This window comes from Prionailurus viverrinus, chromosome D2, assembly GCF_022837055.1.
Source record: "Prionailurus viverrinus isolate Anna chromosome D2, UM_Priviv_1.0, whole genome shotgun sequence".
Taxonomy (NCBI): Eukaryota; Metazoa; Chordata; class Mammalia; order Carnivora; family Felidae; genus Prionailurus; species Prionailurus viverrinus.
Genome location: NC_062571.1, coordinates 8,501,267 through 8,747,549, shown reverse-complemented (window position 1 = coordinate 8,747,549; position 246,283 = coordinate 8,501,267). Strand labels below are relative to the sequence as shown.

The following is a 246,283-nucleotide window of genomic DNA, read 5'->3' as shown; positions in this document are numbered from 1 at the left end:
CATATACAGGTTCAATGCAATCGCTATCAAAATTCCAACAGCCATTTTACAGAAATGAAAAAACCAATTCTCAAATTCATAAAGAAATAAGCATCTTGAATAGCAAAGCAATGTTGAAAAAGAACAAAGTTGGATGACTCACACTTTGTGATTTATAAACTTACTACACAACTACATAAAAGAGAACAGTGTGGTGCTGCTTTAAGGATAGGTATATAGAAAAATAAATAGAATTGAGGGCCTAGAAATAACCACACACATCCATGGTCAATTGATTTTTGACAGTATGTATTAGCAAATAAAGACATAGATCAATGTCTTTAACTGTCTTTAGAACAGATTCAGAAACCCACACAAATACAGTCAACTGCTTTTTGACAAAAGAGCAAAAGCAATTTAATGAAGAAAAGATAATTTTTCAACAAATAATGCTAGGACAATAGGACAAACATGCAAAACAAATGAATCTAGACATAGAATTTACACTTTTCACAAAAATTAACTCAAAGTGGATCATAGACCTAAATGCAAAATCGCAAACTAAGAAACTTCTAGAAGATAGCAGGTGAAAACCTAAGAGACCTCAGGTTTGGTGATATATTTTTATATACACTACAAAACAATCCATGAAACAAAATGGATAAACGGGACTTACTGACATTATAAACATCTACTCTGTGGAAGACAGAGTAGTCCTAAGAGAATGAAAAAACAGACAACAGATTATAAGAAAATATTTGCTAAACACACATTTGATACAAAATTTGCAAAAAAATTTCATATCTAAACCATACAAAATATTCCTAAAACACAATAAAAAATGAGCAATCCACTTATTGTATATTAAAGTATATTATAAGAAATAACAGAAATGTAAGGATTTAAAATACCACATAATAATTCTTATGACATGTAAGGTTGGCAACATTTTTGAAAGTTATATGAAAAGTTAAATTAAACAAATTGACATTATTTATTTTTGAAGGAGACAGACAGAGCATGAGTGGGGGAGGGGCAGAGAGAGAGGGAGACACAGAATCTGAAGCAGGCTCCAGGCTCTGAGCTGTCAGCACAGAGCCTGATGCAGGGCTCAAACCCACAAACAGTGAGATCATGACCTGAGCTGAAGTCGGATGCTTTACTAACTGAGCCACCCAGGCACCCTGAGCTCTTTTTTCATATGTCCTCCTTTTGTAATCTAATGATATTAATAGAAGTTTACGTGCTTTCATCATTCATTTAGTATTTTAGTTGCCCTCATCTTCAACCCATGAGCTCACCCTTTTTTTTTTTTGAGTCATCAGATTTCCTATACTATCACCCTCTGCTATTTTTCTAATGAAAAAATTCAGGACTAATACTTTTTATGTGGTGTTCCAATAGAAGAAAAAAAGGAAGACATTTTTTCATATGCTATAACCTGTATGAAACTTGAAGACATTGTGCTAAGCGAAATAAGCCAGTCATAAAAAACCAAAGACTGTATGATTCCAATTATAGAAGGTCTGTAAAACAGTCAAGTTCATAGAAATAGAAAGTAGAATGGTGGTTGAGGGGCTAGGGAAAATGGGGAGGTGTTGTTTAATGGGTTTAGAATTTAAGTTTTGCAAGATGGAAAAGTTCACTCCCCAACAATGTGAATATACTTAAGACTACTGAACCATACACTTAAAAATGGTTAAGACTGAGGGACACCTGGATGGCTCAGTCAGTTGAGTGTCCAACTTCAGCTCAGGTTGACCTCATGGTTTGTGTGTTCAGGCCCCATGTTAGGCTCACTACTGTCAATGCAGAGCGTGCTTTGGATCTTTTGTCCTCCTCTCTCTCTGCCCCTCCCCTGCTCATGCTTGCTCTCTTTCAAAAATAAAACATTTTTTAAAAAATGGTTGGGGCGCCTGGGTGGCGCAGTCGGTTAAGCGTCCGACTTCAGCCAGGTCATGATCTCGCGGTCTGTGAGTTCGAGCCCCGCGTCGGGCTCTGGGCTGATGGCTCGGAGCCTGGAGCCTGTTTCTGATTCTGTGTCTCCCTCTCTCTCTGCCCCTCCCCCGTTCATGCTCTGTTTCTCTCTGTCCCAAAAATAAATAAAAAACGTTGAAAAAAAAATTTTTTTTAAAATGGTTAAGATAGTAAATTTATGTTACATGATTTTTTACCATGATTTTAAAAGTTATGCAAAAATAAGCTTTTATATGTAGCAGTCCCCCACTTATCTGCATTTCCTTTTCTGTGGTTTCAGTTACCCATGATGTATTATCAAAAGGTCAATGGTAACCTAATGCTATGTCACAATGTTTATGTCATTCACCTCATTTCATCTCATCATGTGGGCATTTTATCATCTCGCATCATCACAAGAGGAAGGCTAAGTACAGTACAATAAGATATTTTGAGAGAGACCACATTCACATAACCTTTATTATAGTATATTGCTATAATTTTTGTTTCATTATTAGTTATTTTTGTTAATTTCTTACTGTGTCTACTGTATAAATTAAACTTTATCATATACATGCATGCATACAGAGGAAAAAATTAGTATGACTAAAGTTTGGTACTGTATGTGGTTTCAGGTATCCACTGAGGGTCTTGGGACATATATCCATGGTGGAGGGTGGACTACTGTACCAGAAAAACAAAATATGTTTGTAGTAAGCTCTAGCGCAAACAATAAGGAAATAACTCAAAAGTTATTATGAAAAAAAATCACTAAGGAAATTGAAATGCCACATTAGAGAATATCCACTTAATGCAGAAAATAGTAAAGTAGGAGTAGGTTAAAAAGTAGATATTTAGAGGAACCTGGGTGGCTCAGTTGGTTAAGCATCTGACTTCAGCTCAGGTCATGATCTCACAGCTCGTTGGGTTCAAGCCCCACGTCAGGCTCTGTGCTGACAGCTCAGAGCCTGGACCCTGCTTCAGATTCCATGTCTCCTTCTCTCTGCCCCTCCCCCACTTATACTCTGTATCTCTCTGTCTCTCTCTCAAAAATAAACATTAAAAAAATTTAAATGAGATATTTAGAAAACAAAAAAATAAAATGGCAGATATAAATCTAACTATATTATAATAACACTAAATATAAATGGATTAAACAATATAATCTGAAGTAAGTGTTTGTTATATAGGCAAAAAAAAGCAGTTTCCTCCTATATGCTATCTACAGGAGACATATTTTAGATCTAGGCTATAAATAGATTTAAAGTAAAAGGATGGAAAAGTTGTATCATATAAATAGCAGTTTCAAAAAAGTTGGAGTGGCTATACTAACATCAAATAAAATAGACTTTGAAGCAAAAAATGTTACTAGACATAAAGAGGGGCATTTTATGGGCCAATCCATCATGAAAATATAACAATTATAAACACATATACACCTAAAAACAAAGATCCAAAACACATGAAGCAAAAACTTCAAGGTTTGAAGGGAGAAATAGACAACTCAAAATAGTAGTCAGAGACTAATATTCAATATCTCACTTCCAATAAGATACAACTAGGCAGAAGATTAACAACAACAACAAAAAAGAAGACTCGAACAGCACCATGAACCAACTACACCTAAGAGATATCTATAGAACACTCCATCCAACAACACCTGCATACACATTCTTCTTAAGTCCACATGAAACATTATTCAAGATAGACCATATGCTAGGCATAAACAAACCTACAGAAATTTGAAAGGATAGAAATAATACAAAGTATGTTCTCTAACCACAATGGACTGGAACTATAAGTCAATAACAAAAGGAAATCTGGGAAACTTACAAATAGGTAGAAATTAAACAACATACTCCTAATAACCAATGGTCCAAAGAAAAAAATAAGAAAGAATTTATATCATACCTTGAGATGAAGGAAATTGAAGATACAACATTACAAATATATAGGATGCAGTTAAAGCAGGGCTTAGCGAGGAATTTATAGTTGCATATGCCTATATTTAAAATAAGAAAGATCTCAAATCAATAAACTAAACTTCCACATTAAGACATTAAAAAGAGGAAGTAAAATAAACTTGAAGCAAGTATGAAGAGTTAATAACAAAAGATTAGAGTACAAATTAATAAAATAGAGACTAGAACAACAGTGGAGAAAATCAATGTAACCATAAGCTGGTGCTTTGAAAAGGTAAAAAAAAAAAATTGGCAAACATTAACTATACCGATGAGAGGGGAGTGGACAGAGGAGAAAGTGGTACTCAAAGTACTAGAATAAGAAACGAAAGAGTGGACTTTACTACCCACCTTACAGAAACAAAAAAAAAAAGATGGTAAGAAATAATATGAGCAATTACATGCCAATAAATTAGATACCTTAGTATGAATGGGAAAATTCCTAGAAAGGCATAAAGGACCCAAACTGACTGAAGAAGAAATGGACAATCTGAGTAGACCTACAACATGTAAAGACACAAAGTCACTAATCAATAACTACCAGCAAGAAAAGCCTAGGTCTAGAGGGCTTACAGGTGAATTCCACCAATTCTTTGCAAACACTTCACCAAAATAGAGGAGAATGGTACTTTTCCCAACTCATTCTATGAGGCCAGTATTATCCTATCAAAACCAAAGGCATGACAGAAAAAAAAAAAAAATAGGGGCACCTGGGTGGCTCAGTCGGTTAAGTGGCTGACTTCGGCTCAGGTCATGATCTCATGGTCCATGAGTTCAAGCCCTGCATCAGGCTCTGTGCTGACAGCTCGGAGCCTGGAGCCTGCTTCAGATTCTGTGTCTCCCTCTCTGTCTGGCCATCCCCCGTTTGTGCTCTGTCTCTCTCTGTCTTTCAAAAAAGAATAAATGTTAAAAAAAAATTAAAAAATAAAACAAGACAAGAATCTTTTATGAATTTGGGCACAAGAATCCCCAGCAAAATAATAGCACACTGAATCCTGCAACATACAAAGACATTACACATTGTGATAAAGGGGAATTTTTCTCAGGAAAGCAAGGTTGGTTTAACTTTCAAAAATCACATGATCATCTCCACAGACACACAAAACAAGGAACAAAACCCAATATCCTTTCATAATAAAAGCACTCAACAAATGAGGAATAAAAGGGAATTTCTTCAATCTGAGAAGGATCACCCAGGAAAATCTACAGCTAATAACATATTCAATGATGAAAGACTGGATGCTTTTCCAACAAGATCAATTAAAATTCAAGGACGCCAGTTATTGTCAGTTTTATTTAACTTTGTACCAGACATTTTAGCCAGGGCAATTAGACAAGAATAAATAAAAGTCATCCAGATGGGAAAGTAAGAAGTAAATCTCTTTTCATCCAAGATGACATTATCTTGTTTATATAAAATCCTAAAGAATCCTTGAGTTCAGCAAGGTGGCAGGATACTAGATCAATATAAAAAAAATCTATTGTATTTCTATATACTTGTAATGAACGACTTGAAAATAAAATTAAGGAAACAGTACTATTTATAATAGCATCAAAAGAATAGGATACTTTGGAATAATTCTAACAAAAGTACAAGACTTGTGCTAAAAACTACAAGACACTGATGAAAACTTAAAAACCTAACAAAATGGGAAAACATCCCATAGTTTTGAAGCAGAATAGTATTGTTAAGATGGCAATCCTCCTCAAGTGAATCTACAGGTTTGATGAAATCCTATCATAATCCCAACTGGCTTCTTCACAGAAACTGACAAGCTGATTCAAAAAATTATATGAGTTAGCAAGAGACCTAGAATAGCCAAAGTAATCTTAAAAAAGAAAACAAAGTTGGAGGACTCACACTCACCAATCTCAAAACCTACATAAAGCAGATGCATCAAGACAGCATAGTATGGACATAAGGGGACAATGGAACAGAACTGAGAGTCCAGAAATAAACCCATATATCTATGGTTAGCGGGGTTTTGGTCAAGAACATTCAGTGGGGAAGGAATAATATTTTAAAAAATGGTGCTGTACAACCAGATAGCCACTACAAATAAAGGTGGACCCTTACTTCACACCATATGAGAAGATTAACCCAAAATGTATCAAAGACCTAAACATAAGAGCTACAACTATAAAACTCTTAGAAGAAAACTCTTAGATAGGAGTGTAGCTGCATGATCTTGAAATTGGTGATGAGCTCTTAGATATGACACCAAAATCACAAGCAATATAACAAAATATAGATAAACTGTACTTCTTTGAAATGAAAAACATTTGTGCTTGAAAGGACACTACCAAGAGAATGAAAAGACAACCCACAAAATGGGATTACATATTTCCAAATCATATATGTTATAAGAAATTTGCATCTAGAGTATATAACAAACTTTTACAAATCAGTTCTTTATTTTTTAACGTTTATTTTTGAGAGAGAGAGAGAGAGCACCCAAGCTGGGGAGGGGCAGAGAGAGAGGGAGACACAGAATCCGCAGCAGGAGCCAGGCTCTGAGCTTTCAGAACAGAGCCCAACGTGGGGCTCGAACTCATAGACCATGAGATCATGATCTAAGCCAAAGTTGGAAGCTTTAACCAACTGAGCCAACCAGGTGCCCCTACAAGTCAATTCTTAAGGCAACAACCCAATTAAAAATAAGCAAATGATCTGAATAAAAACTCTCCAAGGAAGATAACAAATGGTCTATAAACTTATGAAAAGATGTTAACTTGATTATTCATCAGGGAAATGCAAATCAAAACTACAGTGGATACCTCTTCACACCAACTAGAGTGACTAGAATAAAAATGCCATGTAAAAACAATGTGCTAAGGGTGTGGAAAAACAGGAACCATCATACACTCTGGTGAAATTGAAAAATGGTGAATCCTTTGGAAAACAGGCTATCAGTTCCTCAAAATATTAAACATATAGCTACCATCTGAATCAGCAATTTAATTTTTAGGTAAATACCCAAGAGAAATGAAAACATATATCCATACAAAACTTACATATGAATGTTCATAGCAACGTTATTCATAATATCCAAAATGGAAACAACTCAAATGGCCATCAACTGACAAATGGCTAAGCAAAATGTGGTACATCCAATGGAGTATTATTTGGTCCAAAAAAAAAAAAAAAAGAAGAATGAAGTACTAAAACATGCTAAAACATGGATGAATTTTGAAAAACATTATGCTAAGTGAAAGAAATCAGTCACAAGAGGCCACATACTGTTTGATTCCGCATATTTGAACTGTCCCAAAGAGACAAATCTATAGAGAGAACAATAGATTACTAGTTGCTTAGGATGGGGACAGGGGTAATAAAGGTTTGGAGCTTCTTTTGAGGTGATGAAAATGTTCTAAGTTTGACTGTGGTGATGATCACTCTTTCCTGTGAATATACTAAAAATCATTGAGTTGTACACTCTAAATGAGTCAGTTGTGTGTTATGCAAATTATATTGCAATAAAACTTATTATTTTTATTTTTGTAATGGGGGAAGGGTAGCACAAGGGCTAACCGAAAGAGCCCCAGTGGCCAAAACTGGAACAATTTGAGCAACAAAATAAGGTAGGATCAAAGTGCCCGTGAGGCTCAGTTAGCTGAGCGTCCAACTTCGGCTCAGGTCATGATCTGATGGTTTGTGAGTTTGAGCCCCACATGGGGTCTTTGCTGTCAGCACAGAGCCTATTTCCGATTTTCTTGTCTCCCTCTCTCTCTGTCCCTCCCCTGCTTGTTCTCTCTCTCTCTCAAAAATAAATAAACATTAAAAAAAATAATGTAGGATTGTGTAAAGCATAAAGTAAATATCCAGGAGTCCATACTGTTATAAATGATTGAATAAATTAGTAAATGAGGAAGAACACACAAATTTTCTGTAAGAATTCCAAATACATTCGAGATATTCTGCTCACAAGGAGGTGAAGCATAACTCTCCCTCCTTAGGTATGGCCTACACACAGTGACTTCCTTCCAAAGAGGACAGTATGAAAACAGGAGAGCAAAGAGTAACTTTATAGAGGAGAAACCTGAACAATGCTACCTTAGCCAGGTGACAGGTGATTAACAGGGACACCTCAAAAGTGATAAGGCATGTTGATAGCATGTGCTCAAATAACACTTCAACCCTGGGATCTTCCTCCCCAAAACACAGAACTGCAGTCTAATCATGAGAAAAACGGCAGTTTCTAGTAGGACATCCTATGAAATACCTGATCAGGACTCCTCAAATTTGTCAAAATCGTCAAAAATGAGGAAGTCAAAAAAAGTCAGAAAAACTGTCACAGCCAAAAGGAGCCAGAGGTGACAAGTATATGCATTTGTCCTGGATAGCATTCTAGAACATGCTTACTAAGGTGCTTGTAAGGTGCTCTCGATAAAGTATTAATGTATTGATTCATTAATTATGACAAATGTACCAAACTAAAGTAAGATGTTAATAATAGGGAAAACTAGGTGTGGAGATACAGAATCTCTTGTGCTATCTTTGTAATGTTTCTGTAAATCTAAAACTATTCTAAAATTAAAAAATTTAAAAAAGCAATCAGTGTAGCTTGCGATATTAACAGCTGAAGAAGAAAAGCCACATGCACATCTCAGTATATGTGGAAAAAAACACTTGATAAAATTCATCATCCATTCATGGTAAAAATGTCCCGTATACTAGGAATAGAAGAGAACTTCCCTAACCTGATACAGGGCATTGAAACCAACTTCCAGCTAACATCATACTTAATGATGAAAGAATTCATGTTTTCCTGCTAACACCAGGAACAAGGCAAGGATGGCCTCTCTTACCACTTTTACAACATTGTACTGGAACTTATAGCTAGTGCATAGGACAAGAAGAAGAAATAAAAGGCATACAAATAAAAAATAAGAAATACAAACAATGTCTACTTGCAGAGGACAGGTTTGCCCATGTGGAAAATCACATGGAACCCATAAAAAAAGTTCAAAGAACACTTGGGTGGCTCAGCCAGTTAAGCATCTGACTCTTGATTTTGGCTCAGGTCATGATCTCATGGTTCCTGAGATGGAGCCCTGCATTGGGCTCTGCGCTGACAGCACGAAGCCTGCTTGGGATTCTCTCTCTCCCTCTCTCTCTGTCCACTGCTCATGTTCTCTCTCTCCCTAAATAAATATTTTTAAAAGCTCAAAATATAACAGAAGATTGCAAGATACAAAGTGATCACACAAAATCAATTGTATTTCAGGTACCAGAAATGATCCTTTGGAATTTGGAAGTTATACATACAAAATATATGCCATATGTATATGTAATATATATATATGTAATTATATATAATTTAGTGCTTTTTAAAATTACAGGTGTAGGGGAGCCTGGCTGGCTCAGTTGGTGGAGCATGCGACTCTTGATGTTGGGGTTGTGAGTTTGAGCCCCACACTGGGCGGTGTAGAGATTGTTTAAAAATAAATCTTCCCCCCAAAACAAACAATCCAGTGAAGAAATGGGCAGAAGACATGAATAGGCACTTTTCCAAGGAAGACTTCCAGATGGCTAACAGACACATGAAAAGACGCTCAACATCACTCATCATCAGGGAAATACAAATCAAAACCACAATGAGATACCACCTCACACCTGTCAGAGTGGCTAAAATTAACAACTCAGGAACAACCAAAGTTGGTGAGGATGTGGAGAAGGGAGAAAACTTTTGCACTGTTGCTGGAAATGCAAACTGGGGTAGCCACTCTGGGAAACAGTATGGAGGTTCCTCAAAAAATTAAAAATAGAACTACCCTACAACCCAGCAATTGCACTGCTAGGTATTTATCTACAGAATACAAAAATGCTAATTCCAAGGGGCACATGCACTCCAATGTTTAGAGCAGCATTATCGACAGTAGCCAAATTATAGAAAGGGCCCAAATGTCTAACAACTGATGAATGGATAAAGGAGATGTGGTATATATACACAATTAGATATTACTTGGTGATCAAAAAGAATGAAATCTTGCCATTTGCAACAATGTGGATGGAACTAGAGGGTATTATGCTAAGCGAAACAAGTCAGTCAGAGAAAGACAAATATATGACTTCACTCATATGTGGAATTTAAGAAACACAACAGATGAACATAAGGGAAAGGAAGGGAAGGAAAAATAAGGTAAAAACAGAGAGGGAGACAAACCATAGAGACTCTTAAATGCAGAGAACAAACTAAGGGTTGCTGGCAGAGAGGTGTGGGATACACTAACTGGGTGATGGGCATTAAGGAGGGCACTTGCTGGGATGAGCACTGGGTGTTATATGTAAGCGATGAATCACTGGGTTCTACTCCTGAAACTATCATTACACTATATGTTAACTAACTTGGTTTAAAGAAAAACAAACAAAGGGAAAGAAAAAAATTAAATGCTTTTTAAAAAAAATGTTTATTTTTGAGAGAGAGAGCATGCATATGTGTGTGCGCTCAGGGGAGAGGTAGAGAGAAGGAGAGAGCTTCAGAAGCAGGCTCCATGGTAACAGCAGAGAGCCTGATATGGGCCTGGAACTCATGAACCTCGAGATCATGACCTAAGCTGAAGTCGTATGCTTAACTTACTGAACCAACCCAAGTACCCCTAAAATGCTTTAAAAAAAATCTTCAAAAAAGAAAATTACAGGTGTATGATTTTTGTAAACATGTGTATGTGTATCATTTTTAAAAGTGTCAAAAAATAAAATACCCATGTAAAATTTAACAAACATGTATAAGAACTATATGGTGAAATCTATAAGCATTGATGAAATAAATTAAGGAAGATCCAAATAAATAGAGATATACCATGTTCCTGGCTTCTAACACTCAATATTATACATTAATCCTTCCCAAGTTAATCTATAAACTCAAGTGTAATGCAGTCAAAATCCCAACAAAATGATGTACAGATATGACAAGCTTATTATGAAATTAATATGGAAATGCAAATGATCTACAATAGTCAAAACAATTTTGAAGAAAAATAAAGTTGGTCTCACACTACCCAGTTTCAAAACTTACTCTAAACCAGTAATATTAAAGACAGTGTGGTATTGGTGAAAGGGTAGACAGAGACATCAGTGGAACAGAACAGAGAGAACAAAAATAAACCCACATAAACATGGCCACTTGGTTGTTGACATAGGCACAGAGCCAGCTCAGTAGAAAGGACAGTCTTTTCAACAAATGGTGCTGGAACATTAAAACATTCATATGCAGGGGCACCTGGGTGGCTCAGTCAGTTAAAAGTCTGACTTCGGCTCAGGTCATGATCTCACACGGGTTCCTGAGTTCGAGCCCTGTGTCGGGCTCTGTGTTGACAGCTCAGAGCCTGGAGTCTGCTTTGGATTCTGTGTCTCCCTCTCTCTCTGCTCCTCTCTGCTCGTGCTCTGTCTCTCTCTGTCTCTCAAAAGTAAAGGTCAAAAAAAATTTAAATATTCAGATGCAAAAACCAAAAACAAACAAAAAGAATGCCAACCTACACTTCACAGCTTGTACATAAATTAACTTGAAATGGATTTTAGACCTACATAAATTTAAAATTCTAAAACTTCAGATAAACTGGACTTTATGAAAATGGAAACTTTTTGCTCTAAGAAAGATACTGTTAAAATGAAAAGATAGGCCACGCACTGGTTAAAAAAAATATGTGCAAGTCACATTTCTGACAAAGCATTTGTATCAGAATAAAGAGTTATTGAAAACAAAAATAAAATAAACAATTCATCTTTAATACAGACAAAAGGCAGGGGGAGTCTGGGTGGTTCTGTCAGTAAACTGTAATCCCAGGGTTGTGGGATTGAGCCCCAGTTTGGACTCTGTGCCAAGTATAGAGTCTGATTGATTTTCTCTGTCTCTCTGTCTCTCTCTCTCTGCCCTTCTCCCCAGCTTGTGCTCTCTCTCTCTCTCTAAAATAATAAAAACAAAGAATAATTTTAAAAAAATGGACAAAAGGGGCACCTGGGTGCCTCAGTCGGTTGAGCGTCCAACTTTCGCTCAGGTCACAATCTAATGGTTTGTGAGTTGGAGCCCTGCATCAGGCTCGCTGCTGTCAGCACAGAGCCCTCTTCGGATCCTCTGCCCGCCTCTCTCTTTTTGCCCCTCCCCTGCTCGCACTCATTCTCTCAAAAATAAACCAACATTTTAAAAAGTCTATTAAAACTCATTAGAAAACCAAGTGGGCGGGGCGCCTGGGTGGCGCAGTCGGTTAAGCATCTGACTTCAGCCAGGTCACGATCTCGCGGTCCGTGAGTTCGAGCCCCGCGGCGGGCTCTGGGCTGATGGCTCGGAGCCTGGAGCCTGTTTCCGATTCTGTGTCTCCCTCTCTCTCTGCCCCTTCCCCGTTCATGCTCTGTCTCTCTCTGTCCCAAAAATAAATAAACGTTGAAAGAAAAAAAAAAAAAAAAGAAAACCAAGTGGGCAAAAGATGTCACAAGTTCCTAAGGAAGATTCATGACTAGCACCTAAGCATGTGAAAACATGTACATTAGTTTATAAGGAAATGCAAATGTAAGCTGCCATAAGGCCTTCACATCCCTACTAGAATAGAAAAACAAAACAAACACTGAAAATACAAAATGCCACCGCCGTGGACTTTGAGAGACAGGAACTCTCACACATTGGTGGTGGGAATGCAAAATCATACAAACATTTTGGAAAAGTTTTAGAATTTCTTATAAATTTAAACATATACTTACCATACAATCTGGTAATCTCACTCCTGCGTATTTACCCAAGTGAATTGCAAACTATGTCAAACACAAAAGTATCAACACAAATGTTTATACTTATCTATTCATTATCACCAAAACAGGTAACAGCTCAGATATCCTTCAATAGGTGAATAAACTGTGGATCATCTATAAATGGAATACTATTCAGTACTAAAAAGAGGAATGAACAAGTGCCTCACACTACCACAGGAATAAATCTTAAAAAAAATTTTTTTTAAATGTTTTAAATTTTATTTTTGAAAGAGAGAGAGAGCGTACATGAACAGGGGAGGGGTGAGAGACGAAAACACAGAAATCTGGGGCAGGCTCCAGGCTCTGAGCTGTCAGCACAGAGCCTCACGCGGGGCTCAAACTCATGAACTGGGAGATCAGGATCTGAGCTGAAGTCAGATGCTTAACTGACTGAGCCACCCAGGCGCCCCCTAGTGACTGTGTTTTTACAAATGTATTATCACACAACCTGAGTTTAAAAAGTGGGGAAATAGGAGCTGACCTAAATAATTCCATAAAGCCACATTTTGACTGGATACATTATGACTCAAAACAAAGAGAAATGTACATAAACACTCTAGTTTGGTAAATTCTCACAGGGGTTAGCAATTCTGAAACTACAAGTACATTAGGGCAAAAAGAATAAACATATTGTACATAATGGTAGGCAGGTGTCTCAGTGTCTAACTGGGAAGTTAAAAATAAGCAAGGGGTGGGTGGGAAGGCTAGAATGAACCCTGAGTTAGACGAAAAGGTATCAGTGTTAGCTTACTAATTTTCACGTAGGCAGTCACGTGTATGTATACTGTGGACACTGTGAAACAGATACTGGGATGGATACAGTGGATACTGTGAAACAGATTACTAGCATGGATTAGTACATACATGTATTTCTTAGCTATGTCAGCTGAGAGTGTCTAGAAACAATTTCACCCAGCACCAGTGAGCACACCTAGAGCTCAGATCTCGATTTCTCTGATAAAAGGAACCAGGGCTCCTTGGAGAAAGGCCTGATTCTAGGGCTGGACAGGGTGAATTCAAGGAGCCGGGAGCACCTCGTGTGTCAAAAGGTAACGAAGTGCTTTAAAAACAGTTATACGGATTTGTTAAAAGGACCCCAAAGCTAACGTGTGATAGCTCTCAATGCCAAAGCTGGGACAATTTGAGCGACATAATAACATTATAGCATTGGATGAAATGGAAAGAATGGAGAGAAAGGAGCCAATTTAAGAAAAAGAGCAACAGCACAAATGAGTCCTAAATGGATTTTGCCAAGTGAAAAAAGCCACACCCAGAAGATACATATTCGATAATTCTGCAGACATTCTGAAACGAGTAAAATTATAAAATGTAGAACACATCACAGAGTTGGGTGCAAAAGGTGGGGTTGAGTACAAATGGTTGAGAATAAAATAAATATCTATGAGCCTGTACTGACGGAAATAAACGATGGAATAAATGGGGAAAACGAAAATTTTTGCTTTACAGAAGAATATCAATAAATAAATATAGAAGAAGTAAAATAGAAAAGTCACCATTTAAAACACTGCAGTAAAAGTGGTTGCAGGCAAGTTCCAGCAATGAAAGCTAAAATTAGTGGCCAAAACTCTAAATACAAACAGTATACTTGTGTAGCCTCAGAGGGTCTCTCCTCAAATTTACTAATAAATATTTGAAAATATGAGCAAAAATTCGAGATACGGCTTATTTCCTCTGCCCCTGAGTGTGCACTGGACTTAGAAACTCACTTTTTTAAAAGTTTGAGACAGAGAGAGAGAGAGAGAGAGAGAGAGAACAAGCTGGGGAGGGCCAGAGAGAGAGAGAGAGAGAGAGAGGGAGAGGGAGAGAGACAGGCAGAGAGAATCCCAAGCAGGCTTGTCCTGACAGCGCAGAACCTGATGCAGGGCTTGAGCTCACAACCTGTGAGATCATGACCTGAGTTGAAACCAAGAGTCGGACACTTAACCAAGTGAGTCACCAAAGCGCCCCCAACCCACTTTTAACTGTAGACTGAAAAGGGAAAAATCCTAACCATATAGTGGAGAAACCTGTCAGACACTACCTTAACCAAGTAATCATGGTTTAGTATGTCACATCATGTTTACATCCTGTATTACCTGATACGTAGGTAGGGCACATCCTCTCAGGGGGAATCTTCCTACAAATATATAACCTCAGTCTAATCAGGAGAAAACATCAAACATAAATTCAGGGACATTCTTCACAATACCTGACCATTATTCTTCAGCCATCTGAAGGACGTGAAAGATCAAAAAAACTCTTACAGATTGGAGGGGACAGTGACGGATGGTGACTGTACAGTGGTATGTTGGATTGATCCTGGACCAGTAAAAGGACATTAGTGGAAAAACTGACGAAATCTGAATAAACTCTGTAGTTTAGTTAAAAGAATTGCACCCGAGTTACTTCCTTAGTTTTGATGAAAGTATCGTAGTTCTGCAAGACGTTCACATTGGGGGAAATTGAGTGAAGCGTATAGGGGAAGGTCCCGGGAAGATGAGAGGGTGCTTTCTTCGAGTTTGGTATAAGAACACTTCAACGGCTTTTAGCACGAATACCGAATTGCTAGCTTGCTTCTTCCTTCATTCCAAAGGATAACCATGCTGGTCACAGATCCCACGTTTATAAATGAAATCCATGCACACCTTTCCTTCTCTTGGCTTGTGTCTAGAAGGCGCACTGCTTTGCTGCAGGCGTCGGGGGCACGGACAGAATGCTGGCTCCAGGCAGAAGTGAGTATCTCAGATGATAAGCTCTGAACTCAGCAGACTCGGCAGCTACGCTCCAGCTGATTTCTCGAGGAGTGGGCAGGTGTATATCGGGAAAGGGAATCTTGAGAGGTACTGAACAATTTAGGCAACATCCTAAGGGCTTTAACAACGCAAATGCCTCCAAGCTTCACTAAAACCCTGTTCGCTGGCTACTACCACTAGCTTTTACAACTTAGGAGTGAGACGTCGCTTCTAAGGAGGATACGGGCACTTTCCCAGCCCAAGCTGCCAGGAGCAGAAAGCTCCAGCTCTCCGCCGCAGCCGCGCCGCTCCCTCCCTCTGCGCATGTGCATCCCCGCCTACTCCTCCCGGCTCGTCCTTCCCCGGCCTCCAGCCCCTCGTGGGAAACCTTCCCTGGCTTCCGGGTCCACGCGGCGAGGGAGCTGCGGGTGAGCCCCGGAGGGAGGGTGCGAGGGCCCAGGGGGCCCCGCGCGGCTCGGGGGTCCGGCGGGGGCGGCGGTGCCCAGTGGTGGGTAGGGGCCCCGCGGACATAGGAGGGACCCCAGGCTTCTGCGGCGCCTGCAGAGTGGAAGGGACGCGGGGTGTGGGGGGGGGGGGGCATGGGCGTCTCAGATTAAGGGACCGGGGTCCCGCGTGGGAACGTGGGCTTTCCGGCTTGCAGGGTCCGCAGGTGTCCAGCTCCAGCGCTTACCAGGCTGCGCCGTCGTGCGGCCGCGGGTGGGGAGTGCGCGTGCGTGACGTGTGCGCTGGGCCCACGGGGAGGGGGTGGGGCTGCGGAAAAGAGTGAACGCGCGTGCGCGACGTGCGTGCGCGCTTCACGTTGTGACGTGTGCGCGTGCGTCTTATAGGCGCCTGGCTACCTAAGGAGGGGCGCGGTCGTAGGAGAGAACGAGTGAGCCAGGCAGGGCTTCTGATGTAAATGAAGGGCTCTGACCGAATAGCCGACGTGAGGCTGGGGCTTCTTATCTGTAAAGTGTTGCCGCACTGCATTGTTCTGAGCACTCGCATTTTGTTAGCTGCTATTGTATTTGTTTGTTATGTGTGTAATACGTGCGGCTGGAGCGTGGACAAGTCTCTAGGGCCTTCATTGCTCAGTTAACTCATTTGTGCAATGGAACAGGGAAGGGGCTGGACTAGCTAGCCACCAAGGCCCTTTCCTGGCTCAAACATTCCCCAGATCCCAAGTTATTATTTATTATGTATTCATTTGTTATTTGTTATGTATAAGCATGACTGTATCCTGAAGCCATCGAAGGCTGTGTGACGGTGGAAGGTCTGGGACAGAGTTAAGAAGAGCGAGGTGAGCTGGAGCTGAGAGGGGTGGGCACGCAGCCTGCACAGGAAACGTCGCCTCTTTGGAGAGTTTGTGAGGGCATGGTCGGGAATGAAAGGTTCACCAGCCATAGCTAAGGAAGTTCTGTCATCACCCCTCTCTGAACACTCCCTTCTCCCCTCATTTTCTGTGCACTGTTTCCGGAGGCGAGCTGCCCTCGAACAATGTCCCATTGTTGATGGCATCTAGAAAGATGCCGAGGTTCCCGCTTTCCTGACCTTACAGACGTACAGAATGGTAGTGCAGGCAAGTCTCTTGTAGGGTTAATCTGTTTTGACCTTATTTGAAAAGTGAGAAGGCAAAAATTGAGCCTGAGGAGCTGACTGACTGAGATTATGCAGTTTGTTAGTGCCAGAACCACCGTTAAAAGTTAGGTCTGCCGATGGCTGGGCCACTGCCCATTGTGCCACTGTGAAGTCAAAGATAGTTTGTTACCAAAAGACCTTTTGAAAGTTGTAAGCAGGTTAGAACAAACATTAAACATTTTTTACGTTGCCTTAAACAGTCCCATCTCTTTTTTCCAGAGGTTTCTTGGATTATCTGACCTCAAGGGATTAATGGTGTTAACAGGAAAATATTAACAATGTGGCTTGAGGTTTTTAATTTTTCCCCACCACATCAGTTTTTTTGACAAACCCATAGTGTTTCCTCCTTTAGGTTACTGTTCTATGTTAAACTCATCTTCTCATGTTTTTAATTTTTCTGTGTCACAGAACCTAAATTGGTAATAAATCAATAAGAAACAAATGTTTACATTCACTCAGTGAAAAGTATCATGTCTAAGCTCAACATATATCGGAGCCACACATGGACACGTAAGTATCTTGTATGTGGAGCTGTTGCGTAGGCAGGTAAATTCAGGAACTGCAAGATAGGCCAAGTCTCTCCTAACTTCCTTCTTCCTTGTTCCCCTCAGCTCTGCCTCCTTCACTAAGAGCGGAAAATGAACAGATCCCAGGTGAGTTGTTTGGTTTGTGTATTCCCACTTTGTTTTAAAAAAAAATTTTTTTTTTCAATGTTTATTTCTTTTTGGGACAGAGAGAGACAGAGCATGAACGGGGGAGGGGCAGAGAGAGGGAGACACAGAATCGGAAACAGGCTCCAGGCTCTGAGCCATCAGCCCAGAGCCCGACGCGGGGCTCGAACTCACGGACCGCGAGATCGTGACCTGGCTGAAGTCGGATGCTTAACCGACTGCGCCACCCAGGCGCCCCCCCCACTTTGTTTTAAAACGAGTTGTCTAAAGTTTGTAAGGATTCGTATTTTTAAAACGAAAAAGTAGAAGTGGGCAAGAATTATATTGAGGGCAGTAGGTCAAGAGTAGCAAATTCAGGGGCACCTGCGTGGCTCAGTCGGTTAAGCATCCGACTTCAGCCCAGGTCATGATCTCACAGTTTGTGGGTTCGAGCCCCGCGTCAGGCTCTGTGCTGACAGCTCAGAGCCTGGAGCCTGCTTCGGATTCTGTGTCTCCCTCTGTCTCTGCCCTATTTTTCCTAAATAGCTCTTGTTCCTTTCATTGGAGCACAGTATTAGAAACCAAGACTGGGGGACTAGGTGTGCCTTTTGCTAGTGGTGCATCATTGCTGGTAGACCCTCCTAGCTAACTGAACAAGGAAATACATGTGTGTACTAACCCATGCATATACACAAGTCTATAAATATTTCAGTATGCAACCATCTATATCTACAGTAGGCTACGTATTAGTTCACACTGTTTTCTCCTGTTGTAATCATTACCACATGGAGCATTCTAACCTTCTCTCCTTGCTTGTGTGTAGTCTCCCACTCTAACAGTGAGAATCTGGCTAACATCAAATGGATTTTATTGACTTGATAGTTCAATTTGAGCATACATGTACATGTACATGATTTCAGAGTTGTTAACCCCTGGACTCTTGATTCTTCCGGGTCGGGGCCCTTATGAATTAAGGGGCTAGAAATATTCATGCGTAGGTTTTTTTTTTTAATTTTTTAAATGTTTTATTTATTTTTGAGACAGAGAGAGAGACAGAGCATGCATGGGGGAGGGGCAGAGAGAGAGGGAGACCCAGAATCCGAAGCGGGCTCCAGGCTCTGAGCAGTCAGCACAGAGCCCGATGCCGGGCTTGAACTCACAGACCACGAGATCGTGACCTGAGCCGAAGTCGGATGCTCAACCAACTGAGCCACCCAGGCGCCCCTCATGTGTAGGTTTTAAGGAGACATAAGGTTTCAGATGCTAGGGTGTGAAATTGCCGGGTCAATTATGTAATGTATGTTTAGCTTTGCAAGAAACTGCCAAACCATTTTTACAAAGGTGCTGTATCCGTCTCCATTCCTACCAATTACAAATCAGAATCCTTGTTGTTCTGCATCTGGACCTGAAATTGGTATTGTCATTATTTTGGATTTAACCATTCTAATGTGTCATGACATCTCATTTTTGTGTGGTTTTTTTGAAAAATGTTTATTTATTTATTTTGAGAGAGAGAGAAAGAGAGAGTGCATGCATGCGAGCAGGGGAGGGCCAGAGAGAGAATCCCAAGCAGGCTGTGTGCTAGCAGCTCAGAGCTCGATGCGGAGCTCAATCTCACCAACTGTGAGATTGGACCAAAGCCGAAATCAAGACTCAGACACTTAACCGACTGAACCACCCAGGCACCTCTTATTTTTGTTTTAATTTGCATTTTCCTACTAACAGGTGATATTGAACATTTGTTCATATGTTTATTTGCTATCGTTATGTCTTTGGTGATATGTTTGTTCACATCTTTTGCCCATTTTTCAATGGGTCATTTGTTTTCTTACTGAGCTTTAAGAGTTCTTTTGTATTTTTTGGATACAAATCCTTTAGTAGATATATGTGTTGCAAATATTTTCTCCTAGTCTGTGCCTTGTCCTTTCATTTTCTTAGAAAATGCCTTTTGCCGAGCAGATTTTGTTTTTAATAACACCCAGCCCATGTTTCCTGCCCTCCCCCACAACCCCCTGCCATGGGATGTGCTTTTTCTTTTGTATCTAAAAGCTCATCACCAAATCCAGGGGCACAGAGATTTTTCTCTTATATCCTGTGTTCTGTATTTTCTTCTAGAAGGTTTTGCATCTTACATTTAGATCTCTGATTCATCTTTAGTTAATATTTGTGTAAGGTGTAGGGTCTCTGTCTAGGTTCATTTCTTTTGCATGGGTATCCAGTTGTCCACCACCATTTGTTGAGAGTATCTTTTCTTCTTTTATTGCCTTTGTTCCTTTGTCAAAAATTATTTGACTGTATTTTGGTAAATCTAATCCTGGACCCTCTATTTGTTCCATTGACCTGTGTGTCTCTTTCAGCAATAACATACTGTTGTGGATACTTGTAGCTTTATACTACACCTGGAGATCAGTTGATGTGAATTCTCATTTTTCTTCTTCCACATTGTGTTGGCTGTTCTAGATCCTTTGCCTTTCAATATAAGCTTCAGAGTCATTTTGTTAGTATCTGCAAAATAGCTGTTTTTTTTTAATTTTTAATTTTATTTTTTTAAAGTTTTATTTTATTTATTTATTTTTTTAATTTTTTTTAATGTTTTATTTATTTATTTATTAAAAAAATTTTTTTTTTTCAACGTTTATTTATTTTTGGGACAGAGAGAGACAGAGCATGAACGGGGGAGGGGCAGAGAGAGAGGGAGACACAGAATCAGAAACAGGCTCCAGGCTCTGAGCCATCAGCCCAGAGCCCGACGCGGGGCTCGAACTCACAGGCCGCGAGATCGTGACCTGGCTGAAGTCGGACGCTTAACCGACTGCGCCACCCAGGCGCCCCAATGTTTTATTTATTTTTGAGACAGAGAGAGACAGAGCATGAACGGGGGAGGGGCAGAGAGAGAGGGAGACACAGAATCGGAAACAGGCTCCAGGCTCTGAGCCATCAGCCCAGAGCCCGATGCGGGGCTCGAACTCACGGACCGTGAGATCGTGACCTGAGCTGAAGTCGGCCGCTTAACTGACTGAGCCACCCAGGCGCCCCTAAAGTTTTATTTTAGAGATAGTGTGTGAGCTGGAGAGAGGGGCAGAGTGATAGAGAGAGAGGGAGAGAGAGAATCCCAAGCAGGGCTTGGGGCTCGATCTTGTGGCCTTGGGATCATGACCTGAGCCAAAATCAGGAGTCAGACACTCAACTGACTGAGCCATCCAGGTGCCCCAAAATAGCTGGGGTTTTTATTTGAGTCACATTGAATTTATAGATTAAGTTGGAAAGAATTGGTATCTTAGCCATATTGAGTCTTCCTATTGATGAATATGGAACATTTCTCCATTTATTTAGATCTTTGATTTCTTCCATCAGTTGTGTTTTTCTGCAAACACCTGTAGATATTGTGTTATATTTATACTTGAGTACCTTTTTTTTTTGGCACTATTATAAATGGTATTTTTTCATTCATTTGAAAATTTGGAATTCCAATTCATTTTATTTGTGTTTGTTTATTTATTTATTTAAAGTGAGAGAGAACGAGTCAGGGAGAGAGGCAGAGAGAAGGAGAGAGATTTCCAAGTGGGCTCCACACTGTCAGCTAAGGGCCCAACCATGGCTTGATCCCACATACTGTGAGACCATGACCTGAGGCAAAATCAGGTGAGACGCTGAACTGACTGAGCCACCCAGGTGCCCTGTGGAATTCCAGTTCTTTATTTGGATATAGGAAAACAGTTGACGTTTTAATATTGACTTTTATCCTGTGATGTTGTTGTATTTGCTTATTACTTCCAGTTGGTTTTTTCTTTCTTTTTATAGATTTCTTGAGGTTTTCTATATAGACACTCATATTGACTTCAAATAGAGAGTTTTATTTTTGCTTTGATCCCAGTGATCTCATCTCTTTCCCCCACCCACCTCCCCTCTGGCAATAACCAGTTTGTTCTCTATATTTAAGAGTCTCTTTTTGTGTCTCTTTTGTTTCTTAAATTCCATATGGTAGTTGTCTTTCTTTGACTTCTTTCACCTAGCCCTGTAGTCTCTACATCTATCCATGTTGTTGCAGATGTCAAGATTTCATTCTTTTTATGGCCGAGTAATAGTCCATTGCGTGTGTGTGTGTGTGTGTACCACATCTTCTTTATCCATTTGTCGATGTACTCTTGGCTTGCCTCCATATTTTGTCTATTGTAAATAATGTTACATTTATATATAAACATAGAGGTGCATATATCTTTTCAATTCAGTGTTTTCATTTTCTTTGAGTAAATACCAAGTTATGGAATTACTGGATCATATGGTAGTTCTATTTTTTTTTTTTGGAGGAACCTTTATACTGTTTTCCATAGTGGCTGCACCCCTATCCCCTAATATCCCCCCCATCAGTATATGAGGGCTCCTTTTTCACATTCTCACCAACTGCTGTCATTTCTTTTTTGAGTCTAGCCATCCTGACAGTTGTAAAGTGATATCTCGTGGTTTTGATTTGAGTTTCCCTGATGATGAGTGATGTTGAGTATCTCTTCATGTGTCTCTTGACCATCTATATGTCTTCCTTGGAGAAATGTTTATTCAGGTCCTCCATCCAGTTTTTTAATCAGCTTGTTTTTTTCTGTGCTGAGTTGTATAAGTTATGTATTTTGGAAATCAGATCCTTAACAGATACATCATTTGCAGATATCTTCTCCCAAGGTTTTATTTTTGTTTTATTGATGGATTCCTTTGCTGTGCAGAAGCTTTTTTGTTTTGGCGTAGTCCCAGTAGTTTAATTTTGCTTTTGTTTCCCTTGCCTAAGGAGACATATCTAGAAAAATGGTTCTACAGATGATGTCAAAGAAATTAGCCTATGTTTTCTTCCGGTTTCAGGTCTCACGTTTAGGTTTTTAATCTCTTTCGTGTATGGTGTAAGAAATGGTCCAGTTTCATTTTTTTTGCATGTAGCTTTTTCCCAGCAGCATTTGTTAAAGAGACTGTCTTTTTCCCATTGTATATTCTTGCCTCCTTTGTTGAAGACTAATCGACTATATAACTGTGGGTTTATTTCTGGGCTGTCTGTTCTGTTCTACTTCGAATAGCCAAAACCATCTTGGGAAAGAAAAGCAAAGCTGGAGGTATCACAATCCCAGATTTCCAGATAGACTACAAAGAGCTACAGTAATTGAAACAGTATGGTACTGGCACAAAAATAAACACAGAGATCAGTGGAGGAGAATAGAGAGCCAATCATGCATGTATGTATGTATATATGTATATATATATGTATATATATATATATTTTTTTTCTTTTGGTTTCTTTTGGGTCTTACTGCACTAGTGAGTGCTTCCAACACAGAGTTGAATAGGACTATTGAGACAAGACATCCTTGCCCTATTCCTGCCCTTAGAGGAAAAGTGTCCAGTCTCTTAACATTAACTGTGATATTGCTGTAAGATTTTTGTAGATGGTCTTTATCAAGCTGAGAAAGATCCCCCTATTCCTAGTTTGCTGGGAATTTTCATCATGAATGCTGTTAGATTTTGGCAAATGCTTTTTCTTCATCAATTGATTGGATCATGTAAATTTTCTTCTTGGCCTGTTGATGTACTAGATTGTATTCATTGATTTTTTTTTTTTTTTAAACATTGATCTAGCCTTCCATACCTGGAATAAACTCCACCCGGTCGTGGTTTAAAATACATCTTATACATTGTCAGATTTGATTTGCCAATATTTGAGGATTTTTGTGTCTATGTTAATGGGAGATATTGGTCTTTAGTTTCTCATGTCTTTATCTGGTTTTGGTATTAGGATACTGCTGGCCTCATAATATGAATTTGCAAGTGTTGTGTACTGGAGGAGATTGTGAAGAATTGGTATTTTTTCCTTAAACGTTTAATAGAATTCATCAGTGACACCATTTGGGCTTTGTGCTTTCTATTATGGGAGTGATTTGATTATTTATTCAAGTTTTTTAAAATTTATTAAATTTTTTTAAGGTTTTTTCATTTTTCACAGAGCGAGTGGGGGAGGGGCAGAGAGAGAGGGAGACACAGAATCCAAAGTAGGTTCCAGGCTCTGAGCTGTCAGCACACAGCCTGATGCAGGGCTCAAACCACGGAGCATGTGATCATGACCTGAGCTGAAGTTGGACGCCTAACCGACTGAGCCACCCAGGTGCCCCTAATTCAAGTTTTTTTTTTTTTTTACAGATATAGATCTATTCAGGCTATTTATTTTTTTGTAGGAAATGGTAGCCGTGTCTTTTAAGGAATTTGTCCATTTCATCTAATTTTTCAGGAATAGAATTGTTTGTGGTATTCTCTTATTATTTTAATGTCATTAGGATCAGTATTGACCGATCATTTCTGAGATTCATAATTGTTTCTTTTCTTTTTTTCTTGGTTAGGTTTTCTGGAAGTTTATTAATTTTATTGGTCTTTCAAAGCAGCTGTTGGTTTCATTGATTTTTTTTTCATGGTTTCAGTTTCATTGATTTATTCTAATGCTTCCTTTATTTTGCTTGCTTTTGGCTTAATTTGCCTTTCTTCTGTAGTTTACTAAGATGGAAACTTAGGTTACTGATTGAAAATTTTTCTTTCTGTTTTTTTTGGATGTTTATTTATTTTGGGGGGAGAGAGAGAGAGAGATGAGCAGAGGAGGGGCAGAGAGATGAAGACACAATACAAAGCAGGCTCCAAGCTCTGAGCTGTTTGTTAGCACAGACAGCTATCTCATGATTATTGATTTCTATTTAATTTCATTGTAGTCTGAGAACGTATTTTGTATCATAGCTGTTGTTTTAAATTTGTTAAGGTGTGTTTTGTGGCCAAGACTATGCTTTATTTTGGTGAAGGTTCCATGTGAGCTAAAATAGAATGATAAAGTGTGTGTTTTACTATTTTGGATGGAGTATTCTATAACTGTCAATTAGATCATGTTGATAGAAAGCGCTGTTCAGGTCATTTATGTACTTAACTGGTTTCTGCCTCCTTGATCTGTCAGTATTGACGGAGGGGTGTCGAAGTCTCCCAACTATGAGTATAAATTTGTGTATTTCTCCATTCAGTTCTGTCAGTTTTGAGGTACATATTTTGATAGATGTATGTGTATGTTCTCTGTGAGGACTTGAATCCAGGTAATGAGTTAATTCCGATGCTGTGTTTCTTAGCTCTAAAGTGCCCTTTTATCTGTGTTCAGATGTGTGTACGTTGTGTGTCTGTAGACACATGTATCCGAGGGCCCGGAGACCATCCCCAGGTTCAGTGACTCAGCGGGTAGTCCTTCTTATGGCTCTGACTCCTTAACGGGCAGGCGTACAAAGCAGAATCAGGGAAGGGAAAAGGCACGTGGAGCAGAGTTGAGAGGAAGCCAGGAGCAGACTTCTAAGAGTCTTCCCCCGAGACGCCCGTCAGTGCCCCAGCAGTGAGATGTGGCAGCAAATGGGAAATGTCTGCCCCGGGAGCTTGGGAGACTCAGTGCTCAGAGACCAGGAGCCGATGGCATCGGTACTCTCTGCTTAGCACAGAAACTTCGAGACCAGAAGGAATGCACGTGTGTGCATAAAGCATATTGCTTACACACAGTTCAGGCTCAGCAAACCATTCGTATTAGGGCACGGTGAGTCTCCTGAAGTCCAAGTTCCCAGGTGCCAGTCAAGGGCGCCTCACAGCGGACCTTTCAGGGGCTAGCAGTCTCCGGCCTGCTCTATTACTTCTCTGCACGGCACCCATACCACATATCCGTCAACTTATCTCCTCTGTTCCTTTATTTTGTTCGTGTTTTCCTCTGTTTTATTAGCCATATTAATCATAATTCGTTTTAAAGTTCTTGTTTATTAATTCCAATATCTGGGTCTCCTCGTGGTCTGCTCTATTTTATTACCTATTTCTTCTGTCACGTAAATGATAATGTTAAAGAGCTAACTTTTTCTTGGTTTGCCTTCCTTCCCAGTGTGCTGTGTGCACACTGTTGGCTCCTGCAGTGTGTAATTTAGTAAAGGTTAACGTATGCGTCTACTCCTCAGATCGTAAGCGCTTTAAGCACAGGAACGATGTTTTCATCAGCAGTATTTGCAGCAAGGGGAACAGTTCCAGGCCCTTAGTGGAAACCCAGTTTGTGCAAGATACTTCTTTTATCCTACATAGTATAGCACAAAAGAAGGCGTCCCGTATGTCAATTTTTAGTGAATCCGAAAGAGATAAGCTCTTTTAAATCTCTTCCGTGTCCTGTAGTTCTGACACTTTCATATAGAAAAGGAATATACCATTACAGGAACAAGTGTCATTCAAAGATGTATGTGTGGACTTCACTCAGGAAGAGTGGTATCTGCTGGATCCTGCTCAGAAGATACTATACAGAGATGTGATTCTAGAAAATTACAGCCACCTTGTCTCAGTAGGTAAGAATTTTTTTTCCCTTGTGCCTGACTACCAGTACATTTCTGGTTGTTGAAACATATGAATTGCCTGTGGAATTTTCTGATTTGAAACTCGAGATTCAGGGCCATGAGATGACCCGTCTCTCTCTGGCCCCCATAAAACATGCTGTTTTCTCAGGGGTTGGTTCATTTGGGCATCTCCCTTGGGTAGCTCCCAAAGCTGTACCTTTCAGAGTTCCTGAAGCCAGGCTCTTTAACCATTGTCTTGTATTATTTTTCCTTAACAGGATATCGCTTTACTAAGCCAGAAGTGGTCTTCAAGATAGAGCAAGGAGAGGAGCCCTGGATATTAGAGGCAGGATTCCCAAGCCACTGCCACCAAGGTGAGTTAGTGAATTCATGGGCAGATGGAAGGCTAGGGGATGAGATCTTAGGCCATTGGTTTAGGGTTTATCACTTTTGAAATCATTCTTCAGAAATTTCTTTTTTTTAGGGGCGCCTGGGTGGCTCAGTCAGTTGAGCCATCCAACTCCTAATTTTGGCTCAGGTCATGATCCTGTGGTCTGTGAGATCGAGCCCTGTGTTGGGCTCTGTGCTGAGAGTGTGGAGCCTGCTTGCTCTCTCTTTCTCTCTCTCTCTCTCTTCCCCTCCCCTGCACCCTCCCTCTCTCTCTCTTTCAAAATAAATATGCTTAAAAAATGTCTTTTTTTAGTCTTAGAGCTTTGGAAGTGAGTAAGGACGGTTGGCCCACATCCCCCTATTACCTTAATCATACTCCTCCATATGTCACTTCCACTCATAAATGCTTTCCTTGTCCTTCGACATTTTTGAGTGATTTACTTGTGCCCACGATGCAAACTTAGTTGGTTTCATCTCAGATAATTTTTCTTGGTTAGTTTATCTTTTAAAATTGTTTTATTCTCTTTGGACGCCTTGTGTTAGTTCGTGTGTATTCCTGCTGTACTTGTAGATATTTGTTTAACAAACATGTGGTGGGCACCCACTATGACCTGGTTGTGTTTTTAGGTAATTAAAAGAATAACATCCCTTTTATCATGGAGCACATATTACAGTGAGGAACAAGGAGCCTGTGTGTGTACGCACGCGTGCATGCTTGTGACTACATACATACGGTTTGTGATGGGGAGGGAGAATGATGGCATGTGCTATTTGGTAAGGACATCAGAGAAAACCTTTTGATGAGGTCCACAATAGAGATGAGACTCTAGTGAAGTGAAAGTGTGAGCTGTTCCAGGCACAGGGAACATCAGGTGCTAAACTTCTCAGCTGTGTTTAAGAGTGTTTGAAGAATGGCAAGGGGGCCATTGTGGCTGGAGGTGAGTAGGTGTGGGCAAGATTGGTAGGAGATGATGTCGTAGAGGTAGTGTGGCCCTTGGTAGTTGGTTTTTTTTTTTTTTTATTAAAAAAAAAATTTTTTTTTAACATTTATTTATTATTGAGGCAGAGAGCGACAGAGCGTGAACGGGGGAGGGTCAGAAAGAGAGGGAGACACAGAATCTGAAACAGGCTCTAGGCTCCAAGCTGTCAGCACAGAGCCCGACGCAGGGCTCAGACTCAGAGACCGCGAGATCATGACCTGAGCCGAAGTCGGACGCCTAACCAACTGAGCCACCCAGGCACCCCAGGCCCTTGGTAATTTTATTTCGAGTGATATGAGAAAACCTTGTGTTTTTTTGTTTTTTTGTTTTTTTTTTGAGTAAATGTAAGTCAGATTAAGTCATCAGATGTGATTTATTGTTTATGCAGTAAATACACCGTGGTGGTTAGATGGTGCTTGGGCGCGGGCAAGGAAAGAATATCATTTAGGAGACTATTCTGAACTCCAGAGGGGAGAGGATAGCAGCTAAGGTGATACTGGAAGTGCTGAGGAGCAGGAGATTTGTACGCGTATCTCGAGGATGAGAGCGTGGAAGAGAGACAGGAGCCCAGCCTGACTCCACTGCTCCGTCTCAAGCAACTGGGCCAACGAGGGTGCCCTTTACTGAGACAGAGATGTTGGAAATTATAGGGGAATCACGACATGTTTAAATTTGGACACGAGAAGCTCCAGAGAGCTGCTAGAATCCAGTTGTGTGTTGAACGAGAGTATGGATGTATGCGAGTATGCTGGACGTGGTTGAGGCCAGAGCCAGAAGTGCCCACGCGAGAGGCGTCAGCTGTGGGTCGCGGGGAAGGCACGAGGCTGGGAGAGCTTCTAGATCGGAGGTTGGCGGACTTTTATGTAAAGACCATAGCACATATTTTAGGTTCTGTGGGTCACATGTGGTCTGGGCGGTGGCGGCTGCTCCTCCTGCTCCTCTTCCCACTCTTCCTCCTGCCCCTCCTCCTCCTCCTGCCCTTCCTCTTCCTCCTGCCCCTCCTCCTCCTGCCCCTCCTCCTCCTCCTGCCCTTCCTCCTCCTCCTGCCCTTCCTCCTCCTCCTGCTCCTCTTCCTGCCCTTCCTCCTCCTGCTTGTTCTCCTTCTCCTCCCCCTTCTTCTCCAGTGGCAGCTCCTCCTCCTCCTCCTCCTCCTCTTCCTCCTCCTCCTGCTCCTCCTCCTCCTCCTCCTGCTTGTTCTCCTCCTCCCCCTCCTCCTTCTCCTCCAGTGGTGGCTCGTGCTCCTCCTCCTCCTCTTCCTCCTGCTCCTCCTCCTCTTCCTTCTGCTGCTGCTCCTCCTGCTCCTCCTCCTTCTGCTCCTCCAGCAGCAGCTCCTCCTCCTGCTTGTTCTCCTTCTCCTCCTCCTCCTCCTCCTCCTTCCCCTCTTCCTCATCCTCCTGCTCCTCCTCATCCTCCTGCTCCTCCTCCTGCTTCTCCTCCCCCTCCTCCCCCTCTTCCTCCTCCCCCTCCTCCTGCTCCTCCTCCTGCTCCTCCTCCTCCTCCTCTTCCTCCTGCTCCTCCTCCCCCTGCTTCTCCTCTTCCTCCTGCTCCTCCTCCTCCTCCTGCTCCCCCTTCTCCTCCTGTTCTTGCTCCTCCTCCTCCCCCTCCTCCTGCTCCTCCTCCTCCTGCTGCTCCTCCTTCCTGGTTCCTCTTCTCTCGCCTCTCTTCTTCCTTTCCACTCCTCCCTACTGCTTCTTTTATCTTTTCCTCTAAAGATGTAAAAAGCATTCATTGATCAAGGACCCCACTCAGCCAGCAGACTCCTTTTCTAGAGAGTGGTTGTTTCCAAGTAAAAGCAGTGGCCCTGGAACAGTTCCACTTCTACAAGTGGTTTACAGTCTGTTAAATTGCATGGTGAGAGGAGCTGGAGAAGGAGTAGCCTGAGTGACAGGAAAACCCTGGAGCCTGGTTTCCCAGGAATCCAACAGGAAACAGTCTGCCATTGTATTTCTGCCTTCACTGGCAGCTCCAGCACCAGCCCACTAAACCCCGTTTTCCCCTGTTGCTGGTCTCCTCATGTTCCTGGGTTGTTTGCCTTCCAGAACCGTCTTCTTGCCTCTTCGGTTTCTCACTGATCCCACTCAAAACCAGAACTGCATCTGTGTTCTCTCATTCCTGGCTCCATCTAATTACTAACTGGTTTTTATTTTCTTACCTAAAGCATCCAATTTATCTTTCACTAGCCTGGAAAAGTTGCTAGTTATTAAAAAATAAAATTAAAATTGAAGTCTGTTTTCACTGACTATTGCAGTGTGGTCCTGTGCTGCCTATGTCATTTCTTTCTCTCTGCTCTTCAGAATTTATACCAAACCCCATACTTTCCTATATCTTAAATTTCACTTCTAAATGCTTTCTGTCTTATTTACAACTTTTATTCTTGCTTACTTTGCCTTTTCAGATACTTAATAGTGTCCATGTGAATTCTTTAGACATTGCACGGTACACTGTGATGGCTTGTCATTATTTCACTTATTTTAAGTTAGAACTCAAGTTTTTTTTCCTATCACTTAAGTGGCCCATATTTTATGACCCTCACCCATGATTGGCCGTATCCCCAAAACTCAGATCTAATCATAGCACCCTTGTTTAGGGTTTCTTCCTTTATTGAGATTTTGTTGTCCCAAAGAGAAAGCCCTTTATTTTCCTAATTCTGACAGTTTACTAATTACTTTGTTGATTAACTGTGGAGCCACGTTTGGAAGAGATCATTCTTTTTCATCGATTCAGAATGCATTCTGTGGTACTTCTCCTAAATGCACATTGCCGTTTGGTCCTCATGTATACCAGCCCATCAGGAACAGTTTGGAAATGATTCATATGCATGTTCCTTTTAAGAGTCATTCATATTCTGCCTCTGTAGTGAGGTCAGAGGAAGCAGGATTTTGGTAACACCCGCCAAGAGCCAGACTGCGGTCTTCACAAAGGTGTAGCATGGAGCGAAGGACTTTCCTTACACTATGGTGAATTTCACAGGCAGTAAACTTGTTCTGAAGACAGCGACTAAAGGCTGGAGGCGGAAGGGGTGTCGCGGTGCTCGTTGGCGTTCATTCTTTGCTTGTTATTTTATTTTATTTTATTTATTTTTTTTTTCAACGTTTGTTTATTTTTGGGACAGAGAGAGACAGAGCATGAACAGGGGAGGGGCAGAGAGAGAGGGAGACACAGAATCGGAAACAGGCTCCAGGCTCTGAGCCATCAGCCCAGAGCCCGCCGCGGGGCTCGAACTCACGGACCGCGAGATCGTGACCTGGCTGAAGTCGGACGCTTAACCGACTGCGCCACCCAGGCTTTGTTTGGGTGTTTTTTTGCTTGTTATTTTTGTGGTTTGTTGTTTTCAGTTAAAGAAAGCATTTCCTGGAAGATGTCCAGGTTCCAGGAAGAAGGGGGCTGGAGCGCAGCTGGCCAGGTGAAAGGTGTGTCTCTGGGAGTGAGCGGTTTATGAGAGGCCCAGCTGGAGCTGCACAGAAGTCCTGTTAATGGACTTTTGACAGGGCGGCCTGCACACTCACTGTGGATCCAGTCGGTGGAAAGTTTGTTTTGTTTAATTTGTTTTGCAGTGTAGTAACTGTTATCAGTCGGTCCTTGGAGCAGTGGGCTCAGGACGGCATTAGACTTTTTTTCACACGAATGAACATTGTTGCATTGGGTAGCAGCAGTCAAGCACAGCCAAGAATTTGTAAGATAAAGTTTGCGGAAGGTCTCAGAACCGTGTAGAGAGAGGAGTGATCCTTCCATAAGGAAGTCTCACAAGTAGGTAAAAGCCACAGATGAGGCTAGGTGTAAAGGCAGAAAACCTTGATGTGAAAGATAAGCTTAGATATAAAAGCAGACTTAAAGATCAGCAGTGCCTCAGAAACAGAATGTTTTGGGGAGAAGTAAGCCAGCAGACTGGGGTGAGTAATTGTGTGACTTGCCGGTCAGGACAGATTCATTAACAGCTGTGAGAAAACAAAATGAACCTGTTCCTTTGCAGAGATGGCCCGCCCCTCATCTGTTTTGTATTTCCTACTGGATATTTGTGGTGTTGTGAATCACAGCTAGGTAGAGAATGAGAGTCTGAGGTGAAGCAGTGTCCTTCAAAACATGAGGAAATAGGTGCTTTCAGAAATGTCTTCTGATGCTGATCTATCAAACGGAGGGGAAAAAAGGAATGGCCACACGCACACAGGCGAGGATCCTACCATAGTTTGAGGTCGGGCTGTGAGGATGTGAGGACATCAGCTGTGATCTGCCTCTGAAATCTTCCTCGGCAGTGTTTCTCAAACAGTCTATTTGTAGTTTATTTGTTACTAAAAAACAAAACAAAACGAAACAAAAAACCCTCCCTTGTTGAACTCATCCAATTCTCTACATTTCCTGCTTCCTAAATGGACACCTCTCAGAAAATCTCCAGCCCTTGCTCACCGTGTCTTGAGTTTATTTCACTTCCAGCCTGCTTCTTACAGCTTTTTTTAAAAAAATAATTATTTCTTGTGAAATAAGTCAAAAGAAAAACAAGATTCTGGGCTGTAGGACCTCCTGGTGGAACCTGAGGAAGTTGGTGTTGGTGCATCGATAGAAGATATGCTCCAGCAGGAATCCTGCCCCAGAAATCTGTGTCTGAGGGGATTTAGGACTGGACTGTTCTGTCTCCACCAAACGTAGTTCATCCTCTGAAAGCCCTGTCCGCTAATCTCCACTGTCACTTTATGCAGTGTTCAGTGTCTCTGTCGGGCTGACCCCATTCTCTGAGTTCCCCTGAATCAGCCACTCCTGGCTCCCTGTGCTTTGAATTTTCACCCTTTCCTGTCCAGTTTTGAAGGTTACGTGTTTAAAATGTTAAATGTCAGGGCACCTGGGCGGCTTAGTCGGTTAAGCGTCCAACTCCTGATTTCGGCTCAGGTCATGATCTCACTCACGGTTTGTGAGTTCGAGCCATGCATCGGGTTCTGCAGAGCCTGTCCGTGCAGAGCCTGCTTGGGATTCTCTCTCCCCCTCTCTCTCTCTGCCCCTCCCCTGCTCATGCTTGCTTGTTCGCTCGCTTTCTCAAAATAAATAAAACTTAAAAAACAATTAAAAAATAATAAAATGTTAAATGTCATTGCCAGGTTCCTTCCCTGTTTCCACTGTCGCGTGTCTTTATTTTCCAGTGAAAGCAGAAGGATAAAAAACGTGTGCTTGGATTTAGTTCACACCAGGAAACCGAGCCTAAGACAAAAGCATCAACTAGATAAAAGGGCGTTTGTGTGAGTTCGTTTCCATTAGAAATGTACTAGGATTCATAAGATGTGGTTATTTTTCTCATTTCTAGAAGACTGGAAAGTTGATGACCTGATAGAGAGCAGCCAGGACAATGAAGACGAACATTTTTGGCAACTTGCTTTTACCGCCAACAAAACATTAAATATAGATAGTGGTGCTAGAGTAAGAAAAACTTTCAATCTGGGCACAGATTCTGTTCCTTCAAGAAACTTTCCATATAAGATATGTGACTCGTGCGAAATGAGTTTGAAAAATATTTCAGGCTTAATTATTAGTAGAAAGAGCTATTCTGGAAAGAAGCCTGATGAGTTTAATGTATATGAGAAATTGCTCCTTGACATCAGGCATGAGAAAACTCCTCCTGGAGGGAAATCTTATAAATATAATCAAAAAAGGAATGTGCTCCATCATAGTCACGATCTCAGTCAGCCAATTTTTGATCAGCCTTCTGAGTATAATGAAAATGGACAAGCCTTCCATGAGGAAGCGGCATTTTTCACAAACAAGAAAATACAGATAGGAGAGACGCTCTGTAAATACAATGCATGTGGAAGAACCTTCATCCACAGTTTAGAACTCAGTTTATCTCAGAGAACTCATTTGGAGATGGAGCCATATGAATGCAGTCTTTGTGGGAAGTCCTTCTATACCGATTTAAGATTGGGACACCAGAGAACTCTTACAGGGGAGACTCCTTATGAATATGACGAATATGGGCAAACCTTCTGTGATGACTCAACTTTCATTATCCATCAGGGAACCTATGCAAGAAAGATTCCCCACGACTATAAAGTGAGTCATAAAACGTGGGAAAAGTCAGCCCTCTTTAAACATCAGATAGTACACATGGGCAAAAAACCTTATGAGCACCATGAAAATAGGAATAACTTCAGCAAGAAGTCCCATCTCACCCAACTTCGAAGAGCTCACTCAGGAGAAAAAACCTTCGAATGTGGTGAATGTGGGAAAACATTCTGGGAGAAGTCAAACCTCACTCAGCATCAAAGAACACACACAGGAGAGAAACCCTATGAATGTACTGAATGTGGGAAATCATTTTGTCAGAAACCACACCTTACCAACCATCAGCGAACACACACAGGAGAAAAACCCTACGCATGTAAGCAGTGTGGAAAAACGTTCTGCGTAAAGTCAAACCTCACAGAACATCAGAGAACACACACCGGGGAAAAACCGTATGAATGTAATACGTGTGGGAAATCTTTCTGCCACAGGTCAGCCCTAACTGTACATCAGAGAACACACACAGGAGAGAAACCCTTTATATGTAATGAATGTGGGAAATCCTTCTGTGTGAAGTCAAACCTCATTGTACATCAAAGAACTCACACAGGGGAGAAACCCTATAAATGTAATGAGTGTGGGAAAACCTTCTGTGAAAAATCAGCTCTCACTAAACATCAGAGAACTCACACAGGAGAGAAACCCTATGAGTGTAACGGATGTGGGAAAACCTTTAGTCAGAGGTCAGTACTGACGAAACATCAGAGAATTCACACGAGGGTGAAAGCTCTTTCAACATCCTGATGTCCAGAAGTCTCCACCCACCCTTTCAAAGTCTTACACCATTTTTGAAAATGAGATGAATGAGACCCAAAGAATGCCTCATGTTACTAGAAAGCGACATCTTGTTGTACTTCAAATAATTAATACTAGAATGAAACCTTACAGATATTTTGAATATGTGAAAGCTCTCAAAAACTGAAACTTTTCATCAGAAAATTTATATTGAGGGGAAGTTTATTCACTTAAGTAATGTAAAAATCTTTGTCTAGAATTTATGTTGTGTCGTATTCCAGATGTGATACCAAATTTTATTGTAAATACAGTGGATGGTATTATTCATTCATACCCAGACTCACAGTGGAATCTGAAGCTTAAAAAAAGTTCAATCACAGCAGCATTAAACATTTATGTGAGGAGTCTCTGACGATTGCAGGCCCAATGTGGGTGTAGCAATATAACAGGAATTGGATGTACACTTGATTTGCAAATTGGAGTCCAACGAACTTGTGGAGAAAATATCCCTTCATTAAATAACTTGTGGTCTGTATTAATGTTTCCCACACTAAATACCACCAGTGTCTACGGGTTGACGTAAATATAGATGTATATATGTAGATGTAAATATATTTATGCACACATACCCACACAGATGCAGTAGTGTGTTAGAGTAAGCCCACAATGGCTTGCAAGTACTGCTGATGGTTAAATTCCCAGGAATTTTGTGAGCCAGTTCTTAGAACATAATCATTATTTAAAAATTAAATTATATTAAAAACAAAGGTAATAAATACTCAGCATTCCTTGCTTCCTAATTATTTTATAATATTTTGCTATTAGCCTTGTTCTTTAGGTCACTCACAGTATCGAGTCTGCATGGTGACAATACCATACAACACGTGCTCCCGCCCGTCCCTTCCCACCTCTGTACTCAGTCATGAGGGTAGCTTGGCTTTAGTGGGAGTGTTTACACCCTGCAAATTGGCAAACCCTACAAACCGGGGTTTTTGTTTTTTTATTTTCTCAGCCTGTTGTCAAATATTTACCGGCACACCGCTGTGCATATATGAAAATATATTTGGAAAATTTAAAGTACAAACTATATACCTTACCCCCTGTCCCATTTCCCGCCATAAGTAAATGGCTGTGGCCATTATTGCTGAACTGCGTCTTCAATAAAGATCCCCAAATCTGTTTTTGTGAGGTTTTTTTTAACTACCTTTACATCAGTCTTCATTGTAAATACTATCAGAGCCTCTTCGTAGTTTGCCCAGTCTGTGCTGTGTCACCACCGCATCACCACCCTCTTCTGTGACATTGCTGGCATATATGATGAGTGAGTAGGGCTGTTGTTCCTGAACTACTACTTCCCAAAAGAAGCCAGATAGTATTTTTCTGAGTTTTTTCAGCTGCCTCTGGGTCAGTCTGTAACGTAAGAGCTGTTAATAACAATGATATCCCATGAATTTTGCACAGGTCTCCATCAGTTATGAACAGGAATACTCCCTACTCTCCACAAATAAAAGTAGTGCTATGCGCTAGAATGCCACTTTCATTCTCTTGGTATTGGGTTGTTGTATCTACTTAGGCATGATACGTTGTATGTGACCCAGGAACTGGAACTATGTAATTGTATTTAAAATAATAGGATGTCATATACTGTCTCTTCCTCCTTTGTTCTGTTTCCTGTGCCTCCTTGGAACACACTGATCAGCGGTTCCAGGGACACTGCCCACCCAGCACCCATTCTCTACTTCTTACTTGCTGGGCTCTGTTTTGTTTCTCTTCCCATCCCCCATCCCCCCACCCCCAGGCAATTTAGGAGTAAATCCAGATTAAGTTAATCATGGAGATGCTATTCTAATGATTTTGTTGGGATGGACACGTGAGCAGTGAGATGTTTGGAAAATATTCTGCGGTACTTCTGGGAAAGATCTCAGTGATAAAATATTGTCATGGCATGAGAAGACACAAGGAGAGATTGTCTCTCTTATGTTGGATTTTTTCATGTTTGTATGTTGTACCAAATTATAGCTTGTGGCCCTGAAGGGCAATAGCCTGAAGAGAACAATAGACAAAATGGAAAAAGCCTGGCTCAGAGGTGACGTCATAGAGCTGCACAACTCCATCTGGACCTGTTTTCTGCTAGGACTTTACATTACTGCGGTAGTAATGGTTTCTTATTGATCCTTAGGGCTGTCTGTCACTTAGAGCTGAAGCATTCCAGCTGGTACCGACACGTACTTAGTTCTAAGTGTTTATGTTCTATACAGTGATTTGGGGGAAGAATGATTTCTTTTGACAAGTTAATACAGGGATAGCTCTTTGTATCAGCCTTGGTTCTGATGAAAACCAGAATGCTACCCCAACTAAGATTCTGATGGCAGACTTCTCACAGCGGTTTGGGCCAGAAACAAGGAATACTGAAGCGCCTAGGGGCTGGCATCACTGAGAAGCCATGGCCAGTCTAAATCCTAAAGGGGCGAAGGATGGAGACAGGTGTCACCAGAGCCCATTAAGAGCTGCTCTCACGGAGGAGAGACCATCTCCTAGGAGACACTGTCACTACCAGAATTGTGGCACTGGATTGCTGGTGCCTCCTTTTGGAGTACCCGGCCCGGTGCTACGTGCGGGTTAGCTGAGGTGGGCACAGAGAAAGGGGACAGCAGGTCTGGGAGGAGCTAACGGCTGATGAGCTGCTCAGTGTGTTTTCATTTCTGTAAATTCCTATGTAAAGTCTCCGTATTAGAAATAAACTTACTCTACTAGTTGAAAGTTCCATATTTCTGCTCCATTGTGCTTTTGTGTCATAAGTAAATTCCCTTTGGAACTGAGCACTGTGGCAGGTGTCTCTGTTGACATGCATGAAGCAGGTAGTATGTTGAATTGCTTTCTTCATACATCTCTTGTGGTGTTTCTCGTTATATGTGTTGTGAGATACGCAGCTCTGTATTCTTCCAAATCAGTAGCCAGTTGTCCCTGCATTTTTTGATCAATTCACCCTTTTCCTCGTCAGCTTGATAATGGCGTTTTGAGCATGTACTATATATTGTGTGTAGTGACTATTGCTTTTTGTCTGCTCCAAGGCAACTCTTCTGTATTCTTCCAAGTAATATAACCTGTCCTTGTGAATGTGTGAGTTGACATTTATCACAGATGATACCATCTCTTCCTGGCCCCACATTTGTATTGATCCAGGAATGGTCACTTGTTACAAAATAGGCCAATGAGGACCCATCCCAGAATATTTTTGACAAGTCTCCGTGACCAGATAGTTTATGTCCTTGTTGCTGCCAGAAGTCCTATCAAGAAAACACGTTCGCCCGGGAGAACCTGATGGGGATAGTGCTGTAAAGTAAAATAAAAATAGGAAAAGTTGTCAGAAACATGGTTTGATTCTACATCGCGTGGAGAGGGACTGACCTCACTTGGACGGCTGCAGCGGAGGGAGTGAACCATTTGGTCATCTGGAGGGAGGGAGAGTATGCTGCGTGTATGTGTGTAATACGTGTGCGTGTGTAACCAACAGTTTTACATACCTGTAATTTTGTTTCCTGAAACAACACCCTAATTACGTGTGATATATTCTGATGTCTTACTTTGTATTGTACTGCATTCTGTTAAAAGAAAGACTTGTTGCTGTATGCTAAACCGATTTCACAGCCAATGAATGGGTCATCTCCCAGAGCTTGAAAGCCAGTGCTCAAGTGCAAACTCAGAAAAGGAATTCCTGGGTCACAGGTGTGGTTTTCTGAAATGAGTAAGCAATTTACATTTCCAGTGCCTGGAAATTGTTTTCTGATAAACTCCCAAGAACTTGTCTTTTGGGAACTGGGCCCATTTTCTGTGTTGAACTTGGCCTCCCCTTGCCTGGTGTGCCCTATCACTTCATGTCCAGCCTGTACTTGGCAAGGAAAGGTAGAGCTGTAGCCTCTGGAAAGGTTCAACCCATGGCGTCCTAGATGCCCTCAACCACCCTGCTTGTGGCTCCAGTTGGAAGCTGCAGCTGTAGCTGTGCCCTTGCACTACCCGCCTCTGCCTCTTTGTGGGGAGGGCTTATCCTGTTCCGATTCCTGTTATTTCCGCTGGATCTTCATCCGCCACTCAGGGACCGGACTCTGCGGGATCCCAGACTCCTCCCTTTTCCCCGCCTGCCCCTCCTTTCGGATTCTACACCCCCAGGCTTCCCTTCCAGACAACGAGGACCAATATCTACTCTTAGACACCACTTTAGGAGCAAGGTCCCCCCAGATACTTGGGAGGTGGAAAAGTGATGCTTGATGTCTTGCGCCTTCCGCCGTGTGTGGTCGGGATGGTTGACACTCAAACTGACATTCAGTTTCCTCATATACAAAATGGGGGTAGTTCTCCCCATGTGAAGAACTACATTTTCATCTTGCTTGTAGTGACACACGGGCCAAAAACTCTCACTGGTCTAACCCCCCAAAGTCCTTAGAGAATAGGAGGGGAGGTTAGAATTGTTTGAACTCTGGGGCGCCTGGGTGGCTCAGTGGGCTGTCTGCATGATCTCTCAGTTTGGGACTTTGAGCCCCGCGTCGGGCTCTTTGCTCACAGCTCAGAGTCTGGAACCTGCTTCAGATTCTGTGTCTCCTCACCCCTCTCTCTCTGCCTCTCCCCCACTCATGCTCTCCCCCCCCCCCAAGAATAAATAAACACTAAAAAAAAAAAAAAAAAAAAAAAGAGCTACTTGAACTCCAGCCCCTAGTGAAGATGTATCCTGCTCTATTGGGTCTCTGACCACATTCTTTAAACTAGAAAAGGTACTTGGAGAAGCATGGCAGCCGTGTCTAGTGTCCATGAGTTGTGGGACTTCCTTAGTCTTCCTGTGACTGGGCGCTCCTATGCTGATGGTCCTTACCATCTGCCCATGTTGGGGGGAAAGGGCATGAGTATTCTTTGGAATATAACAGATGAGTAGCCTTCACCCCCATCCTCTCCTAAATAGTTGCCTCCCCTAAAATAACTATCATTTTTCAGTCCAGCATGTATCCTAGGACTTTTTCCATGCATTGTAATCCATGTTTCTTTACCCACACAGAATTTATAATAAACCAGAATCTGAAGGGCATTTGACTTTTGCAAATCAGAAACACTGTCAAAATATTAAAATCCTACATTGCAAGCAAAAGTGTATATGCCGTTTCCAAATAATACGTTGTTGCCTGGAATTAGACAACTTTAAAGCTGTCATGCTCAGCGATTTGCAAGCTGTATTTTGTAATTGCTCTGAAAGAGAAATAAACCATGTAATTTTTAACAGCCTATGGATGAACAACTATTATTTATGTTTTTTGGAGTTTTTTGGCATATGATTTGGTGATTTGTGCAGATATTCTATATTATTATAGTTTAAAACATTTTAAAATTCCTATAAAATGTATCCAAAAGTTTTAAAACTGCTGATGTTAGTGGTTGTGATGAAAAACATCTGAACCACAGTAACTTTAGAAGAGCAAATACTATGGAAATAGCATGCTGTTAGTTTAGTAGGTAATGAGAAAAATAGTATGCTCAGAAAACATAAATAAAATGACTTTCATATACCACAGGAGTCACAGACTTACATTCTCTGAAACGTGTTCTTCAATTTTACTTATATGGGAAAATTAGTGAAAAAATAATACTGCTCTCTTGTCATCCATAGGTGGGTTGTGGCTTTGTCTCTGGTGTTTGGTTTGCTTTCTTCTATTTCAGTGTTCTTTTAGGAAATATGCACGCACACACTCCCTGTCTCTCTCTCTCTCTCTGTCTCTCACAATTACTAGGATAACATATATATTATATATAACATTTCATTTCACAATATGTGATTAACATTTTTCCATGTTTTTCTGCCTTTATGTGATCATGTTTAATGACTGCCCAGGATTCTGTCTTATGGATCAGTACCGTTTTACCTACAATCTATTGATACTCGCTTAGGTGGTTTCCAGTATTTTTATTATAAATAACCTGTGGAGGAGCACCTTGGGGCATATACCTTTCTACACTCCTCCAAGTTTTCTTCTTTGAATTTCTTTCTAAGAGTGTAATGTCTGGATTAAAAGGTAAGTTCATTTTCAGTGCTGATGAAATTGACTCCAGAAAGGCTGTATGAATTTCAGATCCATCCAAAGTTTGAAAATGTGAGTTTTCTAAACCTGTTCCCACCATGGATCCTATTCTTTTACAGTTTTTCCCAGCCTTATATGATATAAGGTTTTCTAGAGTCATTGAGAAATTTAATACTATTTATTGACTTATCTTCAATTTCTTTCTTTGTGTTGGCTCAGGTCCTTAGCCATAAGGACACTTTTTATGAACCATACAAAAATTATTTGTTTTGTAAATTTCTAGTTTTACTGTTTTACATTGGGCTGGGCCTGTGCAAAAAGATAAGCGGCGGATGGACCCAGGGTCTATATTTAGGGGTTCCCGGGACAGCCATATGTGGGGAAGGTGGTCAGTAATTGAGTTTGGGGAGAGGTCTTGTGCTCCTGGACCCCAGGGCCCAGAGATCCTCCGGAGTAGAGCTCAAAGGCCTTACTCATACCTCTTAGCAGCACGGGCAAGCCAGCAGGGGGAGTAAGAGGAATGATTTGGCCATTGACTGCCCACCCTTCCCCCACTACCCCCCTCCCCAAGGGCTCAGGGCACTGGTATCTGTAGGACCTGAAGTGCCTTTGCTTCCTAGGCCTGGTTTTAATTGAGGTGCTTACTCTGTAACGGTCATAAAAGAGTAGTACAATAGTTTCTTGATTTATGTGCTCTTTGTAATAATATCTTTTATCTCTGTTTACAGCAACAATGAGAACTATACATACTGACTTTTTTCATTTTATAATACATTATTCCACATTAATATGATACCCTTCTCATTTTTTTTGGAGTGCCCTCTAAAATTTGTCTACAGAAAGATTATTGAGATCAAGATTTCGTAAGTTCACACTTTTAAGTAAATTTTGTCTGCAGCTGGTGTCATGCATTCTCAACATTAAAATTATGAAACATGATTTTTGAACTTTTATAGTTTAAATTTTATATTTCAATTAGGAATACATACAAATACAATTACACACAAGTATGTATTCATTACAATATGGGCGGTAAACATAAAATCTGTTAAACTATTATGCACTAAAGTTCAATAGTTTCCTTCATATAGACTGCACATTTCTTATTTATACCTATATCTTTTCTTTCTTTGAGCATGTAAACCTCTTGGCTTTTTATCATGGACGTAAGGGAGGAATTTTATATAAAATATAAAATATATTTACTAATAAAGATCTTCACTGTGTACTATTCAGTAAAGAGATAGTCACAAAGGATCATGCTCTTTATAAAAATGTCAGAGTTTGCACTTAAAGTTAACTCTGAGAGGTTTTGATGATCATGGATATGACATTTTTAAATTGTTGGCCTCTGTTTTTAGTTTTTCTTAAATATTTTATGATCATAAATGATATGGATATATTTGTGATATACATTTATTTGTGGTAGTTTTATGTCAGTATAGACACAGGCTGTGATTAAAGCCCACTTCTAAACCCTCTCCTTAGAGATTGTAGAAACAGCACCTCCTGGGAGAAGAGATTGTTTGGGGCAGCTCTAAAGGAAGGGCCATAGAGGCTAATGGGCACCGAGTCCAGAACTGTAAATAATGATGTCTGATGACCCAGGGAAGGGAAGGCATAGCTCGTGGCTCTGTGCATGTGCACTTCCGTGTTGTCTCCAGACTCCAGAGGAGGCTGAGGCGTGAGGCTCCAGCTCTTATCCTTGGGAGACCTGGTTCTAGACAGAGAACTGGAAAGGAAGTTTGTGCCCTTTGGGTTCTGTGGAATTTGGTAGTCAGAGGGACAAAGAGTTGTAATTGGATTGCAGTGGGTAGAGTTCAAGATTTCTCCAAATGCTTCTCAAGTGGGTGTATTAATGTGTGTAGTTTTGAGCCTGCTGGGGACTTGCCTTCAAAGAAAGGCCCTTGAGGATAGGCTGTGCCAGATGTCCATGGTTTTCAAGGTGGAGGGAAGGGTGTGGGGAGAGGAGGAGGAATGGCATGGTGCAGAGGATGAGCTGGGATCGCCTTTGTTACTTTCTGTAAGGAAAGCTCCCTATATGCAGTACACTCTATGGGCCTTGCTTCCAGAAGGTCTCTTCCTCAGCTGCATATGCCAGGATACAAGGCCCATGAATGTGACTGAGGAGGATTGTTAAAGGCTGTCCGATAGGAGCAGTGTAGTGAAACACTGTTGAAGAGCATGGACTTTGGAGTCAGTCTGGTCTGCATACACGGCCAGTCTCTACCGCTCAACACATTTGTGAGTCTAGACAGGTGACTTGACCACTGAAATCCTTGGTTTCTCCCTCACTAAAAAGTGAATGACAGCAGTAACTAGTTTACGGGGCTGTTGTAAGATGGAAAAAAAAATAAGCAAGTTCTAAATATATTTATCAATCAGTTATGAGTCAGACAGTCTTGTAGCTGATTAGGAGTTATTTGAAAATGAAACACAAAACTCTGTTGGAGAGTGATGTCACCAAGATGGTGAAGTAGGAGATGCCGCCTCCCCCATTTAAGCTCAACATTAAGACACCTATCCATGAACAAAACAGCTCCGGGAGAGCTCAGGAGTCCACTTAACAAACTTCAGCAACAGTGGAACAAAAACCCTGAGAATAACTTCAAAAACAGAAGGAGGACAGCTTCCTTCTGCCCCTGATCCTGCCCATGCCAGCTGGCGCTGCCCAGTGCCAAGAGGCAACTTCCAGCCACAAAGGGTTCTAGGTGGGAAAGGAAGAGCCAAGTGAACACTGGGTTTCTGAGTCCTTTTGTGGCACCGGGCAAAGGGCCTGCTTTGGTTCTGCCCCACCCAGAGCCTGGGAAGCTGGGACCTACGCAGATGGCTGGGAACAAGGACGAGCGGGAGCCACCAGTGTCAACACACTGGGGTGGCATCCACAGTTCCCAGTGACCTGCTCTGCAGAGGACCCTGGCAGCTTTGGTCACTGAAGAACCCAGCGGCCACTCAGTACTATACTGATTTGGAAGCTTCCCGAATACTTGCTTCACCTTGTCCACATAGATCTGAGCGTCTCGAGTCTGCCCAGGTGATAGTAGACCCAGGCATAGTTTCCCCAGGTGACCAGCCTTCTGATTTCTGCTTGATCAGAGTGTTCTCGCTGGACCAGCTCCTCAGCTTGCTGTAGGCACTCCAGGGCGGCCTCGTTGTGACCATTTAAGTGTTTTATGTAGGCCAAAAAGTTGTACATTGTAGCTTTGAACTCAGCGTTTACGAATTCAATCTGGTCACACACTCTGTCTTCTAGATCACGCGAGACACCATCTTTTTTAAGTAAGTTCCATGTGAAATGGCATTTCAGCTGTGGGAGGATTTTTTCCAGAGAATTCTTGTTGACCTCACTGTGGAGAAAATAGACACGGTCACTGTGATGTGCACCTGCCAGGCACCGCATCCTGGGATGCAGTTACAGGTTAAGTTTGTGTGTCAATCTGCCCGGGCTGTGGGAGGCCCAGACTTCGAGTCTAACATCAGTTCTGGGTGTGTCTGTGACCAGCATCTGACTCAGGAGGCAGGGGTAAAGCAGACTGTCTTCCCCAGTGTTGGCTGGGCACCACCCGGTCTGGTGAGGGTCTGAGTACAACAAGAAGGCAGAGGGAGTGTGAATTCTGTCTGCCTGGCTGTGTGAGCTGGACATGTGTCTTCTCCTCCCCTTAGACTGGAGCCTGTACATCGGCCTTCCTGGTTCTCGGGCCCTCAGACTTGGACCTCAGCCTATGGCATTGTCCCTCCAGCTCTCAGGCCTTTGGCCCAGACTGGAATTATAGCATTGGCTCTCCTGGGTCTGCAGCTTGTGGACAGTGACCCGTGATTATGGTCCTCGGCCTCTGTAATCACGTGAGCCAATTCTTCAAGGTTCTAATATCTAGTAAATTTTAAAGTCATTTAATAGACATTAAAGTCTAATATTTAAATACAGATACTGTTATTTTGATATCATAATTGTATTTAATTGCATGTGGAGTCCCTACTTGGGAACATAAGCTTGATTACAACATTATTCCCAGTGAGAGAAAATGACTTGCTGCAAAATATTTGATGCAAAGTGTGACAAATGCTTCTTCTCACAGGTTAGGACTTCAGTCCTGAATTTCTGAAATACCTGAGTAAAGATCCTTCCCTTCCCTGTTCTTCCTTCCTGAATAAACATATGAAATGAGCAAAATAAACACAGCAGAGACTTAAGTAAAACAGACATTTAAAAAAATTTAATTCGCGAAATACACTGCAGTATGGATGCGTGTCTGAATATGCATAGAAAAATATCTGGAAGGATACATATTAAATTGTTAACAGGTTACCATGGGGGTGTGGAACTGGGTTAGAGTGAGGGAAGTGCTCTTACTTGTAAATTCATATGCTTCTGTTTATTTGAAATTTTACAGTGAGAATTCACCACTTTTATAATAATCAAACCCATCAAAACCATAACAGAAAATTTAATTAAAAAAATAAAAATAGTAACAAGTAGAAATAACACACAAATTCACGGCAGTCTTAAGGCAGTGGCAGTATGGAGAATCAAATCGCACGCACGCCTTTCCACTAACACTGGTGGTAGATACAATTGTGTATGATAATCAAAGAAACAACATAAAAGAAGCCACTTTCAGTAGCATCCCATTGTAAAAAGCATCCCTGGGGTCAGAGTCCTTGAGTAGTAGACCCTTCGAGGTGGATATTCAAACGGAAAGCAGGGCTTAACTACTCCTGCACGATCTACAGGAAAACATGTCAATCTGAAAACTTCAGGCAAAAGAAAGAGCCACACAAAAGTAACTTTGGAATGCTTGAACAGTTAACCACAGGCTGGAAACTGGGGGAACAAGAACCACCCAGCCCAGACCCAAAACTTAATCACCAAAACTTGGCAATCTGTGGATGTAGAATGGGGATATCTAGTGCATCCATTTAATTATCATTTCTCCCACAATCCCTCAATCTGCGCAATGATTTTAACCTGAAACTTCTGCAATTTTAGTTGGAATGAAGTTAATTCCATTTAGATAAGGTTTACTTTCCAGTTGAAAGACCGGAGAAACTCGAGACTAAGGATTTTCCATTGTTCACTTTTTTCCTCACAACTATTTCTAATTGCGTAATGAACATTTTGGAATTCTGTATTTAAAGAAATCTTTTTTCCCCTGTTCTAGTTTTTTTCTCCTTTCATTGAGGTCATCACAGACAGCAGAGTTTTTACTGTTAAGAACTTTTTCTTTCAACAAAAAGGATTCTTTAAGTGACTAGCGGGCTCATGGTTCAATACCTTCCTCAGAGTCGGAACTGGGTAGGATCCATCTTTGGCAAGCTACACAGTTAAGAGCTTAACTAATAGAATTTTCCATTTTGCCGAAAGTCTGTTCTTGACCTAGGGGTCAAAGGCTTACGGCAAGATTATGCTTGTTGCATAAGTGAGCAATATGTGAAATTTGACAAAAAATTTATCAGAAAATTATTATGAATAGCAGAGATCGAGGTGTAAAGTCATAATGGCCCTCCCATTTTTGAAAGGTAACAACATCTGGAATGTTTTTGTTGCCAAATGGATTACACTATTTTCATTAGGAAAAAAACAGTGAAAGATTCATATTTAGCATGATGCCTGCTACACAGTAAACATTCAATAAAAATCTCGGCTCCACAATTTACAATAGATTAAAACAATGAACAAGAATACTTGAACCCACAATGAGGAGAAAATCTTCAAAGTAATTTCCTAGGGTGTGTATTTAAATACAAAGTCTGAGCTCACAGAGAGCAGCAAGGGACTCTGCATTTTCTGGGTCTATCCCCTGGGCCCGAGCATAGAACTCAGCAGCTTGCCTCTTTTCTCCCTCCAGCTTGTAAACAAACCCCAGGGCACATAAACTCTGCACATCTGAAGCGTCGTGACTAAGTCTCTTGACAGCCAATTTCTTCAGAGCACTTGTTAGTTTGGTCCGGAGGAGTGACCGGTCTCTAAGCTTCAAGGCCTCTACATAATGGTGGATGGCAGTACTTTCTGATTTACAGTGAAATTCCTGAAAGCGGCCATAGTAATAGTGGATCTGATGTCTGTGATCATCAGTTATGTTCTCCAGGTGAAGGGCTTTCTGGAAAACGTCTTCGGCCTTGCTATACTGGCCTCCCGCGGCGTACATGTTGGCCAGGTCCGTGTAGGCAAACGCAAACGTGGAGTCTCGTTCCACAGCTGCTTTGAAATGAGAGAGAGCCATCGCAATAAGCCTGTCGACTCTCAGTTTATCCTCCCCTTTAGGCCTGTTGCACGTGTCCTTCTTGATCTGGATCATTTGTGCCCTATAGCAGAGTCCCATCTGGTGATGCAGGAACGAGGACGTGGGCGTCGCCTTCAAGCCCTTTTTCAAAAGTCCAAGAGCTTCGTCCCAGGACTTTTTTCTCCTGTAGAATTTGGCTGCATAACGAAGGACGTAAGGTTGGGAAGCTATCTGGTCCAGGATTTCTTCAATGTGCCTTTCCCCTTCAGCTTCTGCATGTACATCTTGAAGCTTCAGCGCCAGTAAAACCTTCATGTAGGCGTTATCTGGGTTCAGGGTGACAGCCTTCCTCAGCGGGCCCAGAGACAAGCTCCTTGCAGGCCCTCCTCTGTTACCGTCATCCAGCCGATACACCGTGATGGCGTAGCCAATGCTGAATTCTGGATTGTCAGGTTCCGCTTCCAGAGCCTTCTCAAAAGCCGCTTTAGCCTTCTGGTAATACTTTCCTCCAAATTTCAAGAATGCCCACCCTTTTTCACATTCAATCTCAGGACTCTCCAACTTGTAGTCAGAAGGACTGGACCGTTTCTTGCAGACGGCCCCTATCTTGTCTAAATGCCTCTGTGCCTCCTTAAGCTGGTCCATGTGATAGTACACCCAGGCATAGTTTCCCCAAGTGACCAGACGCCGTATTTCTTCTTTGTCCGGGTGTTCTCTCCAGGTTATGTCTTCTGCTTGTTCCAAGCACGCCAGGGCATCTTCATTTTGCCCTTTTAGGTGTTTCACATAGGCCAATAGGTTGTAAAGAGTGAGTCTGGATTCTGTGGTGAGAAACTCAAGCTGCTGCCCGATTGTATTTTCCACATCAAACAGAATGTCTTCCTTAAGTAAATTCCACGTAAAGTGACATTCCAACTCTAACAGAATGGCCTTCAGGGGGTCCTTAGGCATTTCACTGTCAAAGATAAAGTCGTTTTTAAATTTCTGAAGAACTGAATCATTGTTTAAACCTCTAACACTGTTCTCTGCTTAGCAACCAAACCAGTCTTCTACTGGAATTTATAGTTGAAGCACTGGGCCCCTGTAACTTTATATTGGTTTCCTCTGGGTCCAGTTACATTCTAGAAATATTTCATTAAATTCTCATTGCAAAGCCAGTTCTGAAAGACAGCAGGGTTTTCTGCATCACAGGGTATCAATTTCCTTTTGGCAGTCACTAGCCCCCAGGTACCACCTATTTTTTTTTTTTTTTTAACTTTATTTTTGAGAGAGAGCAAGAGCCAGGGAAGGGCAGAGAGAGAGGGGAGAGAGAATCCCTAGCAGGCTCCGCACTGTTAGTGCAGAGCCCAACGCAGGGCTCAAACTCATGACCTGAGCTGAAATCAAGAGTCGGATGTGTAACCAACTAAGCCACCCACACGTCAGTACTGGGCATATTTTTACAGAGGGGAATTTATGATTATGATTATTATTTTTTAAATGTTTATTTTTGAGAGAGAGAGAGAGAGAGCATAAGAGGGGGAGGGACAGAGAGACAGAGACAGAGACAGAGACAGAGACAGAAACAGACAGAGGATCTGAAGCAGGCTCTGCCCTGACAGCAGTGAGCCTGACTTGGGGCCCAAACTCACACATCATGAGATCATGACTAAGCTGAAGTTGGACACTCAACCAACTGAGCTACTCAGGCGCCCCTACAGAGACAAATTTAGGGACGCCTGGGTGGCTCAGTCGGTTAAGCATCTGACTTTGGTTCAGGTCATGATCTTGTGGTTCACAAATTTGAGCCCTGTGTTGGGCTCTGTGCTGACAGCCCAGAGCCTGGAGCCTGCTTCAAATTATGTGTCTCCCTCTCTCTCTGCCCCTCCCCTGCTCGTGTTCTGTCTCTGTCTCAAAATCAATCAATCAATCAATCAGAGAGGAATTTAAATGTTTTGTCTAACAGCCTTGAAAATTAAAAATAATAGATCTATAAACAGTAACGAATATAAAAATTCCATTTCTGCATTATGAGTAGGAAGGGAGAGAAGAATAGGTGAGAAATAAGAAAAAGAAGTTCACTGGAGGAGACACAGAAGCCATCTCAATGTATCATTTTTGAGGAGGAAGGAAGAAAGTGAGGGAGAGCGGGTGGGGTGGGGTGGGAAACCCCAAGGAGAGAAAGGCCCAGAAACAGACAGGAACAGGTATACCAAGAGATGAGGAAAGCATGATTTGAGATAGATAACAAGGAGAGCAGCAGAGAGTTCAAGAAAGATGGGGAGGGGCGCCTGGGTGGCTCAGTCGGTTGAGCCTCCGACTTTGGCTCAGGTCATGATCTCACAGCTTGTGAGTTCAAGCCCAGCATCGGGCTCTGTGCCGACAGCTCGGAGCCTGGAGCCTGCTTCAGATTCTGTGTCTCCCTCTCTCTTTGCCCCTAACCCACTCACATTCTGTCTCTCTCTCAAAAATAAATAAACATTAAAAAAAATTTTTTTTTAAAAAAGAAAGATCGGGAAAGGACAAAAGGAGGGTGGGTAATGTGTAGGTTTTGCTGTCAAATCCCACAACCTTCTGGCCTCTCGGGTTGTGGGCAACAATAAAGACTAAGACCTATTATTAACTCATCAGCTCCCTCAATATTCACTTCATAAATATTTGCTGAGCTCCCTTTGTACAACGCACAGTGTAACTCTGCAGAGCCCATTGGAAACCTGATCTCAGAAACTAGGAAGAGGAAGAGGAAAGGAAGGGCTAGGAAATACTTATTCATTAGGGACAGCCTTCTCTGTGCGAGATCTCGTAAATAACCCTGGGGATGTAACCCTGAGCGAGACACAGCTCTGCTCATGGAGAGCTTATGTTATAAGTCACTGGTCAGTTACAGCTTAGCATTCCAACCAAGGTCTGTGAAAGTGACCCAGGAAGTGCACACAGTCCAGTGCTGTGGACATCTGTGGCTCTGGCTTGGTGAGGATCCCTTCTCTTGGTTTTCCTTTCTGGAACATGCTCTCCCTCTACTCTCAGTCCCTGTGATTTGAGATGGGCCATCTACCATTCACTCCAATCTGGGAAGGCACAAGATATTCCAGCCATTCCCTGGTCCCAGTGATTCACTCAGAGGTAGTCCAATTAAAATATAATTTTGCTGAGGGGCGCCTAGGTAGCTTAGCCTATTAAGCATCTGACTTCAGGTCATGATCTCACAGTTGGTGAGGTCGAGCCCCACGTTGGGCTCTGTGCTGACAGCTCGGAGCCTGGACCCTGCTTTGGATTCTGCGTCTCCCTGTCTCTCTGCCCCTCGCCAGCTGGTGTTCGCTTTCTCTCTCAATAATAGATAAATAAACTTAAATATATAATATTATATGTAATTAATATTAATACAATGTAATATATAAAATTTGTATTATATATAATTAGTATTAATCAGGCAGGATAATTAATATATGCAACATGTAATTATAATTAATATAATTAATTGTAATACTTATATATGATTAATATATAATTTAAATATATATTAATATATATTAGTTCATATATATATTTTAATAAATATATAATTTTACTGAAACTAGGTCTCTTCCTTCTGAAAAGTGTAAGCTGGTAGAATATAAGCTTGGAGCTGCTAGTGGCCATCTTTCCAGACTTAGGGACAGCCTACCTGAGAAGGGATCTAACACAGCAGAAAGCAGAGCTCAGACAGGAGGAAGGACAGAAGGCTTATGCCAGTGACTAAAGAGTCTTGCCTGGATCACCCTGTCTACGCCTGAACTTCTGTTTGCTTGAAGACATAGCTCTCTCTCCTTTGTTGAAGCTGGTTCGAATTAGGTTTCTACTGTCTACAACTGATGAAATCCTGAGTAATATTCCTAGTTTTCCTTGTTTGTTTTGCTGATAGTGGTGGTGAGACAGTCAAGAAAGACATTCTACATCTACTACTGGCCATAATTAAGAAATCTGCAGAAAAAAAAATTCCTTAAATCTTCTCTCAAACAGAGAAGTTCCCTGCTTACATGTGTGTATTTCTGTTTCTGTTGCACACGGGATCCCCACCTTCTTGTATGTAAAATATAAACCTATTTGTGTAAATGTTTATGGGAACTACAGTAATATTTCCATCAAAACATTTGTTGACCACCTAATGTCACACAGGCCAGGCAGTATCCTAGTTGTATCCTAGATATAGTAGTGAGCGAGTAAGTTAGAAAAAGGCCCTTTCCTCATGGCAATTTCATTCTGGAAGAAGAGGGAACAAAAGGAGTTGAAAGAAAAGAAACATGGAAACAAATCAATATGGAAACAAATGGAAAGCATAATTCCAGATAGTGATAAGTGTTAAAAAGAAAAAAATAATCAGAGTAACGGTATTAAGAGGTGGTGGTTGGAGGCGGGGGGAGGTACTTTAGTTATGATTGTGAAGAAATAGCCCTTGTAAAAAGGGGCAATTGAAATAATCAGATCCCAACAGTGGAACAGAGGCAGTCATAGAAGATCTGAGGGCAGAATGGTCTAAGCCACTGCTTCTCTACCAGGGTGCTTTTGCTCCCCGGAGACATTTAGTAATGTCTGGAGACAATCTGGTTGTCACACTGGGTGGGTCAAGACCAGGGATGCTGCTAACTATCCTGCAGTGCACGGGTAGGTCCCAGTCACTGTGAATTATCCAGCCCAAAATGTCAATCATGCTGAGGTTGAGAAACCCTGGTTGGGGCTGAGGGACCAGCAAGTGCAAAGGCCCTGATGTGGGAACAGACTTGGAGTGTTCAGGGGACAGAAGGAAGAAGGGTTAAGTGGAAGGTGAGGCATGGCAGTAGCAGGAACAGAAGGTGCAGGCTTGCAGTCCATGACAAGGAATATTAATTTTACAATAATTCTAATGGGAAGCCATTACAGGGAGATTTTTAAGTAGGGAAATGATAATGTTTGATACAGGCCTAAAAGATGTCCCTCTGGCGGCACCTGGTGGCTCAGTCTGTTGAGCGTCCAACTCTTGATCTCAGCTCAGGTCTTGATCTCAGGGTTGTGAGTTCAGGCCCTGTGTTGGGCTGTTGGGCTCTGCACTGGGCATGGAGCCTACTAAAAAACAAGATAAAACAAAAAACAATAAATTTATATTATATATATAATATATATATGTAATATATATATATATATATATATATATATATATATATATATATATATCACAGCATCATTTACGTTAGCCAAATTATTGAAGCAGCCCAAGTGTCCATTGATAGATGAATGGATAAAGAAGATGTGGATACATATACAATGGAATATTACTCATCCATAAAAAAAGGATGCAATCTTGCCATTTGCAACAACATGGGTGGACCTAGAGAGTATAATGCTAAGTAAAATAAGTCAGAGACAGACAAATACCATATGATTTCACTCATATGTGGAATTTAAGAAACAAATGAACAAAAAAAAGACTCTTTTTTAAAATGTTTATTTGAGAGAGACAGAGAGAGCAACGCATGCACGAGTGGGGGAAGGGGAAAGAGAGAAGGAGACAGAGAATCTCAAGCAGGCTCCCCAGTCAGCATGAAGCCTGATGTGGGCCTCAATCCCATGACCGCGAGATCATGATCTAAGGCAATATCAAGCATTGGACACTCAACTGACTAAGCCACCCAGGTGCCCCCCAAAACCAGACTCTTAAATACAGAGAACAAACTGGTGGTTGCCAGAGGGGAGGTAGGTGAGGGGATGGGTGAAGTAGATTTAAAAAAAGGGAAAAGGAAAAAAGGAAAAAAAATCCATGATATTATGGAAGCCTAAGGAAGAAATATTTATTTCAGGAAGGAGAGATGGATGTTCGATATGTACAATGACTCTAAGAAGTTGAGTGATTGAGGACAGAGAAGAGATCACTGGGCTGGAGCAAAGCTGTGGGGGACCCTGATGAGCATTTTACTAAAAAGGTAGGGATGAAAACATTACTAGTTGGGCAGGGGTGGGGTGGACAATGGGAGGTGGAATAGTGGATACGGGCAACGGAGGTCACTCCTTTCAAGGAATTTTACTATTAAGGGAATAGACAAATAGAGCTACATCCGGAGGGGGGTTGGCGGAACTGTCAAAAACATTTTTAATCATGAAATTTTTAATGACTTAATGATATGCCCGTGGGGATGATCCAGTATCAAGGGAGAAAATGACGCTTGTAGGAGAGAGGTGGGGATAACTGCAAGAAAGATGGAACGTGAAGCAGAAGTGAAGCTATACAATGTTAATACACCTTTATCTCCAGACTCAGACTCCTAACCGCGGTCGCCATGCCTTTCTTCATCTGTCCTGTGTCTACTTCTATAGCCTCATTTTGTACAATCTCCTCTCCTTCATTGCCCTCCAGTCATACTGGCCTTTAAAAAAGTTTCTTTCCTCTGCCAGGTCTGTATCCTCAGGGCATTTGCACCTGCTTTTTACACCCTCAGTCTCTGAACTCTTCCTAAGAGAGGTCTAGGGATTACTCACTCTCATGATTCTGGTCTTGGCTCAAATGTGAGGTCTTCCAAGAGGGGTATCTCTGACCACTGTAGCTAACACTGCACCCCTGCCTTGCCAGTCACCCTACAGTATAGTATTTTCTCATTTTCCTGTCCTGCATAGCAGGAGAAGAGTGCTTTGAATCAAATAAGAGACTGAGGCTTTACAGTGAATCGACCAAGTCTTTAGGAATTGTGAAGGGGCTGCCTTAATTAGCCAAAAGTAACAGAAGAGTTCGAGAACTGGATTAGTGGCACATCGAGTAGTAGTAATTGGCCAGATAAAACCATTTCATATTTACAACCAAATATACTATTCCATGAACAGTTTTCCAACTTTTATAGAAACTAAATTTAATCCTTAGTGACTTAATATTATCTTTAGTACACATTTAAGTTAATCTGCAATTAATTTCAATTTTATGTATTTTTTTATGTTTATTCTCACTTTCCGTGTATATACATACACACCAATATACCGGTCCCACACTTTAGTGACTATAGGTCCTAGCCAGAGCTTGCCCACAGAAATTCTTGCCATGATGGAAATGTTCTTATCCATGCTCTGCAATATGAGGGACACTGGCCACAAGTGACCATGATCACTTGAAATGTGGCTAGGATGCCTGAGGAACTGGATTTTAAATTTCGTTTACTTTTAATTAATTTAAATAACTGTATATGACCAGCGGCTCCTGTGTGAGACAGGACACTGGAGACACTGGGCCTGTCGGACTTCAATGGAATAAAAGAGCTCCCACACACCAGGTTAGAGCTCTCCTTTAACTTAAAATTCTCTGCCATTTTATTCAAGGTGAAGAACTAAATTAGATGGCAAATAAAGATGGATTTGAAAAAAACAACCTTATACACACGAGCTGGGCTCATTGCAGATTTGGCTCAATGGTGTAAATGTTACACTATTTATAATAGACTGTCTGAAATCAGAGGAGAACTCCACAAACAAGGAAACCTGAAGTTGCCATGCATCACTAGCTTACTGCACGCCAGGCAGCGCGCCAGGCACTTACAAATTACGTTTAATTTTTATGCCATTTTATTATTTTCACAATTTTGTGGATGAGGAGTAGGGGACAGAGTTTATATTACATGTCCGAGGTTACTCAGCTCTAACGTGGCTGAGCTCAGAATCAAACCTAGCTCTGCCTGACTCAAAGCGCAATAGTGTTAAACTACCTCTTTTTACCATAAAAATTGGAGGTGGTTTTTTTTTTTTAGAATAGTTTGCTTTATTTTTTATTTATTTAAAAAAATTTTTTTTAACGTTTATTTATTTCTGAGACAGAGAGAGACAGAGCATGAACGGGGGAAGGTCAGAGAGAGAGGGAGACACAGAATCTGAAACAGGCTCCAGGCTCTGAGCTGTCAGCACAGAGCCCGACGCGGGGCTCGATCTCACAGACTGAGAGATCATGACCTGAGCCGAAGTCGGACGCTTAACCGACTGAGCCACCCAGGCGCTCCAGAATAGTTTGCTTTAAAATATAGGATACATGCAATGTATTTAAAATTCACCTTGGGGCACCTGGGTGGCTCGGTCAGTTGGGTGGCCGACTTGGGCTCAGGTCATAATCTCGCAGTTGGTGAGTTCGAGCCCGGCGTGGGGCTCTGTGCTGTCAGCTCAGAGCCTGGAGCCTGCTTCGGATTCTGTATCTCCTCTCTCTCTGCCCCTCCCCCACTTGTGTTCTGTTTCTCTCTGTCTGTCTCTCTCAAAAAATAAATCAACATAAAAAAAAAAGAAGTTCAGTTGGCATCTCAAATACACACATGCAATACAGAAACCTGGGCGCCTTGATCCTGTACCTCCTGTCTTCCCCATCTTGTTTGGCACCTCTTAGTTCCACAGGCCAAATAACCTAGGAGTAATCTTTGATCCCTCTATTCCTCCTCTCCCAACCCCTCATCCATTCCAGTACGAAGTTCTGTTAATTCTGTCACATCTCAAATCCATCCACTTCTCTCCACTTCCACTGCTGTTTTCCTCCTCTGAACCACAATCACCTTTCCTTTGAGCTGGGGCAAAAATCTGGTCTCCCTGCTTCCTTCTGGTCTTGATTCCCCAATACAGCCCTACTATATTTTTGAAAATGTAAACTGGATCATGTAAGTCTCCCACTTACAATCTCCCAATGGCCACCCAACACCCTTAGATATTAATCCAGCCCTTGCCAGGTCCTACAAGTCCCTAAAGGACCTGGCCTTGCCTACCCATCCGACCTTTTCCCTCCTACTGACATTTTAGACATTTTGACTTTTCTTCCTATCTCAAACACATCAAGTTCAAGGACTTTTATACCTGTTGTTTTTACTCGGGATGCTCTGCTTCTAAATCTTTGCATGCCTAGCTCTTTCCTGTAACTCAGCTCAAATATTCCCTACCCCAGAGGGTGCCTGAGGCAGAACCATCTAAAATAGACCCCTCTGTTCCAGGTCACTCTCTTAGCCCATTACACTTATTTTCCTTACAGCTCTGTTCACTTTCTGAATTATATTATTTACTCATTTATCTATTGTATGTATATTTCCCCCATTTAAATAAAAGCCCTATGAAAATAGGGACCTTGTTTTGATCTTACTTTTTGCACCTCTGTGTCCCAGCATTTAGTTATTATTCCAGGCAGATAATGGAAGCTCACTAAATATTTGTTGAATGAATGACAGTGTAGTCACATACTAGCAGCTTCTGACGTGTCCAGCCCAGAGGTTGGGCTTAGCATCAAAAGCACCTGGCTACCTGATGAGGAGTTCCTGCTAGTCCCTCCCTTCCTGCTGATGGCTCCAAACTACCTCCCACCCCCCACTTCAATTTTCCCCACCCCACTTGTCTTTGTATCTTGGCATGCGCTCTGTCTGGCTCTGTGTTTGGATTTTGAATACAGGGTTTGGGCTGTCTTTTACGGTCCTGACTGGGAAACCTGGTATGATCATCCCTCGGTAGTTAGTTGTTCCTTTCTCTGGTGCAACGTCACCAAAATTTTGGGCAAGACCTCCCCTTAACAGCCTGTCCAGACCCATGGCGATCTGGGCTTACCAGGCCCCTGCCTGTGGGCAGAGTGAAATGCACATCCGCTTCTGCTCCAGAGGTTTACACACCGGCCCAGCCCAAGGAGGCTGAGGAGACCGCATCGGCAATAGGAATGTGGCCGTGACAGTGACATCTCAAAGGGACGTTCACTCAGCCACTGAAGTGCTTCGCTCAGACTCGGTGGAATTTATACACAACTGGATACCATGATAAGTTTTACTTTTAAACCCAGTCTACTTAACCTTTAAACTTTGTCTCTGGGAAGCTGGCAGAGAGAGGCTCTTGTGTCTGAAGAGGCGACATTTATCTTTAGGCAATTTTGAGTTTTAGCCAGGAAGGAGCAGTCTTTCGTTGTCCCCAGTGGGGTCCGCTCCTGTTCCACATACAGTGCACCCCCTTTTCCTTGTTTCTTCTGGCACCCCCCCCCCCGAACTCCCTCCCTTCTTAAACTTGTTGGAAGTGGGGCGCTTATTCAATTTCCTCTTCTACTTCACGTAATAGTAATCAACATTTGCAAAACTCTTCATGCTAAGCAATGAACTGTTTCCGCGGTCCTAAGATTGGGTGCCATTAAGTTTTACGAATAAGAAACGGACTCCGAGTTTACAAAATGTTCTGGGCATCCAACGAGGAGGTGTTCAGAGTCACGACTTCGAACAAGGTTTTAGCCTCCCGTCCCTCAACTCATTTAAATGCGGAGGTTCACCGATCGGGCGCAGGGCAGGCTGCGGAAGCCTGGGGATCCAAAGCGGGTGAGAAGCACCCTGCCCCGCGCGTCAGCTGGTAAAGGAGACAGCCTCAGGCATCCGCGCAAAACAGCCGACTGGGCGGACCAGCAGGAGTCGGTGGCTCCCAGGAAGGGAAGAACTCAGACCCCGAGGTCAGAAAGGCACCGGGGCAGAAGCAGCAGACCCGGTGACGAGTCGCGTCCGCCGGCTCCCCTCCACGTCCCGGGACTGGGGCTGCCCTTCCCTCGGCGGGGACCGGGCTCGCGGGGGCAACCTAAACCCGACGCCCGTGCGGGGCGCCGGGGGCTCGGCCCCTGGAAGGGCCCCGGCGCTGCGCGGGCCACGGAGTCCAAGGCCTACGCGGAGTTTGGGAGCAGAAGCGGAGAAAACCCTCACCTCGTGGTGGTTGCGGACCGTCCCGGCAGGCGGCAGTCCCCTCGGGCTTTCTGCTCTAGAAGTGGAGCCCCGGCTGCGGAGCGTGCGCTCCAGGGCGCCGGCAGGCGCGGGAGTGCGGGCGGGAGGGCGTGGAGTGCGCGGGGGCGCGGGCGTGCGGACGGGGGAGCGCAAAGTGCGCGGGTGCGTGTGCGCGTGCAGGCGGGAGGGCGCGGAGTGCGCGCGGACGGGAGCGCGGAAGTGCCGGCGGCGCGGGAGTGCGCTTCCCTCCGGGCGTCAGCTGCGCGCTCTCTGAGGCTACGAGTTGGCTTTTGTAAAGGCGGCATGCGAACGGGAAATGGAACGTAGATGGTGTCTCAGCTTCCCGACCCGGTGGAATCCAGCTCCAAGAAACGGAAACTTCTGCAAGAGCTGAGTGGGGCCGGAGAGAGGTTTGCGAGGCTCCGGGCGGTTCGGTGTGGTATTTGCAGCGGGGCCTCTGGCTTTGGTCTGGGCTCTCGCCTGCCTTGCCGAGTCCTCGTGCCCCCCCCCCCCCTTTTAAATAAAGTGACAGGAGATTGCTCCGCGTTATTTCTGTTGCAAGGGTGGCAGCGATGCTCTTTTCGTCTTTCTGCATCTTAAGCGGAAAGAAGTCTCTGCGTCTCGTCTTGATTCAACAAACAACACAGGTGCACTGTAGTGCACCTGTTATTCCCATTGGGTAAAGTTAGAGAAACTTGGGAGCCAAAATGCATACACATTTTAAAATATGATAGCTATTGCTTAACAACTTTGCGGAGAGATTTATACACCCCTCCCTGGAGTTGCAGGACAGTGCTTGCCTTCTGTGCCCTTGCCAACCGTGCTTCGCCTAACAACTTCTAATAAAGATCAGGGTGGTGTCGGGAATCTGAGCCGAAAATGCCAAATACCCACACACTAAAATTTTTGTCCCCCTGTGACTTCAGTCATTCTTTCGTGGATTCAGTGAACTGCATTGAACAACTGCTAAGAGGCAGACGTTGTGCAAGACACAGGCAATGCAGCAATGAAAAAAACAGACAAAGGATCTACCTTCTCGTACTTCATTCCTAGTGTGGGAGATAAAGATAATAAAGAACAAATAAAGTATTGTGTGTGAGATGGTGCTATGGAGAAAAAGCATGGAGAGGGTTACAGTGCAGGGCGTTTCACCGTTACAAATATGGTGGGGAAGAAAGATTTCACTGGGTTAGTGACATTTGAGTAAAGATCTGAAGCAGGTGAAGGAGAGAGTGGTTATGGGGCCAGGGAAGAATGGTTCAGGCAGGGGAAGCAGTAGGTACAAACCCCAGAGAGGTGGGAACATATTTGCCATGAATGGATGGTGTGGCTGGAGCAGTAAGGGTAGGGGGGAGGTCTTAAGAAATGAGATCAGAGGAAGAATGGCATGGGCCTGAAGGCTACTGTAATGTTTAACTTAAGCAGGAAGCTGCATTTTATTTTTTAAAATTTTATTTATTATGTATGTATGTGTGTATGTATTTTTGAGAGAGAGAGTGAGAGCGAGCAGGGGAGGGACAGAGTGAGAAAGAGAATCCCAAGCAGGCTCTGTGCTGTCAACATGGAGAGTGATGTGGAGCATGATCTCACGAACCCTGAGATCATGACCTGAACCGAAATCAAGAGTCTGACACTTAACCAACTGAGCCACCCAGGCATCCTTTATTTTGTTTTTAAAAAATGTTTATTTATTTTGACAGAAAGAGTGAGAGAGGCAGGCAGAGTATCCCAAGTGGGGTTTGATCCCACGATCAGTGAGATCATGACCTGAGCCGAGACAGAGTGACAGTCAACTGACTGAGCCACCCAGGTGCCTCAAGGAAGCTGCATTTTAGAAAAGGTACCGAACAGTTTGCTGTGGGTGGAAGAATAAAGCCAGAATACCCTCCTTACCAAGGATGTAGAAAAATTTAATGGCGCTCCAGTGTTTGAAAAAATTTTCAGTGCGTGGATTATGTTTCCTTCCTTGTTCCTGCTTCTCTCCCTTCCTTTCTCTTATCCGTATCCAGGCCAAAAGGTCGTCTTTGCTTATTAAGGTTTAGACCGATAGCAACTAAGCAACCAGAAGTGAACATTAAAGGGAAAGGAAATCCTGCCTATCTACTTATATTGTTTAGGAATTCAAATTCAGAAAGGCAAAAACCATCTGTGAAAAATGTAAAGGAATATACATTTTCAGGATTGAGAAGAAACAAACGTCTGGCTGTTGAGTGGGTGTTGAACGTGCCAGAATTACTAGGGAATTTGACTATTGATCTTTTTTCACAGACTGTTGGATTGGGTGGATTCTTGGTAAAACCAGTAGTGTGTTGTCTTTTGAACGTACTCTAGTCAACATGCAGGATGCAGCAACTAGCAACAAAGGGAAACAGAAAGTGAAACATGGCAATTGATCTAAAATCTTCTTGGGAAACCGAAAATTAAGTAATGCTTTTAAGAACTACATGTAAGTCAGTTTTTCTGGATTTGCTGCTTGCTGTTTTGCCCTGCAAGCGTCCAGGCTGTTCCACACATTAGAGCTTCCGAGCCCTCAGCGTGCAGACACCTCTTCCAGAGGAGGGGACGCGAGGGGATAGAGAGATGGTGTTAGATTATAAGACACTCTGATGACTGTGACCTCTGGGTCGTCAAGCACCCCTCACACAAACACATCCATAATCCAGAGATTTATGTTGCATGAATGAGCTCTGCTTTCCGGGTGCAAGTGATGTATAGCAATACCTGGGAAGAGCTGCCTAGTAGATTAACCAGTCATCCGACCAGTATTTACCTTTCATGTTTCTCTCTCTGGAAGAGTTCCCAGTGGTTAGACTCACTTTAGTGCCAAAGTGTCACTTTGGGCCTCCTCCCCAAACTCAAGCACTGTAAGATACCATTTTTGTTAAATCTAACAAGTCTTTTGTTTTAGTTACAAGTATGTTGAGAAGATCGGATCTGTGTGGCTCTGATGTCTAGCCTTCAATGATGAAGTTTGCTCCCTTCGATTCCTAATGAATTTTAGTAGAAATCAAAAGGCTTTCGCAATCTGTGTATGAATTCCTTGAGGATTTGTGTTCTTGTGGATTACGGATCCCCACCAAGAAATGCCGGCAGCCTCTAGTAGTTGGAAAAGGTACAAAAAAGGATTGTCCCCTAGGACCTCTGGAGGCAGTTGCCAATACCTCTGTGGCCGTTGCCACTGGATTTCCATCCAGTGACACCCATTTCAGATTTCTGACCTTCAGAACTGTAAGATCATAAGTTTTTGCGGTTTTAAGCCACCAAGTTTGTGGTAATTTGTTAACAGCCACAGTGGGAAATTAATACATCCTCCCCCTAAAAAAATACATGGATGAAAAAAGCAGTCACACTGTTTCCTTATCTCTTCCTTTTAAAACTATTGGGTGAGAAAAGACACATTGTTTCCTTATTTCTTCCTTTTAAAAATACTGCTTGGTGTGCAACCCCTTTTAATAAAATGTCACAAAGGTGGTTGTTACTGATGGTCTCTCAGATCATTTAGCATCCTTTTCCTGTGTTTTTGATCAATCAATACCAGAAATTGACTGAATAAACAGTGCTACATGTGGCATGAAAGAAGAGAAACTGCTTTGGAACAAAAGCTTTGGAACATCAAACAGCAAACAAGTAATTGACTGTGTACTTGTTACTCACTAGATCGTAAACTTCAGGAGGTTTGGGGAGATGTCTGCTTTCTTTGCTGAAGGGCAGCAGAGTATGCCGCCCCAAAATATGCCATGTTGGTGTAGGGATTATTTTGAACTGAGGACAGTTGAGAAGAAGCAGGGTACAAGAAACGCTCTGCACACTCCCCCTACCTGCCTACAAGCAGTACAGAACTTTGTAGTGGTGTCCCCTTACCCTCTCCACCAGGAAAGTGAGAAGTTGATTGCCTGAGACAAGTGTAGACCCTTATCAGCCCAGAGTCACTGCTGGAGGAATCTACATAACAAACCTTCTTCTTTTTTTTTTTTTCCTAATTTTTAAAAATCTTTATTTATTTTTGAGAGAGGGAGAGAGTGAGCAGGGGAGGGACAGAGAGAGAGGGAGACACAGAATCCGAAGCAGGCTTGGGGCTCTGAGCTGTCAGCACAGAGCCCGACGCAGGGCTCGAACTCACCAACTGTGAGATCATGACCTGAGCCGAAGTTGGACGCTCAACTAACTGAGCCACCCAGGCCCCCATAACAAACCTTCTCAACTAGCCCTTGTTTTCCATTAATCTCCCCCAAATATTTACATTCCTACAGTTTGCCACCCTAGAAACTCAAGGTTCTTTTCCCTTCTCTAAAATTTCTTATCCCTTCTCTAAAAATGCATTGTTCGTTTGCCAGGATGCTATGTTCTAGCCACGCTTTTGAGTTACTCATCACTGGGTGCTCCCCTGTGTGTGTGCGGTGCATGTATCCATAAATCTCTGTTTGTTTATCTCTTGTTAATCTGTGCTTGTCATTCTAATTATGGAGTCCTGGCCAATGAACCTAAAATGGGTAGCGTAAAAAGATTTTTTCCTCCGCTACATCACCATATTTGGTATCTAACACCAAAAACTATTTGTTGATAAAATGAATGAATGAAACATTTTTGTTTTATGTAAATCCAGGCCTTTATTTGCTACGAATCTACTCGACAAATGGTTTTTCGACTATATAACATTCGCAGAGAAATGGTTCCTCTCTCACGTAACAGAGATGTATATATTCTGTTTCAGTATTTTCTGAATAGAACCAATATTTTACCAGGTTTGGGTAATGGTTAAAAACTTGCATCACCGCAGTGGATTGCTTAATATGTTTCTGAAAGTAGCAAGCAGAAACAATGGTTAGAGTTAACATGTTTACCTGAAATCAAATAAAATGTGAATGTGGTTCATATTTCCACACCCAGGATCAGGTACCAGAGTTCCCAGAGTCCACAGCCAGCCGCAGGGCCTGCTCATAGTATTCCAGGGCTTTATTCATTTCGCCTTTGACTTTGTAGATAAACCCAAGAATGCTCAAGCTTTCTATGTCTGATGCATTTCTGGAAAGTCTTCTTAAAGTCAGTTTCTCCAAAGAATTAATACATTTATCTCTTGTCAGTGACACCTTTTCTGTTTTTAGTGCTTTTAAATAATGGATAATTGCATTGACTTCAGATTTCTTTTGAAATTCCTGAAATTGACCATAGTGGAAATGTACCTTTTGCTGTTTTTCTTCGTCGAGGGACGTCAAACATAACAATTTTTGGTAAATGTCTTCAGCTTTTCTGTGGTTGCCAGCTTCTATGTACATACCGGCCAGGTGTATATAAGCAACGTCAAATGTGGGCTTTTGTTCCAGAGCAAATTGAAAATGAGCTATGGCTAACCTTACCATTTTGTCGACATTGTCTCTATCCTGTCCTCTGGGCTGCCAGTTTGCCGCTCTCTTGATTTGGATCATGTGTGCCTTGTAACAAAGCCCCATCTGGTGATGCAGGAAAGCGGAGGAGGGCGTGGCCCGCAGGGCCCTCTTTAAGAGCTGAAGAGCATTATCCAGAGCGCCTTTCCTGCGGTAAAACTTGGCCGCGTATCGAAAGACGTAGGCCTGCGAGGACATGTTGGTCAGTGCCTCTTCGACGTACTTTTCTCCTTCGGCTTCTTGGCCCACGTCCTGAAGCTTCAGGGCGAGCAGAGCCTTGATATACGCGTCTTCTGGGTTTAGCCTGATGGCCTCTTTTAGAGGCTGCAGACAAAATGCGTCGCTGACCTGGGTCGCTTTGTTGAAGCCGTCCAGGCGATAGATGGTGATTGCATACCCAGTGCTGAATTCAGGGTTCTCAGGCTCCGCTGCCAGAGCCTTTTCGAAGCAGGCCTTGGCCCGCTCATAGTTCTTTCCTCCACACTTCAGCAAGGCCCACCCTTCCTCACAGTCCATCTGAGGACAGTCCAGCCTGTAGCAGGAGGGGGCTGCAAACTTCTCACAAGTGTTCGCCACCCTGTCCAGGTAAGTCTGGGCCTCCGCCAGCCTGCCCGTGTGGTGATACAGCCAGGCGTAGTTGCCCCAGGTGACCAGGCTTCTCACAGCCGATCGGTCGCCGTGTTCCTGCTGGATCAGGTCTTCGGCTTCCTTCAGGCTCCCCAGGGCCTCCCGAGTCTGGCCTTTCAGGTGTCGGACGTAGGCCAGCAGGTTGTGTATGCCCGCGTTGTATTTGGTGTCTAGGAACTCAATCTCATCCAAGATCCTGTTCTCTAAATCGGGCATCTCAGTGTCTTCAACTAGCAGCTCCCAGGTGAAGTGGCATCTCAGCTGAAGCAGCTTACCTTTGACCTCATCAGCGTTCTTACTGCAAAAGAGAAAAACAAGTTTTCTTTGTTAAGTGAGGAACGGTCAATAGAAAGAAGCCAGATAAAACAGCTCATCTTTAGGACTTGGCCTTGGAAAGGGCACGCCTGCTTTGATTTTCCTTAGAATCCCTACGTTCCTAAGATCCACACAGACTTTGGATGCAGTTTGCTTGGTCTCAGACACTGGCTCCGCCACTTTTTACCGAGTAACCTCTCTCTGTTTCAGAGTCTCGTTTGTAAATTGGGGATAGGAAAAGACTCAGCGCACTTGAGTCTGAGGTTGGGTGAAAGTTAATAAGCCTGTATGTGTGTTAAGTACTTAGAGCACATATTACATGCTATAATGAGAGTTTCCTATTTTCCTATTCCTACATTCAGGACAGAAACCAGTTAGAAACATAGAGCCTGGGTGGCTCAGTCAGTTGAGCATCCGACTTCGGCTCAGGTCATCATCTCGCAGTTTGTGAGTTTGAGCCCTGAATTGAGCTCGCTGCTGTCAGCGCAGAGCCTGCTTTCGATCCTCTGTCCCCCTCTCTGTGCCTCCCCCGCTTACACACACTCTCTCTCAAAAGAAAGAAAAAAAAAAAGAAAGAAAAAAGAAAGAGAAACGTAGAGGCTTATAAAACAGTATTCACTTCAGGACCTTCGTCCGTAGATTATGCCACAAATTTAGACCACCTGAAAGAGAATATTTGTTTGACCAAATTTTTTTTCCACTTATAATTTGGAAATAATTAGAGAGTCACTGAAATTTGCAAAGAGAGTACGGAGCTCCAGCGTACCCTTCGCCTGGTTTCTTCCAATACTTTACACAAGTACCATGCAATAACAAAATGAAGACACCAACATTGGTACAATGTGTGTAAGTCCTGTGTCGTTTCATCACGTGAGTAAATCCACGCACCCAATCAAGATACAGAACTATTTTATCATCGCAAATATCTCCCGCACACTGTCCCTTCAGTGACACCTGTTCGCTCCCCACTCTCCAAACATCCCTAGCCTCTGGTAATTTGTTTCATCTCTATCACTCTGTCACTTCAAGAATGTCATATGATGAAGTTACACAGCATTTTGAGACTGCCTTTTTTTCACTCACCTTTTTCACTTTCACTTTAAAAGATTTTCTTTTTTTTTTTAATTTTTTTTTTCAACGTTTATTTATTTTTGGGACAGAGAGAGACAGAGCATGAACGGGGGAGGGGCAGAGAGAGAGGGAGACACAGAATCGGAAACAGGCTCCAGGCTCTGAGCCATCAGCCCAGAGCCTGACACGGGGCTCGAACTCACGGACCGCGAGATCGTGACCTGGCTGAAGTTAGACGCTTAACCGACTGCGCCACCCAGGCGCCCCTAAAAGATTTTCTTTTTAAGTAATCTCTACACCCAGTGTGGGGCTAGAACTCCCAACCCTGAGGTGAAAAGTCACACACCCCACTGACTGAGCCAGCAAGACGCACCTCATCTGAGAACGTCTTGATTTAATCTTCATTCTAGAAGGATATTTTTGTGGGGCATAGGATTCTGGGTTGAAAGTTCTTTTCCTGGGGTGCCTGGGTGACTCAGTCAGTTGAGTGTCTGACTCCGGCTCAGGTCACAATCTCATGGTTCATGGGTTCAGGCCCCGCGTCAGGCTCTGTGCTGACAGCTGGGAGCCTGGAGCCTGCTTTGGATTCTGTGTCTCCCTCTCACTCTGCCCTTCTCCCTCTCACACTCTGTTTCTCTTTCTCTCAAAAATAAAATAAAACAATGAAAAATTAAAAAAAAAAGAAAACAATTCTTTTTCAATAGTATCATAAAGAATCAAATACTTAGGAATAAAGTCAACCAAAGAGGCGAAAGACTTGTCCACTAAAAATTACAAAAGATTGCTGAAAGAAATTAAGAAGACACAAAGAAAGGAAGAGGCATCCTGTGTTCACAGCCTGGAAGCTTTAATGTTGTTCAGATGTCAGTACCACCGAAAGCAATCTACAGATTCAGTGCAATCCCTATCAAAATCCCAATGACATGTTTTTTACAGAAATAGAAAAATCCATCCTAAAATTTATATGGAATCTCAAGAGATCTCGAATAACCAAAATGATCTTGAAAAAGAACAAAATTGGAGGTCTCACACTTTCGGATTTCTAAACTTACTACAAAGCTACCCCAATCAAAACAGTGTGGGATGGGCATAAAAACAGACACCTAGAGCAGTGGAACAAAATGGAGGGCCCAGAAATAAACACTTACGTATATGGTTGCAATGGTCATTTCAGGCTACCATGATGAGGTACCACAGACGGGGTGGCTTAACCAACAGATATTGCAGATATTTCTTTTCTCCCAGTTTTGGAGGCTGGGAGTCCCAAATCAAGGTGCCCACTGATTTGTTTCCTGAGAAGGGCTCTGTTACTGGAGTCCACATGTGACCTTTCGTCTACATGCACTTCTTCTGTCAAGGGTATCAGCCCTTTCAGATTAAGGGCCCACCCTTATGGCCTTATTTAACCCTTAGTACTTCCTTACAGGCCCTATCTCTAAATACAGTCACACTGGGGGTCAGGGCTTTAACATATAAATCTGGGGAGATGGTAGGGGTTCACAATTCCATAACATGGCCATAACAATGGTCATAACAATGGCCAAATGAGTTTTGAAACATGTGCCAAGACCATTTAGTGGGGAAACATGTTTCAACAAATGGTGCCAGGAGAGCTGGATATCCACTTGCAAAAGAATGAAAGTGGGCCCTTATCTTACCCTGTATACATATAAAAAAATGAACTCAAGATGGATCAAAATTACAAAAATCTTAGAAGAAAATAGGAAAAAACTTTATGACATTGGATTTGGCAGTCTTGGATAGGACACTGAAAGCATAGGCAACATAAGTAAACAGAGGTAAATTGGATTTTCATCAAAATTAGAAACGTTTCTGCATCAAAGGGCACTACTGACAGAATGAAAAGGCAACTCCTAAAATGGGAGAGATTATGTGCAAATCACATATCTGATAAGAGATTAATATCCAGACTATATAAACAACTCTCATGACTCAACGACAACAAAAAAACAGGTGACTACAAAATGGCCAAAGGACTTAAAACAGGTATTTCTCCAAAGAAGACACACAGATGGCCAGGAAGCACATGAAAAGATACTCAACATCACCCATCATTAGTGAGATGCAAGTCGAAAACACAGGACACCACTTCACACCCGTTAGGATGGCTACCCTCAACAAAACAGAAAACAAAAACCACGTGTTGGTGAGGATGTGGAGGAATTACTAGTGGGAATGTAAAATGGGACAGTTGCTGTGGAAAATGGTGACGATTCCTCAGAAAATGAAACAGAACGGCCATGTGATTCAGCAGTATCACTTCTGGGTCTGTACCAAAATAAGTAAAAGCAGAGACTCAAACAGACGATTTGCATACTTCTATTCCTAGCAGGCATTGTTCACAATAGTCAAAAGGTGGAAGCATCCTAAATGTCCATAGACGGATGAACCGCTAAACAAAGTGGTAAATACATACAGTGGTGTATTATTCAGCCTTAAAAGGGAAGGATATTCTGTCACCTGCTACAACATGGGTAAACCTTGAAGACATTGTGCTAAGTGAAATAAGGCAGTCACAAAGAGCCACTTATTGTATGCTTCTTTGTTTGTGAAATATCCACAATGGGGGGGGGTGCCTGGGTGCCTCAGTGGGTTAAGCATCTGACTTCTGCTCAGGTCATGATCTCCCTATTCGCAGGTTCAAGCCCCGCATAGGGCTCTGTGCTGACAGCTCAGAGCCTGGAGTCTGCTTTGGATTCTGTGTCTCCCTCTCTCTCTCTGCTCCTCCCCCCGCGCTCTCCCCCCGACCCCAAATAAATAAACATTAAAAAATTTTAAATCTTACAAAAAAAAGTATCCACAGGGGGCAAAGACATAGAGAGAAAGCAGATTAATGGTTGCCAGGGCCTGGGGCGAAGGATGAGTGGAGAGTGACTGCTTAAGGGGTACGGGATTTCCCCTCAGGTGAGGAAGATGTTCTTGAAGTGGATACTGGTGATGGGTGGACATCACTGTGAATGCACTAAATACCACAAAATTGCATACTCAAAAAATAGTTAAAATGGCTAATTTTACCATACATGTATCTTATCACAATGAAACATTGTACTAGTAACCTGAACAGAAATTCTTCAAATGATGTATGTATTTTTCGTTAGTACATGTTGAAATAAACAAAACATTAAAACAGAAACACCAATTGGAGTGCCATCTGAAATAGTCTCACAAACCTTCCACTGGTACACTTTAAGAAGCACGGGTGTAGAGGTCAAATTGGGTATCACTGAATAGAGCCTCTGGCTCATGTCCCAGCTCTATCTATCACTTACTATCTGTGTGATCTTAATGTTTCTAAATCTAAGATTCATTATTGCAAAATCAGGGTGATATGAGTACCTGCTTCGTAGGTGTCTTTTGAGGGTTTTTTAAATAACTAAATATAATTTACATCATAATTTAAATTGTTTAAAGTTTCTTTATTTTGAGAGACACCGAGACAGCACAAGTGGTGGAGGGGCAGAGAGTGAGGGGTTTGGGGAGAGAATCCCAAGCAGGCTTCGCATTGTCAGCACAGAGCCTGACGTGGGACTCAAACCCACCAAGCTGTGAGATCATGATCTGAGCCAAAACCAAGAGTGGGATGCTTAACTGACTGAACCACCCAGGTGCCCCATAATTTACATAGTAATTTTAGAAGCCAGGCTGGCACTTTATAAGCATTCAGGAAGCGATAGCTACTTTATTATCATTATTATTTTCCCTGTCAGTGACAACCCCCTCTGTCAATGGACCTGGGAGGAGGGTTGATCATAGGCCTGTAATTATGCACTTTCTGGAACTTTTGCCCCTTGAAAATTTTGCCCACTGGAGCACCAAGGGGAAATTTGCAAGTCAATATCAATTAATTTTTAAAAAATCTGTTGATATTAAGGGTTACTTAACTCAAGATTCAGTTTGGACAGCATAGAAATTCCCACATGAGGCCACAACTGCAGTCCAGCCCCACCGACAGGAGGGTATCTGCAGACCAGAGGCTTCCCCAGGGGAGAGGGTCATCTGCTAATCTTAAATGCAGGGACGTTGAGAAGGCCTGACATAGGAGCCCAGCAGCACAGAGAGTGAGACCAGTAGTCTACAGAGGAGGGCCTTGTTCCCTAGACGGTGAGCTTCTGCCACCATTTGCCCACAATATTTTCCTCAAGACATCTGGGGAGAGCCCAGGACTGTGGCTCACACGGCTGTGGGGGTCCTTTTTCCCCAGGTGAGGAGCCAGCAGAAAGCAGTGTCCCTTTCCAGACAAACTGTCCATTCCCTCCCTCGGTCAGACAGAAGGGAGTTTGGGGAAGAGAATTTCAGAGACGTGGATCATTTTCTCCCTCCCTGCAAAACTCTTTTCCCACATCCCTCTGCTTCTTTGGGCTTTGTTATGAGGTAAGCTTCCTCAGGGTGATGCTAAAAAAAAAGAAAAAAAAAAAAAGAAAAAAAAAGAGAAAAAAAAAAAGAGAAAAAAAAAGAGAAAAAAAAAAAAAAAAGAAAAAAAGAAAAGAAAAAGCCTGAATTAAGGACACTCAGTCTCCAAGCAGACGCTCACCTGGAAGAGTAAGGAAACTCGACATCTCTGAAATCAAGTCTTTTGAGATAGTATTGATTAGCCTTTTTTCCCAGAACTTCAGACTGACAGGCAGAGACGCAGAGAAGTCCTTACCTCATGGCTGCCAGTTCTGCAGGGCCTTGTTTAGCTGTGGGCTCTTCCGAGATCCAGCCAGGAGACTGGAGTTTCAGGATGTGAGCCACATCCTGGGCAATATAAGAAAGATGAACAGTTCATGACGTAACCTGTGGGCGTGTTGTTGACAATTTAGACTGGAAACCGAGATAGAAACTGAAAGTGGAAAGTGAAACTAGTGAGCAGAGTTCCTGCTTGGGGAAAACAAAACCAGGATTGCTTTCTTTGGTCTGTCTGGAAACTGAGAAGAGGCCGAGGAAAAGCAGTTTCACCGATGTGCTAACTCTTGTCTCAGGCTCCGCGTGGCCTTGTGCAGAGCTGGGAGTGCGGAGTGCCAGGCACGTAGGGTCCGCGGACCCTGGAGCCAGGGAGGCCTGGGGAAGTTGGCTGCGGGACCTTGCCACACTCTTGCCCCAGATCTGTGCCTTCGTTTGCTCATCTGGAAATAGAAAGCCTCCCTTTCGTGGCATAAAATTCTGCATCTCTCCAAGCTGGAGTTTTGACCCAAATCTGCCACAGTTGTCTGAGAGGCTGTGTTTTACCAGTTCTTCTCTGCTTTGTTTTTTGCATACCCTTCCTGAGAATGGCCAATGGCAGTAAGAGCTTGTCACCTCTTCCTTGTTCATTAGAATGGAGAAAGTGTATGTGCTAGCATCTTGAGACTTCAGACAGAACACGTTAGGCCTTAATGACAGTATTTTTAATGCCCTCTACGGTAGTCGTCTAAAGTGTCCTTACTCAGTAGACGTGACTCTCGTAGCTGCTCAGGGCCCTGTCCAGTTCTGGAGGCGCCCACGGCGCCAGGCTTGGCATCCCTCATCCTGGCCCACGTCACTTTCTGTGCTCAGGGTGTCTGTGATAACAGGGAGACGAGAAAAGTGCTGAAACTGGGGGTGAGGCTCCTGTTGGTGCTGTCTGCCAAGTCCCTGTTTCTTTCTACCTTTCACTGGAAACTGTCCCACCCTCCCGATACACGTCATAGAGTAGGGGTTCTCCAGCCGCTCCCGCAAAGCAAATTTATCCCCAGACACAGTTCATTTAGTCCTGGGAAAGCTCCATGTTGAGATGAGTGTGAACAGGGAGTCCCGAGATGGACTTGGAGAATGCTGGGGTCCCAAAAGGGAGCTGGGAGATCTTTAGGAAAATGGAGTTTGTGCATATCTGCCCCTGGATGGAGACTGAACTCTAGAACCTGGGCCTTAACCACAGAACCATTTCTGGAACATTTCTATGTATCAGATAGCTCACATGTTGTCAGAATCAATCATTATTCTTTTTTTTTTTTAATTTTTTTTTTTCAACGTTTATTTATTTTTGGGACAGAGAGAGACAGAGCATGAACGGGGGAGGGGCAGAGAGAGAGGGAGACACAGAATCGGAAACAGGCTCCAGGCTCTGAGCCATCAGCCCAGAGCCCGACGCGGGGCTCGAACCCACGGACTGCGAGATCGTGACCTGGCTGAAGTCGGCCGCTTAACCGACTGCGCCACCCAGGCGCCCCAATCATTATTCTTTTAAAATAACTTGTGGTTTTTGCCTTTAGAAACTCCTAATTTCTTCCCCCAGTTGTTTGATCCCTCTCGAATCTATCTTCCAAACCGCAATCCCCAAGACCCCAAATAAATGCATTGCTTGTTTTTACAGACACAGTCTGAGATCCGTTGACATTCCATGGTGTCAGAGAAGTGGGGTCCGGAGCAACTGCCTTCTGTTCCAAGCCGCAGTGGACACCTGTGAAGTACCTGCAGGATGCCATTGTTTTCCACCGTCTCCCCTGGCAACCTTGTTCTTGGTGGTAAGTCCTCCTGGGCCCAAACCTCCCTTGTTTGGGTGTCCTCTGCTGCTGGCTTCTGTCCTCTCTCATTTCTGAAGAGAGGATTCTGTTTTCACTCATTTTGAGTGGAAGAGTTGGGTTTCAGCTTGTTGATGAATACTCTGTTTGGGGAGATCATTCTCCTAAGGGGACTCTTGATAACCAGCCCCCTGCCGGAGCTCCTGCAGGATTTATGTGTAAGGAAGACGGCTCTTCTTGCTGAAAAATGTTTGCCTGTTAGACTCGCATTCCCCATGATGATTTAAAGCCTTATTGGCCAACATGGGGCACTTCTGATAGTCCAAACTGAGGTTACTTGCATGCATAAACTGAAAAGGAGTTATACAACCGAACAAAATGAGTGGGGGGCTTATTTTAAATGGAGATTCCAATAGAAACACTGGAAAGTTTGCTTCCCTTCAGGAGCTAAGTTTACATTCCCAGCAGTTAATTCAGACCCTTCTAAGAGGCTCTCAAGAATAGAAGAAATAGCTGATGCCTCTCAACCCCTTGCCCCTCCTCCTCTGTTCTGCCCCCACCCCTGCTGTTCCCACCCCTTCCCCACCCCTTCTTCCCACCCTCTGTCTCCTACTCTCCATGTACACATCCTAGATGAGTTGGACTGCCTTTCTATAATGACAGCCTGGGCGTTCATGTAGATCCTGCAGGCATCCTTTCCCAGTTAGATCTAAGGAAGGAGGCTCTGAGACTTCATCAGTTCCTTACGCTCCTCGGACTAAGACAGAACTGTAAGCCATTACCGAGGACTTTCCCAATGCCTTTGAAGACCTGCTAAGATTTGTGAAAGAATTCCATGTAGTCAGTCAGACCTAGGAGCCTGGCTATTCCAACCTTTATCAACTTGTCCACATGCTTGTAAGTGAGGATCAGGCAAGGGAATGAATTTAAAAAGTAGGTTGAACAAAGCCTTTTGATAATTTTTCCAAGTGATAAGCTATAGACAAAATAGCAGCCAGAGTGGCTGCGCCAGCTTGCATTCCCAGCATTTCTTATTTCTTTTTGTGGTTTCTTCCTAAAATGTTGTGACGATAGCTCAGAGACTAGAAATGATTGACCAAACCTTCCCTCCTGACATCTTTCCTCAACTGACAGATATGACGAAGGACAATGCCTAAGATCCATTTCCCTGAGGCTCCTTGTTGCTCAAATGTAGCCACTGTCCTTAGGTCAACAACTCCTGCCTACACCTGTTTCTCTCCTCAGTGGGACATGACATACCAGAAATGAACCTTCCTGCGATGAAGGACCCAAAACATAAAATTATTCATCAATGTTTTTGAAAATTTATTGATCATCAGAGCTTTCTGAAGAAAGATCTTGATCAAAAGGAGGAGATGTGAACAGAGTTATAAAATGGAGCTATGATTGCTAAGGGTCACAAAATGGAGCTCCATTAGGGAAATGGAACTTTTTTTTTTTTTGGTTTTGTTTTGCAGCCTCAGCTTGAAATTTGTTAAGAGGAACTTCGGCTATAGCAACTTCTTCTGGAGGCAAGGGAAACAAAAGCAGAAATGAACCATTGGAACTTCATCAAAATATAAACTTTCTGCACAGCGAAGGAAACAATCAGCAAAACTAAAAGGCAGCCAATGGAATGGGAGAAGAGATTTGTAAATGACATATCAGATAAAGGGTTAGTATCCAAAATCTATAAAGAACTTATCAAACTCAACACCCAAAAAGCAAATAATCTATCTAGCAAAGAAATGGGCAAAAGACGTGAGTAGACACTTTTCCAAAGAAGACATCTAGATGGCTAACAGACACATGAAAAGACACTCAATACCACTCATCATCAGGGAAATACGAATCAAAACCACAACGAGATACCATCTCACACAGGTCAGAGTGGCTAAAATGAACAACTCAGGAAACAACAGATGGTGGCAAGAATTCACAGAAAGGGGAACACTTTTGCACTGTTGGTGGGAATGCAAACTGGTGCAGCCACTCTGGAAAACAGTATGGGGGTTCCTCAAAAAACTAAAAATAGAACTACCCTTCAACCCAGAAAAAGCACTACTAGGTATTTATCCAAAGGTTACAAAAATGCTGATTCCAAGGGGCACATGCACCCCAATGTTTAGAGCAGCACTATTGACAATAGCCAAATTATGGAGAGAACCCAATGTTAATCGACTGATGAATGGATAAAGAAGGTGTGGTGTGTATGTATGTATGTATATATATGTATATACATATATATACATATATATGTATGTATATGTATATATATGTATATATATATGATGAAATATCACTTGGTGATCAAAAAGAATGAAATCTTGCTATTTGCAACAACATGGAGGGAACTAGGGGGCCATTATGCTAAGCAAAATGAGTCAGGCAGAGAGAGACAAATATCATATGATTTCATTCATGTGTGGAATTTAAGATACACAACAGATGAACATAGGGGAAGGGAGGAAAAAATCAGATAGAAACAGAGAGGGATGGAAGCCATAAGAGACTCTTAAATACAGAGAACAAACTGAGGGTTGCTGGAGGGGAGGTGGGTGGGTAGGGGGATGGGCTAAATGGGGGATGGACATTAAGGCAGACACTTAGGAGGAGCACTGGGTGTTATATGTAAGTGATGAATCACTGAATTCTCCTAAAATCATTATTACACTATATGTTAACTAACTTGGATTTAAATTGAAATAATAAAGAAAGAAAAATAAATAAATAAAATCATTAATTAAAAAAAAAGAAATTTGTTAAGAGGAGACAATTAGACTTGCTTCCCTAGAAAGCTGGATCTTGGAAGTGTTGGACCTGTAGCATATATATTTGAGTACCATTGTCAGCCATGTTTTTTCATGTGGCCTGAAAATAAAAACAGAAGAAGCTTATTGAAAGAGAAGAATCTCAAGTGGTTAATGAGAGAAATAGAGAACTGAAGTAAGAGATGGAAAGTTCTGATGATGTCTTTTGTCTGCAGCTTTACCATCAAGAGTCAAGGGGCAAGGACCATGTGCAGGGTCTTGTGGAGTTTGCAGGTGAGTACAGAATTGTATGAAATCAGAGTACCAATGGCTGTGAACCTGGGATCTTACTGAGGGGTGTTCCTAGTGGTGCAAACACTTAGCAGCAGTGTCTGGAACCAGATCTGTCTTGTACCCTAAAGGAGAGCTTCAGGCCATCGTTGCCTGTCATGGAGGTTGGTAGCTGGATTCTGGAAGAATTGAGGGAGGTAGTAGCCCCAGTTTCAATTAGCCTCCTAAATATAGAAGGAATCTACTGTAAAATATAAAAACCTACTCTTATTTTGAAGTGATCAGGATTCTGGTGGTTACTATTGGTTTCAGCCTGACAGAAATAAACAAGCCACCTGGTTCACGAATGAAGGAAATGGACCAAATACCAAGAACGCCTCTTAATCCCTGATCACTTGGACAGGAGGTAAGAGAAAGATTTTGTGGTTTGACAACAGAGTGCCCAGCTCATCTCCCATCTCAGCTCTCACCAGTAATATAAGCCTCCATGGAGGCATCCTGAACTAGCCAGAAAGTTCTGCACAAGTAAAAATTTCTCAATACATAAGACACATTTATCCATGTGTTCTGATAAATGCTCAGGCCATAAGCAAACGCTGAACTACATGCATTAGAAAAGCTCTCTTTTTGGGGGTAGAAAAGTGTCTTTGGAGTTCTTGTGGAGAAAAGCAATTAGTTTGTAATTTTCCAAATGCACTAAATAGATGGTAGACAAGCAGAAAGAATGTGTATCTTGTGATCACTGTGAATTTGGCAATGGTTCCAGTTCGAATGAGCGCCGACTCAGAGTGAATAGGTAATTCAGAATCTTGCCCATGAGTGACACTAGACAAAGCAGAGAGGAAATAGCCAATAAAGTACACACGCATGCGTACCTCTGTGTGCGTGTGTGTGTGTGTGTGTGTGTGTGTGTGTGTGTATGTGTGTGTTCAGTTAGGAAAGAAATCAAGAACTGGAGAAAACGAAACTTACAGAAAATGAAATTTCAGCACTAGACTATGAGTCCATTTCTGGGAGTCTACGACCAGCTCCCTGAGTGACTGACCAGCTGATATAAGCCACTTCACCTCCATGACCTCAGTTTCCTCAGGTGATAAACAAGTGACTTGGGATAGATTATTGGATCTCAACCCTTACTGTACCCTAGAAGCATCTAGGGAGGTTTTAAGAATAACGCTAACTAGGCCCGATCCTAGGCCAGTCAAATACATGTCTGGGAATGCCCCCCTCCCTTCTCTGTATTAAAAAGAAATCCTCAGGTGATTTTTATGTACACCTGGGGAGGAACCAGGGCCTAGATGACCCCTGGAATCTACTGTAAAACTGAAATTCTTTGACTGAGTGGTCTGAGACACCAACCCTGGACCTACTCGCCGTTCTGTGTGGCTCACGTTCAGTGTCTTCATTACTCGGAGCCTCATTTCCCCACCTGCATAATGGACAGTTAACTCCTCCACCTCTTACTGACCCCACAAGATGGCATGGAAAAAGAATGGAATTTTGAATGTTTGGACCCTTCTATAAAAGGATCTTCTTGGCTTTTGGGATTTTCCCCAAATACTTGCAATCATATCCGTGGGGAAGGACTCAGAGACACCAGGAATCCTTTGTTGTGAACGGTTTGATGAATTTCACATCTCGGGTACTTCCCGCACCCTCTCAGGCCACCTTGACCCCCCATTTAGCCCATTGCAACATATTCAAGTACGAACTGAATTTTTATGATTTCCCTTTTTTACATTTCAAGCTTATTTTGAAATAGTTACAGACTCACAGGAGGTAGCAAGAGGGGTCTTGTATGCCTTTCACACAACTCCCCCCTGACCCCCACCCCTGAGTGGCTACTTCCTACATAGCTGTAATACGGTATCGAAACCAGGAAAGTGACACTGGCACTGTGTGTATGTTTTAAAGACAAAATATATCACGAGTTCATCTTATTGATTCAAGCTTATAGGAGTTTTACTCAACCTAATTGTGTATCTCTTCTCCTGAATGGAGTATCTGATACCCATATTCATATGCTCTATTCATATGAGGCTGGGTAACAGCCTCAGAGTAACAAAATCCACAAAACAACCTTCAAAATGATTGCTGAGTAGAGTTTAAGATTTTTTTTTCTGTTCTTTTTGTCCATAAGATCTATTTTTCTAAAACTGTAGAGTCAAATTACAGTACGCTAAAAATCTCTGGGAGGTGGGGGGTGATGCTGACCTTCGGTGTGTGGGTTCCAGTGCCTTGGCGCCCTCAGGAAGTTCTTTGTTGTGGGGAGCACTGTAAGAAGAGGCTAGGGGAACTCATCCTTACTCTGAAACTGGGGCAGACACTGAGGTGGTCTGTGCACCCCCCCCACTGTCACACGGACTTTGCCCCTGGCAGGGATCCCAAGACTGCTGTGGCTGCACAGAGCTGCTGCAGAGGGTGATCAGTCCTGGCATGAGCCACGTGGGCTGTCCTGGGCGAGTCAGGTGAGCTGATGGAACAGAAAGTGGCCCACAGCCTTGCAGAGGGACTGGGAGTGATCGCCTGCACTGGGGAGGAGCTACATGAGAGGGAAGCTGGCGTCACCGAGAAGGTCGCTGTGGATGACGCGAAGGACCAGAGCAAGGTCGTCCTGGCCTCTGAGCCCATGTGGGCCTTCAGGACTGGCAAGACCGCGCTGCCCCAACGGACCCAGGATGTACACCAAGCTCTGGGGATGGCTTACGTCTAACGCTGATGCAGTGGCTCGGAGCATCCCGTTTATTCCTCAGGTCCTGTGGCTGGGGCAGCCGGCAAGGAGCCAGCAAGCCAGCCTGCTGTGGGGCCAAACTGGGGGACATCACCAGTGACACGCAGTGTACCCCATCCATGTCCCCTACTCTGCCTGCTCGGCCAGGGACAAGGTGGGGCAGAGGCCCAATCACTGTGCTCTCCACCGACCCCCCAACGCTGCGGACGCTTCCAGATGGGGGCAGCCCATGGCCTAATCCAAACCATGCCCCTTCTTTACCATGTACACCTCACCCTGTAATGCTGGGGCCGGGCCTCTCCTTCTCCGCGTACTGGAATGGTTAGGACAGAACGTGTCACCAAGGTGGCTTCTCCCCGGCTGAGAGGTGGAGGGGGTGGAGTCACTCATGGGTCCCCTCAGTCCTTAGTGAGAGCAGGAGAGACAAGCCTGTTTCTCCTGTCTCATGCCATGAGGCCACGGGCTGCAAGGAAGCCCCATCCTCCCCTCAGAGGGGCTGTTCCCGTGGTGTTCAAAGTCCCACGTCAGGGGAACATAGATACCTGGTGCTTCAAACAAATCACTTAGAATATTTTCTCATCCTGTGTGGTTTTATCTTCTAGCCCGTATATATTTTGGCTCATTTGCCTCATTTTGGTTTACCTTTCAGATATGGCTTTTTGACCTTTTTATCCTGACAGTTTTGTCCTGAACATCAGAGAAAAGTTGAGAGGATTTTACAATGAACACTAAATACTCAACTACCTAGATCCTACAGTAACATTTTACACATTTGTTTAGCTGCAAATCTATTCATCCATCAAGTCTCCATCCATTTATTTACCTTAGTTTTTGTTGTGTAAGAAGGCAATTCGCTGATGAAACGTGTCGGCATGCATACTGTGATGACTTCAGTCACATCTTGTTTACAAGAAAAAGACAGTATTCCTGCCCCAGTAGGTTTTTTTTTGTTGCTTCAATATAATAAATCCATTCTGGGTTTAGGAGCGACAAAATTGGAAAGGGCAGTAATTTTGGTGCTAATTATTGCTATTAATTGTTTTCCCCGGGTATCATCTGAGTGACCGCCACCCTCCGCCCCATAGGTCAGTTCCAGCCCTCAGGGAAAAACCAACCTTACAATTCCGTGGCCTGCAAAAGTAAAGCCCTACCCAATACTTGAAAAAATTCTTGGTAGTGTTTATATTCCCGAAGCTTCTGCCTCAGACCTTCTATTGCTTATAGAAGTCGCTTCTGTGTTTTTCTACTTCGATCCAAACATAGAATATATGTTTTTCTTAAGTTTACTTATTTATTTTGAGAGAGAGCATGAGCTTGAGCCGGGGAGGGAGAAAGAAAAGGAGGAAGAAAGAATCCCAAGCAGGCTCTGCGTTGTCAGCACGGAGACTGATGCGGGGCTTGAACTCACAAACCGATCGATCATGACCTGAATTGAAATCCAGAGTTGGATGCTTAACTGACTGAGCCACCCAGGTGCCCCAAGAATACACATCTTTTTTTTAAAAAAGAATTTTTTTTAACGTTTATTTTTGAGAAAGAGAGAGAGACAGTGCAAGCAGGGGAGGGGCAGAAAGGGAGACACAGAATCCAAAGCAGGTTCCCAGCTGTCAGCACAGAGCTGGATGCGGGGCCTGAACCCATGAGCCCAATATCATGACCTGAGCAGAAGTCGGATGCTTAACCGACTGAGCCATCCAGGTGCCCCTGGAATATATACCTTTTAAAAATCTCACTAATAAAACTCACTCAAAGACTTTGTTAGCTTACCAAGTTTCTAACTTTACTGAATGCTTTTGGAGAAAATATCTTAGGGAAAAAGAAGATTATATGATGTACCCCAAGGGCCAGCACCTAAAAACTGCATTAATGTATTTGTCACTTTTGGCTTGCACCTCCTAAACGGGCTTTTCCTTTATTTGTCTTTCCCCAGTACATTTTAATTTTTCTTAGGGGTGAGTACACGTCCAGCGACGTGTTTGGAATGCACAGATTCTTTGCGATTGCCAGCGGCTGGACAAACGTGTCCCGAAATGTTTGAGTTTCTTATGAGGTTATAGACTTGGCTTCCTGGCCAGCAGTTCTTGGCTGTGGGAAGGCCTTGGGAGATGGACACCGGGACTGGAACACTCTAGTGACCTCCTGAAGTCCCTTCTCTTTTCTCTTTCATCTTTGCTCATTTGCCTTGCTTTTAGATCTGGTAGGTCAGCACGCCCGGCCACATGAAAAGTAAATCTTTTTTTTTTTTTTAATTTTTTTTTTTAAACTTCTGACTGGGTTACAGTGTCAGGAATTTTCCAAATACAGAATGTGTATGTGCACAAGTCCGCAGGAATAGGCCTGTGTGAGCTCCAGAATCAGTGTGTGTGGAGAGAGATACACGTGGTGCATGTGTATATGAGCAGCCCATGCTCTTGGCTCAGGATGACTGTCTCCAGGAATTCATGGTTTGAGTGTGTGAGCCAACCAGCGGAAGTGTCTTCGGACCAAGGCACGGACGTCCTGTGTGTGTGCTCCTGCAGAGACAGGGGTGTGTGCACAGAGCTACACTGGCGTGTGACCGGTGTGCTGGGCCCAGGAGGGGCTGAAATCTTCCCTGTTTAAGACTCCTCTGTTTCAGAGACCAGGCAGATGGAGGATGGAAGCCACCCATGCACCCTTTCCCCATGCAAAGCCATAGGGAAAAGAGCTTCCGTTGGCCTAGCAGGTGATAAGTGCCCCCCAAAGCATCAAGCGACCTTGGCCAATGAGTACAGGGATGTGTTACACATGGACAGGAGGGGAAAGAAAATGGTGGGGGGGGGGGGCGGCGCTCAGCAGGCAGCACAGCCTGTGTTGTATCAACTCTTGTATTTCAGCATGTCACATGTTCCTGAAAGCAGCGATCAGGAAGGTGTTGGCTATACTTAGTTATGACATTAACAAGTAATGGTGACCTCTGTTTCAGACCATGGCGTTGGAGTCAGCAGCCAGCCTGAGAGCCTTCTCATAACACACCAGGGCCTCACTCACTTCCCCTTTCAATTTGTGGATGAGCCCAAGGATGCTGAAACTTTCCACCACACGTACATTCTGATGAATATGTCTTTTAGCTAACTTCTCTAGGGCGCTGAGAATTTTTTCCCTGGTGCGGGAGATCCTTCTTATTTTGAGACCTTTTAAATAATGGGTGATTGCTTTATCCACAGATATCTTGTGAAGTTCTTGGAAATGGCCATAGCAGTAATGAATCTCTTGTTGCAGATGATCGTTGATGTTCTTCATGTGCAACACTTTCTGAAAGGCGTCCTCAGCCTTTGTGTGTTGGCCTATTTCTGCATACATGTAAGCCAGTTCAACATAAGCCAACTCAAATGTGGGCCTTAGCATCAGAGTCTTTTGAATTTCACATATAGCCAAGTGAACCAATCTGTGGACATTGTCTCTATCCTGTCCTCTGGGCTGCCAGTTTGCCGCTCTCTTGATTTGGATCATGCGTGCCTTGTAACAAAGCCCCATCTGGTGATGCAGGAAAGCGGAGGAGGGCGTGGCCCGCAGGGCCCTCTTTAAGAGCTGAAGAGCTTTATCCAGAGCGCCTTTCCTGCGGTAAAACTTGGCCGCGTATCGAAAGACGTAGGCCTGCGAGGACATGTTGGTCAGTGCCTCTTCGACGTACTTTTCTCCTTCGGCTTCTTGGCCCACGTCCTGAAGCTTCAGGGCGAGCAGAGCCTTGATATACGCGTCTTCTGGGTTTAGCCCGATGGCCTCTTTTAGAGGCTGCAGACAAAATGCGTCGCTGACCTGGGTCGCTTTGTTGAAGCCGTCCAGGCGATAGATGGTGATTGCATACCCAGTGCTGAATTCAGGGTTCTCAGGCTCCGCTGCCAGAGCCTTTTCGAAGCAGGCCTTGGCCCGCTCGTAGTTCTTTCCTCCACACTTCAGCAAGGCCCACCCTTCCTCACAGTCCATCTGAGGACAGTCCAGCCTGTAGCAGGAGGGGGCTGCAAACTTCTCACAAGTGTTCGCCACCCTGTCCAGGTAAGTCTGGGCCTCCGCCAGCCTGCCCGTGTGGTGATACAGCCAGGCGTAGTTGCCCCAGGTGACCAGGCTTCTCACAGCCGATCGGTCGCCGTGTTCCTGCTGGATCAGGTCTTCGGCTTCCTTCAGGCTCCCCAGGGCCTCCCGAGTCTGGCCTTTCAGGTGTCGGACGTAGGCCAGCAGGTTGTGTATGCCCGCGTTGTATTTGGTGTCTAGGAACTCAATCTCATCCAAGATCCTGTTCTCTAAATCGGGCATCTCAGTGTCTTCAACTAGCAGCTCCCAGGTGAAGTGGCATCTCAGCTGAACCAGGCTATCTTCAATGGGATTCCCGTTTGATTCGTCACTGTAAAAAGTAGACAACAATTATTTGTATTTTTAGGAGAATTCAGTCTAATAGGAATGGAGCCAGGACTTGAATGGTCAAATGATACCTTCCAGTGTCCTTGCCTCCCCCTATCTGTTGCCTCCCTGGGTTCTGTGGTCGCGTCATTAGGACAGAGAGCAGGTTGGCCTAAAAACCCTGAGGAAGGGGCGCCTGGGTGGTGCAGTCGGTTAAGCGTCCGACTTCAGCCAGGTCACAATCTTGCGGTCCGTGAGTTCGAGCCCCGCGTCGGGCTCTGGGCTGATGGCTCGGAGCCTGGAGCCTGTTTCCGATTCTGTGTCTCCCTCTCTCTCTGCCCCTCCCCCGTTCATGCTCTGTCTCTCTCTGTCCCAAAAATAAATAAACGTTGAAAACCCTGAGGAAACGCTCATCGCTTTATGGCGCCAACAGGTAGGTTACATGTAGTCTAAAAGGCAACCTGAAAGGGATTAATTCTGCTAATGTCAAAACAATTTTAGCCCCACCCTCAGCACTGCAAAACCCTTCTCTCCTCAACGTTGCAGCGCACCACTAGTGCTGTCAGAGGAAATGTGGGGAGAACTTCACCTGGTGTTGGGTCAGTGTAGGACCCATCTGGACAGCATTCATCTTTTTTGTCTGTGTTCAGACATGTTTTATGGAGTGGCCTTGTTTTTGTTTTGGTCTCTCATGGTGTCAGGGTGGCCTTGTCTGATGTTGATGTAATGTGCATGTGGGACAGGGGAACAGGGTCCTGGCTGTGGGGTGCTGTCCAGCAGCACCGGGGCCTTGCTGATAGTGTCGGGCTGTGTGGGTCTCTTTCTTTCCGTTCAGAGAGCTTCTATATTATTGCTTCAGCCCAGATCTGTTGGCATGTCCAAGGCGGCCTTCGTTGCCATGAGCTCCTTCCTTACCCATATCTAAAGTCTGCAAGCCATGAATGACCATTAGTTACATGTCAGGTGCTCTGTTGGGACATGGATATGACAGATTTCCTCTTCTCAGGTGACTTGCCATCTAGGTGGGAGACAGATCCATGAGCATTTAATTTTAACAAAAGCAGTAGATGTTGGTTGCTTTATAATCACAGAGGAAGGATTCTTTCTCTCTTCTTGAAAACACCTTCTTGGGTTAACTCTTAATCTTTCAGCTGAAGTATTTTGAAGAATCATAGTCCTGCTGGCTCCCCACTTAGAGAATACTCCTAAGAAGATATGCAGTGGCCAGGCCAGGCCCTGGCGGTTTTGAGGCTACTTATGCAAAGGTGCAGTGATGCTAGCTGCACATGCTAAGGCTTCCAGAAGGATTGCCAAACCAGCACTTGTATCTCAAGTCACAGTAAACGTGCAGAAGCAGATAAGAGGAATATGTAACTGTGAAAGTGCCAGCTGACCACCAGATTGGGACTCTGGAAATGGGACATTTTACATGACAGGGGCCTCGCTGTGTGGATTCTGCCCTTACCGTCCGGTCAGGCATGAGTTTGTTTCAGGTGGCTTGGCACTTATACCCCCTGAACGTCATCAGTTGTTCCATGGTCTGTAGGTGAGATCTAGCCCCTCACTTTTCCTAGGACAGGCAAGATAGCACCTGGGGATCGGACTCAAAGAAGCAGAGGTGCAGAGCTGGATTATACCCACTTCCTCTCAGTGAGTTGGCTTATTTGGTACTCCTGTTGGTGCCAAAAATTAGAAGTAATCAAGATGTTCTTCGGCAGGTGAGGGGATAAACAAACTGTGGTACAGCCACAGAATGGAATGCTATTCATCAGTGAAAACAAATGAGCTCTTAAGCTAAAGGAGACATGAGGGAACATTAAATGCACATTGCTATGTGAAAGAAGCATCCTAAAAAGGCTATACCCTGTACATCCAACTTCATGACATTGTGGAAAGAACCAAACAATAGGAATAGTAAAAAGATCAGTGTTTGCCAAGGCTTTAGGGGAAGTGGTATTGTTGGAGCACAGGGCGTTTTTAGGGCGATATAATTCTTCTGATGATAGAGCAATGGTAGATGGGTGGTGATGTGCTCAATACAAAGAGTGAGCCCTAATGTAAACTGTGGGCTTCAGTTAGGAATAAAGTATCAATATTGGTTCATCAGTTGGAGCTAATATACACACAAATGCAAAGTGTTGATAATAGGGGAAACTGTAGGAGGGGTGAGGGTGTGGAGGAGGGAGGTATATTAGAACTCTGTACCTCCTGCACATTTTTCTATATGCCCAAAAGGGCTCTAAGAAATTGAGTTTATTAAGTGAAAAAAAAAAAAAAAAAAAAAGAAGACTTGCAATAAGGAAGGGAGACAGTTCTGATCTTAAGATCTGCTAATGTCTGAAAGGTTTAGTCAGAAGAGGGCTTTTCCTTTACATAGAGGTGCAAACAAGGCTAGAAACTGGGTGTTCTAGAAACTTCTAGAAGCTGGGTGTCAGGGAAGAAGGGAGAGGGTGGAGAGATCAGGAAATCTCTTTCCTTGTTGTTAGCCAAGCTTTGAGAGGGATTGTCTGGCCTTCCAATACTTGTTTAGCCTTGGGGGCAAGTCAAATTTAAGGGTCTCGTGAGGAAAGAGAGAGAGATTTGGCCAAGTTAAGTTTATAGGCATTTTGACTTACAGCAGTGGGCAGAACATCTAAGCAGAAAATCAACAAGGAAGCAATGGCTTTGAATGACACACTGGACCGGATGGACTTAACAGATATATTCAGAACATTTCATCCTGAAGCAGCAGAATACACATTCTTCTCATGTGTATATGGAACATTTTCTAGAATAGATCACATACTGGGATACAAATCAGCCCTCAAAAGGTACAAACAGACTGAGATCATACCGTGCATATTTTCAGACCACAATAAAGGGTTTCATAGCAAAACTCTAAATGAACCGTAATAAAAAAATTTGGAAAGACAACAAATATTTGGAGATTAAAGAACATCCTACTAAAGAATTAATGGCTTAACCAAGAAGTTAAAGAGGAAATTAAAAAGTACATGGAAGCCAATGAAAATGATAACGCCACAGCCCCAGACCTCTGGGACGCAGCAAAGGCGGTCATAAGAGGGAAGTATATAGCAATGCAGACCTTCCTAAAGAAAGAAGAAAGGTCTCAGATACACAATCTAACCTTACGCCTTAAAGAGCTGGAAAAAGAACAGCAAGTAAAACCCAAAACCAGCAGAAGAAGGGAAATAATAAAGATTAGAGCCGAAATCAAAGCTATCAAAACCAAACCAAAACAAAACAAAACAAAAATGAAAATACCCCAGTAGAACAGATCAATGAAACCAGGAGCTGGTTCTTTGGAAGAATTAACAAAATTGATAAACCTCTAGTCAGTCTGATTAAATGTACAGGCACTTTGTTCTGATTGATCATGGGAACAAATAATTCAGATGATCATTTAGGAGAAGCATAATGAGAATCTGGAGAGTCTGTGGCCTCAACAGAGGGAGACAGGGGTCCCATCCCGAGTTTTATCTAAGTAATACGGAAAAGGGTGTTTCTCTGCAGTTTCACAGAAGACCACAAGAGAAGTTGAACTGGACAGGTTTATTCCTCACAGGTCCTGACGCCACATGATAGGGATGTCAAGGCAGGCTGCAGGCAGAGAGGAAGCGTTTATCATGGGCTGTGAGTGAAATGCTTTGGGGTTCTGGGCGTAGGTTCGGAATGGTCCCTTCAAACTCAAAAGAGTGGGGTTTCGGTCAGCTCCACAGGGGCTTCTCTAAGGGGAGGAGGGCAGAAGGGGAAGGCCCTGGGAGGCCAGGAAGGTTGTTGCTCAGACAGGCTGCTGGGAGATATCATATCAGGAACCTACATTTGCTTGTAATTCTGCAGGCTGCTATCTAGGGCGTGTACTTGCACACGAAGACTAATGTTAGTTCAACGCCCCACTCAGGCTCCTTGGCCAAACAAAATGGATACCGAGACAGCAATAACATGGAGTAGCTTAGCTAAACTCCCCACATTCTCAGACACCAAAGTTGGGGGTGGGCAGATTTTTTGACCATGGCTTTTGTCTAGAAGCACAGGGCTCAGGTAAAGTTCAGCATTGTCAACATCATTCCAGGCTGTCCTGTGCTTGGTGCAGCCCCTTCAGCATCCCACTTCAGTGACCTCTGTCCCCTCTGGGCTCCACATGTTCATGGAGACAGAAGTCTTAGAGGCCATGAAGTCTTAGAAAACTTCATTGATGGGACGCCTGGGTGGCTCAGTCGGTAAAGTGTCCGACTTCCTCTCAGGTCATGATCTCATGGTCCATGAGTTCAAGCCCCACATCAGGATCTGTGCTGATGGCTCAGAGCCTGGAGCCTGCTTCGGATTCTGTGTCTCCCTCTCTCTGCCCCTTCCCCACTCATGCTCTGTCTCTCTGTCTCTCTCAAAAAAGAATAAATAAGCATTAAAAAAATTTAATAAAAGGAAAAATTCATTGACATGATGTCAGCAAATTCATTATGTCAGATTTGAATATGAGCTGAAGGGAATTGGGTCTGCCAATGACTTATCAACCCTGCATGATGGTTTGTAAGCCTCAGTCATCTGGCACCTCTGGAAGCCATGTTTTCCTTGTGAACTCCTGTGTGTATGTATGTAATTAAACCTATTTTTTCTCTTACTAACCTGGCTCTTGTCTAACTGACTCATGAGCCCAGCCATTGAATATAGGAGGGTAGAGGGAGAAAGATTTTTCCTCCCCTGCACTATAGAAGCTCGAGTTCTATCCACCCCTTTGAGTTATGCATCCCTGAGTTCCCCCATGTGTGTGGATATACCAGTTAATAAGCAGCTATTTTTCTCTTGCTAATCTGTCGTCAGTCTAATTTGCAGGGCCCCTGCTGGAGAACCTGGGAGTACTGTAGGGGGAAAAGATTTGTTTTCTTCCCTTACACTATAATATAACTTGCCTGTAATTATGGCTGCATGCTGAGTCTGGGAGTCCTTTTAACACATGGGCAAACCTGAGGGTGGCCATGGGTCCCCTCACTGCATGCTTGAAGGACCCTGACTCACTGAAACATGGTGAAAGCATTGTTTGGGAATGAAGGGTAAAGGGATAGATACCTGGGGTGCCTGGTGCCTGTGGAGTCATTGGTGGCACTCATAAACTGTACAGAAAAGGGTTAACATATCAGGCCTTAGACTATGATCCTTAGAAAGACCTGCTTGCAAGGTTTGTCCTTGGCTGACATCTGGGAACTTGGATTTTTGGGATGCTCCCACCATTCTCTAACTGATCAGGCTGGTTTGCTGTGCCTAAACAGTTTGTGCAAACAATCTGGTTAATACCGACACCTGCTTTCCTTCTGGGAGTCTGGAATTTTGATATGCGCTAAGCAGGGGGTACCTGTGTGGCTGGTCCCCGATACAACCCTTGGGCGCTGAGGCTCCAACTAGCTTCAGATGTGTCACATTTGATGCTGGAGGAATTAAGCACATCCTGTTTGATTCTACTGGGACAGAACTCTGGGAGACTTGTGCCTGGTTTCTTTGACCTTCACCCCATGCACTCTTTCCCTGTGCTGATTTTGCTTTTGTTGTATCCTTTTGTTGTAATAAGTCTAATCCATGAATAGGACTGTATGTTGCGTCCTGTGAGTCCTTCTAGTGAATCACCGGACCCAGGTGGTATCTTGGGGACTCTGATGCCAACTTCCTAGAATTCTCATTGGAGAACACAATACAGCAGGCAGTTAGGGAACAGTCACTCCATCTAGTGGAGCAAGGGGAAGGAAGGAAAGGCCAAGACTTGCTGAGTGTGGCTCTCTCTCCACCCTTCCCAATTTCCTATGAGAGTGAATAAAAAATGGACTGCAGAGGAAAATCTTAAAGTCCAAGGACTTGGACTTAAAGTCCAAGTCCCGTGCATTTAAGAGATCCTGGTTGTCCAGGCCCAACTTTTACAAAACGGAGCTCACTGTGTCAGCTGCTGGTGGTTCTGGAGAGGCCGGTGCAGCCCTGCGTGGACGTAATTCTAAATTCCTTTGCATGTAGCTTGAGGAGCATTACCACTGTCAAGGTCCTGTGAATTTGCCGTATCAGGATGAATTAAAAAAATCTGACACTGGATTACAAAAGACAGTGGGAAAGAGGAGTAAAATGGAAAGCCAGGAGATTCCGGAATCACACACGGGAGTGTGGGGGAGGGGGGTTTGGATTAAGTGGAGGAACTGATAGGAAAAGACACAAGTCAGGGGTCTACCCTCATGGTAGAGCCTGAAACCTCTTGGTTGTGCCAACAGACTGAGGACACAGCATGTGAGAAAGTACAGAAATGCATGTGAGCAGAGCGTCTTGGTGTCACACAGCTATGGACTTGAGTCCCAGCGATACCTCTTTCTAGCTGTGTGGCCTTGGACGAGTTACCAAACCTTTCTGAGCCTCATACCTTCCACACTGGTTTTAGATGCTAGCAATGGGCTTAGCACAGATCCTAGAACATAGTTCAGAGGCCAGTACAGAAACCTGCCATGCTTTTATTGTTACTGTTTTGTAGTTTGGGACACTTACTCTTTTATTTTCCCAGCACCCTCCCCTAGGATTCAGAGAAGTTGTTTTAGAAGAGGTGAGTTCACACAGTGAGCCACTGAGCTGGTGGTAATGGCAGTGTCATAGCCGTCAATGGAGACAATGTGTTCAAAATTTTTTGAGAGCTCAGTTCATTCCAGGCACTGCTGGAATGGGCATATAGTTGTGAGCAAAGGAGACAGAGTCCATGCTTCCCTGGAGCTGATAAGCCTGAGGGGAGGAGTCCATGGTTTCCCCTGTGGAGACAGACTCCCATTCCTCCAATTGTCTCTTCTGTGGACAGCCCTAGAATCTGCTAAGACATGCTATGTGGCCACCAGCCAAGCCTGCCCCACAGCCTAGGTGGTAAAATGGCACTGGTCGAGAAGTTCTAAGTCCCCACCGAGTTACTAGTTGGGTAGGGTTGGGTATGGCCCCAGGTGGTAAGGAGTGGATGTCTGTGAAAAGCCAGCGATTTCTTATTCCCTCTGGGTCTCCAGAGGCGGGCTGTGTGAGATCAGGGGCACACACAAGGAAGTGCAGATTGTGGACGTTCCCTCAGACAACAGTAGATTGTGGGTGCAGAGGCATCTTTTCCATAAAATTGTCCAGGCAGCAAAATAAATCAAAGCCTAGGTATGTAGGTCAGGACAGATCAACAGCAATTCTGGGAGCCTTAGCACCATCTGGAAGGTGGATGGGACCCTGAGCATGGAGGGACAGGGTAGGTAGGTGGCCACGATCCTTGTGTCAATCAGCTGTGTGTGATTTCCGGGGATGGGACCAGGTACCCCTGTTGGAGAAACTTCCAATGTCCTCCTTCGCCACCAGTATTCAAAATCTTTGTGTCCTTGAGCATGTGTGTTTGCAGATAGATGGGCAATTCCTCACCTACCCCAGAGCTGTACCTGTTGCCAGTCTCCACCTTACCCCCAGCCACCCTTCCATGCTCTTCCACACTTTCAGTGTTGGTTTCCATGCTAATATTCTTTACCTGGGCCCAGCAACCCCTCTGGAATGGGCTGCTCCAGGCCAAGGCTGGCCAGGAGGCAGCAATTCACTGCTGGGCACTTGGAGGCTCTCCCAGCCTTGCTGGAGCCAACAGATAATTCAGGGGTGGGGGGCAGCCTCACTGAAGTCTGCTGCTTTTACAGCCAGTGTGGCTTATGAAACACCTTCCCAGAACTCCCCTTGTGTACAAGGAAAGAGTCAAATTTCTGACTGCCCACTCATAAAGGAGGTGGGATTGCCAGTCCCTCTGTCTTGTCTGGGATCTGGTGCCTAACAATCTTCCTCTGCACCCAGACAAACGGATGATACCACTAGAGAAGCATACGAACGCAGACCTTGTAACGGGTTGAGGAGAGGTGGACAGGGTCCTCGGCACATCTCCTAGCTGCATGGTGCACCAGCCTGTGGGTCTCCGCAGCTGGGAGGGACTACTTGAATATTTTCATACCGTCGGGCGGGTGAAGATCTCTGTCTCTATAGCCAGCCTAGTACTGGCACCTCTTACACACCGTCAGGAGGGCAATTGTCCAGGCATTGCTGGGTGCACAGCAACCCTGCAGAAGCTTCTGGCTGGGCACTGCACTCCGCCGGGGCCCCTGGACTGGAATAAGAGAGATAGTTCCCATGGCCAAGGGCAGGCCGGCTATAGGGGAGTGTTAGCTAACAAGGGCACGTTGACAGTAGTATGATATGGCTGTAGCAGTTACCCACTGTCCCTAGACAGTGTCCCGAAGAGAAACTTTGGGAATTAATATTACTCTCCGTCACACACGCAAAGCACACAACTGCTTTATCCTGAGTCAAAATTTTAAGGTTTATTGTAGCATCACTATCAAGAATACGTATTTATTGTAGTATCACAATCAGGAATATATATACATGGCTGAAGCCAAGAGTCAGACAGAAGGAATATTCCAGGATTAGTCAAAAGGTGGTCTTTCAGGGGGTCCAGAAGGCTAGATAGCAGTGGGGCAGAGGGCGGGAGACCTGGGAGCAGGCAGCGGCGAGCTAAGACTCTTGGCAAGAAGGGCAGAAATGGGGGCTATCCGGTGAACCGAGTGCAAACTGAGAATTACTCAGCAGCATGCAGGCCTGACGCACTGTTTCCACTGCTAATTTTGTTATAAGACCTGCGGACTAGGGAAGTGTGTGTGGCTGATATGCACAGGGGAGACAGACACGAGGAAACAACTCCTCAGATGTGCCCTAAAGCAATAAGCGAGACCAGCACCCCACGCTCCCTGACTGTGCTCCCGTCCCTCCTCTGTGTTTCAGCTCAGGGTTGGGGGAGCTCTGAGAACGGGGCTGTGTGGGCCCCGGCCTGCTTCCTCACTGCCTTGTTCAAGCTCAGGGGACGGCAGGAAAAAGCTGCCTATGCCGGTAGGGCTGTTCCTTAAGAGGTAGCCCAGTTCCTTCTCATAACATTCGGCTGCCTGAAGCAGCTCTCCGTTCAGTTTGTGGATTAATCCTTGGAGATACCAAGAATTGGGTGCATTTTGTGGAAGCTGATTTCCAGCTATGTTCTGTGGTGGGCACTTCATCTTTCCCTTCTCAGCTGGTTTTGTGCTTGTGGGCACACCCTCTAAATCACGTTGGACAGAAGTGTCTTCAGACTTCCCATGATGCCCCTCAAAGTCGCAATAGTGCTGGTGGGGTTGTAGCCTCCCAGTGTTGGGGAGCTCCTTACTGAAAGCTGTCTGAAAACAGTCTTCTCTTTCCAGGAGGTCGGTGACATCAGAATATGCATACAGTGGACCTACTCCTTTCTCAATAGCTTTGATCACATAGTCAATAGCATGTTTCTTTAGTTCTTCAATCTTCTCTCCATTCTTGCCAGCTTCAGATTCTCCTGCACTCTGAATCTGTTTGACTTTTGCCCTATAGCAGCATGCAATCTGGTGATACAGGTAACCATTGTTTGGAATGGATTTCGATGCCCTTAGAAACAGTTCAATAGCTTTGTCTAGATCACCTTTATTTTTGTAAAATGTGGCTGCATTGCGAAGGACATCTGCTGGGCAGGGAGTGTTCTCCACAGCCTCTAGGACCAACCGCTCCCCTTCAGCTTCTTCATTCATCTTCTGCAATTTCAGGGCCAAGAGTACTTTGACATACTGATCGTCAGGATTCAGCTCAAGGGCCTGCTTCAGATCATCAACAGAGAATGGCTTCTGTGGTTTATTATCCAGATGGTATGTTGCGATGGCCAGTCCAGAAGAGAATTCTGGGTTGTTGGGCTTCTCTTCCAGAGCCTTCTCGAAACATACCTTGGCCCTTTCGTTGTGCTTTCCTCCACACTTTAGCAGTGTCCACCCTTCTTCACAGTCAAGCTCAGGGCACTCCATACTGTATGGATTTGAAAACTTCCCGCATACTTGCTTCACCTTGTCCACATAGATCTGAGCGTCTGTGAGTCTGCCCAGGTGATAGTAGACCCAGGCATAGTTTCCCCAGGTGACCAGCCTTCTGATTTCTGCTTGATCAGAGTGTTCTCGCTGGACCAGCTCCTCAGCTTGCTGTAGGCACTCCAGGGCGGCCTCGTTGTGACCATTTAAGTGTTTTATGTAGGCCAAAAAGTTGTACATTGTAGCTTTGAACTCAGCGTTTACGAATTCAATCTGGTCACACACTCTGTCTTCTAGATCACGCGAGACACCATCTTTTTTAAGTAAGTTCCATGTGAAATGGCATTTCAGCTGTGGGAGGATTTTTTCCAGAGAATTCTTGTTGACCTCACTGTGGAGAAAATAGACACGGTCACTGTGATGTGCACCTGCCAGGCACCGTGTCCTGGGATGCAGTTACAGGTTAAGTTTGTGTGTCAATCTGCCCGGGCTGTGGGAGGCCCAGACTTCGAGTCTAACATCAGTTCTGGGTGTGTCTGTGACCAGCATCTGACTCAGGAGGCAGGGGTAAAGCAGACTGTCTTCCCCAGTGTTGGCTGGGCACCACCCGGTCTGGTGAGGGTCTGAGTACAACAAGAAGGCAGAGGGAGTGTGAATTCTGTCTGCCTGGCTGTGTGAGCTGGACATGTGTCTTCTCCTCCCCTTAGACTGGAGCCTGTACATCGGCCTTCCTGGTTCTCGGGCCCTCAGACTTGGACCTCAGCCTATGGCATTGTCCCTCCAGCTCTCAGGCCTTTAGCCCAGACTGGAATTACAGCATTGGCTCTCCTGGGTCTGCAGCTTGTGGACAGTGACCCGTGATTATGGTCCTCGGCCTCCATGATCATGTGAGCCAGTTCCTGAGAATAAATCTCTTTCATTTTGTGTGTGTGTGTGTGTGTGTGTGTGTGTGTGTGTGTGTGTAGTATACTATATATAAATACTATATTTGTAATATATATTTATAATATGGTATGTATCTATAAATATATATACACATATATTTTGTATATATGTATATATAAATATATACATACACACATATATATTTTAAACCAGCAGTAGGTAAGAATCTTTAATCTTTATTTTACTGAAAGTAGAGAAAAGAGTAGGTAAAAATAAGCATGTTTAGAAATTGTTGTCGAAAGAAGAAAAAAGAGGGTTAAAATTCTCAGTGAGGAAAACCAAAAAAATATGTCCGGTTGTATAAAGGCTCTTCCCTTTCAAGAAATGGGGATAAAGCTGAAGATCCAGTTTGTTTTCGCTGTTGGCAAATGGACAAAGTAACAGAAAAAATAGTTGAGTTCAAACGTTGTGAGTCCACTACTTGAGCCTACTCATGATCTGAGCGAAGTCGATGACTACAGTTCAGGGCAGAGTTGATGGTGGGACAGCCAAGAGTCCCGCATCCAGGAGTCCATCCTGCCCTAACCTTCGCGTAGAAGCTGAAGAAAAAGCCCTTCATGCAGTCTGAGCTCCATAGTTGGCTGCCCGAGTTTCCTCTATTGCGGTGCTCTGAACGGTTGACTTCTTGGTCAGCAAACACATGGAAGAGCCTGGAACAACTGCCTTTAGCAAATGCCTGCTGCCTCTTCCCAGCCTTGGTGGGTGGGGCCTGACATCTCCGAGCAGCTTACATGGACATACATGTATCTCCTAGTGGTCCTGTTTGTCTGGAGAGCCCTGACTAATGCACACCCTATGTTGTCCTCGACAGAAGAGGAGGTACCTTCCTCACGCTCCCTAGCTTCACCCGCCTGTAGCTGTGCTCTGTGCAAGAGCCCATGGAGCACGTCCCTCCCACTGTGTGGGCAGATCTGCAAGGTGAGGTGGGCAGGTGGGAGGAGAGCACTGCAGAGAGAAGACCTGGATCTCTTGTCCTGCTCCATTAGAAGTCAGGGCTCAGTCCTCACATGCTGGGCAAGGTGGATCCAATGACCCTTTACAGGGCTACTCCTTTGTGTCACTTTGTTAGTTTTGAAGGATGCCAAGACAAAGTAAAGTCAGTTATCCTTGCTCTCTCTGGCCTAGAAGCCCACAGACTGGTTAGAAGGAGCCACATAAAGAGACGGAAGCCCAGGGGTGTTTTACACTGTGCTGTGGAGACTGAGCCCTTTCCCTTCATCTTCACCATCTCCCTACAGTCACTCACACAGACCCATGGGCACTCACTTTCAGTCTGATTGGGGCATTTTTCCCGTCACAGGCCAGATCTCCAGACAGAATGAATTAATTTTGAGGAACAGACAAGCAAAATCAACATATCTGAGTTTTGTAGATGGAGGATGCCAAGGGAGATCACTGGCCTTATTCAGTTGGATAAACTACCAGGTTCTCAAAGTGTTCTCCTATCACTCTTTGCCTGGGACTCGGAGGATGTTTCACTGAGTTTGTGCTCCCCTTTTCTACCAGTAGATTCTTGACACCACAAGATAGTTAAGAACCTCCAGAAATCATTAAACCCAGTTGTTGTCCATAGTTTTGGGTTTCACAGACTAGCACAACTTCATAAAGAAGTTGAGTCAAATACGGCTGCCAACTTAAATTTGGCAAAATCATGACAATGGGAGAAAATGTATTCCAAAAGACACCAACCACCTATGCTTGCCACCACTGGATTAAAAAACAAAAAGAAAGAAGCATTTTTATCCCTGAAGAAATAAGAAAGATATAATGAGAATAAAGGGAAGTTCTTTAACTTGTCAAAATACATTTTGCTCACTGAGGAGCCACTGACTTTATTTGTACTTTCCCAAGGACCAGCACCGGTCCACACACTACTGCTGCTGCTCTAGTTTCTGTCTGTCTCTCCAGCAGGGCTCATCTAGGCCATTTCTGGGCCCAATGTGATCACATGTGAAATGCCTTATAGTGAAAGACACAGAGGCAAGGCAATTGACCCAAGACAAGGAAAAAGGGGGAAGTTGCTGTCTATCTAGATACCCTTTTATGTGCATGCCTCTCTTCCTGGCCATCTTTATCATTCTCTAGGTCCCTGGGTAGAGCACCACAATGCCAATGTCTTTTATCTCCATTCTAGGGTTTTCCAGTTTGGCTTCATGTGGTGATTCTAGCTGCCCTGTTTGAAGGACTACAGATCATAACTCAAGGTAGCAAGTATTAGAAAGTAAACATTAAGAGCAAGTTGTAAAGATGATCACTGAACAAATATGTTTATAACTGTTATGCAACTAAGGCATAATAGAGGCATTTCTGTGTTTCAGCATTAGTTAACTTTGCTGACTTCCCAGTTAGGGCATTGGAGGAAGGCACGAGTTTCAGATCGGTAGAATGTATCTGTAGATATAGGTGCCTGGAAATAATAGGTGAACACTCTATCAGCCATAGAGTGTATTCATCCAACTTCTCAGTGAGCCTGCAGAATAGCAGGTGACTTTGGTTGTTTTTGCTATAACACCAGTTTGATAACACTATCTCGCTATCTTTTTTTCCCGTGGTGATGACACAGGCTGAAATATTAGTAAACCAGAGGGATCTTACCAGACTAAAAGTTTAGGCACTTATTGATAAAGATGAAACATATTCCATCAACTCTCCAAGATGAAACACATTCCAATCCTGTTATACATAAGCTTCAGGAGATGTCAGTGGCTCATGAAGTGTAGGGCAAGTAGAAAAGCTCCCTCTATATTCCTGAACCTGAGAGACAGCCCCAAAGATGGAACACTTAGGGATACTCCATCCCTACCACCACCTCACCAAATGCTAGAGCTAGCCATGCTAGCAAATGTATGCTAACAAAGGGCAGTTTGTTCAGGAAGAGAGCCAACTGTGTAAGTGGCTTCATGATTATAAGACTTATTGAAAATTTTAATTAAGTTCTGTTGACTTTTCATAAGGTTTCCTCTGTACATTTCCAATTTGATTATATATTTGACACCTGATACCCCCTTGAAGTAAGATTTGGAGAAAAGTATATTGGACCATGAGTCCTGATATCTTGATAAGAAGAAACATGAAACTTGGAGCTAGAGTCCAGGAGATTTTCTTTAAAACACTATTGCCTTGATAGGTAAATTGCTTATAAATCCAGTATAATGATTAAAAACAAAAGTTTTTTTTTAAATAACTATAACCACCATAATCTGTTAATGTATAGACAAGTTAAAAAGATATAAATTGTGACATCTGAAACATAAAATGTAGGGGGAGGGAGGAGTAAAAAAGATATGCATTCAAACTTTTAAGTTATATACTTAAAATGGTCTGTTATAAATATAAGATGTTTTATTTCAGCCTCATGGTAAACACAAAGAAAAAACCTGTACTAGATACATAAAAGGTAAAGAGAAAAGAATAGAAGCACACCACTACTACAGAAAAGCATTAAATCACAAAGAAAGAGAGCAAGAGAAAAGGAAGGAAATAAAGGAATTGTAAAACAGCCAGAAAACAATGAACAAGATGGCAATAGTCTATAGGCTATAAGTCTATAACTATCCACAATTGCTTTAAATATAAATGGACTATATTCTCCAATCAAAAGACACAGAATGGCTGAATGGATGTAAAAGAAGACCTAACACATGCTGCCTTCAGCTTTTAGGACACACATAGATGAAAGTGAGGGGATGGAAAAGATATTCCATGAAAGCCAAAGAAAGCAGGGGCTGCTATACTTATACTAGACAAAATAGACTTTAAGTTAAAGAGGGAAAGAAAGTCATTACTTAACAACAAAGTGGTCAATCCAACAATAGGATATAATGTTTATAAATGTTTATGCACCCAACACACCAGCACCTAAATATATAAAGCAAATATTAATAGACCTGAAGGGAGATAGAGAGTAATACAGTAATAATAAGGGACTTCTCTATCCCTTTTCAACAGTGGATAGATCATCCAGACAGAAAATGAATAAGAAAACATCAAACTTAAACAACACTTTAGCCAGGTGAACTTAGACATTTACAGAACATTCCATCCAACAGCACAAAATACACAGTCCTCTGAAGTGCACATGGAACATTCTCTAGGACAGATCATATGTTAGGCCATAAAAAAAATCTTAAAATTTAAGGAGACTCAAATCATATCAGGCATCTTTTCTGATCAGCATCACTCAATCATAAACAAACAAACAAACAAACACAGAAATCCTGCCATTTGCATCAACATGGAAGGAATATGAGGAGATCTTGCTAAGTGAAATAAGCCAGACAGAGAAAGAGAAATACTGCATGATGTCACTTATCTGTGGATTCTTAAAAAAAAAAAAAAAAAAAAAAAAAAAGGAAAAAAAAGTCAAACTCATAGAAACAGTAGAAAAGTGGTTGTGGGGGGTGGAGTGTGGAAATAGGTAGAGGTTGCCAAAAGTACAAACTTTCAGATGTGAGATAAATAAGGTCTGAAGATCTAATGTATGACATAGTGATTATAATTAATAACATGGTATTGTATATATAATTGGGATTTGTGGAGAGAGAACATCAATATTCTCACCAAAAATAAACAAACAAACAACACAAGTATGTGAGGTGATAACTGACCTAATGGAAAAAGGGAGCCCTTTCACAGTGTGTTTGTATATTGAATCACTATGATGTATCCTTTAAATATCTTAGAATTTTATGTGCCAATTATTCCCCAATAAAGCTGAAAGAAAAGAATAGAATTACTTTAGCAATTCTTATCCCTTTTCTTCTGTGTAGTTTAGGTACATGAAACACTCTGTTCCTCACTCCCCTCTTTGGATTTTTATTACATATTTTTATATGTTAATTCACATATTTACACATGTCACTGTAATTACATATTTATGATAATGTTAACATCATTAACTGAGTAGATCAAAATAAAACATTTGAAGATAATTCTGATTAAAAAATATAAAAAATACAATTCCCTTTTTAAAAACCAATACCCCATATGCCATGGCTTCCTCACTTACTAATTTAGCTTGTATATGTTTGTGAAAGTTGCTGTAAACACTCTTTATATGTATATGTATGAAGTTTAGGCCTTATTTCTGATCTATTCAATCTGGATTTCGGAGTGCAGGGCCTGCTAATTTGCGTTCTAACTGGGCACTCAGGTTAGTTGTGATATAGGACATTTGCTACAGTTTGTGACAGTTTGTAGTCCACAGGGGGCGCCTAGCAGGTCAGTAAGAGGGCGTGTCAGGTAGACATTGTCAGCTCAGAAAAATTTCCTTCCACCGTTCTAGGTTCTTCGGCTAGTCTAATAATTAAGTTGACATAAGACAGATGAACAGGGAAGAAAAATTTAATTTTGTAGGTGTAGGAGCCCCATAAAAGCATGAGGCCCAAAGGCAGTCAGGCAGTTGAGGCTCAAATGCCATCTTCAGCTAAGTAGTGGATTGGGTCCTGAAATTTCAAAGTGGTGGAGAGCAATTCCCAAAAAGATGAGTGTAGACGGTTGATACTCAGCCTTTTGCCCTGCCGTGCATGTAAGTCTTTCAGATAAAAAGTTATCTCTGGTAACAGCTCCCTTTGGGGTCAGGCCCCGTATCTAAATTCTCTCAGGCAGTTAACAGAGAGGTAAACGTTTTCTTGAGTCTGTTGGGTCTCAGTTGCCTTTGGCTCAAAATAACCCACATGCCAAAGCGGCACATTTTGGGGTGGCGTATTTTCCGCCCCTTCACCATATTTCTCAGTTCTGAAAGAGCAAACTTTGGGTAAGAGCAACCTCATTATGAAATGCAGTGCTGGCTTAGTCATTAGCAGAGAAGTAACCACACTTTTGAAATAACCCACAACAACCACAACAAAATTCACTGACTTAGTCTTTTCACAAAAGAAACAAAAGAGGGACCGGGACCTCCAGAACTCTCCTGGGGGACAGTGGTGCCCTCCAGGCCCTCTGCCCCTTTCCACCTGCCAGTCTCTTCTCCTCCCCCCCCCCCCCCCCCCGCTCTCCTGGAAGCACTTCCTTCAGTGTCTGTAAATCAGAAATGGCCACAAAACTAAGATTTATGATCGAATTAGATAATTGTGTATTTCATCTATAAGCAAGCACTGCATCAACATACTTCAGGAAGTTGCATGCAAGGCTGAAGATTTGTGGGAAATTCTCAACTTCCTATCAGAAAAGTAGGGAACATTTACCTCATGATGGCTATTTCCCTCAATTCTGAAAAGCTGGGGTCCAGGCTGATTTTATTTTCTGCTTGTGGATCAGAAGCAACTGCTGAAGGGCCTTCCAACCAGGATGCCAGCTAGCCCTGAGATCTATGCTTTTATCAAACAGAAAAGGACAATGAGACCAATACAATGCTATCAGGATTCCCACTGAGGAGAAACTGAAACCTAATTGTCAGAGCTGAGGTCATTCCCACCGGGAACAGGGTTCCACGCACACTGGGGGTTTGGAAAAAGGCATTATACATATATATATATATATATATATATATATATATATATATATATATATATATAGGCCCTATTCTCAGAGCTTCTGTTGAAATCTGGGTGTGGGCTCGGGCTCAGGAATCTGCATTCATACAAGCACCAGGGAAATTGCGTACCTGGAGGAGCCCCTGTCCCGCATTTTGAGAAGCACTATTCTAGAGGGATTTTGAAAAGCAGTTTCCCACGTACTTGTCAGAGATAATGTAGCATATCAAAGAGCGAGGCAGACCATCTAGAAGAGAGGAAAATGACCACAAGATACCTGGAGTTCTGTTACCTCTTTGACCTAGTCTGGAATATTTCTGGAATCACATTATTTAGCCTCATTTCCTTATGAGGAAATGGTCCTGAATGATCTTCCTTTTTCCTTCCATCCAAATTGTAGGAAACTATGCCTTGGGGAGGTCTGCTTTTACCTTCCTCTAATGTGTGGCTCTGTGCACTCCAAGAGTTTCCATCAAAGAGAGTGGTCCTCATTCTCCAAATAGGGATCTCGAAGGCCCAGTCCTTTAACTCCTGCCCCTTGTCTCTAGTGTGAGCACAATTAAAAGCATTAAGACCCTCCACCCTCTTGGATTTGGTCCACAGAATTAGAAGATGCTCGGCCCTAGAGTTTGGTACCTCACTAATGACTCTGCTCTGACACCTACTCTCTTGCCTTCTGAGCCTCATTTTCCTCATCTAGAAAGTGAGACTAAGTCTGGAAGTTTTCTTTCCATTTCTATTTTTTGGAACAGCTTGAGAAGGATAGGTATTAACTCTGCTTTAAATGTCTGGTAGAATTTCCCTGGGAAGCCATCTGGCCCAGGACTCTTATTTGTTGGGAGACTTTTTATAACTGATTCAATTTCTTCACTAGTTATGGGTCTGTTCAAATTTTCTATTTCTTCCTGTTTGAGTTTTGGTAGTGTGTGGGTGTGTAGGATTTTGTCCATTTCTTCCAGGTTGTCCTGTTTGTTGGTGGGAATGTAAACTGGTGCAGCCACTCTAGAAAACAGTGTGAAGGTTCCTCAAAAAATTAAAAATAGAACTACCTTATGACCCAGCCATAGCACTACTAGGAATTTACCCAAGGGATACAGGAGTGCTGATGCATAGGGGCACGTGTACCCCAATGTTTACAACAGCACTTCCAACAATAGCCAAATTATGGAAAGAGCCTAAATGTCCACGAACTGATGAATGGATAAAGAAGATGTGGTTTATATATACAATGGAATACTACTTGGCAATGAGAAAGGATGAAATCATGCCATTTGCAGCAACGTGGATGGAACTGGAGGGTATTGTGCTAAGTGAAATAAGTCAGGCAGAGAAAGACAGATTTTATATGTTTTATATGTTCCACTCAAGATGTGGATCTTGAGAAACTTAACAGAAGTTAAGTTTCTTCTGGGGGAAGGGAGGGGGAAGAAATAGTTACAGAGAGGGAGGGAGGCAAAGCACAAGAGACTCTTAAATACAGAGAACAAACTGAGGGTTGATGGGAGATGGAGGAGAGGGGAAAATGGGTGATGGGCATTGAGGAGGGCACTTGTTGGGAGGAGCCCTGGGTGTTGTATGTAAGTCAATTTGACAATAAATTATATTCATAAACAATAGAAAATGAGGCTGATAAAAATCACAGTTCTTCCTTCCTAGGGCTATTGGGAAGGTGATATGAAATAACACACAGAAAGCCTTCCACAGAGCGCACTACCAACTGCTGACCACGCAGAAAGAGTTACCCTCACAATCGCTGGTCTATTAGTGTTACAATTTTAAAAGAAGTTTTAGTGCATGGGGCAGCAACGGAGTTCCTCAGTGAGTGGGGCAGAGAAGGGCGCCCATCAGCCAGCCCGAAGATAGTAGGTGTTTCCCCAGGTGGTTTTTCCCCTTTGGCAATTTTTAGCCCTGCCAGGGAGGAGCAGACCCACCTGGCCCTGGCCCTATATAGCCTCTGGGAACAGGGCAACTTGATGTGGGCACCCGTCCAGCGCAGAGTCCAGAGAACCCCTTACCACCCCCGCCCCCCAGACTTCCTCAAGTCAGTGACTCTGGACACACCTAAGCACAGGCCACTGTAAAACCTCTTGGGGCAAACTGGCTAACAGGGCACTGGGCAGGGCCAGGCTTTCTGGTTAACCCCACTCATGGAGACACATATATAACTTGGAACCTGTTACATAGCAAAGGGTAACCTGAGGCACTTGGCAGTGACTTCCTCTTACCCGGCCCACTCCCAAATAGGAGCCCTGGGGACTTTCCCAGGGTGTGGTCACTGGGATCCTCCCTCCCCATGGTGTTTGAGTGAAAATGGCTTCTCCTTCTCTCAACTCTATCTTTCCTGAGGCTCTAATGGCAGAACTTAAGCATGTTCACATGCTTTAACAAAAAAAACCAACAAAACCCCAAATTCGCTAAGATTATACTTTACATACAATAAGATGCACACATTTTAAGTGTAGAGTTTGATGAGCTTTGAGCTTTGACAAGCAACAAGCACCACTATCTCCCTACAGACTATTGACATCATTCCCAAAGATTCCCCACTCTGCTTCCTACCCAGCCCCAGCCCCCTCCACCATCCCAGGCAGCCACGGACCTGCTTTCCATCCACTAGAGATTAGATTGTTACTAAAAAAGAGATTAGGTCATTCTGTTTTGAAGAGCAAATTGTTTGCTGCTCCCCAGCTCTCATCACAGAAATAAAAACACACTCTCTGCTTCTGGTTTTGTTTTGATATAAAAAATGGGAAAATGCCCGTATGGAAGAATTATTTCTTCCACTTCCCACCTCGAACTGACCCAACGTTTCAGGGCAAAATTCCTCAACACACGAGTGGAGTTTGTAGTACCAATTCCATCTTTAATATCTGCTGAAAAGAAATGCTTCTTTTTAAAACGACAAGAAAAAAAGCCTCTCAGTCGTTGCAAAGAAAACAACAACAACAAAAAAGCCCATAAAGAGTAATTCCATCACTCCTCCCAGGTCCAACTTGGAATCCACAAACTGTGCTTGAGTGGGTCTAACACTCCTGCTGAGCCCTTCCCTCTTCTGGGCTCCCAGCTAGAGGAGCAGTTCTAGAAGCTCCGGAAGCCTCAGTGTGTGTACACCGGGGAAAAGACCCGGAAATAAAAAGCGCCCACACCGATAAACGCACGGTTCATCCAAAAGCCGCGGGACAACACAGGACCCTGCCTGCCCCCAGCAGCTCCGTTTACAATTTGCATTCAAGATCAGGGGAGGGGCGCTTACGCATTTCTATGTCACTGACCTCATGTCTGCAACCTGCTCCTCTTCCGTTCTGAAAATCTGGTCCCCAAGCTGATCCGTTCTTGGGAAACGTCCCGAGTGAGCCCCAAGTCCCTGCTGAAGGAGCTATATAAGGGGCGTGAGGGCGGGGGACGCGTCAGCTGATGTTTTCTCCCTGCTTCCGAGCCAGTGCCTCCGTGAAAGGGAAGGGAACTGGAAAGTGAAACTGATCAAATTTCAGGAAAAGAAGACTGAAGGTCGAAATCTCTGGTAACTCAGGGGAAGCGTCCTTTAACGATGCTTTGAGAGAACGTGAAGGCGCTCGCAGGAATCTGACCATCAGTCCAGGGCGAGTCCCAGGAAACAGCTTTTTTTTTTTTTTTTTTAATTGCAAGTGAATATTTTATTATTCTTGTTTGAAAACAAAACAACTTAAATTTTTTTTTAATATTTATTTTTGAGATAGACAACACAAGTGATGGAGGGGCAGAGAGAGACAGACAGACAGACAGATAATCACAGCAGGCTCCGGACTCCCAGCTGTCAGCAAAGAGCCCAACGTGGGGCTCCAACTCACGAACCACAAGTTCATGACCTGAGCCGAAATCAGACACTCAATTGATTGAGCTAGCCAGGCGCCCTTCAAATTAGTGTTTTTATTTTCTTTCGGTAAATACCCACTAGTGGAATTATTGGATCTCATGGTATTTCTATTTTTAATTTGGGGGGGAAGCTCCATACTGTTTCCATGGTGGCTGCATCAGTTTCGATTCCCACCAACAGTGCGCAGGTTCCTTCTTCTCCACACCACATCCTCTCCAATACTTGTTATTTCTTGTCATTTTGATTTTAGCCATTCTAACTAGTGTAAGTTGATATTTCTTTGTGGTTTTGATCTGCATTTCAGTAATTAGTGATGTTGAACATTTTTTCATGTGTGTCTTGGCCATCTGTACATCTTCTTTGGAAAACTGTTCAGGTCTTCTGCCCATTTTTTAATTGGATTGTGGGTTTTTTTGGTATTGAGTTGTATAAGTGCTTTATATATTTTGGGTATTAACCCATTATTAGATATATCATTTGTTGCTATCTTCTCCCATTCAGTATGTTTTCTTTTGTTTTGTTGATGGTTTCCCTTGCCGTGAAAAAGCTTTTAACTTTGTTGTAGTCCCAACAGTTTATTTTTGCTTTTGTCTCCCTTGTAGTAGGAGACATAGCTAGAAATAATGTTGCTATGACGATGTCAGAAAAATTACTGCCTTTGCTCTCTTCTAGGAGTTTTATGGTTTATGGTCTCACATTTAGGACTTTAATCCATTTTGAGTTTATTTTTGTGTATGGTATAAGAAAGTGATTCAGTTTTATTATTTTACAAGTAGCCATCCAGTTTTCCCAGCACCATTTGTTGAAGAGACTGTCTTTATATATTGTATATTTTGCCTCCTTTGTTATAGAGTAATTGACCATAAAATTGGGGCCTTATTTCTGGGCTCCCTAGCCTGTTCCACTGATCTGCATGTCTATTTTTGTGCCAGTACCATACTCTCTTGATTACTACAGATTTGTACTAGATCTTGAAATCTGGTATTGTGCTACCTCCCACTTTGTTCGTTCTCAGGATTGCTTTGGTTATTTGGAGTCTTTTTGTGGTTCTATAATATAATATTTGTTTTAGTTTTGTGAACAGTGCTGTTGGTATTTTGATAGGGAATGCATTGAATCTGTAGATTGCTTTGGGTAATATGGACATTTTAACAATATTAATTCTTCCAATCCATGAGCATGGGATATTTTTCCATTTGTTTGTGTCATCTTCAATTTCTTTCATCAGTGTTTTATAGTTTTTGGAGTATGGGTCTTTCACCTCTTTGGTTAAGCTTATTCCTTGGTATTTTATTATTTTTGGTGCAACTGTAGATGTTTTGTTTTGTTTTTTAATTTCCCTTTCTGCTACTTTGTTATTAGTGTATAGAAAAGCTACCCATTTCCGAGTAATAATTTTGTATCCTGCCACTTTACTGAATTTGTTTATTGCTTCTAGTAGTTTTTTGGTGAAGTCTTTAGGATTTTCTGTGTATAGTATCATGTTGTCTGCAAATAGTGACAGTTTAACTTCTTTACCAACATGGATGCCTCCTATTTCTTTTACTTGTCTAATTGCTGTGGCTAGGACTTCCAGTACTATGTTGAACAAAACTGGGGAGAGTGGACATCCCTGTCTTGTTCCTGTTGAGATGGTCAGATGATTTTTGTTCTTCATTTTGTTGATGTGGTGTATGGTGCTAATTTATTTGTGAATATTGAAGCATCCGGACATTCCTGGAATAAATGCCACCTGATCATGGTGAACGATCTTTTTAATTTATTATTGTAGGCAGTTTGCTAATATTTTGTTGAGGATTTTTGCTTCTGTGTTCATGAGTGATATTGGCCTGTAGTTTTCTTTTTTTGTGGTGTCTTTGTCTGTTTTTGGTATCAATGTAATGCTGCCTTCATAGAATGTATTTGGAAGCTTTCCTTTCTCTTCTATTTTTTGGAATAATTTGAGGAGAATAAGTATTAGCTCTTTGTTAAATGTCTGTTAGAATTCCCCTGTGAATCCATCTGGTCCTGGACTTTTATCTTTTTGTAGTTTTCTGATTACCAATTCAACTTATCCATTTTTTCTAGGTTGTCCAGTTTGTTGGCATATAATTTTTTGTACTCTTCTATTATAATCCTTGGTATTTCTGCGGTGTTAGTTGTTACTTCTCCTCTCTCATTTCTGTTTTTATTTATTTGGGCCCTTTCTCTTTTTTTCTTGATGAGTCTGGTTAAGGGTTTGTCAATTTTGTTTATCTTTTCAAAGAACCAACTATTCAGTTTCATTGATCTTCTCTATTATTGTTTTAGCTTTTGTGTCATTTATTTCTTCTCTGATCTTTATTATTCCCTTTCTTCTACTCACCTTGGGTTTGTTTGTTTTTCCAGTTCCTTTAGGCCTAAGGTTAGATTGTTTGTTTTTTTTTTTTTCTTATATTTTGAGGTAGGCCTGTATTTCTATATACTTCTCTCTTAGAACTGCTTTCATTTTGTCCCAAAGATTTTGGACCATTGTGTTTTCACTTTCATTTGTCTCCATGTATTTTTTTTTTTATCTCTTTTTAAAATTTCTTTGCTCACCCATTCATTGTCTAGTGTCATATTATTTAGTTTCCACATGTTTGTGTTTTTTCCTGTATTTTTCTTGTGATTAATTTCTAGTCTCATACCGTTGTGGTTGGAAAAGATTCGTGGTATGATTTCAGTCTTCTTAAACTGATTAAAGCTGGTTTTATGGCCTTATATGTAATCTATTCTGGAGAATGTTCCAAGTACACTTGAAAAGAATGTGTATTCTGTTGTTTCTGGTTGGAATACCTTCTATATATGTGTTGTGTCCATCTGGTCCAATGTGTCATTCAAAGACATTGTTTCCTTATTTGTTTTCTGTCTGGATGTTCTATCCTTTGATGTAAGTGGGTTATTAAAGTCCCCTACTGTTATTTTATGACCATCAATTTCTCTCTTCATGTCCATTAATATTTGCTTAATGTATTTAGGTGCTCCAGTGTTGGGTGTGTAGATATTTACAGTTATTGTATCCTCTTGTTGGATTGATCTCTTTATCATTATGTAATACCCTTCTTTGTCTTGTTATGGTCTTTGTTTTAAAGTCTGTTTTGTCTGATAGAAGTATTGCTACCTCAGCTTTTTTTTTTTCCATTTGCAAGGTGAATGTTTTCCCATCCCTTCCCTTTCAGTCTGTATGTGTTTTTAGGTCTGAGGTGAGTCTCTTATAGGCAGCATAGATGGGTCTTGTTTTTTGTTTTTGTTTTTGTTTTGTTTTTTATTTTTTTATCCATTCTCCCATCCCATGTCTTATGATTGGAGCACTTAGGCCATTTACACTCAAGTAATTTCTATACCCAACATGGGGCTTGAACTCACAGCCCTGAGATCAAGAATCACATGCTTAGTCACACTGACTAAGCCAGAGAGGTGCCCCTCAGCCATTTCCATTTAAAAAAAATTATTGACAGGTCTTTACTTATTGCCATATTAAAATTTGTATTCTGGGTGTTTTTGTAGATTTGCTTTTTACCTTTCTTCTTATCTTTATCTCTTTCTTTGTGGATGATGAGTTTCTATTGGCCATTTTAAACATATGTGCTATGTTTATCTTTATTTTTTCCATATCTGTCATAGGTTTTGGGGTTTTGGTTACCATGAAGTTCATGTATAACATCCTAAGTAAATAGCATTTTATATTAATTTGATGGTCATTTAAATTCAAACACATTCTGAAAAAAAAACTTTCTTTTTCTATTTTACCTTCTCTTCCCCTTTTATTCCCTTTTCCACATTTTATGTATATGTTGTCATATTTTACCTCTTTTTTCAACGTTTATTTATTTTTGGGACAGAGAGAGACAGAGCATGAACGGGCGAGGGGCAGAGAGAGAGGGAGACACAGAATCAGAAACAGGCTCCAGGCTCTGAGCCATCAGCCCAGAGCCCGATGCGGGGCTCGAACTCACGGACCGCGAGATCGTGACCTGGCTGAAGTCGGACGCTTAACCGACTGCGCCACCCAGGCGCCCCTATTTTACCTCTTTTAATCAGAATTTTCTAATGTCTAATTATGACCATTTCTTTTCCACTTAAAAAAAAAGCTTATTTATTTATTTTGAGAGAGAGAGAGAGAGATGAGGAAGAGGCAGAGAGAGAATCCTAAGGTGGTTCTGCACTGTCAGCACAGATCCCACTGTAGGGCTTGAACTCATGAACCAGGAGATCATGACTTGAGCTGAAACCAAGAGTTGGACACTTAACCAACTGAGCGCCACCCAGGTGCCCCCATTTCTTTTCCATTTAAAGAAGTCCCTTTAACATTGCCTCTTAGGATGGTTTAGTGGTGATACACTCCTTTATCTTTTCTTTGTCTAGGAAACTCTTTATCTCACTTTCAAATATGAATGATAACCTTGAGTATTCTTGGTTGTAGGGGTTTTTTTCTTTCAGTACTTTGAATATATAATGCCACTCCCTTCTGGCCTACAAAATTTCTACTGAAAAATCAGTTAATAGCCTTATAGTTTATCCCTTGTAGGTACCTTTTTGTTTCTCTCTAGCTGCTTTTAGGAGTCTCTCTTTATCTTCAATCTTTGATGTGTTAATTATTACATATGGTGATGTGGATCTTCTTGGGTTTCTCTTGCTTGGAACTCTCTGTGATTCCTGGATTTGGATGTCTATTTCCATCTTTAGGTTAGGGAAGTTTTCAGTTATTATTTCTTCAAGTAAATTTTCTACACTTTTCTCTCTCTTTTCTTCTGGGAACCCTATACTGTGAATGTTTGTTTACTTGATGTTGTCCAAGAGATCCCTTAATTGATTCCTTGTTTTTAAAATTCTTTTTTCTTTTTGCTGTTCAGCCCCTGTGTTCTCCATTACCCTGTCTTCTAGATGGCTGATACACTCTCCTGCCTCCTCTAATCTACTGCTGATTCCCTCTAGTGTTTTCGTGTGTGTTTTATTTCAGTTCTTGTATTCGTCAGCTCTGACTGGTTCTTTTTAATATTTTCCATCTCTTTACTGAAGGTCTTACTGAGTTTTGCCACTCTTTTCTCCAGCCCAGTGGGCATCTTTATGATCATTACTTTAAATTCTTTATCAGGCATATTTCATATCTCTGTTTCATCTAATTATTTTTCTGATATTTTTTCTTGTTCGCCTTTTGTTTTTTCTTTTGCAGAATATTCCTCAGGCTCACCCTTTTGGTTGGCTTTCTGTGTTTATTTCTGTGGATTAGGTTGAATGGCTACTTCTCCTAAATTTGTCTTGTGAAAGGTATTCCCTGTGTAGATTGTGTATGTGGTGACTGCTGGCTGGCTGGCTGGAGCTGTGGCTGTAAATGCTAGTTATTCTTTTAAACAGTGGCTTTTTACAGAAAGAAGAAAGTAATGATAGGAATAGTGATGATTAATGATGATGATGATGATGATGATGATAATGGAAAGATAAAATAAAAGAAAGGAAAACAAAATAGAGAAAAAAGCAGAAAAGAAAAAAAATGAATGAGAAGGAAAAAAAACCAAAAAGAACAAAATTAAAACAAAATGGGACAAATTTAAAAAAATAAAAAATAAGAAAATAAAAATTAATTAAAACCAAAACAAAATTAAAAAAAAATACAGCATGGTTTATTTTCTGTCTCCCAGCACTACAGCGGTTGATGTGGGCTTGTGGACACTGGGGTTGCTGAGGTCACAAGCTCTCTGTGATGACTGGACGCACCACTTATGCTTTCCAGACTCTGTTCCACTCTGGGCCTGTAAGGTGGAGGGGAGGGAGCATCCCCACAGATCCTCAGCCTTTTTATCTATTGTTTGTTTGTTTTTAAGAGAGAGAGAGAGAGAGAGAGAGAGAGAGAGAGAGCACTAGTGGAGTAGGGGCAGAGGGAGAGGGAGAGAGAGAACCCCAAGCAGGCTCTGTGCTATCAGCACAGAACCTGATGTGGGGCTCAAACCCACGAACCATGCGATCGTGACCTGAACCAAGATCAAGAGTCGGACGCTTAACCAACTTGGCCTTTCTCACCTCTGGCTTATTTTCTGCCCCAGTGAGACCAGGGCTGGTGTGGGCTTGTGGATCCTGTGCTTGCTGAGGTTGCAAACTCCCTGTGACGACTGCACCTGCCTGTTATGGTGTCCATACTCTGATCTGGGCTTTTAAGGTGGATGGGAACATAGACCATGTCGTTATCCAGTCCCTCTGACCTGGAGAGTGTTCCTGCAGCTCCTCCACTACTTGGCAGTCTTCTTGTGTTGTCTCTTATATGTTAAGAGACTAAGCCCCAGGACAGGGGGATCTGTTCTCAGTCCTTCAATACATTCCCTCCCCACTGCCATTGGCAGCGTTGGTGGTCAGGGTTCCCTTCCTTATGATGTCTCCGTCTCTCTGGCCATTTTCTCTATCTTTGGTTGTTCAGTAGCTGTTCAGTCAGCCCTCAGTACTTCAGGGGGAAATTGTTCTATTGATGGGTGTAATTTGGTGTGCCCTGGTAGAAGAAGCCAGTTCGGGGTTTTCCTACGTTGCCATCTTGGACCAGAATTCCCAGAAACTGCATTTTTAATAGCAGTGTGCAGGAGATTCTGATGTAGGGATTTCTGGGACCACATGATGCGAAAGACTATCCAGAAATATTCTGTGAAAAGTAGTTTCTTCCAGTAAATTTACTCCTGGGAGACAATTTGCAACTGGAGACCTGGGTTAATTTTGTGTGTTCAGTTTACTAGCTGTGGGATTGATTATCCATGAGTCAAATCACCGAGTCTGAATTTCCTTCTTGCCCCACACAAAATACAGGAAGCCACGCCTGGGAGTGCAGTTTAGCTCTCTGAGGTCTCAGGCAATCCTTTAGTTTTCTCAGCTGAAAAAGGGGAATAGTGACCCATGTAATAATGTTTAATGGCTGTCTGATAAATTCATGTATTTATGCTTCAAGTCTTGAAGGAGTGATATTATCCTGAGAGATTTTTTTAAAGTTTTTCTAAAATTTCTTGGTCATGATGTGTATATACATAAAAACCTAGGGACCATAGTTCTTATGGCTGATTTGATGAAAGAACGGTCAGTTGGATAGGAGAAAGGCTGCCTCCATTCTGCAACTACAGAAAGAAGAGATGCTTGCGTAACAAAGCTGGCATACGGTTTTTCCAACAGCAGGCATATCAGGAGATATCTCGAGCCCAGAGATTATTGTTGTATCTAGGGAAAGTAACCTGCAACTTGGAAAAGTCTGTAATTCTGATTGGTTGTCTTCCTTAACAATCTGTTATCCTGGTAGTAATAAAGTGGCATACCTTTATAAATGGTACAAATACTTGTGATACGATAAGAGGTGTCATACCCTTACACCCAGGTAGAAGGGGCCCTTGGCTTCGGCCCTGTGCCTTAGAGGGCCTCACATGTCATAGACAAACAAAAATGTAAATTTAAAAAAAATTTTTTTTTTAAATTTTTTTTTTCAACGTTTATTTATTTTTGGGACAGAGAGACAGAGCATGAACGGGGGAGGGTCAGAGAGAGGGGGTCACAGAATCTGAAACAGGCTCCAGGCTCTGAGCTGTCAACACAGAGCCCGACGCGGGGCCTGAACTCACGGACCGCGAGATCATGACCTGAGCCAAAGTCGGACGCTTAACCGACTGAGCCACCCAGGCGCCCCCAAAAATGTAAATTTTTAAGAGAACACATAGCATCTCTGTTGCTCAGAATGTGGTGCTTAACCCTGGCTTAGGCTTGTACACCCTAAGCATCCAGCCCAGGAGCAACAGGTCTCTGTGTCTTACCTTCTTTGCTGAAAGAGGAGGGAGGTTGTACGGTGCAAGTTTCCGTGTTGTGAGGGTGCTGACTTGAGAGCCGCACATGGGTTTGGAGGGGCAGGGAGGGGCTGAGTAATGGAAGTGGTCAGATTAGGGAAAAGGCAACTTTTCCTTTTCTGGTCAAAACCTTCCTGTCAGCTTGAATACAATAGACTCGTATCTAAGGAAGAGTGATTTTCCAAGTACAGTAGTGCTGGCTGTCTACCTTCTTCTTCTCTTTCTTATTCTAATTCCTGGCTTAAGAAGTACTTATGAAGCAGTACAGTATTTGTACCCATCGCATATGGTTGAATAACATCCTGCATATTAAGAAATTCACAGTCCTCTTAAATCTGTACCCATGTAAACCTAGATTTCTACACCAAGTCAAATTTCCTTCTCCATTTGGACCCTTCTTTTGTGCCAGTTTGCCCATGAATGGTTGTTTGGCACAGGTGTTTTAAAGTAAAATGCTCTCTGGGGCACCTGGGTGGCTCACTCGGTTAAGCGTCTGACTCTTGATTTTGGCTCAGGTCATGATCCCATGGTTCATGAGTTTGAGCCCCACCTGAGGCTCTGCACTGACAGCATGGAGGCTGCTTGGGTTTCTCTCTCTCCCTCTCTCTCTGCCCCTCACCCGCTTGCGCTGTGTCTCTCTCTGTCTCAAAATAAAATAAACTTAAAAACCAAGTAAAATACTCCATAAATAAATAAGTAAATAAAGGCACCTGGGTGGCTCAGTCAGTTGAGCATCTGACTCTTGATTTCGGCTCAGGTCAGGATCTCACAGTTGGTGGGATCAAGTCCTGCATCAGGCTCTGCACCATCAGCATGGAGCCTGCTTGGGATTCAATCTCTCCCTCTGCTCTGGCCCCCCACTCATGCTCTCTTTCTAAATAAATAAACAAATAAAGAAATAAATATTAAAATGATAAAGACTAGATTTTCATACTCTACTCAGACAATAGGCTGGAGGATTTCTCCCAACATATCTGTGGAGTACAAAAGCAGTGAAGCAGCAACAGTATTTAAAATGCTAGTCATACGAAGGGTACAATACAATGAAAACAAACCTAGTGGCTAAAAATAGAAGGCAATGAAAGAAAAGCTTGCTTTCTTTATATTCATTTGGAACAAGAGTCAATTCATCAGTTAAGGAATCTACTTTTTGGCTATTATGAAATTTTTAACAGTTATATTGAAACATAACCCATATACTGTACAACTGACCCACTTAGAGGGTACAGTTCAAAAGCTTTCACCATTTCACAGAGCTGTGCAACCATCCCCGCAGTAAATTTTAGAAGATTCTCATTCCCTGCAAAAGAAAAGTCCATGCCCCTTTGCTGTCACCTGTGATTCTGCCATTCACCCCAGCCCTAGGCAGCCACTATCCACGTTCTATCTCTATAGATTTTCCTTCTGTGAACATTTCATGTTAATACACCTTTGGTGATTGGCTTCTTTCACTTACCATAATATTTTCAAGGCTCATCTATGTTGGAGCATGTATCAGTACTACATTTATTTGCAATAATTGTAATAAGTACCACACTTTTTATTGCCGAGTAATAATCCACTGTAGGGATATACCATATTTAATATGCCAATTTATCAGTTGATGAATCTACTTTTTGGCTATTATGCATAATGCTGCCATGAACATTCACGTCCAAGTTTATGTGAATGTGTTTTCACTTCTCTTGGGTATATAGGAATGGAATCACTGGGCTGTATGCTAAGTCTATGTTTAACCATTTGAGGAACTGAGGAACTGTTTGTCCGAGTCGCTGTACTGTTTTACACTAAGGATTTTAGTTAGTTTCCCTTTTTTCTTTCTTTTTCTCTTTTCTTTTCTTTTTTTCTTTTTTCACGTAAGCTCCACACCCTGTGTGGAGCCCAACACAGGGCTTGAACTCAAGACCCTGAGATCGAGACCTGAGCTGAGATCCAGAGTCGGCTGCTTAACTGAGCCACCCAGACACCCTTAGTGTGTCACAGCCTCCCAAGAAGCTACAGGTCACCAGCAATGAACAATTACACTGTAAATCATACTTACTTGTCAATCCTAATTACTCCCTTCCTAAAACTAAGTGATGAGGGAAATGGTAGAGGAAGGAGGGAGAGAGGAGCATATCGTTTCTGGGTGTAATCCACATTTCCCAGGTTGGCGTCCAAGGTCGATTGTGCACACAGTAGGGACCTTACAGTTTTACCTGAGTTTATCTTCAGGATTTGGACCCTTCCAATGTTTCTAGTTGCACCGGATGCAGGTTGTGAAAATCTGTTGACATGAGGTAGGAAGGAAGATAAAAATGGAGCATGACTCAAGGCCTGCTGCCCCTGGGGGCTGTCTCTCAGCTCTATGGAAAAAGGGGCTGTGAGCAGAAGCTGACGAACCTTCCACTGAAGACTCTAATGCTGGCAAATACTCAGTATTGCTTAACACCCAGACGGATGCGAGGAATTCTCCTTACTCCTTCACGGGCACTAACACAGGTGAGAACATCTTTGGCAGGATATCAGGAAGCTCTCAAGGTGGCAACCAGAGGCGATATATCGAGGCAGTTTTATGAGCAGAGGACGTTAGTGCATGTAGGTGGGAACAATATGAATAACAGATGTGATTAGAAAATTCTGTCAGGCTTGTTCCTCGACACCCGTGAGATGCCTCCTCGAATTAGCTGGGTGGGTATCCGAGGGAAGTCACATGCCCTGCACTGAGAAATGTGGTTAAGAGTCAGGGAGTTTTGACTCATTCCAAATAACATGGCTCCATTTGTTGTCCCTGGATAGCGAGATTTCAGGAAACATGAGCAACCAACATAATTTTATCTATTGTTTTCTAATCATTTCTGTCAGCGTTAAGTCCTCAAATAAAAATTGAGTATAACACGTTATATCTCTTCCCTGTTCTTTCCACCCGTGTCCTTTCAGGATCCTGAAAGGATCCAAGCACTGCTTTTGCTGGCGTCACTTGCCTGGACAAGATGGTGTGCACCCAGTATACCTTCTTTGGCACTCCGCAGACGCCAGTGGTTCTCTCTAGGTTGGCCTACCTGCCCATCTTACCTTCCACTCAGAGCACCCCTGCCCTTCCTCCCCAAGCACCAGATCCAATAATAAGGAAGCTAAACCTTTCCCTGAGATGTACGCTTATTCAAGTTAGTCCAGTGGAATGAGTTTACCGCTGCAGCTGGTGTGAGTTGTCTTTTCCACTAGAGGCCTCTTGGAAAACAAGAGACTTCGGGGCCTTTCGTCTCTTTCTATTCTTTAATTAATAGGAAAACCTCTCCGACAGGCATTTAGATTGCCTCCAGGATGGAGCATAAAAGAGAATGGGCGACAGTCATTTCCTGTAAAGGAGGTCAGAAGAGGAGAGAGAATGCGGACGGGAGCACGTGGTGTCAACAAGATATAACGGAAAGAAGAGAGGGAGCCCACCCTCTGGCAGAGTGTGGGGTTGGGGCGTTTGTGTGCGTGAGGGTGCATGGTGGTGGGGGTCAGGGTGTAAGCTGAAGTCCTGGATTCTTAAGGTGGAGGGGAAAAAAGCCTGTACTATTCAGTGGTTAGAATGTTAGACCAATCTGGGTTATATATAGTTTGTCACCTGCATGACATTCCGTTAATCAGTAGCTGGGTCTGGAAGACTTAAGGTGCAGCAAATTTTGAAAAAAACCAGAAACTGCCCCCCCTTTATATATTCCATCACCTCTAAGTTATTTATTAATTAAATCTATTGCTTTATTCAAGAATCGATGCTCTGCCTACCAGTGATCTCAAGTGCACACAACACTATTGTTTTTTAAATTTATTTATTTATTTTGAGAGAGAGAGAGAGAGAGAGAGCTCGTGAGTGAGGATTAGTGGGGGAGGGACAGAGAGAGAAAGGGAGAGAGAGAGAGAATCCCGAGCAGGCTGTGTGCTCAGCTCAGAGCCCAACACGGGGCTCAATCCCACGACTGTGAGATCATGACCTGAGCTGAAATCAAGAGTTGGACGCCTAACTGAGCCACCTAGGTGCCCCCACAACAATCTATGTTTAATGCAGAAGATAACATGAAAAGTGTTGTTATATAGTTGCAATTTTTTAAAATATAATTTATTGTCAAATTGGCTAACATACAGTGTATAGAGCATGCTCTAGATTCCCGTGATTCATTGCTTACCTACAACACCCAGTGCTCATCCCAACGAGTGCCCTCCTCAATGCCCATCACCCAAAGTGGTAATTTTTCATTTAAAAAAACCTTGAAGTTTATACAATGTTTTCATTTCTTAGTAAAAATGTTAAATATACTTAAATCTATTGAAATATACTTGACATATAACACTGCAGCTTTAAGGTTGATTTGACACATTTATATACCATAATATGATTGTAGCAATAGTTACCACCTCCATCATGTCATATATTTATCATTTCTTTTCTGTGATATGAGTAATCAAGATCTAGCCTCTTAGTAAGTTTGATGATTATAATATGATATTGTTATCTATAGTCACTATACTACACATTAGATCTCCAGTACTTTCTTATTAATCAGTTGTAAGTTTGTACCCTTAAACATCTCTCCTATTCCCCCAACCCCCAACCCCTGGTAACTGCCATTTAAATTTAAATTAATCGGAGCAGGCAAATCTTTTCCAACCCAGAGGGTGACTGATGGTCTCAGGCTGGGTCAACCGACTTTGTTTTGGTTCACATGGACCCTGATGTCATGGGGCATTGAGTATTTACCTAGAAAACCCCAGTCACCCCAAGCAAATCATGAATTTTGTGGTTTCCTTGAAGATTTTCAGGGTGAAAAGCAGTTTTATATCACCTAATATAAAAACATCTAGTCGGGGGAAAACCCCTCCATTATTGATGTCATCTGACAAGACCTTTCTCTAGGTCCTTGGCTTCCAAAGGAGCCTTCTGTTCTGGTACTTTCCCATCACCTTGAACCTGGGCACTTTTGAACAAAGCACGTCTTCATCTTACAAGGAAATTTTCCAAATAATGGCCAAGAAAATGAAAATCTTCTCCATAGGATTACGGTCTACAGTGACAAACCAGCATTCTCTCTTTCTCTATTTTGCCTACTCGATCCCTGTCCCTACTGGTGTGATATTTATTTTTCCACATGTTTTAGAGAAATGTATTATTTTGGTTTCTAGCATTTGCGCACAATCCTCTTTTTTATTCTTCACGCGCTGTGTTACAGGGAGGGTGGAATGGAAGCGAAACCCTACTGTGATTGCCTGATCCCATGGCTTGTCCTGGGTGTGTTCCTTCTAAATTCAACCTGTTCTCTGCTCTCTTTTCTTCAAAGTACGTTCCCAATTCAGTTAATGGGACAGTTGAACTCAGGTTGTATAGGACAGTCTAGATGGAAGACTGTCTGGGGGGAGGAGGCAGAAGTGGGGGAGAAGAGACACCCAGCCCTATGTAGGCTTTGGTGCCCCAGCCTTTGAATGGAAACAGCACTTTGGTGTCTATGCAGGGCCAAACCGTATAGGATCTAAGGGTGGAAAAACATTACAAAAAATGGACCACAGTGTTACAGATGTGAGGAATCTGGCTGCTTTATATAAACATAAAGACAAACCCAAAGCATCACCCAGGGAGGATGACTAAGGGAATGTCACAATGCATAGTGCTCCCAGGAGGTCAATTCGGAACTAGCCCTCTTACCAAGTCCCAGGGCCACCCCCCCCTACTCCAATCTAGTCCCTGTCTCAGAAAAGCCTGAGTGATCCATGTGTAAACACTCTATGCAGTGGGTTCCTCTGTAAACCTGGTCCAGACTGGTGGCCAGTGGCTCGGTCCAGGCCTACGCCATACCAGTTGAGAAGTATCTTGAACACAAACTACTTGGTGGAGGGGTTTCTGCTTCCCTTCCCGTCACCATCCCGCGGGCACCATATCCTGATTCCTCATTCCTCAGGGGAAGATGCTGAAGGGAGGAAGCTTCCAGAATCCAAATGCCTCTCAGACTTTTCCTCTGCTGGCCGCATCTCTGTACCCAGCTCCTGAAGAAACTCCAAGAGGTGCAAAGCGACAGAATCCGCCCCATTTTTAGAAAGCCTGACACTGGCAATTTTTTGCAGCTTATTTTTCATCTTTTCTGTCTCCTTTGAGTCCTGCTTTATTTTCACACCCTGTATGAAATGGTGGATGGCTCTGTCCTCGCTCTTCAGCTGGTAGAGCTGGAAGTTGCCATAGCGCAGGTGGAGGACTTGTTTGGCTACGGGAGAAAGCTCTTTGCAGAATTCCTTTTGGAAGTAGCACTCTGCTTCGTCATACTGACCTGCTTGTGCATAGAGGCAGGCCAGATAGGAGCAGACACAGGGGTGGTTTGCATCGGCCTCCTCCACTCTCTTCAAATGATACACAGCTTGCTCAATGGCTTCCTGTAACTTTTCTCTTCTCCAGGACATGCCATTCTTTCCTGTGTCCTGTAGGATATCGAGGACTTTTGCCCTGTAGCAGCACCCAGTGTAGTAATGCAGATAGGCATTGTTGGGCATGCCTTCTAGAGCCTTTAGAAGCAGTTCGATAGCTTTGTCTAGGGCTCCTTTTCTTTTAAACAGCTTGGCTGCTCCACAAAGCACGTCAGTTGCACACGGGGCCCCCTCCAAAGCTTCCTCCACAAGCCTCTCTCCTTCACCTTCTTCCTTCATCCCCTGAAGTTTCAGAGCCAAGAGCACTTTTGCATACCGGTTGTCAGGATTCAGCTGAATGGCCCGCCTCAGAGGGTCGACGGGATCCTGAGGCAGCGGCCAGGTGTCCAGACGGTAGCTCGCGATGGCCAGGCCAGAGGTGAATTCTGCGCTCTGGGGATTCCTTTCCAGAGCCTTCTCAAAGCACACCTTGGCCCTCTCGTTGTGCTTTCCTCCACACTGTAACCGGGCCCACCCCTCCTCACAGTCCATCTCAGGACTCTCGATTCTGTAGGGGCTGCGGAACTTCTCGCATACCCGTCGCACCTTGTCCACATACATCTGAGCGTCTGCGGGTCTGCCCAGGTGGTAGTAGACCCAGGCGTAGTTTCCCCAGGTGACCAGACTTCTGATGTCTGCCTGCTCCGCGTGCTCCCGCTGGATCAGCTCCTCAGCCCTCTGTAGGCACTCCAGGGCAGCCTCATCGTGGCCTCTGCGGTGTTTTATGTAGGCCAGTATGTTGAACACCGTGGCTTTGAATTCGTTGTTCTGGAACTCCGTCGTGTTACATACCTCGTCTTCAAAGTCATCCAAGGACTTTCCTCCCTCCACCAAGTTCCACGTGAAATGGCATTTAAGTTGCCGCAGACAACTCTCCAAGGTGTTTCTGGTGGTCTCACTGGAGGGCGAAACAGAGATGGACACTTTGAGACACAGCATGGATTCTCCAGGAGCAGGGCAGACACAACTCCTCTCCTCCTCAAGGGTGTTCACCCCATTCAAAAGAGAACAATATTTCCTGTTTGTTTCTTTCTATATTTTGGCCTATGCATTAAATGCACAGAGACTCAGAGATTGGGTGACTGGGCGGCAGAGGAATTAGGGAGAGGGCAGTGGTGGAGTTGGGGGAGGGATGCTCTGAGCCCGGGGCTGGGTTTCCCTGAACAAGGTGGTTTCCATCAGGTAGTGCTGGGTCAAGCCTGGGGGAAGGGATTCCAGCCCACGGTGGACCTGATGCGGTTTTGAAGAAAGGCTATTTGATTACTTTATGTTTCTGTTCATCTTACCTAGCATTTACTTCCGTGTTTTGAAGATGTTAGCTTTAGAATGGACTATTCTTTTAATGTTTTGCCGGCCTTATTTTAATCTTATTATCCCTCTGAAGTTCAGCTGCATTTTGTCCCCTGTAGTTTTAGTTCCTTAGTTCTTCGTCTGTCCTTTTTAGCATTATTCCTTTCTATAGCCTATCTTATTATTTAAGTTTTCCATATATCCTTAATTGATTTTCTTTGTTTATCCAAACTTTTTTTTTAATCCCATTGGCTTTGTCTTGTCTTTTTATTTTATTATATTACTATTATTATTACTATTTTTTTTAATGTTTATTTTTGAAAGAGAGAGACAGAGCATGAGCAGGGGAGGGGCAGAGAGAGAGGGAGACACAGAATCCGAAGCAGGCTCCAGGCTCTGAGCTGTCAGCACAGAGCCCGACACGGGGCTCAAACTCACAGACTGTGAGATCATGACCTGAACTGAAGTCAGATGCTTAACAAACTGAGCCACCCAGGTGCCCCTGTCTTGTCTTTTTATTAATTCAGCATTCTCTGTCCTCATTTTATCTGCACTTTTACATTTTAACCATTTAAATTGTATTTCAATAATTCTAACTTCTTACTTCTTCTGCTTTTGTATTATTCTACCCCTTAATCTTATTATATATGCTAGCAATGTTTTAAACTTTTATTTTGGAATAAAATATAATCATTTTTTTCTCCCCTCCACCCCCACCTCTATTTCTTAGTCTGGAGATTTCTGTTCTTAACATCTCCCATTGTGTTGGTCTATTAAAAATTTTGCATTTGTTGCTTTAATTATCTTTGGAAATTTTATTTTTCCTCTCCTATGGTTTGCTTTCACTCATGGTGTTAGAAGTGCAGCTCTGGGAGGAGGCTCAGAAGACAGCTAGCATCTTCTGTTATGGGAAACGCTCCTTTTCCCTTAAGGTACTCTTGAAACTCTTCTGGGAGAATTTTCCATTCCCTTCAGTGTTAGTTCTTTAAAATGGAATGGAATGGAATAGAATGGAATAAAATAAAATAAAATATAAAATAAAATAAAAACTCTCCACCCCAAAACCCCATCTTAGATAACTTCAGTGATAAGAAGGTTAAAAATCATCAACTGCCCCAAATCGTTTCTCTGCATTGCCTATGTATTGGAGTCCCTGAAATGTTGCTCTTTCTCACTTAAAAATTTTTTTTTTCTTCAGGGTATATGTTAATTAACCCTTTTATGAGGAGCTGATATTCTAAATGTTATGAATTCCGACATAGATAAGCAGTAGATATCTGGGAAGTTACATAACGTGGCAAATACCGCTGTTGAAATGTTGTCCAAATGGAAGATTATATTCCTCCATTTTCTTCCTGTCCCCTATCTTTCACTTTTGATACCCTCCCCCACCCCAACCCCCCAATTTGATGACTAGATCAGGGCTGGGCACCCAAACTCAAGTGGAAGCTGGAAATGGAAGTGCAAGGGAGCTGGTTTTCTGGAGTCAAAGAGAGCACCGTGCACACTGGAGGTGTCATGGCGTCCACGATCTGCAGCACACAATGGAGTGGCTGTGACTGGATACACATGCACAGGACAGAGACTCTGGGGCTCCCAAGCTCTCCTTTGTCCTGTTCTGGCCCTCTAGAACAGTGGCTGGCTCTAGTCATGTGTGTGGGTCCTGTGAGCCCTTCCAGGAACTTTAAATCAGTCCCTGTTCATTTCTGTTACTTGAATCAGATGGAGACTCAACTACCCCAGGTAGAATAAACAGAAGAGATGAAGGAAAATGGGTAGGAGTTCCTGCTTGGGGAAGGACCCTCTGTCCTTTCAAAGCCCTGGATAGGTCTTAGCGAACAGCCAGGATGTCTGAGCCTCTTGATGTAATATGGGGTTGGTGTGTGTGTGTGTGTGTGTGTGTGTGTGTGTGTGTGTGTGCGCGCGCGCGTGCGCACACACACACACGCACACATGTATATGTGTGTGAGCCCAGGAGAGTGCCTGGTGTGGTTTCTGTCACTGTAATGACAGCAGCCTCCCCTTGAAAAGTTCACGTCCGACCTGATCTATTTTCCTTCTCAATAAGGTTTCAGGAAGATTCCCTTAGCACGTAAGCTCTTTAGCAGCTTTCTCATTCTATAAAAGAAACAGAGTGAATACAGTTGAAATTATTGCCAACATATAAAGCATATGGTCAATTGTGCATTTGCAGGAGAGAGGCACTTACTATACACACTTAGGTAAAATCCCTTTGAGCAGCCATTCAAAAGCATCCAATTTCACTGTGTGATTATGGGCTTTTATTTCTACCAGTGAATCAGAAGCTGGTTCCAGACACTTGCTTCCTGGATTCAGACTTGTGAAAATTATGCTCCTGATACCTCTAGAAGCACCAACTGTATACACACAACACTTTCTTCCCCTGCTTCTGGTCTGGATGAAAGCCACGGTGATGGTTGTTTACTGGGCTCAGAGCCAATGCCGTTACCAGTGTCTTAGAGCAGTTAGAAATGGACATCCTTGGACCTCAACCTAGGATTACCAAATCCGAATCTGAAGTGGGGGCTTGAGCCCAGGAATGGTCTTCAGCAAGCCCTCCAATTAGATCTCATGCGTGCTCAAATTAGAGAACCACTACCTTAGAGTGCAGGGCCAGTGCCTGGTGACAGTGCCCATAGCTAAGGGACCAAAGACAATTAGGAGAGATACTGATGGGTCTGTGTTCTTAAGGGGAAGACTCTAAGAGAGACCACGCTGAAATTCTAAGAAATATTTCTAAATATTCTGAGTTACTCTCAAACAGACATCTGGAAATAGATCAAATCTTTCTCTTTCTTATCAGACACACATGTAGAGGAGCAGAAAATAATATCATTTCAAGAAGAGAGAGCAGGAAACTTATAGAAGGAGGGCAATGTATCCCCTAGGAAGTAAGTGCCGGGGTGGGTGTCTCCAGATTCTGGAGCTCCCAGGCCTGAAGCATAGGCATCTAGTCTGTTCACCCCACCCTCACGCTGGAGAAAACAGAAATCTCCCTTCCTACCCTTCTTCCTTCCTGGGAAATCTTATGTTTCTGAGGTGTGAGAGCATTTTTGAGGTGGGGGCTATTTTCTCCAAGCACCCTGCCTCCAATTCATACTTCAGAGAGAAGGACTCTAGCTAATCAGTAGCATTTGGAGGTAAAATATATTTCTATTGAGTGAATGAATACATTTTACCAGCCCTAAGACAAATCTGAGATGAATGAGTACATTAAAAGTAAAATCTAGCTTAGCATGAGCTGGGGTTGCTACCCAGAGTACATTTTAACAATATCTTCCCAAAAGAGATTGTTCATTAAATAAGAATCCTATTAAAAGCCCCCACTTAATCCTTTCAAAACAAAAGAGAGTCTACAGGAGCAATTCCCCCAGATCCATCTTTACATGAAGCACCTGCCTGATAAAGCATCTCTCTCTCTCTGCCTTTCCCCCACTCCCTCCCTCCTCTGGACCTCAGCTGTCAGCTTCCCTGGGAGAGACGCCCTAACAAAGCTTGACTGCGTGGGGCAGAAAATAACAGAAATAAGCCAGCCAGCTTCGGTAAGACAAACACACGACTACAGACAGATGCGCAGCAAGGCTACAGGCAAACACTAAAGCAAAACAAATCGGGAACTCGTGTTTCAGGAGCATGGCTGTAGAGGATTTGCATTCCACAACGAGATTGATTGGACATTTTCAACACGATCAGAGCAGGCGAATCTTTACCTCATGATCACGGGGCACTTCTCAACTGTTCTGAAAGGCTGCAGCTCAGGCCACTGTGCTCTCCAGAAATCTTTCTCCTCTGCCTCAGAGAGATGCTAAGGAGACCTATATATGGAAGCATCACCTGGTTTCTTTACCTTGCTTTCTCCCGCAGTTGGCTTGAGGAAAGAGAAACTGAAACTGGAAAGTGAAACTGGCAAGACTCCTAGGGAAAATGAACCTTGAGTAAGGGCCAAGCCTATAGCACCCCCGCGGCCCCACCCTGCAGTGAGTCAGAACTTCCTCTTTGTGACTGTTGTGATGTCCTAGATCAGCTGACATCAAGGCAGCCCAGCGTGGAGAAGGATGCATACACGTATCAAGCACCAAGCACCCTGCATTCATTACCCTGGGTAATGTTAACCCATCCTCATTCTGCCCGCCCTTATCACCAGTGTGGCCCACAGACCCCTGTAAGGGTTGGGGTTTGTGTTGGTTTTCTTCCCCACCGAATCTCCAGTCCCTGCAATAATACCCAGCACGTGGCAGGCATTCAAAGGGTAGAGGCTGAACGAATGACTAAATGATCGGAACTGTGGGCTCTGATGTCACCTGTCTGGATTTGAACCCGGGCTCCACGTATATGCCATGATGCTGGAAATTATTGAACGTTTCCCTGTGCACTAGTTTGTTCTCCTGTGAAATGGGGATCCCACTACTCCTACCAACTCATAATGGTGTTGTGAGCATCAAATGGGTGAAAGCATGAGATGTCCTCAGAATAACGCCTGGCACGTGATAAGTACACACTAGTTTTTTATCATACTCGAGAGCTGAAATCAGTAACCAAAGAGACCAGAAGGGAAATCTTTGATGTTGCCTTTTCTGGAGCTTTAGCTCCTCTGTCCATCCACCATCCATCCGCCCATCATGATCACTAACCTAAGCCAAACCCGTGCAAGTTGTGGGCTTCCCTGAGCACCGCAACATTTAAAATCCCTCGGGTCGCCCCGGTATCCAGCACCCGCACATTGCAATGCGCAGCCACGGAGGTTCGTGACGATGGAGGACAGCTACTTTCTTTGCCTTTTCCTTATTCAAACCCTTGATCGCAAAGGGGTTACCGTGTGCCTAGACCCAAGAGGACAAGAGGGAACAGCACCGGGCGTCGCTGAGGCCGGGAAATTACACAGAGCACGAGTGAAACCTATTCTCCACGACAGGTAGTTCCATCCTGGAGATAGCATTATTTATGGTAGGCTTTGTATTCATAGGGGTGGGTGCAAGCAACAGCTAGGTTCGTTGACAATCCTCTGCCCTTTTATCGGGACACGCAGCCAAAGCTATCCCGGTTGGAAACCCTTACTTTTAGGTGTCATTCAGGAGTTACCAGTTCTAGTATGTATTTATAGAAATGCATGTTAGATGTACAGGAACCACTGCAGAAGGAAACTAGGAACATTGTAGAGTTTGTTGTTTGTATTGAATCTGCATTCAAGAAAACTATTGGACAGAAGTGTTTAAATCTTATTATACGGGTAGCAGGTTGGGGGCAAGCAGGCTATAGCTGTGTTGTGAAATGCCCGGAACTATTGTTCTACTCTTTGGAAATCTATCCGGCCAGTGGCTTTGTATAATGGGTTCATGACACGATGTACCAGCTGCTCTGGCAGCCGGGGTAGTGTCAGAATATGCAGTGTGGATGCAAAATAGAAACTGAAAAAGAAAACCCAATTCTCTCCTGGTAATATTTCTATTTTGAGAAAAATGAAACTGAACTCCCTGAGAGTTGCGATTATTCTGGCTCTTACAACTATTGATGTGTCTGTGTCCAGAATACAGGGTCAGGGCTGTCCCTGTCTCAGCCTAGACTAAGAGAGAGTCCTTGTTTGCCGTTCTGAGAGTGGGGAGGGCCACCGGAGTGGCTACATCAAGTGCATAGTGGTATAATACTCTAGTTCCCATGTTGCCATCAGACACAAGAAGTATCAGCATCCGGCCATCAAAAAGAATGGAATCTTGGCAATGACATGGATGGAACTAGAGGGTATTATGCTAAGCGAAATAAGTCAGAGAAAGACAAATACCATATGATTTCACTCATATGTGGAATTTAAGAAACACAACAGATGAATGTAGGGGAAGAGAGGAAAAACAAAATAAGATAAAAACAGAGAGGGAGGCAAGCCATAAGACACTCTTAAACACAAAGAACAAACTGAGGGTTGTTGAGGGGAGGTGGATGGCAGATGGGCTGAATGGGGGATGGCCATTACAGAGGGCACTTGTTGGGATGAGCACTGGCTGTTATATGTAAATGCTGAATCACTAAATTCTACTCCTGAAACCAATATAAAAAAAAAAACAAACTAAAAAAAAAAAGTATCAGCATCACCCTGGGATGTGCCACAAATGCAAATTCGCAGGCTCCATCCTGGACAAAACGCATCACAAATTCTAGGAGTGGGGCCAAGCAATCTCCAAGCTAGTAAACCTTCCAGATAGTTCTAATTCATGCTAAAGTGTGAGAACTACATACTGTTTTGACTGTAAGTAAAAATACTAAAAATACTTTTTAATTCCATAAGGCAAAACTCTATAGGTTTTTCTTGAGATTTAAAAAAAAAGAAAAAAAGGCCCTCTTTTTCATTCTATGTCTCTGTAGAGAATGTTTAAGTTTTGTCCACCTAGAAGAGTTGGTAGCTAGTTCAACAGAGGACTGCTAGAGGACTCTTCACACCCCAAATATCCACAATGTACCCTTCTTCCCAAACACAGAACATTCTCAGGCCTTTCCCAAGAGAGTCAGTCCAGAGACAAGGCAACCACTGCGCCCAGCTATACTCAGGGATCTCTCAGTGATGCACCATTGCTCTCAATGGATGGGATGTGACTTCCTGTGGTCTGGTGAGAAAAAAACCTAAAGGACTAGATAAGATTAGATAACTCCTGGGCGCCTGGGGAGCTCAGTCAGTTAAGCGTCCAACTTTGGCTCAGGTCATGATCTTATGGTTCGTGAGTTTGAGTCCCGCATTGGGCTCTGTGCTGACAGCTCAGAGCCTGGAGCCTGCTTCGGAATCTGTGTCTCCCTCTCTCTCACACCTCCCAGCTCACACTCTGTCTGTCTCTCAAAAATAAATAAATAAACAGTTTAAAAAATTAGAAAAAAAGATTATATAACTCCTGTGTGCTGTGTGCAAATGGTGGGGCCCAATAGCCGTGGTAAACACTCCCAATTGAAGAAAGGGAACACGAAGTAAGCCTAGAGATGACGAGTCAGAAGCAATGATGTAAGTCTGCTGGACAGACACTTGGGAGGTTCTCTAAACTGAAAATGGTGGCAGTTTCTTCCTCAGCCCCAGATTGTGCTCCCTGATGGGATCCTTACCATCATTCTCCATATCCCTGGCTCCACCCCCTGGGAGGCTCTTGGTGACATTAACTCTTTTGTCCCCACGTCCTCTGCCATGGGCTAGGGTTCTGTTTTCACCTTGTTGGCTCCAGAGACTCCTGTGCTCAAGTGGAACCTTTGCAGATAGTATCCTGTCGTAGACTCTAAGTCTAAAGTTCTCTTTTGTCTAGCGAAAGAGCAGACACAGGATTAAAAAGAGAGATGGCTAATGTCCAGGAAAAAGACAAGAGCCCCGAATAAGGGTCCTTGCCCCATATTGATTCAGATCAGAAGGCTTGCAAACGTGATGGGTGTGTACAAAGAGACAAAGAACCTAGGAACAGTAACTTGTGGATGTGAGGGGGAAAAGGGGATTTTGAAGATATACAGTGTTTGGGGTTTGGGTCACTATAAAACAAAATCCAGGTGCCGGGCAGATGGGTAGATGGCTGTTAACAGCAGACAGGAGGCACCGTGCCTGTTTATCTTTGCCAGCCTAGGGGATGAGACAGACAGGGAATAACCTCAGGGTTGAGAAGACACCTTTTCTTTTGTTAACCATCTCCACTCCGGGCTGCTTTGCCTGTAGCGCAGTGGTCCAAAGTCAATTCACCAATTTACCTGACCTGGCCCTATTCTCCTATGAAAGCAGCTTTCTGCTGTAGTACCAAACTTGGGGTGCTTTCACCCTGAATCTCTAATCTCGTTATTCCTGTGTGTTGGGCACCTTGGCGCCGATTCTATTTCAGGCCTTTGCCTCTCTCTATTTTGGGGGGTTCAGCACCCCCTCCCTATTTTGGGGTGCCTTTGCACCTCCCTATTCTCAGTATCTTTGTGCCTCCCTATTCTTGGAGTGCCAATCTGGTTACCCAAACTCGGGTGTGAGCATTTTATGACTTTGTGTTTATGCCTTGTTAACCCATTGCTGTAGGCCCCGGGGATTCCTAAGCTTATCCCCCATAGTATCCCTCGAAGGAGAGCATTTATCCAAAGCCACGATGCCTTCAAAGAATGCCTCAAATATCTGTCAGGGTCTGGTTCTGAGAATAAGAAGTTTTAAAAGTCGATTTTTGTGGAAGCATTGGTAGGTGAAAAGAGAGATGAAAAGGCCACACGAAGGTATAGGGGGCAGCAGGGGCCATCGGAGGAAACTTGTGGAAATGCTTCTCTGTGTGTGTATCGATTTCTGGTTCTTTTTGCAAATTAGCAGCAGGAGCTTTGCCATCTGTCTGGCCAGCTGCTCTGCTGGGTCTCTTGGAAGCAAAGCCTGTGGCTACTTCAAGGTTTCCAACCAGACTCTGCACCATCCTTCGGACTCCTCCTGCGCTTACTAAAGGGCCGCAGGCAGAGATGCCCGTAACACGCAAGGCCGAGCGACACAGGCTAAAATTGCCGCTCCGTGTCAGGACAGCCTCACATGAACCCTGGCCACCGCCTTTCTGGGGTTGGCCATCTTATCGCAGGTTGAAGTTGGTCCCTCTAGTGGCAGAGAGGGGAAAGCCGCAATGCCGAAAAGCACGCGGCTTGGGTGAAGCTCTTCCTGCTTTACCCGGAAGGACAACTGCGGGGATGCGTGCGGTGACAGAGGCACGGTGCAGCAGCGTGAACTGCCGAGGAGCTGCGCCTTTCGTCTCCGTGCATTCTCATTCATCACGTTACTTGATGCCTTTTGGGAGCTCAAGAAGAGTTCGTTGCATGAAAAGTACATTCCTGGACACTTGATGGTGAAAGGGACAGCAGAGAGGGACAGGTGGAGGAGAGCAGCCCGAGCAAATGTCCAGGAGATGGTTACGCTCTCAAAGATTGGTTGTGATGGATGCCATGACGGATTGGCGAGGAGAGCTACAGAACACGCTGTAGATGTTGGCAGTGGGGTGAGTGGTGGGTGGTGGGAGTAGAGATGAAGACGTGGAGGAAAACCTGGAAACAGAGACCAGTCGATTATGTGCAGAGATTTTCAAACATTGATCAGTGTGGCTTGTACCCAGTAAGAATGGTTTGCAGAATGGACACCAGTGGGGTGGTCATGGCACTCTGGCATGACCATCTTTTGTTTTGTTGCATACTTTATTTGGCTAAGTGATACATGCTCTGGGTATCAAATTCAAAATTTAAAAATATATATAGTTGCAAGTAAGTCTTCCTCCCACACAGACTCCCAGACAACCCGTTCCCTCTCTAGCAGCTACCCTACACAAATATACCCTTTCCCAAATATTCTATGTATAATGTGATATGCAGTTTTTCCTTTTTCCCTCCACCCCCTCCTTCCTTCCTTTGAACAATGTTAGCGCACTGTACGCCTCTTCTGAACTTTTATTTTTCTATTTTTTAATATATCTCAGATAGTATTCTATATTTTTACATTTAGAACTGCCTTATTTTTCATAATAGCTGCATGCTGTTCCGTATATGAAATATTGAAATTGAATTAATGAGTGCCTAGTGATGGGTCGCGGTCAGTCCTTTATTATTATAAACACAGCTTCCTGAGTATCTATGTATATATGTCTTTGCATGCATGTGCAAATACAGGATAAATTAATGGGGGGAATTGCTGGGGTGAAGATTCACGTATGCTTAACTGCCGTCAGCAAATTCTCTCCACCTATGCAATTTAGAATCTCAGCGGTGATGCATGATGGAGCCGGTTGCCCACATCCATGTTAGCACCTTCTTACAAAAGGTGTTTCTTCGGTTGACCTGAGATGGTCTCTTGCCTAGTGTTGGTTTGCTTTGCTCTTAATAAGAGTGCCATTGGCAATCATTTCACATATTTAAGTCATTTTAATATCCTGACCTTTGCTTATTTTCACAATGAGTTGATTTTTCCTTATTGATCAACGGGAGTTATTTTAACATTAGGGAAGGAAATTCTTTACTTGGTAATGTATTGAAACAGTATTTAAATTTTTTTTAATGTTTATTTTTTGAGAGAGAGACAGAGTGTGAGTGGCGGAGGGGCAGAGAGAGAGGGAGACACAGAATCTGCAGCAGCTCCAGGCTCTGAGCTGTCAGCACAGAGCCCGGCGTGGGGCTCAGACTCATGAACCACGAGACCATGACCTGAGTGAAGTTGGATGCTTAGCCATCTGAGCCACCCAGGTGCCCCTAAAACAGTATTTTTAAGTCTATCGTTGATTTTGACTTTCTGAAGGCCTTTCTTCTATGAAACATGTTTTTTAATATGGTTGAATTTCTTAATATTTTTTGCCTTTTTTGTTTTGTTGCATGCTTACCACTTCCAGACCCTGAGATTTAAAACATCCTCTCGAGAATTCCTGTAGAAATTGTGTGATTTCTATTTTTTAAACATTTAAAACTGTGACCTGTATGGAATTCATTTTGGAGCTTAACGAGTGAGGAAAGAAGACCAGCCTCAATGATGTTGTCTTCACTCGTTCCCTCAGCAGTGTTGAGTGCCTACTGTACGCGAGGCCGTGTGCAAGGTGCCGGGTGAGAGCTGGGGAACCTGGGTGGGGCAAACTGAGAATAAACCAGAATCCCACAGTCTCAAAGCAAGCGCTTGCCCTCAAAGAAGTTTTTGCTCAAAATATCCATAGGACAGAGGCAAAGTGATTCTGAATTTCCAGGTCTGGATGGGAGAATTTGGGAGACCTCATTTGCAAAAGAGCAAAATGAAGAGGCCCAGCCATCGGGCGGGCTCCCGCGAGCTGCAGCTCTTGTGTCTCCCTGTGTCCCTGTTCCCCTCCCCTGCATGGCCACCTAAGCAGGCCTCCTATCCCCCTCCCCTCTTGCTCTCTGTCTTCTCTATCTGGAGGCCTCAGGCCCAGTCATGGACTCTCTCTAGGGCCTTCTGCTCCTCTGTCATTTCCTTACTGCCCTTCTCAGCCCAAGGAGCAGGGGGCACTGATCTGCCAGGGTCCGAGGGTGGACCGACCAGCGGGCGCCGCTTTCCATTCAGCTCACGGATGAATCTGGACAGTTGCCAACCCACGGCATCAGAGGTGTTTTCAGAGAGTTGGTTTTTTTGGCCATTTTTCTTAGGTTCATGATCAGCTTTTCCTTCTTGGTGGAGGTCCCGTTGATGTTCAAGCCATCCAGGTGGTGGTGGATGGTGTCGTCCTCGGGCATCCTCTGATATTGCCAGAAGTTTCTGTAGCACAGGTGGAGTACTTGTCTTTCAGCTGGAGGCAGATCCTTGCTGAATTCCTTCTGGAAGTAATACTCTGCCTTATTGTCCTGCCCCGTTATGCCAGAGAGGCAGACAAGGTCCGAGCAGGCTTGAGGAAGGTTGATATTCAACTCGACAACTTTCTTAAAGTGACGCAGGACGCTTCACCCCCGCAGCTCCTCTTATCTAGCTCCTGGTGTCCTTGCTTGACCTCTGTGTTTGTCTGCTTTTTGCCCTGTAGCGGCATCCAATCTGCAGATGTTGATAGACATTGTTTGGCATGGACTGCAAAGCCATTTCCCACTTTGTCAACATAAGACGGAGTTTCTGGAAGCCTGCTCATGTGATAATAGACCCAGGCGTAGTTTCCCCAGGTGACCAGACTTCTGATTTTGCTTTGGCGGGCCTGTCCCTTCTGCTTGCTGTGAGTATTCCGGAACCTCCTCGTGCTGGCCTCTGAGGTGTTTAACATAGGCAAACAGATTGTTTTGAATTCTTGGTTTAGAAACTGTAGATGATCACACACTCTGTTTTCCAAATCATCTAAGGAACACCCTTTGTCATATGAATTCCGGGTGAAATGGCATTTCAGTTGTAGTAAGGTATTTTCCGAAGAAGGTTTGGTGATTTCACTGTCAGGGAAGAAAAGCAAACATTTGGGGGATGTGAGTGAACAGATGTACACAGCAACAGGTTTAGGGCCTGGCCACTTGACCATGTCTGAGTGGAATGCCCAGACAAGGCTGGCGCTCTGATCTCGGGCTTCCAGTCTCCAGAAATGTGAGAACGAATTTCTATTGTTGATAAGCTACCCAACCTGTGGTATTTTGTCATAGCCGCTCAATGGATGAAGATGAAGGGATGGCCCAGAGAAAAGGGACACCCCACTTCCACTTGTCTTAGAGAAGCATGTGCACAGAGGTCCTGGAGCCCCGATGGCAAAGGAGGGGATTTCTCTGTAGAAATGCAATTGGAGAATGGTATGGGAGGTGAGTTGTAACATGTAGTGAGGGTTTTCTGTTTCTTTCCTCAAGCACGGAAACCAGGCCGTGACGGCACGAACAGCTAGAAGGCCAGGGAGACATGCCTTTCAACAACTGTGAGAAAATAATTTTAAATTTAGAATTCTACACTTAGCCAAATAATCATTTAAATGTGAAGAAAGTGTGATGACCCTTCCACACCTGGCAACAAGAAATTTATGTTACAGATACTGTTCCTCGGGAAGCTGGGAGGAGATGCCGCATCACAATTAGGAGTAAATCCAGGTGGTAAACAAAGAAATGGGATTTAGGAAACACAGGACCCGATGTAAGAGAAGGTCTTCCATAAGAGGGAGGTGAAGGGAACACCCCGATGTGGGGGAAGGGAAATCTCTATACTTCACCGCCAGGGTAGACAGGAGCAGGTCAAAGGTCGTGTGAGTGATTTCCACAGAAATGTGACAATGAGAGCTTGCCTAAGGTTTGAAAATATGGAGAGGAAGTTTATTCAACTAGAATGGAACTTGGGGCTGAGATGGTGGTAAGTACTTAGAAACCAAAGTAAAAGAAACAAAGAACGAAACAACTTTTGTTTGTTTGTTTCCTTTAACTTCAGAAAAAATGAACCAAAATACAGGAAAAAGAGAGGGCACTGCAGAACAAGACATGGCTCATTTGTGAACAGGGTTTATGTGGTTGTGATAATCCAAATACCAAAGATCAGTCTAACCCAAGTCACAAAGTGATATTGGGATGGGAGAATGGAGGAGAGGAAAGGTGTGTAGGTGTGTGTGTGTGTGTGTGTGTGTGTGTGTGTGTGTGTGTGTTGGTGTTGGGGGGGAATCTATGGTGGAAAACATAGAAAATGACTAAAATTTAAAAAATCGGGAACTTCCAGTGGAAGCATATTATTTAAGTATATGGTGATAAATAGCACAGTTGTCACTAAAATAATTACTGGTGGCCTCTGAGGTGTGGGAATAAGGTGGGATGGTGGGGGTGGGGACTGCTCTTCCTCCCTCCTGGTAGATCACGGTGACTATTTAAATGGTGTGAATGCATAAATTTGATTATAAAGTAAGGAATCTGGAAGGAAGGAGGGATGGAAGGAGGGAAGAAAGAACCAAGGAAAACAAGGAAGAAATCATGATACATCTATATTTTGCAGCATTATTTGAAAGCCTCGATACTCATGATAGTGAAATTGTTTTAATAGTAATAACACAATATAGTGCTAAGTGAAAAGGTAAGATGAAACTTTGAAAAGATTTTCCCCCAAATCTGTTAATAAAGTACATGTATATCCAGTGTTGAAGTATTTTACTTCTGCTTGGTTAGGTGGTATAAGATTGAATTTTTTCCCTTTTAGACTAACTGGCATTTTCCCAAAGTTCTTTAGTGTGTTCACAGTATCTCTACCCTGAAAAAAGTCCTTCATGATTCTAGTTGGTTTTGTTTGTTTGTTTGTTTTAAATTTTTTTTAACGTTTATTTATTTTTGAGACAGAGAGAGAGCATGAACGGGGGAGGGGCAGAGAGAGAGGGAGACACAGAATCGGAAGTAGGCTCCAGGCTCTGGGCTCTGGGCCATCAGCCCAGAGCCCGACGCGGGGCTCGAACTCATGGAGTGTGAGATCGTGACCTGAGCTGAAGTCGGACGCTTAACCGACTGAGCCACCCAGGCGCCCCAGTTTGTTTGTTGTTTTAAGACTACCGAGACCACAAACCAAAGACCACAAGCCAAACAGAAAAGGAAAGCTTGCGTACCAGATGGTTCAAGGCCAATTTCTCTGGAGGCTCCGGGGAACCTCAGAGATGTGGATTCTGGTTTAGTACCCGACTGTGGTTCTTCAGGAAAGAATTCATTAAATTCAGCCCATCCTTTATTAGGGCATCCAGTGCTGAGCTTATAAAGAGTGTGCTTCCCTTAAAAATGATAAAATCAATGGGGCGCCTGGGTGGCGCAGTCGGTTAAGCGTCCGACTTCAGCCAGGTCATGATCTCGCCGTCCCTGAGTTCTAGCCCCGCGTCAGGCTCTGGGCTGATGGCTCAGAGCCTGGAGCCTGTTTCCGATTCTGTGTCTCCCTCTCTCTCTGCCCCTCGCCCGTTCATGCTCTGTCTCTCTCTGTCCCAAAAATAAATAAACGTTGAAAAAAAAAATTAAAAAAAAAATGATAAAATCAAAAAACCCCAAGCTCCTGACTTTTCCTCTCAAATGAAAAACAGAAAAACAAAAGCTTGTAAGAACATTTCCATCTGGTCCGCATCCTTCACCGATGAAAATTCGCCAGCCACAGAATGAAATACCTTTACCCTGCCCCCTTCCCCCAAAGCCTTCTGTACCTTTTCTTCCTGGCTCCAGGCTCTAGCTACTTCTTGCTTAGGATTTCTAAAGTCTTCCCCTGGGGAGAGCCTGTGTGTGTCTGGAAGAGCTGCAAAATTTAAGATGCCTGAAACAATTATTATCAAGATTTAAGGTATATTAAATATTTAAGCAAAGACTGAAATCTGGCACTTAAGAAAAATCCATCTTGAGATTTTCAGAGACACTAGGCACAATTTCAAGACATCAATGCAAGAAAAAAACCTATACCTCATGGTTGGAGGCTGAGTGCTGCCCATCTCTCCTGCAGTGTTCTGGCATCGGCGGATTTACTGCTTAGACGTTGGCCTCCGCTCCTCTGGCCAACCTAGGAGTCTTTAGCAAACCCTCCTAGCCTGCATGATTGATTAACTAAGCCTTTCTTCCTATAGCAATAGATCATGCATTCTTGATAGAAAGAATAGAGCGTTTCTGCCCCTCACCAGAGCTTCTGAACCTGCCCCGGCCCACCCGCCCCCCCTCTCCCCCTCCCCACCCCCACTGGCACCAAGGAACCAGACCCTCTGTCGAAACTTCTGAACACCGAAATGACATCTGTAGCTGGCACCATGGCGTCTGCACGTCATCAAGAGATGTTACAGACCACTGCACTCCCTTAACTGATGTAACTGCCCTAACCCCCTTTATAAATCTCTGGTCCAGGCAGAAACCGTGGAGTTGGCCTTTGAGGGGCAAGAGTCCACCTTCTCCCCCGGCCAACAGAATAAAGCTCATATTCCTTTCCATTCAAAACTCGAATCTTAAGGATGGGCTTTTGGAGCAACGTGCAACCAAACTTGTCGGCCACAGGTTGCTGAGGACGAGTCGCTGGGTGCTGCTGCTGAGGGGTGCCTTTGTCTGTACTTGCAAATAGGGCGTGGAAGTGTATCCTGTCGAGCACAGCTGACTTCAGCCCTGCTGGTTTCCTGCTGGGGGAAAGGGAGACTTCAGCAGGAGAGCTTTGATCTTTCTGATGGGGGAACTCAACTGGGACGGCATGCTTTGGAGGAAGCACTTTGGAGGAAGCATGTGTAAGGAAGTTTGAGGTGGAGGAAAATTTAATGGAGGGAGGACCCACAGTGTAGCAGTCAGAGAACTAGAAATCTAAGTGACCGCTGCACTTGTGCGGCTTCAGGAGGACTGTGGCCCCAGTAACACCACCACTAGCTGGTACTGACGGAGAAGCTTTGCTCAGGGCTTTGTAGCGCCAGTTTACTGCCTTTGACCGCCATGTGAGAGATGGCCATTTCCCAGATGAATGAAAAAAGACTCGGCATGCTCACGCAACAGGCCCAAGGAGGCAAGTCCAGGTCTGTCAGACTTTTAAACCTCACTCATTTGATTGTGAGGCTTATGAGCAGAGAGTCTCTTGAGCTAAACTGCATGGTTCACTTACTCGCATGTAAGTTGGTGCAGTCACTGTGGAGAACAGCATGAAGCTTCCTCAAAAAGTTAAAAATTGAATGACCATGTGACCCAGGTATCCTACTTCCAGATGTATATCTGAAGGAATCAAAATCAGGGTCTCCAAGAGATATCTGCACACCTATGTTCATTGCAGTATTATTCATAGTAGGCAAGATATAGAAACAACCTAAGTGTCCATTGTCAATGAATGGATAAAGAAAACGTGATGCGCACACGTGCATGCACGCGTGCACACACACGCAGTGGAATATTATTCAGCCATAAGACAGAAAGAAATGTCACCATTTGTGACAACATTGGTGGGCCTTCAGGGCATCTGTGCTAAGTGAAATAAAGAGAGGAAGACCAATACTGTATGAACTCATTTATATGTGGAATCTAAGAAAGCTGAACTCGTAAAAGCAGAGAGTGGAATGGTGTTTACCAGAGGCTGGAGGGGTGGAGGGAGTGGGGAGGTGTTGTTTAAGGGTACAGACCTGCAGCCAAGTCAAAAAATATATTCTGGAGACCTAATGCCCAGCATTGTGATTATAGTCAACAACACTGTATTATAGACTCCAAAGTTGCTAATAGTTGAGGGGGTGAGTTGGTTAAGAAGGTGCTCCCAGAGAGAGGCGGTAAAGACAAAGCCTGCCCAAACGAGGAGAGTTAGCTTACTGTCTGTGTTTCTTTCTGAGCTCCCATCCAGTAGAACCAGGCTTGTTGAGCAAACTTGGAAATATAGTGTTTAGATTGAAGGCATTTTTTTGTGTGGAATTACCTACCTATCATTATCATTCTAACTGAACTATTGATGATAACTAAGAGTGTATGTGTGTAGACAGAAAGACAGAGAGATGTGTAAATATGCATCATTATAAATAAAGATGCATGTGTAAAAATATATGGATACACAGATATTTATATACATATTTACATCTCAATCGTCTATCATCTATCTATCTATCTATCTATCTATCTATCTATCGTCTATCCATCTAACTAATTATCTATCTGTCTCCCTCTCTGTCAATCTGCCTGAAAATCTTTACCTCAGACTCAAGAAATTCTTTCAATAGATTACTGGCCATCCTCACCTGGGGTAATCATAAGTTGGGAGCTAGCAAACTATACCTTGTGGCCCCAATCCATTCCTCTGTCTATTTTTGTATAGCCCTCAGGTTAAGAACACTTAAAAATTTTTTTTTTACAATTTTAAAGAGTTGTAAACACACACACACACACACACACACACACACACACACACACGTGACAGAGACCATCTACAGCCCACAAAGGCTAAAATATTTACTATCTGGCCCTCTGCAGAAAAAAGTTGCTGATGCCTATCATAAGTGAATTCAGTAAGTCTAAAATAGAATTTATTTTTCTCCACAAAACTCCTCCTCTTCCTCCTCCTCTTCTTCTTCTTCTTCTTCTTCTTCTTCTTCTAGTCCCTATAATCATGAAAGGCCCCATAATTTATCCAATTAGGCCATCTCATGGATTAGTAAAAATATGGGGGAGCGTTTCATATTTACTGCCTGCCATATCCAGATTTGCTTAAGGGAAACTTGTTACCATCAGAATACCCTTTTCTCAATGGGATGCCTTCTTCCCTCTTCTCCGTCCTCATCTATGAGCCCCACAATAGCAGCCACTCTTGGGATGTAGGACATAACGTTGTCTTCAGAGTTGATTTCAAGTGGCTGAGAGATGCTGTATTGCAGACGTAGGAATTGTTCCCATGTAGGACTTAACCCCTTTCTTAGTTCTTTCTGAAAGTAGCCTTTCGCTTTCCACACTCCACGGTCTTCGTGTCCATATGAGCTGATGTCATCAGACAGCAGGTATTCTCATTGGACTCCATAGCTGCCTTTAAAGAATTTAAACCACTATGGAAAACAATATGGAGTTTCCTTAAAACATTAAAAATAAAACTACATGTGATCCAACAATTCCACCTGTGGATATGCATCTGAAGAAAAGGAAGTCACTATGTTGAAGAGATATCTACACCCACTGTTCACTGAAGCATTATTCACAACAACCAAGACTTGGAAGCAACCTAAGCATCCATTGCCAGATGAATGAGAAAACAAATGTGGTATACGTATGATGGAATATTATGCAGCCATAAAAAGGGAAATGCTCCCATTTGTGGCAACATGGATGGACCGTGAGGGCATTACAGTATGTAAACTAAGTCAGGGAAAGACAAATACCATATGATCTCACTTCTATGTGGAATCTTAAAAAAAACCCAAACTCATAGAATAAGAGATCAAATTTGTGGTTACTGGAGGCAGGGGTACAGGAGAGTTGGGTGAAAGTGGTCATAAGTACAAGCCTCCAGCTATAAGACAGATAAGTACTGGGGATATAATCTACAACATGACTACAGTTAACACTATGCAGCGTGGTACTTTGAGAGTAGATCCCCAAAGTTCTCATCACAAAGGCAAACATTTTATTTATAACTGGATGAGGTGATAGATGTTGACTAAACATTGTGGCAATCATTTCATAACATGTAGGAATGTCAAATAATTATGCTGTACATCTTAAATAGTGTTGTCAATTACATCTCAATAAAATTGGAAGAAAATAAAAATAAAGGAACCATATTGAAGAACATTGATGGTACACCTTAGAGTCTGTTCAATTTATTCATTCCCATATGCTTTTGCATTTTGAATTTGTTTGGCTTTCTCCCCAGAGTAGTTTCAGATCTGGAGAACCAGGTAAGCTATTTTTGGTAAGAATTCATCAACGTTTTTAAGTGATTCAGAGCTTTTTCCAGATTTCCTGTGCTGTGTTAAACTTTGCCTGCACTAGAAAGTACATCTCTTACTATGGAATGTGCATCAACCCTCTATCAGTGACCTCTCTACTTTTTTCCTCATGCTGCTTCTGAAGTTTCAAGGCCAAAATAATTTAGGGTATTATTTGTTAAGATTCAGTTCAAAGAGCCTTCTCAGGAACTGGAGGGATTTCTCTGTTGGTTGTCCCTATCATTCTTTGTCGTTTGGCTAGAATCTCTGGTCTCCAACCCAGGGTCATGGCAGTTCACTGGTCTTTGCCAGTGTATTTGGAAGTCTGGAATCCTGCCTGAAGATGGGAACCTTCTTCACTCTCATTTCACCCTGTTTTCCACATCCACCTCTCAGAGAGAAATTTAATCCCTGGATGTTTCTCCAAAACTGTCCCCCAACCTCATGGCTGCCCAGGGCCGCCTCACACCCTGCATCCATCCCGCTCTAAGTGATAGTCCCTTTCGACTAAATTCACTGGAGATTAAATGCTCAGTGAGCTAAGCAGGAGGGAAGAAGGTGGCGTATATCATAGAAAAGGACAGGGAGGGCAGTGGACAGCCAGGTTTCTGTTCATCCCTAAAGCGCTGGACTTTGAAGTGAACATATCACACCAAACAAAATATCATGGCTGGTAAGTTTTGAACAATTCTCATCTCCTCTTCTTTTCAAAATTGCTCCACTTCTAATAATGCAGCTAAAAATGGCAGCTATTTTTCTGGGGGTACATGATCTTCTAGATAACAACTGATCCTTCACATAAGCCATGTTCTTTGTTTTTTTAATGTTTATTTATTTTTGAGAGAGAGACAGAGACAGAGACACAGAGAGAGAGAGAGAGAGAGAGAGAGAGAGAGAGAGCAGGGGAGGGACAGAGAGAGAGGGAGACACAGAATCGGAAGCAGGCTCCAGGCTCTGAGCTGTCAGCACAGAGCCCGATGCAGAGCTCAAACTCACGAACTGTGAGATCATGACCTGAGCTAAGACTGACGCTTAACTGACTGAGCCACCCAGGCACCCCCACATAAGCCATGTTCTTAAGCATATTTTATATGAGTTGCGGTAAAGCAGTTGACAAAAATCTCTTCCATTCTGTCTGTTTCCATTGTATATTCTTTTATAATATATTTGATATAATATACTTTTAATTTATTTAGAACATGCTTGTGTATTCTTTTAAATGATATTACATATAATATTTAAAATTAGCATTATTTTATATAGTATAAATATTTATATGTAAATACAGTATTGTTATAGCAATATTTAAATATCACATATACAATAAAAATGTATCAGAATATTGTATAGTATTTGTATTATTATCAGAATATATTTTCTATATAATATGTAAAAGTGGACATTCTATCACACATTACATAATATTCTGTTATATATCTATATAATCTGTGTTTTTTTAAGTTTATTTATTTTGAGAAAAGGGAGAGCATGTACAGGGGACGGGCAGAGAGAGAGGGAGACAGAGAATCCCAAGCAGTATTCACAATCAGCAGAGCCCAACTCGGGGCTGGAACTCACCAACCATGAGATCATGACCTGAGCTGAAATCAAGAGTCAGATGGTTAACTGACTGAGCCACCCAGGCAGCCCTATATTCATATAATTTGTATGTTTGTATCAATGATATATATTCTATGTGGTTCTATTAGTACTTTTTTTAACCTAAACTTTATATTTTTCACAGTTTAATTCTATTTTGTGAGATTTCTTGCCTTTTCCAAAGCATGAAGAACTATTTGGGGCCTGTCTTTATAATTCCACTTTTTTTTTGGCTAATATTCCAAACTAACATAATCTCATTATTGAGTCCTCTAGACCTGAAGTGAAATAGGGCAATATTCTAGCTGTGTGTCCTTGGGAAAGTTACTTAACCTCTCTCTGCCTCTGATGCTTATCATATTTGTTTGTATAAGGATTAAATGAAATTAAAAAAAAAAAAAAGCTTGGTGCCTGGCAAATTGTAAGACGCTGATCAATGTTAATTCCATTTTATGATTGCATGGCCATTATGCGGGCCTCCTCCAGAGCCCCCAACACACTGAAGCAGAGAGAGAGTTCTCTCCTCAGTCTTCTTTGTAGGCCTTCTGGACACAGTGACGACATCCCAGCTATTCTTGTTTTGGACTTGAGTTTTGGAGTCAGTCTAGCACGGCCTCTCTTGCTTGTCAGAGGTCTTATATAAGGAGACCACATGTCTTGTCCCCTCTTCTCTCTCTTCCTGTGTAGATGGGACATCATTAGAACTGAGAAGATTAAAGCACCCTTGATAATACATACTGCCTGAGAAAGAAACTCAGTAAATTACTTTGGTAAGAATCATTCTTTCTCTTGTTGTCACCCTCTTGCTGGTGTCTTGGAGACTCTTGGCCCTGAGCCTGATTTACACAAAGATTTATTCTGACCCAGGAGAGAGGGACTGAAGAAAAGAGGCAGATTTGTAGAACTGGTCCTCAAGACATCACCGTGCCCTCCACTTTTATGCAGTGTTCTGTATTTTCAAGTTAGCTTTGTAATTCAGCTAAGAGAGACTGGATCCCTTAAAAACAAAACAAACCAGGGATACTTGGGTGGCTCGGTCGGTTAAGCGTCTGACTCTTGATTTCGGCTCAGGTCATGATCTCGTGGTTCATGAGATCGAGCCCTGCGTTGGGCTCTGTGCTGAGAGTGTGGAGCCTGCTTGGGATTCTGTCTGTCTGTCTGTCTGTCTGTCTGCTCTCTCAAAATAAACAAAACCAAAACAACAAGTGGGGGCATGCTCCCATAAGGAGAGTGGGAAGGGACTGTTATTTGTATAAAAATGACCATAGAATAAAAGACACTGGGGCATGGGGGGGGGGGGGTTCAAACTGCAGTGTCTGCCTTGTTTACCTGGAAGGAATGCATGAATGAAGGGAGGCACCCGCTGCTCCCAGTCACAGCCCCAAACGCAGTCATGGGCAGAAAAGCACATTCTAAGTGATTTCCTCTGCTTAAAAATAATCATCAATAATGGATCAATGATGGTTCCCTGTGTTTTGTCTATTTTTTTTCTTGAGTGCTGAGGGGAAATTCAGGGAAACTGAACTCGGAAAACATATTCTGTCCATCCATCCATCCATCCATCCATCCACCCACCCTGCATCCATCATTTCTCTTCATTGTTAATTCAGTCAATATTTATTGAATTTCAACCATGTGTGAAGCATGGTTCTATACCTCTAATATTTGAATAGAATACAAATAAAAGTAAGGATAGCTAGCATTTATTGATCCTTAACCACGCTCTACAAATTCTTTTAATTGTTCTGCATATACCATTGTATTTCCTCCCTGAAACAGCTTTGTAATATGTCTTGTGATTATCCCCTTTGTAGAGATCAGGAAGCAGACTAAAAGGGATTAAATACCTGCAGAAGATCAATTTGCAAGCGATGGAACTTTGATTCAGTCCCGGTGGTCTGACTCCGGAACCAGAACTGGGGCTAGGGCAGGTGAGTGAGGACCTACGGTGTAAAATTTAAGGAGACGCTCGGTCTCAGGGTGGTATAAACACTGCCCTTGCACGCATGACCTTTAGTGTGTTTCCTTAAATGATGGGCCCAAGTACATCCACACTCCTCTCACCCTATCTTTTCTGAGCCCTGCCCAGCACCTCCATTTTCAAACACTGCCCTTTGTAGGTGAACTTTCTCTCCACAATGATGCTCTGGAATAGAAAGGTCACACTGTGACCTGAGCTGGCAGTGCTGTCACACAAACTTGGAGGTTGAGGGCTGGCGATAACGTGGAAATAAATGAAGTCATAACAAAGCCTTCGTTCACTGCAGTTAGAGGGTTCTTGCTGAAGCACCTGGCATACCTCGGCGGTTTGATAGCCTCTGAGTTGGGATGGGATGTAAATGGATCCCTTGGTAAAACTTACATACTTTAAATAAACTGAAGCCTAAAAGGGTAAAATAATTGTCAAGACTAGAATTGGCAGAAATAAAACTAGATCCATGAATTTCTGAGTCCCTGGTTTCAAGAAGTGTGTCTGATTATTGGTCGGGGTTCAGTGAGAGAAATGGAGCCCCTGGGAGGTATATATATGTATATCTTATAGGAATTTGGTTTTACGAAGTTGTGAGATCTGGCTAAACAGTCTCTGTGGGGCTCCTGTCTTCCTGTCTGATGCTGGAGCATAAAGTCTGCATGAGGGCAGTGGAGAAAGGAAGGTGGACGTGACACGGGGAGAAAGGGACAGTCTGGGGCCATGCACTCTGCATTCCCACAGCAATGGACTGGATTCCAAGCCAGCTGTCACTGCTTCCCAATTTCTTCTGGAGGAGAAGCTGGTGTCCTTAGCAAGGAGCTAAGAGCACACTGGCCCAAGACTCGGAGAAGCTGAAGAAGGATCCAGGGCAAGGTGGAAGAGTTGTGGGTCTGGCACACCAAGGGTTTCAGCCAGAAGATTAGCAACAGTGTGCCATGAGCTACAAAAACACCTGTCCTGCCCTTCCAGGCATCACAAGCAAAATGACTTCTTTTCTACCCCCCAAGTCGCATACAAAGATGTGTCCTGAGACACCCTGCCTGGGAACATGCAGAGAAGGAAATTCTGGGAAACGGTTCAGTCTAGTCAAGTTGACACATGACAAAGCCCTCACAGTTCACAACTATCCCTCCTTTTTGCCTAACTCAGTTGCTACTATGTGAGCCTGTATGCAGTGCCTCCTAAAACTGAATGCCTTTTCATCTTAGAAAATGTTGAAGAACAAAAGTGCATTTTTATTTTTGGTATGATGGCAGGAATCATAGCACTGGAAGCCAACATATTAGGATTAATGTGGCTATAAAGATGAGAAGTCCAACAAAGAGACCCTTAGTAGTTGACCATAACTCTCTCCAAACCAGGAATGTAACCAATCATTGAGAGAGAGAGAGAGAGAGAGAGAGAGAGAGAGAGAGAGAGAGAGAGAGGGATCTTGTGGACCTCAGTTTGATCCTTCATATCTTTTAATAGCCCTGTGACATTTTTGATAATCTGGGATGTATACACAGCACTCTGTTTTAATAATGGCACATGCGCCATCTTGTGTCGCTGTTAGGACATTGAAAGCCATTCTGTTTTGTAGAACCACTTTGTGTATCTGTGCGACTTCAGTATTACATAAGGAGAAGCTGTTCTGTGAATCAGCGAGTGCCTTTAGGGTGTATTTAGTAAGGGCTTCCATAAGCCAAATTACACTTTCAAATTACAAATGGAGGAAAAATGGACACCAAATGATCATGCCATTGGAAAACAGACCATGTCCATCTTTGTTTTCAATTGGGAAGATTAGCTGGGGTAGTGACGGTTTTCATAACACACCCATGAGTCCAGGCAAAACCTGAGGTAGGACGACCTGTCCACCTTGGAGAAAGCCAGAGTCACAGGTTATCCCACATTACCAGCGTCTTTCGTTTCAAGCTGGCCATCTGATTCCAGGTCGCCTTATCCAACCAGCAGCAAACCAGTCAGCAGCCTGAAGCAAAATGGTGTGAGAACAACTTTCTAATGACAGCCATCCTAAATGTCACATGCTATTTGCCCAGGTATCATATGTATGATTTCTTTGCTCCCAGCATAAAATTGACTTTTGACTGAGCTATCCAGTGGTGGGTATGAGCCATAAATATGCATCCCAAATTTGATATATGCCTTCCGCGGTATAGTGATAAGTAGCATTTTGGAACTTAGGCACTTGTTGGCAGGAATCAATTTGTGGGTTTGTAAAGTTAGCCAATATTTTAATAGTTTGAGGGTATGAAAAAGTCTGGTTATGTCCTGGTAAGTTCCATGTCCTATTGATCATGGGTCAAGAAGAAACATTCTGATTAGTGATAGATTTATCACGAAACGTAGTATCATTATGTGTTATTTCTGAAATATAAGTATATAGAGAGTGTCAATCAGTGCCTTGTAAAGGGGAAACCCACCAGGGAGGCCCGGATGTACTTGACGTGGGCAAAACTTCACATACCCAACAAGCTGTCTGATTTTGTAGTTCAGCCCCTTGTAGGAAGGAGTTGTCAGCAAAGATAGGTGAAAACAAAGAGAAAATATGCAATCTTCATCATCATCTGAAGAGGAATTTAAGATCTTCTACAGGTGCACAGGAGCAAGAAGACACTTTAGTTTGCTCATTGGTATCCTGAGTGCTCACACTCTGTTTCTCTTTCTCTCTGAAAAATGAATAAACATTAAAAAAACATTTAAAGTATGGTTAGTTTTCTCTACCTTCCCAGAGGACTGTGGATGCCAGGCTGAACATCGAAAATGTTTAATTTTTAAAAACAATTTTTATGTTTATTTATTTCGAGAGAGAGAGAGCGTGAGCGGAGAAGAGACAGAGAGAGAGGGAGACACAGAATCCGAAGCAGGCTCCAGACTCTGAGCTGGCAGCACAGAGCCCGATGTGGGGCTTAAACTCACGAACCACAAGATCGTGACCTGAGCCAAAGTCGGACACTTAATCGGCTGAGCCACTCAGGCGCCCCTGAAAATATTTAATTTTTAAAGCTTGTGCTATTGTTGAGTTTTTGCGCAGAAGGACAATTGTCACTTTGGAAAGATTGTGGAAGGCCAAATCTAGGAATAATTTCTCACAACAAAACTTTGGTTACTTTCATGGCTCTTTCAGTTTTTTTGCGGAAAGGCCTCAATCCATCCAGCGAAAGTACCCACAAACATGAGTAGGAACTTACAGCCTTTGCAAGGAGGCATTTGTGTGAAACCAAGCTGCCAGCCCTCTCCTGGATATGATCCATGCCTTTGGATTGGTTTCAGACGTGGGGGAGGGTGGAATGTGCCTCCCGGATTTTTACTAGGACACAAACAATACAGGATCAGCAGACCTGTTTCTTGTAGTCGTTAAGTTTACTCCATCAAATATATTTTTAATTAGAAGCTTTCAAGCATTTTTGCCCAAATGAGTAGCCTGGTGTAAACCCCGTATTACCTTCCATTGGTTATTTTTGAGTATAAAGACTTTCCCTTCATTAGTAACAAGCCAGTCCCGTGCATTTTTGCAATATCCTCGTTCCAGGGCTATGCGAATTTCCTGGTCTGAATAGACTGGAGTCTATGGACTTTTTTGGCGTTGAGGCTGGTATCAAACTTAATATTTGTTTATTTTGTGCTGCCTGTTTGGCTGCACAGTCTGCCAGATTGCTTCCTTAAATTCTAAGGTCATGTCCTTTGGATGTCCTTCAAGGTGAATTACAACTACCTCCTTTGGTAGGTGGACCACCTCAAGAAGAGTAATGATTTCAGGCCCATATTTGATTGGGGAGTTATGGCTTGATAACACTCCCCTTTCTTTCCAGGTTGCTCCACCGGAAAGGTGGCACCAGAAAAGCATATTTGGAGTCAGTATAAATATTCATTGTCAGGCCTTTTGCCAGTTGAAGAGCACGAGTTAAGTGCTATTAATTCAGCCTTTTGAGCAGAAGTTTTTACTGGAAGGGTTTTTGCCTCAATGGCCTTAATTAAACTGTAGTCTGTCCAGCTTTTCTCTCTCCCTTATCAATGAGGCTACTGCCGTTATGCCCAGAATTCGTGATCCCCAAAGACCACTAGGGAGCCGAGTCCGATGCAAAAGCAAAAGAGCCTTTATTCGAGCTAGCTCGAGCTCAATCCCCTACCTGCACTGACACAGCGGTGAGATACCAGGGAGAGAGAGCGAGTTTCAAAAGGACAAAGGTTTTATTGGGGCCTAGGGGCAGTTGGTGAGGTAATGGCTGTGGCCTCAGCCGATTGGCTGGGGAAGGGTCCGAGTCCTGTTAGGCAGGTGAGCTGGGGGGTTACTCAAGGGGAGGAGGTGTGGTCAAGGTGAAGGACACAGAACAAGATGGAGTCGGCCGGCGTAGGCCCACCCTTTCACTGCCATCAGTAACCCACTGTCATCTACATTTTCAGTAGGGGAATCTTTGAAGTCTGATCGGGTGGACTAAACAAGATAAAAAATCTGTGAGTGGTCACGGTCTCACCCAGGAGTATGGTGGTCAGGCCCGGGCATCAGGGTATCTGGGTTCAAAGTTGGACAGGTTGTAAGTATTATTTCCGGAGTATCTAAAAGCACAGCCTGGTATTTAGGAAGTGGGCGTCCCACCATCCATTGGTGGCCCTTGGTCTCTAGGACACCCTGGACCTGATGTGGAGTCATACTGTCAGGGGCTTGTCCCCTGGTAAGTTCTGAAGCTTCTTCTCCCAGGAGAGCTGTTGCAGTCACTGCTGGAAGACAGGCCGGCCACCCTTGAGCTACATTGTCAAGTGACTTTGAAAACTAGTGCACGGGTCTTGTTTCCTTTCCTCACTTCTGGGTAAGAGCCCCCAAAGCTTGTCCCTGTGTTTCTGCTACTTGTGAGGTGGAAGGTTTTTCTAAGTTTGGTAAAGCCAAGTGCAGCTTTTAACATTTGAAAGGCCATCCGCTGGGCTTTAAGTCCCAAGTAAAGCTTCCTCATCAAGGCCTTTAATTCATACAATGGTTTGGCTAAGAGCCCAAATCCAGGAATCTGAGGGCAGCAAAAAATCTGCCAAATTTAGGAAAGTACGGGATTGTTTTTCTTTAGGTTGGGGTACAAGATCTAATATAGCCTTTTTCCTGTCATTAGATGGGGTATGGTGACCTGGTGTTAGCGCATTTCCCAAATATTGTACTTTCTGTTTATATATTTGCACCTTTTTAGGGGAGACGTGATACCCTCTGTCTGCCAAGAAATTAAGTAAACTTATAGAATTGTTATCAGACATTTCTTTTGTGGGACTACAGATTAAAATATCATCCACATATTGAACTATAGTCCCTTGAGGCAGGGAGATATCACCAAGACATTAAAAAAAAATTTTTTTTTAACATTTATTCATCTTTGAGAGACAGAACACGAGCAGGGGAGGGGAAGAGAGAGAGGGAGACACAGAATCTGAAGCAGGCTCCAGGCTCTGAGCTGTCAGCACGGCAACATCATGACCTGAGCTTAACTGACTGAGCCACCCAGGCACCCCTTACTTATTGGGCTTTAAGAGCCCATCCTGGGACATCGCAATCCCAGACCTGTGGATTTACTTCCTTCCAGATATTAGAAGGGATGTCAGGGTAAGGTTTTAGCTCTCCGGGTGTTAAAGAGGACAAGCCGTCCCCTTCTTTTGTAAGAACAAACCTGCTTCCCAGGTTATACGTTAAGTCTCATCCAAGTAATGGCATGGGACAAGATGGAAGGATTAGAAAAACATGAGTAACTGATTGACTTTGATATTTACAGGTCAAAGGCATTGTCTGACAGCACGATTTAGTTTCCCTTTCTATGCCAACAATTTCATGGTTACAAAGACAAGTAGGGCCAGAGTCCTGAGTAAGAACAGAGTGAGTGGCTCCTGTATCGATAAGAAAGTTGGCAAACTCACCTTACACATCCAGGGTAACCCGGGGCTCTGATGTCAAAGGGAGTGGGACCAGCCTCAGGGCCACCACCACGTCATGCCGGACCCCAGGCTCCTGCTCTCCAGCAGGGAAGTGAGTTCCTGTCCTCCCCTCTTTCTGGAGATGAGGACAGTCTCTCTTCCAAAGTCCTTTTTTCTCACAGACAGGACATGGTCCTGGGGGAAAGCATTTTTTCGGACATTCTTTTCTTTGATGTCCAATTTGGCCACACCCATAGCATGGGGCCTTACCTGATCCTTGGTGTGATACTGGCTTTTTCTTCAGCCCCTGGTGAGTCTGGTGTTGTGGGGAATCCACAATAGTGGCAGCCAATACTTGAGCCCATATTTTACCCTGCAATTTAGCTCTCCAGTCCTTTTCTTGTTTTAAGACCACATCTCTATCATTAAAGACTCCGGTCACTACTTCTACTAGGCGCTGCGTTGGGGGTTGAGGGCCTACAGCCATTTTAGTCAGTTTTTGGCGGATGTCAGGTGCTTCTAAAATGCACCTGTTACTTATAAAATGCATGCTTAGTATAGTTTCGCTTCAGGTGAGGTTGGGTCCAGACCCTGAAATAGAGCTGGATTGTCATCAGTTACTTGACTAACTTCCTGAATTTTACCAAAGTTTACAGGTTTAGAGAATTTTTTTTTTTTATCCCTTCTATTAAACAAGTGATCCTATGACCTCATCTCTCCCTTCCCTGTCTAGCCTCTTGGTAATTCCAGTGTGGTTCAGTATTTGGGACAGCAGCGCCCCCTACAGGATAGCCTTTCCTATCTCTTGTTGACAGATTATCCGTGAACTCTTGAGCCCTTGCATAGATATGGTTCTTCTCCTCAGGGGTGCAACAATGAGTTATTATGTTATATATATTGCCAGATCAAAACATAATAGATAATTGTTGAAAGCCCTCAATAAACTGAGAAGGGTTTTCAGAATATCATCCTAATTGTTGTTTTATCTGAGCTGGTTCTGCCATGGAGAACAGGATGAGGACTCTGATTGTGCCATGTGTTTCTCCATTAGCAACCTCCCTAAGAGGTTGCATTCCAAACTTAGGTGGGATTCCTGGAAGATACGGCGTCCTGCTCCTGATGTGTCCATCTGGGCTGGGAGCAGAGGGATCTTGGGGTTTATAAGGAGGAGGGACAGCAACAGAGCCAGTGTCCTCTTTGTCTGGACTGGCCAGTGATTCCTCCAGTAGGAGGAAGGGACCTATTTAGACAGTCATCATCTAGTTTGTCCAGAGGGGGCTTATCAACCTGGTTGGTGGTTAGACACATTCTGCAAAGGCCTTTAGATCGGGATCCTGATTTAGGGCCATGAAGGTCTGGTCATAGGGCACCTCAGTCCATTTTCCCTGCGTCTTGCAGAAGAGATCTAAGTGATAGATCGTACTGAAGCTTAATGTCCCACTAATGGGCCATTTTTCCTCAACTCCTAGGAGTACTGAGGCTATGCAATGTTACAGAGCAGATCAGTTTTTTTGTTCTTAGATCTTGCAATCTGAATTGATTCCAGTGGGTTAAAAGGCATTACAAGGGAGAGTCCTGGGGGACTGAAGGAAAAGATCCCATGCTCCTAGAAAAGTAGGGAAAGTCCATTACCAAAAATCCGCCCCCCCCCCCCAACTACTGGGTGGAATCTCATGCAGGATATGTCAGAGGTTCCTGGTGTCAAAGAGACCCAAGGTGTCCCTTGAATGAAATTACTATTGACCATCATCCTGCTGTAAAGGGCCTGTAGGAGGGATGCTAGCTAGAACCCCTATGCTTCCCCACTGTATCCTGGGCTACAAATGGGTGCCAGTGAATGGACCAAAATACTATCATTTGCCTTGCCTTGAAGACTTGCCATTTTTAACCCATGAGAAACACTAGAAAAGTTTTACATGGCACAAAAACAGACACATAGACCAATGGAATAGAATAGAAACCCCAGAACTAGACCCACAAACGTATGGCCAACTCATCTTTGACAAAGCGGGAAAGAACATCCAATGGAAAAAAGACAGCCTCTTTAACAAATGGTGCTGGGAGAACTGGACAGCAACATGCAGAAGGTTGAAACTAGACCACTTTCTCACACCATTCACAAAAATAAACTCAAAATGGATAAAGGACCTAAATGTGAGACAGGAAACCATCAAAACCTTAGAGGAGAAAGCAGGAAAAGACCTCTCTGACCTCAGCCGTAGCAATCTCTTACTCGACACATCCCCAAAGGCAAGGGAATTAAAAGCAAAAGTGAATTACTGGGACGTTATGAAGATAAAAAGCTTCTGCACAGCAAAGGAAACAACCAACAAAACTAAAAGGCAACCAACGGAATGGGAAAAGATACTCGCAAATGACATATCGGACAAAGGGCTAGTGTCCAAAATCTATAAAGAGCTCACCAAACTCCACACCCGAAAAACAAATAACCCAGTGAAGAAATGGGCAGAAAACATGAATAGACACTTCTCTAAAGAAGACATTCGGATGGCCAACAGGCACATGAAAAGATGTTCAGCGTCGCTCCTTATCAGGGAAATACAAATCAAAACCACACTCAGGTATCACCTCACGCCAGTCAGAGTGGCCAAAATGAACAAATCAGGAGACTATAGATGCTGGAGAGGATGTGGAGAAACGGGAACCCTCTTGCACTGTTGGTGGGAATGCAAATTTGTGCAGCCGCTCTGGAAAGCAGTGTGGAGGTTCCTCAGAAAATTAAAAATAGACCTACCCTATGACCCAGCAATAGCACTGCTAGGAATTTATCCAAGGGATACAGGAGTACTGATGCATAGGGCCACTTATACCCCAATGTTCATAGCAGCACTCTCAACAATAGCCAAATTATGGAAAGAGCCTAAATGTCCATCAACTGATGAATGGATAAAGAAATTGTGGTTTATATACACAATGGAATATTACGTGGCAATGAGAAAAAATGAAATATGGCCTTTTGTAGCAACGTGGATGGAACTGGAGAGTGTGATGCTAAGTGAAATAAGCCATACAGAGAAAGACAGATACCATATGGTTTCACTCTTATGCGGATCCTGAGAAACTTAACAGGAACCCATGGGGGAGGGGAAGGAAAAAAAAAAAAGAGGTTAGAATGGGAGAGAGCCAAAGCATAAGAGACTGTTAAAAACTGAGAACAAACTGAGGGTTGATGGGGGGTGGGAGGGAGGAGAGGGTGGGTGATGGGTATTGAGGAGGGCACCTTTTGGGATGAGCACTGGGTGTTGTATGGAAACCAATTTGTCAATAAATTTCATAAAAAAAAAAGAAAAGTTTTACAAAGGGAAATTACCCCATTTGTAATCTAGTCAGTAGGGCACACTGATGGAAAACAGTAAGGACAGAAATCCATCATGATCTAAGCGACATTCCAACACATGTAGTGTTTATCGCCAGCTTCCCTAGGAAACGGTCCCCGGGTGGGTTTTAATTCAGTCAGGTATGGGTTTCGGCCGGCTCTGAGTGGCGGTCTGGGGGCAGAAGTGGCTAGACCGGGGATGGGGAGAGGATCACATCAGACCAACGAGGAGGAAACTCACGTGGGAGTCTTAAGATAAGCAGCCGACCTGGTGACCTAGGTGGCTGTCCCTTGCCCAAGACAGACAACTTTATATAAAGACAGGAGTAAAGAGAGGGCATCACGTTTTGGGGTCTTATTACCATTCTGGCCAGGGTACTAATTTCCAGCCAAAAGGTGGGCTTTCTCCTCCCCGTAGAGTAGCCATGGGCTAGAGGATTGCAGCCTGAGTCAAAGTGTTCCAATAAGACCATACTCGTTAAAAAGCCCATGAAGTCAAAGTAAAGGAAGAGAAGAGGAATTACTCACCAAGTTTACACCGAAGCTCAGAGTCCAGATGATAAAACTCAGGCCTCTCCCACAACTGGGTGCCAAACTGATGTGGTTGGGAGTGGGGTTCTGAAGCCAACGGCCAACAAAGAATTCTTGAGATGTTTTCGGTGCAAAAAGATAGTTTTTATTATAGCATGGGAACAGGACCCAGGGACAGAAAGAGCTACATTATATGTGTGAGGGGTGAGTGATTATGGAAGATTTTCTATCCTGTGGAGGGAAGGGTGATGTTAGGGCTCCAGGAAATTGAGTCTTTAGGTCTCTGGAGGTCTGGCTACTGATAAGATTGCTTTTCTTCTTATAAATCATTAAGACAGTTGTAAACTGGTGGAGATGAATCCCGCATGGCTGTGATCTCTATCAGCTAACCGTTTGTTTTTCCCTTTCCTTTGTTCTCGGGCAGCAGCCGGGATTGCCTGAGGAGTGTCACACGTAGATCCACCTGGGGGTGGTGGTGGGGGTTACGGGATGTTAGTTTGTGATTTGCCCTCAGCTTGCCTTCTGCTCCCTCATCACTAGAACAGATGCACTGCACTGCCTGTTTGCACAGACTCCCCACCGCTGGTTCAGCAGCCCCTGGAGACTCCCCTTAGTTGGGGCGAGCGGTGCACACTCCGGGGGGGGGGGGGGGGGGGGCTGAGAGAACCACACGCTCTCTCCTGAGACTGCTCTCTGCAGTTTCACTGTCTGCACCAAACATGTGCTCCAACTGGACAGGGGGCCAGTTTCCCAGCCACTCCCTGAACACCCCCCTGAACTTTCTGGCCTCTGGGCTTTGGCTCCTGCCAGCCTCTGCCCCCTCCCCTGGTAGCTGCCCACTGAAAAGCCTCCTGTTCTTCCTGGTCTATGGCACTCAGGCCACACCTCTTTAATAACAACTGCTTCCTGTTGTTCTGAGGCTGGCCTTTCAAGGCCATGTCACAGCTCCTCTGTCTGATGGCACCTTGTCTCAGCCCTCCACCCCCCAGCCAGTGGGCTGCTGCTCCCTGAAACTGCTCTGATAAATCTGTACAGGAATTACTGCCTTATTGCTCTTGGTGATAATAACAGCTACTCTTTCGGAGAGATTATTATGTGCTAGTAGCCGTGCTAATCACCTGGACGCTTTGCGAAACTGATGCCTTTCCGGGGCATCTGGGTGGCTCAGTCGGTTGAGCGTCCGACTTCAGCTCAGGTCATGATCCTGTGGTTCATGAGTTCAAGCCCCGCCTCGGGCTCTGTGCTGACAGCTCAATGTCTGGAGCCTGCTTCGGATTCTGTGTCTCCCTTTCTCTCTGCCCCTCCCCTGCTCATGCTCTGTCTCTGTCTCTGTCGCTCTCTCAAAAATAAATAAACATCTAGAGAAACTAAAAATAAAATGATGCCTTTCCATTTTCATGATGCCCAGGAGCAAATATATAGGCAGATGAAGGGCCCAGACCTCACACTTTTCTAGGTCCCTCACCAGCAGTGTGGCAGTTCCATTTACACAAGGGTAGGTCAACCAGCCAAAGAGATCTGAAACTTGCATCCGTGGGGTCACCCCAGGGTCCCAGAAGGAGGAGAGCAAATCCTTTCTGCTGCCCAGAGCAGCATTTCTTTGGAGGGACAGTGTGGGATTGGGCTGCCAGAGTGGTGCTGACTCACTCGGGAAGACCCATGTTGTTTATCTACACGGGGCACCTGCTCAAATGTTTGCCCCCGGCCTACAAAGCCTAGGGATGACCCTGCCTCTAAGGCCAGCCTGGTTATGATTGCCCTTTTATAGATGAGAAGATCGAGGCTTAGGGAAGCTGAGAAATCCTCCCCAAAATCTCCCAGGAGAGCTGAAACTTGCATATTATCTTTGACGCCAGAATGCAAGCTCTTGGCTCACCCACGACACTGTCCTTCTCTTCCTTTACAATTTCAACGTGTGCTCTCTCTCCCCAGGTCTCCTGTGGGCAGAGGCAGTGTGCCGGAGCCCTGTGATTTCCCGGGTCTGCCTGGCACGGCACCATGCACGTGATAGCTCGGGAACGGCAGTACTTGATCGAAAAGCTAGAGCATTCCCCCATAGTTAAAGTCAACCCACTGAGATTTCCTGATCTCCAGGATTCTTAACTGCTCCATGGTGCTCTGTGCTGCCTGCGGCTGGCTGCCATAGCAAACCATTCCCAGCGTGGTCGCTCGAAGCCACGGACATGTATTCACTTAGTTCTAGAGGCCACAAGCCAGGATCAAGGGTGTTACGGTGCCAAACTCCCTCCGAAGCCTCTTGGGGAGAATCCATCCCTGCCTCTCGTAGTGTCTGGTGGCTCCCGGTGTTATTGGACCTGTGGCTGCATTATCCGGTCTCCGCCTCCACTTCCCCATGGTCTCCTTCCCTGTGTGGCCCCGCGTCTTCTCCTTTTCTGTCACAAGGACACTGTCGTTGGATTTAGGGCTTAGCCTAACCCCGAGATCATCTCAAGACCTTTAAGTTGGAGAAAAATGAAACGTAGTAGCCCCAGGCACTGCACTCATACTTCATCTCATTCTCACAAACACTGTGCAAAGTCAGGCGTTATTAGTCCCATTTTAAAGATGGGAAATGTGAGACTCTGAGAAGCTGTCCAAAGTTTTAGAGCTAGAAACTCACAAATGTGGCCAGGTTTACATAGCATAGTCCTCACATCCTTCTCCCTTCCTCCCTCCCTTCCTCCCTCCCTCCTTTCCTTCCTTCCTTCCTTCCTTCCTTCCTTCCTTCCTTCCTTCCTTCCATAAGTATTGAATAACTACTGCATGTGAAGAACGATTCTAGGTGTTGAAGATACAAAAAACAAAAACAAAAATCTCTGCATGAGGCTGATATTCTAATGGGAGAAACAGACATTAAGCCATCATGTAAAATGCATTGTATTTTGAATGATGACATTGCTATGGAAAAGTTTTAAAGCAACGTGCGTACCTTGTTTGGACTTTTATTCAAACATATCGACTGTAACAAGACATCTTTCAGGTAACAGGGAAATTTGAATATGAACTGGTATGTGATACTGTTAATTTGTTACATCTGAGGATGGCATGGTAGTTATGTTTCTAAAATGTAACTAATTGAAAGACGCAGGCTGAAATATTTGTGGATAAACCAAGATTGCAAAAATGTGGCTGATGATTGATGTGTGAGGATAGATTCCTACGGAAGGGCCTTCATACTCTTCTAATTTTGTAGATATTTGAAAACTTCCATAATATAAAGTTTTGGATAGCAGTGGCAGTTAAGACATGTAAGAGATGTTGTAAGACCCCAACAGGTAGATGAGGTGTTACAGCAAAGGCTTGCATGAGGCGTGGAAGGAGCCATGTGACTCTCTGAATGTTCCAGGCAGAAGTGGGAGATAGGCAGAGCTCTGAGGTGTGAGGTGTGAGGAGGCAGGGCTCCACTCCAAAGAAACTGGGCCAAACCGTAAATAGGAAATGAAAATACGACAGCTATAGCTTCCCCTCAGCTTTATAGATGTTAATAATGTACTTTATTGTGTGTTATGTAACAGGACATTTTCACCCAGTATCACAACACTACATAAGTTGTGGAATCGTTTGAGACCAGTCCTTCAGACTTTAAAAAGGAATTGAAATTTTGAGTGTAGACATCACGACTCTTCAAAAGCCGAAAACAGTGGCCGATTTTCAAACTAGAAAAGGCCACTGAAGGATCCTACAGGTTTTAACATCTAATAAGGTAAGTGTAATTTGCTAGAACCCACAGAGTCAAAAAGCTCTTTGGGGTCCTTAACATTTGTAAAAGCCTGAGGGATTTTTGAGACCAAAAAATGAGAAAATCACTGTGGATTATCCTCAGCCTTGACAGGTCCGTTTCTTCCTATGACCTCACACGGAGCTATTATTTTAAGAATTCCAAGGACCTCACACGGAGCTATTGTTTTAAGAATTCCAAGGACCAAACCCGTTTCCTGGCTGGGCTTGACCCTTGTAGATCAGGAAGCAGCTTTTCAATGACCTGAGGGACTTTAACCAAAATAAGCTGTTTCCTCCTCAGTGTTTTATTTTGTCTGGTGGTTATTTACTTTTCTTTTTCTCATTTTTTCTATTTTTCATTTCTAAATTCTCCTTCATTATTTTCTTTTTCCTTTCTTCTTAGTTTGTTAGTATTTGTTTGCTTATTTGTTTTTTTGGTCTGGCGTTGTGTTTTTGATTCTGCCATAAAGACAAGTTCATCAGGTGAACTTTGAACTGATTTGGACCACACTCCTCACCAGCTTTTCCCAAATGTAAGGGGACCTCAGGACACCCTGAACTCCAATTGCAGTGAACATCCGACACAGCGACACATTTGAAGGAGTGGAGGCTGAAGAAACACTCTTACTAGGAAGGGTGCTAGTGGAGGGGAGGTGTGTGAGCACCTAGCGACTTCTGGCGGGAAGGAAAAGGGGTGAAGGCCGATGCCATCAGATAGCATCTGCTGTGCAAGCCGTCACCAGAATTATATTGTCCATAGAGATTTAAAGGCAGAAAACCCACTTTTGGGTGCTAGCATGAATGTCAAGATTGCATACTTTGGCTTCAGTGGCAAACACATCTTTTACAATAAGCTGCATACCTTCTGTGGCAGCCCCTCCCTGCCCCCACCCCCAACCCCCATGCTGCCTCCAGAGCTCTTCCAGGGTCCAAAGTACAACCTGGTGGGATGTATGGAGTCTGGAAGTCATCCAGTATACATTGGTCAATGGATTCCTGCCTTTTGAAGGACAGAAACTCAAAGAGCCCCGGGAGGGGTACTGAGTGGAATATATCCCATTGAGTTCTAGACAATGGAATGTGACAATCTGCTCGAGAAATTTCTCATTCTCAATCCCAGCAAGAGAGGAACTTTGGAGCAAATTGGGAAGGCTCCGTGGATTATTGTGGATCATGAATACGAGGAACTAACACCCTGCATGGAGCCATTCTCCGACTACCAGGGCCCTCGGCAGACTGAATTCGGGGTGTTCGTGGGTTACACGTGGAAGGAGAGACCCAGGACTCACTGACAGGCCAGAAATGCAATGGGGAAGTGGCCACGTATCTGCTCCTGCGTTATAAGAGATCCGAGCCTGAGGGCTATGCCACCACTCTGAAGCCTGAGCCTTCAGCCGATTTAACCAACAGCCGCTGTCCTCACCATCCACCAAGGTACAGCATGGGCTCTTTGCCAGCCACAGGCTGCACAATTTCAGCAGCCAGCCCTTCCCACCCTAACTGAGATTACTCTGAGATCACTCAGAGGAGCCAGGCAGATCCTGAGGAGGCTCAGGGGATGGGGTGCCAGCTCCCTACCCAGCTTTCAGGGAAAGAAGACCCCTGCCCCTCCCCCCACCCCCGCCCCTCCTGCCCCCACCGCCGACAGTGACCTCTCCACCAGCATAGATCAGAGCAGGAACTCCTCACTTTTGGGGAGAGCTAGCCTTGGCCGGGCCAGAATGGCAAAGACAGACGAACTGTGTCAGGTTCCCACAGCTTCTGCCTCTGCCACCCCTCCCAGACCCCTTGGGGTCTCCTAGCACCCCTGCTCCAGGAGCCCAAGCAGGCCTCTGGGCTGCACCCCACAGAGAGCACGTGGAGGATCCACCACCCAGCAAAACCCCCGCTGTGTTTTGGTGGCTTCTCATCTACCCACAATGTCAGCGGGGGTGGTGGAGACCTGGGGGTGTCCGAAGGGACCTCCACCGCCCAGACAGATGCTTTGCCCTAAGGTGAGACCTTCACCTGTCCCCACGGCAAGGGCCACTGCTCGCAGGGGACCGCTGGGAGCTTTTCCGGGAAGTCCAAGTTCAAATCTGCAGGCAGAAATCTTTGTCCAAGGTTTTCCAGAACAAGACTCCAATGAACCTGAAAGCAAAGACAGAGGGAAAGCACTTCCCTCTCACATGGCGGGCAGCTGAGGCAGCGATGCAGAAATGAAACGAGTTTCCAGTGGCCAAGCGACACTCACTACACTTCAGGTGGGGGATGAAGGATCATCGGCTCTATGGAGCCCAATGAGCTGACGTGGGAGACAGGCTAGTGATTCACGCAGACCAACGCCAGAGCAGCTGCGGCAGGCCTGGGCTGCCCAGAACCTTCCAGGACGGCCTCCCCACCCCGGGGCAGAGCTTTGCCTCCAGAACCATGACTGCCCGGGGGACAAGGGGAGTCGCCTGGCCACTGCAGGCCACGCTCTGCCCACCTAGACCAAACCACAGCCAGGTCCTGAGTGTTTCCCTGGAGCATCAGCCCCTCTCCTGTCCTTCTCTGGCTTCTCTTCTGCCTTGCGGGGGAGGGGAGATGACACTGTGAGGTAAAAATATACAATTCCGGCAAGGACAGCCAGCAGCTACTTGCTGGAGCTTGCTGAAGGCAGTGAGCCACCATCCCTGGCAGAGACTCGAGGCAGCAGGGCACTGGGAACACTTACTGGGGAAAAGGCAAGACTCCACACCGTGCTGGTTGGAGACTGTTGGCCCTGGGAAGCTGGAGGAGGGCTAAGGAGAGCAGGACACCTCATGTGACTGTCTGGGGAGCAAATGTAGCTTTCTGTCGCTGGCCCTGAGTTGGGAGTGTGAATATAGGGAGGAAAACAAAACAGGGGCAGTCACTGATCTAAGTTCTGGTGCCTTTTGCTTTCCTGGATTAAGGGGCCCAAAGTGGTCACCAATTTCAGGTTGCAGATTAATGGGGCCACAAATCAGTGAAGACCTATAACTCTGGACACGTCTTCCTCCGGGGAAAATTAACATCCAGGGAACAACCTTTGAAAGCTCTTCCACTTGGAGGAATCCCCATAACCCTTCAGAACCATCCCGGAATAGGGCTGGGGTGCTGCAGTTGTCTACTTTTGGGGACACTGGCACATCGTGCAGAACCATGTATCAACTGGCCCAAATAGTCTCTTCCTTGGTCAACTAGTCACACGGAACTCCCCACGAGGACATAAGTAATGACCGAAAAGGAAGAGGGTGTATTAGGAGTGTGGGTTGTGGGATCTTGCTCGTGGGACTTATTTTGCCTGTAGGTCCTACAGAGGCTCAGTATCATAGGTGTCTTTCCACTTGATGATGCATGGCTCTTGTGCACACCCAACTTGGTAGTCTGCTGGGTCAGACTACTTCTAATTTATCATGAGTAGGCAAGCCATATATAACTTGGGAGTCCCTGGGCAAGCACTCAGTCTCTACTGGAGCCCCAGAAAAGCTAGACATGGTTCCTCATAGGAGAAAGTAATTTGCAGGGGATGTATAGCTGTGTTTTAAGATCCTAAAGCTGTGTTCTGTGATTCTCCCGGCAGAGGCCCCGCAGAGCACCCCTACCTGTCCTAGACACCTCGAGCACCATTTAATCTGCTGAGTCACCTGGCAAAAGTCCCGGAGCAGCTCGCCTGCAGCTCAGACCGGTTGCAGATCCTTCTCTTTTGCGGGCCCACTCAAAACTGGCAGCCTTTAGGGTAATTCAGAAAATGGGTCAAAGGAGCAGGTACGAATGAGGTACATGTCGTCTCCAAACTTCAAGGAGCCCTGCTGGCTCGGTGCCTCTTTCTCCGTGATCACGGGGAACACTGGAAACCACTGTCGACATGCCTCAGACACTGGACTCCTAGAAACGTCATTAAGGTGGCAGACCTCTAAAATTTTAAGGGGCTCATTTCCCACCTGCTGATACACAGGTGTCCTACCCAGGAGTCTAGAGTGGTTGCAACTCCTGCTTTCCACGTCCACATCAGCATAGTAGTGCCAACACAGTGGGCCAGTATGATGTCTTGTCAAATGGAAGAATGATCGGTCTCTGCAGGGGCAGTAGTGACAGAGGACTGGAGAATTCTATATCCCTGAGCTTGGGCAGGGAAGGTGGATTTCTTGTCCTACCAGCTCAAAGCATACTGTTTTTGTGGGTGTTTACTAACACAAATAGATAATGCAGCATTGACCAGATACCCAGCTACATAGCACACGACAGAGAGCATGTTGACTTGCTCTAAAAACAAAAAGACATCTGGAACAGCAGCTAAATTGGAGTGGCCACCTGAATCAGCTGATAACAGACTGTCACCAAAATTCACCTGCCTCTTGTACAGACACAATTGAGCAATTCTTTCAAAAGGAAGACATTGGCATTATGATTGCACAATAGGGGTGCCTGGGTGGCTCAGATGGTTGAGTATATAACTTCAGCTCAGGTCATGGTGTCATGGTTGGTGATTCTAAGCCACGCATTGGGCTCTGTGCCAACAGCTCAGAGCCTGGAACCTGTTTCGGATTCTGGGTCTCCTCTCTGCTCCTCCCCCCTTGCACTCTGTCTCTCTTTCTCTCAAAAATAAATAAGCATAAAAAAAAGATTGTGCAATAAACGACCAGAATTCAAATCCATCTGTCTGGTTCCAAACTTTAAGGCCTGCCCCCACCGCCAACATTAGACCTCAGAGGCTTTCTGGTCACATTCCACCCTCCCTCATGCCCACCCCCACCCCCCCCCCCCCCCAAGTCTAGACCTGAAGATTCATGACCAGGAATAGTCTCATTTTTTGGTAAACAACAACAAAAAAAAGATTCATCTTCTTACAAATATTAAGTAGACTGCGAAGTAGTTACCCCAAATAAGACCCAAACCTTCCGCAAACATTGCATGGTTTCTGATGAACATCCAAATGGTAACTGGCTGTCTTGATGGCCGTTTGGTACCTTTATCCTCAGCGGCCGCGCTGGGCGTGAGCAGCGGGAGCGGGGACCTTCGGGGGCCAAGTGTCCGCCACCCACCGGCCTCGCCCCAGTGACTTCTCCGTCTCATCTCGCGCCCAGCCCCGGGGCCTGGGCGGCAGCGTTCGCCAAAGCTGCGGGATGCGCGCAAGCCCCAGCGGAGACCCTGCACAACGAAAAATTCATTTTCAAGCTGCCCACCAAGGATAAAAAGACCTTAGGCTCCGTGGCCAACCTGCAAACGGCCATCACAGACCGTGAAGGGCTTGGAGGAAAAAGCGAAGGGGTTCACGGTGCTGGGGTACAGCCCGGCGAGAAGCCACCGCGCGGGGGGTGTTCACACAGAGGAGGCCCAGAATGCTGAAACTCACACGTAACGTGCCTTGCCTCGTACGTAACAGCAGGCCTTCTAGAACAGCCTAGCCCAAACAGGACTGTGCACTCCTTCCCCGGGGAACAGAGGCTTCCCAGGGGTGAGGGCGGCGCGCGGGGGCGCGGGCGCGCTCCGCACGCACCCGAGGCCGGTGCGCGCCTCCCTCCGCGGCCACTTTGGAGCCCAGCACATTACTCCAGCTCTGACAACCTGCTAACTGATCGTTTGAAAGGATCACAAGGGCACGCGGTTGCAACCGAGGTGAACACCACTCGGAAGCAAATACAAGTACTGTCACCTGACTGGCTTCATGGAGGAAGTCAGCGCGCGGAAGAAGCCTCATCCATGAAAGTGCTAGGGACTCGGTGCCCTCACTGTACCAGTTGAAGCAGAGACATTGGCCTTCCCAACAGAATGATTCATCTTCGGGGGAACGGGGTCCCGTTTCCCCAGGAGAAAGAGGGCGCAGGGGTAAGAAATGCCTGGATGACATCACAGCAGCCAGGCCCCTACCCATTCCCCGTGTGCCTCCGCAGCCTTCCCTAGAAAGAGCGCTTCAGGACCGGCAGAAACAGCCATGAGGAGATGCAAAGCAAGCGCACGGAACAAGAATTAGCTCAGAGACGGAGTTCAAACGCAGAAGAGCTACAGTCCAGAGGGGGCAGGACAGAGAAGGGATGGAGAGCATTACCACGTACTGTGAGGACAGGAATTGGGCTCCTCTGACTCCCTCCCTATTGAACTGTGGTCATCCTATGGGCTTTGTAACAGCCTTAAGGTCAGTGTCAGATGATGTTGAGGGCAGGAACTTCATGAAGTTACACCGAGAAACCTACAAAAAATCCCCAGTTATCTGTCAAAAGATGACTTTCAGGTGTTTGAAAAGTGTAATGTTCGAATATTGTGTTTAATCATACCGTATTGAACTTAAAATTTTTTTAAACGTTTATTTATCTTAGAGAGAGGGCGGGGGCACGAGCGGGGGAGGGCCAGAGAGCGAGGAAGACACAGAATCCGAAGCCGGCTCCAGGCTCCGAGCTGTCAGCACAGAGCCCCACACGGGCTCCAACCCTCCGATTGGGGGGACATCATGGCCTTAACCGACTGAGCCACTCAGGCACCCCTGCACTGTGTTGAGCTTCGGTACCATGGCATGGGTTGCTCGGAGTACCGCTTATAGTAGAGCACTTTCTTTTTTTTCTTTGAGCCAAATGAAAGCAGGTGACTGCTGTTTGCCTTCTTCTCACCTTTGTCATAGTCTTTATTACATTTCTTCCAGTGAAAGACTTCGTTGTGCCAGGTGTTACGTAAAACGAATTAGGAAGACGTAGCTCTTTTTTTTTTCAATGAGGAAGGGAACAGTCTGGAGAATTTTAGGCATATTTTCGTAAGGTTATCGAGCTATTGGATGTGAAGAACCTGGGAAGAAGCTCATAGAAAATGCTTACAAAAGTTTATTTCCCTCTCTGCTTTCCCTTAGGAAGAATGTTCTTTTTCTTCTGGTTGGACATAAGGGGTATTTCTACTGAAAGCTGGAGCATGAAGGGTCTATCTAGGTGACTGGATTTTCCTGGAGGACACTGGGATCTGGGAAACGTCTAAGGTGAAGGAAGTACCTGAGTTTATGCTCTTCCTATGTTGAGTACATTGACGTAACAGATAAGTTCATTTACCCGATGTTAACATTGGGAAAGGAAATCCATATTTTCAAAAGCTAGAGTTGAATTGCTCTTGCCAATACAGCACTTTAAATTTACCCCCAGAGGGACATACATAACATACAGTAATAATGACATAGTATCTTCCCTGATTTCTCAGTCCCTTCCCCATTAACAGCTGAACTATTTTACAAGTCTGAGCACAACAGACATTTGAGAACTGGCAACTTAGGAGAAGCCAGCAGAAAAGGTTTGTCTATAGTCAAGCACCCAGGTACATGACCCAGTCACTGGCCCACTCCCTTGGGACACCTACTTTCTTACTTTGTACCAACATGATTTATGGTGATGATGGACAAAAGTCATCTTTTCTTTCTCTCTTTCTTTCTTTTCTTTCTTTCTTTCTTTCTTTCTTTCTTTCTTTCTTTCTTTCTTTCTCTTCCTTCCCTTCCTTCCTTTCCTCTTTTCTTTCCTTCCTTCCTTCCTTCCTTCCTTCCTTCCTTCCTTCCTTCCTTCCTTCCATTTGGACCAGGAAGAGATGCCTCCCCTACTCTCTACAAGTAGTGTTACAAAGTAGTAAGGGTGCAAAAACTATCATGGCATAATGCAAGACCAGAGACAATTCTTTGCCCTGTTCTATTATTGTGTTAATATTTACTTAAATTATTACTCACAAAATGGTACTCTCACAGATGAAGGAAGCATTGGTAAGACTTAAAATTTTTTTTAATGTTGATTTATTCTTGAGAGGGAGAGACAGAGCATGAGCGGGAGAGGGAGGGATAGAGAGGGAGACACAGAATCCAAAGCAGGCTCCAGGCTCTGAGCTGTCTGCACAGAGCCAGACGCAGGGCTTGAACCCACAAACCATGAGATCATGACCTGAGCTGAAGTCAGAGGCTTAACCAACTGAGCCACCCAGGTGCCCCAGTAACACTTTACATGGCAGAGGAAGTACCTTATTGGCTTCTACAGGATTGTGCAGGTATACCCAACACAATGACTCTAGCAGCATCTCATGAAGGGGAGAAGCCATAAGAATCCCCTGAGATTTATACACGGTAGAAACTGAGGCTCCCTGGACCTGCATTTTTCATGCTCATTAAGAGCATCTTGAGGGGCGCCTGGGTGGCTCAGTCGGTTGAGCGTCCGACTTCGGCTCAGGTCACGATCTCGTGGTCCGTGAGTTCGAGCCCCGCGTCAGGCTCTGGGCTGATGGCTCAGAGCCTGGAGCCTGCTTCCATTCTGTGTGTCCCCCTCTCTCTGCCCCTCCCCCGTTCATGCTCTGTCTCTCTCTGTCTCAAAAATAAATAAAACGTTAAAAAAAAATTAAAAAAAAAAAGAGCATCTTGAGGGAACAAGCCACTGCAGTAATGTGATTTGTTTTATGCTATCAATCCAGTGCTAATCATGAAATGGTCTTTCATTAAAGAGCTTCTAATTTTATCTAAGAGTCAAATATATAAAGCTCTCTGCTATAAGGACCAGAAACTGCCTGGAAGGTTCAGCTAATTTTATCCCAGCTCTTGCCTTCTTAATAGCATTTGGAGAAATAGCAGTCAGTTTCTCTGATCGCACTGCATACGCAGCAAAGAGTCAAAATAAGAATATGTGTAACAATTTTGAGAAAAATCAGCCAATTTTGCAAAATATTATCAGTTGTCTATTGTATGTTCTGAGGGACACTGAAGTCATATGCCATAATGAGTGAGAGTGCCTAATAAGGTATCGTTTATTTGACTGCTTAATGCTGAGTCCTATATTTTGGCCACAATAATACTAAGCAGTTGTCTATCTGAACGGCAAGTCACATCTGGCAAACTTGCATTGGTGAACACTTTTTATTTTTTATTTTTATTCTTATATATTTTTAATTTTTGACCTTTTTTCCTGTTTACTTTTAATTTTTAAAGTTTTTATTTTAAGTACAGTTAGTCAACGTACAGTGTTCTACTAGTTTCAGGTGTACAACATAGTAATTCAACACTTCCGTACGTCACCCAGTACTCATCAGGACAAGTGCATTCCTCAATCCTCATCACCTGTTTCACTCATCCCCCCAGCTACCTCCCCTCTGGTAACCATCAGTTTGTTCTCTATAGTTAAAAGTTTGTTTCTTGGTTTGCCTCTCTTATTTTTTCCCCTTTGCTTGTTTGTTTTGCTTCTTAAATTCCACATATGAGTGAAATCAGATGTTATTTGTCTTTCTCTGACTGACTTATTTCACTTAGCATAATACTCCCTAGCTCCATCCAGGTCATTGCAAATGGCAAGATTTCTTTCAAAAAAGAATCCTAACCCTAATTTTTTTTTCATTCAACAAATATTTGTTGAGTACCCACTAGGCATACTTAAACAAAACAGAGATCACTGTCTTTGTTTTAATATAACTTATTGTCAAGTTAGCTAACACACAGAGTGTAATGTGTGCTCTTGGCTTCAGGAGTAGAGTCCCATGCTTCACTGCTTACATACATCACCCAGTGCTCTCCCAACAAGCGCCGTCCTCAGTGCCCATCATCCATTTTCCCCTCCCCCTTGCTCCCCATCAACCCTCAGTTTTCTGTATTTAAGAGTGTCTTATGGTTTGCCTCCCGCTGACCCTAACTTTTTATGGCTGAATAATATTCCATTGTGTAACACACACACACACACACACACACACACACACACACACACTCACTCATCTTCTTTATCCATTCATCAGTCTAGGTGATTTAACCAACCAGTCTGGACGTTTAGGCTGCCTTCATAATCTGGCTATTGTAAATCATGCTGCTATAAACATAGGGGTGCCTGTATCACATTGAATTGGTGTTCTTGTATTCTTTGGGTAAATACCCAGTAGTGCAATTGCTGAATCATAGGGTAGTTCTATTTTTTAACTTTCTAAGGACCCTCCATATTGTTTTCCACAGTGGCTGCGCCAGTTTGCATTCCCACCAACAGTGCACGAGGGTTCCCTTTTCTCTTTCTCTTTCCCTTTCTCTTTCTCTTTCCCTTTCTCCTTCCTTTCCCTTTCTCTCCACATCCTCTTGTTTCTTGTGTTGTTGTAGCCATTCTGACAGGTGTGAGGTGATATCTCATTGTGATTTTGATTTGCATTTCCCTAATGATGAGTGATGTTGAGCATCTTTTCATGTATCTGTTGGCCATCTGGATATTTTCTTTGGAGAAATGCCTGTTCATGTCTTCTGCCCATTTATTAATTGGATTATTTGTTTTTTGGTTGTTGAGTTTTTTTTTTTTTTAATTTTTTTTTTTTCTCAACGTTTATTTTTGGGACAGAGAGAGACAGAGCATGAACGGGGGAGGGGCAGAGAGAGAGGGAAACACAGAATCGGAAACAGGCTCCAGGCTCTGAGCCATCAGCCCAGAGCCTGACGCGGGGCTCGAACTCCCGGACCGCGAGATCGTGACCTGGCTGAAGTCGGACGCTTAACCGACTGCGCCACCCAGGCGCCCCTGGTTGTTGAGTTTTATAAGTTCTTTATATATTTTGGATACTAAATCTTTATCGGATATATCATTTGCAAATATCTTCTCCCATTCTGTAGGTTTCCATTTAGTTTTGTCATTGTTTCCTCCACTATGCAGAAACTTTTTATTTTGATGGAGTCCCAGTAGTTTCTTTTTGCTTTTGTTTCCCTTGCCTCAGGAGATATATCTAGGAAAAAATTTGCCATGGCCAATGTCAAAGAAGTTCCTGCCTCTGTTCTTTTCTAGGATTTTTATTGTTTCAGGTCTTACATTTAGGTCTTTAATCCATTTTGAATTTATTTTTGTGTGTTTTTGGTGTAAGAAAGTGGTTCAGTTTCTTTCTTTTACATGTTGCTGTCCAGTTTTCCCAGCATCATTTGTTGAAGAGACATTCTTTTTCCCATTGGAAATTCTTTCCTGCTTTGTCCAAGATTAATTGGCCATATAGTTGTGGGTTCATTTCTGAGTTTTCTATTCTGTTCTATTGTCTATGTGTCTATTTTTGTGCCAGTACCATACAGTTTTGATTACTACAGCTTTGTGATATAACTTGAGGTCCAGAATTGTGATGCCTCCAGTTTTCTTTTTCTTTAAAAAAATTTTTAAAATATTTATTTATTTTTGAGAGAGAGAGAGAGAGAGAGAGAGAGAGAGAGCGAGCGCAAGTGGGGGAGGAACAGAGCCGGGGGGGACACAGATTCCAAAGCAGGCTCCAGTCTCCAAGCTGTCAGCACAGAGCCCGATGCAGGGCTCAAACCCACAAATCGTGAGATCATGACTTGAGCTGAAGTCGGACGCTTAACCAACTGAGCCACCCAGGCACCCCTCCAGTTTTGCTTTCTTTTTGGAAGATTGCTTTGGCTATTTGAGGTCTTTTGTGGTTCCGTACAAATTTTAGGATTGTTCGCTCTAGCTCTGTGAAAAATACTGGTGGTATTTTGATAGGGACTGCATTAAATGTATAGATTGCTTTGGGTAGTATAGATGTTTTAACAATACCTATTATTCCAATCCATGGTGAACATTTTTAAGTTGTGACAGCTTGTTGGATTTACCTAGACCTGTAGGCACCATCTTTTGAGTTGACAAACTTTCCTAATGTTTAACACTAGCCCTTGCATATAATGAATGCTCAATATGTGCTAATTGACTCAGTGAACACTTTTTAAAATGCAAGAGAAATTAAAATAATTCAAGTTCAAATCCTCAACAACAAAAGTATTCTTTCTGTACCTCTTGGTTATAAAGTTTAAGGTTACTTACACCTTATTAAAAATGCTTTTTCACAGAGGCACCTGGGTGGCTCAGTCAGTTAAGTGTCTGACTTTGGCTCAGGTCATGATCTTGTGGTTCGTGAGTTCGAGCCCCGTGTCGGGCTCTGTGCTGACACCTCAGAGCCTAGAGCTTACTTCCTATTCTGTCTCCCTCTCCCTCTCCCTCTTCCCCCTCCCGTTTGTGCTCTGTCTCTCTCAAAAACAAATAAACATTTAAAAAAATTAAAATAAATCTGTGCTCATCAAGTGATTTGTGGTGAATCATAACTTTCTTTGCATGTTTGTTTATTTCCTTTGGAGGGTTGAAGGACAGAAATAACTCCTACCACGGTGAACAGAAAGAATCTCAGAGATTGGGTTGTTTTCCCGAACATAAAACTAACCAAGGATCCGAGAATATTAAACTTGATATCTCTAGTTATTTGGTAGCAATCCATTCAAAGATCTCTTATACAGTCTCTCACAAAATAGAACAGTGCACGGGTAAAGTCCAACACTGAGATCACAACCTCCTATTGCTTTTATGGTCTTTCTTGCTAAAGTTGGAAGAATATTTGGACACATGTCAGGTTGGAACAAAAACAATGATCCTTGCATGTAAAAAGCTTAATAAGTTTTTGTCAAGGTTTGAGAGTTCAGAGGAAAAGTCACACCTGGGACAAGTACGGAGAAGTGGAGGAAAGCAGATTATGAAACTGGAGTCTCAGACAGAAGAATTACTCCTAATTCAGTGCCCCTGAATAAACTTGTAGGAAGAAGGTGACCATTGGTGACCATGCCCATGAATTTAAAGAAATGCCACAGCTGGTCTCAGTTTCAGTACCCTCACTCTTGCTAGCAGACAGGACTTAGATTCAGAGCTTCAAACTTTATTTTTTTATTTATTAGAAAATATTTTTAACATTTATTTATTTTTGAGAGACAGAGCATGGGTGGGGGAGGGGCAGAGAGAGGTGAGTACACAGAATCCAAAGCAGACTCACAACTGTGCTGACAGCTCAGAGCCTGACGTGGGGCTTGAATCCACAAACCACGAGATCATGACCTGATCCGAAGTCGGACGCTCAACCGACTGAGCCACCCAGGAGCCCCTGGAGCTTCAAACTTTAGATCAGCTTCCATCTACCCATCAGCAACCTTTCCCACCTTTGATTCTGAGAGAAAACAAGCTGAATTGGACCTCCTTCTTATGGTATGAATTGTTTCTGACGACCTGAGCAGGAAAGTTTCTTTGGGGCTTGTCCAAACAATAGCATCATGGGCCAGAATAGGGCCTATTACTTGTCCCTTCCTTCAATTGTGTGAGGGAGAACTCCTGGAATGGTGGATTTTCAAGCTGTTCACAGCTTGTGTCAAGGCAGAAAATTGGAACAAGATCACCAACCTTGTGGCGAGACTAAGTCTGTGCCATCTAGCACTGGGGACCAGGCTACACCATCACATATCCCTGGATTACTGCTGGATCTAATAGGCTTGCTTTTCACTCTGGACACTTGGGCAAGGGAGTCTTAGAGGTGGCAGAGGACAATTAGGTGGAGGAGAAGGGAAAGTGAAAGCCAGATTGGTCCCAATATCCTGACAGTGATCTCGCTTGGGAAGAACAGTTCCAGCAAGAAATGAGATAAGAATTTGTAAAGACCTGTAGGAGTCTCTTGCCTTAGCTGCCAACGGTGACGGGTCAGCCTTCTTCTGTAAAGTGCAAATGTCCTTGGACTTGTCGCTGTCCCCCCGAAAGATGGTCATTGGGAAGAGAAGACACACTGGACAAGAGCCCCCTAGAATTTGTAGTGAAGTGTGAGTCAAGGCTTTGGAATTGTTTTCATGAAATTTACCAGAGTAATATGGAAAATATTTTTGGTATACAAGTGGATTTCTGAATTGGAATCTTATAAAGTGTGCTTCTCAAACACTCATCGTATGAGTCACCTGAGAATCTTGTGGGTATACAGATGAATCAGTAGGTCTGGGGTGGGGTCTCAGATTCTGCATTTCTAACACTCCCAGGGGATGTCAACGTTCTGCCCTTGGGACTGCACTTTGTATGTAACAATGTCATAAAGGTTGGGACAGGCTGGTAACGCCAGAAAAATGGAGATAGGAGAAAATCAAGGTGCACTTGGAAAAGGTGGGACTCAGACAGGAAGAAAAGAACTGAGATGCTGCCACGCTTCCATCATCATGGTGCCAGATAGGGGCCTTAGACTCCTGCAGACGGGGACCAGGACAGAGAGCCTGTAGCGGATGCTGAATGGGGAATGGAGGGACCGAAAGAACTGCTGTGAACAGAGTGCAGACCCAGACCGAGGCCACCGAGGAAAGGCCACCAGAGACCCAGTCCCATTTAATTCACACCTTGTGGCCTGCATGGTGGTATGCGTGAATTTTTGTTTTGAAGAGCTCCTCCAGTGGTGTGTGCTAAATGAGAGCTCACGACGGATTGCCTGCCCGTGGAGGATACCGAGGGCCTACAAGTCCTCGGCACAGTTGTGTGAAAAAAAAAATCTCCTCTTTCTATGATTTCATCTGATTCTAGCTTGGAGGGGCCACAGCAGGGATGGGGGTAAGCGATAGGAGGAGCAGGAGAAGGGGAAAGAGCAGAGCACCGCCCCCTTCCTGAGGCTGGGTTCCATCTCCAGGCAGGTCTGAGATGAAGGAGTGGGGGATTGACATTGGAATTGACATTGGAATTGGACTGGTCGGTCGTGGCAAGGGTCAGCCCAGCGGACTTTTGAGGGACGGGGAGGTGGATTTCAAACACAGCCCCTTGGAGCGCAATAATGTGGTTCCCCCTGTCCCCTCCCAGGCTCGGCCCATCAGACATGAACTAGTACCAATGCACAGGTTTGAACAAGGACAACTAAGAACAGACTGGAAAAGGTGAAGGGTGGGGAAGGCAGAGGCCTTTTCTCTGCACTGCAGGGTGGCTGAACTTGAACCCAACCCTGCAGCTCCAACGGATTTATTCCTTTGCAGTGGAGAGCCAGCTTTCTCCCTGCACTCACTGAAGCCTTAAAGTCCCGAGGGCTTTAATTTTCTGGAAGCATTAAGTTCTGACTCACACAGGAAGGGATGGGTTGCAGGAAGGGGTGGAGGGTAAGGAGAGATTCTAGAACACAAATAAGGAGCAAGCCAGCAGATGTAAAGGTGCAGACCATCTTTTAAAGCTAATGTTGCGTCTGCTGGTTCCATCTGTAGTTGCTTCCTGAACTGTGTGTAGATCTGTGCTCTCTAGAAAAGTGCACATGAATTCTGCAACACCTGCAAAGACATGATCTTATGCAGTATCATTGTGAGTTTGGCCCTGGATCCTAGAACTGGCTGGAATTTCGAATTGGCTCTGCCTTCCATGCTGCCAGCGTTCGTAATGTAACCAGGATCCTGTGGGAGAACCTGGCACGACTGGCCACTGGGCCCACTGTGGCCTTTCCTGGGGCTCAGCCTGCCCCTTTCTCTTCTCCTGAAGGTCCCAGGGATTTGGCCTAGTCCTTGCCTTCTCTAGAAGATTCCTTCTCTGTATTGAAACGAATGGTACAGACTAAAAGCCTAATGCTTACTCTTTCTCTAATAGCTCTCCTGAGGTGTTTTTTTTTTTAATTTGCCTTGTTTTATAACCACAAATCACTTTTTAAATGATAATATATTTTTTGTTTATTTTTTAATATTTTTGAGAGAGAGAGAGAGAGAGAGAGAGAGAGAGCAAGTGAGCGTGCAAGCAGGGGAGAATCAGAGAGAGAGAGAGAGAGAGAGAGAGAGAGAGAGAGAGAGAGAGAATCTCAAGCAGACTCCACACTCAGCATGGAACCCCACGTGGGGCTTGATCTCACAACTCTGGGATCATGACCTGAGCCAAAATCAAAACTCAGACACCCAACCAAGTGAGCATCCAGGCGCCCCTAAATTACAATATATTATAGAGCTCCAACAGAAATTTGTGGATTATAACGTGACGGGATAGAAGACCCTTAGACAAATAGGTGAAAGACATAAGCACGATTTTGTTGTTTCAAAATACTGTGTGAGTGTATAATAGAATGACCACCAACTCCTCAATCATAACCAATATTAAAATAAGACAATGAAAACATTTTCTTTTAAGATTTTTTTCTGTTTTTCTTTTTTAATTTTCTTTTTTCTTTTTTAAAATTTACATCCAAATTAGTTAGCATAGAGTGCAACAATGATTTCAGGAGTAGATTCCTTAGTGCCCTTTACCCATTTAGCCCATCCCCCCTCCCACAACCCCTCCCGTAACCTTCAGTTTGTCCTCTATATTTATGTGTTGTCCTCCTCCCTGTTTTTATATTATTTTTGTTTCCCTTCCCTTATGTTCATCTGTTTTGTGTCTTAAATTCCTCATATGAGTGAAGTCATATGATTTTTGTCTTTCTCTGACTAATTCACTTAGTACAGTACCCTCCAGTTCCATCCACGTAGTTGCAAATGGCAAGATTTCATTCTTTTTGATTGCCGAGTAATACTCCATTGTGTGTGTGTGTGTGTGTGTGTATGTATATATCTATATATATCTATATATCTATATATATCTATATATCTATATATATCTATATATATCTATATATATCATCTATATATATCTATATATCTCTATATATCTCTATATATCTATATATATATCTATATATGTATCTATATCTATCTATCTATCTATATACACATACCACATCTTCTTTATCCATTCATCCATTGATGGATATTTGGGCTCTTTCCATACTTTGGCTATTGTTGATAGTGGTGCTATAAACATGGGGGTGCATGTGTCCCTTCGAAACAGCACACCTGTATCCCTTGGATAAATGCCTAGTAGTGCAATTGCTGGGCTGTAGGGTAGTTCCATTTTTAGTTTTTTGAGGAATCTCCATACTGTTTTCCAGAGTGGCTGCACCAGCGTGCATTCCCACCAACAATGAAAAACAGATCCTCTTTCTCCGCATCCTCGCTAACATCCGTTGTTGCCTGAGTTGTTAATGTGAGCCATTCTTACAGGAGTAAGGTGATATCTCATTGTGGTTTTGATTTGCATTTCCCTGATGATGAGTGATGTTGAGCATTTTTCATGTGTCGATTGGCCATCTGGATGTCTTCTTTGGAGAAATGTCTATTCATATCTTTTGCCCATGTCTTCACTGGATTATTTGTTTTTTGGGTGTTGAGTTTGATAAGTTCTTTATAGACGTTGGAAACTAACCCTTTATCTGATGTCATTTGCAAATATCTTCTCCCATTCTGTCAGTTGCCTTTTAGTTTCGCTGATTGTTTCCTTTGCTATGCAGAAGCTTTTTATTTTGATGAGGTCCCAGTTGTTCATTTTTGCTTTTGTTTCCCTTGCCTCCAGAGACGTGTTGAGTAAGAAGTTGCTGTGGCCAAGATCAAAGAGGTTTTTGCCTGCTTTCTCTGTGAGGATTTTGATGGCTTCCTGTCTTACATTTAGGTCTTTCATCCATTTTGAGTTTATTTTTATGTGTGGTGTAAGAAAGTGGTCCAGGTTCATTCTTCTGCATGTTGCTGTTCAGTTTTCCCAGCACCACTTGCTGAAGAGACTGTCTTTATTCCATGAGATATTCTTTCCTGCTTTGTCAAAGATGAGTTGGCCATACGTTTGTGCGTCCATTCCTAGGTTCTCTATTCTGTTCCATTGATCTGAGTGTCTGTTCTTGTGCCAGTACCATACTGTCTTGATGGTTACAGCTTTGTACTATAGCTTGAAGTCTGGGATTGTGATGTCTCCTTCTTTGGTTTTCTTTTTCAAGATCACTTTGACTATTTGGGGTCTTTTCTGGTTCCATACAAATTTTAGGATTATTTGTTCTAGTTCTGTGAAGAATGCTGGTGTTATTTTGATAGGGATTGCATTGAATATGTAGATTGCTTTGGGTAGTATCAACATTTTAACAATATTTGTTCTTCCTATCCAGGAGCGTGGAATCTTTTTCCATTTTTTTGTGTCTTCAATTTCTTTCATAAGTTTTCTATAGTTTTCAGTGTATAGATTTTTCACCTCTTTGGTTAGATTTATTCCTAGGTATTTTATGGTTTTTTGTGCAACTGTAAATGGGATTGATTCCTTGATTTCTCTTTGTGTTGCTTCATTGTTGGTGTATAGGAATGCAACTGATTTCCGTGTGTTGATTTTATATCCTGAAACTTTGCTGAATTCATGAATCAACTCTAGCAGTTTTTTGGTGGAATCTTTTGGGTTTTCCATATAGAGTATCATGTCATCTATGAAGAGGGAAAGTTTGACTTCCTCCTGGGCGATTTGAATGCCTTTTATTTCTTTGTGTTGTCTGATTGCAGAGGCTAAGACTTCCAATACTATGTTGAATAACAGTGGTGAGAGTGGACATCCCTGTCTTGTTCCTGACCTTAGGGGGAAAGCTCTCAGTTTTTCCCCATTGAGGATGATATTACCATTGGGTCTTTCTTATATGGCTTTTATGATCTCAAGGTATGCTCTTTCTATCCCTACTTTCTTGAGGGTTTTTTTTTTTTATCAAGAAAGGATGCTGTATTTTGTCAAATGCTTTCTCTGCATCTATTGAGAGGATCATATGGTTCTTGTCCTTTCTTTTATTGGTGTGATGAATCATGTTAATTGTTTTGCGAATATTGAACCAGCCCTGCATCCCAGGTATAAATCCCACTTGGTCGTGGTGAATAATTTTTTTTTTAATGTATCGTTGGATCCGGTTGGCTAATATCTTGTTGAGGATTTTTGCATCCATGTTCATCAGGGAAATTGGTCTATAGTTCTCCTTTTTAGTGGGGTCTCTGTCTGGTTTTGGAATCAAGGTAATGCTGACTTCATAGAAAGAGTTTGGAAGTTTTCCTTCCATTTCTATTTTTTGGAACACCTTGAAGAGAATAGGTGTTAACTCTTCCTTAAATGTTTGGTAGAATTCCCCTGAAAGCCATCTGGCCCTGGACTCTTGTTTTTTGGCAGATTTTTGATTACTAATTCGAGTTCCTTACTGGTTATGGGGCTGTTAAAATTTTCTATTTCTTCCTGTTTCAGTTTTGGTAGTGTAAATGTATCTAGGAATTTGTCCATTTCTTCCAGATTGCCCATTTTATTGGCATATAATTGCTCATAATAGTCTCTTATTGTTTTTATTTGTGCTGTGTTGGTTGTGATCTCTCCTCTTTCATTCTTGACTTTATTTATTTGGGTCCTTTCCTTTTTCTTTTTGATCAAACTGGCCAGTGGTTTATCAATTTTGTTAATTCTTTCAAAGAACCAACTTCTGGTTTCATTGATCTGTTCTGGTTTTTATTTTTGTTTCAATAGCATTAATTTCTGCTCTAATCTTTATTATTTCCTGTCTTCTGCTATTTTTGGGTTTTATTTGCTGTTCTTTTTCCAGCTCCTTAAGGTGTAAGATTAGGTTATGTATCTGAGATCTTTCTTCCTTCTTTAGGAAGGCCTGAATTGCTATATACTTTCCTCTTATGACTGCCTTTTCTGCATCCCAGAGGTTTTGGGTTGTGGTGTTATCCTTTTCATTGACTTCCATATGCTTTTTCTTTTCTTTAAAAAATATTTTTTTTAATGTTTATTTATTAGTGAGTGAGAGAGAGACAGACAGACAGAGTGTGAGCAGGGGAGGGGCAGAGACAGAGGGAGACACAGAATCCGAAGCAGGCTCCAGGCTCTGAGCTGTCAGCATAGAGACTGACGTGGGGCTCGAACTCACAAACTGTGAGATCATGGCCTGAGCCAAAGTCGGACGCTTAACCAACTGAGCCACCCAGGCACCCTGACTTCCATATACTTTTTAATTTCCTCTTTAACTTCTTGGTTAGCCCATTCATTCTTTAGTAGGATGTTCTTCAGTCTCCAAGTATTTGTTACCTTTCCAAATTTTTTCTTGTGGTTGGTTTCGAGTCTCACATTGTTGTGGTCTGAAAATATGCATGGTATGATCTCGATCTTTTTGTACTTACTTAGGGCTGATTTGTGTCCCAGTATATGGTCTATTCTGGAGAACGTTCCATGTGCCCTGGAGAAGAATGTATATTCTGCTGCTTTAGGATGAAATGTTCTGAATATATCTGTTAAGTCCATGTGGTCCAGTGTATCATTCAAAGCTATTGTTTCCTTGTTGATTTTTTTATTAGATGATCTGTCCATTGTTGTGAGTGGGTGTTGAAGTCTCCTACTGTTATGGTATTACTATCAGTGAGTTTATGTTTGTGATTAATTGATTTATATATGTGGGTGTTCTCACATTTGGTGCATAAATGTTTACAATTGTTAGGTCTTGGTGGATAGACCCCTTGATTATGATATAATGCCCTTCTGCATCTCTTGATACAGTCTTTATTTTAAAGTCTAGATTGTCTGATATAAGTAAGGTTACTCTGGCTTTCTTTGGTGACCATTATCATGATAGATGGTTCTCCATCCCCTTACTTTCAATCTGAAGGTGGCTTTAGGTCTAAAGTGGGTCTCTTGTAAACATATACATAGATCTTGTTTCCTTATCCATTCTGTTACCCTATGTCTTTTGATTGGAGCATTGAGTCCATTGATGTTTAGAGTGGGCACTGAAAGATATGAATTTATTGCCATTATGTTGCGTGTAGAGTTGGAGTTTCTGGTGGTGTTCTCTGGTCCTTTCTAATCTTTGTTGCTTTTGGTATTTATTTATTTCTACACACACACACACACACACACACACACACACACATATATATATATATATATATATATATATATTTTTTTTTTTCCATCTTGTCTCTCCTCAGATAGTCCCCCTTAAAATTTCTTGCAGGGCTGGGTTAGTGGTCACAAACTCCTTTCATTTTTGTTTGTCTGGGAAACTTTTTATCTTTCCTTCTATTTTGAATGATAGCCTTGCTGGATAAAGAATTCTTGGCTGCATATTTTTCTGATTCAGCACACTGAATATATCCTGCCACTCCTTTCTGGCATGGCAAGTTTCTGTGGATAGGTCTGCTGCAAACGTGATCTGTCTTCCCTTGTCGGTTAGGGACTTTTTTTCCCTTGCTGCTTTCATGATTCTCTCCTTGCCTGAGTATTTTGTGAATTTGACTATGATATGCCTTGTTGATGGTCAGTTTTTGTTGAATCTAATGGGGGTCCTCTGTGCTTCCTGGATTTTGATATCTGTGTCTTTCCACAGGTTGGGAAAGTTTTCTACTATGATTTGCTCACATAATCCTTCTACCCCTATTTCTCTCTCTTCCTCTTCTGGATCCCTATGATTCTGATGTTGCTCCTTTTTAATGAGTCACTGATTTCTCTAATTCTTAAATCATGAATTCTTAAATTAATTCTAAGTTAATTCTAAATTAATTCTTAAATTAATTCTAATTCTTAAATTAAGAATTCTTAAATCTAAATCTTAAATCATAAGTTTGTCCTCTCTATTGCTGATTCTCTGCTCTGCCTCGTCCATCCTTGCTGCCGCTGCATCCATCCATGATTGCAGCTCAGTTATAGCATTTTTAATTTCATTCTGGCTATTTTTTACTTCTTTTATCTCTGCGGAAAGGGACTCTAATCTATTTTCGACTCCAGCTAGTATTCTTATTCTCGTGATTCTAAATTCTGGTTCAGACATGTTGCTTTTATCTGTGTTAGTTAAATCCCTGGATGTCGTTTCTTCATGCTTTTTCTTTTGGGGTGAATTCCTTCATTTTGCCATTTTGAAGGGAGAAAAGGAATTAATGAGGTAGAAAAATTTAAATAAAAAAATTAAAATTAAAAAAATATTGAAATTAAAAAATTAAACACACATAGCAATCGAATAAATGATGCTAGATCTTAGATGTGTTTGGTCTGGGTGTTGAAAGTGGTTTGACAGATTAGAGAAAAAAAGTGGCGGAAAAGAAAAAAGAAAATTGTTTGAGAATTTGAAAAAATGAATACACTGAAGTAGACTACAATGAGATGATGGAAGTAAAATAGAATTTGAAAAAATATACACAAAAGTAAAGAATATAGTAGCAAAAAATTAAAGAAAAATATTTTTAATAAAAATTAAAAATAAAAATGATTTTTTTCTATATTCAAGAAAAAAAGAAATGAAAAAGAGAAAAAAGAAAAAAGGAAATCATTTGAAAATATGAAAATGTGAATACACTGTAGTTGACTAAAATAAACTGATGGAAGTAAAATAGAATTTGAAAAAATTTACATAAAAGCAAAAAATATAGTAAAAAAATTAAAGAAAAATATTTTTAAATAGAATTTGAAAGTAAAAATGAAATTTTTCTTTCTGCAATCAAGAAAAAGAAAAGAAACAAAAAAGAAAAAAAAAGGAAATCGTTTGAAAATTTGAGAAGGTGAATACACTGAAGGAGACTAAAATAAAATGATGGAAGTAAAATAGAATTTGAAAAAATTTACACAAAATTAAAATATAGTAATAAAAATTAAAGAAAAATATTTTTAATAAAAATTAAAAATAAAAATGAAATTTTCTCTTTCTGTATTCAAGAAAAAGAACTGTAAAAGAGAAAAAAAAAGAAAGAAAATTGAATACATGGACCTGCTAAGAGATTGAAGTAGGACTGAAATTATTTCGTTTTCCCCTAGAAGTCAGACTCTGAAGGGCTTTATAGTCCATAAACTAAGTCGGTGGTGAGACTTGTGTTCAAGGAGGGAGGTTGGCCCAGTTGGGCAGGGCTCAGTGTAACCACTCCGCCCTCCACTAGATGGCGCTGCTCGCCTTCTGGGGTGGAGTGTTGCGGCGCTCTTGGGTGCGTATGCGCATGCGCGGCAGAAGTGCAAATGGCGTCAGCCACCTATCCAGTCTGTTCTCCCTCTTCAGCCCTCGTCCACGACCCGCTTTCTCACTGTCCGTGACCAGGCCCGGGGCAGCACTTCTCTCCCGAGTTCTGTCTCAGACGTGGCTGTTTTCCCCAGCCCCTTACTTCTGAAGGACCGCGGCTTTGACCCGTTCCGCCCTCTGCGGGAGGGTCTCACCCAGCAATGGCTGAATGAGCAATGGCCGAGTGTCGGCCGCACCCAGGAACACTTGCTGGACCCTGCTGCTGCCGGTGCCCGAGACTGCCGCCGGGTGCCGGGTACCGGCCCCCTCCCCCCCCCCCCCCCCAGAAAAAGTTCGCGAGATGGTGTAGCAGGTGCTTTTCAGGGATTATGGAAAATCACAACACACATCTGGCACCAGACTTCAGCCTTAAGGACCTTGTTCCAGCCCCAGCGAATGTGGCCGTTTTCTGGGGTCTGCCGGGACCAGGGGGCTTCAACCGTCTCCACCAAGTGTCCTTCCAGCAGTGGAACCGCTTTTCCCCGTGTGGCCCGAGAACCTCCCGGACCCCACCCTGCTCCTGGGGATTCGCCATTCTCACCAGAGCACCACCAGGTAGGGAGCTGCGGAGTTGCAGCCTTTTGTGTCCCCCTTGTTTACAGTCTTAATGGAATTGAAACCCTCTCCTTTCTCCTTTTTCCCTTTTTAGTTTAGTCCCTGTGGCTGTCTCCAATTTTCCACTTTCTCTCCAGCTGCTTTTGAGGAAGGGTGCTTTTCCCGTATTCTCACCCCCCCCCCCCCGTCTCTGTCCTCTCTCTGCTTGCGAAAGCACCTCCCTTCCTGTGCCTTCTTGCTCCCCAAGTTCACTTCTCCGCACCGCATACCTGCTGAATTCTGTGGTTCAGGTTGTGCAGATTGTTGTGTGACTCCTCCAATCAGTTTTCTAGGTGTGTAGGATGGGTTAGTGTTGGTCTGCCTGTGTTTCATGGATGCAAGACGCACAAAAAACTTCCATGCTGTTCCACCATCTTGGCTTCTCCCCTGAAAACATTTTCAAATCAGTTAAAGCCTAAGTTCTCACAAGGATTTATGAGGTCATGCACGGTGGCCTCCCCATGTCCTTACTTCCTCCTCCGCCTCATTGGCCCCCTGGATGGAACATGCTTGGGGCAGTCAGGCCTCTGCACCTGCCAGGTCTCCGCCTGGAATGCCCCCACCCCCACCCCAACGTCTACAGGCCTAGCTCACCCATTTCCTTTAGGGCTTGGCTCTATTGTCCCTTCTCTGTGATGAAGTAAACAAAAAAAAAAGTTTCAAACAGAGAGGGAGGCAAACAATAAGAGACTCTTAAGTACAGAGAACTGAGAGTTGATGGGGGGCGGGGGAGAGGGGGAAATGGGGGATGGGCCTTGAGGAGGGCGCTTGTTGGGATGAGCACTGGGTGTTGTATGTAAGTGATGAATCAAGGGAATCTACCCCCCAAACCAAGAGCACACTATACACACTGTATGTTAGCCAACTCGACAATAAATTATGTTAAAAAATAAAAAGACCTGCTGGTGGCTAAACTACTAAGAAGGAATGGAAAATTGTAATAGAAACCATAAACTTAGAGTCCCCAGATTCGTAAAAGTGATAAACCGCCAGGCTACACCCTGATGTGTATCACAGCTCAAATTTTTCTGACACCAGTTTGCTTCAACTCACACATGGTTTTTAGCAGCTTTATTGAGATGTAATTCACAGACCGTAACATTCACCCCTTTCAAGTGCACAGTTCAGTGGTTTGGCATAGAGTTACTAAATGGTATGGGGTAAAACAGTCCCACTATCTGATTTGTTGAATTCCAGAGCAGTTTCGTCATCCCCCAAAGAAATCCCGTACCCATGAGCCCTCACTGCCCGTATCCTCCTTGCCTTTGCTCCTGCCAGCTGGGAATCTACTTTCTCTTTCTATAAATGGAATTAGACAATATGTGTAACTGTGAACGGCTTCTTCCACTTAGCATGTTTTCAAGGTTTGTCCACACTGTAGATGGATATATTACCCGATATCTGTCTATTGTATGGATACATCCCATTTTTATCTACCCATTCCTCAGTTGAAGAACATTTAGGTCATTGCTACTTTTTGGCTACTCTTGTAACTAAACCAAGCGAGAACTGTCCAGCCGATGAGCAGCTAGCTAATGGAAAAACTGACACAGTGCTTTGGTGGTGAAGCAAGATAGGCTCCTGGTGTGGCTCCAGCGAGGAGAATGGGGAGCTAATGCTCGAAGCTCTGAACTCCCGGAAGGCTAACAAACAGGTGATTTTAAAGGGTGAAAGTTCAGGGTAAGGGTCTCGGCTTTGGATCATGCTGACTGATGAGAGGTTAGGTCAGCTGTAGTATTTTCTTTCTCTGGTCATCTTGTTCCTTTGGGTGTGATTGTAGTGAGGGGGTCGTCCTGCTTCAGGGCCCTGGACCTGCAAAACGTTCTTGGCCGACTGCACCAGTGATGTCATCTGTGGGCACAAGGGCCGAAGTGCTACATCCTGTGACTCTTACCAACCTGCAAACTGCTATTATGCTTTTCTTGAAAACTACACATTGTGTTAACTTCAGGCGGAACAGCAGTCCACAGATTCTTGGGGAGGCAACTTTATATTATTTCCTGAGGCAATTTTACACGGTTCTTTAACTGTAACTAAGGCTGCATGACTCTGGCCAGAGGCAACACTGTAAACTTGTATTTTCCCTAAGTATACTTTTAGACAGGACCCTAGAAATAAATCGTACTTAAATCTCAGAGATATGTCCAGAAAAATCAGATGACCTGATTAAGTCAAAATAAATTAGAACTAACACACACTCTCACACACACACATACACTCACACACACACAATCCCCAAAAGTTAGGGTATAAAATGTTATATATAAAGTATTTCATTCTGGGAAAATATAATCATGTATGCAGGAAATAGATCTGGAGAGACAGATAGTAAATGTTACCAACGTTTTTCTCTTAGTGAGATTATTGTAGATTTTTGTTTTACTTATTCTCATTTTCTGTTTTTTGCTTCAATTAACTTGGGTTACTTGTGGAATTACAAGAATAGTACTTATGTAATAGACAGAAATAACAACTGATAACGAATGATTACTTACTATTTTCCAGACAAAGTTTAAACACTTCCTATGTATTTTAAAATATAAGACATGGGAATGTATAACTCCTTTAAAAATTCTTAAGAGCCCTAGTAGATGAGGACTCTGATAATCCACCATTTTACAGCCGAAGAAATTGAGGCAAGGAAAGGCCCCAGAAACAGCTGAAAAGTGAACAAAAATTACTAAAAGATGCACGGTGTCCACCAAGTTACTAAAGCATGAGAAAAATATCAGTTACTCAAAATATTGATTTTGACCAGTGTTTTATTTTAACAATTCGTTGTTGACAGACTCATCTGGAACTGGTGTATCTGGGGTGAGATAAGGAGCATGTGAAGTGGAGAAACAGATTTTTTTGAGAAGGGATTGCTTGAACCAAATCTTCGAAGATGGCTAGATGCTCACCAAGTTGGCAGGCTGGGGGTACAGGATATGGGACCGGCAAAGGCATATCATAGATGAGATATAGAAGATATAAGGTTTTTTACATTTTTTAACAGAAGCCAGAGTGATAGATTTTTATGCAAGCTCTTTTGATTTTTCATTGGCATCCACTAATTCAAATTTCTAGAACATTCTATGTTCTATACCAGCTATGTTGGCAGATGAAACATATCTGCAGGCTTTTGGATCTGACCTCTGGACTAGGCATCATGCCAAGTTACTGAGGCACCGAAGGCTTGGACTCATTCATTTTAGTGCCCTCAGCTGGGGATGGTCTTTAGTAGGTATCTACAAATGTCACTAATTGGAATCAAAGGCAGTTGTGTGCTGGGAATCAATGGCTCCTTGTACATTCGTTTCCAGAAATTCTTCTGGTGCTGGAATGTGCCACTGCCGGCCACCATTTGCTTTTTGTGCTGGAACTAACTGGAAAGCCCAAATGAGGAAAAGGAAGAGGCAGAGCTCGATTCTGCCCTCTCAGGTCAAAGCCTGGGGTGTCCCGGATTCCTAAACTCCATCGATTCTCCGTGACAGCTCCTTCCCCTCACCCCCAAACCTACTTCATTTGGTAGTATCCATTGCCTACCAAGAAGCATCTTCTCAGAGACAGAACAAAACAAGATATGTTTAAACGCCCTCCTTTTGGGATGTGGGACAGTCACTAGAATTTATTGAGCACAGAGAAGTGGAGTCCCCTGGAACCTTCAGCCCTGAAACTTGTGTAGGGATAAAAGGTGGAGAAAACAGGGCCAAAGGCCTGTGAGACCCTAAGGCCCTAAGCACCGGATGGGACCGGACCTCCCTGTGTGAGTCCCAAATGTAGAACCAGTTTTCTAGGGGAACTTCTGCCACCTATTGTCCATGAAGGGAGAGACACCATTCTGAGTTCTGAGGGCCGAAGACTCAGCCTATCTTTCTCCATATGGTACCTAGACTCTTGACCACAGGCTAGGAGAGCTGGGCTAGGAGAGTTGGGCCTTCCTGCTCTGAGGTTCCAGTTCCCCACCTCCTCGCCTCCTGCACTCTACTCTGAGGGAAGGGGCAGGTGTTGTCTACTTCTGAATCCTGGACGCCCAGGAGGGCACCTGGCCTTCAGAAAGACAACGAGAACGGGTTACTGTTAAGTGCTAAGTGGTTAATGATTCAAGAAGTTAGTTTCTGTAAACTGTTTAGTATCTGGCACATAGCAAGAGCTCAGTGAATCGACGCTATTCAGCTTTTTAAACAGGTCCAGTTGAGGTACAACTGATGAAGGTTAAGCTGCACACATTTAAAGTGTACATTTTGATGAGTTTTGACATATGTGCATGGCTGTGAAACCCTCACCACAATCAAAATAATAAATACATCCATTCCCTCTAAAAGTTTGCTTGTGCCCTTTTGGAATCCAACCTCTTCTCTTCTCCAAAAGATACTCCCCCTGTCAAGCAACCAGTAATAGTCTTTCTGTCACTGTGGATTAATTCACATTTTCTAGAATTTTCTACAAAAGAAATCATACAGCGTGTACTGTTTTTGTCTTCTTTCCCTCAACATAATTATTTTAAGAGCCATATATGTTGCTATGTGTATCAATATTTCATTATTTTTTAATGTTTATTTATTTTGAGGGGGGGGGAGGGAGAGAGAGAGAATGAGCAGGGGAGGGGCAGAGAGAGAGAGAGAGAGAGAGAGAGAGAGAATCCCAAGCAGGCCCCGAGCTGTTAGCACAGAGCCTGACTCGTGCTTGAACTCATGATATGTGAGATCATGACCTGAGCCAAAACCAAGAGTTGGATGTCTACACTTTTTAATTTTAGCCATTCTGGTGGGTAGAATAGTGGTGTCTCATCATGACTATAATTTGCATTTCCCTGATGACTAATGATGGTGAGCATATTTTCACGTGTTTATTTGCCATCTATGTATCTACTTTGGTGGCACGTCCAAACCTTTTGCCCATTTTTGACTGGGTTTTTAGTCCTGTTACTAAATTGTAACAAGTATACCTTATCATTTTTATAAAGTCTTAAAAACAGTGTATTGAGGTGTAGTTCATGTACCACACAAGTCACTCTTTGAAATGTACAATTAAATGACTTTCAGTTTATCCACAGAGTTGTGCAACGAACACCACAATTAATTTTAGAACCCTTTCATCACAGCAAAAAGAAAGCCACAACCTTTAGCCATCAGCCCACATTCTCCCAATCCCTGCCCCCACCAGCCCGAGGCAACCACTAATCTGCTTCCTGTTGGGATAGACTTGCCGATTCTGGACATTTCATGTAAACGGAGTTATTTTCCCTTTTTGGTGCGTGTGACTGGCTTTTATCCCTCAGTATGTGTACAGGGTTCATCCATGTCATAGCATGCATTAGACGTTCGTTTGTTTTTATTATGCAATAATATTCCAGCGTAGAGATAGATCACATTTACCCATTCATCAGCTGGTAGGCATTGCGCTGTCTCTACCTTTTGGCTGCTCTGAGGGATACTTCTGTGAACATTTGTGGACGGTTTTTACGTGAGCACGAGTTTGCATTTCCCTCGGGTGTATACACGGGATGGGAATTGCTAGGTCATAAGGCAACTGTATGTTTATTGAGCCTTTTGAAGAACTACAGGCTGTTTTCTGAGGCAGCCGACCATCTTATATCCCAGCCTGCTTTGTGTTCTCCACATCCTCTTCCACGTGTATTATTATCTTTCTTTCTTTCTTTAAGTTTCTTTTAAGGTTATTTGTATTTATCTTGAGAGAGAGAGTGAGCATGAGCGGGAGAGGGCCTGAGAGAGAGGGGGAGAGAGAATCCCAAGAAGCTCCACACCGTCAGCAAGAAGTCTGATGTGGGGCTCGATCCCACGAATCGCGAGATCATGACCTGAGTTGAAATCCAGAGGTGGTCACTTAACCAACTGAGCCACCCAGGTACCCCTCTGTCTTTTTTATTATAGTCATCCTAGTGGATATGAAGCAGAATCTCACTGTGGTTATAAGGTATTTTTTGAAATAGAAAAAGTTTTTATTTTGAAGAAGTCCAATTTGTTAATATTTTTTTTTCCTTCATGGGTTGTGCTTTTTATGTTCTGTTTAAGAAATCCTTTTGGCAAACCCGATATTTTCTCTGATCTCCCCATAAATTTCAAATTTATGGCGATGGTTCATTTTGAGTTAATTTTTTAAAAGTTTATTTATGTTGGGGCGCCTGGGTGGCTCAGTCGGTTAAGCGTCCGACTTCACCCGGGTCACGATCTCGCGGTCCGTGAGTTCGAGCCCCGCGTCGGGCTCTGGGCTGACGGCTCAGAGCCTGCAGCCTGCTTCCGATTCTGTGTCTCCCTCTTTCCTTGCCCTTCCACCATTCATGCTCTGTCTCTCTCTGTCTCAAAAATAAATAAACGTTAAAAAAAATTTTTTTAAAAGTTTATTTATGTTGAGAAAGAGAGAGACAGCATGAGCAGGAGGGGCAGAGAGAGGGAGAGAGAGAGAATCCCAAGCAGGCTCTGCACTGCCAGCATAGCCCAAGTGGGGCTCAAACTCACGAACTGTCATATCGTGACCTGAGCCAAAACCAAAAGTCAGACGTTTAACCAACGGGGCCACCCAGGTGCCCCCAGTTAATTTTTGTGTACGCTGTGAGGTAAGGGTGGAGGTTAACTGCTGTGCGTGGAGCCATCCAGTTGTTCCCACACCATTTGTCAAAAAGATGATTCCTTCCCCACCGTACTGTCTTGTGAAAATCAACCGAGGGTCTCTTTCAGGACTCTTACTTTTAAGCAGGCTTACTTAGGGATAATTTTGCCCCATGCTGGGGCAATAATATCCTTCTGAGTCTACTGGCAAGTGTCTTTTATGTTAGAAGGTTTTTCCCTTCTGGTCCGGTATCGCCTGAACTAGTCTCAATCCTTTGTAAACTTGGGGGACTTTCCCATTTGTTCCTCTCAGGTGTCTTTTTCCCTGGTCTAGTGTAGTTTCTTCACATACAGACTCTGGGTAATACTCAGCCCAGGACTTGAGAGGAACCCTTGGTAGATCACTGGAGCGCTCACGTGCGCGCGCTGTCTCTCTCTCTCTCTCTCTCTCTCTCTCTCTCTCACACACACACACACACACACACACACACACACACACACACCATCTTGCACCTGCTGTCTTCTGTAAAGCTTTCTCTTTATACTAAATGTATGGGTCATCTGCCAGTCACTGTGGCTTACAATGGCCCAAAGCAGAAAGTGGGGAAAATCCTCCCTTACTTGGATGAAGGCTTCGTGGTTGGATATTTGTTTGTTTGTTTGTTTGTTTGTTTATGGATGAAAAACCTGGACTTAATTTGCCTGGGCTGCGTCTTGGACTGCTCTACCCTCTACCTTGTGACTTGAGGCAATATATTGAACCTTTCTAACCCTCCATTTACCCACTTGTAAAATGGGGTTATGGAGGTAGTTTTGACGGTTGAAGGAGATACTCTGCGTAAAGGGCTTAGCACAACGTCTGACACACAGAAATATTGCTAAATGTGATGCTCATTCTTCAGTGCTCAAGTGTGGGGCAGTCATCTCTCTCTTGACTTGGTTTCACATCCAACACGATTCTCCAACTTCACTGTCTTCTCAGTTTTTTCTAAAAAAGTTTATTTATTTATTTTGAGAGAGACAGAGTGCAAGCGGAGGAGGGGGAGCAGAGGAGGGAGAGAGGATCTGGAGCAGGCTCTATGTTGACAGCATAGAGCACAATACGGGTCTCGAACTCGTGAACCATGAGACCATGACCTGAGGTGAAATGAGACGCTTACCCGACTGAGCCACCCAGGTGCCCTCTTCTCAGCTTTCGTATCTTCTGAGTCTCTATGTTATTTTTTGTTAGTTATGCTTCCTCTCTGGGAGACCTCATACAGCCTCGGGGCTTTAAACACCATTATAAGCAGATTATTCCCACGTTAAATCTCCAGCCTGGAACGTCATTGACTTTGAACACTGGATGTGTGCGTGCCAGTGCTGATCTTTGCCAGTTTGTCTCTGGAACCGTTCTCCATCCGTCCTCTGCTCTGTGTCTTGGAGGGTGAGGGGTCTGATCCCTGCAGCCTGCATTTCTTAGGGTCCTCGGTCAGCCAGCGTCAGGTTGCATTTGAGCCTAAAGAGGGACTGGTGGGAGACCGGAGGGCGGGAGCCAGGTCAAGCCACAGGATGTGTGGTTCTCCTCTCTCGGCCTTGGAAGTGTCTCTGGCAGAGACTACTGCTCAACGCAGGAACCTCCGGTCTCTGGTGACACTGTCTTCCCCCGATAATGCCTCAGCCTTGCCTGCTGTCGCTGGTCTCTGCGGGGCTTGTGCAAACCCTGTTTGGCTTCCTGGAAATTCCGCCACCTGTGTAACCATTTCTTCTGTTTGGGATCCCTAGAGTGAGTTCAGGTTGCCGGCAGAGCCTTGGCGGAGAGAATTCTCTGAGTGTCTCAAAATCAACACATCTAGAACAAACACTTGATTTTCCTCCCAAGCTGCTCTTCTCGGTGCTCACTCCCTTTGAATTCATGGTACTTTCTCCATTTGAATCTGAGTATTTTTCTCCACCTCCACTGCTCCCACTGCCCCAGTCCAAGCCATCATTAACTCTCGCTTGGACTATTGCAGTAGCCTTCCAATTTGTCTCCCTGTTTCCATAGTTGACCCTAGCCGACAGAGTATGTTGCCTTTCTTTGGGAAACCTTCCACTGGCTTCTTCTCTAAAATTGTCCTGCAGGGCACCCAGCTACTTCTAAGACTTCGTGTTCTACCACTCTCTACTACCACATTTGTTCTTCCTAGAACCCATCAGGATATTCTGTCTCAGGGCCTTTGCACGTGCTATTCTCTCACCCCAGAATGGTCTTTCTCCAATATCCACATGGTTCTTAGTCACCTTCCTGTTTGTGTTCAGTGGTCACTTCATCAGAGTCCTTTTCTGATTACCTTACATATAACATAGCATCTTCCTTTATTGTCTCTTTACTGTTTTATTGTTCTTTGTAGAACTTTCTAGTACTTTATATTATATATTTATTTATGGTGTCTCTCTTTCCGTTGGAATGTAAGCAGGAGAACAGGGACCTTATTTGGTTGGCGGCTACACTGCAGTGTCTTAATGGTTGGCAGTTTAGAAATAAAAATAAAATGTACAGCAAGATTGCTTTGCATCAGACACATTGCTTAGCGCTTTATACTGAACATATTATTTCTTTTCACTTAGAGAGCCCATAGCCTTATGGCAGGTGCAGAGGGTGCCAACCCTGCAGGAGCTCCTTTGGCAGGGCGCAGGCAGCCTCCGCTGCCTGTTGATGTCCCTGGGCTACTGCTGGGTCTGGGAGGCGGAGCCTCCGCCCCGCTGGGGCCCGCCCACAGCGCATGCTCTGCGGGGTTGAGCCGCTCGGAAGCACAGGGCAGGGTGGGGTCTCTGCCGCACTTCCCGAAGGCCCGCGGCTCCGATTGGCTGTGCACAAAGCTTAAGCTGGGGAGAGGGTGGAGCGCCTGCCCTCGCGTCTGGCCCTCCAGGTGCCCGGCTCCGCGTGCGGGCACTGCGGCTCTGGACAGCTGCAGGGGAGGATCAGTGCAGGTGAGTGGGACTCTGGCTGCGCCGCCAGGTGAGGTGCGGCAGCCCCTGCCTCCATGTGCGCCGCCGCCCCCCTCCTCCCCTCCCCCCCCCCCCCCCCCCTTCTCGCCGTGAGCCTTTGCAGGCTGGCGGGACCCCCTGCGCTTGGCGCCTGGAGCATCCCACCTGGAGCACCTTGTCTGGAGCATCTGCGGGCGCCCCTTCTACGGGCGGCGCGGTCCAGGTTTCAGGGTGGGGGGTCCCCCTGAAGTTGCCCGCCCTTCTCCGGGAGCCCTTCGATTTCCTGGACGGGAGCGGCCGCCGATCAGCGAAGCCGTCCGGAACCCGCGGACTGCGGTGACAATCGAGACTCCTGATTCCCAGCTACCCCCTTTCCCCTGGTCAAGCTTCCTTCTAAACCCGTTGCCACTTTGCTTCCGGTACGTAACCTAGGTGCAATCTCAGCCTCTCTCGAAAGAAGATTTAACGGTACCCCCCAGATTTGCGCAGAGTAGTTCACACAGCTCAGCAGCGCTGCCGGCGGTGTCTGGCGAGTAGCGCAAGTTTAAATGGGAACCGAAATTATTGGTGGTGGTGGTGTCATTATTAGAAAGCAAAATGGAAGGCTGCTTTGCGGTTTTTCTTTTCTCCAGCCACTGAACTTTTGGACTACTCCCTATCCCGTATTCCAATCTGAACTGTGCATCCAATATTTGCCTGGCGTCTCTTCGGGCCCTAGGGGTTCAAAGTTGAGTCAGACGCCCGCTTTGCACATGGGCTGGGGTGAAATGAGGGCCAGCCGAGCACATACTTGGATTGTTACAATGTAGAAAGACCCGAGATAAAAGTTGCTAAGAAAACCCAGGAAAGCACACAGAACCCAGCCTGGATGGGGGCTTTTTCTCCATTTAAGCTTCTCAATCATCAGCCTTCCGGGAATCCCTTGACTCCTCCTAGGTTGAGAAGCTTGCTTAATGTTGTGTCCGAAGGAAAAATTACCTGGGTGATAGATCCTGTCGCCCTCCTGGAGCCTCTCCGTGGACAGCTGGCCCAGGTTCTGTAGGGCAGGACTGAGTGCAAACAGTCTGCTGCCAGATGATTCTTTGTTTTAAATTGTGGGCACAACTTTTCCGTTTCCTTTTCAATCTACACCCCATTCCCTAGTAAAAATGGACTTTGGGGAGGTTGAATTTATGGCTCGGGCCGAGGCAGTCCTTTCCAACCACCACAAAGAAGTCTACACTTGTGAGTAAAGGCCAGTGAGTTTGCTTTGGCGGTGCAGATTCAAGGTAACATGACTTTCTTTGTAGATGTTCAGGGTTCACTGCTGTTGGATACTAAGTGCAGTGCTTGCTTTGGCAGAATTCACTATTTGTAATCTCCTGAGAACCAATGCCCTAAGATTTGTGGGTTACTCAGTTAAGCACAAATCTCAAAAACAGCCGTATTATTGACATACAATAACAAGACTTTTTTAAGTGAACAATTTAGAAATTTTGACATATGCATACACCTGCAAAAGCATCGGTAGATTCAGTATAGTGAACCTGTCCATCACCCATCTCGTGCATACCCCTTTGCAGTCTTTTCCTCCTTTCCCTTTTCTTCTCAGGCAGCCAGCCCTAGATCTGCTTGTAGAGTTTTCTATAAATAGACTCAGATGTATTTATTCTTCTTGTGTTTTGGTCTTGCTTTCATTCACCATAATTAGTTTGAGATTCATCCGTGTTACTGTGTGTTCATTCCTTTTTATTGCTGAGTAGTATGTATATATCATGTTCATGTCCTATCCATAACCATTCACCCATTTTGGACATTTGCGCTTTTCCAGTTTTTGTTTATTACACACAAAGCTGTTTTTTTTTTTTTTTAATTTTTTTTCAACGTTTATTTATTTTTGGGACAGAGAGAGACAGCATGAACGGGGGAGGGGCAGAGAGAGAGGGAGACACAGAATCGGAAACAGGCTCCAGACTCTGAGCTGTCAGCACAGAGCCCGACGCGGGGCTCGAACTCCAGGACCGCGAGATCGTGACCTGGCTGAAGTCGGACGCTTAACTGACTGAGCCACCCAGGCGCCCCCACACAAAGCTGTTTTAAACATTTTTATACAAGTCTTTGAATAGGTATACATGCATGCGTCTTTTTTTTTTTTTAAGTGATTATATTTTTAAAAATGTAGGATGCCTAGGCTGTAGTTCCTGCTTTGCTTCTAATCATCCAGGTTCCTTGGGGAGACTCACTTTGCCTTTAACATCCATCCCCAAGGTCTTGCTGTGATTTTGTACCATCCCTGGCAGAAGCTTAATCATCTTTGTTGGTGTTCTGGAGGGTCTCAGAAGGAGAAAGGATGTTCTTCTATCCTGTTTCTCTTGCAGGCTTTCTTCCATTTCAGCTTTTTCCTTGGATGACCTATTTATTTTATTTATTTTTTTAAAATTTATTGTTACTTTTTAACTGAAGTATGGTTGACACAATGGGCCATTCATTTCAGGTGTACAACATAGTGTTTCAACATCTTTGTGTGTTATGCTATGCTCACGTAAATGTAGCTACCGTCTGTCACCATGTAACTATTCCAGTACCCTTGAGGACATTCCCTACCCTGTACGTTTCATCCCTGTAATGTATTCATTCCATAACTGGAAGCCGTTATCTCCCTCTCCGCTTCACCCATTTTGCCGGACCTCCCACCTGACAGCCACTCTGTATTTATGTAGGTCTCTGTATTTATGGGTTTGTTTCTGCTTTTTGTTTGTTTATTCATTTGTTTTTTAGATTGCACTTATACGTGGAATCATGTGGTTTTTGTCTTTCTCAATCTGGCTTATTTCACTTAGCAGAACATTTGGGTGACAAATTCGAATCCTGATGTGTAATTTTGGGCAAGAACGGAAATAAGTAGACAGTGGGAGGCAAGCACTAGTACTGCACTTAAAAATGAGAACTTAAAAATGTTAAATCATTATTAGAAGGGAAAAGGTGGGAGGTTAACCAGTTCTGAAATTTTGTGGATCTTCCTTTTTTCCAGCCTATTATCCTCTAAGTCCTCTTCTCTGTTATTTCTCTGGAGCAATTTGTTGAACCTTGTGGTGAGAGGGTGAGTGGGTGTGCTGGGCTCCAAAGGTCACATGGTAACCTTGTGGAGGATGGCAGGTAGAGAGGTTTCTTAGTAAAAAAAATAATAATTCCTTACTTTTTTCTGTTTCCAGATAGGGCCGGAATCCTTTGTCTCATGTTTGCCCCTGAACCTGACTTTGACTTGCCCCTAAGCCTGGTTCAGAACTTTTTATGGGAGCATTAATCTACCGGCATAATTTGTGCAGTGAAATTCAGACAAATAACAATAGACTACTTTATACAGAATGAAGATGCAGCTCCTGGGGTTGGTGTTCTGTTTGGTCCTTGGGACCTTGCAGTGCGAGGCGTTCAAAGGGAAGCTGGCAGCTGTGGATCCCGAAGCAAATATGAATGTGGTAAGTTTCTCGAAATCTCAAAGATGCTTCAACATTTTTTTAAAAGTTTTATTTATTTATTTTGAGAGAGACAGAGACAGCATGAGTAGGAGAGGGGCAGAGAGAGACGGAGAGAGAGAATCGTGAGCAGGCTCCACACTGTCAGCACAGAGCCCGACGCAGGCTCAAACTCACGAAACTGTGAGATCGTGACCTGTGCGGAAACCAAGAGTCCGACACTTAACTGACTGAGCCGCCCAGGCGCCCCTGAAAGATGCTTTTAAAATGCATGTGACGGGTGGTGCCTGGGTGGCTCAGTCGGTTAAGCGTCCGACTTCAGCTCAGGTCACGATCTCGCGGTCCGTGAGTTCGAGCCCCGTGTCGGGCTCTGGGCTGATGGCTCAGAGCCTGGAGCCTGTTTCCGATTCTGTGTCTCCCTCTCTCTCTGCCCCTCCCCTGTTCATGCTCTGTCTCTCTCTGTCTCAAAAATAAAAATAAAACGTTAAAAAAAAATTAAAAAAAAATGCATGTGACAAAGGTCAGTTATTTTCTGAGATTCGGTTAAGTGGGCCACATGAAGCCACCAACTCACCTCTTTGAAGGATAAAAACGTATCAAAACTTTGCAAGAATGCTACCCCCGAGTGCTGCTGTTACAACACAGTGAACAAGAAGTGTGATTAGCAATGTCCAGGGAGCACAGTTCGATATAAAAATCAAAATATCTGAAAAAAAAGTTTTGTTAGAACAAATAAGCAAAAACAATTTGTGGAGTAATTAATATTTCAAATTTGAAATTAACGTTTCAAGGTTATTAATCTTAAGGAAACAATAAAACCTGGAACTATCTCATTTAGGCCTAAAACATGGGAAAATACAAATGACTAGAGACAGTAGTTACTTTAAAATAGATGAAGCAGTGACTCAGCTGAAGAATCAAGACACCACGGTTAGAAGCTGATAAATCCAAAGTGAGTCAAGAGAATGTAACTTGATCAGGGTCTTAGGGTCAAGTTTTAGTTCTTGTCCCCAATTTTTTCTTATTCCTCCCCTCCTTTAATTTTTTTTTTCTGTAAAAATGGAAGAATTAAATTCTTTCAGATACTTGCAGAGGAAAGGAAAGTGAGCATTTACTTACATTAAATCTAGATAATTGAATTATCCATATTCTACTGAGCTCCCGGTTAAGAGTTTCTCCATGGACTGCTCCTTATGGAGAAGTGAATTTGATCACAATCTCCTGCTTTTCATCTTTTCTTGTCCTCCAACTCCACCTTGCCATTCTGTATTTTACTAGTGTAATTTCATTAGTTCATTGATAAAAACAGATCAATGCTACGCTTTGTTTCCCAGGAAGGGACCTCTGAAAATAAGGATATTTTATGCGTGCAGATCACAATATTAGCTGGCATATTTAGAAAAGAAATAAAGAAGAATGTTTACTTGTACCTGGGAGCCAGGATGGAAACAAAGAGGCCCAACGTGGTGGTGAAATCAGACACGCGTGGTGTAGAACATGTTAGAATGTTGAAACCAAGGTTAATCCAACAGCTGTGAATAGAAGATCCGGATGAAACCAGTGGAGGATTTACTCTTGCGTGGGGGGTGCTACTAGGTTGAGCACACTAAAATGTCACTAACAACTGATTTCTTAAAGCCTGGAGAATGCCTGCTGGCATTTTGTCTTCTTTGCCTGTTAATGTGGGAGATCTTGTCAGATTCTGTGCGCAGAAATTCCATTATTCTTTTTCTCTGTAGACTGAAATTATCTCTTACTGGGGATTCCCTGGTGAGGAACACTACGTTGAGACAAAAGACGGCTATATTCTCTGCCTTCACCGAATCCCTCATGGGAGGAAGAATCCTGCTGACAAAGGTATGGGTGTCTCCTGTGGTGAGGCAGGAAAGCTCTGGAAAGTACCTACACTGCTGGAATTTGGCTGGTTTTTGTGTCAGTAATCAAGTTGAGATTTAACCTGAAAACATTGAAAGGGGGTTATTTTTAGGCTAAAGTACTAACCGTGTCACATTTATGCAAGGCATATGAAAATACTGTTTTTGAAGAAGTAAAGACAGGTTATGTAATTTCACATTTTGCTTAGTGATTTGAAGGTCAGTTTTGTTTGATGATATGTGAAATCTTTGCTTTCCTTGTTTTAAGGAAGCATCTTATTAATGAAACGTCTTGAGCATTAAGTAAATCGCTTTTGCTGTTTGAATATTGATTTTTTTGAATGGGCAATATATTCATATAGTTCAAAACTTAGAGTAAAAAGACATATAGTGAAATACCTCCCTCCCTTCTCATCCTTCACCTCCCTAGTTTTGTGTGTATTCTTCCAAAATCTCTTTAATTTCTTTAGCTCTAAAAAAAAATTTCTTTAGAAATGGATACAGACATAGGTGATTATTTTTCCCTGCTTCCGATTTAATACAAAAGGTGGTATATAGTGTCAATTCTTTTGTTACTTGAATTTTTTACTTAATATTATGCAGATAGTTCCATACAATACATAGAATACTTCACCACTCAGGGCACCTGGGGGGCTCAGTCGGTTAAACGTCCAGCTCTTGGTTTCGGCTCAGGTCATGATCCCATGGTTCGTGAGTCTGAGCCCTGCGTCTGGCTCTGCACTGACAGTGTGGAGTCTGCTTGGGATTCTGTCTTTCCCTCTCTCTCTGCCCTCCCTTGCTCATGCTCTCCCTCCCCCCCCCCCCAAATAAATAAATAAACTTAAAAAAAGAGAATACTTGACAGACACTTGGTGTTCCGCAGAGTTGTTCCATGATTTATTTTACAGGTGTCCTAGTAATGGGCATTTGGGGTATTTCTAGTGCTTCTGGTAGAAGGAAGATACTGCTGCTTAACACAACCTTGTACGTGTGCAAGTTTGTTTATAAGATACATTTCCAGAGATAGAATTTTTGAGTCAGAGGATATGTACATTTATGATTTTTTTTTTTTAATTTTTTTTTTCAACGTTTATTTATTTTTGGGACAGAGAGACAGAGCATGAACGGGGGAGGGGCAGAGAGAGAGGGAGACATAGAATCGGAAACAGGCTCCAGGCTCCGAGCCATCAGCCCAGAGCCCGATGCGGGGCTCGAACTCACGGACCGCGAGATCGTGACCCGGCTGAAGTCGGACGCTCAACCGACTGCGCCACCCAGGCGCCCCTGTACATTTATGATTTTGATAGATACTGTTAAATCTCTTTTCAGGCAATCTTGTTCCGGTAATTACTCTCACTAGCAAGATGTGAAAGTTCTTACAGTTTTGGAGATACGTATGTCTATATCTTCCCATAGCGAAAGTGCCGCTTCCAAGAGATGAATGAATTTCTTTCTAGGCAGGCTATTTGAAATTGTGAAACATATGTCAGAATGAAGATCGATCCCAATGCAATCATCCCTCCAGATGTACCTTATTCTTTAACATTTTGTTTCTAAAGATTTTCCTTGGGGGCGCCTGGGCGGCTCGGTCGGTTAAGCGTCCGACTTCGGCTCAGGTCACGATCTCACGGTCCGTGAGTTCGAGCCCCATGTCGGGCTCTGTGCTGACAGCTCAGAGCGTGGAGCCTGTTTCAGATTCTGTGTCTCCCTCTCTCTCTGCTTCTCCCCCGTTCATGCTCTGTCTCTCTCTGTCTCAAAAATAAACGCTAAAAAAAAAAAAAAATTAAAAAGATTTTCCTTGGACAACTAAGGTTGAGATTAAGGTAATTTGATGACTCAGTGTTCTTCAATTACAATTTTATATGAGCAGAAGGGCCTTTTTGCCTCAATTCCTTCCCAAATTATTCAAAGCAAACTTAAAAACCTGTGTTACATGACCTTTGTATCATTGTTTGTTTTTTTTCTTAATATAATCTGGTCTATTTCCCCCTGCCCCCAGATTGTAACTATAATAAGGGATTTTATAACACTTAAGTGGCTGAGACAGCCAGTGCTGTTTTTGAAATTTCATTTCTCATTTTTTTTAAAATGTTTATTTATTTTGAGAGAGAGTCTGGGAGGGGCAGAGAGAGAGAAAGAGGGAGAATCTCAAGCAGACTCTGTGTTGCCAGGGCAGATCCTGACACGGGGCTCAGTTCCATGAACTGTGAGATCATGACCTGAGCCGAAATCAAGAGTCAATAAATCAAGATGACGTCAAGATGCTTAACTACCTGAGCCACCTAGGTGCCCCTCCTTTCTCATTCTTGAGGTTTTTATGATTTATAGATTCATGTTCATACTATTAAGCTTCCTTCTTATAAGTACGTTACAAAAATGAGTAGTGAGCTGAAGTGAGGGCTTACATTTCTTTTTCTGCTCAAAACACACAAAATGTATATTTTATTCCGGAACAAACGTATGATCTTAGTTCCCCTGTTTTTTTTTGTTTTTTGTTTTTTTTTCTTTTTTGGTAAACCCTGTGATTTCAGGTCCCATATAAAGAAGAATATGTACTGATCATTACTCTCTTAAAAGTGATTGGGTAACTAGTGTAATTAATAATGTGAATCATTGTTAGAACACCTGGGTGGCTCAGTTGGTTGAGTGTCTTGACTTCAGCTCAGGCCATCATCTTGTGGTTCACGGGTTCAAGCCCTGCATGGGGCTCTGTGCTGACAGCTCAGAGACTGGATCCTGTTTCGGATACTGTGTCTCCCACTCTCTCTGCCCCTCCCCAACTCTCAGTCTGTCTGTCTCTCAAAAATAAATAAGCATTAAAAAAAAAAAAGTTAATCATCGTTAAAAGATGCAGGGAACCTCAGTGAAAACATGCTTGGGGAATGCTTCTTGTGTTTTCTCTGTCGCCCACCCCTGGAATTCACGCCACAGTTAGAACAGATGGTGCCCCCACCCACATGTGCGAGCACCAGCACTGTGGTGCGGGGCTGTGTCCTGCCAGGTGAGGAAGCGAACAGGAGCCTAGAGGTGCTCCCCGGTGGCAGGAAGGAGTCAGGGCAGCTGAGCGTGAGATCTCCGTCAGCGGTGAGGTCCGTGTGGGCGTCTGCCTCCGTGTGCCTTGCAATCTCCGTCCGCAGGAACAGTTGATTGACTGTGATGGTCCCAGTGTTCCTCTTTGTCACTCTGGTTCCGTGGGTTATAGTCCACACTCTTTTTTTTTTTTTTTTTTTTTGGCTGGGGTGCATGGTGTGCAGCAGTGGGTGGGTACTCGTGGACTTTGGAATGGGGAACACAGAGGGAAAGCATTCTCAGTGTGGCCACACCGCTAGGTCCGCACCCTCTTCCTCTGTAGGCGTCAGTGAGGGCTGCGTAGACCCTTCTCTGACGGTGTGCACACCCGTGGTCCAGAGCAGGGACTCCTCATTGTCCCCTCGGCATCCTCAGGAGCAGTCTTGTCAGTGGTGTTACTTCGGCTCATTTAAGCCAAATAGACAAAAAAGAATTCCTAAGAGCCCTTCCCACCCAGCGTGGAACTTGTCCTCTTATTCAGGCCACCCCCCTCCTGACCTCCTCCCCTATTCATAAGACCATCGTCCTCCTGCCCTGGAAATGCAGAATCCTTCTCGAGTCCGGTGCTCCGGTGGCTGAGCCCACGTTACCTGGCTTCAGTCCATCCCTGTCTTCTCTTGGCCAGGCCACCACGCTCCGTATGCTCTCGTGACCATTCAGCTGGGTGCCTGAGAGAAGCTCAGAACCCGAGGGAGGCTCTGCTTTCATTTTTGAGGCTTCCCGTGTATTAGAGGAAGGAAGAATTTCAAAACCGGTCTATGAAAACTGCTGATCTTTTAAGAAATTAATACTTTTAATACGTACAAAAATAACGCAGGGCATCTGTACCAATTACAGGGCGTTGCAAGATACATTAAAACATCATTTATTGGGGATGAAGTGAGACCGTCCCTCTTGCCCTTTTCAGTGTGGTTTTTCTCCAATCTTGTGCTGTCCAGAGGTGCTGCACAAGTTGAGTGAGAGCTGTATGGGCAGCGTGTTCGGGTCCTGTTGGAGTGGCCCACTTGCAGATTTGCTGGGGGCGGGGGGGGGGGTGGCTGTGTGATCACGTGGCCTGGCCGCACCGCTCCTCTTCCTGCTAGCTGTGCTTGTCCATCTTGTGTAGTTTTGCAGGGTAAGAACCCAGGGGTTGTTGTGTGGTACCGGCCATTCAGCAGTCTTCAGGGACCTAATAAATGAAGCTATGTACCTTGCCTTGATATTCTGTCTCTCTGTTGTCTGTACCGCTCACACAGCAGAGGAAATTGGAAGCTTCCCACGGGTATGTGCAGAGACCTTCGTGATTTGGCACATCAGTGATTACAGTTCTGAACTGTGGTGTCTGTGGTGTCAGTGTCTACTTAGAATGGGGTGGCACACCTCTTTCAGGACGTTTATGAGGACTGCTTAAGCACCATCTGGGTTCATTCGTTATCTAAGAAAAACATCCATCATTTTTTTTAAGTTGATTTATTTATTTTAAGAGAGAGAGAGAGTATATGCACATGTGCGGAGGAGGGGCAGAGAGAGAGACAGAGGGAAGAAGAGAATCCCAAGCAGGCTCTGCACTGTCAGCACAGAGCCCTACATGGAACTCAGTCTCATGAACCGTGAGATCATGACCTGAGCCAAAGTCAGGAGCCAGAGGCTTAACTGACTGAGTCACCCAGGTGCATCAGGAACATTTATCACTTATTAGCTGCCCAGGTTTAACTTGGCACCTTAGCCAAATTATGAGTAACTGAAGTCATGTCTCTGTGGTATTAATTAATTAAGACTACTTTCTGACCCTCTGACATCCAAGGGAATAATTTTCCTTTCTGCTGAGCTCACCCTGGACTTCAGCTGGTGAAAACAGCCTCTAGAATAGTTCTCAACCTGCCTGCCATCTTCATTTCTATATATTTTAATTTAATTTAATTTAATTTAATTTTTTTTAATGTTTATTTATTATTGAGAGACAGACACAGAGCGTGAGCAGGGGAGGGGTAGAGAGAGGGGGAGACACAGGATGTGAAGCAGCTCCAGGCTCTGAGCTGTCAGCACAGAGCCTGACGCGGGGCTTGAACTCACCAACTGTGAGATTATGACCTGAGCTGAAGTCAGTCGTCCAACCAACTGAGCCACCCAGGTGTCCCAATTATTTTTAAAAATAATTCTTTCCCCCAGCTCCAGGCCCAGCCTAAGTGGCGGGTGTCCTTGATTACGTGAGCAGGAAGGAGACGTACTTCCTCTGAGCTCCCAGACACCTTTTTAACACCCTTCTTGAGGTGCCTTTCTTATTCTGCTTTGGGACTGACTTATTTGTGTACTTCTTCCTCCCCTCCCCACCCCATGCCCCTTTGCTCCCTGCAGCCGCTCCTTGAAGGCAGGGGCCGTGTCTCTGTCATCGTTGTATCCCTCAGCACGGTAGGTGGCACCGTGTTCCCTGCATGGTCAGCCTGAGTGAGGGTTATATGAGGGCAGTCTTCAGAATTGGGGTTCTTGACTAAGACAATGCACCTTCTGTGTAGTGACATAAAATAGAGCCCTGTGTACACACAGATACTACATACATTTGTAGAGAGTTGATGGACCCACTAAGATGACCCTGTTTACACATTTACCTGTGTCGTCAAACTCCTACTAACTAGTCAGCTTGGAACACACATTTAGAAACAGACTGAGGGTTTTGAACAAACTGAGGGTTGACGGGTGTGGGAGGTCGGGGGGCGGGGTGGGGAAAATGGGTGATGGGCACTGAGGAGGGCGCCTGTTGGGATGAACACTGGGTGTTCTATGTAGTGATGAATCACAGGAATCTACTCCCAAAGCCAAGAGCACACTATACACACTGTATGTGAGCTAAGTTGACAATAAATTATGTATATAAAAAAAAAAAACTCTCATACAATCCAAAACAAAAACAAAAAAGAAAGAAAGTTCTTAGTGGCCTGGTGAGCATGTGTACGATGCTTCCCAGTGTTAAGCAAACTTCTCCATCAAGTGTTGCACTTCCCCTGCTTTGCGCTAACTCCAAAAAGGAATTGAAAGTCATCCTGAATAGGGAAGTGATTCTGGTTTCGTGTGCTCAGCCATATCTCCGACAGTCATGGGATGTTAGCACTAGAAGGATCTCAGAGTCCTTTCTGAGCCAGAGATTTGGAGAGTTTGCATTTGTAACATACTGCCTGGTGGATTCCAAAGTAAAGTCCTTGAGTTCTGGAGCCTGCGTCTAGATGAGCACCCTCATTTTACTGGGTGAGACAGCCAGCTGGAAGGAGAAAGGGAAAGAGGTTGGCTTTAAGGCAAAAACTAGTGGCGTAGCCAGTCTGACTCCAGAGTCTGTGCGATTTGACCTAGAAGATGCAGTCTTATGTAATAAGCATTGAGCAAGTTGTTCCCATGATATTGATTTTATTTGACTAAAACAAGGAAATACATATTGTCTTGCCTAAAATACATCAAACAGCAACGGCTACAAGGCAGACTTCTTGCCAAATTGGGAAATAAATTGTTCAGTAAATCAGTTGTCAAATGAAGCAACAATAGTGGGTTATTTGTGTCCAATATACATGCATGTATATCCGTAAATACACACATACGCATACATGTATATGATATATAGGTATCTGTTGGCCTAATGAGGGCAGTGGTGTTCTGGGATCTGAGTAATGGTCTTCAAGCATTTTGAACTTCACCTTGGCAAAGACTCCAGGGCTTGCCCCTTAAGCTTTTTAAGTCATAATTGAAAATTCACAACCTGGCTTGGGAAGTAGGTCTTTGGACAGAAAGGCCGCTGGCCTGTGTTTTCCTTTGCTTATTTTAGGATTCTGATCATTTCTGGATTTTCCATTCTTTCCTTCTCTGCAGTTCCTAGAGGAGCTGTCTTTTTGAATAAATGCTGTGCTCTGACATGTCCCCAGAGGTCCCGTCGGGCCGAGATGCAGCTCCTTGCCTCCTGGTGGCATGGAGCAGGCGCAGGGTCATTCCTGGGTGCCGGACTTGATGGCACTGGCTGGCTGAACTCATGGCCAGGTTCATTTGGCTCTGATGGTGCATCAGGTGCAGGGCTGTGTTCGGACCCTTGACCTAATGGAGAAACACAAGCCAGTGTCAGCTGCACGCTGACTCCTGTGTGCAGGGTGGGGCTGGAGCCAAGAGTCAGGGTGGAAAGGACTAGGGTGTGCTGCCAGAACCTCTGTCTCCTGCGGTGCTCCCCGTTGTCCTCCCGGCTAACCCATCTTACCCGCTGTCCGTCGTCATCCTCAGTGTCAGTTCTTCAGGGAGCATCCCTGGCCGCTCACCCTGGGCCAGCTCCTGCTGCATGTTCTCTTTGCTCTCTGGGTGTTTCCTTCCCAGCACTTAGGACGGTAAGGCTGAAGCTCCTCTTGGTTATTCGATCATCACTCCAGCCAAGTCTCTCCAGGAGCTCCTCTGGGCCTGGGCCTTCCTGGGACGGGGTTGAGCAGAGCATCGACAGTCGGGGCCACACTGGTGAGGGATTCCGTACTCCTGAGCGCAGACAGCCGCAGACACGAGTGTAGGCCTTCCGGTGGTGGGTAGAATTAGGGGCATCTTGGGCAGAACCAGTGGAGCTGTGGCTTCTGTTTTCAATGAAAAAAAAAAAAAATCCTTCTGGATTCGACAGTAGTCTCTGATGTCTGCTTCCTCTGTATCCAGTCCTCCCTGATGGGAAAGGTGCTATAGCCCGAATGTTCATGTCCTCCCAGAATGCAGGTGTTGAGTCCTAACCCCTGTGTAGTGGTGTCTGCAGGTGGGGCCTTCGGGAGGTGACTCGGGCCTGAGGACAGAGGCTTCCAGAATGGAATTAGTGCCCTTATCAGAAGGAGACCCCAGAGCTCCCTTGTCTGCCTTCTGCCAGGACACAGTGAACAGACAGCCATCTGTGAACCAGGAGGTGCCTCACAAGGCACCAGGTCTGCCAACACCTTGATCTCAGACCTCGCAGCCTCCAGAAGCGTGAGCTAGAGTTTCCTGTGTTCACCAAGCCATCCAGTCTGTGGTATTGATACAGCAGCCTGAATGGACGCACGCACAATGCATTCCGGAGAACAAGGACAGGAGAAGGGTGTGTATTTCAGGATGTGTTTGCTGTGTGCAGGAGGTCCTTAAGGGAGAGCACGATAGAGAGAAGCGTATCTGGGGGTCAGAGTCAGTGTCTCTGGCCAGGTGCCCTCTGTTGTGCACTTGTCTCTCTGGGCCCCTCTGTTCCTTCTGTTAGTTGAGCATTTTGGACTACAGCTACGTACTTGCCCAGCATCAGGCCAACTGTAAGGCTCCATGAACTGGAGCGTGGAGATGCCACCGTGCGAAGCCTTTCAAAGGGCAGCCAGGATAGCAGAGGCAGGGAGGGCAGAAGGCAGTTTGCGTGGAGGTGAGGCACACTTTGCCCTCACATGACCTGAGCTTGGTTCCTGGTTCCACCGCGTACTAATCGTGTGTCCTGTCCTGGGGCACTCATTCCTTCTCTCTAGGCCCCAGAGCCCCCATCCGTAAGGTGAGAAGAGTGACGTGAATGGCCCAGTGCCACCCTGGGCATGTAGAAAACTAATCAAGGCGTGGTGTGCGTGCGGGCACGTAGTGGGTTTTCTTTCTTTGCCTCGTTTATTCCTTCGTTATTGCATTTATTCATCAGATTTGTCACGAGTGAGGACCACAAGCCAGACTCCACGTTGGGTGCTGGGGACGGGGTGGTGGGCAGGACCACCAGGTCTCTGGCTTCATGTTGCTCGGGGACCAGAGTGGCTGTGGCCGGTGTGTGTGTGTGTGTGTGGGGGGGGGGGATGGTTCTCTTTCCTGTCTGTGATCTGAGGGCTGTTGTGTTCCCTCCTGCAGAGGCCACTCCTCTTCAGCAGGGTGCCTGAAATGTGAGCACGGTGACCTGGACCGTGGCAAGGGGTGTGCACCCTTCCGAGTGCATCTTGGGGACGGGCCAGCTGGGGACGGGCCAGGTTCTCCTGTGGATTCTCAAGAGAAGAGATCTCCTGCAATGCTTACCCCTGTTACACATGAGGAAACCAGGGGTTATAGGGCTCGATGAATTTGCCTGTGGCAAAGACAGGATTGACGTGGCTTAGGGCCGAGTTTCTACCCACTGCGGCGATGTCCCCGATAGAGCCACAGTGGGGAGAGTGCTCTGTTTAGGTAAGCTGTGCACCAGCTTCTGTCGTTTAAGATCCTGGCAATAAAGGCCTGGAGATAGGTGCCTCCTCCTTATTCTCTCCAGGGGCCATAAGTGTCGTGACTCCGGCTTCCCACGGATGTTATTTGCTCATCTTGCTTTTGGCCGTGTTTTGAGGCCAACTCTTCCAACCAGAACTAGACTACAGAAATTCACTCAGGAGCCCTTGCTTTGGATCAGTGGAGGTCTGCTCTTAATGATTCTTGGGAAGGAGGCCCTAGAACTCCCTCCAGGAGCCCGTCAGATGTCAAGCAGGGCTCTGCACACCTGGCCTGTCTCCAGGCTGGGCCGGCCTGGTAGAGCGATGGGCGGCACGTTCCCCTTCGGATGACTCCTCCTTGAACCCAGCTGTGGTTGGGCTCCTGAGAAGAGCTGAGGGAGCTTGTGGAAAATAAGTACTTCCAGGCTGTGTCCCTGGAGTTCTGGATCCCCTACCTCAGAAGTTGGGCCACAAATATGTGTGTTTTTTAAATGTTCCAGGTAGTTTTGATGTGCATGCGTTCAGTTTGGGGAAATAGTGCGTGGCTTGCTTGGAAGGGGCTGGGTACAAAGGGAATACTGAAAAAAAATTAAAAAAAAATTTATTTATTTTTGAGAGACAGAGACAGAATGTGAGCAGGGCAGGGGCAGAGAGACAGGGAGACACAGCATCTGAAGCAGGTTCCAGGCTCTGAGCTGTCAGCACAGAGCCCGATGTGGGGCTTGAACTCACGAACTGGGAGATCAGGACCTGAGCCGAAGTCGGATGCTTAACTGACTGGGCCGCCCAGGCGCCCTGAAAGGGAATACTTTCAAGCACATCTCTTCTCCCCTACCTCTTTAGTTATTAATGAAGGATTTTTTTGGAGTAGTGGTTAAAAGCAGGGGCTTTGGAATGAGACCAGGAAGGCCGCCCAACCTGGAGGGATGTGCCCCCTACAAAGCCCTTCACGTCTGGGTCAGACAGGGCATTGACCTTCACCTGCTTTGTGTCTGCCTCCTGAGGGAGCCACCTGTGTGTGCCCCATGGTCCTGTCTGGCTGCGGCCTGGGGCAGTGTCACTTCTACAAATCCAGGGTCCCTTTTCTTCTCCAGAACCCTCTGTGGGGCAGTCTGTGTCTCACTCGGGAGCTGGCAAACACGTTCCCGCCCCTGGCCACGTCACTCTCTTTCCTGTGGGCTTCCCTGGGTGCTGATTGGGCTTTTTCACACTGGCCTAGAAGGTAACTGTGGGACTGTCTCCTGGGCTGGACTGGAGCCCCTTGGGGGCAGGGAGCGGGGCTTACCCTCCTTTGTGTCCCCCACAGCTGGTACAGTGGCTGAAATATCACAGGTGCCAGGAAGGGTTTATATAAGATGTGGGGCCTGAGCACATGCTTCAGCGGGCTGTCGGCCTTTCTGGCTTCGAGCTCATCTCCTGAGAGAGTGCTAGCGGCTTCTCGTTGCCCCTGGGAATCCAGGAGTTATTTACCGGTGGTGTTTAAAGAGTTTTCTGGTATGCCTTCAGTCTGCCATTCCCACATTTCTCCTCCAAAGCTCCTATAGGTTAGGGAGGGAAATACAATGCACAGAGACTTCAGGGGGATTTTATTTTATTATTATTATTTTTTAAATTTTTTTTAAAAACATTTATTTATTTTTGAGACAGACAGAGACAGAGCATGAACAGGGGAGGGTCAGAGAGAGAGGGAGACACAGAATCTGAAACAGGCTCCAGGCTCTGAGCAGTCAGCACAGAGCCCGATGCGGGTCTCGAACCCACGGACAGTGAGATCGTGACCTGAGCCGAAGTCGGACGCTTAACCGACTGAGCCACCCAGGCGCCCCAGGGGGATTTTAAACGCTTCCCACTTAAACGTTCCCCAGGGGTGCCTGGCTGGCTCAGTCAGTTAAACGTACGGGTCTTGATATAAGCTCAGGTCATATAAGCTCACAGTTTGTGGGTCTGAGCCCTGCATCCAGCTCTGTGCTGACAGCTCAAAGCCTGCATGGGATTCTCTCTCCCCTTCTCTCTGCCCCTCCCCTGTTAGCTATGTCTCTCTCAAAAATAAATAAAAATATTAAAAAAATGTTCCCCAGTGTAGAAAACCTGCCTGGTCCCCACAGGCTGACCCCTGCCACCCCTTCCAGCCTCAGTCCTGGCTGCCCCTGCTCCCCCACCCCCCGCCCCCCAGCTCTGCCTTCCCATCTAGATCATTCCTGCCTTTCTCAGTGCTGGGCCCTGAGGAGTCAGCTAAGCAGACACAGGTTTTCCACCAGGTGTCTGAAGAGGCACAGGTTGGAGGAAACAGCAGGAGTTTGGCCACCTGCCATGCTTCTGGCCCCGCCGGACCCTCTGTTCCCAGGGGAGACCGCTCCAGTGGCAGACCATGGCTATGTGTAATTGCCTCTCGGAGCACAGTGGTCCTGCCCGGCTCATGCCCATGTGCTGTCAGACTCTTGCCTCCGTCAGCCTGACTTGCTGACTTCGCTTAAGGCCAAAAAGTCTTACTCCTCACAGCCCAGCCCCAAAGCACCTTCGATGGGAGAGAAGTGACCACCCTGGTGTGGCTCCTGGGGGTCCCTCCCACAGAGACTCACAGTCACCGCGGAGCGATGACGCCTCTTGTCACCGTCTCCGCAAGGCAGCCTGCTTAGGAGCGGGTGTCATTTAAAACACATTTCATCAGCTACAACTTAATGATGAGTTGATCTCAGTAATCCTTATCACATCCCTGAGGTTTATGTGAACTTTTTATTTTTACGACGACTCTTATTTCCGCAACTGGATTCTGATCTTCTTCACCAAAGGCGGGGAGCCAGTTCCACAGATTCTGTACGTACCACACTGCCTTGTCCGAAGCACTTTCACAGTCAGTTAGCGTTGGTCACGTAGCACTAAAATGAACATTCGCAGGCAAGGAAGTACTCATAAGGCTGCCCCAATCCTGATCTGTTTCGCTGTTTTGTCTCCCCACTGGTAGAAGGTCACCGATGTGGCCCTGGCAGTTCAGAGGGCTACTGTGTGTGATTAGAAAGTCATAGGAGTCATTTTGGACCTTCACTAGATGGCTGTCCCACTGTCTTTACACATAAGGGGAGCAGCACCCATCTGGCATGGCTCCGGGGGTACTGTTCATGCTGTAGAGAATTTGGGCGGTGCCTCCTGGAGTTGTCTATACAGCCCACCTTACATCATCAGACGGACGGCCACTTCAATTAAAAAAATTTTTTTAATGTTTATCTTTGAGACAGAGACAGAGACTGAGCATGAGTGGGGGAGGGGCAGAGGGAGAGGGAGACACAGAATCTGCAGCAGGCTCCGGGCTCCGAGCTGTCATCGCAGAGCCTGACGCAGGGCTCCAACCCACGAGTCGTGAGATCATGACCTGTGCTGAAGTGGGATGCTTTACTGTCTGAGCCACCCAGGAGCTCTGGGACAGCCATCTAAAAAGCAATTAGTTACCAAATCCGCACTAGGACATAAACAGAAGAAAAATTTGTCAGTTCGCTTCCCATCTGTTTGGACGAATCTTACTTCCCATTTTTCCTTGATGTTTTACACTCCTTCTCATTTGCCTGCATCATTGCTGCCTGGCTATGGGTCTAGCGTAGGTTATTGTCTTGTACTTTGCTTTCTTTCCACCCTTCAAGGCTGGGTTATAAATTTTTCTGGGATGCCACAGTCCTTGTCATTGGTGATGGTTTAATTATTGCAATCAATTATTTGACGTCTCAACAGTTAGCTCTTTCCCTTAGCACTTCACTTTCTTTCTTTTTTTTTTACTCAATTAAAAAAATTTCTTTTTTGAGGGAGAGTGCGAGTGAGTGAAGGGCAGAGAGAGAGGGAGAGAGAGTGTGGAGCCTGAAGCAGGGCTCGAACTCACGTACTGTGAGATCATAACCTGAGCCAATGTCAGATGCTTAACCCACTGAGTCACCCAGGCACCCCCACGTTTCACTCTCATAACGGACGAGCAGAAGGCCAAAGGAGCTCTTACTTGTTCGTTGTGATCTATGTGTCTGTCACTATGCCAGACACTTAATTGCCTCATTTATTTCTATTAACAGTTATTGATGGAGCAGAGGCCCAGACTGGGTTAATGTTTATTGAACTCTCGCTGTGCTGGGAAGCACTTTGTGAAGAACTTTCCACGCAGTATCTCCCAGTCATTGCTCTTTATAAAGTGCCTGTTACATTTCCCTGCTGCAGGTGATGATTCAGGTTGAAGGGATGTTGGAGGGATGTTGAAATATTTTTGCACCCAGTGGCACATTCGAGGTTGGAGAGGACAGACTCGAGCCCAAGTGCGTCTGTCTCTGACACTCGTGGTCAGTCTGACATCAGCTCCGTGAGGGTGAACCATCTTCCTCCTGGTTCTGTTCTCTGCTGTGTCACCAGTGCCGAGAATGCCAGCACACAGTCGGTGTTCAATAAATGCTTGTTTAATGAGTGACTAAATGGTCTTAACATGATGCAAGCAGCCAGAGGTTATGTTTCTTTGTCTCCCGAGTCTTTGTTTTTCCACAGCATCACCGTCCCAGGTATAGGTGAGTAGAAAATTTATTTGCATGTGTATACATAAAAGTAGAAATATATATGTAAATAAAGGAATATGTGTCTGTATATTTATAAATTTGCGTACATGTAATCTTTTCCTGTCTTTTGGTTTATTTTGTTAGGATACATTGTAAGAAATTCGATTATGGGAGCAAATACAGTATAGAAACATTTCATACAGTCTTAAGAATACGGTAAAAAGTTTTTTATGGTCAAATCTACACGTCTTGTTATTAGATACACAAGGTAGCCTATTTTTGCTGCTACTTTGCCAGCACTGTTTAAAAAGATACTTTTCACTGATGTTCCGTTGGAGTGCATTGCTGCCTCGCTGTTCTTGCATCTGCCTTATGGCTGGGTGCTGCTGAGTCCTAAACATGTATGTTTTTCAGGTCCTAAGCCAGTTGTGTTCCTGCAGCATGGCCTGCTGGCCGATTCCAGTAACTGGGTCACAAACCTTCCCAACAACAGCCTGGGCTTCTTCCTGGCGGACTCGGGTTTTGACGTGTGGATGGGGAACAGCAGGGGAAACACCTGGTCTCGGAGACACAAGACTTTATCCCCTTCTCAGGACGAATTCTGGGCTTTCAGGTAGATTGGAATTGATGGTGACGGGGGCCTACTTCCTTAGTACCCTTACCACAGACACTCGGGGAGGCTGGTGGATGGGTAGCTCGAGGTTATCAGAGAGGGGAGACGGATGCCTGGGGAAAGGTTTTAAACCTTACGAGGAATTTGGTAAATCACAGTGAAGTACATTATAAGTAACGATTACATTTAAGAATTAGATTCAACTATGGACTTTTAGTTATTTGGGCGTTCCGGGTCCTGTGGGAGGTGGTGGGCAAATTGCGTCCTGGAAACGTCTTCTTTCCCCCATAAACATGCACACCGAATGTCTGCTTTTCCATTTCCAGAAAGTGTCCTTTTTCTGTCAATCCTGGCTGTACCTATTAATCCCCGCGTGACACTGGGCATGCTGCGTGAGCCTTCTGTGTCTCAGTTTCCTTGTTGTAAAATGGGGTAATAACCGCCTATCTCCCGAGGCCATTGGGGGATCAAAGGAGAGGATGCGAGGAGAGAGCCTGGCACGCTGCTGGCAGTGGTGACAGTCCGCTTACCCATCTCCTGATGACGAATGGCACACACACTTGTAACGTGTCCAGGGCTGTGTCCTGCTACCTGGCATGAGGGAAAGTCAGAGCTCTGGACTCCTTCAGGCTTGTGTCCCGTTTGTGACACCACAGCTTACCTACACGCGTGAAATGCAAGAATGACAAATTTTACCAAAGGAATATACTTGTTGGGCCGCCACTGGTAATAGTGAAAAGCCAGAAACTACCAAATGCCCATCAGCCGCGAATGGACAGATGAAGTGCCGTGTATCTATACAGTGAACATCCCACGGCTCTGTGACAGCATTACTATTTGATCTCATTTATAGAAAGGTTCAAAAATGGGTATAACATAACTTATGGCATAAAAAATGAGGACAGGACCTTTGGGAGGGAGGCAGAATTAGAAAGGGGCCCGCGCAATCCTGTTGATGTTTTCTGTGCTCAGTTCTGTGCTGCTCTACGCAGCTGCCCTCAGCTTATGGTTATTCATCCCCCCTCACCCTTCTTGTTAGCGTGCAGTTATGTTTGCGTGCAGCGTCTTAATGAAAGGGTTCCTTTTCTGGATTACAGTTATGATGAGATGGCAAATTATGACCTATCAGCTTCCATTAACTTCATTCTGAATAAAACTGGCCAACAACAAGTGTTTTACGTGGGTCATTCTCAAGGCACCACAATAGGTACGTATGTCATAAAGCCTGGTGGTGGATACAGTGTCTTCTTACAGAGTTTGTGCCTGTTCTTAAAAGGGAAATAGTAACAAATCATGTTAGTGCAAACAGAGGTGTTTGTTTTTTGCTTTAATGCCAAGCAGAAGTGATGAATAGGGGAAGGGCAGGAAATTTGGGGTAATATTTCACGTTCTCTGAAAATTCAGACTTTCATGTAAATGGATACACATGGTGTATGGTTCCCTTGACCCAGAAGGAATTAAAGTAAGCCTCAGCCTGGTGCATATTTTCCTGGTTACAGCAGTATGGGGATGTGAGAAGGTAGAAAACAAGAGATATTATAAGGGCAGAGACTTTTAAACAGAAAACAAGAAAATACACTTTTTTTAAGTTTTTTAAGTTTTTTTTCTTTTTTAAAAATATTTATTTTTGAGAGAGAGTGGGAGGGAGGGAGGGAGGGAGGGAGGGAGAGAGAGAGAGAGAGAGGGAGGGAGGGAATCTCAAGCAGGGACGCTCGATGCAGGGCTCAAACTCACGACTGTGAGATCATGACCTGAGCTGAAATCAAGAGCCAGATGCTTAATCAACTGAGCCATCCAGGCACCCCAAAAATACAGTGAGTCTTAAAAGTTAAGTGGAATAAAACTAACTACAAAGATGGCATGTTATGCTTCATTTCTGAATAGTTTCCAAAAGCTCTATGCATTTTTTATTTATGCCAATTATAAAAAGAACGTGTGTTCATTGTATACAAAAGTAGAAAATTTGGCAGAGTTGAAGGATAATAAAAATTGCCTGTAATTGTAGCGAACAAGAGTTCCTCTGATGAGGAACTAGGGACCTGTCCCATAATTTATGCAGTTCCTCCTTTTTGTGTGTGCTCTCATCAGTAGCTGTGTGTTTAAGTCACATGGTCTCCTTAGAATACATTCCTAAGGAGGAGAATCACTCCTGAGCGATTCTTAAGTGTCTGGATGTACTATAGTTAAACGTCTGCGCTCTGCCTACTGCCAAACACTCTTAGCCAGTTTGAGAGACGACACACAGAGAGTAACATGTGACACAGATGCGTGTGCCATTCTCACGCGTCAAGAGAAGTGTTTTCCTTCGTTTTTGGTCCTTCTCCCATGACTTGCTTGCTTGTGTCCTTTGCCCCAGTGCCTTCTAATGTGACACTTGGGGGCCAAGTTCAAAGCAAGAAGTGACCTGAGAGAAAGCTAAAAGGTATTTTAAAGCTAGAACATTCTGCATGTGCAGGTTCCTCTGGAGCCCTTGGCGACTGATCTGAATGCCCCTGTAAACTGCTCCCAGGGGCCGGTGGATGGGCGCTGGGGCTGGTTGCTAATGTGGGGCTGTGAGGGAGAGTCCTTCCTTTGCTCAGCTTCCAGGATAAGAGGAACAGGGGCATCTTCTGATTTCTGTAGGTTAAAAACTGAATCAAGCACTTGACAAGTACTTGACTGACTAGTTTAATCAGACTCCGTTTGGAGTCTCCTCTTGGAGAAGCTCAGAGGCCCCCCCATGTGGTTGCCTCCTGGTGGTGGCGTTGCCTGCATGGCTCTCAGATCGCCACTAGAGGGTGTGATGTGCGACCACCTTTGGTTTTTCAGAGAAAGTCCTAGAAGATGGAAACTCCTGTTAATCTTCTTTGTGTTTCTCCAGGTTTTATAGCATTTTCACGGATTCCCGAGCTGGCCAGAAAGATTAAAATGTTTCTTGCCCTGGCTCCTGTGGCTTCAATCAAGTTCTCTACTAGCCCTCTAAATAAATTAGGAGACTTTCCAGATTTTCTCTTCAAGGTACTTGAACTCTCCCCAACCCCGCTCGAGCCCCACCAACAACATTTCAGACCTGAAGAACTGGCCTTTAGAGGAGCATCCGTGCCTTCCTCCTCTGTGTTTCACTGTCAGTGGAACAGTGGCTCTTCTCCCCGCAGTGTTTCCTTCCCCCTTCACCCCTCCTTCCAGATCCTGGGGAGTCAGGGAAGGTGAATCACTGATTCTACCCGAGAACACCAACTTCTGATGGTCGGCATGTCAGTGCAGCTATCCCCACACCACACAGAGGGAGCACAGGCGGTCCAGAGTTGCCCTGTACCCCACGCGGTAGCCTGTGCTTGGGCGTAGGCAGGAGACGGGACGTGGGAAGTGCGTCGCTCCCACTCGCCTGACCGTGGCCACACCGAGGGCCACCGAAAGACACCGTTCCTATTCCTATGACGTTTCATAATGTGGCCAGTAATATGGTTACAAGCCAGTAACCTCCCTGAGGCTCAACCCTAGAACTGTGTGACCCCCGCGGCCCTGGCTCTGTTCACAGAGGAAGCAGTTTTCATGAGGAGGAGTTGAGAGCCAGCTGAGGCCGGATGGCCTGTTATGTGCGCTCTGTATGTGTTCCATGTGTGATATGTGTATACGCACACACGTTTCCACACAGGACGTATACTTAAAATGAGGTGTAACATATCAGCCACCTCAGAGACGTGCACAGGAGGTACAGACGGTGTATCTCAGAATCCCAACCCACACCTCAGACGGATTCTCGGTACCAGTGACCAGACGTGCAGACAAGACGTGGCCCCCTCTAAGCAATTTTAGCTCTAATGCCTTGGGTCATAGAAGCCTCCGTTCTCACTATAAACAGTTCAGAGATTCCAAATAAAGTATCCTTCAGTTACCAAGGCCTCTCTTACTCCTTCCTCAGAATTAAAACAGTGCTCAGTGTGAGGTTTTCCTATACACCTTGTGTGTGAATTTAAATACGTACAAACGTCCTGAGAGAAATTTAGTGTTTCGCGTTAACATAGACGGTAGCCCGCTATGTATCTTGTTCTCCAGATGACACGTTTCACTCTTGGTGAGCTGTCACGTTAATACATACAACTCCCTCTTGTTCTAAACTGCTGTGTAGTAAGTATTCTGTTATCAGGAGCTACTGCCTGGTAGACGTTTAAGGTTGTTGCTAATTTGCCATTGCTGCCTCCCTGTGTCCTTAAAAAACATTTTTTTTTTTATGTTTATTTATTTTTGAGACAGAGACAGAGCATGAGCGGGGGAGGGGCAGAGAGAGAGGGAGACCCAGAATCCGAAGCAGGCTCCGGGCTCCAGGCTCCAAGCTGCGAGCACAGAGCCCAATGAAGGGCTCGAACCCACAAACCACGAGTCTGTTTGGACCTGAGCCAAAGTCAGATGCTTAACCGACTGAGTCACCCAGGCACCCCTCCTTGTGTCCTTTCTCATAAAGAACTGAAATGGCCATCATAGGGATGTTTTGGATTTAATTTAACCCTTGGAGATTGTGATCTGGTAGCTTTGTAAGGATACCAACTCCCACTCCCCACCTTGGAGATGGCGTCCTTTAAATCTGGAGTGGGGCCAGGAGCTGCGTTTCACAGAGCACCCTGTGGGATTCTAAAGTAACTAAACAGACCGGTAGTTGAGAACCACTGTCCCAGACAGCGGTGTTTCCTAATATCCTGGGAGAATAACAAAGTGAAAAAATAAATGTCCATAAAGCCTTTGGATTAGCTGCCCTGGGAAATCAGTGCTGCTGCCACGAAGTTTAGTACCCTCTCAGCCTGCAAAGATATAAATTCTAAAGTCATCAAGATTGATCTGGGCAGGCCTGTGAATGTGTAAGGTGAGTTTTTCTTTCTCCCTACGCGCTCTCCTGCTTTTACATGCTCTCGGTGAGCACGCAGCTCTGAGGGACAAGGTCAACTTCACGTTCTTTGTCGGCCAGAAGGAAAGCTTGGCTTCTCATGATACAAGTCAGTGATACATTGTCCTCTTGTTTTTAGTAGAGAACCTCAGAAGTATATGCATTTATCTATCTATCACATGTGACCATTATGTAGACTCAAAGCCAGGAGCCTCTTCCTGCCCTGCGACCTTGTCTGCACGTGATACTTCTTGATTCTCCCCAGCTAATCTTAATGTACTTCGTCTGCAGAAGAGGAGCATTTGAGGAGACCCGGTATCTGTCCGTAGATACTGGTTGGCTGTCTTGTGGGAGGCAGATTTGACAGAGGTCACAGGCTGTGTGTATGTGGACAGCATTTGCCTGAAGAAGTGCCGAGTATGGCCCATACGGTTTTATGACTTCAAATTAGTTGCAGCCTTTAAGCAGCATATGTAATGTTGGAATCTTGATCAGTGGTTGTTTGGAGGGGGTGGGGAGGGGGTGGGAAGGGAGTGAGAAGGGCGCCGTGCACCACAAAGCAGTCGCACCCGTAGGCTGAGCGTAAGCTTTCCAGTTCATCACGGTTCTTAACGCTCCCTAAACATCCCTGTGGGCAGGGTGGCATTTAACACTTGCCACTTTAGGGCGTGCCTGGGGGCTCAGTCGGTTGAATGTTTGACTCTTGGTTTCGGCTCAGGTCATGATCTCACGGTTGGTGAGTTCGAGCCCTGAGTTGGGCTCTGCGCTGACAGTGTGGAGCCTGCCTGGGATCCTCCCCCCCCCCCCCCCCCCCCCGCTCTTTCTCTGCCCCTCCCTCCCTTTATTTTATTTTATTTTATTTTATTTTATTTTATTTTATTTATTTTTATTTTTTATTATTTTATTTTATTTTATTTATTTTATTTTTTTAAATTAAATTAAATTTAATTTATTTTTATTTATTTTATTTTATTTTATTTCCCTCCCTCCCTTTAAAAAACCCCGAAAGCGTTTGCCACTTTACACATTTGCATTTTCGTGCTGCCTATGTTAGTTTGCTCCTATATTAGTTTGCTCCTCCCGTGAAGAGGAGGCTGCCCCCTGCCCTGCCCTGGCTTCTGGGGGCTTGCCTGCCATTCCTGGGTTGAGAGGACCATCCCTCCTGTTTCGGCCTTCACCTCCACATGTGTGCATTCTCCCTGTGTGTGTCTGTCTCTGCTCACATTTCCCCCTTTCTAGAAGGACCCCGGTCCTGCAGAGCGCCCACCCTGCCCACCACATCCTCACTTGATTGCCTCTGAGAAGACCCTGGCCCCAAATAAGGTCACCTGCTGAGATAACTGGGAATTAAGACCCACCCCCGAGGTGTTGGTAGGCATTTGAATTTTTTCACTCCTGCTTGTCCCTCCAGAGGGTAGGCATCAGCAAAAGTATAAATTATCAGCGGACAAGTTTGGGTTCAATATAAGGAAGGTTGTTTTTCTATTTCCCATTGCACAGGTGTGTGAATATCTTTGAGGGTGTAGTGACAGCCCTGGAAATGTGTGCGCACGGCTTCAGTGGCCATTGGTCAGGGCTTGTGTAGATCAGGAGTCGGCAAGTTTTCTCTAAAGGTCCGTGTGGTAAATCTCATTGTCTTTGCGGATCATATGGTCTCTGTTGCAACTGCTGAACCCTGCCGTTGTAGTGTGAAAACAGCCTGAGAGACAGCATAGAAAAATGAGCATGCCCGTGTTCCAATAAAACTTTATTTATAAGCATAGGTAGTGCTGGTGGAAGGAATGAGGAGTTACCATTTAAGGGGGAGAGTTTTAGCTTGAGATGTTGTAACAGCTCTGCAGATGGATAATGGTGCAGGTTGCACAATAATGTGAGTGTACTAATGCCACTGAGCTGAATACTTAAAAATGGTTAAAATGGTAAGTTTTGTGTTATGTGTGATCTATCACAGTAAAAAAGTATTAGAAGAAAAAGACAATGGGCTGGAACTGGCTCACTGACAATAAAATTGGATTGGATGTATGTGCCCTACGTAGATGCATTGTTGACCAGTCTTGGTTTAGACTCTTTCTTGGAAGTCACTACCAATCTTCCAGCCAATGAAACTCTTTGGGGATGGTCCTGGGGCGAGTGATCATTAATTGCCCCTTCTTGCTGTGAAAAGTCTGCTGTGAACTTACTTGGGTTTCTGCCCTTTTCTTCACTGGAGACTTAACAAAATTTTTTTTATTTAAATTCAATTTAGTTAATGTACAGTGTAGTATTGGTTTCGGGAGTAGAACCCAGTGATTCATCTCTTACACAGGATGCCCAATGCTCATCCCAACAAGTGCCGTCTTCAATGACCATCACCCATTTAGCCCATCACCCAGCCAACACCCCTCCAGCAGCTCTCAGTTTGTTCTGTGTTTAAGAGTCTCTTATGGTTTGCCTCCCTCTCTGTTTTTATCTTATTCTTCCTTCCCTTCCCCTATGTTCATCTGTTGTGTTTCTTAAATTCCACATATGAGTGAAGTCACATGATATCTTTCTCTGTCTGACAATTTTGCTTAGCATCATACATTTTAGTTCCATCAATGTTGCAAATGGCAAGATTTCATTCTTTTTGATTGCTGAGTAGTATTCCATTGCAATATATACCACATCTTTATCCATTCATCAGTTGGTGGACATCTGGGCTCTTTCCATACTTTGGCTATTGTTGATAGTGCTGCTATAAACATGGGGGTGCATGTGTCCCTTCGAATCAGCACTCTTGTATCCTTTGGATAAATTCCTAGTAGTGCTATTGCTGGGTCATAGAGTAGTTCTATTTTTAATTTTTTGAGGACCCTCCATACTGTTTTCCAGAGTGGCTGCACCAGCTTGTATTCCCACCAACAATGCAAAAGAGATCCTCTCTCTCCACATCCTCGCCGACATCTGTTGTTGCCTCAGTTGTTAATGTTTGACATTCTGACGGGTGTCTGGTGGTTTCTCATTATGGTTTTGATTTGCATTTCCCTGATGATGAGTGATGTTGAGCATTTTTCATGTGTCGGTTGGCCATCTGGATGTCTTCTTTGGAGAAGTGTCTATTTATGTCTTTTGCCCATTTGTTTACTGGGTTTTTTGTTTTTCGGGTGTTGAGTTTGATAAGTTCTTAAATTTTTTTTTTCTTTCAACGTTTATTTATTTTTGGGACAGAGAGAGACAGAGCATGAACGGGCGAGGGGCAGAGAGAGAGGGAGACACAGAATCGGAAACAGGCTCCAGGCTCGGAGCCATCAGCCCAGAGCCTGACGCGGGGCTCGAACTCACGGACTGCGAGATCGTGACCTGGCTGAAGTCGGACGCTTAACCGACTGCACCACCCAGGCGCCCCAAAGTTTGATAAGTTCTTTATAGATTTTGGATAGTAACCCTTTATCCAATATGTCTTTTGCAAATATCTTCTCTTATTGCCTCAATTGCCCTTCCCTGGAGACTAAGTACACATCTGTAACATCCGCTTTTGCCTTAGTAAACACATCGTATAAATATCCTCGCGTGAACGTCCACTGGTTCCCATTTCTTTTGAGTCGTATGTGGAGACACTGGGCATGTGTCTCTTCTTCTGACGCGGGTCATGGAGTCTCATATTCCAGAATAAATGCCGAGATATTCTTGGTTTTCTTCTTCTTCTTTTTTTTTTTTGTAGCACTTATTTGGAGTCAAACAATTTCTTCCCCAAAATGCGGTTTTGAAGTGGCTGAGCACATATGTTTGCAGTCGTGTCATTCTGAAGGAACTCTGTGGAAATGCTCTTTTTGTTCTATGTGGATTTAATGAGAGAAACTTAAATATGGTATGTATGTTCATAATAAAACTTGCTTTAACTTTTAGCGAGTTTATTTTATCTGTGAATATGCTTATTTGTGCTGAAGGATGTGAGAAAAGCAGGAACGACCTCATCCGAGTGCTAACGGGTCTGACATTGAAGAGGTTCAATGTGGGCAAGTGCCTGGAATGTTCTCTGCTGCTTTCCTCAGGCTAGCAGCTTCCCACAGGGTGCCCGTGAGGAACTACTGAGTGAGGACATCTGTCATAATTTATGTCCCAATATTTATATTTATTCTAGTGATCTATTTCTTTTAAAAAACTACTGCGTGTGTATTTAAATTTGGAACAGCAATTTCCGTGTGTGTGTACGTACACATTTATTTATTTTTATTTCGTAAAATGTAAACCCTTGGCCAGCAAAATGCTGGTGTTTCTATGTATATTTGTAGTTTGTAATGTTGCATCATGTGAAAACGGATTTTGAGATTCTCGAATGAAGGCTCTAGTTTCTCGTTCCTGATGATAGAAAAAGGTCTGATTATTATGTGAAATTTTGGAAATTCAGAAAAGCTTGTAGCAGAAAATAAAAATGGCTAGTAACCTCAACCCATGCAGCCCTATGGCTGCCATGTTGCTCTGTTTCCTCCATATGTATTCTGTGTGTGTGTGGCTGTGCAGTTTTTCTAGAACATATCTGTAGTTAGAGAATTTTTTTTCTTGTTCTTAGTCTCCTATATATGAGTTTATGGCTTTGAAGTGCAGAACTGATTTATTATCAATGCTTCCTTGACGCTGTATCCATCATTTATGTCAATTTATCTCTTTCGCAGTCTAGAGTGTCGGTGTATATAACACACTCTCCTGCTGGAACTTCTGTGCAAAACATATTACACTGGAGCCAGGTAGGCATTCTGGAGGGGCTGCTGGGGTTTGTATAAAATCAACGTCAGAGGGACCTGTGCCTTCCATGAAGGACTTGTCTGCGAGCCCTTCCCTTCTTGTCGCAGACCAGGCCGGTCGCTGACACATCAGAGCTGGTTTCCTTCCCCTGAGTCCTGGGTTCCTGTCATTGTGTCATTGTGCCCTGTGTGCGTTCACCAAACAGGCTATTGGGCTTGCCTTTTTTCTCTCCCGTCCTGCCCCACCGCATCAGTTTCTCACCAAGTCCTAGATTTATTTTATTTCTGTGATGCTTCATCAAGCCAGATTTTTGAGCAGCTTTGAGATGGAAGCTAATGTCAGCGTTAACCCGTGAACACAGTAGGACTGAAGACACCAGTGCATAAACCAGAGCAAACCAGTCAGGGGTGTAAATGGGAGCCAGTCACTTTTAAAATGCAGCTCTCAGGGGCGCCTGGGTGGCGCAGTCGGTTAAGCGTCCGACTTCAGCCAGGTCACGATCTCGCGGTCCGTGAGTTCGAGCCCCGCGTCAGGCTCTGGGCTGATGGCTCAGAGCCTGGAGCCTGTTTCCGATTCTGTGTCTCTCTCTCTCTCTGCCCCTCCCCCGTTCATGCTCTGTCTCTCTCTGTCCCAAAAATAAATAAACGTTGAAAAAAAAAATTAAAAAAAAAAACATTCCACCTTTTAATAAAATATTGTTTTAAAAAATGAGGGGAGTTGGATTCATAGTAGAGCTGTTGGATTGGCTACAATCTGGCTTCTAAAATATATTTTTTAATGTTTTATGTAGTTATTTTTGAGAGAGAGAGAGAGAGGGAGAGAGAGGGAGGGAGAGAGAGGGGCAGAGCACAAGCAGGGGAGGGACAGAGAGAGAGGGAGACACAGAACCTGAAGCAGGCTCCAGGCTCCAAGCTGTCTGCCCAGGGCCTGACACGGGGCTCAAACTCACACTACGAGATCATGACCTGAGCTGAAGTTGGACGCTTAACCGACTGAGCCACCCAGGCGCTCCTCCATTACCTAAAATTTTAAATTACTATTTTTTGCCTTTTCTTTTCCATAGTAAAACATCCTGGGACAGATGTTCTTGAGTTAGAAGTGTATCCTTATACCCGAGGCACATTACTTTCTTAGGATACAGTCGTGGGAGTAGACTTCATGGTCAGAGAGATGGGCATAACTTGAAGACTTGCAATACATATTGTACTTTAGCGAGATTGAAACTGTACGTTTTCATTACCATTCAATACCTAAGAATAACCTTCTGTCACTTAAAAAACCATCCATCCTAATACTTTAACCTTCTCCTCTGCCTTGTTATCCATATACCATTATCACGGGAGTGTAACCACAGTGCATGTTCCATTTCATTTTCTGTCTGCTTCCCACTTAATAGTATTTATGAACAGTTTTCTCTTTCTGTTGTATTATGTTTATTTGTGACGGGGCCACGCTCGTGTTGTACATATGGATGTAGCATAATGTATTTAACCAGATCCCTATCCCTGGACTTCAGCTGATTTCCGGGTTGTTAGTGCGGTGTCCTTCACATCGTCCTCCTGCTGAAATGCCCTTTCCAGTGCGTGGCGTGAAGTCCTATGCCTCTTGAGCACAAAAGTCAACTTTGGAGTTCAGTCTGAGTTCCAGGCAGATTTTTCCTTTGTACCCCACACCGTCTCCCGGTGCTTTATACAAATGTTAAAAGACACATGTGAGGGAGTGAGAAACTGATGTCTGTCTACAGTGGTGGATTTTCATTGATAATTTGAGCTGAGGACAGGTGCCCTGATGCGTGCGGTGAGTCCAAATTTTATTCCGCTTGTTAAATTTGCTTCAGGTACCGGTGTTTGTCCTTTGCAAGGGCAAAGGCAGACGCTGAACATTTCTCCTGTAGAAACAGCATTTTATGCCATTGCTAAGAACTGAAGCTTCGCACAAATTGAAAGCAGTCGAGATGAAGCAAGTCTAGGTTTTTGCTCTTTACTGGGCACCACCGACTGGCCTGAGCTGAACAGTTTCCGATTCATTCAGCTGGTCAATTTTGGATTTGATTCTTGGCAGTTTTTAATCTGGGGATATAGAGGAGGTACGGATTGGTGTCATTTCAAAATTTTCGAAAAAGTGACTTTTTAAATGTTTTAATGTCACTATTCTAAATATGCATCCATTAGTTTCACATACAGTATTATTCCATGGTTGTAGGTAGAATTGTGTTGGCTTGTGGTACGATTTGGTGATTATACTGGCTATACTCAAGAATAAGTGTTAAATAAAATCATTAAAGTATTGAGAAAACAATAAAAATAAGGGGCGCCCGGGTGGCTCAGTCGGTTAAGCATCCTATTCTTGATTTCAGCTCAGGTCATGATCCCAGGGTCGTGAGATTGAGCCCCGCATCAGGCTCCGCACTGAGCATGGACCCTGCCTTGGATTCTGTCTCCCTCCCCCTGTCCTTCCCCCCCCTGCTCACGTGCTCTCTCTCTAAAATAAAAAATAAAATAAAATATTGAATCATTGAGTGGAGTGGATAGCTAGAAAACATGGGGATTATAAATAAATATATTAACTCATAGATTAATATAAGGATAAGGGGCGCCTGGGTGGCGCAGTCGGTTAAGCGTCCGACTTCAGCCAGGTCACGATCTCGCGGTCCGGGAGTTCGAGCCCCGCGTCAGGCTCTGGGCTGATGGCTCAGAGCCTGGAGCCTGTTTCCGATTCTGTGTCTCCCTCTCTCTCTGCCCTTCCCCCGTTCATGCTCTGTCTCTCTCTGTCCCAAAAATAAATAAACTTTGAAAAAAAAAATTAAAAAAAAAAATATAAGGATAATACAGGGGCACCTGGGTGGCTCAGTTGATTGGGCAGCTGACTTCAGCTCAGGTCACGATCTCACGGCTCTTGAGTTTGAGCCCCGTGTGGGGCTCTATTCTCATAGCTCAGAGCCTTGAGCCTGCTTCAGATTCTGTGTCTCCCTCTCTCCTTGACCCTCCTCTGCTCATGCTCTGTGTCTCTGTCTCTCTCTAAAATAAACACTAAATTTTTTTAAATACAAGTATAATGTAGTGTTTATATTATCCCACAGAGGTATGTTCATACATAATCAATATTTTTACATACTAATCTGAATATATTATTCCACATACATATGAATCCACCTATTAGCATTAATCCATATATTGTATGTAATACGCATTTCTTTCCCAAATAAGAGTGTTAACCCTTTGAAAAAGTTTAGGCTTCAAATCTCAGTAAAATGCCATCATGAAGCTTATCTAACAAGTACAGTTGTCAGCCCAGTGTCCTTCACGGCATGTGTGCAAAGCTGCTTTATTGGGTCGGATGGTAACTCTATTCCGATCAGAATAACGTAACTTTATCATTTAGATTATCGGAGTACAGATGACACACAGTGTTGCACTGGTTTCAGGTGCACGACACAGTGATTTGACAAGTCACGTTGTGCTATGCTTTTTGGCCACGTGGCCGCCATCAGTCACCACACAACTCCGTTACACTACGAATGCCATTTTGTTTTTTCAAAAATTTTTTTGTGTTTATTTTTGAGAGAGACAGAGTGCAAATGGGGGAGGGGCAGAGAGAGAGGGAGACACAGAATCCAAAGCAGGCTCCAGGCTCCGAGCCGTCAGCCCAGAGCCCGACGTGGGGCTCAAACTCATGAACTGCGAGATCATGACCTGAGTTGAAGTTGGACGCTCAACTGACTGAAGCCACCCAGGTGCCCCTGATGCCATTTTGTTTGAAATCACAGTTTGGAAATCAAGAGTCAAACTACACACGATGTAAAATGGACTTCTAAGGATGTAGTTAACTCCTGCAGCCTGGGAGCCTTTCTTGAACTTCTGTGTCACTCAACTTTTTTCCCCCTTTTATCTTCTTTTTTAGGTTGTTAAATACCATAAGTTTCAAGCCTTTGACTGGGGAAGCCACGCCAAGAATTATTTCCATTACAATCAGGTAAAGGCTTCAAAAGTCTTTAGAATTAATGAACTGGGCTCTGAAAGCTCACCGGGGAAGCCACCTGAGTCACAGGGCTCTGGTGGGCTCCGTGCTCCCTGGCTCTGTCCCCATCACCGTCACACATCAGTCACAGTGACCAGAAACACAGACTTCAGAGTCAGACTAGCCTCGGCCTGTCACCTGGTCGCTGGCGGGCCTCAGCCACATTACATGGCCAAGATACACAAAGAAACAGACTGTGGTTTGAGTGCTACATGCTCTGCAGCCTGAGGCACTTTGCCCATGCTTGTCTTGCTTCGTTGTTTCCTACAACATCCGTGTGACGGGTGTGCCGGTTGTTATTATGGAAGGTGAGGAAACGGGCCTACGGAGGCCCCGTGGCACGTGTTCCATGCGTGGGGGTACGACCCCAAAGCCAGTGCCCCACCACGTGACTCCCGCGCTGTTCACATCCACTCCCCGGGAGCTCAGCGCCTTCGCGAGGGAACTTGACACTTGCTAGGGTACCCGGCGCGCTGTAACAGCCCGACCGCCGGCAGGTACCATAGTTAGGATTCTGTCACTGTGGCTCAGGTTTCTTCTCATTGTGGTCACGGTAACTTGAAGAGCAAACGGAGACCGCTTTTCACCACGTGATCCTCGCTGGTAAATCTCACCGGGATTTAAGGAGGATCACGTCGACTGTGTTTGTTTTGTAAATTGAAACGACGCCTCCGGTTGCTTTTATCCTAGACTTACCCTCCCCTTTACAACGTGAGAGACATGCTTGTGCCCACCGCCGTCTGGAGCGGGGGTCAGGACTCGCTGGCGGACGTCAACGACGTCAGCATATTGTTGCCCCAGATCACCAACTTGGTGCACAACAAGCTCATCCCCGAATGGGAGCATCTGGACTTCATCTGGGGCTTGGACGCCCCCTGGCGGCTGTATGACGACATGGTGAAGCTGATGTCGAAACACCTGTGAGCCGCGCCGGCCAAGTTCACCGTCACGCCGGGGATCGGGCAGGTTAAAACGCGTTCGCTTAATTTCTCTAAAATAGTTGTCTTTCCCAGGCTTTTTATATTTTTGTGTGCAATCAGATTATGCCATTGAAGGTGTTCGGGTCCAATCATGGTGTATTATTTTCCCGTTTTTTGTTTTTTTGTTTTTTTGCTTTTTTTGTCCAATCATGGTGTATTTGAGGCTAGTGCCTCTAACCTACCTTAGCCTTCTTAAGTTTTTTTCAATATCCCACTGATTCATGAAAGATCCTAACCGTTGTGTAGAGCCTTACAATTTGAAAATACAAATACTGCCTTTTTTGCCTTCACACAGGACACACCGAGGGTGTGTCGGAGTTTCGAAGCCGGGTGGTTTGTTGGCAGATAACCTGACGCTGATTTGAAAAAGCTCAGTGTGTGAAGGATCCGGTTCTCGTCTCTTTGCCTTAAAGGGCTCTTCAGTCCGGTGGCTTTGTGGTCATTAGGGAGCCGAATGCCATATTCTTATGTCCTCATGCGGCAGGTGCAAAGTCAAATCCCGTGATGACCCTGTGGTGCCAGGTGTGAAGATTCTGTGGTGAATGTTATCGACTCTAAAAATGTTTAAATTGCTCAGACCAAGCAGCATTGTTTGCCGGGGTCTGCAGACAATAGATGGCACTCATTAAAAAAAGACTGACTCCTGTATTTTAAATAGCTTGAAGACTCATACCTGTAACCCTCTGTCTTCCCGAGTTCGTAATTGTGTGGCAGGCGATCCCTCCACTCGTTTGAGAGCAAGAGTGCTGTGTAGAGGCAATACCGCTCTCTTCCGTGAAATTGCTGTATTCTCTTGGCCAGCTGTCGCATCAGCGCCGATGACCAGACGCAGGAGCCCAGAGGCTGCCCCGGGGGGAGCATCCTAACTCATTTTCCCACAAGAGAAACATGAGCGTGAATGTTTTGAGATCAGAGCTCAGGGAGTCTCTGTTTTCCAGTTTTCTGTGCGTCCATAGTTTTAATTCTGACTTGCGTGCCTGCTTCAGGACACCCGTATTCACCCGCTTTCCGCATTGCGCCGTTCCCTTTTGCAACACTGACGGATGGATGGAATGACAGTTGACGTGTTCCTCTGACACAGCTTCTTCAGCTGCAGTAATAAAGGATATTTGGTGTTCACTGATAGATGCAGACAGCATCCTACTACTTTGTAACACTTAAAAAGCCTTGAACTTTTCAATAAAACTGAGGAGCCTCGTAGGCCTGAGGGATTGTGCGTGTATATATGTGTGTTTTCTCCTTTACTTGTACTTCCCTTTCTCTTCCGGAGGGACTGACGCTTTTCTTCCTCATCTTCTCCCCTCCTCCTTACTCTGAGTAAGCTTCACTGACCCTGCCTTTCAACCTTTGATCCCTCACCGTGGTGAGGAGGGAGCCGTCTCAAACCTAAGGGAAGGTGGGGCCTACTTTGGAAACGCTGGCTGTCAACCTGATCTCACAGGGTTCACTGAGTGAAACTGAGTGGAAACTAAGGAGAGACCTGGGCGCCGGCTGCGGTGGGACCAGGGGTTCAAGGACTGTCCATCCAGCGCCCTCCTCGAGCAAATGAAGCAGCTGAAGCCGGCAGAGACGAGTCATGCTATAGGGTCCCTAAAACATAGATTTGTCGGGGGCGGGGGGGTCCTAAGGCGAGTTCTCCCACTACTCTGTGAGCTTGAGGGCAGATCTGTCTTACTTGTTTCTATGTATCCAGAATCGAACACAAACCCTGGAATATGGTGAGTCAATAAATCCACGTGGATTTATTGTGTGAAAAACGATACTTTGCCAATCAGTCAAATGAATTTAGATGCACAAGTAACGTCTGAGAGGGTCAAAGGACTGGAGTGGAATCTGTGTTTTCCCATGGCACCCACAGAAAAGAGTCAGATTTGGGGCGCCAGTCGTCCAGCTTCGGCTCAGGCTGTGATCTCGTGGTTCGTGCGTTCAAGCCCCGTGCCTGCTTGGGATTCTCTCTTTCTGCCCCTCCCCCATGCTAGCTCACTCTCTCTCTCTCTCTCTCTCTCTCTCTCTCTCACTTTAAAACAGAAAAGAGATTGTACTGGGTGCAAAGGCTATACATGCACAGGAGGATACCACTCTGCTGGCTGGCTGGCTTTATGTCCTCCCCCCCCACCCCCCAACCCCCTTCTCTGTCCTTGGACCAAGGCAAACTGGTTTGGCCAACCAAGAGTCTTGGGTAGGGCTGGAAAGAAAGGGACAGTGAATAAGTGTTTTGTTTGTTGTTTTCCAGTGGGAGAGAGCTTACTGGAGCAGGAATGGCTTCAGTGCCATAGGTGACCTGGCTCTGCCCTGGGGGTTCCAGTAGAGTCCCTTGAGATAAGTAAGGCTTTCACACACCAGGTGATACAGATGAGCAGGGGGGGTTGGGGTGACGAGGTGTGGGAAGGGGGGTTGGTGCATTCCACAGAGTCCACCTCTTACTGGCATGTGTTTCTCTTCCCCTCTTTCCAGACTTTTCTCTGTGGGACTTTTCTTGGGTGTGTGGGACAGTCCAGAGGTGGAGATGTTGCCCAGCTGTTCCTGACACAGTCCTGTCACCTTGCACATTTGCCTTTGTTACTGGCCTCTTGTTCCTGACACTGGTGCCTAGGCCCTTTGTGTCCTTATAGCCCTGGCTGGATTAATGTTTCATCATTGTTTTATTCTACTGTTGCACGAAACAGTCTTGCTTTATCTTTGGCTGAGTGCATGCAATGCAAGGTACGAGCTTGTGTCTCAAGACGTCCTGTAACAAGTTGGTAGGAGTTCTGACTCTCCTTTTCAAGCCGGTTTGACAAATATATTCTTTTGAGAAGGACACAAGGATGTCCACAGATCTCTAGGGCAAGAAGACTAGTTAATATTCTGCCAGCTTGGAACTCGACGATGCCGTGGTCACCCCGGGGAAAGCCACCACCAAATGAAGCTACAATGGAGAACAAAGTCATTTTTTTCATTCGCCACAAGAGGGCACTCTTGGCTTTGCTTCCAAACCTTTTCGTTCCATAAGCAGGCGTTCTCTCCTGTCTCTTCCCCTGGCAAAGGCAGAGAATTTTGTTGATTCATGGGCCAGTTGGTAATTTGAGGACTGGTGAAATCAACCATATCTCGGGTCATTTCCATCCAGGATTATGATCAATTCTTGCCTAATTCATAATAACTGAAAAATGTTGTCAAAGAATAGCTGTGCCCCAATGCGACCCGAAGATAAAATTTTGCCCAATGGGTAAAAGAGTGGTCAGGACTTCAGACGTGGAAGAGGAGGTGGGGAAGGCTTTAACCTAGACCTCACGTTTATGAAGGACCACAATTTAGACTATTGACATTATCTCCAAATAATGACGGTTATTTTGTGTTTGTATTACAGATGTTCATGTGTTAAATGTGAACATTTAAAATATACTGTATTTGTAACCTTTTTCATTTTGTGTTTTAGAGAGGGAGATATTTTCAAAATGTGACCTCCCTGAAAGGCAACATTAGGTGACAATAATTATTATAATTATTCTGATTTATTGATTTATAATTTTGAGAGTGACAAAGACAGCATGAGTGGGGCAGGGGTAGAGAGAGAGGGAGAAAGAGAATCCCAAGCAGGCCCCACACTGTCAGCGCAGAGCCCGATGTGGGGCTCAGACTCATGAAACCACGAGATCATGACCTGAAATGAAACCAAGAGTTGGACGCTTAACCGATTGAGCCACCCAGGGGCCCCAATAATTATTCTGATTTTGAAAAAGCATGTCACTAATTCATTCAAGGATATTTATTGAGTATCATATCGTGCTAGGTACAGATTTCGAGTTCAATTCCAAACTAAGCAACTAACACTCTTTCTGCCAATTTGTTTTAGTAGCACTGAAAAATACTTTGGATTTGACATCATGCCTTCCAATTTTTAAAACCTTCTCACAGGGCTTAATTCTTTTTTTTTTTAATGTTTATTTATTTATTTATTTATTTGTTAAAATTTTTTTAACATTTATTTATTTTTGAGACAGAGAGAGACAGAGCATGAACGGGGGAGGGTCAGAGAGAGGGAAACACAGAATCTGAAACAGCCCCGAAGTGGGGCTCGAACTCACGGACCGCGAGATCATGACCTGAGCCGAAGTCGGCCGCTTAACCGACTGAGCCACCCAGGTGCCCCTCACAGGGCTTAATTCTTATGACTTTTCATGGAGATGATTTTATATGCTTAACATTTTATTTTTTAATATTTATTCATTTATGAGAGAGCGTGAGCAGAGGAGGGGCAGGCAGAGGGAGAAATAGAATTTGAAACAGGCTCCACACTCTGAGCTGTCAGCATAGAGCCTGACGTGGGGCTCGAACTCATGAGCTGTGAGATCATGACCTGAACTGAAGTCGGACGCTTAACTGACTGAGCCACCCAGGCGCCCCTATGCTTTATGTATTTAAAGGGGTTGATGAGCATTCTGAAAATCTCAGTAGAAGCACACACTTATGTGGATGGATAAAAACAAAACATAAAGTGTTTAAAACTAAATATGCAGCAGCCTCGGTGTGAAATAGGGTGTCAGGGAGTCTCTTGGGGGATCTAACATCTCCCATATTCTTCAGCAGCATTGTCTACTGTTTGGGGGTGGGTAAGTAATGTTCTCTGCAGTTTTTGTAAACTTCGCTATAAATGCGGCCCCAACACCAAAGTCCTTCTGTAGGACGACCTTGAAACTGACTCACGGTTCTGCTCTCACTTTGGCTAGGACTTTCTTTTTTTTAATTTTTTTATTAAAATTTTTTTTTTCTAATGTTCATTCATTTTTGAAAGACAGAGAGAGACAGCATGAGTCGGGGAGGGGCAGAGAGAGAGGGAGACACAGAATCCGAAGCAGGCTCCAGGCTCTGAGCTGTCATCACAGAGCCCGACACGGGGCTCGAACCCACAAACCGTGAGATCACGACATGAAATGAAATCGGACGCTTAACCAACTGAGCCACCCAGGTGCCCCTGGCTGTGACTTTCTATTCAACTCTAACTAGTCCTGACTTTTCCGAGAAGAAGCCTTCATTTAAGAATTTTTTTAAATGTTTACTCATTTTTTGAGAGAGAAACAGCATCATTGGGGAAGGGCAGAGAGAGAGGGAGACACAGAATCCAAAGCAGGCTCTAGGCTCCGAGCCATCAGCACAGAGCCCGATGTGGGGGCTCGAACCATGAACCATGAGATCATGACCTGAGCTGAAGTCAGATGCTTAACCGAATGAGCCACCCAGGTGCCCCAAGCCTTCATTTTTACAACGAGTAAATTACATTTTAATCTTTGGGATTACTCTACTCTCTATGAGTCTTACATGTTACGGCTGTTGTAATACAGTTCTTATCTCTGATATTCAGCGATATTTGGTTTGGTTAGCTAGAGCAAAGAACACCTTACCTAATTTGGGAAAGAAAAAAATCATAAAGGTCACATAGAAAAAGATGATGTCATTGGTAATAAATTTTGCCAACTACGTGTTCTATTTGTGGGGAGTGGGGGCAGTATCCAAAGTCTTTTTGTGCTGAATAACTTCGAGACTGTGCTTAAATATGCACAGACTTGATTGTTGCAGTCTGGTGAAAGTGATCTGATCTCTGGGGTAGCTGGAGAAGAAAGGAATCCTATCGTCTAACGCTGTCAGAAAGGTGTTGCCAACATAAACATGATATACAGGAACTCAAAATCAACTGGAGAAGCGCAAGAAATAGTATGGCCAAAGTCCTAATACCGCCAGAAATCAGTTAAACCTCTCTCAGTACATAGGTTACCCTAAACCACACCAACCAGCGCTCTAGAAAAAAAAAATTCTATTTTTAAGCCTTGATTTAGAGCTTTAAAAATGAGCACTGAATCCACAAATACATCTTGAACACTAACTATGTGTAAGGTACAATGCTTGGCATTGTGGGAAAAAATCCTAAAAGATAGAATCTGTGCCCTAAAAAGATCTATTCACCTAGGAAGCCATTCAGTGTATTTTGTGCAAATGAAGTGTTCAAAGGCACACAATTGCCAGTGTGAGAAACGATGCTGCTTTAGTCCAAACTAATTAGTGTTTGATTCTATTCGGGTCCAGCAAGTGATGCTGGTTTTGGTCGCCCATAATGTGCTAACTTTTTTCCAGCACCCTCCATATGACATTGAGTGAACAGTGATGAGATTTTAACTGACTCCTTTTCCTGAGATGGTTGCATTTGTATATGGGACAAAAACTTCTGTCCTGGGCAGCTGATGGGCCGGAAAGGCAGACAAGACAGTGGCTATTTTTCAAAGTGCTGTGAGCAAGAAGGGGAGAGTCTGGGCCAAGCAGGGGGAAGCCGCGGCCTCTGGGTCTTGTTGCACAGGGCTTTACGCAACCAGCCCTTGGAGACTATTCTAACAGGCTTAGTAATAGAGGACAGAAAAACCAAAGAAGGCAAAGAATGGGCTGGTTGGTCCTGGGGGCTCAAAGGAGGCAGTCCTGACGGCAATCTAATAGCTAAATCCAAATTAAAATAGCTAAGTCCAAATCTGTCAATGCCACCCACTTCAAAAAAATCCACGAGAGCACCCAAAGCATCCAAGCATGATAGCCAAAATCACAGAGGACAGCATGTTCTGGATGGAAATTTGAAGGTTGACTTAATTTCTTTCGAAGGCAAATCTGAGTGATACTTTACCTTTGAACACAATTCGTTCATAAGTCTGAGAGAGTGAGCCCTGATGGTACCTTTGGAGCACTGAGGGGTCCAAGAGGGAAGGAGATCAAGCCCTTCCTCTCCCCAACCCCCCCACCCCCCCAGGTGCTGCTTGAGCCATACAAAGTTCAAGGGCAGGCCACGTCTACCAGGAATGGGAAAGAAGGAAGTCCCTGGGTTGCCCTCAAGGTGAATTAGAAATAGCATTGGAGGAGGGGAAGTTTGAAGAGAAGCCTGGATAGAACCCACAGGTTGTTAATGTGCAAGGAACTCCCCAGCAGGGGGCCGGGGGCCTGCATTGTACCCGTCTCTGATACCATCTAGCTCTCCGAGCAATTAGAAAAGCCGCCTCTTTCGTTGTGCACTGGCGATCATGAAGCTCAGAGCTGTTTCTGAACCTTCGTCTCATCAACACACAAGCAGAATATCATAATATTCTTGTGGCACATAGAAGTTTTAAAGAAAAAAGGCTGCAGGGCGCCTGGGTGGCTCAGTGGGTTGAGTGGCACACTCCTGATTGCGGCTCAGGTCATGATCTCATGGTTCCTGAGTTCGAGTCCCATGTCCGGCTCTGCTCGCTGTGTGGAGCCTGCTTCGGATCTCTTCTCTCCTTCTTTCTGGCCCTTCCCCACTAGCGCTGTCTCTCAAAAATGAGTAAACGTTAAAAGAAAATCAAAGCTGCATTTTCTCACCTTTCTGGCCCTTCCCCACTAGCGCTCTCTCTCAAAAATAAGCCAACGTTAAAAAAAATAAAAGCTGCACGCAGTATGGCTGGATGTCGCAGAGAATGGGCCATCTAGGGAATATGTGTTCCGTCTGTGACAGTGCAGGGACATACACCACTTTGGAGGTCGTGGATTATGAATTAGCTCATTACAGGGTGTGTGCATAACATCCAATACGTGATTAGATATTAACATATATATTATGAATTGGCTTACTCTGTATCATATGTATATATGCACACATCCTACATATTGCTGTATTTCTAGGTCGGTATATTTATCTGTGTTTCTGTTGTGCTGATTCTCTCCTCCCAATATATGGCTTTCTGTCTCTCATTTCTCTTTATGTGGTTTTTTGTGAACTTAATTGTAAACTTCCTCAGTTCCTCTTTAGGTGAAGTGTGGAGTACAAATTTAAAATATCAAGTGTCTTACTTTGTTCGCGGTGTGGCGGGCACTCTTGCTTTTGCTTCTGTAAGGCTGGGATGGTTGTAGCATGATTCTTCCTGGCGGCATGGGGAGCCCAGCCCTTCTAAGGACTGGATGAAGTCACTTCAAGTGAAACACTTAGCTAATGCCTGGCAGACATTAGATTATGGTTGTTTTCCCATTTTAATGCTTCAAATAACCTCATGAGATGGCTACTATTATTTTCCTTTGGCGGGGCGGGGGTGGGGAGTGGGGTAGATAGGGATGGGTGGGGGGTGTGGATTAGAAAATGCAAAGCTTTAATGTTTATAGCAGCACTCTCAACAATAGCCAAATTATGGAAAGAGCCTAAATGTCCATCAACTGATGAATGGATAAAGAAATTGTGGTTTATATACACAATGGAGTACTATGTGGCAATGAGAAAGAATGAAATATGGCCCTTTGTAGCAACATGGATGGAACTGGAGAGTGTGATGCTAAGTGAAATAAGCCATTCAGAGAAAGACAGATACCATATGTTTTCACTCTTATGTGGATCCTGAGAAACTTAACAGAAACCCATGGGGGAGGGGAAGGAAAAAAAAAAAAGAGGTTAGAGTGGGAGAGAGCCAAAGCATAAGAGACTCTTAAAAACTGAGAACAGGGGCGCCTGGGTGGCGCAGTCGGTTAAGCGTCCGACTTCAGCCAGGTCACGATCTCGCGGTCCGTGAGTTCGAGCCCCGCGTCAGGCTCTGGGCTGATGGCTCAGAGCCTGGAGCCTGTTTCCCATTCTGTGTCTCCCTCTCTCTCTGCCCCTCCCCCGTTCATGCTCTGTCTCTCTCTGTCCCAAAAATAAATAAATAAAAACGTTGAAAAAAAAAATTAAAAACTGAGAACAAACTGAGGGTTGATGGGGGTGGGAGGGAGGGGAGGGTGGGTGATGGGTATTGAGGATGGCACCTTTTGGGATGAGTACTGGGTGTTGTATGGAAACCAATCTGACAACAAATTTCATATATTGGAAAAAAGAAAAAGAAAATGCAAAGCTTTGGGGGCTCTGGGGTGGCTCAGTGGGTTAAGTGTCTGACTCTTGATTCTGCTACGGTCAGGATCTCCCACTTTGTGAGTTTGAGTCCCGCATGGGGCTCTACACTGGTGGTGTGGATTTTTCCTGTTTTCCCGTGGATTCACACTGTTTGGGATTTTTTCTTTCTCTCCCTCTAAATAAGTAAATGAAAGAGAGAAAGAAAGGAAGAAAGAAAGGAAGGAAGAAAGAAAGGAAGGAAGGGAGAGAGAGAGAGAGAAAGAGAGAGAAAGAAAGAGAAAGAAAGAGAAAGGAAAAAAGAGAGAGAGAGAGAAGAAAGAAAAAGAAAGAAATAAAAAGAGAGAGAAAGAAAGGGAGAGAAAGAGAAAGAAAAGAGGAAGGAAGAAAGGAAGGAAGGAAGGAAAGGAAAGGGAAGAGAGAGAGAGAGAGAAAGAGAGAGAAAGAAAAAGAAAGAAAGAAAAGAAAGAGGAAAGAGAGGAAGAGAGAGAGAAAGAGGAAGGAAGGAGGGAGGGAGGGCAGGTAAGGGAAGGAGGGAGGGAGGAAGGAAGGAAGAAAAGAAAGAAAAGAAAGAAAAGAAAGAAGAAAGGAAGGAAGGAAAGAAAGAAAGAAAAGAAAAGAAAAGAAAAGAAAAGAAAAAAAAGAAAATAAATAAATAAATGTAAAATCTGGGGAGGGAAGCGCCGGTCCCAACCTCATGGACCCTAGAAGAGGCAAAGCTAGCATTAGTTAGGAGTGGTCCCGCCTTCAAAGTGTTGGTTCCGAACTTATGTCCTCTAGGGGTCTCTTGTGTCGCGCGCCGGCCACCCCGGGCAAGGCGGAGGTGGTCTCCTACGCAGGTCCCGGGGTGGCCCCAGAGCTCTCCGGGTGCCGACCCCCTCCCTCCCGCTCCGTCCCCGGCCTGCCCACCCGGTGGCCCGCCGACAGCCGCGGGGGTGGGGCCGGCCTCTGGGCGCCCGGGCCGGTCCGCGGAGCGCGGGTTGAGGTCGAGCGGCGGGTTGGAGGCGCGGAGGCCGCGGAGAGGACAGGGCAGGTGCGGCCTCATCCGCTGCCCCCACAGCCTCCCGCGGAGTCAGGTGCGCGCAAGAGTCAGCAACGCGGGTGGTTCGCTGCTTTCCTACCTCCATCCCGCGGCGAGACCTAGCGGCTTTTTAGCCAGATCTGGGCACGCGTCCCCTGCGCTGTCGCCGCGCCTCCCCGCCCGGGTCGCGGGGTCTGAGCCCCGCGCGCGCCGCGGAGAAACGACCCGCCGCCGGGAGTCCGCGCGCAGTGGGGTCGGGAGCTTGCGGCCAGCGTGGGGGAGAGCCCCTCTCTCGGAGACTCTGGGACCGGGGAGGTTCTGGTCCCGCCCGCAGGGCGCCCTGACTTCTTGCGCTGGTGGCCGCTGCGCGCGCCCGGGGACTCCGCGGTTCCCAGCGACAGGTTACTCTGCTGCTTCGCGGCGCGTTAGACCGACGGGAGGCGTGCAGACGGAAAGGACCCGACATACAGAAGCTACGTCGCTTTAAAACGTTTTTTTTTTTTTTAAAGATACAATGATACTTCGCCTCTGATGAAAGCACGCAGACGCAATTCTATGTATGCATTAAAAAAATGCAGATAATTCTGCACTGATTGCAAAGGCGCTCTTTATCGAGGTGACGGAAATAGCCCTTATCTCGTCCGGGGGTCACGACGACACGGAGGAATTAAGTGGTATGGTGTGTAAATTGTTGGTCAGTTGAAAAAAAAATCGGAACATAAACGTGCACGCATGCGAAAAGTTATTCAGGAGCACTGCGCACGGCGCACGCAGGGGGGCCGAGCGGCGGGAGACGCGCGTCCGGGCCGCTAAAGCGCGGCTCGGCGCAGCTCTTTCTGCGGAGGGCCCGGCGCGGCGGGGAGAGCGGGCGCGAGGGCGGGCGCGAGGGCGGCTGACGTCACCGGGGGCGGGGCCGCGGCCGCCGAGAAAAGGCGGCGGGCGGCGCGAGCCGTCGCAGCTGCCGGGCACGGCCTCGCCATGAGCGGCCGCAACGCGTCCGACGAGCTCCGCGTCCTGTGTAGCCCCGGCCCGCTGTTCCTGCAGCCGCTCTGGGACGGCCTGCGGGCCCGGGAGGCGCTCCTGCAGTCGCCCTTCTTCCCGACCGTCTTCTCCATCGGCACCTACCTGGGCTGCTGCCTGCCCTTCGTGCTGCTGGACGCGCTGTGCCCCTGGGTGCCCGCGCTGCGGCGCTACAAGATCCACCCGGACTTCGCGCCGTCGGCGCGGCAGCTGCTGCCCTGCCTGGCGCAGACCCTCTACCAGCACGCCGTGTTCGTGTTCCCCGTGACGCTGTTGGACTGGGCCCGCGGCCCGGCCCCCGTGCCCCCCGAAGCCCCCGAGCTGCTGCAGCTGGCGCGCCACGTCGGCTGCTGCCTGCTGCTCTTCGACGCCGAGTTCTTCGCGTGGCACCTGCTGCACCACCGGGTGCCCTGGCTGTACCGCACGTTCCACAAGGTGCACCACCAGAACGCGGCGTCGTTCGCGCTGGCCACGCAGTACATGAGCGTCTGGGAGCTGTTTTCCCTGGGCTTCTTCCACCTGCTGAACGTCACGCTGCTCGAGTGCCACCCGCTCACCGTGCTGGTTTTCCACGTGCTCAACATCTGGCTGTCGGTGGAGGACCACTCGGGCTACGACTTCCCCTGGTCCACGCACAGACTCGTGCCCTTCGGCTGCTACGGCGGCGTGGAGCACCACGACCTGCACCACTCGCAGTTCAACTGCAACTTCGCCCCCTACTTCACGCACTGGGACAAGCTGCTGGGGACCTTCCGGTCCCCGCACGCCAAGTGAGGCGCGCGCCCCCCGGCGGGCGCGGCGGGGCGGGTGCCCCTCGCACCCGGGACTGCTGGGCGCTTCGCACTCGAATCAGGACAGACACACCCGAGCCTTTGTGTTGTTCTGTTTTTGTAAGTAATTTATTACCTGATGGAGATTTGTGGGTAAAATCTGATGTATTTTCACAGCCTGACCAAGTAATTTATATCGTTTTTGCGTATTGAGGATTGTACTCGGAGTCTAATTCTAGCTCACTAAAAGTAGCGTTGATTCCTGGATATGTATATATGATATATGTATATCACTGGTGTATTTAAATCATCTCTAAAACGTTTGTTTGTAGGACAAGGACTTTCTTATTTTTCAAAGTGTCACAGAAATAGGCTAAAAGAACATATTTTTATGGAAAATGTGAACAGTGAAACATTCCTGCTGGACAGTGATCACAGTTACAGTACTTTCCCCCAATTTTTTCATATAACTGTATATTTATATTGAATGAAATGTTATTTGTGCTTTAAAAGTGAAAAAAACCAACCTAAATCAAACAAATACTGGATGCTGTTTTTCTGGCATTTTGACTGATAAATACCAAAATTGGAAGAGGGGGCTGGGGCAGGAGGTGTCCTTCAGAGTCTGCATCAGCCATAGAACGAGAGGAATCTGGTGGGGGGTATTTTGGGGGGATTGTAGGAGAGACACTGGGGAGAAGGGGTCAGTCTGTTTTGCTCTAGTAACTTCACAGCGTGGGGGGGGGGCACTATTGTTCTGGATGCTTTTCAGTTTTTCAGCTGATTTCTACATAACAAGCAAATCAAAGAATTACCTTCTAAAGTTTTAGAGAGATTAACACTGTTCGACCATTTGATTATTTGGAGGAGAGTGGTGCTGGGCGGGTGTGCCTTGCTTTGCAAAACTAGTGAGTGAGGTGTGTGCATTAGAAGGGTGCAAAGATACAGAAAGAGATTCTGAGAAGCCCTCCTCTTCAGGAAGCCATCTGGTGTAATTGGCCATCACACACATAGCGTCTGAAATTGGGGATTTTTGCATACTCCCTTTCCTTAAGTAAAGACCTGCATGCAGATTGCATATCCCTTTCTCAAAGAGAGAAAAAGGGAAATTTGGCCCCAGGTCCCTGGTTCCTCATCTGTAAAGGGAGATGGCGTTCCAGATGTTCTCACAGATTACCGTGAGATCACAGTGACAGTAAATGTCCCTGTTACTGGCCACACACCTGTTACCCATCAGTACCCGAATTCGTTTCATGTTATCTTTGGATCAGAGTTAAATAGGGTAAAATAAAACACCAAGGCAATTTAGACAGAAAGGTCTAAAGAGTGGCAACTTTGTATGTAGTTCTAGGCTCATTATGTATGAACCAAGCTGTCTCCTTTAAAAGTGAAACATTCTTCTCAAGACCCGGTATCCATAGCCTGCCGGATGAGACCTCCTGAGAAGTAGGTTCAGGCTCTCCCAATCTTTGGCAAGATGAAATCAGAATGCCCGGATGTTCTGCTGATTTCCACCCCACTCCCAATACGTGCGCTCTTTTGGTTTCTTCACCAAAGCTACCTCCTCCTCTGTCCGCAGCAGAAGGTCCATGCCAGGTCTCAAAGATTATATTGATATATGAAAGTGGGGTCGCCCCCGAACTGCCTGCGCATCTTGGATCAGGACAGTGTATCACAGCTCACTCAGAGGATTTTTTAAACGTCTCGTGTCGCCTCACCGTATAAGGGAATGTTGCATCTTGGGGAAACTTGTACCCACGGAAGTTATTTGGGTTTAGAAACACTTTCCCTAAATTGATGTTTTAATGCATTGGAAGGTGAAGTAGGGGAGCGGAGAGGATGAGCAGGTTTTCAGATAGTTTGAGAGCCTAATGATAATAATCCTAGTGAAGTCGTTCACATCTGCATGGCCTTTTCGCGCATCTCCCCACTGGTTCCTTACACTCCGCGGGAGATAGGACGGTTGCTCTGATTATCGTGATTACTCCCACCCCGTATCGGGGATGGAGAACTGGTACCTCCATGGAGAACTGGTTCCCCACAGGGGAAGCAATGTATGCCCGATTATAAAGCACGAGGAGCTAGAGCCAGTCCTTGAACTCTGCTCTTCTGATGCCTGTGGTGCTCTCCACGGCTCCCGGGGAGACAGAAACCCTGCAACACCACCAGATGGTCTCTCTCTGCTATTCCTCCTCGGCCACCGCCTCTCGAGCAAAATTCCCCCGCCTGGCCCCCTGCTTTGCTTGGACATCCCTAGATTCAAAGCCAGGGAGAGTGGGCGAGGCCAGCCTAAACCGGACCTGAGTCAAGGGCTCTGTTTTCTGTACCCCCCACCACATATCAGCAAGAGCACACACAGGGCAGCAAGACTACCCTGAGGGGAGGCTTGACTCCGGGACTTACTAGCTGAGTGATGGTGGACAGATCACTTGACCTGTCTTTGCCTTGGCTTCCTCATCCGTGAAATGTGGATCATCACAGAGCCTGCCTTACGGGGCTTCTGGGTTATCCCTGCGTGTGCAGGGGTAGGAGGGCTGGAGGTCACGGACCGTTGGTTTGCTGCCGGGGACACTTCGAGATGTGAGCGCTGAGATGGCCGGGCGGGGACAGGGATCTCCCGTCCACACACCTGAGCTCTCCCACCGCACAGGGGACCAAATCAAGCAAGCCCAGGTTTTGATCCCGACTTTCCCTGGAAGCTGATTCTCTTGTCCTCCTTTGAAGGCTAAAAGGCTTGGAAAGAGACAGAAGTCTGTGTTTGTCTGGTTCTACTTCCTTACCTCTGAGTCATGCAGCCCCCACCTCTTCCAGAAGCGTCCACACCCGGCTCCCTGCTCCCTTCCCAATGATCAAATCTAGTGACTTCTTCCTCTTGGGTTTTCATCTTCCCAGCATTTTTTTTTTCTTTTCAAAGGGTATTTGTTTTTGCTAACCCGCCTCTTCTTAGAATGATTTTAGTGAGGTTTCTCCAAACTGCTTTCCTTCCTAATTCTCTAGCTTCCTTCAGGGGGCCCACACTTTTCTCAGCTGGGAGGCAAGCCCCCCGGTGATGCTCTTCTTGTTGGAAAGTATCTGTTCTGCCTGCGACGAATGTCCTTCGTGCTGGCTTCTACCGCACTCTCCAAATCTCTGCTCTCATTGCGTTCTGAAACACACACACAACATCTAATAACTGCATGTGCATATACACACTATGTGTATGGCCATACACAGACCATAGGTCCGCCCACTATTATATGTCCACAGGCATGCATTTGCACACATACAACACACCCCATATGAATATACACATACACACACAGACTCATATACATGTATGCACAGACATATATGCATTACATATGCACATTATACACACACACACACACACACACACACACACACACACACACACACTATACATGTTCCCATTTCTGTCTTGCTTAGCATTTATTTTTGCCCCTAGTACTATTCTCCTCCTTGATATATACCGGTTCGGTGTTGCATGAATCCTGGAAGCAGTAGACACAGCTTTGCCGTTAGCCCTGTCTTCCTTCCTCCATTCCATCCCTCACTAGTCCGTCCCGGCTTCCTCAGTAAGGTCATGCTCACGACTCATAATCTCTGTCCTACGACAGGTCACAGTCTGCTGAGAGAGACAATCGGGCCAGGAAATGCATCCAGTGTGATGCAGTCCGTGCCCCGATGGTGGGAAAATGGATCGGGGCGTCAAGAGAACCCAAGGGAAGGGGGGCTCATTGGAGCAACAGAAACCACGAAGGATTTGTAGGCGTTTGCCAGGCAGGGCGAAGGGCATACCTGTCAGAAGCGACAGCCGTGCAGAGCAGAGAGGAGTGGAGATACTTGGCGTGCTTGAAACGAGGAGGGAGGCACAGAGCACCGTGAGAACGAGGAAGGAATGTCCTGCCCCTTGACAGGCCGGAGGACCTGTTAGCTCCCCTGCCTGTGCGCAGGGGTTTGGGGAGACGTGTGCAAAATGGCTTCAAAGCCCGTGTTAGGGCTTGCTGTTATTTGTTGGTTTGTGATGAGTGCGTGGATGAATGCACTCAACACTGGGCTTGGAAATGACATTCTGAGAAGCTTAGGTTGTGTTCTCCAGGCACCTATCCCTCAGGGTGAGGGGAGGGCTCCCCAGATCTTAAGCAAAGGAGTGATGTGATCAGACCTGGTGGAAGGAGGTAACTGGCGGCAGAGAAGGGTGTGGGGGTTCCACCTAGGGGGCCGCTGGGTTCCAATCCTGGCTCTCTGGCTTAGGAGGAACTCTGTGAGCTTCAACAAGTTCCTCCATCGAAGACTCAGTTTCCTCACCTGTAAGAAGAGGGTGGTAGTACCTGCCTTTAGAATTATGGTGAGCAGGGCACCTGGGGGGCACGGCCGGTGAAGCGTCCGACTCTTGGTTTTGGCTCAGGTCCTGATCCCACAGTTCGTGAGTTCGAGTCCCCCGTTGGGCTCCGTGCTGGTGGTGTGGAGCCTGCTTGGGATTCTCTCTCTCCCTCCCTCTCTCGGTGCCCTTCCCACATGCACTGTCTCTCTCTCTCAAAATAAATTAATCAATTAAAAAAAGAATTATGGGGAGCAGTAAGGAAGATGTTTAGAGAATTCAGCACTCTGCTTCCCATAGAGGAAACGCTCTGTGAGTGATAGTTGCTCTCCTGTGACAAGTTACAAAAACCTCAGGACTGCAGGCAAGACCGAATCAGCTTGCTCCCGAACAAGTGGGGATAAGGTGGAAAGGAAGAAATGGGTCTCTCTGTCGTCATAACAGCAACACAGGCTCACGGAAAAATTTCGACCGCTAGAGAACAGTGTGAAGAGTACCTTCCGCCCCCGTTCGATGAACTGATTCCCACTGCAGATACAACCAACGTCAACCCTTTTTTGGGTACCAGACCAGAAAGCCAGTCGTTCAGCGTTTCTCTCCTCTCCCTCTCCTTTGCAGCTAGGATTGCATTAAATGCATCAAGAGTTAAAAAAAAAAAAAAAAAAAGTTAATGTGAACAGAAATTTTTAGATAAAAGCCCACGGGCCTTTCCTCCCTCTAAATGTCTTTTGCTTATTTCCTTTTTCTGTACTGTTTGATCACGACTTACAACAAGAAGAGAAACTGAACTTGCCTGCCTTCCCCGCCGTCCGTGGAAGCCGTGCCTGGGGCGCGGCAGAAAGGTCAGGTCACGGTCACGGGAAGAGCGAGCTTCTCCTGCTCCCTGCGACTGGGGGTCTCCCTGTCCCCTCTCTCTCATGCCCACACCCCTTTCCCATCCGGGGGAGATCACTCGAGTCCCCGTGGACGTCAGTTTCCCTCTCTGTGAAATGGGTGGAGGTCGGGGTGGACGGGAAGGAGATGGCTTCCGACTGGGGAGGTAGCCCGGGGTACGATGCTGAGGTGGGAGTGAGTGCTGTGTGCGCCGAGTGTGACACAGGATCGTGGGTGTGTTAGGAAGGCACTGAGGCGCTAAGGCTCCTGTCCCCCTCCTCTCCGCCATGGCGATACTGCCTCACAGATGCCCCCAACAGTCCTGCCTCCAGGGCCCGTGCCAGCGTCCCTTCCTCGAATTGTCTCCTCCGCGCGCCCTGGTCCCTGCCTATCTGCTAAGTGTCAGGAGAGCACAGGAGGGGAGGGAGCTCCGGAGACACCAGGGAGAGAGAGAGAGAGAGAGGGAGAGAGAGGGAGAGAGAGGAGTTTGCAGAAGGAGCTGAACGCAGGTGCCACCAGAAGTGGTGTCGCTCTCAGATGCTCCAGGAGAGGGCCCTGCCTGCTTTCCGTGCCCAGGACGACCCCCAGCCACAAGCTGCAGCCAGCCACATAAGTATAGCATGAGGCAGGGCAGGGCTATTGAAAGAAGAAACTTGGGGCGGGTCGGACACGAAGTGGAGAAAAGCCACCCCCTCCTCGGCTCTTTGAGTTCCAGTTAAATGGATAAGAGTGGCTCATCGTGGCCATGGGTTTGATCTGCCTGAGACCCAAGAGCCGAGGGAAGACGGCTGTCGAGCTGACACTGTCGAGCTAGGTTCTCCGAATGCTAAGGCTGAGACACCACTATTCAGTTTCCCTATTTTATGAATAAGAAAACTGAGGCTCAGAGATGGGAAGTGATTTTTCCTGGGTCACATGGCTGGGCTAGAACTGAGGATCCGGGCTCCCCCTGCCTCCCTGCTGATTCCCTTCCACCCCCTGGGGCCTCAGAGCCATTGCAGACTGCCTCGTGCCTGGTTGCAGAAACATGGTCATTTGAAATTTTTAAAATTTAATTTTAATTTTTTTCATGTTTATTATTTTTGAAAGAGAGAGAGAGAGCAAGAGAGAGAGACAGACAGACAGACAGAATCAGAAGCAGGCTCCAGGCTCTGAGCTGTGAGCACAGAGGGAGACACAGAATCTGAAGCAGGATCTAGGCTCTGAGCTGTGGGCACAGAGCCTGATGTGGGGCTCAAACTCACGAACTGAGAGATCATGACCTGAACTGAAGTCAGAGGCTTAACCAACTGAGCCACCCAGGGGCCCCTAAGTTTTATTATATATATATATATATATATATATATATATATAGAGAGAGAGAGAGAGAGAGAGAGAGAGAGAGAGAGAGAGATAATATATATATATATATATATATATAGAGAGAGAGAGAGAGAGAGAGAGAGAGACGGGGGGGAGGGGCAGAGGGACAGAGAGAGTCTTACGCAGGTTCTATGCTCAGCATGGAGCCCAACGCTGGGCTTGAGCCCATGACCGTGGGGTCATGACCTGAGCCAAAACTCAAGAGTCAGGCGCTCAGCCAACTGAGCACTCCCAGAAATGTGGTTATAAGACTGCCTTGAAATTGTTGCAATCCATATTCTTTGTTAATCATTTGCATAAACACAACCTTAACAGCTCTGCTGATTTTTAGCAACTTGAGCGAAGCGCTTATCCCACACTTGGTTAAGATTGATCCTGCCACATACTGTTGTGGGTAATTGATGGAAACTTTCGTTGTATTCCCATGAACTCGGAAAATCTCTGTTTACAGAGTGATTAAGAAAACATCCATATAACAGAATACAGTCAACTCAGCAATTGACGGGGAAGGGAACGCTTCGTACATGCAACAACAAGGAAGGGTCTGAAAATAATTATGATAAGTAAGGGAAGCCAGACAAAAAAAGTGTGTGCGCCACGGTTCGATTTACGTGAAATAGTGTGTCCACTAAATGATTTTCTGCTGACATAAAGCTCCAGGAAATGCAAGTGAGTCATGAGTCCACTGTGACAGAAGGTAGGGACACGTTCACTGTCTTGATTGTAGTTCTATCTTGATTGTAGTTTTCATATGTCAAAATTTATCAAACTGTGTGCTTTAAACATGTTTAGTTGATTGTAGATCAATTATACTGAATAATGATGAGGATGATGACAATGATGGTTAATCATTTATGAATTTTAGCTTTGAAGCCAATTTGCCATGAAAAAAATATGGTGGGGGTCTTCATGATAACATCGTAAACACACACACACATACACACAGAGTCTAAGATCTATCCTTTGCCCATCTGTACTCCTGACCTATCAGAAGGAAAAAGACCCATTTGAGAGCCTACAAAATCCAGACCCCTTTCTCTGAGGACCTCCTCCCCACCCCCACATACACACAGACAGGGTAGGCTCCTGCAGCCACGTTGTGCTATACGATCCCACTGTTGTGGCCACAGCTTTGTGGACCTGGGTTGGAAATCTGTTCCACAGAGGAATAAATAGCCCATCTCCCAGGAATTCAGGTTCTGTAAACAAGGGAGTGGACACGACCATGTGGAGGCTACCGTCTTGTGCCATGTGAACGTCGATACAACGGAAACTCGTCTGCAGATCAAAGGAAGGATGGGCAGATTTTCAGGGAGGAGGGATGAGCCACACATCCCTGGAAAGAGTGTGAAAACAAGGAGAGTAAAGGGAGAAGGCAGCTGCTCTCATTCCTGAGGGATCTACAGGCTGGGTTCCGGGTATTAAGTCCGCCGTAGTTACTGCCTTTGTATTCTGTGACTTTCCATCAGATTTCTCTGCTTGGATGTTTAGATGCCATTCTGGTTCTTGCATGCAAAGAGCACCTTGGTTAAAACACAAGGGTTCTGTGATGTTCTTCTGCCTTTAGGTGGAAGGAGGAAATCCCTTTGGTGCAAACCAGTCTAGGAGTCGTGGGTGGTTGTCACCAATGGACGCAAATTGGTACATCCCAAGCGATGGCCAGAGGCTGTATGGATGGAATCACATAATGTGTGGCCTTTTTTAGTCTGGCTTCTTTCAAGTAAAATAATGTGTTCAAGGTTCATTCATGTTGTAGCATGCTACATCGGTACCTCTTCCTTTTTATTGTCAAATAATATTTCATTGAATGAATATACTACATTTTATCTATCCATTCATCAGTTGATGGGCATTTGGGCTGTTTCCACCATTTGGCTGCTATTGGGAACAGTGCTGCTCTGAACATTCATTAATTTTTTTTTGTGGGGACATATATTTTCATTGCTGTTGGGTATAACCAGGAGTGGAACTGCTGGGCCATATGGTAACTATGTTTAACACTATTGAGAAACCATTACACTGTTTTCAAAATAAATGCATCATTTCTCATTCCCACCAGAGAGATGATGCATGAGTGTCCAATTTCTTCACATCCTCCCAATATGTGTTGTTTTCATTTTTTAAACGTTTATTTATTTATTTTTGAGAGAGAGAGTGCACGAGCGAGGGAGAGGCAGAGAGAGAGAGAGAGAGAGAGAGAGAGAGAGAGAGAGAGAGAGAGAGAGAGAGAGAGAATCCCAAGCAGCCTCCATGCTGTCAGCACAGAGCCTGATGCAGGGCTTGATCTCGTGAAGTGTAAGATCAGGACCTGAGCCGAAATCAAGAGTCAGACGCTTAACTGACTGAGTGACCCAGGCGCCCCTCATTAAAAAAATTATAGCCATTCTCATGGGTGTAAGGTGGTCTTTCACTGTGGTTTGATTTGTGTTTCCTTAACGACTGATGATGTCAAGCATCTGCTCTTGTGCTTACTGGTTATTTGTATGCCTTCCTTGAAGAAATGCCTACTAAAGTCATTTGCTCCTTTAAAAATATTATTTTTGGGGCGCCTGGGTGGCTCAGTCGGTTAAGCATCCGACTTCAGCTCAGGTCATGATCTCGCGGTCCGTGAGTTCGAGCCCCGAGTCGGGCTCTGGGCTGATGGCTCAGAGCCTGGAGCCTGTTTCCGATTCTGTGTCTCCCTCTCTCTCTGCCCCTCCCCCGTTCATGCTCTGTCTCTCTCTGTCTCAAAAATAAATAAAATAAACGTTAAAAAATTTTTTTAAATATTATTTTTGGTCTTTTGTTATTGAGTTGTAAGAGTTCTTCGTATATTCTGCATACTAGACCCTTATCAGATATGTGATATATAAATATTTTCTTCCATTTTGTAGATTGTCTTTCTTTTTCCTCTTCAAGTTTGAGCTGCTCTAGTGAATTTTTTTATTTTAGTAGTTTAGTATTTGTGCTCTTTAAAGCCAGAATTTCTATTTGGTTCTGTTTACAATTTCTTTCTCTTAGAAATATAATGGTAGTGTTCTCATGATCTCCTTTGATTCTTGGTCTGTGTTTTTTATTTTGTTTTGTTTTGTTTTGTTTTTGTTTGTTTGTTTTTAGCTTTCAGAGCATATTTGAGACAGTTGATTTAAAGTCTTTGTCTACTGGGAGCCTGAGTGGCTCAGTTGGTTGAGCGTCCGATATCAGCTTGGGTTATGAATCCACAGTTCGTGGGTTCGAGGCCCGCATCGAGCTCTGTGCTGACAGCTCGGAGCCTGGAGCCTGCTTTGGATCCTGTGTCTCCCTCTTTCTCTACCCCTTTCCTGCTTATGCTCTGCCTTGCAAAAATAAATAAACATTAAAAAAATGGTTTTTTTAAAGTCTTTGTCCACTAAGTCCACAACGTGTGCTTCCTTTGGGACAGTGTCTCTTAGTTGCTTTTCCCTCCTGTGAACAAGCCATACTTGGCTGTTTCTTTCATGGCTTGTAGTTTTTGTGAAAAGCAGACGTTTCACATATTATGCCGTGGCAACTCTATAAACGATGCTTTTGCTCTCCGCAGGTTTCATTGTTTCTGCTGATTGTGCTTGTTGAGTTTGGGTGGTAAGTGACTTTTCCAGAGCCTGCATGCCTGGAACCAAAAAAATACCCCAGTCATTGCCAAGTGGACTCTGTATGTGTGTTTGGAGCACTTCCAACTTTCAGCCTGGCAGTTTACAGCTCTAAGTCTTCCCCTTTATTTCCTGCCTGCCCAGAGCCTGAAGGTCGGTCAGAGGTGAACGCGTAGGGCCTTTTCAAGTCATTCTTGAGCATTCACAAGGCGTGGGCTGATGTATGACCTTTAGAGTCCCAGGAATATTTTGGAACTTTTCAGAGTCTTGATTCCTCAAAGCATCTTTCTTTTCCTACCAAGCTTTTGCTTAGTTGATCACCTGTTGAACTGCCGGCCATTGTCCTAAGCGGCTGTGACTGATACGTTTCCCTGTAAATGTTATGGACAAATTCCACCCACTGGGAAGTTGGCTCAGCACCGGGGGAGCTCCAAATTTGACTTGATAAACGCAAGTATTTGGGGCCTATCCTCAAGGGATACACAAGACTGGTCAAAACAAACAACCGTGGTTCTCTGTGAGTCAAGTCCATTCTTCTTCTGGCTTGGACCTTGATCTGCACTGGGGACGTGGGCTGTTTCTTCAAGGCCACTTCTGAGCTCCGGAGGAGGAGTTGAGACTAAAGTAAGTTAAAATGATATAAACTCTCTGTTCTTATCAAGATTCAGTCATTTTTTTTTCTTGGTTAAGCATTTTTCTGCTTCTTGCAAGCTTTTGGTTAGTTCCCAAAGTTTCAAAAAAATAGTTTCTGATGGTTTTTCCCATGCCTTACAGATGGATGGATACATTTTCATCGATGACATCCACTTTGTACGTTTTGAATTCCTCTCTGGCCCAGGATGGGGTCCATCTTGGCAAATGTTTCGTGTGTGCTCATATTAGGCAGCTTGGGCTACTCTAGCAAAATACCATAGACTTTGTGGCTTCAATGACAGACATTTGTTTCTGAAGGCCAAGCAGTCCAAGATCAAGGGCCTGGTGGATTCAGCTCCTGATGAGGGCCCCCTTTCTGGCTTGCAGATGGCCACCTTCTTCTTATGTCTTCACATGGTAGAGAGAGAAGAAGCTCTGGTCTCCCTTCCTCTTCTTAGGGGCATTAATCTCATCACGGGAGCCCACCCTCATGACCTCATTTAAACCCAATTAACTTGCAAAGGTCCTACCTCCAAAGACCAACACTTTGGGGGTTAGGGCTTCAACATAAGAATTGGGGGCTGTGTTTGGGGGGGCGGCGCCAACATTCAGTCTATATGTATTCTATTGGGTGGAGTGTCTGTAATGATCAACGACAGCAAGTTGATTAAAGTGCTATCCAAGACCCCTATATCTTTATTTTCCTTCTGCTTGCTCTATTAATCATTAAAAATTGGTTTTGAGGTCTCTATAATTGCAGGTACATCTGTTTCTTCTTTTAGCTCTACCGGTTTTTGCCTTGTGTATCTTGAACTCTGTTACATGAGGCATAGAGACGTCTAGGATTGTTACGCACTCCTAATTTACTGAGCACCCACTGAGCCGCGATCTCAGTTTTAGAGAGAGAAAGAAAGCTCATGCACAAAGTGATGAGGAACCTTGCCCAAAGTTGTAGCCAGCAGGAGAAAAAAAGCCCCAAGCACTTGGAGGCCAAAGTCCTCAGTTTCCACTGGTGTGTTGATTTAGGTGTGGAGGAGGGAGTCCAGCTTTGGGCAAGGCCAGGGGAAGGAATTGGAAGGTCCCTTGAAAATTCGGCCTTTTGTTGTGGTTGAACTGGTTCCAATTTTGGCACATCACACACGCCTATTATCAGATGCAAAGACAACACACACTTCCCGGCAAAATAGAAGTACTTAAGGTTGGAGCCAATTTTTAAATTCCACATTTCTGTTTTTCTCTTCTAGTAATGTGTGTGGCCTGAGAATTGGTCTCTCTCCTCTTGCCCCTGGGGTGCACGAAAGCAATCCCAAGGTGGCCGATGAGAAGAAAAGGAAGCATCTTAAATAGATGTTAGTGAGTTCATAAAACCCTCTGCCAAAGCAGCTCAGCGGCTAACCGTACTTTGCCGGTTCACCTTCCTTCAAGTGCTTCGCCTAAGCCTGTTTGTTTCTTGAGGAATCACTCAGAGGTAGGGCGTCGACCTTTTAATCAAAAGCAGGGATTTGCGTTTTGGCTTTTCACTTCCCGACTTTGTTTCATTGGGAAAGTGACTTAAATCATCTATAAGATGGGTCTACTAATAGTGCCTAACAAAAAAGGCTACCTTTTAAATATTTGAGTTCTAATTCATTATTGGTTCTAAGTATATTATTTATTATTGTTACCATTCCTTATTATCTCCTTTTATATTTTTTTGAGTATTTATTTTGTTGTTTTTCTTTTTTTTCTATTCCTTTAAAATTTTTTTTAAAAATTTTATTTAAATCTAAGTTGGTTAACATATAGTGTAGTAATTGCTTCAGGAGTAGAATTCAGTGATTCCACACTTACATAGAACACCCAGTGCTCATACCAACAAGTGCCTTTCTTAGTGCCCATCCCCCCCCCCCCCCCAACGCCCTTCTGGCAACCTTCAGTTTGTTCTCTGTATATAAGAGTCTCTTATTGTGTGCCTCTCTTTCTGTTTTTATCTTATTTTTTTTCTTCCCTTCCCTTAAGTTCACCTGTTGTATTTCTTAAATTCCACATATGAATGAAATCATATGATATTTGTCTTTCTCTGACTTATTTCGCTTAGCATAATATACTTTACTTCCGTCCACATGGTTGCAAATGACAAGATTTCATTCTTTTTGATTGCTGAGTAATAATCCATTGTGTGTGTGTGTGTGTGTATCACATCTTCTTTATCCATTTGTCAGTCGATGGACATTTGGGCTCTTTCTATAATTTGGCTATTGTTGATAATGCCGCTATAAACTTTGGGGCGCATGTGCCCCTTGGAATCAGCACTCTTGTATCCTTTGGATAAATCCCTAGTAGTGCAATTGCTGGGTTCTAGGGTAGTTCTGTTTTAAATTTTTTGAGGAACCTCCATACTGTTTTCCAGAGTGGCCGCACCAGTTTGCATTCCCACCAACACTGCAAAAGGGTTCCCCTTTCTCCACGTTTTTGCCAACATCTGTTGTTTCCTGAGTTGCTATTTTTAGCCATTCTGACAGGTGTGAGGTGGTATCTCATTGCGGTTTTGATATTCATTTCCCTGATGATCAGTGGTATTGAGCATCTTTTCATGTGTCTGTTAGCCATCTGGATGTCTGCTTTGGAAAAGTGTCTGTTCGTGTCTTTTCCCCATTGTTTTACTGGATTATTTGATAGTAATATGTAAAATACTACTTCAATATGAGGTATTATTCTAATTATCTCTATAAATAAAAGAAAACTGCTTCTTTCAGTGTCTGCTTGGCAGTGGGAGTCAATAGTGGTAATTGTCATTTCTAGGTCCTTCCGTGGATCAGGCACTTTTATCTACAAGTTCTCACATGGCCCTCATTTAACCCATCAACCTTGTAGGATCTTTTTCATTGCCACCTTTTTACAGAGGGGGAGATTGAGACTCTGAGAGGTTACATGACTTGCCCATAAGCATGCCCAAAGTGTGTATGGAAACCAGGATACAAAGTCAATTTTGAGCCAAGTCTCTTTCTTCTCCACACTTCCCCTCTACTCCATCCCTGCATGATGGAGGGGCTCTCCTGGGCATGCCGTGCCCAGCCATGCAGGTTGCGCATCGAACAACTCCAGGGAGTGTCATTTTCAGAGGTATCCCTCAAACGGCGCCCCCTGGAGGTGTGCAGTGCATAGTCGCAGGCACGCATGAGGAAGGTCTGGAGCAGTTAATGGGTCTTGTTCAGAGAGCAGAGAAGACTTTGCCACACCATCTTCAACCCCGTGCTCCTTGCAATGGTTCTTGGAGGGAACTTTCTATGCTTTTTAAATTCAGAGTAAATGACCTGAAGGGGCCTGACCACACTACATCTTACCATGTGGTGTGACTTTCTCAAGGTGATGGTGATGGTCATGCCTGCGTTCGTAGTATTCTTTGGGTACATACCTTCCACCTGTGCCTACACGCCTGCCACCAT

The 246,283-nt window shown here is 44.4% G+C and overlaps 8 protein-coding genes and 1 long non-coding RNA gene across 21 annotated transcripts; 4 read left to right on the top strand and 5 right to left on the bottom strand.

Annotated features, from left to right (window-relative positions):
• Window positions 1-15,704: 15,704 nt before the first annotated feature.
• On the top strand, window positions 15,705-36,920 carry LOC125147521 (zinc finger protein 248-like). 4 transcript variants are annotated; one of them, XM_047824599.1, is made up of 7 exons: window positions 15,705-15,799; window positions 16,600-16,671; window positions 17,418-17,519; window positions 17,621-17,662; window positions 25,893-26,019; window positions 26,286-26,381; window positions 32,665-36,920. In XM_047824599.1, exons 4-7 carry the CDS (start codon window positions 17,648-17,650, stop codon window positions 34,161-34,163), a joined length of 1,737 nt encoding a protein of 578 aa, XP_047680555.1. In that variant the 5' UTR covers window positions 15,705-15,799; window positions 16,600-16,671; window positions 17,418-17,519; window positions 17,621-17,647; the 3' UTR covers window positions 34,164-36,920. The 4 variants fall into 4 exon arrangements, with proteins under 4 accessions (XP_047680555.1, XP_047680556.1, XP_047680554.1 ...); XM_047824600.1 differs by lacking the exon at window positions 16,600-16,671 and having other exon boundaries at window positions 15,724-15,799; XM_047824598.1 differs by lacking the exon at window positions 15,705-15,799 and having other exon boundaries at window positions 15,822-16,671.
• A 7,485-nt stretch (window positions 36,921-44,405) lies between these two features.
• On the bottom strand, window positions 44,406-57,219 carry LOC125147524 (interferon-induced protein with tetratricopeptide repeats 5-like). 5 transcript variants are annotated; one of them, XM_047824603.1, is made up of 3 exons: window positions 57,081-57,219; window positions 51,347-51,492; window positions 44,406-47,389 (listed from the first exon to the last, which is right to left on the bottom strand). In XM_047824603.1, exon 3 carries the CDS (start codon window positions 47,383-47,385, stop codon window positions 45,949-45,951), a length of 1,437 nt encoding a protein of 478 aa, XP_047680559.1. In that variant the 5' UTR covers window positions 47,386-47,389; window positions 51,347-51,492; window positions 57,081-57,219; the 3' UTR covers window positions 44,406-45,948. The 5 variants fall into 5 exon arrangements, with proteins under 5 accessions (XP_047680559.1, XP_047680560.1, XP_047680562.1 ...); XM_047824604.1 differs by having other exon boundaries at window positions 51,347-51,489; window positions 57,081-57,209; XM_047824606.1 differs by lacking the exon at window positions 57,081-57,219 and adding an exon at window positions 55,963-56,353.
• Window positions 57,220-61,679: 4,460 nt separating this feature from the next.
• On the bottom strand, window positions 61,680-101,755 carry LOC125147528 (interferon-induced protein with tetratricopeptide repeats 1-like). 4 transcript variants are annotated; one of them, XM_047824610.1, is made up of 3 exons: window positions 101,653-101,716; window positions 69,159-69,335; window positions 61,680-63,404 (listed from the first exon to the last, which is right to left on the bottom strand). In XM_047824610.1, exons 2-3 carry the CDS (start codon window positions 69,161-69,163, stop codon window positions 61,988-61,990), a joined length of 1,422 nt encoding a protein of 473 aa, XP_047680566.1. In that variant the 5' UTR covers window positions 69,164-69,335; window positions 101,653-101,716; the 3' UTR covers window positions 61,680-61,987. The 4 variants fall into 4 exon arrangements, with proteins under 4 accessions (XP_047680566.1, XP_047680567.1, XP_047680569.1 ...); XM_047824611.1 differs by lacking the exon at window positions 69,159-69,335 and having other exon boundaries at window positions 101,653-101,755; XM_047824613.1 differs by lacking the exons at window positions 69,159-69,335; window positions 101,653-101,716 and adding an exon at window positions 81,056-81,099 and having other exon boundaries at window positions 61,680-63,362.
• On the top strand, window positions 74,324-157,951 carry LOC125147532 (uncharacterized). Its single transcript, XR_007145230.1, has 4 exons — window positions 74,324-74,418; window positions 139,911-140,027; window positions 153,341-153,528; window positions 157,111-157,951. It is a non-coding gene; the product is annotated as an uncharacterized LOC125147532 (long non-coding RNA).
• IFIT1B (interferon induced protein with tetratricopeptide repeats 1B) lies at window positions 79,576-101,748 on the bottom strand. Of its 2 annotated transcripts, none has more exons than XM_047824608.1 (2): window positions 101,653-101,748; window positions 79,576-81,103 (listed from the first exon to the last, which is right to left on the bottom strand). In XM_047824608.1, the coding sequence occupies exons 1-2, from the start codon at window positions 101,655-101,657 to the stop codon at window positions 79,684-79,686; spliced, it is 1,425 nt and encodes a 474-aa protein (XP_047680564.1). In that variant the 5' UTR covers window positions 101,658-101,748; the 3' UTR covers window positions 79,576-79,683. The 2 variants fall into 2 exon arrangements, with proteins under 2 accessions (XP_047680564.1, XP_047680565.1); XM_047824609.1 differs by lacking the exon at window positions 101,653-101,748 and adding an exon at window positions 81,689-81,782.
• IFIT3 (interferon induced protein with tetratricopeptide repeats 3) lies at window positions 89,407-101,776 on the bottom strand. Its single transcript, XM_047824607.1, has 2 exons — window positions 101,653-101,776; window positions 89,407-91,353 (listed from the first exon to the last, which is right to left on the bottom strand). The coding sequence occupies exons 1-2, from the start codon at window positions 101,655-101,657 to the stop codon at window positions 89,889-89,891; spliced, it is 1,470 nt and encodes a 489-aa protein (XP_047680563.1). The 5' UTR covers window positions 101,658-101,776; the 3' UTR covers window positions 89,407-89,888.
• IFIT2 (interferon induced protein with tetratricopeptide repeats 2) lies at window positions 113,945-121,622 on the bottom strand. Its single transcript, XM_047824614.1, has 2 exons — window positions 121,468-121,622; window positions 113,945-117,344 (listed from the first exon to the last, which is right to left on the bottom strand). The coding sequence occupies exons 1-2, from the start codon at window positions 121,470-121,472 to the stop codon at window positions 115,940-115,942; spliced, it is 1,410 nt and encodes a 469-aa protein (XP_047680570.1). The 5' UTR covers window positions 121,473-121,622; the 3' UTR covers window positions 113,945-115,939.
• Window positions 157,952-176,423: 18,472 nt separating the features above from the next.
• LIPA (lipase A, lysosomal acid type) lies at window positions 176,424-221,632 on the top strand. Of its 2 annotated transcripts, none has more exons than XM_047825795.1 (10): window positions 176,424-176,669; window positions 189,552-189,663; window positions 191,400-191,517; window positions 205,678-205,876; window positions 206,974-207,083; window positions 208,737-208,873; window positions 214,414-214,560; window positions 215,366-215,437; window positions 219,336-219,407; window positions 220,143-221,632. In XM_047825795.1, the coding sequence occupies exons 2-10, from the start codon at window positions 189,553-189,555 to the stop codon at window positions 220,374-220,376; spliced, it is 1,200 nt and encodes a 399-aa protein (XP_047681751.1). In that variant the 5' UTR covers window positions 176,424-176,669; window position 189,552; the 3' UTR covers window positions 220,377-221,632. The 2 variants fall into 2 exon arrangements, with proteins under 2 accessions (XP_047681751.1, XP_047681750.1); XM_047825794.1 differs by lacking the exon at window positions 176,424-176,669 and adding an exon at window positions 186,055-186,211.
• Window positions 221,633-230,803: 9,171 nt separating this feature from the next.
• CH25H (cholesterol 25-hydroxylase) lies at window positions 230,804-232,625 on the top strand. The gene has a single exon (XM_047825799.1). It carries the CDS (start codon window positions 231,271-231,273, stop codon window positions 232,084-232,086), a length of 816 nt encoding a protein of 271 aa, XP_047681755.1. The 5' UTR covers window positions 230,804-231,270; the 3' UTR covers window positions 232,087-232,625.
• Window positions 232,626-246,283: the final 13,658 nt, after the last annotated feature.

Coding starts and splice junctions, on each gene's coding strand:
- LOC125147524 (XM_047824602.1), bottom strand. CDS start 56,057: ATGCGGTCTCCTCAGCCTCCTTGGGCTGGGCCGGTGTGTAAACCTCTG. Junction 47,390..55,962: donor TGCCCACAGGCAGGGGCCTG/GTAAGCCCAGAT, acceptor TATCTTTGACAG/TGAAATGCCTAAGGACCCCC.
- CH25H (XM_047825799.1), top strand. CDS start 231,271: ATGAGCGGCCGCAACGCGTCCGACGAGCTCCGCGTCCTGTGTAGCCCC.
- LOC125147521 (XM_047824599.1), top strand. Junction 26,020..26,285: donor CAGCCACCTTGTCTCAGTAG/GTAAGAATTTTT, acceptor TTTCCTTAACAG/GATATCGCTTTACTAAGCCA. Junction 26,382..32,664: donor CCCAAGCCACTGCCACCAAG/GTGAGTTAGTGA, acceptor TCTCATTTCTAG/AAGACTGGAAAGTTGATGAC.
- LIPA (XM_047825795.1), top strand. CDS start 189,553: ATGAAGATGCAGCTCCTGGGGTTGGTGTTCTGTTTGGTCCTTGGGACC. Junction 205,877..206,973: donor GACGAATTCTGGGCTTTCAG/GTAGATTGGAAT, acceptor TCTGGATTACAG/TTATGATGAGATGGCAAATT. Junction 208,874..214,413: donor TTCCAGATTTTCTCTTCAAG/GTACTTGAACTC, acceptor TTTTTTTTGTAG/CACTTATTTGGAGTCAAACA.